A 240,026-nucleotide genomic window follows, 5' to 3' on the forward strand; every position below is an offset into this window, starting at 1 on the left:
TATATACATATATATATATATATATATATATATATATATATATATATATATATATATATATATATATATATATTAAAGTAAAACATTTAATACATTTTTGCGAATGACATTCAGAATATTTGTTCAGATGTCAAACTATTGGGGTCATTTTTTTCCATTTTTAATTATGCAAGTAATTAAGTGATTAGAAAAAGGAGGATGAGCATGTGCAGCGGCTAAAACAACACAAGACATCCTCATAACATTAAATGTCGGAAAAAATTAACACATAAGAAGTGCTCTTTAAATTTGGCGGGCAAAAAAAAATGTTAATAAAAAACTTTTTAATTAAGCGATTAATCGTGATTAATAAAAATTCTAAGATGTGATTAATCTGATTAAAATTTTTCATCGTTTCACAGCTCTAGTTTTAATGCAAAATATTAACAGACTTTACTATTGCATTAGCATATGATAGAATTAGTGATAGACTACGGTGTTTTCCAACCTACGTATGTACGAATTCCAAATGACCAAAATAGCCCTTTATTAGTCCTCAAGTTAGGTTGCCAGTAGCACAATTAGTTCAAAACTAAATTGTCAAAGACAGAACAGCAGTTGGCAAGTTGTTCTGGGCGGGTCGTCAACTCTTATATGACTTTGAAACTATTTGAAACCACAAACATGAGGACTGCCAACTCAACATATAAAAGGAATCATCGTCATTGTCCTCGGCATTCAGCATCACGACTGCAAAGGTAACTTTTCGCGAAGGTTTTGGCTTGTATTGCATTTGTGTTTTATATTAGGAGATGTAATGTAATGTCGATGTAAGGCTAACATTTATTGTTGTAAATATGAAGTTGTTTCAATAGTCTACAGATGGCATTTGCCCTTCGCTCGTTCTTCCTCCTTTGTGGAGTCAGTGGACTGTTGACTGGAGTTGTAAGTCAACACAGCATGTACTATAGTGCTTGATACAATCAGTTTAATAATTAATTAATCTCTCGAATATGTTGTCATCTCGAATATTGCTGTCTTCGTTTGTGTCACTGGTCGGCAGTCTGATTTTACCAATGTGATTTTCTTCTTTACAGTGGTCTTTCCAGATAATTGAGAGCAAAGGTTGGTAGCTCTGACTCAATACTTTCCATTCCAATTGAACAATTTCTCAGTCTTGATGGACAAATCTCATTTTCTTCTCAAAAACAACAATTGTTTTGCAGGTAACGACTGTCCCAAAGACTGGACTCAGTTGGACTGTCACTGTTATATCTACCAACCTGATATAAGGGCCTTTGCAGATGCGGAGGTATGGATGAAAATACTTGTAATTGGCTTCCCAAGCAGTCTATTACAGTCAGTGATTCGTCTGTCTGTTGCTTGAAATCTTTGGATCGGGTCAAAGTATCTTGCCAATTGTCTGGAAAATCTGTGCGACTGAAATCATATTTTTCCTCTCTTTCCATCAGGCCGTCTGCAACATTCTTGATGCGAATCTAGTTTCCATCCACAGTGATCTGGAAAATGCATTGGTTGTTCACTTGATTCGAGCGGGTGGTAATGATGACGTAGCCTGGATTGGACTGAACGATGCAATTGAGGTGAAACGTTGACCAGCGGAAATGTTCTGATTGAATCCTGTCACTTTGTATTTTTGCACTTCGAGAAAATCAATGTTTCCTTCAGACTCAGGGTTTTTAGTTTTAGTTTTGTATTTTTATTTTTTATGATTACAACTGACCTGACCACATTCCTCCCTCCAAATGTGATATCCATTAGTTTCACAATGATAATTCTTGTTGCTAATAGTGCTAAACACATTCAGAAGGACTACACCGTCACAAACACTTTGTCTTCCAGGATGATGACTTCATATGGACTGATGGTTCACAGCAGGATTTCCTGAACTTTGACACTGGTTCACATCCAGGCGAGCCTGATCAAACTGGTAACTGTGTTGCGATTGATGAGGATGGTAAGTAAAATCAGTGATTAAAGTTCGCTAACAATATAATACTTACGACAAATTTGATTTCTTGCAGATGGATTTTGGCAGGATGATCTCTGCACAGACGAGGAACCATTTGTTTGCATTAGGAATGTGAACACTTTCCACCACTAAGCGTTCATCATCCTGCCTTCTGTCGCGATCGATTTTGCTCGTCACGATTACTCATTAGCACCAAAATTTTAAAATTCAATTTTTTGCTATAATTGTATGTTACATTTTCAAAACTCAAAATGTGCAACTTTGGACTGAAAATTTATGGTAAATATTTTACATTACCTGTCAAGTTTTACATGGTCAGTTTTGAAAATGTCCCCAATAATATAACAAGGTATTCCATTATCAGTAATAATGTTATAACAATATCAGTCAAGATTATACATTTTTATGTTATCGGTGAAATTATTACATTTTTGTTTGAGTTGAAGGCACATTTTCAGGAAATTATTGCATTATAGGGTGCTACGAGTTGCTAAATGGGAATAGATCAAAGGGTAGATTAAAGACATGATCAGTTGTAGGCTGCGCATGACTAAGTTAGTATTGTCGAGTATCGTGCCAGCAATATTTTATTTCTACGGGAGCAATGACGCCTTAATATGATAATGGTACCTTGGCTTACAACTGCCCCAAATGACCAGTTTTGAGCTGTTGGTTTCTTTTCTTTCTATTTTTCTTTGTGTTGCGAGCCAAAATTTCAATAATGAGCCAGGTCAGCTATGTTGTCTCTTATGTCCAAAGGAAAAAGCAATTAAACTACTGCATTGTCCTCACATGCTGGCAAAGAGATACGCTGTCTGACGTTTATTCAATGTGACACGCAAATACAAATTGAGATCATTTGCAAGTATCTGCTGTCGGCCAACCAACTCTAGCTCGTTATGTCACTCACTAGACCACACCCTTAGATGGACAGATGATTAGGTTATGTTTTTATACAGTGTAGTGCTATTTTTATTTTTTTTCAAAAGCGCAAAATGGTGGTGTTTTTTGGGTTGTGTAATGTTTTAATGGCACTAATTAAAGTCAGAAATAATGTGTTTGAAAAAAAATTAAAACATTATACGAAAACCAATAAGAATCGTTATGCTCTTGTTTTGTTGATCTGCTCTGCTTTTCTGTGTTCTCAAAGTGTCTGGGTGATTGATGGTGGGAGCCTCCAGTGACACACCTGTTGACAATCAGTAGGGTATTTAGGTGCAGAAGAAGCTTTACGGTCGCAAATATTTTCTGTCGTGTTTGCTCACATAGCTTGGTGAATTTTTTCTTGTCGTACTTACTTTGAGTTATTCATTTCATATACTGTAAATCATTTTGGGTACTTGCTGGTTCTCAATTTTTCTAGTCTTGGTCAGATTAGATTCAATTTTGCTTGCTCATCCTTTCGTTTTAGGTTCCAAAGAAATATTTTCATTCAACACTATCTTTTGTTTGTACTTTAAAGTATGTACCCGATTGTGTTCAATTTCTTAGGCCTTCACGGTCACACACAAAAAAATGTTGCGTAAACGCAAGATTTCAAGGTTAAAAACAAACAACTTTGCTACAATTTTAACTCTTAAATACGTTTTGCTGTGTTCAGTTTGATTGGTTGTAGTAGAAATTACAATACTTTGAAGAAAGTCACATTTTTCAAAATTCCAAAGAAAAAGCCTGAAAAAAACACCTCGTTTATCGAGCAAAGTAGTTTTTTATTCTAGAAAATACCTTCGTTTTGCAAGAGTAAAATGCTATTTTAGATTTGTTTAATAGGCCTACTATAGAAAATTAAATTTTCATTAAATTTTCATTCTTGAACTATAAGGTTTTAGCATGTTAAAACCTTATAGTTCAAGAATGAAAATTTAATTTTTGTTTTTTCAGGAAAGCACTCACAGTTGTGACCCCTTAACTTTGTACCTGGCCCACTTACCAAGGCTTTAAGGTTTGTGTCACATTGCATTAGAGCCATGAGCGTAGCACATGCTCACTTGATATGCTATTTCAGCGTGGCATTAGATAAAGACAATGAATAATTACACTGTAACAGTTTAGACAGTCCAACCAGAGCCGGTTTGCGATGGGAGCTAGAGCTTGTTTTAACGACTTGAAACTGGTTTTCATCAATCTGTTCCTTTTAATAAAAGTATCAAAACAATCTCAACTGCTTTGCTAAAACAGACTGACCTCCATCTTGATATTGATGTTTACATCAACCTGTGTATGTCACGCGGCTGTAAAATAGTTCTGATACAGTGTAGTAGCACATATAAATAAATGGCTAGATCACATCACATATAAACAGTTGACCAGAGAATGATTTTAATCGGAATGATAAAAAAAAAAATGCTTGCATGTAAACCTGGCAGATGAAATGAACACATACTTAATAACACACTTAAAAGCTGACATGTAGTGTATTAAAAGTCCATAGATAAAGATCTTTGTTGGGCCATCTCGTAGCGACCTCTCCGATTGGCAGCCCTGCGTACGTACACGTCGTACCCGGCACCGTCGCCCGCCTCGTGGTCATCTTCATGGTCCTCCATGACGCGATGGTGCTGCTCCGCCAGGCTGTACTGCGTGTGAAGGCTGGCGGCAGCTTTGACGCTAGGCCAGCTTTTTTTACGCAGGCTGCCGGTGGAGCCGCACAGAGGAGGCGGTGCCCTCTGAACGTCGCCTCGGATGGAGGTGAGCTCCGAAGAGCCGCGGGTTGCCCCGTGAGCGCCTTTGATGGAGTTGAGCGAGGCCTGAGAGCCACAGTGGTGCTCGCGAACGCAGCGCGAGCCTGAAGAAGACGACCTCCTGAAGGCCTGAAGGGACTGAATTTCCTCTGGAAGATCTCCCAGGTCCCCTGATAGCTTCTATAAAACAAACACCACTCACAAGTCAACTTTAAAAAAAATTTAATGCTAAAACACTGTACAATGGTACCTTGAATTACAAGTTTAATTCACCAACAAAAAACTCAAATATTAATAAAAAATAAATAAAAATGGCTCCTACCACATTGTCTTTTAAAAAGTCATAATAATTGCAAAGAATGTTAAGAACGAAACAGTTTGTGTCATGATTTCATGCTTCAGTGCCCATTGAAATTGTGCACCTTTCAGTGTACAAATCTTGGCCACCAGGGGGCATAATAACACAGACATACAGTACATTCAAAAACAAAGTTTGCAGGAGCTGCAGTAATAATAGTCATTTGCAGAGAACACGGCCTTGAACAATGCCTTGTGAGTATTGTTATATTGTCTGTTTACATGTGTCACTACACCGTTTGTATTTAAATATCAGGGATGCGTGAGTATCAATACCAGGTATTGGTATTGGGCTTAAAAGTGTTATTGAACCTCCCTGTTAAATATCCTTTGTTTAAAAGATTATATATCTTTGATGCTAGTTTTGTTAGCCAGTCTTGCTGTGTATGTTAGCATTAAGCTAGCAGACTATTGGAAGTTAAGTGGTTTGGTTTAATACATAACGTTTCATTCTCTTTGCTTTATGCTTAAACTTTAACTAGTGAAGATTTAGTCATAACTGTTTTAATTTATTTATTTCCTCAGTAGAACTTTAATCTGTGGATGTGTCTTTGTGAGTGATGTCGCAATTTCTGCCAATTGTCTGTAATGAATGATGTTTTTAAAGTCTTATCGTCATGACTGGGACCTCATCTATTTCCACAACAATGTAATCAATGATGTTTTTAAAGTCTTATCTCATGTCCGGTGAACTCCAGGTGGGCTGTTTGGTGGGGGCTTTTGTGGTACCGCCCTTCAAGATATTATAAGAAGGTTGTAAGTGTCTGTAATCGGGACACTTGCGAGAAGCTGCAGCCATGTTCTGTAAACTCACCTGTGTCCGGAATATTCTGTAAAATAAAACCTTCAAAGGAACTGTTCACCGATCTCCAGCCTGCATTCGGATAACCGACATTCTAACTACCCGAAAGAAAACGAACACGCAAAGAAAAAGATCTTTTCTTCAACACTAGCAATGGCAACAAACAGCTTGAAGCCAGCATGTAACCTCTTTTTGAAGATTTGTTCACAATCTGACAAACTTCCATTTGTTGTGACGTTCTAGTACGTTAGTGTAATATGTAATGAGAAAAGAATCGATAAGGAATAGAATCAATAAGCAATATCGATAATGGAATTGCTTCATTTTTACCCTAAGAGTAAATCCCAGTCTTGAGTTTAGCCCACTGACCTTTTCTCTGAGGGTCAAGAGTTCATAGTGCGGCGGCTCAAACGGCGAGTGGTAGTCCCCACGCTGAAACAAGTTATTCTTGCGTACCAACACCTAAAATGCGAAATACACACAGTCAGTATTTTGAACATGAGGACGCCTTTTGGAAAGATTAAGCCTTTGAAGATGAGATCATGTGATCACCTTCTTGCGCGGCTGCTTGATCTGCACCAAGATGGAGACTATGAGGAGCAGCATGACCACGCCCGTGGACACGCAGATCACCGTGCCGTGAGTCCTCGTCATGTGCTGGAAGATTCCTTTCTGCTTCTTCTCTGTGCCACAAAAACATCAAACTTCATGTCTGCCAACTGACTTACTGATACGGATATTACTTTCAAGATAGAAAGGTAGATCATGTTAGACGCTCAAATTACTAAATAAGTTGTCACCAAATAAAAATCCAACGTATAACCTTTGCAGTTGCTTTCGTCCCATGGAAAGACACAGTTTTGGATGCCGTTGCACACCAGAGAAGTGTTGATGCACATGTTACTGTGACAGAAGAATGTGCTGCCTACACATGGAGCTGCAACACACACACTGCATTGTTAAAGGAGAACTAAACACTATATACAGTATTAGTGCTGTGCACAAATGGGTGGAAATTCGGACATTCGTTTGAGTGGGCGTGGCAAATTCTAAATCAAATCCAAATTTGCGGATTTAGATTGGAATCATTTTGGTTACATGTTAATTAACTGTTTAGGGTGAGTTACAGACTTAAAACATGTGGGAACATACGCATGAAATCATACTTGATGTTCTTTTGACAATACTGTGAATCTTTTCAAGCCACCCTGCAAATCTTCTCCGGTGATTTGATGTAAAGCAAACACAAGTGCGCATGTTCATCACAGAGCTGTTTTCTACCCGGTTGTTAGTTCAAACACCAACAGCGCAACAGTAGTTGCCAAGCTATGCAAAGACATTTTCAAAAGCTATGGTCTTATAGCCCCGATTATAAAATGACATGTGATCTATCTATCTATCTATCTATCTATCTATTGAAGGCATTATTTGATTACTTTATTAAGTGTAATCTTTTGCGTGTTCAAATAAATCAGAATTGAGATCTCATGAAGAAGTTTTCCTTGCAAGGATTTATTAAGAGCTCTTAAGACACAGGAAAAAAGCTTACATTCGAAAAGTGATGATAAGCTCCCAGTGTGTGTAAAATATGGAAACTCCCAGGTGTCTTTATACTAGTAGAAAAGGTTCTCTCCGCCTCTTACATTTGACAGAGATAATGTTGAAAATAAGCAGGCACAAGATACTGACATGGTCATCTCCTCTCCCCACCAGCTTCGGAGAAATGATGTGGACAGGCTTTGACCTTGGACCTTCAGTTTTTACGACCAAATGACTAATGACAAGAGACTCTGACAACTTTTAAAACTTATCTCAAGAGATGGTGAGGAGTAAGAGGTTCAAATGAAGTTCACAAAATCATTATCACAGTGTTATTCATTTAACTACACATGGTTATATCACATCTACAGTATATACCTATAACTAAATTCAAAAACAGTAAAAATATAAATTGAAAAAGTTAAATGTCAACACTATCTATCTATCTATCTAGTTATGGCGGAGTTCCGTTCCTACGCTGGCGATGTAACCTGAATTTCGACTTACTGTAAGTCAGATTTCCCCATTAAAGTCGATGTTTACATCTTACTTAACCCTAATTCAATGTTGATTTAACATATTTTGCTATCTGGGTATCAATCGCTATTTAAGTGCACTACACTTACCATTTAATATTTTTGATTAAATTGGATTTTACTTTGTTGGACTATGAAGCATTTGTCAGGAAAAGTACAATAAGTACGTGATTCAAGTTTATTTGGGACTCGTTCGTTAACGTGAACGAGAATAGGAGTGCTGATAATGGCCCAGAGTCCAGGCATTAAAGTACAAGTATTAACACATTGTATGTGCCAAAACTACTCAAAACCCTGTGTACTGATTAATATCGCATTTGTGGAACAAAAGTTAAACAGAATAATTCATCCATCTCAGGGGACGGCCATGTTGGACAATAACGCCCTCTGCTGTTGGCCCAAATTAACGTCACACCTGCTCTCGCGCTTGCATTGAACGTCTCGTGACCAAATCCATTAGTGGACTCCCCGTGTATACTGGGATAACTAGCATAATTACAGGATGATGACATGATGGTTTGAACCCAGATTTGTAAAACTGGTTTTCAAACCATCATGTCGTGAAGCTCGCACCTCGTGAGTAAAAAGTAGTTTGTTAGCTTACGGTCAGCGAAAGAAGTGAACAACATCCGAAAGCGACTGAGTCGGCTGCTCTCGTCCGCCCACATCCTCACCACGCCCACACCCGTGTCCAGCATGATGTCGTTGGCCACGGTGCTGCAAAACTTGGCCTGCAACCAACATAGTAATACAACATTTTCTGCTAATGAGTGCTTCATGATCCCGTACAAACCTTTTTAGTAGGGGTGTGAATTGCGAAGTACCTGGCGAGTCATAGGTCACGATTCGATTCGATTAGTCCCGATACAAATCTATAAATTGATTATTGTGATTTTTTTTTCTTTTTCACTCAAATTCAGAAAATACTAATCAGTAAACTTGTACATGTACACTGTAAGATTTGTATGAAAATGTATTTATTTATCTGAAACTTTAGGCTTATAACTGAGCTACTGTTTCTGTTTGAACAGCCCTGAAATTAAATATTTAGGTTTAATGTTCCAATGTTCTTCCAATGCTAAAGTGTGAACCCTAACCCTAAGTAAGACGTTTTGTTGAATATTTCCATAAAAAATCGATGTTTAAAAATCGATTCGGCCGCATATAGAATGAATTCGAGAATTGTGCACTGTAAGATCGCGATATATTGCCGAATCGATTTTTTTTAACACCCCTACTTTTTAGAATGTTTGTGAACAATAGGTCCCATCGTACTTCCGTGTGGCAGTAGGCAATCGACTATTTCGAGCTGTAAATGATGACATAAATGTATTTTGCTTGAGGTTTGGCTTTGTACTACCAAATATACTCCAAATTGTTTAGGTTTTTCCATTTACTTAATTATTTATTTATTTATTTTCTTTTATTTTCCATTTGCTCTCTTTTTTTTTATTTATTTTTTATTTATTTTTATTTCGTACGTGGGTGAGTATGTGCGTGTGTGTGTGTGTGTGCGTGTGTGTGTGTGTGTGTGTGCGTGCGTGCGTGCGTGCGTGCGTGTGTGCGTCTGTGTGTGTGTGCGTGCGTGTGTGTGAGTGTGTTTATTCATTAGTTCACCTAAAACCTTTTCGACCGTGTAAGGTAGGCTGCAAGATCTTCTTTTCGAGGGACACTGCACACATTCAAACTAAAGGCTAAAATCATAATTTAAGACATTTCTATACAATTCTATTGTTTTCTCAATCACTCAGCCTTTGGTCACATGTAAGGTTTTCTTTACTAGTGGTGCAATGTGCATGTTTGCTACACAGAAGTACATTGCGTTCAAAACATCTGTACACTACTTTCAAAGTTTGGGTATGACCTTGAGGTCCTCGATAGCGTTGCTTCCATCATAAACAGCCACAAAGTTCTTCTTGCACTCGTTGGAGTTTTCCATCTGGTACTCCAGGAATCTCAGGTAAATCTATAACATGTAATGACAACATGGAGGAACTCGGGTTTGTAATTCATCACAGTCGACTATAACAATCATGCTCCGTTACCCCGGAAAACCACTCATACCAAAATTACTATAACACTAATTACCTGTTATGATTGTGCGTGAGAAATGACACGATCACATCTTCTGTCTCTGATTGGTTGTATTTCCTCAGCCGCAAATTAAAATAGTGGCATAAGATGTGGCCAGAGAACGATGAGTCAAGTCATATTGACGGTTTAAGCGTATATAGCGCAGAAAGTGTTTTTTTTCTTTTTGTTAACTGTAAACACCCCCTTTAATTTGTGACCATAAACAAGCAGGGGTTGCACCTTGTTGTTAGTCGGGGCGCGTATGGTCCAAATGCAGTCAACGGCCTGGTCGGGCTTGACTTTGTACTCCTCCTCCACTTGGCTGGATCGGATCAGGCCGTCAGCCCCGGACAGCTCAAACTGACAATCTGGAGGAGGAGGAGGAGGACCACTGAGTCTTCTGCACTCTATTTTCATTGAAGAATAAGTCATTGGTAAGCTACCTGGGATGGGGTTTAGGAGCCCCCCCACATGCAGATAGAACTCCGGGTCTTTGCATGAAAACAAAAGAGAGTACATTTGAGTTTCTAGCAGTCATTTTTAATTGTCAAATTGGCAAAGGGATCTGTGGGATGAACTGACTTGTTGAAATGTGGAAAAGTAAATACACTTTTTTTCTTAATGATTTGAACTGGTTGTGAAATGTGTAAGAAAACAATTTTTTTTTGGGTAGTAATTCTAACATCAAATAAGAAAACATGCTACAAAAGCAATCACCTGCTGTGAAGCTGTAGCGGACATGAAAACCGATCCCCTCCAGTTCTTCGTCGCTATAGAAGCGGATCCACATGAAGCGTCCACTTGACAGGACTAGCCCGGGGCAGGTGGCACCGCAGAAGCGGTTGATCAGCGGCGAGAAACTGAAGGGGCCGTCGCGCACCTCGATGTGGTCGAAGCGACACTCGAAGGACGCCTCGATGTAGAAGGACTTGTTGAACTGCAGCTCGATCCGCTGCCGGGGCAGCGCTGGGGGGGCAGAGTGAGTCACGTGGGTTAGTTATTATGAGATGGAACCTGCTTCCCTTTAGCTTTACTTTAAAAAAAATGAAACCATGTTAAATTATTGATTATATATATATATATACAGTATATATATATATATATATACAGTATATATATATATATATATATATATATATATATATATATATATATATATATATATATATATATAAAGATTTTTTCCACCATTACAGGTTTTCTCAGCTGCTTTGGTTTAACCCTGGGGAACCCAAGAAGCCTTTTCTTCTTTGGAAAATTATGAATTATACATTAAATGACTGCTATAAATTCACTGAACACCAAAATATATGTTTTTTCAATGTTTTTTTCAATTTATTCCCTAATTTAGGATTAGGGCGAAATTTGTCCCTTTGGGATTTAGGTCGAAAAATCAGAAAAACAAAAACTGTCACTAAACTATTTAGAATTTAAGAAAATAATCAATCAAATACACAGCTACATTGAACAATATAATTTTTTTGTTTTATTTGTTGCATTTTAGCCATCTTGTCACCACCACTCTGGCTCATGTAAGTGCAATATTCATCCACTAGATGGCCCCATGCAGGGGTCAGAAGTGGCACTCTGGACTTTTGAAGTTAAATAAAAAAAATATAAAAAAGGTCTTTGTTATTTGAGTAGCAGAATTTATAGGGGTCAAATTTGACCCCGTGGGTTCTCCAGGGATATTTTCTAAGATCAGAATTTGAACTACTTGCCCATTTCCACATCATTGTGTCACTTGTGCACATCAAAAAGTTTCTCATTTCTTTGAACCTGTTGCACATGATTTGGCACATCCCTGCAAGGTATTATGTCCAATTCGCTCTTACACTTTTTTACCAAAAAACACCCTATGCTAGAAAATGGCACCAACGCCCCGTCTAAAAAGGAAAGTAGTACAGTTGGTAAGTTTAGCCTCAGTTGTTACAGAAAGTCTTCACCACATGTGCATGTGCATGTGCAAATGCACTTTGGATGCATTATTATTAGTATTTTTAATCAAATTATATATGTTTACCTTCTAGCACATACAGGCACTCTTTGTTGGGAGGGTAGGCATTGGGGTAGTTTGGAGAGCTAAAGCTGCCACCGTCTGCGTGTTGTATCCAGTTCCCACAATGGCGAGAGCGTGATGGCCTTTGAGACGGTTTCAGCCCTTTAGATGCAGCACCGTTACCTGCACAACAATACAAGTCTGACCCATGTTTTTTTCTTGCCTTATTAGAATAAAGTGTAATTGCACATCCAGTACAGTAGGTGGCAGTGGCACTGTCATTGTCAGAGAGTGCACACGGAGTATTAGCTCCTCTGCAGATGTGTACTTACAACAATTTTAAAGATAAATGACACTATTTATAGTCGTGGCGGAGAGTTGGGAGGGCACGAAATTCTTTATTCTTTTTGGGGGGGGGTTACAAAAAAAATTGGGGAAGCACTGGTCTAAAGTAATGTGTCAGGCTCCAAAAGTACTTAACGTTTTTTTAAAGCTACTGAACGCAGAAAATTCTATTTTGAATCGCTACTGCCACCTGTTGATGAAAACAAAACAGCACACACCCTTCTTCACGTACACAACACACGTATGACGTCTCATCCGCAAACAGAGGGCGGGAAATTCGAACCCGAATCCAGTCTGAAAACTATTGGCCAGAAGCTTGCAGGAGTACCCACTGTAAACAGCTATGGTGTTAATCTACCAATTTGAATGAGTTTCACTTATAAATGGTCAAATAAAAAGACTATTGTAAAGATATGTTGGCTTTAAGTACAGACACTTGTGTAGACTAGATAAATAAGAAGTACTGATTCAATTAATTGACTTGAGTGAAATTAAAACAGAACCGACAGAAATATACTTAAAATCCCCGGAAAGTCAAAATACATAAAACTTGTAAAGTGTCATTAACAGCCCTGTAGAAGTTAGCAATGAAAAATAATCCAAGTAAATGGAACGAGGATTCAAAAGCAAACCTTTCGCTTCGATCTTGGGGGGGGGGGGGCTGTCCTTTGAAGGTGCATGGAGCCAACCCAGCTTTCAATCAAATACAATTACTGGAAAACCTGGAAAAATGGATGCTATCTCATCTAAGCATATTTCTTATGCCTACCCATAGTTGGGCCATGAAAATAAATACATTAAGGCCTCCTATGGCTGGAATATATCCCACAAGGATTCCGCGCAGTGACAACGAGGCGCTCAAAAGTGGCTTTTGTAGTCGACTATCATGTGATCAGTCATAGCTGATGGTAAATGGTACTTCATTTATATAGCACTTTTCCACTGTACAAGGTCCTAAAAGCATTTTTATATTTTGACTACTCAGTTACCTACTGATGGTGCCGCATGCGGGTTCAATATCTTGCTCAAGGCTAATTGGACATAGTGAACGCTACCTGGGATCAAACTCACAACCTCAGGGTGACCTCTCTACCACTGATCCACCACCCCATGATTTATGACACCATGGATATTTTTCAGTGAGTTGAAAGATGACTTCATGGTTAAAAGGTCGATACAGAATTGTAACGTCGACTAGTCAATTAGTTGAGTTAAATCCGCGTATCTGCTAAATAACTGGAAGAAAAAAAATATCTGTAGGCCTATGTGCTTGTTCAGACAATTTAGTTTTTTCCTTACGCCAAGCTATCAAAGCAAGTGAGAATTGATTTATACTTTTGTACTTAAGTATATGTAAGTACAGGAGTTGTATCAGTACTTCTACTTTTACAAGTGTCTGTACTTTTGCCAAAGTAATTGTAGGCCAACTCAGTGAGTTGGGCACAAACATATTTGCAAATTTTCGGTCCCGAGATAAAACCCTGCACCAGAGGCAATTCTTTACGAGCCAAGAAGTTCTCTTTGCTGACATTTCCATAATTTTGCATTTTATCAAGGGGGTTACAGCATTTCCCTGGGAGCAACAATTCATATATAAAAAGACAAAAGATGTGACATGCATGATAATGTGTATTTCTGCAAGCAGATTTCAATTTTACCTCCGGTCTTCTGAGCCCGAGCAAATCCCTCCTCAATGAAAAGGAGAAGCATCCAGACTGTAAAGGAAGGCCACAGGCAGAGAATAAAGGAAAGCCAGACAGCACTTAGCTGGATTTGTTTGTCTCCACTTGTTATCTTTGGCTCTGAATGTATATGACACGCCGGGTTCCAGAGGGAGGAATAAACACACAACACTTGCACCATCTGCTTGTTCAAGTCTCACTCATTTTTCCACCCTCCTTATTATCCATCCATCCGTTTTCCATAGCTCTTGTCCTCATTAGGGTCATGGGTAAGCTTGAGCCTATCCCGGATGACTTTGGGGGAGAGGCAGGATAATCACAGTACAAGTACACAGAAACTACTCACAATCACATTCACACCTATGGACAATTTAGACTGAACCTAAAATGCATGTTTTTTGGAATTTGGAAGAAGTCGGAGTGAAATGCTAACTCAACACAGGAAGGCTGGAACTGAGATTCAAACCCAGGACCTTAGAACTGTGAGGCAGATGTCCTAAGCACTTTTTTTTTACCGTGTTGAATAATGATATTACTTTTTATGGCAAGTCATCTAACTTGGCTATTTTCCTCAGTTGTCAGAACATATCTCAAGTTGCAATGTTGCCTGCTTCGACGAGCCTCATGTGCAAAGGCAGCCAAAACATCATAAGAGCCAAGCGATCACACGTTGAGCCACATTTGCGTCCATTACGTAAAAATCTGACCCAAATAGAACACGGAGCCCGAGGGTGCTGAAATGTGCTGCGGCTTGCTGCCACTGTGCCATGTGATGCTGACCCACTGCAAGACACAGCACATCGCGACTTTTCAAGAACATGCCAATGATGCGTTCAATGGCATTTCAACTTTTTGAGTTCAGTAGGGACACTTTTACAGTCTAATAAGGCTCTATACAATAGATGTTTACAAAATATGTTTCTCATATGTTTTTAGTTTGGTTGTAGTTTGCAATGTTGTGGAAGTGCTCTGATTCCCACTGACAGCTTTTTTGAATATTTTGATGACCTTACCCGATGACGACTGTTGAATGATATGAGCGTAGTTTTGCTGCGTTCTGAAATTTGAATCACAGTTGAAAGATGGATCAAATATGCCAAGTCATATCACATGAGCTTTCACAACACGGCAATTATAATTATTTATTTATCCTGATACCAAACGTTGAATTCTTCTTCCTTTTTGTTTTGTTTAATCTTGAAATGGTCTATTCTTTTTATCCAGAGCTGTATAGTATTGTACAACCACACTATCATTGACATTCACGTCGTCTTTACTTTTTTTTTTTTTTTTACAAAAAAGGTGCCCAAAAAGAATTTTTTTACTAAATTGTTGATTTGAATTAATTTTTTTAGTTTTATTTTTTTTTTAATACAAATACTCTTGTAACTTAAAGGGATACTTGACTCATTGAGACATTTTCAGCAGTAAAAAGTGAATATTTTGCCCAGAATGAATTTGATAACTGGGCTACATTACTTTTTGGATACAATAATACTGTTAAAAACTAAATTTTCCACTTGCTGTCGACTGAAGATGGCCAAACCCAGAAAACGGGTGAGCCATGATTGATCGTTACTTACTTCCTCAGCACAGGTGTTGTCATCTTCAGTCGACAGCAAGTGGAATAATTAGTTTTTAAAGATATGAATTGTATTAAAAAAAGAATGTAGATATCAAATTCATTCTGGACAAAATATTAACTTTTAACTGCTGAAAATGGCTCAATGTAAAAAGTATTCAAAATATTCCATTAACACATTAGCGATGCGCTGGAGCCTAACAACACCGTTCATGCTCATGAGAAGTAACTATAAACCGCTCTATTCTAATCAAACAAAAAAGAAAAAAGAGAAAATAATGAATATCTTACTCACCTACATTCATCCTCTCTGCTGGGACTTTCGGATGCTTTTATGTGAAAACCCAAGCGACAAATGACATGTTTACATCAATGCCGTTGATACGCGAATGATGAAGACAATTTTATCTCCTAATAATAATCCCCGACGCCAGCAGACGTGCTCCCTGCTGGGGGGGAACTGAAGCTCGCACATCACACAAGTCAAGATAACAAATCAGCGGAGGAAAAGGAGGAGGATGCCACAAGAGGGGTTTAAGACTAGACCAAACTGGAGCTTGAGGAGAGAGAGATCATCGCGCATGTGCAACAAAACCAACACTGTACTTATGCGTTATACTGAACGGTAGTTCTCCCATTTATTAGAACTTTTGATAATGTTTGTAAACAACAAACACAGGGTACTTCCAGGTGATAGAGAGTGGCTAACTACAGTTTTCCTCATCCAGAAGTATTTGTGATGACTTTGTGAAAAAGGTCACATTGAGATTTATCATTATTATGTTTCAAACCAACTCATTGTAACGGATATGGGCTGGATGACACATGAGCTGCTAAAACAAAGTGTGTGTGACTTGAAGAGTTTCTATGAATGCCAGCTGTGGCGCTGCAGCTGCCACCGCGGGCGATCCACTCTAGACATTAGTGAAAGCAGACAAAGTTCAAAACAAGAGCAAGCCAAGAGGCATTAAGGGCAAGTAGCGTCGCCACGGCAACCCCCGATGGTGTCTTGCCTGCTGGTTGTGATGTAATCAGGTGCCTAGAAAGCAAAAGTTAATGAACTAAGGGATCAAAAGTGAGACACAATCCTCTTTCTTCCTGCTTTGGACTCTCTTCCTGTGTGGCAGCAGGAATCGTCGTGCGTTGTTTAAAGCCCCTTGTGTGAGCCAACGCAACAGCAGGAAAGCTTCCCTTCAAGTAGGAGCATGAGGAATACTAATACGGTAACTGTAGTGACACAGATCATGCTATTTAAGGTGTCAAAATCAAGGCGAGGGGGGCAAATCCTGCCCATTACAATTAAATGTGACTACTTGATGTGTTGGTGTGTGTGGAGTGGAGGACCCAAATGCAGAAAACAGGGAGGCGAGGCAGGCAGGCTTGCAGGAGTTTGGAACAAAAACAGGATTTTATTTCCCAAGGAACAAACCAAGAGGCAAACAAAGGACGTCGAAAAACGACAGTTTTTCCCAAAATCTGAAACAAAAGTAACATACAAAACTCACTAGACTAACCAGGGCAAGGACAGGACAAAGGGCAGACTCAGAAACGCAAACAAACACCTACGAGCAAACAATAAATTAAACAAAAGACAAGAGACTAAGGCCCTGTCCACACGAAAGCCCGTTTCAATGTATCTGCTCAAGTTTCGAACCGTTTAGGCCGTTCGTCCACACACCGTTTTGGAGCTTGAAACCGATCACTTTTGAAACCGGGCTCCAGAGTGGAAAGATTTCCAAACGCGCCCCGGGACAGCATATGCGGGATACTCCTCCAGTGTTGACGTAAGGGTCGAAGCTCTATGACGACGCATTGTCGTGGTTTGATGACGTTTGTTCTGTAAATTGCAATAAAGTTTACAACAGCAAAAAAAGGGTTTGTCTTCTTCGCTGATTCTTCTTCTACACTTTCCGTTAACTCCCTGTGGCTGCGCTACAGCGCCACTCCAGACTTGGCATATACATTACAGCCGTTAAACGTCCTCAGTGTCTTCTTTTGGACACACGTGTGTACGAAATTTGTTTGAGGAACGAAGCCGGCTTTGCTTCCGTCTGGACGAGACACACCTGGGCAAGACAAAAGTGGCAGGGGGCACTGATTGGTTGACACACGAGGAAGGTCAGGCAAACACAGGTGGATCACATAAAGCTTGACGAGACGAGGGAAGGACACATGGACAACAGAAACAAAACACAGATGACACAGACAAAAGACAAACAACAAACCAAACCAAATCCAAACCACAAGCCTCCTTCCTCACAAACTATTATTTTCATTTCATAGTGTTTTTAGCGTGTGTGGGTGTGGCCATGTCAATCTAATCCGTCCCTGGCCTTTAGATTTAGTAGTGCCGGCCCATGTAACTTAAATTATAATAGCAATGGGAATATTTCTTTAACCAATCAAATTCATTCTTGCAGGGCCAAAGCTTTGGTTCTTAATGGCGTCCGCATTTTTTCATCCCCTGATTGGTTAGTCAGAGTAAAACTTGTTGCACCCAATTTTAACGAACAAAACACGATTGAACGATCTGCACACCAAAATAAGTGCATCGTGTGAGTTTTGCCAAATCTGTATGTCTCCTTTAACTCATTCAAACCCAATAACATATAAATAAGTTTTTTAATACTTTGTCCTTCACTCCCCAAAAACGTATTTATATGTTTTTTAATGTTTCTTTATGCTAGAGGATACAGAAGGCTTTGATACAGATTCTGACATAAAGATGTCACTTAAAGAAAGCATTGATAGCTCTTTTTCCAAGTGTTTTCAACAGGTTTGTGAATCATGTAGAAACTTAGCTATAGTCTAATGCTAATTGCTGCAAAACGAAAACAGATACAAATACTTTTAAAAATTCCTGTCGAAAGAAGAGACTCTCGTCTTTCTTTTGGTAGGTTCCATGTTTTTAGAGCAATAGAACACAATATTCTGTGGGACTTGCAAAATCAGTCCCAATCCAGTCAAACAGCCGAGAGCGAAGGAGGTTGCTTCAGTCATTGTATTAATATGTAATTGCTGCAAAACGGAAACATATACAAAATAAATTGTTTTGCCTGATGAAAGAAGAGACTCTAATCTTTCTTTTGGTAGGTTTTATAGCAACAAAACACAATATTCTGTGGGCCTTGCAAAATCTGTCAAAATGCAATAAAAGAGCCAGGAGCGAAGGGGGTTGCTTCAGTGAAAATGGCTGGGAGTGAACACCCATCACTCACTTTTGTTGTTGAAAAGAGCAAAGAAAAGGTCAAAGCTGCCGAGAGCCGCACACTACATAAAGGTTAATAAATGTCCAGGTCAAGCCTTTTGAACTTTGCCTGAGCACAGTGATGTGAACTGGCCTTTGCTGCCGTGCTAAAACACAACAGATTGTCCACTCGGCTTCCGAGGGAAAGTCATTAGGACACCACGAACATCAGGAGCAGCAGGAAATCCCTGCAGCTTTCTATAACTTCTCTGCACTTTCACTTGGTTTAATCATTATGATTAGATTGCATATCTGATTACGACACCGCTGCTGTTTTTATGTGCTAAATCAGTGATAAAGGTGTTTTATGAAGGAGTATTACGGGCATAGTTGGCAAAAAAAAAAGTCGTATTTTTGCGGCGAAAAAGTTGCACTTCAGTTTCAAAATTAAAATAGTAATATAATAAGAATAAAGTTAAATTAACCAAAGGAAATTGTAGTCTTAAAAGAATAAAGTCATAATACGATGAGGAAAAATTTTGTAATTTTACTATGGTTATCATTTTTTCAATGTTTTTTCTTGACTAACAATGGGGGAAAAAAACAATTCTTAATATTTATATTTTAGTTTCGCAAAATCACGTGTTAAAGCTTCACTACTACGCATTTATTTTCATAAAACAAATATTTTTAAAATATCTCCTGAAATTGTTGCAATTATCAGAAAATGGAGAGAAAAAAATTTGAAAAATTCTTTATTTGTTCACTATTATATTCTTGTTTTTCTTCTCAGTGTGGGCCCAGTAGTCCTTTGCCATCAAAGACCTTTCCATTGGATGTTTCCTTCCACTTTTATTTCTGAATAATCCCCGTGATTTCTCGCAAAAGAGTCATCTTAACCCATCCTGGGAATCTCCAAGGGTAAACACAATCCTGCATAGATTTTTGACATGGAGCTAAACTCCATCCTTAATCTCTCTGACCGCAAGAACTACTGATCATGAATAGTGTAAATCATTTTTGCATACTCTACAGTTTGTGTCACTATGAAAAAGATTAAAATCTCCATATTTAGAGGTTGTTTTTTGGAATTCCATCCAATAAAAAAACATTTACTTTTCAATTTTGTGTTGATTATGAACAAGGAAAGGTCAGTTTTGCTACCATTTACATGCAAATAGTCTTGAAGCCAAATTAATCACTCCACGTCGTCTTTTCTCTCATCAGACTTTCTTTTGGTGGTTTTCCCTGTTATGTTTCGCAAATCATCAAATCTTCAACAGCTAACGGAGACACCCCGCTTAATTTAAAGCACGCCGAACTTCCTAAATCTGTGTGCCAAGCGCCATATGGCCAATCACCAGCGTTTGAGGACCAGATGGCCAATGGCGGAGACCCGTAATCAAAAGTGGAGTTAAGCCCCAGAAGACGAGCGGAAAGATTAGTCTGCTTGAGAGGAAGCTGTGGGAAAGTGACTTTTTTGTTTGACCTTTTGACCTGATTGCAGCTTGTCCGGTTCAAGCCAGGTCACGCGACAATGTTTTTCAACAGCACGGTGAACACGTTTACAACTCAATTTACTTCCATATTAAATCTTTTCCTTCTTTAAAATTATTTAAAATGTCAATCATCCATTCCAGCCTCACAAAAAATATTTTTTTGACAAGATATCACTGTACTGTAGCCTATAAAAACATCATAAGAGAAAATGTAATGTAAAGTAATAAATGTATTATTATTTTTTTTTTTAAATAATGGCATGTTTATTCTTTGTCAAACATGTTAGCTAATGCTAATCTGTGCTATCACTGCAGCTCTACTTTTTTCCCATGTAGTCAGAGTGCTCCTTGAAAATAACTGATCTTATCCCAGCATAGCCTCCAAGTCACCTCGGTGTATGGACCGGATTACGACGCAATTAGTTGTGTCACAATCCGGTAAAATTCAACAACTTGTTAACAGAAACATTTGGAGATATCATGTGATAGGTGGGCAGGTACAGGTTGGCAATGATCAATTGCCTCATTCACTGACTGCTCCTACAAAAGACAGAGACTCTCCCTACCTTGCTTTGTAAACTCTGGTATATATGAAATGGGAAAAAAAAGATAAGTATAATTATGAAATACATTTTTTCTTTCTTTTCTTTGTGTGTGTGTGTGCATGCGTGTGTATGAGTGTGCGTGTGTGCATATGTGCGTGTGTGAGAGTTTGTCCTCATTAATTCACCTGAAACCTGTTCAAATTCCCATACCCTTCACCTTAACCAAATACTTCAGAATCCTGCTAGAGTCGTAAAGTTGTCAGGAGACCAGAGGAAGGATCAAAGAAAAGAAAGATGAAACAAAGTGAAATCCAGCTCACAGAGTTACAAACCAGAATCTTTCATCAACCCCAGAAACATCTCAATTCCAACACATTAGGGAGACCTCAAGAGACCAGAGGAAAGACTGAAGACCTTTCTTCAGTCTTTCCTCTGGAGGAAGGATAGATGAAGCAGAGTGAGATCCACAGACATCAGCCTCCACCGATTCAGAGACCGGAGGGAGAAGCAAATTCTGTTTGAATTTTGGTAGATGCTGGTGTGGTGGATGCATGAGAAGCGCCAGCAAGGAGGTGAGTCGTCGACCTCGACCAATAAATTTTTTCTTAACATAGCACCAGCATCAACATGTTTTTTTGTTTGTACTGAAAAACTGAAACAATTTATTTGACAGCAAGAAATCATGATGTCAGTCGCTAGATGTAGATTACATTTTTCCCCCCCTGATCATGTTTGACCCACAAATTTGGGGTGGTGAGGGGGGGGGGGGCAACAACAAGCTTTTTCCTTCTGGAAAAAGCTCAGAAATCTTCTTAGTCCTGCCTGATCTGTGCATGTGGCAGCAAGCCTGGAGAAGGATGAGCGGCCATGCAACACTTTGCTTTGGGCTTCTTTCATATTTTTTACCACATTCATATTTCAATTCAACTAGTTTTTAGTATGAGGACAATGTGCTGATGTTAATCGTGGTTATGTCAAACATGTCACCCATTTGTTGGTGTTTGGTGCCAAAAACGGTCAATGTAGGGAATATTTAGATTAGTAGCGTGCCGGGCTTGACAGATTTGCAAAATAAATAGTTCCTCCAATATTTCAGTTACAGTTTTCAGTGAGAAGGACCTAATGTTCTGCTCCCTTTTTCCTTCTACACGCTTTAATTTAGTCCAATATGCAAAGCTGCTCTTTGCAATCAAGGCCTAAGCACTTGTCGCAAGGGGCTTTAGCGGCGTAATTAAAAGGCCTGACTGACTGACACGGAGCTTTGGGCAAAAAAGACACAGTTGGATACAAGTTTGAATCATGAAGAGAGACAACATTTCTACATATATATGAGTCAATATCAACATAAAGTGCTTATGTGACCTTTACATTTCGCCCACGGAAAATATGAGATTTTCTATTTAACTTTATATTGTTAGTAGGTGGTGTGATGTTGGAAAAGCATATGATCAAGACCCCCCCTTTGACACGAGACACTTTGTGCTTGTTGATAAATATTCAATTTCTTTAAAAATATTATAAGCAATGTAATTAATATATTCATATTATTATTATTATTATTTTCAATCATAACGTATTACACTCTGTGTGGTGGATCTATATTGTATGAGTTTCACATTTTGAACTACAGTACTAATATTAATTTTCAATTATCTGATTCTGATGATACTGTATATCTGCTGTTTTAATAAAACAGCAGTCATAAATGAGCAATAACAGCAAATAATTGTTGAATTATGGGTTCTGGTTCATTTTGGTTATGCAAAAAATAAATAAATAAATCTGAGAAATGTCCATGTGGAAATAAAGCCTCAGGAAAACAGCAACAGAAGAACGAAGTGAGTGCGCGTATGTTGCAGACTTTGCGGTTTCAATTACACAGCGCGGTGATTGCTACCCCAGATTAAATCCATAAATCCAACCACACATTATATTTACTGTATATTGTGTGCCATTTTTTAAGCTACAAATGGAAATAAAACTTTTCTGAGGGTTATCCATCGATGGTGAGCCGTAGCCAGGCAAGTCACCTTGTGTTAAGACGCAGTTGAATGGAAAGGCTACCACCAACATGACATTCTATAGCATGGCTAAAAACAGAACACTAAAACTCCAAATTGATAATTCATAAGACAGTTCTTTCCCCAAGGTTTTTAAATTGATTGTTTGTTTGTTTTTGTTTGTTTTTTTATTGAACAGGTTGCTGTCATACATCTGTAAATATGTACCGGTAATTCAATTGATATGTAAAAATGTCTTTACGTTGAACTGTAACTGACCAACATAAAATGAGTCTCGTCAGTCACGTAAATGTGAACGTTAGCCTACTTATTTCTTTGGGATGATTTTAAATGCTTGACAGGGCGGTCATCTATACAGACGAGATGTCTCACAATCAAACGTCTGCACAGGGCAGCCATCTTGCCACAATCACCTCGCTCCGGCTCTCTCATTCATGACGTTTTGTTTTTATCGTACATGTTCTTTTAAATAACTCAAAATAGGGTTTTTACCAAAAATCTATTGATTATCGAGCAGTTTAGTTTACAAGCGCGGTTATTATACTGTTAATAATTAATCATCCATATAGTTAATAAATAGGTTATTCTATTCTCTTTAAGATTGATGGTGAAAAAAGTTTGAGACAATTGTGCATTGGAGGACTGGATTTTTGTGGTCACAAATGTAATAACAAGATTATCAGGAAAGTGTTGTTCGAATATTATCCTAATCCAATTAAAAGGTGATATATTTTAAAACCGTTTGAGATTGACAAGATTAAAAACATAAGAAAGAATTATATATCATTTCCAGTACCTCCGAAAGCAAAAGAGGTCCAATTCAAAATTTTGAACCAAATTTACCAGACAAAGGAGTTTTGAAGACTGTGATTTGATTTTGATGTGTTGTGACATGTGGTTGTAGAAAACCCTAACCATGTTTTCTTTCATTGCAATGCAGTACATTCCTTCTGGACTAATTAAAGAGTTGGTTACAATAAAAATAAATATTAATTTCTCCCTGACAAAAAAAGTCTATTTTGTTTGGTGTGTTTCAGGAAGATAGGAAATTAGAATTTGTTTTGCACGTTTTGTTGCTTTTAGGGAATTTTTTTTATTCACAACTGCATATATTTCAAAACAAAACTGTGTCTCCACTGGGAAAATTATTTATTAGTACAATTTTGTAAATCTTCAAAATGATGTGGGTTATGGATATAAAAGCCCTTCATTTCGTTTCTTTATTGGAAATATTTGATTTGTTATAGAAAGTCCTCTCACAAATAAGTTCTGTTGGTTTTATTTTATTTATTTATTTGTTTTTAATCTTTTTTTTCTTTTGTTTTCTATGTTCAATTATATTGTTTGAATGCTTATGCTAATGCTCAATCTATGTCAAGTAATTTGTCATTTGATGATACATGAGTGCCTTGTTTGTGTATAATTGTTTGAACAAAAAAAAATAGACACTAGTCTACTCCACTGGGGGAAAAAAATGATTTTCTTCTATTTTGTAAATATTTGAAATTGGTTATGCCCTGGAAAAGCCCTTCATTTCGTTTTTTTATTGGAAATATTTGATTTGTTACAGAAAGCCCTCTTACAAATATAATTACTTTGTTTGTTTTTATCCCTTTTATTTTCTATTTTCAACTATATTCTTAGAATGCTTATGCTCAATCTATGTCAAGTAATTTGTCATTTGATGATACATGAGTGTAAAAAAAAAACTAAAAAAAAACGTTGACATACACTTCCGCTTCCGTGTGTGGTACTTCATTTGTGGTGATGTGCGTTTGTTTTCCGTGCTGCCTTTACTTTCGGAGATACTAACACAAAAAAAAAAGAAGCTCGAACCCAAAAACAAGCAAACAAATGCTGCTGCATAAACAATAAAAGTGGACAACGACGACGACAAAAAAAAAAAAATGTCTGAGCGACGTCGCGCTTTGCCGTTGTGGATGTCCAAAAAGGAGGATGTGCGGAAGGGAAAACAGCCCCTGAAGACCACCAGGAAGAAGAAAACCGCCCGGTAGCTCGAGTCAGCCTGTCGAAATTCAGCATGCATCAGAGTTAAGTCTGTTTAAAAAAATAAGTTAATACTGTATTTGTTTTTCTAGGGCTGTTCTTTACTGCATGAACGAGACAGAGCTGATAGAAGCGGCTACTGCATATCTTGGCTACCAGCATGTAACTCCCCTGTCCAACCAGCAGGTGACGCAGTTTCCTTTTTTTGTTTTTGTTTAGACATTTCACAATCACGTATGTGTTCTAGGAACACGTTTGATGACGTTTATGTTATTTATAAAATAATAAGGGTCAAGAATAAGCTCCAACACAGTTGGAAGCAGTAAAGCGAATGGTTCGATGGATTTGAATAAATAAATCAGCTAATGTACTCATTGAGATGAATGAATAAAATAAAAATGCTCAATTTGTTGTGATTTTTTATTCTGATTAATTTAAGTATAGTTATTATTCCATTGATGCGTATAATTGAATAAACTAAACTATGCATGAATGTAAATATTTTTAATAAGATAAATGAATAAATACATTTAAAATATGTTTAAATTCAAACAAGATAATGAAAATACAATTCATGCTTAATTTTAATTAATTTCATAATAATGTTGATTGTATTCATAGTTGTTGAATATGCAACTAAATGTTGAATTTTATAGTCACATTCATTATTTTGTGTTTTAGGATAAATACATTGCCCATCATAGACATTTTAATTAATATATACATTTTACTGAACCAATTTTAGGAAGAATAAAATATCTACATATATGCTAGAAATACAGTATCTGCATTTTCCGTATTGAGGTTCTCTGTTCGAATCGTGGCACTAGTCATTTTAATCTGTCTTCCTCCGACATTCCACAAACATACATGTGGCTCCAGAGTCCAAATTGTTCTTATGTCTGATTGAATGTGAATGGTTGTTACATATTTGCCTTGTGATTGATGACGACCCATACAGGGTGTACCCCAACAGTTCCAATAAGTGATCATTATTAACTAAGCAAAGGCAGAATGATAATAAATGAAAAAAGCATACTTGTCATACCTGCCTCTCCATGACAGGTTGAATCCAAGATGGAGGATGCTGCTGGAAAAAGTGGCTCTTCACTAAAGAAGACAGAGAAGCCGGTGGCTTTAGAGGAGAGGGAAGAGACATATGTCTCAGAAACAGACTTGGATGTTGCCGAGATGGAGACTGTGCCTTACGCCGGGAGCAACCATGAGAATGAAGAGGACACGAGAGGGCAGACGGAGAAGACAGAGGAGCAGCATTTGACTGAAAACCAAGGCGGTGATGACGCCATGCGGCTTGTACGAGAAATCTTTTTCACCTGACGATACACTCGCACAGACATTGTGGACTTGTGTTTGTATTCAGAGAACCCTTATTAATCGTGAGGATACAATACCTACCTGCAATGGGTGAAAACAAGCGGCTTTGAAAACAGCCAGTGTACACAGGCATTGAATGACTTAATTTATTAAAACACTTCTTTGTTTCTTTTTAAGTATGACTTGGCGCCTTAGTCTGCGAGACTGTCGTACAACATCACTTTGTGGAAAGAGGTAAAGCGTCCATTCAGAGTATACCATCATGGCTTACAGAAGTTGGTTTACATACCAGTTTGTTTGTTTTTTGTACTAATTTGCTTACATTTCGTTGTTCTGATAACATGATGTACACGAAGTTTTGATTAGCATTCTGAGATATATCTATTGAGAGAAAATTTAATTGCATTATGACTGATGAAATATGCATTTAGAGCTTCTCTCTGACTTATTGGTACAACGATATGCCGTAGAATGGCATACGAAGAGACAGAGACCGAAAATAAAGTGAAAACGCAGCGTTGAAATCAATGTTTTCAAGTGAGGTTCACTTAACGAGTGGCAACGCAAGGTGGCCGCCGGTGCCTTCACTTCTGCGGTATTAGCCAATCAGCAGTCAGCTACTCGCTGTTTACTTCCTCCACATTGCAGTTTAGTAAAAAACACCTGACTGCTTTTATCAAAATCAAAACAAATATTTACGAAAAAGCTCTGAAACTTGTGTAAATAAAGGCTTTTGACGGCACTTCAACAGGTCCACGGGACCGCGCACGCTAGCCCTTTACAGAAGAGACGGGCGCGCTCCCGAGGCAACACTTAAAGGACCCGCGTGCGACCAGAGAGAAGGCGAGTGTCCGTGCATTCATCCATCGTCGGCTAGCCAGCGTCCATCAAGGTGGGTTACTTCTCTAAACTATTAATGTCATCACAATTACATTGTGGTGGATTCATATGAAATATTAATATTTGAAGTGACTTTTTTTCCCAAGTTTGAAGAGGGGGCGGGGCAGTACGCAGGACTCTGCTTGTTTGTGAATACCGGTAGCTTGGAATATGACAGAGAGGGAGGACAGTTCCTGTGATTGATTAAATTATAATTACCGGTATACTGTATTTTGTATAGTATTGACCGTGGGAAAATGCATCTCATGCAGGATACTCACATACAGATTAATAGGGCTGAATTTGAATATTTAGCCTCTCGTGATTTGTTTGATGATTTGAGCATTTCCGTCCCTTCTGATTGAAGTCAACAAACACAGATTATCATGTCTCTGTCCTGAGTTACTTTTATGTGGGGTGTATTAAGAGAAGTTTTTCCTCTTAGAGCTGCTTGGTAAATTGGGCTGACCATCATGTATGTTAAAGATGTTCCCCCAAAATGTTTAAACATACAATCATAAATGTTATAGGTCTACCTGTTTTCAATATTTACTCAATGTCGTTCTCAGGTAGGCAAAAAGTTGGCCCACTGATCTGTATATATTACTAGATAGCCGATAGCCCATACACGCCCGTGCAAGCCATTGAAGCCACAAGGCGGCCATCTTACTCCTCCCATCTCGTGAGCAGACTACTGTACTGTACGTACAGATTAGACATATACAGTTCGTAGACTCTTAGTATAGGGCCGGGGGGAGGGGGTCACTATTTTTAACAAGTGGGTGGTCTGTGCTGCTATTTTTTTTTCCCCTTATGGTTTTTTTTTATTATTCTTATGTGCTGCTTTTTCTTTTAGCACTCAGTTCCTTAGAACTCAACATTATATTTGGCAGAGGCATCTTTTGTTGAATTGCAGGTATAATTCTTTAATTTAAAAAAATATGCACGTTCCCGCCTACAAACAACATTAAGCATTTATATATGTATTTAAGGCAAGTTGTAAAATGTTTGAAGTCCTCATGCTTATGTTTAACAAATTCTAAACATCATAAATCATGCTGTTTCTACTAAGTACTGTCTCAAATGTTCTCCAATTGTCTCCAATAAATGTATAGGATCGTATGCCGAGAAATGTTTCTTGGGAGTAGTAATTAGCGCGCCTCTCGGCTTCAAAAGTCTTGGCCTATCGGCTATATATACAGATCAGTGAGTTAGCCTGCTTCTTCTGTTTCTTCTTTTACTACTTTTTTTGTAGTCTAGATCTTGCGGCCTCTCACAGGTCAGTGTTGGTACTAAGTTTGATTGAGAAGACCTGCGATTGGTTCAGACTATGCTTACTGTCTGTGTGTGGTGGGCTGTGTTAGTATTTGGACCACACCGCATGCATGCACACACACACAAACTAAAATAAGCAAGAACAACATCCTAAGTGATTGTCTTCCTTTGTTTCTCAATTATTTTTTAAATCAGCTAAGGTGCTAAAATTTGCTACATTTACTGTATACCTTGCTTCAAAGTGCTTGACAAAAGAGTCAACATATCTGATGACTGCAGGTTCACCATGGGAAACAAGATCATCAGGAAGCGTGAGTCTGCTGACTCACAGCAGGAACCAGCCGAGGATCAAAAGACGAAGGAGATGGGAGGTCCTGGTGTGATGCCCATTCAGGAGGCTGTGCCAGCAGAGGAATTGAACGTGGTATTAGGGCAAGAAGTGACTCAGACGTCATGTCTGCCCAATGAAGAATGTGTGTCCGCTCCTGAACCAATGCCAGAGGCTTGTGTTGAGGTAGATTTTGCGACAGCCCCGGTTGAAGAGAAGGATCCATCTTCAGCTCCTTCGCTTGACCAGAGCACACCCTTCTCCTCCCCACAACCCTCAATCACACCCATCCTGGAGGCAGAGGTTGGAGACGTTCCGGCAGCTGATGGATCTCCAGATGGTGCCGAGGCTGCAGTGAGCTCCGCCTCGGATCCAGATGCCGCGTTGAAGGCAGGGGATGCTGGGAATTTGGAGGCAGTTACTGATGGGAATTCAGAGCAGGAGGAAAGCCCAAGTAAACGCCTGACGGAGTTGTCACTGACTGGAAATGATCCAGACCTCATTGAAGACACCCCTTTAGACATGGGTGCGTCCGCTGAATTGATCCGTGGATCAGATGATCCTTAGTCCCTCTACAAGAATCCTCAAGGAAACACGACACTGATGTCTTGGGTTTTGTCATAATGAAAGGTGAACAGCTTAATTCTTGTCTTTCTTTATTTACATTTAAGCAACAAGCGCGGGAACAAACTATGCGACTTATCATGGGGGCTTTAAGTGAACTGCATAACACATTTCCACAAATAGTGGCTGCGAGCTTTTATTTACTCAATAGGGATGAGGACATTGTATGAATGCATTAGAAGAAGAATATGACACATTACCAATCCATTAATCTCCCGCGTGTGCAGACTTATCGATAAGCAGTTCACCATTCCGTTGTAAAAAATGTTATGTTATGAGAAGATGCATCTTTAGCCACGATCAGCATTTCCATAGAACGACCTTCATTTTGTTGTTTTTGTTGTGACTTGCGGCTTGTCTCGTCAGAGGTTACCACAGCGAGTCACCATGCAGCATGATTTGTTTGGCACAATTTTTACCCCGGATGGCCTTTCCAACACTACCCATCTGGTCTGGGGCACAGTAGTCAGGGGCTGACACATGACAAATTTTATTTGATTCAGGTCTGCCTTTGTGCTTCCTGATGTGCGGTAAAATCCAGTGAGTAACTTTTTTAAAGTAAAAAAAAAAAAGATAAAAATGAGTAACTCCAGTGAGTAACTTTTTTAAAATAAAAAATAAATAAAAATGAATGACTGGTTTATAGTGCATTTCATACACAGCGTAACTCAATATGCTTCACATACTGCAATTAAAAGTACATTTAAAAGCATTGAAGAGATTTAAAAGCAAAGAAAAGAAACAAATAGTTTACTAAAATAGTGTACAGTGCAAGAACAATATTTTCGCAAACATGATTTTAAAAATATTTGGAAAGAACTTAGGTATGGGAAAAGATAATAATTTTGACAAGGATTTTAAAGCATTTACACTTAATTGGTAGGTTTTTAAATCTTATTCACTGATAATAAAAGATACAAGCAAATTGGGTACAGAGGGAAAAAAGTATTTTAAGGGTGATTTTGGGAACGGGTATTATACAGAAGTGTGTGTTATTCACGGGATTTCATGGACAATGGTAATATACAGTGCCCTCCCGCCTAATCTTACATTTTCCTGGGAGTAGGTTACTGAACTTTTTTGTTCATTTGTGATATGTCCATCTATAAACGGAGCGAATTGCAGATACTGCTCATTTTCTTTTCCAGTTCAGAGAAGGGAAGCAACTTTTAGTGAGTCGTTTTAGGTGTCTTAAAAGGTTTGCCACTATTTGTAGAAATGCAGTACTGGGGCAAAATATTTTTTTTATTTCTGCAAAATAAATAAAAAAAACAATGCCCTTTCTATTATTGCATGTGGATCTCAAGTGTATTTTTCCATAGTGACAAGCTGTGAATGACTTAATCTTGATTTCCTATTGTAATAAACAAATTAATAGTATCTCCCATGTGTTATTTGAGAGAGAAAAAAACTGTATAATAGCCAAAAGTGTATGTGACGAAGATTGTGTTCTGTTCCAACAATAATTATGTAACCCAAATTTGTACGCAAGTTGGGACATGCTGTTAACTACCACTAATGCAATAGTAGTCATGATTACAATAAATAAGTGTATGAAAAACACTTCCAGGGCATAAATGTAAAACAATTAAATGAAGAAAAAAAACTGCAAGTATGTCAGTAACTGATCGTGCCTTCCGTAATCTTATACAACTGTTGACGAGAAAAAGTCAAAAGTAGATGTTTGAGTACATTTTGTTATTCGACAAAAGTGTTGTGATGTGCATTAGTTGCGTCTGCAAAGCCAAACGTGAAGAGAGGAAATTAAATTCCTGCACAGATCATGTTTGAGGCAGTTCCTTCTCGCAGTCTTGAGGGGAAAGACGAGAAAGTGGGGGCGCGACGGGGCCACATTCTTTCCAGAGGAAGAAGTTTTTTGGGGGGAAGGGGACCCTGGGTCAAAAGTCCTCAAGTGTGATTGTCTTGATCCATGAGAAAATCTACTGCCTCTCCCACCATCCGGACCATCTTGACAAATTAAGTCACTGGCGTGGTATGCGAGGCCACCACCGTCTCGCACTCAAGCTTGAGGAATGCTCCCCAGCTTTGTGAGTTTACAGCTTGCATCATTTTCCGTTCCACTTTTCCTCCTAAGAAATGATGTTGCACCCACAGCTTTTCAACACACTTCCAGGGACAACCGACGTCACCCAGTCCCCACCGAATAGGAGAGGCACTTTTAAGAACACTCATTCCGTCAAGTATAACTCATAAGTCGGTGCTGCATGGAGAAGCTGGCCAAGAACACACAAGCTGCATGATTAATGCCCGTGTTTGTGATTCCTGTCATAGCAAAGCTCCATAAACACAACTGCTGGACTCATGCCCTGAAAGTCTTGCTGATTTCCTGTCTTGAACAGTGGCCAAAACCTAGCAACTCACAAATATAGATTCAATTATCCTATAGGGGTTTTACAACGGACAAACACATGATGCAATTGCCCAAAAGTCCCTTAAAAACTGTTTAATAAAGTTTTCTTCAATTTCAAACAGTTATTGTTTTAGTCTTAATTTACATACCTGAAGACATGAAAATACTTAATCGATCATGATTGCTTTTTACGGTGGTCCTGACGTGTAAACATAACAAAAAAACTAGCACAACATATCAACAAGCACAAAATAAAAACAACAAAAGCAAATAGCTGAACAAAATACAGCAGCAAATGAAAAACACAAGATATTATCAAGTTATCTGATTCACCCAAAACGTGCCCCCAGTTGGTTTGCGCAAAAAGTCCAAAGTCTGTTGGAATGAGGTGAACAAATTGCTGCCGGCAGTCAGGTACCGCCTATCCATTTTCTACCACTTATCCTGTTCAGGGTCATGGCTGAGCTGGAGTCTATCCCAGCTGACTTTGGCAGGGCACATCCTGGACTGGTCCCTTAAGTCAATCTCAGAGCACATATGGACAAAAAACTATTCACACCTTTTGCCAATTTAAAGTCTTCAATAAGCCTAGCATGTTTTTTTTTTCTCGGAATGTGGGAGGAAAACCGCAGTACCTGCAGCCAGCCACAATAATAAACTTAAAGGAGTACCTAGCTGACAGCGTCAATCGAAATTCATCACACATTAGATGGAACAAGATAATGCAAGTGAATCCAAGTTGATATATGATCACAGACATGGCTTAAACATATATTTTAATTCATAAATGACAACAAATACCCCATTAACAATGTCTACACATTCATAAAAGTGCAACAGAACAAGTTTGGACGTGCTGTAGAACAATCCATTACTTCGCACACAGGAGCACATTTAAAGATAAACTGCAGTGGAGAACTGAATGCTGCTTACTTGATGTCGAGATTTTTGGTCCAGGATCACACACAGTCGGCATCCTGGGGCTTTATTTGTCTGAAGACAGAAATAAGACTGAGGACTGCGTTGTTTAAATGATACAATTCTGATTTCTTGCTCTAAAATAGCGCGATTTGAATTTGCCGGATAGAGAGAGAGAAAAAAACATAAATCAAAATCAGGCCTTTTCCAAATGTGCAACGTGATCTGTATTGGACATCCGCCAATGCATCTGCCCAAATAACACAAATAAATTGCAAAATTAAACTACATGGGTTTTTTTTTTTTGCCTCACTCGAATTAAGTGTAATTGCGGGCTGCCTCTTGAGTCCGGCTGCTACCCATCTACACCTTTTATCTTCATCAGTAGGTATGCGATAAAAAGCTACATTTGGTTATTAGTACAACCGACCGCACAAGCAAGATATGACCATAGATAATCGATTAGATACTGGACTATACGCTGTATGAGATTCAATGGATCTGTACGAGGGAAGTAGCTCTTTTGCCGTCCACCGTCCGGGAGGGGGCGTTCCTATGAGAACTGTGACGTTACCTGCGACAGATCTTTGCCGGTACACAACAAATTGAAATAACCAATTTTGAAATCAAAGGCCAGTAAAGACTGTTTGTTCAAATATGATTGCGTTTATTTTAAAAGTTGAATTTGTTAACAAAATGCCTGCAGTTTCTCAATGTTTTTAAAAGTGAAGACAATTTGAGATTTTGGTATTTTTGCGAAAAACATTAAGTCAATGCACATAATTTGTTTTCACGGACCACATAAAATGGTGTGACAGGTCGGATGTGGGCCCCTGTGCCATGAGTTTTCACACATCTGGTCTAGTCGGGCACGAAAGAATCACTAGTACAGTTTAATTGTATTTCACTTTTTTAGTACAATCTAAGAACTGCTTGTTTTAAAACATTTATTTAGGTAGTTTTTTTTAAGTTAAACTTGGATGTGTTAATCGGTTAAGTAAAAAATATACTTCCTCTTAGTATAATAAAACAAACATCTGTGGTGACCCTGCCGCCTTTGCAAGGACAAGGTCTGCTTATAAACATTTCCCCTTATGTGTGCCAAGGTCACTCTGAAATGATCTTTTTGTAGATAGGGGACAGTGGGGTCATTTGTGCCAAGGAGCAAGTAGTTCCACCCCTGTTACGGTAAAAAAAAAGAGAGAGGGAGACACGTGGCTTGAGGGGTAAGCACATATTCAAAAAACAGGTTTTTGCCCTCCAAAGTAAAATTTCTATGATTGAGGTTTTTTGTTGGCTGTGTTTGAAAAATTATAGACAACTTTAAAAACAGTTCACACATGTTTTAGTGCTTTAGTAAGCTACATTGTATGGTTAGCATGATGCTGGCTCAAAACAGCCGGGGGATGCATTTTCAAAATGGTGGGCTTGGAGTAATTTGGGCCAAAGGGCCTGGGTTAAATTGTGCCAATGGCACAACTTCCCCGAAATTATGATTATTTACTCTATAATGATTTATTGTATTTTATTGTTTTTGTAAACTGTACTGTACTCTTGCATGTGATCACTAAAAGTATGTGCCATTCTTAATTTTTGACCAAAATTCATCATGCCACCAGATACAAAAGGACAGACAGGGGTTATACTCCTCTTGAGGAGTTGGAAAGAGCAGTGAAAGAGAAGACCAAACATCAGATTGGAAAGGAGATACAAATCTGCAGGATGGCCACAAAAAAATATAGGGATAAGAAAAAAAATAGGCTCACTCAGGCTTACCCTCCCGTGCACTCACCAAGTGGCAAATCGGGTTGTTCTGCTCACTTGGGTTATGTGTCTTCAGACTTTTCCCTTGCCAAAATCCACAAAAAGAAAGAACAGAATTGTAAAATTAAGAAAGTGAAAATAAGAATTGTGACTGTCACACCTGAGAAGATGGAGTTGGAGAAGGCTAACAAAGAAAGAGAAGATAAAAAGGCTGAACAGGAAAAGAACGAAAGAAGAAAAGGCCTCTGAAACCTGCAAATCAACGTTTTGGATTGAATTTGTCTTCCTTATCATTATCCTTTATGAGATTAAAATAATCTTTTTTACTTCATTTATCAGTGGCACAATTTACCCCACTAAATTCTGACTAATGGCACAACCTACCTTGCACTGGGGGCAAGAAAAACAACTTTTTTTCCCTAAAGCTATATTTCTCAAACAGTTTAGTGATTGCTCCCAGGAATGCACAACATCCTAAACATGGACATATTTTAGTTGGAGGCATTCCTGTAATCCCTTTGTGTAAAAGACACTTTAAGTAAAAATTGGCACTACTTACCCCACTCTCCCCTATAGTGTGATGTAGTGTTACAGCATGTAATACAAACTACCACTAAAAACATGGTAACTAGGGTGGGTGGTTGTGATGCATACAGGTTTGAGTTTCACAACCCTTCTCTAGTGTTGGTGGGGAAAGGGGAAGCTTTATTAGAGCTAGACAATCCTCAGGAAGTGGGCAAATTGAAACTTGTTTTGATGGGAACTGATATTTACTTTTTTTCGCTCTTCATCCTTTTAACCTTTCTGGCAGCATGGCTTTCACGCTCACTTTGCTCTCTTCTGTTTCTGGGTTTGGGTAAGTGGCTGCTTTTGCATGTGTCTCTCATTGCGCTGCTAAGCAAATTTCCCACAAATTGGAAAATACAAATCACATTTTAACCTCAGCATGACAGCGGAAGTAAGAGAGTGCATTCATCAGACATGATGTGGAGCCAATTCCTGTTAAAAAAAATGGTAAAGCAAGGATGGATGAAGGGCAAATGAATAGAAACTCGTGGCTGTGCAACTCCCAACCAGCACTGGCCTGCACTCTGACAACACTGGCTATATTCCAAACATTCCTTCTGATATTTGTTTTTTTTTTTTTAGTTTGCCGGCTCTCAGCACACACACACCCACACACACACACACACATGCCTCTTGTCATCTATCCATTGGGAATACAAACTCACAGCTCCCCTTAGGCATTCTCAGGGAAGCCTATCTTAGTTCGGAGAGGACGTATAGTGGAGTTAAATGCTCAAAAGGTCGCAAAATACAGAATTGGAACATTTTCTGGGGGGAAAAATCCTCTAATTCTGCACAACAAAGATTCAAATGCCGTGAGATAAATTAGCATAGTTTAACTATTCATAATTTGCCTGTTCAATTCGTAAATGTTTTATAATGGGCATTTAGATCCTGGAATGTGGTCGGTTGCACAATTTCTATGGGGGGGAAAGAGGTTAGAGTTTCTACCGTGTTTGTGTTGTGCCAGAATATTTATTATGGTTATGCAATTTATTTATAGCCACAGCCAGCCAAACAAATAAGAAATACAGTATACGTACCGGACCTGTTGTGAAAACGCAACTTTTGTATTTCAGTTCCTCTTTGCAGCGGGATCAAGTTGATTCCTATCAGTGGAGATTGACGACACACAAATTCAATGCTTGCAAACTGACACAAATACAAGTGATGGTGGATTGATGAATTGATCATACCAATAACAGTCAATGCGCAGGCAGCTACAAAATATAAAGAAAAACCCACGTGCTGTGTCATTCTTACCATTGTGCCTCTTCAAATTTCTTTCAGAAAGCTTTGGCTTGGCTCCTTTATAGATGGGAGTCACGTTGACATCTGAATGGAGGAATAATTTCAATTTTGTTTGTGGGGATGTGGATAAATGAGAAAAAAAATACTGTACATGACAAAACTGAAACAAAGCAGCACTGTGCTCTAGTGGTTAGCACTTCTGCCTCACTACATAGTTCTGTTCTGTTTCAATTTCATTTAAGGTATATTTTGGACAGATGTCAGTCCATCAGGATTTGATGTTAGGATTTGCAGTTTTTGTAAGAATATGACCATTGACCTTGGAGCAGTGTTGCAAAGTTGCCACCTGGCACAATGTTCTTCTATCCCCCAACCCAGTGCAGCCTGTTTTGGTGTTTTCATCAGCAGCACAATTTGGCAGGACAGATCCCGTTTTGAGAAACTTGCAATGGATGGCATCATTTGTATCGGAGCAGTTTGACGGCCATGATGCTTCTCAGACTGGCGCTGAATGGCAGTCGAGGAGAGAAAACTTCTCCAAGTATCAAATTTGTAAAAACTTAGCCGTCAAATTTTGATGGCCTCATGTCATAAATCCTTGCATCCTTCCTTCCAATTTTTTTATGCAGTCCATGGAGGAAAATTTTGGGACACCCAAGTAGACAAGGAAGGACTTACTTTCTAAATTCGAATACGGAAGCCTGTGGTCTTTGTGGGTTCTCTGTGGCGCTACCATTGATTCTCTCTCAGGTTTCGGGTGGGTCGGTCCCACCATTCCGTGCTTTCCCTCCAACAGAGAGCAGCGGTATGGGGCCTTGAAGCGGTCTGTCGCGTCGAGAAGAACCTTGTGCATTTCGCACTTCTGACGGCAGGAGACCAGGATAGATGCAAAAGTGCGACTGGTCAGTTTCTCAGAAGGCAACACGCAACCTGAGGGAGTGAAACAGTGAGAAACATCATGACAAAAGAAATTTATCTCAATTACCATGAAGGCACAATATATTAATCTTTTTGTGAAATACTCTTCTCTTACCTGAGCATCTTTTATTGTGCCTTTTCTCCTCAAACATGTCACTGTCCTGCAACTCTGAACGTCATAACATTATATTTAACAACATGAAAAACAACTCATCTACTTGAGACACATATGTACTTAATTCTTCATGGCTTACTTTCTCCATCACTGCATTTAACAGTTCTTGGTACCTGGTGGTCTTGCTCTGGAGAGTCCATTGGGGTACTTGGAAAGGAAAAAAAAAAGATGGTTACCCATGCTAATATTAGTGTTTGATGTTAGGCACTTCATAACTGAAGAAATGAGCATTATAATGTTTGCATTGGATATACTTGGATTGTGCAAGTATGCCTAAAGTGTAAATTACATTGAGTAGATTGTCCGTCGCCATAAGAATATCTTGTCACCCACCACGAGAACGGACACTAAGTTAGTGCCGCACTTACTGTGTTTGTTTAATTTATGCTACACAGTGACTATCGGGTGGTACATTAACCGCCAGGTTCGTGGTTCAAATGAAGGCCCCGGACTTCCAATGTAGAGTTTGTTCTCACTGTGATTCTCTCATGCGTGGGTTTTGTTTGAGAGCCGAAGATATAGAAAAATGGAAGGATGCTACAATTCTCCAGATTCAAAACTAACAAAACAAGAGCAAACTGTAGAAAGCTGACCATTTAAAAAAAAAAAAAAGTTACTTGAAGATCATTAATCGAAGCCTGACACAGGCCAGAAAGTGTGAAAAAAAATGTTTTTGAAAAATTTAATTATCTTTATTCGCAATTCGTAAATAGTTTATTTGTATCTGCATATTTAGAAAAACTGCCGTATACAAACTTTTTTTTTTTTTTACACACTTCCTTCTCACTCGGCCCACCACCACCCTTTTTTTTTTTAACTAGCCATGCAGGCCATGTCAGATGTTTGTTTTTTGTTATTTTATCCATCTGAGGGGGCGACCATTTTACCACTTACTGTCAACTGAAAATGACATTACAGTTACTCAGGGTTCAGGTAATAACCAATAATTGCTCACCTGTTTTCTGAGTTTGGTCATGTGACATTTTCAAGCTATGGTGTGATTTGCCGCTACCTGAGTCCTGAGTAACGGTGATGTCATTTTCAGTCAAAAACATGTGGCAAAATTCACAACTGTGTCTAAAAACCAAGAAGCCCCTGTAAAATGTAACAGCTTCTAACCTGTCTACTGTACGTGCTTCTCTGCCTCCCTCTAGTTGCTGTACTTGGGACTGCATAAGGGCTCCAGTACCGTAACACACTGAACATGACACAATCTGTCTGCTGCTTTCAACCGTCTCTTTTTCGCCACATGACTTTGCATTCTTGACGTGTCTGCCTTCTGCTTCTTGATGTTTTTCCTCATTCTTGTTGGCAACATTGGAGGATTCCAGTAAAACACCAGGGGCCTTGTGGTTGCCGTCTTGCAGCTGCTGTGACCTTAAATGAAATGAAGATGGGCCAGACTCTTCAACGGCTTCTGTGTCAAGTTTCTTATCTTCCGCCTGCTTGGGACCAGGGATTCCCAAGGATGTGACTTCATGGACAGACAAACAAAATCCACCAGTTAACAACCAATTCCTTTGATTATTGTATACATTAACTGTCAGGATCTTGTTTGAGGAATGCGTTCAACTTCATGCCACTGACTTACTAGTCTGTTTGCAGGTCTGCAATATAAACGTTGCAAACTTTCTGACCTCCTCGTTTGCATCTTCAGCGAGCAGCGTGATGATGAGTGGCAGGCCGCCACACTGCACAAGCTGGAACTGGTGTTCCTCTACGGACATGCAAAGAAATAAGTTGCTGTGCTAGAAAGACGTGCTTTTGATGTTAAACAACACCTTTTTATATTTGGACGACAGCTTAAATGTAGGCGGGAAGTGGATTTAATGATTTGATTGAAATGTATTGGAAGTTCTATAAAAGTTAAATAAAAAGTGTACTGAAATAAATGTTTAAAAAGAACCGTTTGTGAAGATTAACTACGAATGTATTGAACTCAAAAGTTAAATACAACTGAACTGTACTTAGGCGGTAATTCTTTCGCATGTCACTAGAGGCTGACTACGTACCGTACTCAAAAATGTTCCTTCCACTGCGACTTCATTTCTTACCAGAAGCTTCAATGAAATGGCCGAGCAAGATGAGCACCGCCAGTCTGTCCTCGCAGTTGAGGTGTGGGCTAGCCAGCAGGGAAACGAGATGATCCACTACATTATAGCGGGCCAGAACTAAAACCAGTTTTGCTGGGTGGAAATAGGACACAAATGAGACCGTTTTACAGTGAAACGTCATGAGGTTAATCCTCACCATTGTTAGCGACACAAGCTGACACGGTCTTGATTATTATTATTAAAAGTTGGCAAGACGACGGGCTTGTGTCAGATTCAAACGCCAGACGGATCAGCATGTGAACAAGGGTCTCTAACACTCCGGTGGCGACAAAGCACTCTTGAACACGTGCTGCAAACACAAAATACATGTTGGATATCATAAAGGGCTTTCATTTGTCCGTGTGCAATGTTGACTTGACTTACCATTGTTGGCAACTGTCATCGCCATGAAGGAGCAAAGGTATCGAAACACCTCAAAGCAAGGCAAAGAAGTCTGCTGAAGCCACCATTTCATTTTAGCAAAGGATGACATGCAGACACGCTGTGCCTCTTCTGGAGTATGTGGGGAAGACAAATGTTGGCAGAGCTCTTCAGTCAAGCATCATGGCAGTCATTTTTAATTCACTACATCTTTGCAATACCATTCTGAGGGTTGTTGACACATCCACAGAGAGCATTTGACACTGATATCCACAGACAAACGTGAGCAGAGTCTGCGGTAGATTCCGGGAACATGTTCCTAAAATGGCATAAACAAACATTTTTACAATATACATTTTCTAGATATCTGTGCAAATACAGCAACACTGATTCTTTTGCACCTGAAGATGTTCAGCAGAATGTCTATGCAGCCAGTGGTTTGGGCTAAAGTCTGTCCTGCCTCTGGAAAAGACAAGTTACAGTATTTATGAGGCATATACTCTTGAATAAGTTGACACTGATTTATTTCCCTTTTTTGAAGTGTGTGAGCAGCCTGGGTCTTACTGTTGTTGGCTACCAACACGGACAGTAAATAGACTGAGACACTCTTCTGTTTAAGCGACGCATCTTCTTCATTCATATAGCCACAGAGATCCAGAAACATCTCCCGTTGGCACAGAGTATTCTTGCAGTACACTTCAAGAAGAAAAACACATGGATGGCACATTTTCTGCATGGATTTAACTAATAAAATAGGCACGTAGTACGTACCATTGGCCTCTGCTAAAGTGCCCAGTGTAAAAAGCGCAGTCTGCTTCACTTTTGAATGAACGACATTGGATTTGAAGAGGTTGTACACAAACATCACACCTCCCATTTCTCTCAGCAGGTCCACATTGTGCTCTGAAATCATACGTTAACAGTGTGAAACGCACTAAATAAGAATAAAAATGGTCAATGAACTGGGCCTTTTGTGTTTGTCAAATATATGAGGATCCATATTGTGACAGGAAGTCAGTGGGGAGATTTTGGCATTTTGTGGAGAGCCCAACACTAGGAGAAAAAATACTACACTTACTACTACTGCACTACACCTGCGCGAGGGCAACATCCCGCAACGGGTGAGCCACTCACCCGGGTTCGGGATGAACTTTGTTTGTGTGTGTGTGTGTGTGTGTGTGTGTGCGTGTGTGTGTGTGTGTGTGTGTGTGTGTGTGTGTGTGTGTGTGTGTTTGGAAATAAATATTGTGTGGTATCATCCTTAAAAAATCTTCGTTCAAGAAATAACATCAAATTAGAGTCAAATACTCTTATTTCTCAACAGTCTCTATCTCCTCAACCCATTTCTTTGGTTCGCTACTCACCTTCTCCGATTGGCTGACAAGTTTCAGTTAAAAAAAATAATCCACCAATAGCCTCGTCGAAATTACCATGATGTTTCAAATGGCGTCACTTGACCAAAAAACTCAACTTTAATAGCTTAGATGGAACTTTATTGGTGAGAAGAGCAGTGTGGGCAGCTAAATAGGTCATTTTATGATTTTTTTTTGTCATGGAGAATTTTAGAGGCCTTTGAAGTGCTTGTTCCATGTCTCTGTTTATTTATTTATTTTTGAAAATTCCACAAATATGGCAATGAAGTTGTCACACTGCTATGATCACCAAGTCGCCGAGTGGCAATCATTGTCTACTCATGAGCCAATCCAATAAATCAACATGCATTTATAAGTTCATTTTTAAAATAATAGGGATGACCAAAGTAGTGTACTATTTATTTAAACCACACAGAAAATAAAATTAATCAACACCCCCCCCCCCCCCCCAAAAAAAAAATTCTATGAATAACACTGTAAGAGCAGGATATGTGTTTATGGTGTTTTAGGTTGAACCATGACCTGGGAATAGCCAGGAAAGATCTATTGCCATACCTCAAAGAACAGGGCAAAGCATTTCTAAATGATCAAATAGATAGTTTCTTACCTTTTTTCTCACATATGGAGTTGATGGTGATGAGGGCTTTCTTTTGCAGATCTGGACAGTTCATCTGGAACTTTACACATTCCAGCAGCAAACAGAGATCTGTCTTGATGGCTGACATCACAACCACAAAACAATAGCTACATCAATACAGCTACTTAAATTAACATAGCCATTTATCAATATATATGTTGTCATTATTCTCGACTACAGTGTGCCTGAGAGATCATTGTTGTGTCATAGGAAATAATCCAGTTTCGCCTAATATGTCAGATAATAACTATTTCGAACAAACAATGTACACGATGGATAGATCTTTTATCCTTGGCAGTGACCTAGTGACAGGCAGAACAATTAAATGCTCTTCCACTAGATGGCAGAAAGTACAATTGACCAGTATCCTCCTATGCCATTCATAAAACAGAATATTTTAGTAGTGTTGTGTTTAACTGAACAGGCCCAGAGTCGAGACAAGACAAGCATTATTTCAGTAACTGTACATAGTTTTTGCAACAATTTTGCTTGGTGGTGTGCCCTGACATTTTGCGAAGACGCAGTCAGCGATATTTGTAACTTCAAATAATCAAATTTAAGTAGTACAGGTGTCATGAGGGCAGCTGGTGTTAGAGAGGAGGTTGCAAAAGATAGACTGAAAGAATGTGAGCATGTGACTCACAGTTGCGGCTGCTGGTGTAAATCACTTCATCTGTGTTCTCTTGAGCTGTTTGAACTCCCAAGTGATGCATTACTGTAACTGTTGCCAAGCGTTAATTACAGTCAAAGTAAACTTAGTTAGCAAAATTGAAATGATGCAGAATAAACAGACCAGACCCACGTATGGCTATTTAAAAAAACATGAGGTAAACAAATATATTTACAGTACTTTGAAAACATCACCAATTTTCACCATCACCACATTTAGCCAGTTTAGTCTCGTCTGAGGTAGTTATAGCACGATTTGGATGTGTATATAAACAATAAGATAAATAAGTGAGCCATAGATGGCTACGTCCAAATATGGACTAGAAATTGATTCAAATTGTGTACCTCGACTGTGTAAATATCTTTTTTTGTTGTTGTTGTTGTTGCTAAAGCTCTTAACGTAATTATTAACCTTAAGATAATAAATGAGACCAGCACTCGGGTCGCCTGCACACACAAAAATAAACATGGCGTCGCCCATGACCGACTTCGTTTAAAAAATTAAAAAAATAAATATATATATTTTTTTACCATCTTTATTTTTATTCCAGTATTATTACATTAAATCAACCCGTTATCAAATATGTTGTTTTGATACAGTTAACAGAAATATATAATTTGTAATATTTATTCGTCACTACAAGAGTCAACTATTACCCCGGAATTACGTCACCGATGACGAAATTTTACGTCACTCATAAACCCAACCCACCTCGGCATTGCTGTAAATGAACTTTATTCAGCCGCTTTTGTGTGTATTTTTTAATACGTGACAACTACTAAATTACTACGTAGTTTATGTTTCGAATAATGACGCTTTAGTTTGAGTTGTAAATCATACGAAAGTCGCATTTATCTTGAACGTTAGCGTAGCATGCTCACTACGCTAACGTTAGCACTTGTAACCTAGATAGATAACAAAATAAACATGGTTTCACCTTTCATCTAATTTCGTAAAGCCCTCCTGGTTGTTGCGTGTGCCCACCTTTACCCTCTTGATCGCTCTACACAGGCAAACTACTGGCCAAGTTTGCAATAGCTTAAAAGTTATAAGAAATGTTGAAGAAATGGCGTTCGTACGCCAGCATCATTGAACGAGCTTCAAGAAGAGACAGCAACATCGCAAATGCATTACAGGTTATTATTTCGTTTTTTTGAGACATTCATATATTCATTCGTTTTAACGAGTGTTGTTTTGGGGTTTTCTCAGTATCGCCCACCCGCACTGTTCTCCAAGCAAGTGCAGCAGCGTCGTCACTTTTCATCCTGCTGGGACCTGTCGCCCAGAAGAAAACAGCACAAGTTGGGAACAGGTGTCAAGCTGACAACTCAAAGTGAACGTCAGCTGTCAACACATCAGGAATTTGCCTTTCAGCTCAGCCGAGTGCAAATCGACAGCATTCTGCGAGCAAATGAGCAGGTAATAACTGTGGAACTCTTGTTAGTACATTGACGATCAGATGATGCTGTAATTACTGTTCTATCGATACCAGCCACTGATACTTATGATATATATATATGACATTGAGTAAGCTATACTACAGCACTTTTTATAAAAAGTACTATAAGTATTGGTACTACCCGGTATCAGTAAGTATTGAATAATGAATACTCCTACTGGTATCAGTCTGAAAAAAAGTGGCTTTGAACGTCCCAAGTTATTGTAGTTATGACTTTCCTACTGTGTTAGCGGAGGTTACTGATAGACTACAGCACGTTGGACTCATGTACAAATTTCCTGTAGCTGCTAGTGTTTAGTGGGTTAGGGCCTACTGAAAAAATGATTATCAACGCAATGTTCCTGATTCTGCTATAGATTCCCAGAACAGAACATCACACATTTTTCCCCCTAATTTTTTATAATAATTTTCAGTAGTAATTTTCATATTGTCAAATTTGACTCACAAGTAGTGTTTAAAGTCAACAACACTTTGTAACCTAATGGTTGAAAAATGCTCAACGTGTTAAGTCTCTTAACTCTTTGACTGCCAGACGTTTTCAGAAACGGGATGTCGCCAGTGCCAGCCGATTTAAGCATTTTGACTGATCTTTCAAAGTCCACAGAAAATGTTGTGTTTGGACTATGGAAACACACATACTACCAAATGAAAGATTGAACTCTCATCTTTCATCAGAAAAAAAGTTTGTTTCTACCTTATTCCGTTCTTCAGTAATCAACAATAGAAAATGGTTAGTTTCACCGAAATGTTCTGTTTTGAAACAAAAAGCGGAGAAAAAGAGCTTTTTGTGAAACAATGTTATTTCATGCACTCTAGTGAATTCTACACTTCTTTTTGTCCATGAATGATGCCACAAACACCTAAATAGTGCTTTACTTCTGTAAAACACTTACCACCAACAATGAAAAAGTGTTTTTAGATGTAAAATACGTTTATTTCCATTCAACAGTGTAACAATTTGACAAAACAATTTCGCAAACTATTTACAAATGTGTGCAACTGTGGTACTATTTACAATTATGTGGATGTTTCAAATACAGTTTTTCTTTTTGTAACGCTCCCCTGCGTGCAAGGAGAGGGAGCAGGATTTGCACAACAGAGTAGTTTCACTACCGATTGTCCCTTTCGCGTGCAGACGTTACACTTTCTTGACGGCCTTTTTTTCCGGGGAATAGCAAGTAGCAAACTGTACCCACAACTCCGATGAATATGCATTGGACTCGGGGCACTCTTCGTCGTCCGATTGAACGTCCGCCTGAGCGTGCTCGGTTGTGCTCCGCGTTTTCCGGTGTTAGCATCGCTAGCCCGTGAACCTTTATGACGTCGTCATAGCCGCCGCGTCAGCGCTTCCAACTTCGGCGTCAACCTCGGAGTCACCATCATCATCATCGATGATGATCATCATCGTCATAAATGTGCTCTTCAGCGTTGGTCGATGCCTTTCGTCTTTGAAAAAAACTCCCAAGTGTGAGCTGCCTGCAACCGGTCGCCATTGTTCGCTTCTTCAGCCATCTATCTCCGCCTCACGTCTTCTACTGCCGCGTCAATGCTTCCAACCTCGGAGTCTCCATCATCATCATCGATGATGATCATCGTCGTCATCAATGTGCTCTTTAGCGTTGGTCGATGCTTTTCGTCTTTGAAAAAAAATGCTCGAGCGTGAGCTGCTTGCAACCGGTCGCCATGTTCTCTTCCCTTCCCCAGCCATTGTCCCCTCTGACTCCGCCTCACGTCTTCTACTGACGCCTACCCAATCTTGTCAAAAGAGAGTCATTGCTGCCATCTAGGGGCCAAAAATAGTCATTAGGCTCACTAGATCTGCTTGAAACTTTCACCACAGCTGGCCAAGGCTTTCCTTCACCCGTTTCAAAAAAAAAATAAAAAAATTGGAGAACGTCTTTTAACGTCCTTGGCGGCCCTCCGTAGGTTTTTACTAAACGTCATTTAACGTTTTTGGCAGTCAAAGAGTTAAGGTAACTTGTGTTGTGAATTTGCACTGGGCCTATATAGATAAAAATATAGTAACAATTTGAAAAAGAAACTCTATTGTGAACTCTATTGTTAACTCTTTGACTGCTAAAAACGTTAAATAACGTTTCGTAAAATCCTATGGAGGAGTGCCAAAGACGTTAAAAGACGTTTTTTTTTCAAAACAGGTGAAACTAACCATTTTCTATTGTTGATTACTCAAAAACGGAATAAGGTAGAAACAAACTTTTTTTTTCTGATGGAAGATGAGAGTCCAATCTTGTTTTGGCAGTATGTGTGTTTCCATAGTCCAAACACATAATTTTCTATGGACCTTGAAAGATCAGTTAAAATGCTTAAAATCGGCTGGCACCCACGGCATCCCTTTTCTGAAAACGTCTGGCAGTCAAAGAGTTAATCTGCCATTATTGAGACCAGCGATAACAGCCGCTATTGGTAAGAAAGTTTGTGGAGTGAACCACTTCAGTCACACGTTGACTTTTTTTAAAATTCCAATCCATTGTGAAAAATCTTAATCACAGTCCAAACTACGTACGCAACTTACTCTATTGAGGCATTGTATGTTGTTGAAAAAAGTATTGTAAATTTCTGGATTTTACAGCTTTTATTATCTGTGTATGTGCTACAGAGTGTGAGTGTGCCAGCGTTTGATGTACCAGAGCACAGCCTGGTGCGAAAGTTTGAGAGCAACCACTTAGCCGCCAACACGCCCAATGAAGACCGCCGCAGTGCAGCCACTTGTTTGCAGGTATTCAGACTTGTGCCAATTTTCGCTTTGCATTCCTGTTATCTTCTTAAGTGATAGACATAATGTACATAAGGAAGCTTCAGGTTGTTTCTTAAACCTTAGTTCGTAATTTGTCATCAACAATTATCATGAGGATATTCTTGGTCTTGGTCCAAATTGACATACTACTGTATGTATGCTTGGAAAATGGACCACGTGTAAGAGTTAATTGGTTATTAAGTATGTGGCTTGGCCTAACTCGCTTAAATTGAAATGAGGGAATGCCTCTCCCCAGGCAAAAGGCACACTTTTTGGCGTGTTCGATGGCCATGGCGGCTGGGCGTGCGCGCAGGCGGTCAGTGAGCGCCTGTTGTACTACATCACCGTGGCCATGATGCCCAAGCGCAGCCTGGAGGAGTTGGAGACGTGCATGGAGCACGGGAGGCCCGTACCGCCCGTCTTGCAGTGGTATAAGCACCACACCGACTTCAGTTTCCGTGACTCGGCTTCACTCTACTTCCACCACCTCAGAGTCTTCTGGCAGGAGCTGCTGGACAGCCACGAACATGGGGAAGGCATGTGGTATGTGCTAAATGTCTTCCTGCTTTACAAATACTAGATGACAAAATTACACTAGATCAGTGTTTCTTAACCTTTATTGATCGAGGCACATACAGTATTTCATATCAGAAAAAAAAATCACAAGGCACACTGTGTGCAAAACGGTGCGTCAAGAGTTGCTGTCTTTTCCCCCCAGCCCTTCGGATGCCATGCATTACGCCTTCAAGCGTCTGGATGCCGACATCTCCTTGGAGGCTCAAGTTCCTCTGTCCAATTACTTGATGAAAAGCACAGCCATCCAGGTATCAACGCAAACACTTTCTTAGCTAGGGGTGGTTTAAGTCTGGCCCCCAAGTCATAGCCTGCACGCCCTGCTCTGTTCTTTAATCTAGCCCAGCTAGCATTTATTTTATCAAGGCTCCTGTAATACTGGTTGCATTAATTTGCCCATTTCCCCCAGGCCTTTCATGGAAACCATAACTGCGTTTGACACCCCTGTGCTGGGCTAACGTGTGTTGTTTGACATATGACGTACTTTACGCTTGATTGTGTTTCCAGGTTGCCTTCGCCGGGTCAACAGCCTGCGTGGCTCACGTGGGCCCGGAAGGCATCCACGTGGCCAACGCCGGTGACTGCAGAGCGGTGTTGGGCGTTCAGGAGGCAGACGGCACTTGGAGTGCAGTGCACCTTTCTCAGGACCACAACTGCCACAACCAGGCTGAGCTCGAGCGCATTAGGAGCCAGCATCCGCCCTCAGAAAGGCAGACTGTAGTCACGGATGACAGACTTTTAGGGGTGAGTAATCTTCCGAGCACCCTAATGAGTCAAATGAGCACGAGGTGATACATGAAAAATAGTAATGTGCTTGTAAGCCACAAATATTTTGCAAAAGATGGGGGGGCAAATAGCAGGAAGGAAAATAATAAAATTAAATTAATAATTGTATATTTGGAGCAAAAAAATCTGACACTCAATTTTAACCCTGGAGAACCCAAGCACCATTTTCTTCTTTGGAAAATTATGAATTATACATTAAATGATATATAATAATAAATAAATAAATAAAAGATAAATAATACTATAAGTTCACTGAACACCAAAATATATGTTTTTTCAATTTTAACCCTTGTTTTTTTAACTAGCTCAGAGTTGCTAATTTATCAAAATATATATATAAAACATACTCCTAGGCATTCTGCAACATGATATGAAATACAGTAGATTAACAAAAAAAACACAATTTTACCATCTGATTTTGCTGAGAAGATGGTTTTGTTTGGATTGATTTCCAGCTCAACAAAACAGCATGTTGCCAGCCATCTTGTCGCCACCTCTCTGGCTCATGTAAGTGCAATATTCATCCACTAGATGGCCCCGTGCAGGGGTCAGAAGTGGCACTCTGGACTTTTGAAGTTAAATTTGTAAAAAAAAGAAAAAGAAAAAAAAGGTCTTTGTTATTTGAGTAGCAGAATTTATAGGGGCCAAATTTGACCCCGTGGGTTCTCCAGGGTTAAGGTCATATTATCCAGCGTTGAGTGAAATCCAATCTTTTTTTCCAATGTCTACATTTGCATTGTTAGGTTTTGATGCCATCACGATCATTTGGTGACGTGCGTTTCAAGTGGAGCCACGAGTTGCAGCAGGGCATCCTATCTGGCCTGGAGTCTAACGTGGACCCCGACTCGCTCAACCTGTACCACTACACCCTGCCCAACTACCTGACGCCACCCTACCTGGACGCAGCTCCGGAGGTGACGTACCACAAAGTGAGGCCGCAGGACCGTTTCCTCATCCTGGGCACAGACGGCCTGTGGGACGAGCTGAGGAGCCAGGAGGCTGTGCGGCTGGTCGGCGAGCACCTGAGCGGCATTCACCTGCAGGTATGCGTGCTCACAAGATGGATGCCGTACACCAAGGTAGAAGTGTGCTTTGTCCACCTGGTGGCAGTAAAATCCAGAAAAATAATATTCTGTACGTGCCATGTCTCAGCTACTGTAATATTGGCAGCAATGGCTCATATTTCAAACCTCTTAAGTCTAGTCTCTCGTAAGTCTAGTAGTCTGTATTTGGAACCTTGTTACTTGCGACGTTATCTCTCCCTCGCCAAACTTCATTTTCTCTGTCGGAAGCCTGTTTAGTCAGCAATCTAGTCATTCTTGAAATAATTTCTGCCCTCTGCATTCAAGCACAATAATCAGTGATGCGTCCAACACAAAAGTCCCTAAAGGTTTCTCCTGGTTTCATCCCCCAGTCTCCCGTCTCTCAGTCGGAACGTCAGCTGAAGCTGGGCCAGCTGCACCAGCTCCTGCTCAAGCGTCAGGCCCGCGCCTCGCCCCCCTCGGACGCCAACGCTGCCACGCACCTCATCCGGCACGCCCTGGGCACCGATGAGTACAGCGAGCTGTGCCACGAGAGGCTGGCATCCATGCTAGCGCTGCCGCAGGACCTCGCTCGCATGTACCGTGACGACATCACGGCCATCGTGGTCTATCTGAACACGTAGGCGATGAGCTGACTGACTGATTGTGAGTGCCTTGGCATTTTCAACACAAGATACTTGTCACGAAAATTATAATATTTGTTCCAAGGACTTGTGTTAATTTATTTCCAACAGTCTTTTCTCTTGCTTTTGTAACGTTTCTTTCAGTATGTGTGTTAGATGTTTCTGTCCAATCATTTTTCAGCTCCTAGGTCATTCTAGAATAGGCAAACATTTTAGACAACATTTCTATAAAAGATGTACCAGTATTATTATTTAAAAAACACACACACACACACACACACATCAGTTTTATTACTTTTTTTTCTCAACCATTAACAGTGCACCTTTTTAATGATATATTTAATTTGTCATATATACTTTACTGTGTTTGATGCAGCCCTGTTTCAGATACTTACTCACCTGAAAAACATATTTAAAATAAGTATTACTGTAATTATAGTAAGAAAGTTGCAAGTATCGGTTACAAATCAATTTACTCATACAATATACAATAACTATACCTCCTATAACTATAAAATATACTTTGCTCAAGGCTAACTGCTAACTTAGCTATATAATAAAGAAGAAAAATTTTAATATGTCATTCTCTGATTCTACCGTATGTGTAACAGGGATGGGTTGTTTTGATTGACACACTCCATTTTGGCTGAACATAAAGAAAAACTAGAAAATTAAGAAGAGAGGACATCTGGTGCATGTTTCTGCTGAGTGGCTTCTTTTTTCTTCCGCTAGATAAAAAAAAACAAAAAAAAACGTTTCTATTTCTAGTCATATGGTTGTGTGTACGTTACCTCAGAGTTGATTATTTAAATGTGTATGAGAAACCAAAAATAGTTTAACAATTAAATTTAAAACTCATACCAAAAATTCTGATGATTACAAGCGTCTTTTATTTGTTATATTTGATATGCAAGCTGGTCATCAAAAAGTACTGGTTGGTCAGAGCAAAACTTGTTACAGCCGAGTTCGACTAACGAAGCACACCTGTAGCGATTGGCACATAATACATTTGATAATCCGCATCTCTAGTGTTTTTTTTTTTGGTCATGTTCTTTGATAAATATTGATTGTGAACTGCTTCAGAGGATGTATGTGGCACTTTTGTTTGCTGTTGTTGTTTGAATGAAACGTTTCTACTGTGACGTATTAGTGACAGTATTAAGAGGTGCATTAGGTCGGGTTAGTCCCCACTGAAGGTCCTGGGACCCAATGCACAACCCGCTACTGGTACTGATAGTTTTTAGGCATTTATTTGTAAATGTGCACAGTCCCGTTTCAGATTGTACCATATCAGGTCAAACACGAACATTGAATGATTTTGTCTATTTAGGGCATTTTTACCTTCACTATGTCACATGTTAAGAATAACGCACACATTGTTAGTTTTGATTGCCATTGCCTGTATTTTCTCAGGTGTCAAACTACAGTAGTTTTCAACGCAGGATAAACCTTTGCTATGAGCTTATGATTTGGTTAGCACCATTGAATATAGTTAGGGAACAACCATCAAAACAACCTGCCTATGTTTTGTATAGCTGGAGAGATTTAATGTCATTTGTAATGAAACATCAACAGTGTAAATCTTTTCGATCGCCATTTTAGGAAATGCAGACAAGTGCAACTATCAATAGTTTAAACAGTGTGAATTATTATGCTAAAACACCATTGCAATGACATTTGTTATTATCATTTGCCTAGCTATGGCATCTGATAGCCAGAAGCTGAGCTGCACTGTTTGTTTACAGACTCGGTAGTGTGGCAGTTACACTTCCTGTCCCTTCACTAATATGTTCTGTGTAGCTACATATTTGATTTCCCATGTGATTCATTATGAATATGTTTTATGATGCATTACTACTTTTCAATATAAATCTAGGAAAAACTTTGGCAATCCGGCTCTGTGGACAATCCATGTTTTACACTGTTTAATTTAAATACACTGTTGAATTTACATGCTGTTAAATGTAATTAGACTCCTCTCTGTCACGGTATGATTTGACTTATTTTACACTAAATGAAGGGAAGAATAAAATATGTATATAATATAACAATGTGGTGGTGCTTGTTTGTTGACATTTGCTTTGCGTCGAGTGTAAATAATAGTGTTGCGGAGTCAATCCGCTCGTGTCGTGTTTTGTCAACATGTTGAAGCTCTTATTTAGATGCCATGCACACGGAACTTGGCTCACAGCATATTACAAGAAGATAAAGACTGGTTGAAATCACACTCTTGGAGTGGTACTGTGACTGCCTCAAGTTTTGGGAACCATGACGATTGGTGACAGAGCAGCAAGAGCAGAGGCGATTCTAGGATCAGAGGTTTAGGGGTGCTATAAAGACGTTTGGGGTTGAGGTGGATCAAACCATTTTCAATTAAATGGGGGTGTACTGTATGTTGTTTAAATATTACTTAAGCTCTATGGTTTATATATATTATAGCTATAAGTATCTTATCTAGCTTGTTAATAAGAACACACAGTAAAAAAATTTTATATATATATATATATATATATATGCTGAAGCACCCCCAAAAATGGGCTAAATATGCGTCTGAGCAAGAGTATGCGGTGAAGCGAGTCTATTCAGTGTTGCCAACTATGTTGCTACATTTAGCCAGTTTTCCGGCCACCCCAGTGACTATAGTCAATTGATAAAAGTGGTAAGAAATCTAGCCAGTTTTTGTGAATTCTGGATAGTTTATGACTCCCTCCAAAGCAGAAGCTGTTCACTTCAACCATGTCCAGACTGTGAATGAATAACATCTGCGCAAAGCCACCACTGGCGAAAATTAACCACAATGGTAGTTTGACTCATGAGTGCCACAACTTAGCAGTTTTTTTACATAGTCTATCATTTGGTCTTTTTTCTTTTTTCAATTACAAAATGAAAACACTTAAAAGGAGGTAAATGGGGAAAATGTCTTCAGATATGGAGTCAGTACCCCTGATGTCCCTATACAGTACGCCCCTTTAATCCAATGCACAAAAGTGGTGTTTTGGATGGCTGGAACAGATTACACTGGAATGGCATTTCACACAAATAAGATTATATATATATATATATATATATATATATATATATATATATATATATATATATATATATTATAGTTTTGCTTGAATGTTTACATACCCATGAACACAACTGTAAATGTAGTGTACAGAAACTAAATGTCGCATAAAGACACAAAAATGCTATGAATTGTCACTAAGATTCACACGCACATATCTACTCATGTCAATTTCAACCTCTGAACATGTCAAAACACTGTGTTTTGGATTTGGACATTAAGCTTATATCTCACCATAAGCCCAACTCTAATATATGTTTAATTACAGTAAATGCACAACTAACCCTCACCTGCATGCTCAGGTGCCTGGGGTCACCTCCAGTTCGTCTTTGTTTTGCCCCAAACGTTGGCTGATTCCAATCAGGCAACAGCAACAGTAGTCAGTGCCAGTAAATAGACACTTCACTACAACCAAGAGCATGATTTTGCTTTTTCTACACGAGTCCTGGAGATATTAACACAATAAAAAGGACCGTTTTCTAAAACAAGAAGAGGACAACATGGAGATGATGTTTTTCCTTTGTAAGGTGAGAGTCTTAATTTCCTTTTTTCTATAGTACCGATGTTAACAAAAAAAAATCTGTCCTTGAGAATATTCCTCTTGTCTGTAAAGCGCAACAGACTGACAGGACAAATCTAAAGTACTGTTGATTATTTTCAGTTTTTGGCGGCAGCAAGTCTTCTACATTCTTGCTTTAAGAACACAACCGTGGACTCAGGCAGGGAACCAACTGAAAGTAAACATGTCGAGGTAAACCAGGAAGTAACTGCATTTTTTTTTTCAATTGGTGACAAGTTGTTTTCCCATTTTTCAAGGTGTTGCAAATGCAACCCAATAGGATTTACTGGGATTGTATTAGGGGTAGGGACCCTCCTACAAAGCGTACAATTCAAGATTTACATATTTGAAAAAGTTATTACGGATTCATATGTTGGAAAAACAGCGTCGTTTGATACACCTCTTATATTGGATCTCATGTGATAGTGCTAATTTATAACATCCAGCATGGCTGGCAGCCTTTCAGACGGAAGAAACGAGAATGGGTCATCCCTGACATCAATGTCCCAGAGAATGACAGTGGCCCATTCCCCAAGTTCATGACTAAGGTAGAACACGAGGAAGTTATTTGGGAAAGTAGAGTTTAGAAGTCAAATTAAATCTTCTCCACTAGATTAAATCCAGCAGCGAGGAAAAGGTGGCCATCACCTACCAGCTGGTTGGGCCCGGGGCCGACAAGGCCCCCGAGGGAGTCTTCACCATGGATCGGCGCTCTGGTGCTCTGTACGTGACCCGGCCACTGGACAGGGAGAAAATAAGCAGATATGTTGTGAGTGGGAATTCATCAGGAGAAATTCTCTTCAATATCTATCTTACTGTATGTGTTGATGGTGAGCTGCACAGTGGTTCGTGCACATCAGCATCGTACTTCAGCTCTGGTCTTCCTCCCACATCGCAAAATCATTCATGTTGGGTTCATTGAAGACTCTAAATTGTCCACAGGTGTGAAGTGTGAATGTGAGTAAATTAACGGACCCTTCGTACCCACCTTCCAATCTGCCTCCCTACCTACCTCTGCTTGCCGGTGACTAGTCCAGGGTGTACCCTGCCTTTTGCCCAAAAGTCAGCTTAGATAAACTTCAGCTCACCCGCTACCCCAATGACAAGAAACTATACAAAAAAATGGAAGCCTTTGTCGATGATCACGTGATGTCGATTTCAGCTTTTGGCTCACGCGACCGTCAAGGGTTCCAAGGCCGAAGAGCCAATGAAGCTGGTCATCAACGTGGTAGATCAGAATGACAATGTCCCGGAATGTACTCGCACGCCTTTTTATGGAAACGTCAGCGAAAGCGCACAAGTTGGTAAGAAAAAGACTCCCGAAAATGACCAAAATATACAAAAGTGTACCTAATCTATTCCACAGGTGAGTCCTTCATGAGTATAACAGCAGAAGACAAGGATGCTCCCAATACAGACAATGCAGACATTCGCTATCGACTCAAGACTCAGAAGACTCACGGGCCCAAAGACAAAATGTTTAGCATCAATCCAGTCAGCGGATTGATCAGCACAATGGCAGTGGGACTGGACAGAGAGGTAAAATCATTACAGTGTTATTTCCCTTTCAAAGGGTGACCATTTTATTAGGTACGGCAACAGATGTATTCAGATGACATCGTACAAAAGCTGTGTCAAAATTATGCAGTTACAACTAATACTGTAACTAGTGCAATGAGGTAATGTGTAGATACATTATTATTAAAGTATTAGCATACTAGAACAATATTTGTAAGGTAGGTAGGATAGTAGGCTGGGTATTCCTGGCTAGGACCATGATTTGATTAGCTCGGTGCTAGGTCGGTAGGTTTTTAGGTAGGTAATGTTGACATTCTGCTGTTTCAATTTAATTATAACTGTTTTGATTTAGTTATAACTGTTTAGATTTAGTCATAACTGCTTTAATTTCCTCAGTAGAGATGGGTGAGTGTTTAAATTATGTTAGGGGGAGCTTCCTCTATTCCCACATTGATGAGCCATTTGTCTGGGGTGAAGCAACTGTGTTAATAGGATTCCTTTGTGAAGTTGTGTTTGCCGGGTTGTCTGGGACCTACTGTATTTCCACATCAATTGTCCATCTATCTGTCGGTGTGCCAGAATGTCTGGCCTACTGTGTTTCCATATCAATCGGCCATCTGTCCATGTGCATTGAGTACTGTCTATCTTGGGACTTAAAGGCGCCACTGGAGAGGGGCGGGGCTTAAGGGCAGCAAAGGAGGAAGAGCAAGGGGATGGTTTTTTGGGGGGCCGCTATGCTGAAAGTATAAGAACGACTACAAGTGGGAGGGGACACACAAGGGGAATCAGAGCGATTTTGTCTGTATCTTGTCTGTGTCCAGAAATTTCTGCAAAATAAATCCTTCGAAGGACCTGTTCACCGATCCGATCCAGTCTGTATTAAGAAAATCAACATTACGAACACGCGGAAAACTTAAGGATCGTTTTTCCAACAGTAAGTTGAGTGAATTAGATTTACTGGGTAGGTAGGTCGGTAGGTGAGTAGGCTTAGTGTGGATTTAGGCAGGTAGACGTGTTGGTAGGTTCAGTATAGGTAGGTAGATATGTACTCTATGTCAGTAGGGTTGGTTATGTCAGGTAGATTGAGGTTCTGTAGAGATATAGGGTTGGTTGGTCGGTTAGTTGGAGTAAGGGTCAGTTTGGGTAATTAGATGATTGGTTGGCGAGGTAGGTACACAGTAAATTTTGTAGAATACTGTACATTTGACAAAAAAAGGTTACATTCGGTCCCAGTCTAAAACAGAGTACATTTTGCACTCACAAGAGAGTGAAATATTATATATAATAAAAATTAAATAAAAAATCACTCAAGGGTTCAGGAACAATCCTACAACCTTCAATATGGGAGACGGCCACTCTATCACTTGAGCTATGCCGCGCCTACAGTTGGATAACTTTGCTGGTGTATCCAAAGCGAGACCACAAATGATCGGAGGTATTAGGATAGAGTAAAAATGTATTCTACGAAATTTATTGTGTACACTAGGTTGATAAGGAAGGTTTTGAGAGGTAGTACACAATAGGTTGGAAATGTCCATTTTGATAGGTTGGTAGTACAGGTCAAAACTACAATGAAATAAAATTAGTCACCCTTCAAAGAGAAGTTGGCACACAACTTCTGAATGTTTTGATGCACCTCTTGTATTGGGTCTCATTCATTGTGGTACCTACCATATTGTAATAATAATGCATTGTAGATGCAGTCAAAGTACGAGCTGATCATAGAGGCTGCAGACATGGCGGGGGAGGGTCTCCGCACCACGTGTACCGCCATCGTCAGCATCACTGACAGCAATGATCACGCACCGCGTTTCACCTTCACATCAGTGAGTCCAGCAGTATTGGCTAAGTCTGACGTCCAATAGTTAGTATTTATTTTGATTTTGTGCATGCAAGGTGTCTGCTTCTACGCCTGAAAATGAGGTTGGCCGGGAGGTTCTAAGGTTAACTGTGACTGACGAAGACGATTTGGGAACACCCAATACTAACACCAAGTATACTATCGTCAGCGGCAACCAGGGAGGTCACTTCAGCGTGAAAACAGGACCTTGGAAAATGGAGGGCATGCTCACTACAGCCAAGGTGAAAATACAATGCTGCTGACTTTTGATGATGATGGCCACATTCACTTCTTAGTATCTATTTACTCAAGGTTAGTGTAAGATTCATATGTGCATAATATTTATAGATGTGCATAGCTGTTTGATACAAAACTGCTGACTAATTTTGCTGCTGTTCACATGCACTTCTTAGTATGAATTTATTGAAGTATAGTGTAGCATTCACTTCTGCATTTTGTTGCTGCTATGTAAAACACACTTATGTCCTTTTTTTTTAATTACGTTTTTAAATTTTTGGGATGTCTACATTCATTCAGCCTAAAAACATAAAAATGTAAAAAATGACAAAAATGGACATAAGTGTTTTTCACGTAACAGTGGCAATAGACAGTAAAGAGTATAGACAATTGATACATGCATATTTTTTTGCTACATATATTGCTGCTGACTTTTTGATGCTGGAATTTACCCATTATAATCATAATAATGATTTCTCTATACTTTTCTTTCCATTAATTTTAAGGCTGTGGACTTTGAACGTGATCCTATGTTTACTCTACTGCTGGTGGCGACAAACGACGCTCCCTTTAGTAAGTCTGTGTCCACCTCCACGTGCACAATCACAGTAACGGTCTTAGACCAGAATGAGCCGCCGTTCTTCAAACCGCCACTCATCCACCGGATCATCTCAGAGGAGCCGCCACTGGGGAGTCAAGTGGCAGACCTCAGAGCCAAGGATCCAGACACTTCAAGGCACCAACATGTCAGGTGATGCTAACCTATGTATCTACCTACCAGCCAACCAAAGAAGACGCAAACCCACCTACCAAGACGAGCCTTATAAACTACCTACAGTTGTGCTCATAAGTTTATAAGTGTGTAAACTTAATCGTAATTTCTGTATTACCTACATACCAACTAAAAACAACTTACCTGCTAAGCAATCTACCTAGCAAAACAGGTTCTATCAACCAATCTACATACTTACCTACCAATTCCTATCAAACAAAACCAACAACCTACCTAGCTACCTAATTTCTAAAACCAACCTTTTCAACCTACCTACCAACAAATAAACAAACCTACCAATCTACCAAAGCTGACCCTACCAGCCTCCTGATCTAACCACTTAACAAACCAAATGCTCCAATCTACCTATTACTACCTCCAAAAACCAATGCTACTAACCTATTTACTACCAAAACAGACCCTACCAACCTACTGTAACAACCCACCAAAAAGACTCTACAAACCTACCTACCGACTTATCTTCCAAAACGGACCTTCACAACGTACAGTACCTATATACCTACCTATTAAAACCGACCCTCACTACTTGGCTACCTACCAAAATGTTCAAGACGACAGATATGGTCTATGTGCATGCTGATCAAGTCATTGATGTCTTTGCTTTTAGATACGCACTACACAGCGACCCAGCCAGGTGGTTGGCTATTGATAAAAATACAGGATCCATCACAGTGAAGGGCAACATGGACAGAGAGTCTCCGTACATCAAAGACAACAAGTACACGGTGCTGGTTTTGGCGTATGACAATGGTAATCGTCTTGCTTGCATAGTCACAACCTTTGTATGATTTTGAATGAAATAGCCCACATGGATGGCCAAGGGAACTGAGGTCAAATGGAAAAAAAACACATCATTTAGGTTTTCAGCTTTTCTCTACCATTCATAGTGATACTTCCAATATGAGTTGGCCAATGATAAACATCCTACTGACCGACTTACTGACAAACCAACCAGCCGGCTGACTGACATAACAACCAATAAACCAAAACTCCTACCAGCCAACCGAGCCACCTACCAAAACCAACCCTACTAACCAATCAACCTACCAAAACAGATCCCACCAACCTAACTACTGAACAAACAACCTACATACTGAGAGTACCTTCCCATCCGCCTACCTTCCTTCCAGGCAAATGGCTGGCGACGAGTCCAGGGTGGACACCACCTCGCCCAAAGTCAGCTGGGTTAAACTCCAGTACACCTGCAACCCTAGGAATTGTTGTAAGAAATCTTTTGATTTTGAACTAATCCTAGCATCCATTTCTATAGACACCGTACCAGCTACTGGGACAGGCACTCTAGTCGTGAGCTTACTAGATGTGAATGTCTGTGGGGACCACGCTTTTGCAGGCTGGCTGACATGTACTCCAGCAGAGAGGACGATGATGACTCGCAAACAGTGCCGGGAAAAACGGAGTGGGTCTGAGAGTGTCAGAGTGTTCAAATTCTGTTAAAAAAAAAAAAAAATCTCAGGTAATCGTGCCGTAAAAGTAACAATAATCATAATACTTAATTGGAAGTTTAAATTATTGTGTTTTTGCAGTTTTTATATGTATGGAGAGGAATTGCTGTTTGTCATTTAATCTTTTTTATGCCATTGAAAGTCACTTTTTTAAAGAGCAAATTATCTGTGGCATCCCTCAAGGCAGATTTTTCAGTTCCTTCCCTTTTTATTTTATTTTTTTTAATATATCCTGTCTTGTTTATAATTCTTTATCTACTCATGCCTGTATAACGCTTTGTTTAGTTTAGATTTTTCTTGCATTTATTATGATTATTGCTTTCATTACTAAAATAAAACATTGTAACTAATTGGAAGTCTTAATGAATTTATTATTGCAGGCTTAATATCCAAGGAAAATAATTATTGAAGAAACATGGGACACACTTTGTGGACGTACTGGCAGTTGTCACTCAAATATAAAGGGAGGTTAACCACTGTATAAAACAAAAGAAAGCAAAACTGCTCAGTCTTTGAAAACTTAAAAATATCACCACCTAAAGGCAAGCAATACAGAAAGCAAAAACACATCCTAAGCTAAATTCGGACGTCTCTTTTTTTCTGTGATGCAAGAAAAATGAGGATTTCAACTGTGTAGTAAAAGTAACAAAAAGGTAAAAATACTCAAAATCTTAGGGCATATTTTTTTCTAGGCTACTGAGGTTTTGCCTAAAGGGAGTAGAATATGAAGTGAAAGTAAGCACCAGTGGAATCCTTTCCTCTTTGGTGGACTTTAACTTTCCTTCCTATCAACCTGCTGAAAAGTGAACTTTGAACTTGGATCTGTCTCACAGTCTTAAAGACTTATTTATGTTGTCATGAATGAGCACCAAGGAACCAAGTGGCGCGTCGCACTTATCGTTGAAGGTAATGCATTCAGAAGCATGAAAATCGATTAATTATAGGCTACTTCCGTTTGAAAGAACGGGAGCGACTACCGTTGACCTGAACTAAAAACGATGACGGCAACGTTTGAATCCTTGAGCTTTTGCCGCTTGTATGTCATGTTGAAAAGGTTAATAGACAGCGGACATGGTCTTGACGTATGTGATTCGCATAACAGATGAGTGAGAACATGTTCCAGGAGGGTCTGTACCAGGTGTACTTCAAAGAACGGCCACAAACGAGGACTGCCGAGCAGGAGGACCTGCACCACGCCCGGATTCATCGCTGGTTCTCTTCGGTGGTCAACACCAGGCTGTTGGTCAGCGGGGTGAGTCGTTGGTGAGATGCTGTGGCAGCGGTTCCCAACCTTCATGGTGCCACAGTGATTTCACGTCAAATAATAGTTTGACTGACTTTTTCAATAAGCGTCAAATAGCTTTCTATAATATTGTAATTTATAAAAATTGACTAATAACAACAAGAAATTGAATGTAAAAGAAAATGAAAACGTTTTTGGATCACGTTACAATATTACATTTTAATTCATCGTGCTGCTCCTTCTGGTGTGCCCACCTTGGCCACCGGGAGGAAGTACAAAACAGTCATGGAGACACAAACGAAGAAATATGATACTTTTTCTTCTCGTATGACTGCAAGTGACTTCATTTTTGTATAAAATAAATAATTTATGCCTACAGTAATGTATTCATATCAATTTCTTAAAGAGTTCTAATATCTCGACGATTGATGCTAATCGTTAGCATGTCAATGGCACTTTCTATTACACTAAATTAAGCTAGCAGGCTTAAGGCAAAGTTACTGTATTTGTTGTTTTAAATGCTTAATATGTCATTCTTCTTTTATGTTTAGTGTGAGTGTCTCTAACATGCAATGACATTAAAATGCTTGAAGTTGCTTTTTTGATGAACTCTATTTGCTAAACTAGCATGTACTATGAAGTGAGCTGAACAAACCGTATCACGTGACCAGAACGAGCGGTACGGCTTGTTTATAGAGGCTCAGACGATGCACCTCATTTCCAGAACTTTTTCTTCGGTCTCTCCATACGACCCGGGACCAAATGCCAGATGGAGCGCTATGGGCCGCTGTTGTACAAGATGAAGCTTGATGGTGTGTTTGCACTCAGGTGGTGCAGTTTTTGAGCGGCGCAGTCTGCGTGCTGACCACCGTCTGCCACTCATGCGTGAGCTACGACTGCTCCGTCGCCATGACGATGCCGGTGTGGTCCAGCCTACTTGTGAGTCGGCGTCACATCGTGCTAACTGTGCTAAATAAGTTGATAAACCGGTTTTGTTGCTGTTGTTACAGTTTATGGCTGCTGGATGTGTGGCAATAGAAGTCCAGAGGAAGGCCAATAAACTTAAGGCAAGTGTTGAATTATGTGCAGTGCTAAATTGATTTACGAGTGTAATTAGTTTCTTGACCAAGCTCACAACTCAATTTACTCATACATCAAATAAACTGAAATGAAATTAATCTTTTCCAGCACCCTCCCCCCTCCAACACCACCAGCTTTTTTAGTTAAATTTGTAGTCAAGATAATATTGTATAAAAACCTAATACTGTACAGTACAAGAGAATGTCCAGTAGTGTCAAGTGTTACTGTATGTTCTGTAGTATTAGTGTGTTGGGTGTGTACCTTTAAGAGGTGTGCCCAAATGAGTGATGTCAGGAGCTGTAGTCTGGTTGGCTGCTTGTGGCTTACAGCAGCTCCTTGTGAGTGTTACAATTTTGGATTTGTGTGTTTGACTTTTTGTCCCGTTCAATAAACAGCTGGAAGTGCATCGGCAACTGTCGCTTTCCTTGCCAACATTCCGGAGCATATTTTACAAGAGCACATCCCTATTGGATTGCTTTAGAACTGTATTTTGTTGCTACTATGTTTACTATAATATTTAATTTGTTTTGTATGCATTTTTATGTTTATTTATATTCTCTCGGTGTATAAAATAATCGTGGCGCGCTGTCTTTGTTAGCCAGCAGGCTACTTCTAGGGTGAAGGAGGAAGATGTGCGCTGAAAGGAGTCAAGGACCATACCAACTTTTATTCCTAGTAGTAGTAGTTCTAGTTAAATCACGCTAACTAACCAAGTAGTACAAAAAAGAAAAAAAGTTAACTTTGACCAAACAAAGTGCACGAGTGTATTTTGCATTCAATCTATACCACGGTTATAATATATTTTTCATTTTACAGTAGTTTTTATTTTGCTTTGAGTTTTGTTTTTGTTTTGTTTTTAAATTCACTTTTAATTAGTTTTTAGAGTGTGTTTTTTTTATTAGCTCTTATTTTTTCAATCATGCCTTTGTTTAGTTTTAGTATTAGTTTAGTATTCGTTTTATTTTCTTAATATATGGAATATTTGTTGAGTGCAAGTTAAAAAAAAAACTACAATAAGTATTATCAAATAATAATTTCCAAACGACTGTTCAACCTTCCTTCTTTTCTATACAGTCGAACAGTAATACCAAAATATATACATTTAAAATGAGCCCCGAAAGCTCATGTATGAAATTGACAAGACAAAAACAAAGAACCTTTTTCGCTGTACTTAGTTTTATAAATATAAATTTTAGTTTGATAGTTATTAGTTTTGTTAAAAGCATTCTCATTTTTATTTATTTTTTATTAACGAATTTATTATTATTTTTTTTTTCAGTTTAGTCAATTTTCACAGTTTCCCTTAACCTTGCTCTTTACAGATCATCATCCTTATGGGTGTTCACCTCCTCAGCCTTCTGGTTGGTTTCTCCCTGCTGTTAGCCTACTGCCTCTCTTCTCAGCAGTCTCACGCACTCAATACAAGAAAACAGGTCAGTCAATGTATGTCTTTAGGTATGTAGGCATTACATGATACCATCCATCCATGCTGCATTTTAAAAGTCGACAAACGTGTAAGTCAACGCTGCTTCCTCTTGACAGCTCGTTGGCTCGTACGTGGCTAAGGGCAGCGCCGTAGCATTCACTTTGCTGTGTCTGCTACTGTCTCTCTATATTGTCTTATTATCGTGGAGAGGCCTCCGGCGCTACGGTAGTGCCACGGTCCACGTTCGTGGATACGACCGCGTCATGCAGGTGAGCTGCTTGCTCGTGTCACTCACTTTCAGACCAGTCCAAGCAAATCATTACCCACTCTTGTGTATGTAACAGGAGCCAGATGACGACCGCGGGCCTTTAATGGAGCGTGTGGACTCAGTGTGACTCTATCCATCCATCCATCCATCCATCCATCCATCCAATCGAGCTAGCTGTCAAATAAGCTAGCTACTGTTAACATTGTTAACATTTTTAATTCTTTATTTTATATTTTAACCATTTTGAATTTAGTTATAGATGTGTAGAGTTGGTGAAATAATGTTAAACTCAATATAACTCGACCTTAAGATATCTGTTATCTTGTTTTTGTCTAAATTCCCTTTCGGTGTCCTGCTTGAGAAAGTTCAATCTGACATACTGAGATTCTGTTTTGGGAAGAAAGTACAAGCTGGCACACTGAGAACCTGTTTTATCTAAAATATGAAGAAAGTGCAAGCTGGCATATTGAGATTCTGTTTAGTTCTCACGTGAAAGCATACTGTGAGAATGTAATCTGATTTTCGTATTTGATGGGAGGAGAAGAGGCGTTTTTGTACAAACTCGGATTGTAATAAAGGGCTGTGGGAGGAGACACACATTCTTGGATGACACTCTTTTGGTGATATTCAATTGTGTGACCGGAGATCTCTGTAATAAATCATCCTTGCAAAGACCCTCTTCACGGGAATCTCATATTTGATTTATTTGAACACGCAAAAGATTACAAATTATAATTTAAGCCTTCACTACCAAGCTAGCATGCTATCGAGCAACTACTGTATTAATCTATGTTTTTGTGTTCTTCCATTCAGTTTTTCAATAGGGGAAATAGCACTCTATAATTTTGTACTTAAAACAATAGGGTAATATAGGGTGATCAGATTTTCAAAATTAAAAACTGGGACACTGCAATTTTGTTGAAAATCAAATATACAGGTTCTATAAATTCTCACCAGGAACTATTTATAGCAAATTAATTTAATCGCTAGTCAATCTGGTGATTGGTGGTTGTGTGTCATGATGCAAAGCATACATTGCAAAAATACTGATATTTATCATGAAATTGTAATATTTAAAATATAATGATTAAATACAGAGGATAAAGGGTTGAGGTTAAAATACCTGTAGCGGCTTAAAAATTCACTCGCAGTAAAAAACGTTTTGTTTTCATTTTATTATGATAGTAAGAGTACAGATACTTGAATATAATGTTACTCAAATACAAGTAGCTGAGTACTGTCCACTTTTGGTTATAGGTTTAGGTTATCTTGTAAAACATTCAATATGGTTCTGTAGCTCTATAGTAATTTTCACATCTAAGTACTAAGCAGCAGTTTATGAGTTTTTTTTAATTTTTTTAAAAATTTTTTACAGGTACAAGCTATTGATCGTATTTTTACACTGGTAGGCTTCACATCTTGAAATGAAAATCGTGACTTCAATGTGTTCAGTTTTGTGACAATTAACATGAGATGAGCTGGCTAGCACCGGATTATGAGCTATGATTGTACAATAAATCTTACTTTCATACTAAAACTTCTTTCTTTCTGCCCACTTTCAGTGCGCTGCATGTCAACCAACGTTTAAGCTGTTCCACACGGTGTTTGTATATTGAACCATGTTGACATTTTCACAGCTGGGACGTCCTCTTCTTACAAAATGACGCGTAAACTGGTGTGGCTACTCTGTTTGTTTGGAATTTCGGACTTGTGCATATTAATGATAAAAACGTGGCGTCATTTGAGTTCAACCCACTGTCGTTTGCTCAACCAATAAGGTTGAGCTTTAGCCCGCCCAAATCTTCCAGAGCCCGCCCTCTTCTTCTACGAGTACAAATCACGGTGCTCAGTTTTGCACCATCTGTAGCGAGAGATTTGGTGCAAAAGTCACGTGACTGGACAGCAGCAGAAAAACCACTTGTGACTCCTAGTGGCGACTTCTTTGACTATAAGTTGTTATTTCTACAGGTACAAACATAACATTTTTTTTACAGATAACATTTTTTTTTCACATGTACAGTTTTTTTTTACTGGTACAAATCACAACTTTTACAGATACAAATGTATACTTTTTTGTACAGGTAGAATTTTTTTTTTACATGTACAAGTTACTTTTGCACCATATTTACCTCCATACAAATCAACATTTTGACCAACAAAGACTATTGGCAAGACAAACATTTGCATCAATTAACAACTTGATAATCCACACAAGTATATGTGACGAATTACCACTTTGGTTATCTGCGTCCTATTGCATTCTGGGAACGGGAATGAATAAGCTTCGGCTTCGGCAGCCCTTTTTCTAAAGTGAACGTTGTAAATTGTCTCTATGATTGTCCGAAAGTCCGAAAATGAACAAATAAAAACAAACAAAACCAAACTTATTAATACAATAAGTTTTTAACTGATTACAATGTGTACATGTAACAAACTTATTTTTTAATGCATACAAAGACCTTGAGTTTAAATCTAACAACATTTTTTTAAAGATGAATCTGGTGTCATTTCATTGTTATTTCTCTCCCCCCTCCCCCCCCCCTTTTTTTGTTGCTTTCATGAGTAACACCACACTGTTCCGTTGTTTAAGATTGGCCTGTAAGTGATTTTTTTCCATTGAGATATTTTTTTGTAATCATGACTTGGCTACTGCTTGAACAGAGCTTAGTGATAGACCTCGGCACATTTTGAAAAATAAATGCATAAATACAGCATTTCTTTTGTTTTATTTATTTAAGTACAATCAGTCACAAACGCGCACAACATTTGTTTATTAGTACCGGAGATTGGCTTGCCTTTCGTCCAAAACCTGTATGGCAAAGACAAAAGGGCAGCTTTATGCTTTGTTTCCACACTTGACTTAGTCATCTCCTAATTAACCCCCCCAATCTACACATTCTGCATTCCAAGGCTGTCACCTGAATGTATATAAAGCTGCTCCTCATTTTTCTCAGCCAAAAGCATCTCGACTGCAAAGGTAACTTCACACCGACTACTGAAAGTAAATTCCATGTACTTTTTTTGCATTTTTGTTTCACATGTCGAAATGTAAATGTGATGTCAAGTATTTTTCTATGATTGCGCAGATGGCGTTTGCTCTTCGCTCGTTGTTCCTCCTTTGTGGGATCAGTGGCCTGTTGACTGGAGTCGTAAGTCCAAATCTCACCTACTACGATTATTTGCTAACTATGACGTTGATGTATTTGCTCAGTTTTTTTAATAATGTGCTCCTCTTCTTCACAGTCGTCTTTCTCTTTCGTTCATAGGAAAGGTTGGTCGCCGCAGCATGACTCAATCTACTTTTTCAGACTTACAACTCAGATTTCATTGCCGTCTCTTTTTGCTCTTAAAACAAACAAACAATTGTGTTGCAGTCAATAACTGTCCTCCACACTGGACTCAATTGGATTGCAACTGCTACATTTACCAAGATGATGTTCGGACCGCTGCAGATGCAGAGGTATGGAAGAAATGACCTTTTGAGTCAGGTTCAGCCCATTTTGAGTCCAGACTCAAAATATCTTGGAAAACGTCTGACAGATCTGACTAAATGGAATCAACTCTTCTCTCTTTCCCTTCAGTCCGTTTGCAACATTATCGGCGGGAATCTGGTGTCCATCCACGATGCCCTGGAAAACGCATTTGTCCAGAAACTCGCTCAAGCGGGTGATAATGATGACGTTTTCTGGCTTGGACTCAGTGATGCGGTTTTGGTAAAGTATTGACCAGTAAAAACTTCCTGATTGAATCCTGTCGGTTAATGTTCAGTAGAGGCCTTTTTTTGTCCTCCAACTCCGAATGTCGTTTGACGCTAATCAGCGCTTTCATGATGATCCTGACTGTGCGAATCCAAGCAGCGGTGATCTTTACGTCTGACTCATTCAAGCGTGACTTGTTTTCCAGGATGATACCTACATATGGACTGATGGCACAACGAATGATTTTGAGAACTTTGATACCACTAATTCAGAGCCTGATGGCACTACTGGTGACTGTGTAACAATGGATGAGGATGGTAAGTGACTGAAATCAGGGATTCAAGTTTGCTACACTCTAAAAACAGTTGGGTCAATTTGAGTCAATAAATGGGTCTTATAGTGTAAAACAACTCAAAATATTGGTCAGATCCTTTACTTGGGTCAAAACATTATTAGTACTTTTTTTGTATAAAACAACCCTGAAAGTTGGATCAAATTGACCCATAAAGTGGATTGGTCCAGATTTGAGCCATAATTGGGTTACTTTTGATCCAACTGTTTTTAGAGTGTAAGAATAAAATGCTAATATACGTACAACTTCTTAAAGATGGACTTTGGCAAACTGCTGACTGCACTGACGAGGAAGCGTATGTTTGCATCCGAGAAGTGTACTACAGCCATTAACCACTCCTCTTCTGTCACAATGGAGTTGCGTAATCATCAGACAGTATCACACTTTAGTGGTGTCTTTGTAATTGTGGGTTTACTATCGACTCTCTTTCTTCGTCCGCAATGATTAATTATTATTGACAACACATTTGTAATCTCAAAGAATATCTTGAATAAAGAAATCTATCTGCATCAATTCACGCCATTTTAAATGCTCCGTTTCCAACCTTTAATCTATGGCTTTGCACTCAAAATGAACAACAACAAAAACTGGTCATCATTGACCACAAATGCAAACCACTAATCATTTTCCACGTTTGTTGCCAAGAATGTGTGCAAACACAAACAAGGAATTGGTAGATAGACAGATGCCAGTAGACATTCATTTTCCAAATACCAATTGTTCTGAGTTTGACAAAAAAAAACTACTGTTCATGTGACCAACGTCCAACATGAAACACTAATACCATCTAGTGGCAGAATAGACAGAAGCAATCATTGCACAACAATGTGAATGGACTCCATGCAAGTCTCAAATTTTGAGTACCACACCTCTGGGCCAAACAGGTCAAACCACTCTAAATCACGAACCCCTACAGTGCCCCAGAAACTTATAGTTGTACAACAGGTTAAATATTTCAAATGCATAACATTTACAACAGACATCTCCCATAATTTGGTAGCGCAATGGTGACAAGGGAGCAGGTGAGTATACAATTAAAACTGACAAGTGTGAGAAACTTGCTAATCAGCATTGTGGAAGAATACAAGAGCTCTTTGTGAGTTTTTTGTGATCCTTTTGTTTGTCCGCCATGTTGTGGATCCAGATAGGGAAGATAAGTTATATTTGACACGGAAAAGTCATCCAACTAATGTTTGTTTTCATTTTTTCCCCGATACAACCCTAACCAATTAACCATCCTGCTCCATCTGAGGATTAATTAAGTTCCATATGCCATATAAAACACATTTAACCATTATTGAGTTTTTCAGGGGGCGAATTCTAGTGCTACCCTCATTTTTAAAGACCTTTTATATAAGTGCCAAAGTTCAGCCTAATAAAGTATCCCTTGAAAATTGGCCATCGATCCTGCTGTAATACGCAATATGACCCGCAGATGGGGTCATTGCAACAAATTAGAAAAAAAGCTCAATGCACTTCAACGTTCTGGTGTTTAAAATATGTATTTTTCATGTATATTTACTAATATTAAATTAGTAATATTTTTGGAAAGAAATGTAAATGTTTGCATATATATATATATATATAGCAATTTTTCGTATATTTTATTATTTTAGAAGAGTTTGCGAGATTTTCAACATATACAGTAATTCATTTTCTAATAAAGTACAGTATTCTCACTTCCTACAAATTTTTATTTTTTTTTACAATTAGAACTTATAAATATATTACTGATGTAATTAGTATTTCTAATTTTGTGCCAATACTTCGTAATATTATATATTTTGTGGGATAAGCAGTATGGATAATGGATGGATTGACGTTTAAATAATATATAGTTCCAATTCATAAAAAATGGTATATTAATAATAATAATAATAATATTGTTTTGATTAAAATATATGCTAATAATATTCTTAGTTAAATTTTTATTTTATTGGGTACAATTGGGATTACACTGATAAAAATACAATAATTATTTTTAGCTGATTTCTATAAATTCAACTAGAAAACGTAATTATTCCGTTTTGGTTTTTTTAAATGATGTTATATGCCATTTGTTTGTCACCACCTTTTTAAAATAGTGCAAAAGAGTCACATCTTCCCACGCTGTAAGAGAAAGAAAGAAAACCCAACTAAACCAAGAAAAAAAAACATTCAACTGATGACATTTCTTTCTTTCCGAGACATCGCGAAGGGCTCTTTTAAACACGGGATTTCACTCGGACTATAAAGCAAGATCATATAAATATACACACAGAGACTCACACAAACATGGGGGGGATCACGGAGGCAACTTTCTCACGCCATGTGTGTGTCTAACACTTTCCAGCTGTTGGCGGAGAAAAAGGAGAACAGTAAGACAAAAATGGCCACCATTAGTGGAATGGACACTTTGGCTAAGGTTGGGAATCACTCCCAGGGGCGCGCAAAAATGGGACTGGGGGGTTGTATCAAATGGGTGAGGGGGTGGGGTTGAGGTCATCCCAAAAATGTCAAGGGGCATGTCATACCGAAGATATTTATGTAGGGCAACCAAAACCTTCTGTTGGAACTGACGACTAATGCAAACACTGTATTCTGGTTAATAGTGTATTAGTGGAATAATAATAAAGTAATAACTTAGATGAATCCATCCGTGTTCGTCACGCTCAGGGAGATGCCACTTTGTCCTCAACGTACCCTCGGGCTCGCATTGCAAACGTCACAAATGAATTGAATTATCCAATCCGAACCACTTATTCCTCACAAGGGTCGTGGGGCAAATTCAATTATGTAGTATTAAATCATAACGCACAAAGTGTTTCATTCTTTACATTGTGTTTCATGAAATTATTACTCAATGCGATTTTGCTTATTAAAAAGCACATTACAAAACATTTTCTTTTCTGGGGGGCTAAAATGGATGAATGGCATTTTCATTCATTTTAATGGGCAAAGATGATTTGAGATACAAGCATGGTCACAGGACAAATTTGCATCTCAAGGCATCAGTCACTGGATACTGAAAATTAGGTAAAAAAAAAAAAAAGACAGGAGCCTCGCAAACATTCATCAATAATTTATTTGTGTTCATCTCCTGAACCAGCAACAGCGTCTCTGAAAAAAAGTCCTCACCACATTTTCCAACGACACGCTTTTTGAAAAATGTAAAGTTACTATACAAATTTTTATTAGAAAAGAATAAATTAACTGTGGAATTCAGTTATCATTATTATTGTTCTTTTTCTTTGTATTATCAATTCCACACTTGTTTTCCTACAGCACATTAAATGTATTCATGTTAACAGTTACATGCTCTATTTGTCTGCTTTGTGTTAAAATCAACTCGTATTGGACTGACTATGGGGGAATGGGATTGTGTTAATTTGTGTAGCACCCGGGATAAGGAAAAAAAAAAAACACAACAACAACAGAAAAGGGAATATGGTTGGAAAGTGTGAGTATTAAAAACAATATCATCAAGCCTCTTTAAGAGCATTAAAAACCAAGTGAGTCGAAAATTCTCTTTGCATGAATTGACACAAGATTAGCGGGAGGAGGAGGAGGCAGCACTTTACCACACCGGACTCCAACATTTCCACAAGGGTCAACACTATATTGGGGGAGGTCTTTCGTCTTCGGCGGCATGCGCGAGGGATGGCGACGTTTCCACGTATTTGGAATTTGGGTCGCTTATGGATGTTGGGATGGGGCTGAAAGGAAGGGAAAATGAGCACCGATGGAGACTTGACGCAAACAAAAGTGATGCGACTGGTCAGCTTTTGTGCAATAACGTAACACCGTGCCGGCGTTCCTGCCAGCTGTGCTTTTCGTACCCTGTCCTGTTGCATGTTGAAACATAACGGGATAAATCCTTCACAAAGGTGGGCTATACACATAACGATAATCTGACCAAATTTGATCATCTTCCTCCTGTTGCGGTGGAAGTCAGCAAAGGTCTCTAAATGATTATCCTGCGGTGTCAGGTGTGTAAAAACAGGTACACACATACCGACAATCGGATCACATTTGAGAATTTTGTTCCTCCTTTCCAATCAAAGTCACCACAGGCCTGGTTTTTAGATGTTTTATGATAATCCTGACCGATAATTCTGTGGTGTAAAGTGTGTTAGAGCGGGATACACACACTGACAATCGGGCCAGATTGCGCATTCTCCCTTCCTTCAAATTAAAGTCAAGATAGGCTCAATTACCAAATGTCTCAACGATTATCCTGACTGTGATTATCTCATGGTGTGAGGTGTGTTAAACTGGGTACACGCATAGCAACAATTAGACCAAATGTGAATATTTTTCCTCCTATGCAATAAAAAATGACCGATTATTCAGACCGATTAACCTGTTGTGTGAGGTGTGTAAAGCAGGATACACACATAGCGATAAATGAGTGCAATTTGTGCACCCCCCGCCTCATCAAAGTCAACAAAAGGTCCGATTGTCAGATGTCTCCGAAAGATTATCCTGAACGATAAAATGTGTCGGTATGTTTCAAGAAGTACGCATGCTGCCAATCGGACCACATTTGAGCATTTCACCTCTGTTTTAATCAATTTCAGGAAAAAAAAGAGAGGTTTAATTATTGCTTATCCTGAGGGATCATCCTGTGAAGACAAGTATGTTAATAGTGATTTTTCTTCCCAGATCAGATCACAAGTCAACCAGCAGCTGTAAATGGTATTCATTTACATTGGAACCAAACAAATTTGAGCATTTTATCCCACTTTCGATAAAAAATTTTTTTTTTTAGTGATTATCCTGTGGTGTGGACTGTATACAGAGTGACTTTTCCTCCCTCAATCGTGAATGGTAAACCTGTTTAATAGTCACAAAAGCATTTTTTTTTTTAAATCGTTTAAGCCCTCTGCAATTTTGCCAGGTAATGGAACAGCTGCAGGTACCAGCAAAGCTAAGTTAAGTTTGTCCTTCTGTGTTGGAATATAGACTGGACGGGGATTTTTTTTCGTCATGTGTGTACTCTCTCACACATTAAAATAGAGTTTGCGTTTGTGTGTGTGTGTGTGTGTGTACCCCGCTTTATGGCTTCTCTTTAGTCCTTACGACATGCCTGTGAGTGGAGATGACATTGTGCTTTCTGAAATTCGACCAATCTGCCTGGCTGCTATTCTTCAAGGCCACCAGTGCCCACTTTATGGTTGGCACCCTAAAAAAATAAATAAAAAAAATTATAGCACCCATGAATACAAGTGTTCTGATCCTCACTGTGTGTGCGTGTGCGTCAGTACAGGCACTATATGGACATAAGTGTTGGGACACACCTCTGATTGGGTTAAGGGCCATTTGTAATGTGGTAGTAGTAAATTAGTAATTGGTGGTTCACGTGGATGATTCTGCAGTCATTTCCCATTGGATTGGCGCAAAAGTGTATGTTTGACTATTCCAACAGGATTAAATGGTTACATAGAATCTCGCACCTCCAAGAAAACCCCACCAGAATATTCTGATTAAAATTATCTTTTTTTTTCTGTGAGAAAATGTCCACATGCTCTTTTAATACTTCAAAACGTTACAAGATTGAACTTGTATTTTTTTTTTCCAAAATATATATAAATTTTATGGGAATTAAATAAAAGTTTTAATATGTCCACATTAAAGTTCTGTCATTGTAGCATTTAAAAAAAAAAAAAAAAAAAAAAGAAGATTTCCCAGATTTAAAGTCGCAACACGACATTGCAGTAGGATTTTTTTCAAGGTAAAAGTATTAATTTTAAGACATACTTCATTATATTTCCAAAGATAGTATCCCCCCCCCCCAAAGGAAACAGTCTTAATATTATGAATAGAAAGTCGGACAAAATTCATAATATTCACAAATGAAGTTGTATGCTACTTCCTGAATTGATAATTGCTGGGTGTCCCAATACTTTTGTTCACATGTCATTTGAGATACAGCAAGCCTTGCCAGGCGGGACGACCACTGAATTTTCACGATAAATGTCTGTAACGTTTCCGGTAAATTTCCATGAGAATTAACTTGGAATTGGGGGCAATTTGAATGTTAATGTGTCAAACATATTCACACAATTAGATTTTTTAAAATTTTAATTTTGCCTCAAGCAGATATCCATGCAAAATACCATAGGTGGCTCCTTGCCCACCTGCGAGGGCATAACAGTTTGCATTATTGCTCCTCCATTTATTTTCACTTCACTTGAGAATCAAACGTTCATTCGTAACTTAACTTAAGTTGGCTTGTAGCACAGTGCAAAAAATAAAATAAATCAAAATTAAAATCACCCGCGTGACAGCTCATAATAGTTATGCTAAATATATTTGAATTTCCTGTTAGGAGCCAACCTTCAATTTGGTCATTCCTGGTTTATTCACATTAATTCCCATGGAAAGTTTGCCATTTTGTTTTGCAACCCAAATTGGAGCGATGGAGAGGAAACGATGGCGAGGTTGTTCCGGTGAGTTCTGAATTGATGCCAAAAGGCCAGTTTAGCAAATCCTCGACACACGACACAGTCGGCGGTCTCTCTTCCAAGAACAAATCCAACAATCTTTGTTATTGCTGAAGTCCGGATCGTGTTCTGCCAAGTCCATCCAGCCACTGACTTAAAACCGGATGGAGGAATTTTTGTTTGCCAGATTATTTTTCTTCTCTCCTTCGTAAGAAAAGTCGTCTTCTCCATGTTTGATAATAAATATGTGGGTGGAAAGTTGCACAGGAATACTGAGACCCAACACACTTGTATTGTTTTTTAGGACTGGTGGCTCAAAACCAGCAGGAATCCCCTGGTTTAGGGTCGGGGCGGGGTTGGGTGGGGTTCGACTCTGTAACACACAAGACTGTGCTCTCTCGCTCTCTTTCACAATCCACTGGGCCCCGAAGCTCTGCGATCCGAGTGGGGGTGTGTGTGGAGGTGGGAGGGGGATGCGGTGGAAGGGGAGGAGGCCTTTTCGGGAAGGTCTCAGACCAGGGTTCCAGGTTTGGCCTTGTCGCGTCTGTACCACTGCACGTCGGCCAGCTCGGAACAGGAAGGGCCGCCCAGGAAGCAGCTGTCACTAAACGACCTGCCAAAAAAGGAGCAAACGGGGATCAGAAAAATAACAACATCATTTACCGTCCCTCTAACCCAGTGGTTCTTAACGTCGTTGGAAGTACTGAACCCCGCCAGTTTTCTGCGCGCATTCATCAAACCCTTCTTTATTGGAAAAAAAAAGAAAATATTTTTGAAATTTTTGTTTTATTTTTTTTCAAATTGAAGACAGATAGTATAGAGTTTATTGGTGAACAAAATGACAAATTGCTGTAGATGCCAGGTTTTTGAAACTTCCCCAAAAATTGCCACAAGATCCAATGAGGAACCGAGTCAAGCTGAATGCAATTAAACATAACAGGACGCAATAAATGATAAGAAATAATACTAATTAATTATCAAATTAACTACTTTGATAAGAGATCAATCGTTACGAGAGCTCGTTGACCTCAAATTGTCAAAACCTCAGAATTTCATCCTCAGTCTCAACAATCCCCATTTTCTGTAGTCCTGCGTGCAAGCAGAATGATTATGTTTACGTTGCCCATTTTCTGACGTGACTGACCCAACTGTTGACTGAATCATAATTAGTTCCATTTTTTTGTTTTTGAATAAGTTTATTGTTATTAAAAAATAACTATTGACGGATTAATCAGTTATTAAAATAATCGTTAGTTGAGCCCTATTTGATACTGCAACAATAAATTACAGTTGATAAGCTAACATAATATGTATTGCATCTCACGTTTCAAGTTTTGTCACATTGTGTGGCATTTGATGTACCGCTTTGTCACGCGTCTCACAGAACTAGTGGCCATTTTGTTGCGTTTCGATCACTGCAACTCACAATGATGGCGGGCACACAGGGCCGGTTCTACTAGGGGTGTGAATTGCCCAGTACCTGGTGATTCACGATTCATAGGTCACGATTCGATTTGACACCGATTAATCCTGATACGAATCTATACATTGATTATTGTGATTATTTTTTTTTTTTACTCAAATGTGGAAAATACTAATCAGTAAACATGTACACTGTAAGATTTGTATGAAAATGTATTTATTTATCTGAAAATTTAGGCATATAACGGAGCCACTGCATTTAGCAAACAGGTTGCACTAAAATAAAATATTAAGGCTTAATGTTCCATTGATATAACATTCTTCCATGCTTAATGTGTGAATCCTAACCCTAAGTAAAACGTTTTGTTGAATATAACAATTAAAAAAAATTTTTTTTTTAAATCGATTGGGCCGCATATCGAATCGATTCGAGAATTGCGCGCTGTAATATTGCGATATATTGCCAAATCGATTTTTTTTAACACCCCTAGGTTCAACAGTATGTTCTCTATGGCGACAGCAGCCCCGTTTGTCCAACAACGTATTGTACTGTGGTGCTTTGGCTATTCTCACGGTTTTGCTACGGGACTTAAATACAGAGGAAAATAATGTTTTTCGGCCATTTTGATGAAATAAACACTGGGCCCTAAAGGTAAACAGGAAGTTAAACCACCTGGAAGGACTTCACAGCAGACATACAGTATCTTTGTTAGTGAGCCACAATAAAGCATGAGAGCAGATTAGAGAACAAGTAACAGGTTGCAGCCAGAAAGAGAGCCGTGCCGGCGCCGCCACCAAAAAGAATGCATAGCTCTCTCCAGGACTAGGGACAGTACCTCTAGACACCAGAGCCGGGCTGAAGAGGAGACTGAGAGACGTCCTCAGTGGGAGAGCTGTCTGCTGTGCCTCTAAAGTAGGAATCAGTGCACACGCACGCACGCACGCACACACACACACACACACAGGAAGGTGTGTTAGTGAAGAACAGAGAAAGTTAGGCTGCAGAGCTGACAAACGGTGAAGCCAAAAAGCAGAGATGCGAGTCAAAAAGGAGTGGTAGCGTGAAACATGCCGAGCGGGCGCCGGAGGTCTTACCCGCTCTGCCAGTTGAGGATGTGCTGTGGACTGCAGGGGGGTGTGGGCGTGGCTGCCTGCTCGCTGGAGGGCGTGATGCTCCTCTGGCTGTGTGGGGATGCGACTGCGGGGGGAATTACGACCGTCAGTTAGGAACGCTGATAACACTGGCATTTTCAACACAGTTAAATTAGCTCTATGGTCTCCTTAGTTGACCGCCCATATCACTCACCACACAAAGTCATAGACACTACAAGTGGCCTTAAGGACAATCTGCACCTCAGATTTTGTTAATCAGTCTTAGTTCAGTCATTTTTTTTGTGTGCCCAGAGAAAATTCACACAACTGGCTTATTATTATTATTATCATTATGAAAATGATCATCTCAGTGGGATGTGCCGGCAAGAGTTAAGGATGAGTACCTGGCGAACCCTTGGCGAGCGTTCCCACCCGACTGCCACGCCCGTGTCCCAGCGTGCCTTGCTGCGACCCTGTTTCGGATGACGTGGAACCCGAGTGGGAGTGACTCCTCTCCTTCAGGCTCCCGGACGACCTCTGGTACCAGCAGCGCAGCTCCTCCGACACGGCCGCCCTCCCCCCTCCTCCGCCGCTCCCCTCGCGCCCCAGCGATGGAGTCCGTACAATCTGCGAGCGGGACGGCGTTAGTCGGCCGCCGCCCTCGCCGCCGTCCTCCCCTCCCCAGGCCTCCTTGTACAGCCCCCCGGCCGTGTAGGAGCTGGAGGTTTTGAACTGGGCCTTCACGCTGTAGTGGCCCTCCTGGTCGCTCTCCAGGCTGCGCACCACCACTGGGTTGGGGCTGCCCTCCACGTACAGCGGGTACTCTTTAATGCGGTACTGGGAGGACGGCTGGCTTTGGCTGTGGAGGTAGACGCCGTGGTGTCCTCCGCTGATGCCGCCTCCACCCGAACCCCCGACCGAGCCGTTCTTAGCTGCCAGGTTTGGCATAGAGCCCGAGTTGGACGACCCCAGGTGACCGGCGGACCTGCGGAGGGAGCACGTGGATCGATCACAGAGATGCTACAAAATTAACTTTCACAACATATGGGAAGATGTTTGAGCATTTATTTAGCACTCTGGATATCCCGTTTAAGGTCCATGTACTGGACCAGTAAGACAATGTTTGATCATATTACCCCATTCGAACCAACTCGCACTGGTTCCCTGTCCACCTGAGATACTGTATGTTTTTATTTTGTTACTTACGCACAAAATATTACATGGCCTAGCACCTTCCCTGCACTCGCCATACGCTGGTCTTTTGGTGACTCCGAGGACTAAAATAAGTTTGCAGGTTATAGAGCATTCTCTATTCAGCCACCAGTCCTAATCGCGTACATTTCAGCTACATCACTACAGAAATGGGAAGATTTCGATTTAAGACAAATTTTTGTACTCTCACATTTAGTTAAACTACACCTAGTATGCAAATTGCCTCTTGCCCTGCCTTAGACGGTGACGTCTGAATTTTGGCCTGTTTTACTGCTACTTCTCTCTCATCCTCCTTTCATGCTCAAACTGCCCAAAAAGATTTTGCACCGACAATCCGGCCAAGATCTGAGGTGGACCATTTCCTCGGAGGCGCTGTTGTTGTGGATTCCGCATGGACCAGTTTCTGAGGAAAAGCCACCTCCCTGAAAGCGCTTCATGGCAAGCTATTTGTGCATTTATTTAATATTCTCCTAGTCTAGGGGGTCTGCAACCTGAGGCTCTGGAGCCACATGTGGCTCTTTAGTCCCTCTCCTGTGGCTCCCTGTGGATCTCTAAAAATATTTTGTAGAAATTATTATTATTTTTTTTACATATTTTTTTTTAAATAAAATATTATTTGAATGAATAAACAATTTAGATTAAAAATGAATAACTAAATATTCCCCAAAAAATGCCTAATTTGTCAGAAAAAGAGACGCAGAAAATTACCATCTATTTTTCACAAAATTGCAAAAAATTAGAAAATTTATTAAAAAAAAGGCAGAAAACAAAACGTAACAAAAAGTAACCATAAAATGTCCAAAAATAAAAGACAGGCAGAAAAAATATCATATAATGTACACAAATTTACCAAATCTGAGAATTCATATAAAAAAGGCAAAAAATAAATTCAAAAAATTACCGTAAGTCCACAAAATTACCAAAAATGTCAGAAAATTCTAAGCAAAAAAGCGAAAAAAAAGAAAAGGAAAAAAATTGCCACAAAATGTCCAAAAAAGGAAGAGAGGCAGAAAATTACCATAGTATGTTCATAAAATTGCTAAAAATATCCGAAATTTAACAGAAAGGCAGAAAAGTCTGAACATGTACGAAAAACTAAGTCTGATCAATTACAATAAATAAATAAATAAATGCAAAAAGAGAAGACGAAAGTTAGAAGAAAATGAATCTTAAAGTAGCCTTTTGGATGCTGCATATTTTCTGTTATGGTGCGGCCTTAATTAGCTTGTGGGCATTAGACTACCGTTAACATTAACACACTGTTTTGATCATTCCAATGTTTAAACGTTTTGTGGCTCCAAACAATTTTTGGGTTATTTATTTAGCCTAAAATGGCTCTTTTTTTCAGTAAATGTTGCTGACCCTTGTCCTAGTCTACTGAACTGTTTTACTAATAAGGCCGAGTGCACCAGTACCATAAACCTTAAACTGAATATCAGGATACGTAATAAATAGTCAAAAGGGCTTGCCCATCCGGTTGTCTCACCTGTGCCTCTGCCGCTGCCGCTGCCTGGCTTTGGAGGGTGAGTCCTCTCCGAGAGTTGAGTAGTAGGGGTTGCTACCAGGCGCCAAGGGCCCGCCGGCTGGGTAGAAGTGCTCCGAGCTGCTCTGGCTGGTGCAGGATGAGCAGTCGTCCAGTGCGTCAGAGCCGTTGGAGCTCCGCGTCGGGCCCAGTAAAAAGTCTGGGCTGCCCAGCGTGCCCAGGGCATGCGGGTGTGCATCTGGGTCCGACGTCAGGAGCTTGCCTTGGGACTCCAGGCTGGAGCTGCGATTCCTAAAGTGCTGAGCGAGACTGTGCAGACGTGTGGGGCTGATGTCCACTGACCTGTGGGACATGCAAGCAAAAACGTATGTGACGTTACAATCATATCAGAGTTCTTAATTGGCCCAGAGTTAATGGGCAGAAATAGAAATAATAAGTTTGAGGTTAAGATGGAGGACGGACCTGGTGGAATGTACGTAGTGTGGCGTCCGGGTCCTCAGGTCCGGTGTGGACGGCATGCTAGATTGAGAGTTCCACTGAGGGAGGCTTCTGATGGGGCTGCTCTGCAGAGAGTTGCTTCCTCCTGCTTCTGTGCTGCCAGAGCTCGGGAATCTTCTGTGACTGAAGAGAACAAGTAACTAAATTGGATGAATCGTACACAAAATACCTCCACAGGCGAGTTCCGTAGTTTCAACAAGTGTGGCTTGACAGATCATCATCTGTCCCGTGCTGTGACATTTTTCAAATGTAAAAAATGTGCTTTGGCTCAGTAAAGTTTGGGAGACAACAGGTGAGTCAACGCAGCCTCCTACCTGGAGTGGGATGAGCGCTTCTTGACTTTCTCGTACGGCTCGTCAAGCGACGACTCGCTCCACATTTTGGGCTTGATGGGCGATTTGTCATAGTCGGCACGGCCGAAGTGCAGGTGCCGCAGCCCGTCTAGGGACTGCGGCGGCGGGGGACGACTGTGAGACGGCGGACGCGGGGGGAGGCCCTTGTGGGGCGACGCCATCGGCGAGAAGTTGGGGGTGCCGGTCACTTGGGGGTCGTCGTCATCCAGCACCAGAGCGTCAGATAGCGAACTGTCTTCAGAGCCGATGTTGGCCTCTACAGGACGGAAAAACACCAGCAAGTGCTCAGATTATGACCAAATTTGTCCACAAATTGAAACATGCCTTTAACCTATGCTCATGCAGCAGTAAAGCATTTTACAGGTTTATCAGATTTTTTATCTTTTATCATAAATTTTTTTTTGCCCGGTAGTTTTTTTGTATTTTCATCATATTTTTGTTCAAGGTTAAATTGTTATATTTTGTCACCTTTTTACTAATTTAAAAAAAAATCTTTTGTCACCCCATCTGTGTTTTTTAAAAACTTTTTTGGTCATATTTTTTAACCGGATTTTTGTTCAAGGTTTGCCACATTTTTGTTATTTATGTTTTTTTTTGTTTTTTTTTACCACAAACATTTGGTTCTTTTGTTGTAAAATGAGTTTGTCAGTTTTTATGGTCATATTATTGTCAGTTTTTGCTGTCCAAGGCTTATTATACGTTTTTAACTGCCACATTTCATTGCTGTAAATTTGTCAGAGTTAAAGCAGAAGTCAACCCCAAAATTTTCTTTACAATAATATGTGCCCTCAGTAGTCTAAACATTTAATTTTGATTGATATTATGTTTATGGAACATGAGTTAAGCAGCAAAAGCTTTTTTTTTTTTTTTACTTGCTGTTGACTGAAGACGATATCACAGTTGCTCAGGACTCAGGTAATGACCAATAACGGCTCAGATTGCAAACGTCACATGACCAAATTCAGAAAAAGGTGTTATTTATTTATATATTTATTATTATTATGATGTTTGGTAACATTTTTTGTCATCTTTTTGCTAGATTTTTCACGTATTGTTTACATTTTAAGGCTAAAATCATATCAGGTTAAATCATATTTTTGTTCAAGGTGTTTTTGTCAAATGTTTTATGTGTTTTCTGGATCTCTTTTTTTAGTTTTTTTAAAGTAGTTATTATGGCAATCATAGCCGTTACGTTTCTAATGCGTAGTGATGTCGATCACTGACGCAAAAGTAAAATCATAATTATGTTCACAATTTGAAATAAAAACATTTCTACGCCATAAATATAAAGCAATCAAAATGGCCATGATGTCTATTAGAGTAGAAGCCAATACATAAGAAAATACTGTCGGTGTCAAGAGTGCTGGTACCTTCAATTATAAGCGATGCCCTCTGTGTGGGCTTCTTTCCAGAGCGAACCCGGTATTCATTGATGGAGTTCTCAATCTCCTGTAACTTCTTGAGTGCGTTGAGATAAGACGTCTTCCTCTGCTTCTTCAGCTTTTTGCTGCTCACGTGCGGGTCGCTGGCCAGGCGCCGGGCTGCCTCAGTAATCTGCGATTGAATGGCGAACTCTCGCTCCAGCCGTTCTAGCTCCTCTTCCTGGGACGAGCACATTGCAAGGATATGAAGCCAACATGGACGACACCAGCGAGTGACGTTAAGTTACATAGTCGTGATCCAGAAACAACAACAGGCTTAGTTTGCAGACGCTGTAATTCTGCCATATTCTATGCATAACGCAGGCTGCCAGAGAAAGTGCGGTGCAAAAATAATTTATCTCGGCCACAGCAGATTTTCTCACTGCTGAATCCTCTCTATAGAAACACTAGGCGCTCCAATAAAAACAAGCTGGTGTCCATAACAAGGCTGTCTTTCTCCACACTTCTGCTGGGATTTGTCAAACAGGGATCACCAAGTCAAACATCTCAATCCTACTTCAAGTTATATTAAGTATCAAAAGTACTGTACTGCAAAAAGGGGTAGGCAATCACAGTATGTAAATAAAAATAGAAAAAAAAACCAACACTTATAAATTTGCCTCTTTTTTTTTTAGCATTGGACTGAACTGATATGAACTTTTCTATTGACTATATTCTAATTCATAGAGATGAATGTGTGTTACTATCTATATATTGCATACTGCATATAGACATTGAATGGCCGTGTGTGTCTATCATTGGGATGTATTCACTTGGGTCGACATCATACCTCAGTTCTGAGGAATCTCTATTACTAACACACAATGCTATTGTAGATTTATGTGTGTGAATGAGTGGCCACTAGTGAACAGGCACATTTGTGATATATGACTTAAAAAAAAGAGTCCTGGAAACTTTTCAAAGCCAACAACTTCTGCCATGAAAAAATATAAACCCACGCACATTCTATCCACCAGCAGGCATGCGACCACCAACTCTTCCTGTGAAGGGAACTATTTTTAGAAGTACTGCAGAGCTTTGGAATATTTTTTTTCAACCAAGGAACATAACGACAGATGTGGCACAGGGGCCATCATGTTTTGGTGCATTCTAGATAACATGACTTTAAAATGAAAGCTTCAACAATGTAATTTTTAAACTTGCTCAACAAAGAACGCGTTGACCCCGCAATAGAGGGGCAGGGCGGGCCTCAGTCTCTTTATGAGGTCAAAAAACGTGAAATGTGCTTTTATTTTGATGGGTGATGTACTTGATAAAACCATGTCACAGACTTGAGGTGTGTTTTAACCCTGGAGAACCCAAGAACCCTTTTCTTCTTTGGAAAATTATGAATTATACATTTAATGACTGCTATAAGTTCAATGAACACCAAAATATATGTTTTTTCAATGTTTTTTTCAATTCATTCCCTAATTTAGGATTAGGGTGAAATTTGACCCTTTGGGATTTATGGGTATCATTTCGAAAAATCTGAATAACAAAAACTGTCAGTAAACTATTTAGAATTTAAGAAAATAATCAATCAAATACACAGGTACATTGAACAATACAATTTTTTTGTTTTATTTGTTGCATTTTAGCCATCTTGTCACCACCACTTTGGCTCATGTAAGTGCAATATTCATCCACTAGATGGCCCCATGCAGGGGTCAGAAGTGGCACTCTGGACTTTTGAAGTTAAATTTGAAAAAAAAAGAAAAAAAGGTCTTTGTTATTTGAGTAGCAGAATTTATAGGGGCCAAATTTGACCCCGTGGGTTCTCCAGGGTTAAGTTGCAAAAAACATTTACCTCCCCCTTAGGAAGAATCTTCTGCTCATCCAGTTTGAAGGCAGTGCCTATTTTTCGCCTCACTGTGGGAGCTTCCTCGCCTGGATCGAGAGGGTATTCCTTGGGAAGTTTCCCTGTCAGCTCCTGAAAATTAAAAGTAAAATGAGGCTACAAATGAAAATTTAGAAGAGTAGAGAATTTTTTTGGGGGGGCATACAGCCTCTCTGATGCAGATGTTCTTGAGCTCCTCAAGCCTCTTCCTTAGCGTCTCTTCCAGAGCTTCCTGGCGGGCCCTCAGTGCAGCCAGCATGTCCTTCTTGGCTGTTTGGGAGCTGTCTGATTCCTGAGATCCTGCAAAACAATCGGAACGGTTACGTGTCAGGAGCGTGCTGGTATGCTGCTGTTTCCAGTTGTGGCGGTCTTGGGCTGCCCAGGAGAAAGAAGGAGAGATTGCCCATGCACCTGTACAGGCCCGCCAGGATGTTTACAGGGAAGTGAGTGGAACATGTCGATAAGGAAGCTGTTTGTTTCAAGGAAAAGAGGGGGGGCGGGGGGCAGCGCAGAGGACAAAGTCAGTGACGCACAGTCTCAGGGGGGTCCGAGATGGTGCCAGCCTTGTTTGTAACACGCCTTTAAGTTTAAGACAAACTGCTCGCACGCACACATGCACACGCACTGCCGCCCTCTCCTTGGGAAAAGACAGAAACAACGCAAGACTCACCCGCTGAGAAAGCTGTGGCAGAAAGAAAAACACATGCCTTTAATTCACTCAAGGTTGGATTGTTGGCTACTGTCACATTGACTTCAAAAGACACAATGTGGATCACCAACTTTGGTTTGCAATATTAAAACAAAGTGGAACATAGCATTGAGGAGGCTTATGTTACTGTTGTTGCTCCAAAGCAGAAGTTCTGCTCTATTTATTGGAGTGACTTCTTCAGCTTTAGATTATAGATAAAATGATAGCTCGGATGGCATATCAATAATACAGTACATGCACAAGCAACAAAGAGCATACTAAAATAAAGAGTGGCAGAGAAGCGGGCTTAAAACACATTCACATCTAATCCAAAGAAAATAAAATCTAAAATAAGATTTTCAAATATATATTAAAAAAACAATACAATACAGTGTACAGTGTATATAGTAGTAATTAATAATATGCATATGTGTATAATGTTTCTAGATTAAAGAATTGTTGAAGATATTGAGAGCAGCAAAATGGGAGATTGCTTGGTTAAGAGTTAAGATAATGCAAAGTTTGTGTGCTTTTTCTCGAATAGAACAACGACGCTTGCCGAGCGAAGGAGGCACAAGTCCGTGGAAAGATGGGCACCGAGAAGACAGAAATGACACGCGATGGCCAAGAGGACGGGGCCTATAAACAGATGAGGTCATCTGTACAAAATTGAGTTGAATATCAAACTGAAGAGGAAGAGGCGGGAGACAGTCTCTCTGTCTCATGCTGATTATCGCATCACACAATACACCACTCGTTCAGCACGTATGCATTGTTTGAAAATGCCATTGAAAAGCTGAAGTTTGACCTGATGAACTTCACATTCCCATAAACACTAAATTTAGAGCAGGGAGGGGACCCCGGAGGACAAGTGTGTGCGCGCCACACAAATTATTTGTTTGCATTGATCGGTGTCAAACATGTTAAAGTCACAAGCTACATTGTAGTTAACAGTTTAGCCAATGGGGCCGTTATGACTCTGAAAACGTATAAATGTATAATCGCCTCATCATATTATTACATCTAAACATCACATTAATAGATAACTAGTTTTGAAATCAGAATTCAAGGAAAATACACTACAACGACCATTGCTTAACTTTTTTAAATGAGCGCAATTTGCAATTCTGGTACAGATTTTACTTGAAAGCATGAAGTTACTCACAAATGTACAGTTCTACATAATATTGCCCAGGAGGGAGTGGGGGTTTGTGCGGTACGTATATGCTCCGCTAGAAACGTTTCAAATTAAAAAAATTGTCCGTCTCTGTGTGCAGTCTGGTAACAAATGGCAAATTTTTTTTAAAAGCCACTTGTTCAAGTAAACTGGCCCACTTGTCCAATTCAAACATCAAACGCGGCCCCTTGAGAACAAAAGTTTGCGCGTGTGTTAAGAGAACATGAGGTGCACAATCTATGGCGTCTCTCTCTGGAGGCAGCTGTTTCAGTCCATGCAGCTGTCAACCAACGGCCAGTTCCAATAGCGCCACATAAGAATACTCCTGCCTATCAATCTGTCACTTTTACACCCCACCACGGCACGTCCCCACAACACACACATACATTTGGAGTTTGGAAGTATGTACTAACCTGATGAAAGCAGACTGCCACTGCTCCCGCTGATAATCTTGCCTTTGCTGCCCATGTTGGCCAGCTTGGACGTTTTCAGCGTTCCCGTTTCGGTGAGGTCGATGGCAATCTCGCTCAGACTGCGTGCAGCGTGGATCTTAGACTGGACACACACACGTGCAAGTTCAACCATCATGTCTGGTCGAGTCTGTGCTGTAATAGTTTGAGGGTGAGGAGAAAATTGCTGACCTTGCTCTGCTTGCGGTCCAAATAGAACTGGTGTTGGCTTATGGCCATGGCCCAGATGGACTTGATGAGGGCCGGGCAGGCATACCAGGTGTGCACTGCGATGCCACTGTGGCCAAACGTCCTGCGAGTCACCGACGCCCTACAGTAGAAGCGGACACCAGGCCCCTTTATACACACTGAATGCAAAAAAATGACTACAAAGATCATCGCAGGAATACGTTCCAGAAGTAGCTGCAATTGTGACAATCTGCAATATACTGTAGAGACCATATAAACATAAAAAATAAAAAATAAAAAAATAATAATTTTTTATCTACACATCATACACACTTTAAACTTTTTCCAACACAAAGAATGAAACACAAATGTATGGAAAATACTGTATGTATTGTAGTGTCCATGTTAGTTATGCGCCTTATGTGTTCAATAAATGGTGAGTATGGCTCTCCTTTCCCACATTGGAGGGCATTACAGGAAGTGACTAAACTGTAAAAACCCATAGAAAAAAAATTGCAAAAGCACCTCACAGATTTTGTAATATAGTACAGTGACTCTTAACTTGTGGTATGCTGGCTCACACGGGTTGTTCGTGAAATAATCACTGTAAGTAGAGTTCAGTTCTATTAACGTCAATACATTTGCATTAAATATTTAAGAACTGTTTGTTTTAAAATGTTTATTGATGTACAATTTTTAGAACTTGTATACAATACATTTTAATTGGACTTTACACCGATCTGATTGGCTGGATAGGGGTCAGACGATATTTGGCGTTATATGCAAAATCAAAGATTGGTTGTAATATCTTAATTTTCCTGATTGATCAATGACATCACATCATTGATGGGCTCCACAAAATGAGACATTACATACTATACTACATGTTTACCAGCATTTTTTAAAGGATTTTTTCCCCCTCTCTCCATGCATTTCAATTGACGTCAATCATACTGGGGGTTTTCGCTATTCGTGTGCCAGGCCAGTCCCTATCCACCGCAAATGGTGGCTCTTAATCGACTTAAGAGTAAAGTTTGATACATCTTCTGATCGAATCGGTGATCATTTATCGATTTTTTTCAAACTTGATCGCTAATCGGCCGAAAATTTTTGATTATGTAAAAGTCTCATTTTAATTTAATGATTATTTGTACAGTATAGCAGTTTAGTATAATATTAACATTGAAACTGTAACTGTAATTGTGACATAATATTACAGTGCATTACAAAAATATTAAATACACTTTTTAGGAATAAAACCTCTGTCATATTTCTGATGCACATTTTGGTCTTTATGCTGCTGTATTCAAATGTTGATCATGATGGTGGTACTTGGCATAAAAAAATTGAGAACCACCGGCAAGTAGAGACATTCCACAAAAAGATCTGCGATGCAAGAGAACTGTGGTATAGCATGCGAACACTGCATAACTATTAGAGCGCCACTTTACCAGCAATAAAAGGCTTCTCCGATGCTTGCGAGAAGAGGAGACGCGGATTTGCCACACACGACGCTGGCGTGTTTGCTCATCCTTATTTAAACACACACTCACGGCCAGCTCACCCTAATGACAGCTCCTCTCAAAGAAAACACCGCTGCTCGCCATTTCACCCCGTCCCCGACTGTTTTTCCTCCCCCCCGCAACACCGCACATATGGAGCCATGTTAAATAAATACAGGCCGGGTCACTCTGGCAACAAAGCGGCCCGCTCACACAGATGTGAAGTCCTTCGTGGGGTTCCCTTGTCAAGACTTTTTGACGTGTGTATTTGCGTGTAAGAAATTTTTTTTTTTGAGCCGCCTTTAGGATATTATTTTAGGAAAAGAATTACAGCATGATAGAACGTGCACAAAAGAGTACATAACTGTACTGTCTATTCATCTGATCGTTCCATATGTATTTTCTGCATTGGGTCATGCTGGGCTTTAAAAAAGTTAGAGTATCACATTAAACATTCATCTATGTTTTTTAGCACTACATTAAAAGTCAATGAATGCAGTTGACGTTTATATTCGCCAACTGGAATCCAACTGTTCACTGCCATCAGTGATTATATATGTCAAGTACCAAATACTTTTTGCAATGAGTAGGTGTGGAGGAGGGTCTCGCCCAGTATGTCTCTAAATAAAACATTTTTAAAGCGCTGTAATGGCGAACAGATCCATGTAGATGGCAGTGTGGCATCAGTTTGGATTTGAGTAGAAGATGAAGACCGGGAGGGAAATTTTGCATTTTCCCGTTGATCGCAATGGAGAGAAATGCCTCATACTCAGAGAATGTATATACAATGGTATAAAAGGAGTATGTGTCATGGTAGTTACTAGGAAGTTTGTCACGATTGTGAGAAGACCTGACTCAGGGAGTGAATGATGACCGCTATGTAAGAACGCCACTGATGTTAAACTCAAGCCATGTGGCGAGTCAGCGTCGCTCACTGCGCATTTCATAGTTTTACATCTGTAAATAAATGTACTTAAAAAGCCTTTTCTCTTTATTCTTTTTGTTTGTTTTATAGTTGATGGTGTTACAAATGCAAAAACTAGTACCAAAATCCCTTTTCTGTTTTGTTTTTGCCACCGTTTGGTCATACACCATTGTTTTTGGTGGAACCAACCCATGTTTTACTGCTGATTATTAAAGAATGAAAATGCTAGACACTAAACATTTTTCTCGTGAAAGGAGAGTGTACTCTTTCTTTGGGTTGGTTTGCTGCTTATATTGTCAGTCAGTTAGTCAAAGCGCTCTAAAATAAATGTAAAAACAAAAACATATGTAAAACACTGTTGACGTTTATATGCGGGCAACACTTTATTCTTCTTTTATGCCAAAGTGCCGCTTATTAATCGGCATTAAGTTGCATGTTCCTGTGTAGACTAATAGCTGAAAATTGGACGGTGTGTGTGTTTTAAGGGAACAATAAAGTTGGAGAAACACTCAAATCAAAACAATATACGAGATAAGAATTGAACTGCAGCAACATTCAATTATTTGTGTTACTTAATAACAATGAACTAATTAACCCCTGGGCGTTATTTGACCATTTTTGGGCTTTTTGTTGGTTCTGACCAAGCCATTTCAAAATAAAATAACGCCCAGGCGTTAATTTGTTTTAAATACGAGTCAAGTATCCACCTTGACCATACAAGTATAGAATCAGTCAGCCTTCTCATTCCAACGATCGGTCTGTTGTATAGATTTACCTCCTGGGGTCATGAACTTCCACGGAGAACTTCTTCTCTCGGAAGTAGAGGTTCTCCAGCTGACGCCATTGGAACACCTGAGGTTCGAAGACACAAAACACGGCCCGACAATGAGTCCACGAAGCTTTGAAGGAAATCCTTTTCTCCGTTAACACCACGAAGAGAAGAAAAATTCCCACAGCGCCTGATTAACGCACGCTACATACGATAGCCAAAAGACGTATTCCTCCGCATGTGCGCTGTTACATCCTCCATGACTTGCTTCACCATTTGTAGGCGTGTGTGTGAGTGAAAGTGTGTAAAGTTTCCTCTTCTCCTGTAACTTGACTTGGAGGGAGGTGAGGGGGGGAGGCTTTTAGGGCTCCTGACCCCTCCTCCATCCCACAGGGACTGTGCTTCCTGCCCTGCGGTCGGGGAGGAGAGTGTGTGTGTGTGTGAAAGGGTCCAGGGGAGGAGTGATGAAGCATTCTGTGCCCCCCACCCCCACCTCCCCCCTCCTTCCTCTCTACAATTGAAGTGCCCTTGCTTTGTTTGATCAGAGCTCAGTGCACACATAAACACACGCTGTCTGAGTCTGGTTCTCGTTAAGAGTGAGAGAGGGCCGAGTTGCCCCGACGCGAGCAAATGCACACCCAACAAAATACTTTGGAAGAAAGTGAGGATACGAAAGTGAGAATAAAGAAAAATAGTAAACAGACTATAAGATCCAGTGTAGCGAGGACGGGGCAGGAAAAGAGAAGAAGTCGGTCCAAGAATTTTAACAGCCTGGGAAAACAATGGACAGATGGATGGACAGGAAATGGAGAAAACACAGAGACAAGAATGACATAAACATAGTCTAATGTATGCATGATGTACTGTATACAGTAAGTACGCTAGTGGATGTCTTGGATTCAAAATGCTAACCGATAAACCACTTCAGTATAACATTTCTAAATAGTTAGTACAGTACTCTATTACCATTTTATTGTTGCTGTTGGGTTGAATCCTTGCATGATGCATCTCCAAAGCCGCTTCTTTCCAGGAAATCAAAAAAGACATCATTCTTCTTGAGTTACCAAAGGCTAGCTTGTTAAAGTTGGTAATATATTTTACAATCATATACTGTTGCGCACCAGCATCAACACAACACAACCGTATAATCATGTTCAACTGCTAGTTTAATTTGCTTGTTTAAAAAAATGCAAATTTTAATTTTGCTGTCACTGGTTAGAAAGGACGTGGCCGCCACCAAACATGGCCATCAAAGTCTGCACTCATGCCGAGGCCCAGGCAAGAGAAAAATAATACTTTAGCGGTTACTTAACAAAAGCTAGTAAATGTGGTTACATTATATTAAACTTGGCCTTGTGGCTGATGGGCTTCCTTGTATTACAATCATTATTTACAAGCTATCAATTTTTAACAAAACAGACCTACACAAATGTACATTACTTAATTATTATTATTAATTTTTTTCTTAAGAAAAATAATACAAACTTTAAATCTTGAGGAGACATAATGTCTTCCACAGAGTCAAGAAGAAGTGGAGTTATATGCCTCTTCTAAGACAGTGTAAGTGTCAAACAGAGTTAATAGATTTGCCTATAAATTATTTGCTCGATAACTTTGGCGCAGTGTGTTGTTTTTATTTTAAACCAATATCAGTCAATATTCTATCTACCGGTACCCAAGTCGTCAATGAAACAAACATGTATGTTTGTGGAATGTGGGAGTAAGCCGGAGTAAACACACAAACTCCACACGAGAAGGTGGAGCCCAGATTCGAACCGCGAACATCAGTACTATAAGGCAGATGGACTAAATGCTCCTCCATCGTGCCACGCGACCTTTATTTTAGACTTCTTTTTTTTTTCATTTTGTGAGTCCTCCCTGTGACAAGTGCTATATAAATAAAATTTACTGAGGTACGTTTTACAAAAAACAACAACTGTGATCATTTTGGTCACGAAAATCGTGACATTAAAAACTGCAAAATGTTCATAAGTTTCATCTCAAGTCTTGGAAAAGGAAAGTGTGCTCTCTTATCAGACTTCTTGCGCAATGGAGCGTGAGGCGTTAATGTAGCATGGTGCTAAATATAGCAGCTGGGGGCAGATAGTGGGGTACTGTATGTGTTGGCCAGAATAATGGCGATAAGAGACATTTCTAATTGTGTTCAGACACGACATGTTTGCACTTTCATGCTGACATATGCCGTCTCTTAAGAAGAAAAAAAAAAGTCCGCCAAAGTCAATGTCGTGCAAAGCCTGGGATTCATGCACATGTATGCTATAAATCCTAAATCCAAGACACGAAAATACACACATCACTACACAAACATTCACATGCATATGGCAAGCTGGTAGATATTCTTTAACAATCGGGTGCTCTTATCCTGACTATGTCACATAATAAAGGTCAGATCTGATAGAGAGTAAAGGCCTTTCTTTGGTGCACTGGAGAAGAATAGTTTTTAAATAGCCTGGCCTAGGGTATTATTCTTTTCTACAGCTGGACCGCAACGTTACGTCCATGTGGGTGGGGTTCTGATGTATCCAGCCGTCGTCAAGGCAAAGCCCATACACTCTTTCCTGTTGTTTGTATGGGACTGTGCCATTTTGGAGGGATGACATATCTGGAAAAACTAATGGGAACCGGCTGGATGTCTGGATATGTTTCTGCGCTCCAGCAAATGGGTGGGTGTGTAAGCTCAAAAATGAAATCATATGATATGCACAAAGTCAGCTACTCGACCGACCTGTCTGTCTAATAGTAGTAGAACCTCCCATGTTGTGAGCTTCAGGTGTGTGTGTGTGTGCATGTGTGGTCTGCGGTAAGCTGAGGTACTTCCAGATCCCCAAATAGCAACAGGGTCTTATAAAGTAACCATAAAAAGTAATATAAAAGCTGCTAAATGCCTATTAAACGGTATAGTCACTTAGTAATTTACGGATGATCATTTCACACGGTAATTATGTTAACTGTGGGAAAAAAGATAGTAAAGTCGCTCCACAATTAAGTGTTGTGTATTTGCCATTTGAATCAGACTTTCTGTGGCAAGCAAGCGATGACAGCGTGAGTCAGTGATTACTGGAGCCGCTACGCCTGACTGAATATTTTTTCTTCCTCCCTTTTAGTGAAGTGTATATCTTCCTGCTAAAGACTTCACAGCCTGATTTCACCAACAAAAACTGTGTTCAATGGAATTTTGTCATGTCTTGAGATGTTCCATAAATGCAGCCTTTATATTGTATCAGTAAAGAAAAGCACGGAGCTACAATATTTTTGTTTGAATGTGACATTAAATAAACAACCAAAGTGTCAGTAATTTTATGGCTGAGGTTAGCTCAAGTTCAGACAGCAGCGTCTTCTGTTATAGTGGTGGCTAGAAATGAGTGACTTGACTTCCGAGGTTTTTTTGTCAGTTTTTTTTTTCTCCCAAGTACAAATTTGAGATACAGGTGCTGTATGGTGATAATGAACTTAACTCACTTGCCTTAATAAAGTCTAATTAGCTTATTGCCAGCAAACAATGCAAATTGAAAGAAAACTTCATCCATGAGCAAAATCACAGCCTGGTATATCGCACTTTACCCTTGAGTTACGCTGGGCCTGAAATTAGAACCCTGTGTTTTCTCTTGATTTAGCTGCTATGTGTTCTGAGAGTTAATGTTAACACAGCTTTTATATGACACTGTTTTTATACATTTCTGACGGCTGAGGATGTTTAAGTGTGACTTAAAACATTGCCCCTACAGTTAAAAACGCTTTAAGTGAAGATAGACTGATCCTTGAATTGATATATTTCATTTGCATTACTTCCTACTGAAGATGCTTTTCATTGGATAGTGCCAATGTGTATGATGGAAGTTTTGTGTATAACGTGGTGGTTGGGGTGGTCAGTTCTGATATTAGACATGTCAGCTTCAGAGTGACTGTTGCTATGGTAATTGTAATTCTTGATCAGTCAAGTAGTGTAGGAATGTTCCATAAGGTTTCTGCATAACCCTTCTTGTTGCTTCCTTTTGACATTTTACTAAGAAAATGCTACAATCTGCACTCATTCATTCTGTCCAGAAGTAATAAACAATATGTTCAAAGCCACACAACAATTTAACGTGGTTAGTATAATTTTACATAACATAAATGACTTTAAAAAGCTAATTTTGCTTCCTAAAACTGTAACCTTATCACCATTTAGCTTGACGACTTCTTTTACTCAAACATACAGACAAATCATTTGACAAACAGGAAAGCTTCAGCAGACGGGATGTATTTGTCAGGATGGCGAGTTCATAGCTCAGTTCACTTCCTGTGAGTGTGTGTGAATTTGTTAGCATGTGTGCGTGTGTTTCTTTTTGTGTGCTTCAGATTGTGTTGGTGGCCGTTCACTGTGCACTGTGCAGGGATGGTGTTAAACCCATTAACACCCTGTGAGAGGAGGCAAACCGCCAGCGAGCAAGGTCTTAAACACGGTGGGGGGGCAAGAAGACTTTTACATACAAAACTGCATGACACCACTGATTGGGTGGAGGGAGAGTAAGAGAGAGGGAGCAGAGAGCCCAGGATGCTAAACATCTCCAGACAAAAGTAATGGGAAGCACTGTCACTGTTCTTCTCTAACATAATGAGCTGACTCACTGACGGGGAAAAAATGAGTCGTGACCAATAACTCACACGGGAAGGCTGCGAGACAACTTTAAAAGTGGCCAAAAGTGGAATTATTTTTTTGACGATAAAAACAGTTTACCGCTAATAGATGCCTGGTGCTCTCCGTAAAATTCAGTCTACTGATTCACTGTTATTTAAGTCGGACTCTATAAATAACTAGAGGTGAGACGGTACATGTAATCCATGGTACAGTTTATACCACCGTTTTTGGTCAATTTTCGGTAAGTGTTTTGGGAAAATTTTTTCTCTCTCTTTCTCTCGCCAAAATTATGCCTTTATTTTGCTTCTAAGCAAAAACTGCATTTTGTAGTGTACTGATTATTCTAAGTTATTTCAGGATAATCATTATTTAAAAACAATTCTTTTAATTGGTAAATTGCCTCTTATTCCTTGATGAATTGTAAGTTGGGTAGGCTGATTATTTCAGAGAGAGCATCCACTCCTTGCAAGTGTTCTCATTGTATGTTTGCCTCATCCAATAACCAGCTGAAAATCCATTGGCGGCTGTGACTCTCTTGCCCACATTGCAGTACCTTAAAAGTGAATTCAACCACTCTTGAGTCAAGATCCCACTGTATTTGGTATTAGACTTGACTGGGGATAGCAGGAATGTTTTTGAAGGTCATCTCACCTTTCTGGGCTTGACTTTGTCCTGATGGTCATACTGAAATATGCCCTTGTAGCTCAGCCCCAGCCACCATGGAATCCCCTGCTTATCCTGTGACAAAACAACAATTAAAACATCACCTGAGTGTGTATGGATGGTTTGGCAGCAAGAGAAAATAAGACAACCAAAAGCCCAGATCGTCTCAAGCGACATTATGACTCCAAACTTCCTGCTTAAAAGTCCAGAATGAAAAACAACACATGGTGAAAAAAATAAGGCAGGGTAGTAAAACTGTACCTTTACAGCATAGTAATGTACTCCATATGTGGGCAGGGACTCCACAATGCTCATGTAGCTGTGAGGATGAATAAACAGACAACACATGTGAGACTTGTAGTCAAACAGGCTAATCGCGCTAAAGTGACGCAAACACTCACTTTACGATAGCTTGTCCTCTGGACTGCCCGTTGAGCTTCTTGTAGTGCTCGATGACCCGCTCCTCACTACGGAAGGAGAAGACAATCTTTGAAAATTCCCCCCCAAAAAAAGTTGAGAAAATAGGTACGTGAGGAGATTTGACTGTCACCAGTAGGCCAGGGACGGGTGCTCCTTTAGGGCCTGGGTGGGCAGGGCAGGGAGCTTCTTTAGGTCAGACCTGGTTGTGTCGTTACTAGAAGGGGAGAGAGACCACAAGGCATGGAATTGGTCAAGACATCTTTTTTTGTTCATAAAGCTTTGAAGTGACGCAAATGAACTGTAGTGAGAGGACTGTATTATGTTACACTGGAAGAAGGACATTAAATCAAATAAGAAGACATTAAAGAGTAACAGCGGATGCTCTGTGCTGCAGACACAGAGGAAAGAGTCAAGTAACAGGAAGACAGAGAGCAATAAAGAAGCATATTAAAGAGATATTGAAAAGCAAAAAAGATGGAAGAGGGAAAAGACACAAAGCGTAAAAGAGGCACCGAGCCAAACAGACTTGGGTTTGGACGGCGTTTTCAGACTGCCATTGGCAGGAGGTCACGCAAACCTCACAGTAATCCCAAAGTCTATTTGCCAAGCCCCTAGAGGATTGAGGAAAGCCCTGGGAACACACGACCGTCTACTAGTTGAAGGCTAGGGAGAGTTCCCAGTGACAGTCTGCCTGGTTCTTCGACGTGTCAACGCAATTTTTTTGTACTTCATATGTTACCTTTTATGCTCTGGGATCATGCAGCTTTTCCCCAAGCCCTTTTCTAAAGACCTTCAATATCAACTTACGTGCTTTTACAACTGCATTGAATTACATATTTACGATTAGAGAAAGGAAACCACTTGGGTTTTATGTGATTTTTCCATTCAATTAAACTGTTCGACCAGATTGCTACTGTATTATTTGTTTTGAAAGCTGTAGTGGTCATCTGTAAAGTACTCACACAGTATTCATATTGCACAAATTGACAACAGACATTATCTAAAGCAGAGGTGTCAAACTTGTATCAGCTCAGGGAACACATGGAGGAAAATTTTTCTCAAGTGGGCTGGACTGGTAAAACCATAGTCTATAACTTAAACACAATTGGCATCAGTTATATACAGATGTGGAGGCCACTGTAAATATACTGTTCCAAAAAATAACACAAATACAGATAGAACACGGCAACACATTGCCCATAGGAGTTTCGGAACTTCTGGGCATGTTGCATCTACCTTTTTTTCATATATATATATATTGTTCACTAAATGCATTGTGTTGCACAGCTAACGAAGTTATAGGACATTAAATATTGCCATATGTGTTTGTGTTACCAGTATTCATGTTTGATTTATGTTGGTCTATGTTTTTTTTTAAACAAATTAACTTAAATTGCATATAAAATAACAACATCCAGAGCAATTCTGCGTACAAGTTGCATTGCTCATCTGAGGATTGCTTGTGAAATTGCAAATTTATATGTTTTGATTTTGGGCGTCTGATTAATTGGTCCGACAATACTCTTTTTTTTTTTACTTTACAAGATCATCCCACGGGAAGGATTTAACCCCTTGACGGGCCTGATCCGGCCCACGGGCCGTACGTTTGACACCCCTAATCTTAAAGCACTTTACATATTGAGCGGGTCAAAAATCGAGCTCTAATCTAATCTAACTAAATTATATATTGTTGCTGTCAGGCAGAATCTTCGCATCGAGCTGACCAAACAGTTTGATAGGCGGAAATTAATCTATAATTTTTTTAACAAAACAGGTATATTTAAATATATCTGATCTTACTATTTTCCCTCTTTATTATCTAAAAAATTTCAAGCAGACTTTCAACCTTGAGGTAACTATAATGCTCTCACAAAGTCAGGAAGAGTTTCCCAGAGTTAACAGATTTGTTCTTAAGATGTTTTCACTCTACGAATTGGTTAATAATATGTAAACATAACAAGACAACGTGGCAACGGACAAATTGCATCATTCAATTTGTGAGAAAATATGAAATTGGCCATATTTGGACATATGAGGTGGCTGCCTGACAGCAATGATATGAAACCTAAATGATCAAGCACTTGGCAACAGAGGTAAAGGAAAAACTCCCTCAATCCAGGCTCTGTGGGGCGACCGCCTGCCTCAACCAGTTGACTTAAATTAGTAGAAGGACAGAGGATAGATCGAGAAAACAGGATAGTGGGGTTAAAGTGTATATCAGCCAGCCCCCACCCCCATTGTATTTGCGTGTATATCTCATTCTCAAGCTTTTATTCAGATACAGCACGTAACAAATGGCGACCTAACTTTTATAACTTTTAATTTTTTTTACGTTTTATGGTATGTAACAGAGGAAATTTCAGTATCTTGAGCAGTGTTACTTTCAAGGATTCCACTGGGAGGGAATGGGCTGTATTGGAGGCTGAGAAACAGCGGGGTAGAGTTACTGGGAAATGTTGCATATGGATTGGGGGGAGGCGGGGGTGTAGACCTTATAGGGCGGAACCGTATGTGGGTGTTGGGGGGAGGGAGAGAGAGAGAAGTGGGCAGGAATGTCACCGGAGTTTGTCACATTCCGACTCGGGCATGCAGGATGCTTGACTGGAGGAAATGAGGTCAGACGTGGAGGCTGCTGCAGAGTGTCACTGTTGCTGAGGCAAAAAGTGATGAAGGATGACACACTTGGAGGGCGACGTCACACACAAGGACATGCGAAGAATCACATGTGGTGGTGGTGGTGGTGGGGGGGGGGGGAGCGGGGGGGCAGTTGTCTTAATGCCATTGGGCATGACTAACATTGTGCACATACTGTACGCTATACAGGCAAAAGGAAAGGGTGTTAAATGTTATGTTATTTTCCTTTACGAGACATTTCCGTTTGCAGATCAGATTCCAATCATGTGGATGCCTTTTGACAAGTGTGTCTGTGGAACATTAGTGAGGTCATAGGCTCACCGTCTAGTTTGTTTCGTGGGGCTGAGATCAAGCCTGTCAAATTCTTCCATACCAGAGCCATACAAGTCAAACTAGCGATTAAGGGCTGTGTCTCAATACTTTTGTCTATAATGTCTATCTTTACATTTGCTGGTGAACTTCACAGCTACCCATTCAAGGAGTATTTGCGGTAAATAGCCTTGCCAAAAAACTGTCACCTCATCCACCCTCTTTAATGCGCATATGCAGTACCGTATTGTATATAATTATGTGAAATGTTCTCTCTTCGGTAGTAAGTAGGGTAGATTTACAGTGCATGGTTAAATTGACAATTCCATTTTTTTTTTTACCCTCCACTGTGACAATTTGGAATATGCATCATGGCAGTACAAATACAACCCCCACCCCCACGGAATCTGATATCTTCGGAGTCTGCTTTGCTAACATACTGTATGCATCCATATCTACTCAAACGACACAATTTAACACCTTAAAAAAGACAATCTATGAATCTTAATTAAAACAAAAGCATTAGAAATTTAATATGGTTTAAATTTGCTACATTAGAGGTACTGTATGTTGGGCATTAAAGTAATGCTGGAAAAAAAAAAGTTACCTCTCATTTAAATCAACAAATTTGAAACCAAGATAAAATGGTTTCAAATTTGTGTTATTTATACATACAGTATTATTGTTGACTTGTCTATGCCTGGTGGTGGCACGTGCGGATTTATCTACATGCAATTTGGGTGTCTGCACGTGATTTTGTTCCAGTAAACACAGCCACACTAAGATATGTGTTTGATATAGGTGAGCCTCGTTAACATGCCAAGAGCCGTGCTGATGACTCCATCGGTGCTTGTGGTGGTTTGCGTGGAGTCAAACAAGTTGGATGAAAACAAAGTGCATCACTGTGAGTCTGTTAGAAGCCAGCAACAAGAACAGTGAGAGGTCTTACCTGGTGAAATCACTTTTACCCTCCTGCAAAATGATAAGGAGAGATTGTGAGTGTGGGAGAATTTGGCGTGCACAGAAACATTGCTTTGTTATTGGTTGCAATCGCGGAGGAACATGACACCGCCGTCTTTCAAGGCTTTGAGAGATGACGCAATGGCACATTACCTTAGGAGTGTCTCGACTTTAAAGTTGTTGGATTTTCTTAGGTACAAGCTTTCGCGTGGTGTGTTTTTTTGCATTGTGTTGCGAGAACAATTTTGAGTTACAAATATGACATAGGGAGGTGCAAAACTCTGTGACTGTGAGTGAGTACTGTGTATGTATTTAAAAGGTGAGGCCTGGTGAGTGACGTGGATGCCAACGAATGGGAGTGTAGTTTAATCCGTTGTTAACTGGCTAAACAGTTAGCCAGTCTGAAAGTTGAGTTAATTGGTGTGAGTTGTGGCCTTTGACAGTTTGTGAATTAAAGTGCACTGAGCGGCGCTTGTGTGACAGCAGCCACAAAGTTAGCCACTTTAGTGTGTGTGGGAAAATTATCCCTGGGAAGCTTAAAAGAAGAGCTTTTACTTTTTTTTTTTTTTTTTCTAAATATTTAAGTTATTCGAATAAATCCTTGCAGTCCCAAAGTCAATGTAACACTACACACACGTGCACTGAGTGGCGCTTGTGTGACTGCAGCCACAAAGTTAGCCACTTTAGTGTGTGTGGGAAAATGATCCCTGGGAAGCTTAAAGGAAGAGCTTTGACCTTTTTTTTTTATTTATTTTTTTTTCAAATTTCTAAATATTCAAGTTATTCGAATAAATCCTTGCAGTCCCAAAGTCAATGTAACACTATACACACGTAAACACATACATGTACACGCACACAGACAGGCAACATACTCTTGTAACAAACTTTTACAAATGGTGCAACTGTGAACCGAAAGCGTCACCCAGCTGCTGGGTTACATTAGAAGTGGCTGAGGGCAGCCCGGAATGTCGATGGCCGCCAACAAAGACAGTGGAGGCTTTTTAGGATTCCAATTTTGAAGCATCATTACACCATCTCTGACAGACCGACAAGCGCATTACATAACTCCAGTTTGATCCTCGTCAATTAGCATCAAAAGCTTGTGGCTACATAGTGGAAAGGGGACCGTTTCCTTGGATTAGATCAAGTGCGCCATTTGAGGAAAATGGGGGAGGGCAGGCGGGGAAGCGCTCTATCTTACTTGGAGAATATAGGAAGCCAGTTCAAAGACGACATCGCTGTCCACTTCAATGAGTTCCTATGAAAGAAAAGAGACACATGAAGGACATGATCGAAACAAGACACTTTGCCAAAGTGGGGTGTGGACACGATGAAATGTCTTTGATGTTTATGTCTTGCCCAAGACTGCCTGGTAATACTTTTCATCTGCCTTCAAACTGCTGCCATCTCTCATTTCGTGACTTCTTCATGTGGATGGGGTGGGAGATTAGGAGGAGGGGATTTGGGAGGTTACCAAGCTTATTGATCATTCATCACATATTTTTTATTTGTTTTTTTGAAATGGTTACTTACAACTTCGGAGACATTTTACAAAGTAAGAAGAACTTATTTGCCCGCTTCTTTTTATATTATCCAAAGTATAATGGGGGAAGGGTGGTTGTGGATGTGAATAGTGGGTCAAGTATGCTAGGAATGCTCTCTTTCCAATCCACCTCTTAATTGGCTTGGTGAGATCAGACGGGTGCGTTGAAACACGAGACAGACTCTGCGCGTACCACCCACCGTGTTCCCCCTTTCAAATACAAATCTGTCATTTCGTAATGGACACCAAACACAATTTTCTTTCTGTGCATCAGAAATCGGCATGTAGCTGCTTTTTTTATTCGTATGAAAAGTAGATATCAATGACCGCGAGATCAAAAACAGCTGCTTGTACCTGATCCATTCATGATCTCAAATACATTTATGTTGATTTATGGAAGGCTGCTAAGGGGTTAAGAAAATGGATGGATGCTATCATTTTGGGTGATGGTTGCCCTCTTCTGGACACTACAGGTAAAAGCTTGACTGGTGAAGAAACATCAAGGGTATATATAAATATTTACCAGATTTTTTTAAGTGGGAAGGAATCACTGTTTAGTGCAATTAATTTTTAAGGTGTGATTAATTTAAAGGCTGATTAAGGTACAATTTGTATCTTTTATGTGCAATACATTTAAAATATATCATTTAATATATGTAAGTACAGTTCCCCCCCACCCCTAATATTTAAGTGCAATGTTGCTGTTCACACTGCAAAAAGTAAAATTTTAAGCAAGATATGATTTCTTAAATTTAATCTAAATTTGCTTATTTTCATTTGACAAGTTATTTTTTTACTTAAAATGAAATTGTCAGGCAAGATCATTGTGCTTATTTTAAGATACTTAATTATCTTATTTGATCAAGCAGTCTGGGCATTAAGTGTTAACAGCCAGTTTTAAGTACTGTGAGGATTAAAACAAGCATTTCCCACATTTTAAGATGACAACTAACCAACATCAAAGGCACTGAACTGGGGTTTCTTAAGTTTCCTTATGTTAAGAATTTTCTTAATCTAGTTACAAGATAAATGGGAAAAAAAATATGAAGTATGAAAACAGACGAGTACAATATGGTTCATTTTGTTATATTTACTAATATACTAAAATACTTATTTTAGTTCAAGCTCTGTGGTCTAGTGGTAGCGTGCCATCCCTCAGACTTGAAGGTTGTGGGTTCAATTCCAGGCTGGGTCATGACAAAGAAAATGGCACCTGCTACCTCCCTGCTTGAGACTCAGGCTAAATTATCCAAGTGTAAAAAATAATACTCATGTATTTATGAAAATTGTTGTATTTATTACAGCTTGAAAAAAGTCGACATGACTTGTTTTAGTCTGAAAATACTATTTTCAAGAGCGCAGTGGTTGATATGGGCCTAGTATTATTTTCTTATTTTTCAAAATTTTACAGGTAAATTTAAGAAACATTTTCTTGTTCTGTTGGCAGATAATTTTGCTTATTTGAAGTAATAATTTTCTTATTTTACTATATTTTTTTCCCTAAAATTTCTACAGTCCTTTTTGCAGGGCAAACTCTGAATATCAATTAAATGTCTTGTTTGCGATTCCCACTTACTAGTACAGTCCTGTATTTTAATGTCTATCATGAGGGTAGTCGTTGAAGAGCAAAGTACGTATTGTTTGAGGTGGTACTTGGTGTGGAAAGTTTGAGAGCCACTGGATTTGGTAGAAGCCGCTAAATGTGATTTTTTCTGTCAGACCCATGCAGCGGACAGGCATGATATATTTATCCTGTAACTCACTAATTGAGAAAAAAATGATAACCATGAAAAATATAGTATATTGGTGCCTTTTTTTAAGGTGGCCATCAGCACACCTACAGTATAATTAACATTCTTGAACGAGAATCACAGATAATGTATCTGATTCACAATATAACAAGCATCAGCCTTGCATGCATGTTAACAAATTATTAAAGGATATATTATGTTCATTCAGCTCAGTCATAGTTAATAACTTAGAACTGAAGATGATTGACTTTAACTTGTGAAGTTACCATATTGTGTATATTTAGCACTAAGCAGTCATTTGTGGGTCTGTTGTACAAATTAAAAAGAGTAATGGCAATATGGCAGAAAACAAACAAACATCTCAATAATAACTGCACTTTGGCTATTCATACAGCAAATTGGTGACCTATTCTTTTTTCTTTTCTTTTTACTAATTTTGGAAAACGGTTGCCATAATGGAATTTAAGTTGGTTAGCACCACCATTTCTACTAAATTTCATGCTAGTACAGTTTCAGTATGATCAAATAAAACACTGAGCAGATGGCCATTAATGGTTGAAATCATTAGTCAAGATCATATGGTGGCTTGGTTAACATCACACTCTCCACTGTCCTATTTTCATTTGAGAAAGGGTCTGTAGAAGCAAAGGAAGCAACATAGATGTAATTTACTGTATTTCTAACCCTTTTTTATATAGTAGTACTTGAGAGGAGAACCACTTTGAAATAAATACTGCACAGTGAGCTAGTCATTACAGTAAATTATGTCAACAGAAAACTCGTTTACCTTGTAGATGATGGACTTGGCATTGAGGAAAAACAGCTCAATGGTGGCATTGTCTTTCAAGTATGATATACTCTCTATGTAGAATCTGAACAGAAGAAAACAAAAGACAATGTGTTATTTCCTACAGGGAAGAAGACATATGTTTTTTAAAGTATTTCCCTGGAGAAAACAGCAAGCAAATGATTGGACTGTGCATTTACACTCCTTGACATTGTTGTTATGCAGTCAAATGAGATTTGCATTACAAAAAGATAAAACTGCACCGTTTGGACAGCTACTCATCTTACATTCTGTTTACTATTTTAGAGTGGAGCTGCACTGTATTATGTTTCTAATATTTTGTCCCTCTTGTAAAACTAATTGAGATCACTGACATGACAATTTAAGCACTACTTTGACTGACTGTAAAGGCAGATTTGTTGCTTCCAGCCCTTGCACTGGATATGCGTAAGTGTGATCACCAAAATGACCACTAGGAGGCACTACAGCCATCTTTATCATGAGCTTGTGTCCCACACTCATTCACATCCATAAACCACTGCTGTCTCACCATATTATTGCCCTTGTACACACACACACTCACACACGCACAGACGCGCACAGTGGCGAAGCGAAGCATTGTAACACACTTCTGGCAGAGCACTTGTGAAGTAGGGAAGTAACATTACATCTTCTAAATTTAGCTCTAAAATGTATGCATGCAAGCAAGCATGTGGAGCTTTAGGGAAGCTACGATGGCGGTATGCTGGGAAGCTTCTCATTGTTAGCGCTTGCGTTAAATGAAGTTTGATAAGGATCCTATTTTCTTGGCCAGTGCAAGTCTAGCGCAAAGCATAGTGGTGCACCATTGAGGGATGGAATGCAGCCGACTCTGGCCAATAGAAGCGGCTCCCCTTACTCCCATTAAGATCAGTCCTTGGCCCTGCAGTTGTAAAAATTCACTCGCTGAAGCCCGTGCACGAGACCGGTACGTGTAAAGTGTGTTGACAGGGAAACTTCCGGATGATGTAGTCGGCCATGCATGTGACATGGGTAATTGGAGACCGCCTTGCACCCACGACCATGCATCTGTGTGTGGCCCTCAATAGTTGAGTCTTGCAGTCATGGGGGTGCTATTAAAATATTTTTAAGATGATAATGATAATGATAATAATTTGTCCAATGAATTGATTTCTATAATGATTCAGTGGGCTTGTCCATGCGGGGTGCGAAATGTGTCTGCCTGCCTCAATCAAATCTGCCAAAATCGTGTTTACATCACCTGAGCCACAAGTTAGACCTGGTTTTACAGAGTCTAAAATATAGTCTACTTTTTGTTACTAACATTCGCCGGAGCACCCAGCAAGGCGTAGCACATCTACCAAATTCACAAACATGCTAAACTGGACACAAAAATAACGATGCGCCTGTTTTTCCGACGAGTGCATTCTACTTTCTGACACCAAATTGCCAGATGCACCAGGGGAGTGGCAGCTGTGTCCGTCGGAACGTTCCAAACACAGTCGAATACACTTGCAATCATCATTCCTGTATTACATTTTTGTGACAGTTTTGTTACTGTGAGATTTTTCTCATGTTTTAAGGATGTCTCGGTTGGTACAACACTGATTATTTGGGTTATATGCAGTGAGAGCGGGGTATCGTAAGAGGATCAATGACGGAAAGCCCTTATCACTTTACCAATTGAGCGTCTAGAAAATGCAAGACCAACCCGATCAATAACCCCGTATGAACGTTTAATTAAAGCCAAACCCTTGATGAGATTGCCGCGCGCGGGGCAGCCTGACATTTATTAAGCCTAACTCAAACGCACAAAACCATCCTTGTGCTTTATGCCAGAGAAAACAATATGCTTGAGCTGGGAATGAATTCAGCATTGACATTTGGGTTGATTGTTGTTCTATCAGTCGTGTATCTGCTGTCCATGCGTGTGAGTGTGAGTGTGTGTGTGTGTGTAAGGTAATAAGGCCAGTGATTGGACTGAACAATGGAAGAGAATGGGTGACTGAAACCTTTAACTGGGGTCTTAGTTCAGCAGTTACACACCCCTTCCACTCCCTATCGCTTTCATATATTAGAGCTATAAAATGGTAAATGTCATGAGTTACAGACGATGTCTTTGTAATCTGTGAGTAATTGTAAATAGTCACATACTGGGGGTCCTCGGTTTTACGACAATCCTGAAATGAGGCTTCGAGGGTATGCAGGCACGCAATGAGCTTGTTTGCACAGCAGCATAAGATTTAGGTATGCAGCTGAATCCATGTTGCTTAAGCACTTTGAGTATCTGCCGATACTGAGTCTTGATCCGATACCTTAGGAAAAATGTTGTAGCTTTATGAACTCTAAAAATTAATTAAATAATATAAATCTGATCTTTTCACATGATACCGATCAGCTGTAAAATTAAGTGGTCGACCCTGATTTCAAATCACATTATTGGATCAGGACAAGTCTATCATGCATCACCAGAGTGCTGTTTTTCGTCGAATTGTTTAATATTCATGGTCGAAAAATGTTTTTCATACAAATATATAATTTTTAACTAAGATCTTACTACTGTGTTATAACCACGACGCGTTACGACTTCCTGTAAAAAACTTAGGTTACATCGCTGCAAGCATGAAACTCTGTTATAAAGTGCGTTTGGTCCACCTTTGAAAAATTACATGCAAAACCAATTTGGAAAAACTGAGCATGGGATGTAGATAACGTGTAAACATAGACAATTATTACTAATTTACTAGCAACACAAAACTTACATGTACAGTATTCCCAGCATTCTTTAATATATTATTGGAACATAATAGCAAATATCAATTTAAAAACATCCCTGCTGCACAGACACCATTGTTTTAATCCAATTCCTCACGAGACGGGAGTAAGCTTTTGCCGAACAATTGTCGCATTGTGTCATTATTTTTGGTCCCGTTGTAAATGTCAACCTGGGAACGACTTCTCAGCAGCATTGTTTGGCCCAGTGTACCGCGTTGCTCCGCATGTTGCTAGCCAAAGGGGAACTCTCCGGAGGGGAGCTGGGGCGGGGTGGGCCAGTGACAATATCCGTATGTGTGTGTGGGGAACAAAGAACTCCAGTGGGCCAAAGACAAAGCGTGAGCTTTTCACTCAGGGCTATCTGAGGTTGCATGTTTATGTGCATGTGCTTCGCGTCAGCAGTTCATATTTTTCTACGAGTAGCATTTTGACCTGGTGAACGACCATGTTTCACTGTTGACAAGCTGCAGAGCTGCAAATTTTTTTTTTTATCAAATGTGCAATCCTCGGTTTAAAAACACCCAGCAGTCTTTGTTAAAGGAGAACTCAACAGGAAGTCAGATTCTTGCTCCACCCCTCACTAAGATTTGGAATCGGCGCTCAAAGGGGGTGTTGCCTGGAGGACCGTTGGGTTGCGAATGGGAAGAGGGTTGGGCGTGGTCTGGCTGTGATTGACAGCAGCAACTCATTAGGAACCCGTTTAAGGAGGCGTGTACGAGAATGAGCCGGTGGATGGCAGGGCGACTACATCATGCGGAACAAGTGACGTAGTATGTATCATTGACGTAGTATGTCTCGTCTCGTGTAATGAGAGAACAAATGGCCAAATTGTGTTTATCTCAGTGTTTAACCTCAAGGTGGAACCAAACACATGTTTTTTTGCCCCCAAATCAAGCTTTAAACAAACATGTACTAAAATGTAAAAATAATGACCAGGACATGTAGACAGCATTTGTAGACACCAGTTTATACAGTTAAGCAGCAAAAAAAAAGTTGATTAAGTGTTGAGTTATGCTTTAAGGAGCAGGAAATGGTAAAGTTTCCTTATTTAGAAACAAACAGTGCATACACTTGAGGTCAACGAGGCTCGTGAGTGGATGAGAGGCCCCCATGCTGGGAGTCAACTACTGGGGTCAGTGCAATTTTATTGGGGCCTGTAATAAGCGACACCGTTAATGTCCTCCTCAGACCGCACTGAGTATAGGCGAAACACACAAACCTGACGGCACATCTTTCTCTCTCAAACACACACACACACACACACACAATCCTTAAGTGGGGGACATTGCAGAGTGCTGACGAAGACTCACCTGACACAGAAGTAGAGGACAATGGGCCCTGATTTCTTGGGGAATTCATGTTCTAGTACCCTGCGGTCTAGCTGCAGCCAACTAAAATGGCCCCTGAGGAGAGCAAAAAAAGAAGAAGAAAGAACATAATTTACCCACCTATTGAGATATGCTAGAGGAAAATCATTACTAATGCTGATGCGTCTGATTGTTTTTCCTGGCTTTGCCCCTCCCCCTGAACGACATAAACAAAGGAGACAAATGTGCGTGCCCAACAGCCGTCGCATTATTTCCTTTTATGTAAATCATTTGAGCATTTGCAGGACTTTGCATGAAGTGTCACAAGGTGCAACTTGCATTATTGTACAGGTCAGCAAACACACAACGGAAATCAATACAATACTTTCTTAAACTCTACTTGGAGGCTAGATTTACACGGTCTGGGTCAAGAAACACTATTCACTATTATTTTTGCACTATTCTGCTAAATAATTGCAGTCGACAGCTAGGAATGTCAATGGAGGTTAACCTCATTTATATCAAGGAGCGGAAAAGTGAGCCCATGTCAACTAAATGCTATGTAATGTTTAATGTTTTTTTACTTTTGTATAATTGTTTAATTTTGGAGTTAACATGCAATTCGGGTGTCTGCACCCTAATTAGATTCCGTTATAGCCACATCAGATAAATGTCATCTGAAATGTACATGGAAATAGTGAAATAGTCAAAAAGCACTGTATGGTTTCTACTTCCTGCTTTTGTTCCCATCCTTGCTGGCTTATAGGACTCGGTATTGAGCAAAGTACTGACTAGTGACAAGATGTCATTTTTTTTCTACATTTGAAGCACAGTTCTGAGTGAAAACTTTGCCTCTGGTAGGGAACTGTGATCTCTGCTTGTACACTGGAGCAAACCTGTCATCAAATTGTAGAAAAATGGAAACCTAAAGGTTCTCCTTCTGCTTTGATGAGGGAACTGGGATTATTGTCAGCTCACCTCCTCCAACAAAGTAGCTTTTTCAGAAACTTATCCAGCAAAAAGAACTTATTACATTGCATTTGACTCCTCAGTGGAACACTTGGAATCAGGACTTACGTTTCGTCTGTGTATGCAATTCCAAAGTACTCCTTCTCCTTGAGGTTGAAGTGAGAGGCCACCAGGTCCAGTAGATCCTTAGCCATCAACTTGGGCTGCAGAAAGACACATATCCATATCATTAGTAAATGACTTCAGAGCACTGCAACATAATCGATTAATTGTTTAGATACCTTTTTTTTTTATATATATATATATTTTTTAGATCCAATTTTTGCAGTCCTCCATGATAGGAGACTTTTTTTTTGTTGAAAATGTTGCTTTTACTCAGGGGAGGACTGATCAACAGTTTTGCTTATTTTCTGGCATCATCTGAATCATAACAAATTTGTTTGCATTTTCTGCACTGTCAATTTGAAATACAGTTATGCTATTTTTGAATAAAGTATTGGAAATTAAGAATGTAAGACATTTTTTAAAATCCGATTCATTTGATTTATCATCAAAGCTATCAACAGATTAATTCATTATTAAATAATTAATGAATTAGGTGTTGACTGCATCACTACTTGAGAACAAACCTGTCAACTCTTAAACATTCAATACCCGTTGAACAATATATTTCACAAATGTATATCGGTGGAAGTAAACGGTTGGATTAAGATGTGGATGTGTCTCATGGCTGCTTGGGACTTGAGGGAAATGGGGTTCTTTTATTGTGTTACATCCCAGATTCCACTAGACGAAGCATAACAATAACTACTTGCTACTTGCTAATAATGAAGTACGAACAACAGCTGTGTTTCCACTGTGTACCAGGTATTGATTCACTGCAGTGACAAAGAGTTTTTCGACAGAACGGGGGTAAAGTGCTAAAATAAGTGAGAGAAGAGGAGATTAATGACAGGAAGAGAGTGGAAATGGATGGATCTGGTGGATGCTGCTGAGAGTGCAGGGACCGTGCCTTTCCTTCTCCTCTTGCTCTCCTCTCAGCTTCTGACCCACACACCTCTGCTGCAGAGTCATGCCTCTGGGCCAGAGCGCTGTACTGCAGAGGAGGTAGAGGGCTGCGGCCGAGATCAGCTTCCAATCGCCAGCCCTTGTGGTTCACTTTGTAGTGATGTATCGTAGAGGCCAAATGATGACAGCCGCCCGCCTTCACTCATCGCCTCGCTAACGGCACCAGGGAGGGACGTTTTAAATCAGAGTTGCGGATGAGGACTGCTGCCTCATGCTGCTGGGCCGTGACATCTTGAGTAAGAGGACGCCCCGCCCAAAGTGAGGTTAACCATGGGTGTGCCTCGCCCCGCATTACACACATGTATGCGAGCACACACGCATGGCCATGTGCTCCACATGCAAACAGCCCCACTCACAACACACTCACACTATTAGCTACAGCACTAAAGGGGCGCACAATCCGAACAATATTCCCCCGAGGTCTCCTGCTATCAACTCGCAGCACACTTACAACCACAGTGACAGATTCTACTGGGAGCTATTGAAAGAGATGCCAGTGATGATGTCATTCCAGCACATACACAAACATACACACGCACACATCATCACTGACCTAGATTACATATAAGAATGATCGCCTACAACGTTTTTTCTTTCTTTTCTTTTTTTTGCAACACACACACAAAAAAAAGCTCGGGAGAGGAGACAAGCACAACAGAGAGAAACACAAGTAGTAAAGTCATAAAGTAAACATGTACAGTATATAAAAATCACTTCTGGGGCATAAATATACAATTTTTATTTACTGTTGAGCAAAACTGTGGCATCAGAGTTATACTATATGCAACATTGCAGCCTGTATTTACCTTTTTTTTTAATATATATATAGAATAAGTGGTATATTGCTGCAACAGTGTGACAACATTGGGTTCAGGTCTAACATAAAATACTTGACAGGTTGTGACAAATGCTTTCAACAAAACATAATGGTGACGATAGTGTCAGCTTTTAAAAAATCTACCTCAGTTATTTTTCACTAAATGTGAATGCACTGTAAGTGTGAACTGTTTTTATTCTGCCCTGAAATTGGAGAGCCACCCAAAGTTAGTAACTTCCCCTGGGCTCCACTGTAAGCGCCCGGCGAGGATAAGTAGCAGGCATAACCAATGCATGGAAATGTTGGGTCTGGAACTATGCACTCTTTCTAGCATTATTGGTAATGAGTGTTTTTGGCCCTTCTGAAAGGCATGTCGCGGTCTTTTATTACCACACAGCCGTCAACAATTCGGGCAGATAATAGCAATTATCATGCATCCGTGCAAACCGCAGCGGAACCAGTTGTAGACGATGAACAAGGGCACAATTATAAAGGCCTGTTGTGAGGGAGATGAGAGCAACAGAAGCAACCCTGGAAGGTTTGCCTTGAGTCACTTGTCTCTACGTTATGAATACGTAAGCGAAGCAAACAGGCTACGCTGAAGTGTCTAATTGGCTTTGGATCTTTCTACCTGCCATGCTGAACGTTATCTGTGAGGCGGAGACACCAAACATTTGCGCAAACAGGTTATGGGAGATGAAACTGACATGATAGTAGTAAGAGGTTTCACACAATAAGCTCACTGCTATAGCACAGGTATACAGCAGAGAACTACAGGGTCGTGCAAATGTTGAGGAGATGTGACAAATGCACAAAAAGCAGCACACTCAACTTATTATGCTTATATTGAGATCTTTCACTTGGCCTGACTTTTAAAAAATGGCTTTATCCCAGGTTTTGACAACGATGGTGTCAAACGATTCACAGGTAACAACAGCACTTTGTAATACTATGGTAGTACAAGAGTGTCTGGAACAAAGAGGTCGATGTAACATTTCCTGAGGAATAAATAAATCAAGACATAAATATTGATGTCTAGCACAAGGTCAAAGCGCCAGATCTGACTTTGGATCCAGACTTGCATCAACGTTTAATGTGCTCTTTTTGGGCCGCAATGCATCTCTTGCTGACATTTCACTTAAATCAGTGTAAAAGTTTAAGGGAAACGCTGCAAACAAGTATCAAGCAGACGCAGCGGAAGCAAGTCCTCCTTGATGGACGCAAGACATAGTTACAAAATTTGGCCTCAACGCTCTATTTGTTGCCCATTAGCCTACACCCTTTTAGCCTCAGGGAGTGATAGCCATATGAACGGCATATATTTTACAAGGGTGGTATATCAGGTGGTGGGTTTCTAGGTTTACAACCTGGCCAATAGGCACTCTGGCCTCCTGGCACATAGCTGCCGGTCAACGAGGCGTTGCTCCATAAACAAACCGCAAGAGGACTCCCTCTCAAAAGGTAAGAGAAAGGCGGTAAAGGAAGGGGGGGGGGCGATAAAAAGCAAACGACCCATCTGGGATTAAACACCTGGCCAATGTTACAAGTCGCTGACCTGAATAAGATTAACATTTCAAAGGCCAGATGAGGCTCTGCAGGAAAGGAAGGACCAAAGCACTGTGAAACAATTAAGAAGACATGAAATAGTCCAGCACAGTAATGGACTACTTTGTCAACGCTTGAAAAAAATAAAAATAATCCACTTCTGGCGGTTTATGGCCATTCCCCTCAAGACATTTTCAGAAAGTCAACATGATAATTTTTGTCTGCTCTTACTAATGGCTCAGAAGCCTACTGAAATCTCAGTTTACTTCTTCACTAGTTAAAAAAGAGATGCCACAAAAATCCAATGCACTAGACTTCAACGGAACAAGAAATGAGATAAAATCATCCGCCCATCCATTTTCTATGCGCGTATCCTCATAAGGTTCACGGCTGAGCGGAACCCTATCTCAGCTGACTTTGGGCAAGAGGGGTACATTCTAGACTGGCAGGTGTGTGTATGACTGGATGCATGGATGGATAGATGGTCGGTTGAATGTTTTCCTGGCTGGATACATTGGTGGGACAGATAGGGAGGTGGCTGCATGGATGCATAGATGGAGGATTAGATAAATGGGAAATGTATGGATAAATGGAATGGTTGAATAGGTGGTTGTATAGATAAAAAGATGGCAGAAAGAATGGATACCCTATGCATGGACGCATGGATGGAGGTGATAAGGTAGCGGTTCAGTAGTGTTTGGAGAGGCAGTGGGATTTGGTGGAGGGCAACAGGAGGCTGTGACTCGGAAAAGAAGCTCAACTGTGGGAGCATGAAGCGGGAAGCTAAGAGAGAGCGAGAGATGTCGAGAGGGATAGAAGATGAGGGGATCAGTTCAGGCACCGTAATCGAATCAGAGAGTCAGCAGACCTATCCTCGGCTTGAACACGGCATTTTTTTTTTTTTTACTGCTCTCTTTCTCACGTTTGTCTTATTCCTGAGCCTTTATCTACATTTGCTCTCTCTGATTAAAACCTCCTGACTTTTTATGTCAATCTCTTCAGTCTCTCTTTGCTCTTCAGCTATACAAGTACAATTATCTTCTTTTGTCTTTTTTCCCCTGCTGCAGTCGAGTAATGAGTTCAGCCCAGAGAGCCTTAAAAGAAAGGTTAGCAAAAACGGAGAGGGCTTCAAATGAAATTGCACCGTTGTCCGAATTTCAACCGTGATCGAGGCAAAGGTATAACCGAGGTGAATGACAATGATGGAAGACAATGAAGAGCCATTAGTAAGATGTCCAAAATAAGGTTACTGGAAAAGTGTGTTGACAAGAATAGAGTCAAAACTACTTGAATACCATCCACTCCTGTGTTGGAGTTTAGGTGTTGGTCAAAGCTGTGGCCAGATAGTTATGTCGATGTGGAGCTCCTCCTACCAGGCTGGTAAGACGCGCCTACCAATAGCCTGGAGCTCTTACTGGCTCTGGGACACTTTGAAAATAAGCTCCCACTGGGATGGTTCACACAAAATGAGATGTAAGGCTTTCTGAAAACAGATGCTGCTGCTCTGAGAACGGGACAATTGTGGTTGGTGGTGGCTTGCTTGGCTTGGGAGCATCATGGAGGATTGAGAGAATTGAGAGTTGAGGGCAGGGGACAGATCACAAATGTGAACTGTACTCCCTGGTTAATTGTCCCTCGTTTTATACATAGACAAATTACCAGAGTTCTTGCATGAATCACTAAGTAAAATTTTAGACCTTTTTTTTTTTGGACCTTTTTAGACCATCCTGAGAATTTTTTTAGACCATCTTCAAGTCATAGCAAGCTGGTGCTTTCTGGCTGTCGCGTGTGACTCGAGGGCCTTCACGCCCAAAGCCTCCAACTTTATATGTATATATTTTTTGCGTACTTTGCAACGAACCGAGTGCCTATCGCCTGCTACCTCTTCCAACCAGCTGGAAACTCGGTACTTTCAAGCCGATTCTTGGTAAACTGACCATTAACCTATTTTACAGAAACACGCCGACAGTCCCCATTCTGACTAACTGCATAAACTCGGTGGAGATGAAAACTTAAAAGGTACGGTAAGCGGTAGTGGAAACACTGAGCCACCTAATTATAATGCTACATTCACACTAAAAGCAAAGGGAGCGTTGTGCCTTGCTTTACTCACTAGCGTTTCACTGCCGGATTGTACACGGGTGCTTCATTTGCGCACAATGGAGAGACAAGCTTTGCTTTGCTTCACTTATCGCAGCCACTTCCACTACGGCGAAACTCCTCTCAGAAAAAAAAAGTTTCAACATTGCAATCAAGTGGCCAACACTGTGCTATAATGCTGTAACTAATGCAGGGCTCTACGTTAAGCCTTTTTGGGGGGTGGCCCTGCCAGAACCAGCACTGGCCCTGTATATTGCTAGTCTTGGGCCGCTACCTCAATCAGAATTTGGTCAATTTGAATTGTTTTCAAAAATCAATACTATTAATTGTCCCCACGTGTGCATTTTTTTTTATTTTACAAATGATTCACCAATCTCGAGTGTTGTAAATAGCTTTCTAATTTTATCCTGTTTAAACCCTGGAGAACCCACGGGGTCAAATTTGGCCCCTATAAATTCTGCTACTCAAATAACAAAGACCTTTTTTTTCCCAGCAGTGATTTTGTCCCTGTGTTCTTGTTTCCTTTTTATTTTTTATTTATTTATTTTTTTTTTTCGGGGAGAGCTCAGTATTGATCATTTGACATGTCATCATCATTGTTCTCCCTTTTTTTTTTGTATGTGTGTGTGTGTGTGTGTGTGTGTGCGTGCGTGCGTGCGTGTAAAAAAAAAAAAAAAGAATTCCCATACCGTTCACCTAAACCGAACACTTCAAAATCCAGCCGGAGTCGTGGGGCCGCCAGGAGACCCAAAGAGGGACCAAAGAAAAGAAAGAAAAGCGAAGCCCAGCACCGACCAGACACCACCCACCGGGCCACTAACCAGAGTCCTTCACCAACCCCAGAGACATCTAAATTCCAACAAATCAGGGAGACATCAATGGCCCAAAGGAGAAACTGAGGAAAGGTAGAAAGGACAGACGAAGCAGAGTGAGATCCACAGACACCCGCCTCCACTGAATCTGAAACCGAAACCTGTGTTCTTGTTTCCATTGGCCAAAGTGTGTTTGTACATTCAAAATCCAGTTCTAAAATGCAACAAATAAAACAAAAAAATTATATCGTTCAATGTAGCTGTGTATTTGATTGATTATTTTCTTAAATTCTAAATAGTTTACTGACAGTTTTTGTTACTCTGATTTTTTGAAATGATACCCCTAAATCCCAAAAGGGTCAAATTTCGCCCTAATCCTAAATTAGGGAAAAAAGGGTTAAAATTGACAAAACATATATTTTGGTGTTCAGTGAACTTATAGCAGTCATTTAATGTATAATTCATAATTTTCCAAAAAAGAAAAGGGTTCTTGGGTTCTCCAGGGTTAAAACCTTTTATTCGTTGTGTGCTGTAATGTTGTGTAATCTAATATGTACACAAATATGTAACTATATTACATTCTGCTGTCTGTATTTGCAATTATTTTTCTTTGTTTTACATTGCTGTCTGCAACCAGGTCGGCATTGCAAATGAGAATCTGTTTGAAATTGCCTTAATACTCTTAGGGACTGTTTTTATGAGACCCTTTGTAGGCACTCTAAGACATCCAGCAATATACTGTAATGTTGAGATGATCACTAAAGAACAGATTTAGGCGTTGCATTTGCATTGCCCCGGGCATCTGTCTGTTTAATGTCTGTGCGGTCAGGTGAGCATGAGCAAAGTGCAAAGTCACCTACTGCTGACACATTTTGCTCAGTCAGCAGCAACCGTGGACCCTTCTGGGACACCAGCATTACTCCTCCCTTGCCCAGAGTTAAGAAGAGAGGAATGAAAGAGCTGGAGGAAGAACAACTCACCTGCACTAGGAGTTCCAGCTTCCTATCATCCAGGAGATGGACCTGACATCGCCTCCCCTCCGTCATCTGTTAAAACAGAAGAAATATTGGTCAATACTTGTTGGTATTTTGTCACAAAGAAAAACTCATATTATTCAATATTCCAATAACAGTCTGTGAACCCTCCTCAGCCATAACAAGGTTATCTTTCTGTTCTAAAGACACATTGGTTCAAACAGTCATGTGATGTCGGACCTTTCTAGCAATCCCTCCTTTGAGCAGGAAAAGCAGCATCCATCAAAGCATTAACTATGGTGACCACAAAGAGAGCGGCCGATTGTGACAATTGTTTGAATTGTTGATGCAATGGTTGCTGAATAGAGCTGCCTACTCCATAAACACACAAGCAGGTGCATCGGCGAAATAGTGTGGGAAACATGCAGCACACACACAAGCACAGTACGAGCTTAACAATCCACGTGGTAGACAAAGCTGAGACAAGGCTGTCCAAACATGTCTGCACATTTCAAATTTCACACAAGTTAGAGTGGAGATGTACAGACTGGTTGGGATTAGTTGAATATATTTGTGTCTGATCCTTGTGAATGCAGTTTTTTGCTATATTTTGTTGTATTATCCTGGTTTCTTGGTGTTCACTGGGCTCGTAAATTGACGACTCAGTGGTATTGTCAGGCAGTTGTCACGCAGTTATATAATTCCTGCAGCGTCGTGCTGCTTTTCGCACCTGCGCTCTATTCCACAGGCGTATGAAGCAACTGCATGTGTGACTGGGCAAACAAACTCCTGTGTTGCAGCTTATCCCAACGGTGTTAGGCTCATTTTGAAAGCCGGTGGCATTTAAGCTGAGATCAAACTAAAGCGTCTTTACACCACCTAAAAATTCTGGTATTCTTAAACTTTTCCCACTGAGTGTCACTGTTATGTATAAAGGGCACCAACACGAAATGGTGGGGCGGGTCAAGGCATGGTTGGCAATATTCCACCATCACAGGAAGGATATTCCATCATCAAGGAAATACATGAGGGGGGCTAAAATCCACCCACTAATTTGTCAGCTTCAGGTAGTATAAGTTTGAAGTTGCGACTCACTTCAATGTCTACACTCCTTAAGTGTCGAAAACAAGTGTCTCTCTAATTATGATCTGTAAATGCACAGTGGCGTGTGAAGTTTAACACCTGACACTCACTTCTCTATCATGTAGTATAATCCAATTTCCACTGACCGGCAAGTATTTTTTTACCTTCCACCCTCACAGGAAGGCACTAATGTGCAAGCTGCAGGTCATAAGTTGCTATCGTTACATTTCATGTCACAATCAAGGGGTGCGTGGCTCTACCCAACTTCTTGTCATCGTAAATATTGAACAGGTATAGCATATACAATCCTCTTCCCTGACTGTTTTCTGAGCATATTGGGTCGGAAAATTCACTTGTAACACCCCACATCACGGAATAAGGATAATTTTTCAGACATCCAAGAATCGGGCTTTTGCTGAATTTGTCATTTCATGAATCAGGAAGTAGCATGCTAGCTAAACCAACAGATAGAAAACAAACACAAATAAGCAGTTTGGCCTTGATCGATGTAAAGCGCTTTTAAGTTTCGACAGAGTACAATCACTACAATGGCGTTGCTGCATCAACAAACATAATAGCACACACAAATGTTAAATAAAAATGTACCATAATAAAAGTTTAAAAACAAACCGTTCTTAAAGATAAAATGCAAATGTACTCAAATTGACACACACAAAAATACTATGGGTGTAGACCGCTTAAGAAACATCGGAGAAAACATTATGAAGTTCCAAACCTTAGCAGCTATTCACACATGCAAAGGTTTTATAACGTTCACCACAAGGTGGACAGGGTGTGTCCATAGCATGGTGCGGTGTTGGGGGGGTAACAATTAATAAACACTCTCTCACAGCAGCTTGCATTGCGGTAAGCTGCGAGGGGAAAATACACTCGTGCACCACGCAAACTGTTCAAGCATGTGTCGCCGCCTGCGCTTTAAAGCCTCAGCTGACCCCGCCCACTTGCCACTGACTGATCCCCTGTGGTTTGAGGCTTTGGATGGGGTGCACCTGTGTACACAAACACATTTATTATCCCAAACTTTGGCTTTCATCTTAGATTTATCGTTTCATGTTTATACTGTATACAAGTCATTTTTATTAGTGCTACCTCGGGGGTGTGATTGTGACAACAGAATTGTCACCAGCCATGTGTTAACATTTCACACATTGAAGAGGTTAAGGTCTGTGTTTTCCATGTCCTTAATATCCAATTTAAGCTCCATCTACTGTATGTGCTTTTTCCTCACTACTAAGAAAACTCAGCACACTAAAAGAAGGATGTCTTATGTCTTAATATGTGTTTCCTGCTACTTTTGGCCTACTAGTATACACAATTGAATGAAACCTTAGTAGTAAGCTACTGTTGTTGTGCTAGTAACACTAATGTACTAGTAACCCCTGGACCCAACTAGTAGTTTGGATTCACCACTAACATATAGATGTCCAACTTGTCCTACTAATATGCCAAAGTTGTCCAACTGGTGTGCAGAAATGTCATACAGTAGTGGAAAAATGCTACTAGTTAGACTCAGTCGTTCTATTAGTGCACTAAATTGTTTAACGAGTGAGAAGAATGTGTGTACTAGTAGATGGACCTTGCTGGATATCAAGGATCTGGAGTAAATGCTCAAACACACAGTCTTTCCAACACACACAAAACGCAGAGTGACCAAGAATAGTGCAAAATGCAACAAATCACCGCCTTGGAGGCTTTTTATTTTAAGGCCCGGGACAAACACTTTTGGCTTTTGCTTTGTGGCATTGGACAAACACTACTGAGCCAAAAACAGTAAAGTCTATAAATAGAGACTAGTGGATGAAGAAAAAGCAACGTGGAATATCTTGAGCGTGCTCGGATGGAAGGATCACAATCCAACACATCAAGAGGTGAGCAGGTAAACAGTAACCACAAGTCTTACACACGAGCGGCAGCAGTGCAATGCAAATCGTCTGATGATTAATCAGCATTCTTGTCAGTTTGACTGTTTCTGTCAGTGATGCTCAGCCAGTGCTTGCAGACTCAATCAAACGTTACCTTCAATTCGCCGCGTGAGGCTCCCACGCAAAAACAAAACAAAAAAAACGTCTCCTAGAGGGTATTCACAAGAAAGAAAAAAACTGTCCAAGAATTATTATTAATCCCAGAAAGCAACGACTCGCGCGGCAGGCACACAAGCTTTCAACAGCAGACAGCCCGAGGGAGGAGGAGGAGACACGTCCGCATCCATGTTGGCGGTGACCACTGACCAGCGGGTTCAAACGAGAAACGGCTCGCTGGGGCTCTCTTCCGAGCGGGTCGTTGTCCCACCCCCGCCCACCCAGACGCCGCTCGCGGAAGGAATAACCCGGCTAACTAGCAGGCTAAGTCCCCCTACTCTCATCCCTCCCGCTCCACCTCCAGAAGGCTGAGAATGATGAGAGCTTCCTCCCCTCTTCCTCCTCCTCCTGCCACCGGCGTAAACGGCAGGAACGAGAGCCGAGCAGCGGACCGTACCAAGTGGCGGAAAAAGGGGGTCTGGAAGAAAATCCGGCAAAAGTTAATTCGCGAACTTGCATTACAATGTGTCTAAGACTGGATAGTTTCGTTTCTGGTGGTACAAAACGCAAGAATAATGGTGGAAAAATATGTCGAAGATGGATAAGGAAGTGTTTGGCGCTTGTGTCCGAGAGAAACTGCCACCTTCCTTCTCGAAAATTCTCATTGGCTTCGCGCGTGCACTGCACTGGAGTCTACAGTCAAAACATGCGATGCGTTCATTCATTCATATAACTGCAAGCGTAGTCACTTGAAAGTGGCACATTGATTGAGGAGAATAATTCATTTGGGACCAAGCTCGTAATTCAATTGTCCTATTGGAATACATTGAAATGATTGTAATCCATTACAACCCCACAAAACATAACCATATTTTGTTTACCGGTATGTTTAAAAAAAATAAAATAAAATTAAACAATAAAACAATGTTAAAAAAAATGCATGCTGGTTTATAATTATTTAATTACTGAAGATTATTATATTTGAACTGCAAGATAAGCATTTTAATAAAATATATATTAAATTGTTGATTGCTTTTTCTTCCTGTTCGGTTTAAATGTGTATAACCCTGTCTATAATGAGGAGCCCAGAATGTAAACAGGTCAGATTGGGTTGGACAAACTGCAACTTCACATGCCCTGCTGGTTTATTCTAATGGCCATTGCATTTTGCAAATGCACACCAAGACTGCCTATAGTGCATCTCTCAAGTTCCAAGTGGAGTTCTTGCAGGCTGAAATACCAACTCATTACTACACAGCTCTGGTTTTAAGTATGACTTATAGAAAATTCAGAGAGTAGGTGAGTTTTTAAATATGCCAGGGTTTAACGTGTTACTATAGAGAGTACAGGTTTTCATTTCCATACACAGACAAGGGAAAATAATGGTGCTTTTAAATTGCATTGCTTTACATCGTCTGCATTTGGCCTTTCTCCATCCTGCCACTTCCTGTCTGCACTCCACCAACACAAATCTCCTTCCTCGGGTTCGCCTTGCCTCAATGATTTTTCTGGCCCTCAGCGCTCACGCAACCGGCGCACTCACGACCCGGGAAGCCAAATTGGAAGCTTGTGTTCACCTGACGCTGGATGAGCAGCAGCTGTCAAAACCACAAAGTTGTTAACATAACACAAACAGCTCCAGTTTTTGGTACCAAAAATAGACACCGCCTCTGAGACGTATGCGTAGGCGGCTCTTTGTCTACTATTCATAGAGTAATAGAAATTTTCTACAGGATTGTGTGTACACGTTATTCATTGTAATTGAACTTTGAACTTGCCAGGGTAACAGTATTTCCATGCAGAATCTGCATGCTTTTTAAATCATATTTCAGGGAACCTGAATTAAAGTGCAGTTCTGGAAAGTTACTTATTTCAAAATATGCAATTCTACAGTTCAGTGTTTGAACAGTATGAACTACTGAGCAGCACAGTGAAATAGTGGTAAGCATGTCTGTCTCATAGTTCTCAAATTTAGGGTTCAAATTTACATTTTGTCCCTGTGCTTGTGTAGTTTTTTCTCCCACATTCCAAAAACATGCATATTTGTTTAAATTAGGCCTCGAAGTTGTCCATAAATGTGAAAGTGTAAGGCAAATAAGTTTGTGTTTAAAAATCACGGTCTTTAAAACAGGGCGCCCTCCTAAAGTGCCTGAGAATAGAAAAATAAAAACATTAAATATTAAAGAATCAAGCTTAAATGAGGGCATTTGGAGTTGCTGCAGCAAATATGTTTACAATAATAGCTTATAAATAAACACATACAGTACAATCTAACAAGCACAATATTGCCAGTTTACCCTCAAACTCGCAAAGTAGCTCTAAATAAACAATGTGATTGGCTCAAATCACATGGGAGCAGTTACAACACTTGCAATTGGTCTGTCTGTTTCCTTTGTACATTTGCTACATGTTGTAATGACCAGAAAGGCTGCAGGTTACGATGACACTACAGGAGCCACCAACCTGTATTCCATTTGATCCAAAACAATTGCTGCATGTCCAACACTCATTTTTTTCTGCATTCTAGAAGGTCACATGAGAAGCAACAAGGACCTTTCCACCCCCCCTCCTCAATGCACTCTTACCGGATTTTTGTGTTGCTGGATATTTTTGGCCTCTCCCAGACACCGGAAACTGCCTTGTCCAACTTAAACATCTCCAGATGAGTCCTTTTCCCGGCTTTAACACAAACACCCGTTGCTCGTTTTAGCTTTTCCCTCAAATACATATCTGCCTTCATTGGTTACTTCCTCTGTTTGCTGTCACAAAGCCCCGGTTGTTTGACTGAAGCGGGGGGGAAAGAATGGGCTGAAATTGACAAGGACAGATTGGAGGAGATCAGGGAATAACTAGGAGAGGAAGACCTTGAGCACTTTCCCTTCAAAAAAGTATGAATAAATGTTCACGTGAGGAGTGTTACTGACAGTACACACAGTTTTTTTTTTTTTTTAAACAAACTTCATTTTAAAAATGTGTAAGGCCCCTCGGGCTCACATTGCAAACATTAAGAAAACAGGTGAGCTGTGACTTTCGCAATGCGAACCCGAAGGCACTTTGATGTCAATTTCAGTTGCCAGTAGAGGGCGGTACAGGACAAAATGGCAGCACCATGTAAGTAGATGGATTCATCTATTTAAAGCTACTGAACGTAGAATATTCAATATTTCAAACTGCCAACTGCTGACGAAAAATGAAACTGCACATACCCGTCGTCACATCCACAGACAGAGCGCGGTAAATTCGAACCCGAATCCAGTCTGAAAACTATTGGCCAGAGGCTTACAGGAGTACCCATTGTGAACAGCTAAGGTGTTAATATACTAATTAGAAGACCTTTCAGTCCTAAAAAATAAAAAGGCTACTATTTAGATATTTTGGGGAAAAAAGTTCAATATTGCAGCTTTAATTCTTATTCACAGACACAATATTAATCAGAATACCAAGTTTAGGCTAGCGGGGGTGCATTGAGCATGTTAGTGCAAAAACATATTTTGCCTTGAGTTCCTCTGTGTGCTCTGCTTAAGAGGGCAAACATCTGCCATTTTCATGTGCCACATATTATGTGACCCTCAAAGGCATTTTTTGCCAAAAAATACAATGTGGGGAAACACTTGACTAGGTGTGACCAATCTGGGCAGAAAGTTGTTATGATGGTGGGGTGTGGTCTTAACGACGTGCTGATGGGAAGTGATCTGGAAGGCGGGTATTAGGAACAGAAGGGGATGGGCGTGCACTCCAAAAGGTAACCTACATTGGCTGCAATTGGATACAAAGCAGCGTGAATCCTAATTGAAGCAAGATGGGGAGTCTCACACACAACCTCGGTCATCTCACGAGACTAAACAAACACGCATGGTCTTACTCAGACTGATATATGACAGTTCCGCATCAACACACGGCTGCATGACAAACAAAGAAAACTGAACATTTTCGGAATTTGGGCGAAATTAGCAAAAATACTTACAACTCTGTACTTAAAAGACTCTACACATTGTTTTCCTCTTTTATTAATTTATATAATCCTCAAATTGAGAACAAGTAAATCACATTAATCACACGGTTTCAAGGTATACCACGTTATGTTTTTTAAAGTAATATGCTAAAACCTTCCTTCAATGTTGGTAAGCAAAAAATCTGCTTAAATACAGTAATGGAGTATTTGTATTTCTTTGGTTCCCACCACTCTTGATGGGAAAATAAAATATTAGCATCTCGTGGACGTGAAGCACCACAGTTGGGACTGTGCAGGGAGGGTCATGCAAGCAGGCAGCCAGGAATGTCTTGAGAATCCACTGACCGGGAGCGATCTGTTTTGTTTGCTCAAGTGTGTGTGTGTGTGTATATATGTGTGCGTGGGAGTGTGTTTTTGTGTGTGTCTGCGAGCTCCACCCGAGCGCCCGTGACTGACTTTGAGGCTGAAATGTGGTTCTAGTTAAGTTTTTTTTGTGCTTCTTTTTTTCCCCAAATCAGAAACACGCTGTGGCACTTCAAACAAATGGGAGATATTTCTAAAGTGGACTACTCTTTCTTCTTGTTTTACTTGAATGTTACATTCCCAGACATTACACCCACCCCCCCCCCCAAAAAAACTTTTAATCTCCAGAATCCCAATTTTGCTTACAACTGACAGATATGATGAATTATGACCAACACTTTTATAAGTAATGTGACTTCTGGCACTGAGCACATATAGTAGTTTTTATTGTGATTGACTTGTTTTCCTTAACTGTTTTTAATTCTCAAATTCATCTTGCATCTGCCACATGCACCCAAATGCTGCTAATCATTGTCACTTAGCCTCTCTCTGGAAAGTCCTGGAAGAGGTCCAGTCACTGACACAATCTATATGCCAAACTCTTAGGGTGGACAAAAGCAACCAGCTAAGATAAATCCTTTTGGAGTTCTCTACTTTAAATGCGGCAAAAAATATTTGCAAAATTCAACTGAAAAGCATAGCTGATTTGTAAAACTGGTCCATTCTTGCACAACTGCCTGGCAACCAGTCTGGCATCCTGCCGTTAACCCTGTTCATGATGAGCAGAGCAGTAAATGGATAATGGACGTACAACTTAACATCTTTCATGCTTCCTGCTAGTGCAGAAAAAAACAACAACTTGTCCCATCAGACCAAGTTCCTATAAATGTTGCCCTCAAGGATACTAAGAATAGGCAGGGGCGAACTGGGTCACATACTGCAGATGTGCATCTAAGTCAACAGAGAAAAGCTGCATTCTCTATCGACCATTCTACCAAATCTAACTCCACCCTACCACTCGTTTACTGTACTGCGTTACTGTGGTTTGGTGAAGAGTGCAGAAAGTGGTATAAATCCGTTGGTGTCGTAGCCTGTGCAAGAGTGCAAAAGAAAATCATTTAATTGTGAACCAAACATTTGGTTTTAACCAAGGCTTGCAATGCAGCTTGTAATAGTTGAACCAGCCTCTTGCCTGTAGCAAAAGCTAAAACTGGATTTACAGTATGTATATGGTTCAAGTGACACCATTTTGGTGGTACAATTGGGATAGGTGACATGGGAGCGAAAAGGGGGGCAAACAGCCTAAAATCCACCATATTCTTCTAAAATCTGACACGTCTGGAACTACACACAATAGGATAAGAAAAACATGAAATCCGTAATCACCCACTGTAAGTCTTAACGTAGCCAATTATAGAGCCTGTAAAATGAAATCAGAGATTTGTTGCTAAATACATTACACTGTATATGGCCGAAGATAACTGTAGTACTCAATTGTGCAGGTTAACCGTTAAAGAGCTTTCCACCATTTCATTTTTATTTATTTTTTTACCATGGCTAAAACTATGTGACACACTTTGGAATCTGGCATGAGTTGCCCCTCCCCCTCTATATAACAACTCGAGAGCCTATGTTCGCATCAGCGGTTATCTTATCAGTTGGATACCTATAAGTACATCTTCACTTGAGATTTTAGCTTTAGAGCGCCTTATTGTCGGCCATGACTGTACACACGTCATGAGTCGATTTGGCAGTCAGCATGTGTGCCTGTTAAGAAGAAAAAGTGGAAGAGCGAGGACAAACATTTTTTTTCAAAGTCAGATGTGACAGCCATGCATGGGGGCAGGCGCTTCGGGCTGGCGTAGCCACTTTAGAGTGCCTCGTTGTCGCACCAATGAAAGCCCGGCTACGACACTCTGGGATATATTCCAGCCACTGTCGAGGTATTGAATTGACAGTTCACAGTTGAGCACCGTGGGGTTTCAGTCCAGTCAGATGACTTGGCAACAGAGTTTGAAAGCATTGAAAAAGCTTGATTTTTTTTGTCTTTCTTTTTTTTGTTGTTGCAATTTTAAAGCCTCATTTTATATACTGCCGATTTTTTTTTAATCATCAAAATTTTGCTGGGTTGTCAAAAACACTGTTCTCCGTATTGTGTCATATTTCCAACCACATTTATTTTCACTTTACAAGGACTGTACAGAGAGCAAATTCATTCATTCATTTTCTTAACTACTAGTCCTCACAAGGGCCGCGGGGGGGTGCTTGGGCCTATCCAAGCTGGCTTCGGGCAGTAGGCGGGGGTACACCCTGGACTGGTTGCCAGCCAATCGCAGAGAGAGAGCAAATTAAGTGGAGCAAATTGAATGCTGCTTCATTTAAATCAATGCGGGGGGTCTGGGGGTGTCAGCCCAGCTGATTGTTATGAAACAAGTCAGTTTCAAACAGGTTGAGTGTCATGTCATAACTTTAATGAAAGTCAGTCCGGGTGGGGGTGGCGGTGGGCTGCAGGGATGCGAAGTGGTGATGAGTGTGAGCCTCATTCACAAGGGAGGGATTTCTTACCGCTTACACTTCCTCTCTTCATTTATAATTTACCCGGTAAGAAATCTGTGTGGACCCCAGTGACCCTCTGCTCACCAACAACGGCTGAAAACGCATGATGTCACGTGGGACTATTTGCTTCTGCGTGCTTTATAATAATTTTCAGTTCAAACTGACACACCCGTGCGAGCCTATCCACAGAGAATTCTTGATCCGATCTGTTTTTCTTTTTGTCTAAAGGTTTTGCAAACTCAAGGGCATTGCTCACTGAGGAGACATTGAACTCCAGTGGCCTCGTATGCACTGCTATGTGACGAGCTTGAATACCAAACACTCTAATGGTTCTGTATGCTGAATATTAAGCAGACCTGTCTGTAGCCATACTGGAGTGAGTGTCTCGCAGTCCTTGTGCGCTCTGCTGGCCTTTTCAACACGGACTCTGAGACAGAACAGCTTGGGAGTGGAGATGAGAAAGGAGGGCGGGAGTGGTTCGAAAGGATTTTTGAGACCGGGTCAAAGAGAGTGACTGAACAAGAAATATTTGATTGAGTCTGGTTTCGGTCACATGATATGATTAGGCCCGTCATGATAAAAAAAACAATTTATTTCCCAGACACTATCACGATTCACTATAAATGATAGTATTATTATTATTTTTTTTAAATGCATTTGATATATTGATGATGTTAGAGCAAAAATAATTAAAGTAGCCTACATCCTGTTATATGAGCAATTATTTACTTCTCAAGAATAGTGAATATATGCATTGAAATTAAGAACAATAAAATATCTGAAATTCAATGTTTTTTTTTTGTTTTTTTTTAAGGGAACTTGTAAAGCCTATCTAGTCTGCACTTAAGTTAAAAGTGAAATAATGATCAGAGAAAGTAGGTTCACAACATTATTATTATTATTGTTGGTGGTTGTATATTATTTTTCATATCAATTTTATTCATCAGAAACATATCTGCCAGTGGTGTGTGTATGAATCAAATGTTGACGTTCATCCAACAGCTCAGATGACGTTCAGTCATGGCAACATTTGTGACTAAATTGAAACAAGGTCATTATTTCTGTATTCATACTTAAAAAAAAATATTAATAAAAAACAATATATATATATATATATATATATATATATATATATATATATATATATAGCGCATATTTTTTGGTGGTTACCCGAGATTTTTTCTAAAAAACAATAGTGCATACACAAATGAAATTGAAATTAAATACAGACGCTCCCCTACTTACGAACATTCGAGTTACGAACAACGGTACATACGAACATGTCTGCGCGCATGCGCGCATGTCAAAAAATGTTCGGAAAGAGATGCTGTAAGTTAGATTTTTTATTGCGCACCTTTTTCCGAGTACTGTAGTGCTTCTTTCCGCCGCTAATACCGACGCTTGGCGCTGTGAGAGCTCACCCAGCATTGGAGGCTCAGCAACGTGTCGAGGAGGAGGAAGAAGAAGAAACGCCTGTCGCTCATAGATAAAGCCATCGCACTCTTCGAGCAGCAAGACCCAAATATTGAACGTTGCACAAAGGTTGCAAATCAATTGAATGATGCCATACAGTGCTACCGCATCATTTATGATGAAAAAAGAAGAAAACTGTGCAATCGTAGTTAGATCGCTTCTTTCGGCCAGTTTCTAGTAAATCCTCCAAGGAAGATACTCATCAACCCTCATCTTCTTCTCCGCAACCCTCAACTTCTTCCTACATTGAAGTTACGGAGGAGGAAGTAACTTTTGAAGCCCATTCCAGCGACGACGAAGAACCTCTCATGATATAAAATCCTCCTCTTCCTCCTCCTCCTCCTCCATCAAATCCTTAAGCATCGAGTACATCTTCCAAAAGTAAGTTAAACTTGATTTTATTTATCTTATTACGTACATGTACATGCTGTGTGTGTCTGTCGCTCTCTCTCTCTAACATACGTAGTACAGTACTGTACATATTCTCTTTAAACATAAATTATAATACAAAATATAGCACTGAAGCAACTTACGAACAAATTCACCTTACGAACGATCGCTCGGAACGTAACTCGTTCGTAAGTTGGGGAGCGTCTGCTAAAAGAGCACCGAAAAGGATAGCTGTTAGCTGATGAGCATGGTTGCATTTAGCACTACCTGGCTAGCATTAGCGCTACAGTACACTGCTGTGCCAACTCCGAAACAGTCGAACCGAACAGCTGGAACGTTTTTCAAAAGCCGTTACGCCCCTAGTGTGTACAGTATTTCTGCATGTGAGTGCCAAGATTTACTGATTCAAAATTTGTCCCAAAGCTCAAAGTGTGCCAAAAATGTTGGTAATTAGGAGAAAATGTTGGACCTGAAGTCAGAATTCAGTAAGTAAATGGCATGGAACACGACATACAGTACAGAGAATAATGGGAGCTGCGGAAGGTTCTTGTCACCTGTTCAGTAGATCTCTGTTGACCTTCAGGACACACTGACTCATGTGATATAAGAGAATTTAAAGGTGGCTGTGAGTGAAGGTTTACAATAAAAACAGTAAGTGGCTGCTGCTGGATTTACAGGCATGAAAAGGGCAAAGCACTCAGGTAAGACAGAACCGGAGGCTGACTTTTAAAAGCAAAACAGAAGAGAGGGGAGATTGTGAGGTTATGCTGAAGTTAGTTTAAGAGCTTTCTCAAATTTGCACAGGTTCGAGTCTAAAGAAGAGAGGGTACTCCATTAAGAGTCATTTCTATGATAGCAAAATAATCCAATTTTTTGCTACATCTGAATGTTCCGTAGTCTATCACTAACCTATGGTAACGCAATGCTACAGTCATGATTATAGTGAACATTTATATAAATATGCTTTGAGCCTTGAGTTTTAAGTAATAAAAGTGCCGCGAGTAGCGCACTAATTAGCATTAGCGAGTCAGACTGGCGTAGATCATTACGATTCATTGAACATCTGTAAATGGAAGCAAAAATAATGTGAAGCAAAAATCGTTCTTTTATCGGAAATCAATTCTGAATCGAATCGCGCACCCAAAAATTGGAATCGAATCGAATCGTGAGACATTCAAAGATTCCCACCCCTACTTATTACGTATGTGTTTTCTTACGTTTTTATTGATACAGCGATTGAAAGTCTTTGACCTCTTATGAGGACATTGCAATATTCTCTAACTAGTCATGGCAGGCGATGGTTGGCTATTAGCTAACATTCATATGTTGGGGGATGGATGAACTCTGTATAAGATGAAGATCGTTTGACCATGGATAATGTATTCAATTCCATTGTTTTCAATGGGAAAAACTCATTCAGAATCTGAACAAGTCAGAGGTCAGCCAGCATTCTGCTCATTGTAATGACAAACAGACGAGTAAAAAAGAAAAAAGAAAAAAAAACATTATATCTAATCCAAAGGCTCAAACCTGCAAACACCCCTCCCCATCGTCTCCCTCACACAACTTTGGCTCAGTGTACCGTCACACTTGATTCCACTGAGGCGGCGTAATGAAAAATGACCCGGCTCATCTGTAGGGAGAGCCCCTTGGCAAGGATGCGTGGCCGGCACTGTATTCTTCTCCAAAGGGAACCCCTGTCATTGTAAATGTATTGAATGTCCGCCATTTGGCCTTTACGCCTCAGGCAGGGTCCAGGATCTGAGGTGGAAAAAATTGGAGTTTGCTCAATAAATAAAAACACCTGATCAATCATGTTACACATGAGAGCTGCAGTGATCCCCCCCCCCCCCCCCCCGTTAACCGTGTGAAATACTTGTTGAGAATGTGCAACGGTTCTGCAAAGATGCAAAAAAGAGCTGATCTTACATGTGAACAGCTGCGCTGATTGCATATTTCTGCACATTGTGTGCAATTTAATTTATGTATATGAATAATTCAGTCTACAGATGGAAGCACTCGATAGGGACGGGGGGAAGAGAAAAAATTGAATATCGAGTCTTCATGTTCTCAACATTTTATTGCTAAATGATAACTGATAAGACGTATTAAGACTAAAGAGCTTTTTTTTTCACGTGTCAAACAAAGGATATTAAATTAAGACTAAAATGTGCTTATTAAGCATGAATTTATGCGGCCTTCAAATTTATAAGTGCATTTGTAAGCTCCTTCTTTAAGGAAGATTTTTTTTTTACAAATGACAATAAAGATAGACAAGATAGATGGATCCAACAGTCATACGTACATTCCTGTACATACATAGGATATACAAAGGCTAAAAACCCCCTATTAAAACTTTTAAGGTTAAAATAAACACATGAGATCAAGTGGTTGCAAAAGTGTACACACCCTGTGGCTCTGTTCAAATTTAACCAATCAAATTCAAACTCGAGAAGAGAATTCATGACAATTCTGTGTCTGACATGCTACCATCCGAAGTACCTCTGAGCACACGTAGAAAAAAAAAGTTTTCATACTCACATTCACACCTTTGGTCAATAAAGTCTTTAACGAACCTAACAAGCATGAGGAAAACTCCACAAACTGTGAGGCAGATGTTTTAGAACTCATTGACTTGTCTTTATCATAATCATAATGTTGCCTACATAATACATATCCTCATGCACAACATTGTAAATCTCAGTTCAGTAAACACAGCGAGGCTATTAGATCCATGCAAACAGAGGATCCGAAAGTCCCTGAGCGGGATTTCCTCAGATATTCACCAGATTCCCTTTATAATCCGCTTGGATTACCATCCTACACTGGAGGCCCTAACCTTTGAACCCAAAACATTATAAACCCTTTTATCCCCGTCACTAATGCTGCAGTTAAACCTAGGAGGACCACCTTAAAAAAAAAATGATGTGAGGTCTGCTGGGGCGAGCCAGCAAGATACATTTTACAGCATTTATCAACTTTAACATCATAATAATCTCCAACGGGGTGAGGGACGAACCGTCTTTACTGTATATATTTGGGGTGATTCATCTGGGACTTGCCTTTGCCTTCCTTTGAGTGTAAAATTCTAATATCCTGCTCTCGTTAAAACTAATGCCCGGCCTTAAATCAGATTAGAGTGTCGGGGGGGGGCTGTGTGGTGAGCACGTGAGCCATGCGTGAGTGCGCCCCAATCCAAGTGTGCTGTAATTAATCGGCTGAATGCTGGCCATACACACATTCGAGCTCCTCCAATAGACTGTGGTGATGACTGAGAAAGAAACTTTGTGTTCCTTGTCACATACAGTGGCTTGCAAAACTATCTATACCTCTTGAAGTCTTAATTTTATTTTACAGGTATTCCTCTATTTTACACTAGTACGGAAACTAAGTCATTATGATGGGAATTGTTTTGGATTTCCACAGTAGCCATTATGGAAGGTTGAATATTAAGGGCCATGCATCACATCCAAGGAGGGATAAGTAAGGCTTCATTGCTTATAGACCCAAAACCGCATGAATGACACCAATACATACTCACGATAAAAAAAAGTTAGATTACTAAATATGTACACTACTTAGTTTAATTGTTTAATTTCACACTCGATAGATGGGCAGGCACTCTAGACATATACAATAAATTATGTGAGACATTAAAACCCTGGAGAACCCACAGGGTCAAATTTGGCCCCTATAAATTCTGCTACTCAAATAACAAAGACCTTTTTTTTTTCAAATTGAACTTCCCTGCATGGGGCCATCTAGTGGATGAATATTGCACTTACATGAGCCAGAGTGGTGGTGACAAGATGGCTGGCGACTGTGTGTGTAACGCTCGTTTATTTATGCATATTCCATTCATTCATTCTAACTAGTAAGTTTAGAAAATGATTGTTTTTGTTACGCTCCCTATAAAAATATGAAAACATATAATGTGCTATTTATTACTTTAGGCAGACTTTTAGGAGCAATTTATGCAGAAACCTAAGACATTTTTTTTCCTCCCACTCTATACGCCAGCCAATCAAGACATTATGACCACTTGCTTTACGTAATGATATTTAATATCATTTAGAAAGGCAATTATGTTCAGTGTGTAGGTTTTCTTTTGCCAATTTGTTCTTGTTATTTGCGGTGGTGAGTTACTAGCATAACGCAGAGACTGAGCTGTTCCTAATATATTGACTCTTATTTAAAACCCTGGAGAACCCACGGGGTCAAATTTGGCCCCTATAAATTCTGCTACTCAAATAACAAAGACCTTTTTTTTTTTTTTACTAATTTAACTTCAAAAGTCCAGAGTGCCACTTCTGACCCCTGCATGGAGCCATCTAGTGGATGAATATTGCACTTACATGAGCCAGAGTGGTGGTGACAAGATGGCAGGCAACATGCTGTTTTGTTGAGCTGGAAATCAATCCAAACAAAACCATCTTCTCAGCAAACCATCAGATGGTAAAATTGTGTTTTTTTTGTTAATCTGTTTCATATCATGTTGCAGAATGCCTAGGAGTATATTTTATATATATTTTTTGATAAATTAGCAACTCTGAGCAAGTTTAAAAAAAGGGTTAAAATTGAAAAAACATATATTTTGGTGTTCAGTGAACTTATAGCAGTCATTTAATGTATAATTCATAATTTTCCAAAGAAGAAAAGGGTTCTTGGGTTCTCCAGGGTTAAAAACTAAAATTTCCACTTAAAATCCTTCAGGCCAGGGACATATTGTGGCAACAGTTACAAAATTTCCTCTCTTTTAATTTTTTTTTTTAAAACTAATAACCTGGCCCATCGGTCAGTTTTATAATATAAACATAGGCCCTAAGCACGAACGTTTGTAATGTGACAGAATGTGGAAAGTGGAAGTTTAAAGATTACAACTACTCCCAAACCACTGTGTAATCACTCCACAAGCAGTGATGGAGCAGTGAAAGTGCTTTCCAGGCAAACTATGCAAATAAGAAGTTATCTGCTTAGACATACAGCTAACCACTACAGCGGTTGTTTGTGCGCCGATGCTGCCATATCAAAAAACAAACATGCCTCTAGCGAGTTCCAAACTAATTTGAAAATTACCCTGATCCAAAAAAGGAAAAACCCCAAAAGGGTGCTGGGAAAGTTCAGAAACAAAGAGCAAGCTGCACTCTCCAAACCTTGGGAAATGAAAATATTGTGGGGTGGGAGTTTCTCACACACAGATCCAGACTTTGGCAAAGAGAACAAAGACAGACACCAGATTGGGACAGTGATGAAAATTTCTCAAAAAGACATCACACAGGTTCAACATCAAGCTCATGCCATTCTTCTGCCAGTCTGGCTAAATGCCTTCCCTTTGGTAAATTTATTGATATCCAAGCCTAATATGAAAATAATGACAAAAAAAATAGAACAGACAACTGATAGATTGATTGGAATCTCTGGGAGTTCTGATTCTTTTTTTAATATATAAATTATCAGGTTTTGACGTGTGCATAATGTCAAGTTTAAAAGAAAAAAAGCATACTGTATGAGTAATGCTTTGTAAAGGCTGGATACTATGCAGGTGTTTAGTCTTCGGCAAAACACAGTCAGACAAAAAAAAAAAAAACATTACCCACATGGGCATTATTGTATGATTCATACTGACACGCACTCAAAGCATTCAAAGAACATACCAAGTGAGTGAGTCTAGGTGTCATATTGACAGAGTCAGAGGAAGCAAAGCTCCGAGGCAGAGCAGTGAGCCTTGGATATCCCCTTCCTGCAATCTGACACACCGAACCCCCCCATTAACCCCCCTGCACCGATAAGTGCTTCACCTTGGATTTCTGAGCCTCATCAAGCTAAGGGAGTGTGGGTCACATGTATTGTTCATGCCGCTTCAAAGTCATGTTTTTTTGGTGGAGGATGTCTGTAGGTGTTCACATATGAGTGCGTCTCTACACCAACAGGGGGCACTAACGAGAGGATTGTTTTGGGACGGCATGTTGTGTCGGTTGGGTTTCCTCTGATTGTGTTGCTCTCCCGGAGGAGCACATGCAAACACAATGAATGAACATGCCAGACAAGTGTGCTTACAATAGCAGTCTCCCACAAAGCAGTATTTAAAGTATTTATACCTTCAGTATAAAATGCAAATAATGAGTAGAAGAAAGCTGCATTTTTTAAATGTACCCATTCAAATATGACTTTACTTCCATGTTAAACTTCACATTGGCATTAATATCGCAATATTGGAACTTGACGATTAGAAAATACATTATTCTAATAAGATGGCAACTTTTTTAGTGAAAAATACAATTTTTTTTCTATGAAAAACATAATCATTTTAGCATTACAGCTTTTAAGTACACGTAGTCTTTATGTTTAATTGACATTAGTATTATCAGCGAGTCTTTGGAAACATTTCTCTAGCCTAATGGCATAGCTGTCCTTTGAACATATTGGGGGGGCAACTAACAATAAGATTCCAATTGCCTTAATTCAACCATTGCTCCATGACCTAGATGTCTGAGACGCTACCCTACACAAGCAAAGTTGATAATCAAGCATATTGGTGTTTTTTAAATTGATATTGTGACACAAGTTTAAAAATGACGGGATGGCAATTATGATATTGGGCTAACAATTTTCCACATGGATCCCAAAGGTTTGATAATCACTGCTTTTGAGCGCGGTGTGTGCATTTAGCGAGAGACCTGTTGGGTTAATCTTGGCGGTGCGAGCTGCAAACAGGGCAGGAGAAGCATTCAGCGAATACTAATGGCTCCATGAAAGCCCGGAGTCCAAGTTCAGATATCATCTGCCAAATACTGATGAAGCATTTTGCTGATTCACTGAGCAAAGTTTTTTTTAATTTTTTTTTTTACTAAGCATTAAAATCAATACAACTAATGAAACGAGCACATTAAGGCTATCAAAAGTGACCAAGGGGTCTGTTTTAACCTGAGGCGTCCTGGAGGCACAGTGAAAGCCTATGAAAGCTTTGTGTGTGTTTGTCCTCCTTTCGGATATCCATTGCAACACTAACCGGCTTATTTGGCAGCCGGCCCTTTCCTAGCAACGCCATTTCCTGGAAGTGGCTTTGCATCCTGGGCAGAACAATGACAAACAAAAAGAAGAGCAAAATCTGATCTGGTGCATAGTGGAATTATGAAATAGTGTCAGGGTTCTTTTCACAATCACATTGTGCTCTAGCTAACAGTTTTTTCATTGGCAGTGGAGCAAATCAGCCATGGATGACCCTTCCCCCTGATTATGGTCAAGGATGGCCAATTTTTTCTACTACTAAGGGTCATATATAGTATAAAAGGAGGGAAGACGGGGCCCACTTCACCTGTACAGGTCAATATACTGTATGCTAAGTCATTAAGCCTATGAACTATACATTGTATTAGTCGCAATTATTGGTCACAAAGCAAAACGTCATTAGGCTTTGAGGTCCGATTTTGGACAGCACCTGACAACCAATAATAAAAAGTACCATGTGATGGCACAATCCATCACAAGGACATCCCCTTTTTTTGTCATCTTGCGAGGTAAATCCTACCTGGTAGAGCGGCCTTGAAGCACACACGTGACTGTGTAATAGCCGTAGATGAGTGTGAAAACTCCGCGCATGCACGACGGCCCAGAGAAGACCCTGATGTTGGGGGCGCATTCTGCTTCATCCGGGCCAGGCCAGAGAGCCTCCATGACCGGACAGCTGGTGAGACATCCACAGGTGTCGCTTGTCTCCTTAAAGATCCACATGGGCCATTACAGGTAACATCTCCCAATGCCAAGGCAATGATCAGCCTTTAATTTTCTCCGGAGACCACTAAAATAAAATAATGGGGTCACCTCTGGATGCGAGCCAGTGAGAGCTGCCCTGTGTGCTTTCTCTCTCGTCAAGGTCAAAGCCCTGCAAGTCTCACACAGCTAATGGTCCCCTGTGACCCTCTCTTCTTCACCCCCCTCCACCCCCGCCTGCTTACTCTCCCACTTCTCCGGTCCCAATCGCAGTCACAAAAACAAACATTCCCACTATGGAAATGCAGAAGATTTCCTCGTCGCTCTTGCTCTCTCTCTCTCTCTCTCTGTTAGTTGTTTTTAAAGCGATACGCACAACTGTTGCATTTCGGCAAAACCTGCGAGAAAGAGTTAAATCTGCATTAACTGTCTTGAAATGACAATTTGCCTCATTTTCATTTCAGGCAACAGTGAGGTCCGTGTGGGGACAAACTAGCAGTTGTTTGAAGGTTTGGAATTACTGTAAATTCTAGCCTGCCTATGGCGATTTTCATTATATATTAGCATTAGGCTAGCGGACATTCGTTTGACTAAATTACATGGTTTGGTTTAACATTTTGGTGTTTGAATATTGAGTGGGTGCCTTGAGATATGAGCTTAATTCATTCAGTGACCTCTTATAATTTTAAACACTTGTATCGCAAATCACCTTTCCTCGCTGAAATGAATGGAAATGCCAATAGACCATTAGAGCTACCCTATAAACGCACAAAAATGTCAGTGCATTTTTTTGGAACAAGAATGATAACACTGTATTATATGTACTTCATAAAACAAAGAGTACTGACATAATTGCCACATTTTTTTTGCTTCAATTCAATGTTCTGTACGTATATGCTGTATGTACAGTAGATAGCCTATATGGCAAAGTTATGTAGTGAATGCAACATGTCATTTTCTAGTCTCCACCATACAGCGCCTGTATTTCATATTTTTGCTCACCAGTCAAAACCAGACATCATGGGTCACAAATCAATCACAGGGCACATATTGATAAACTGATAAACATCCATTCATTTTCTGCAGTACTTGTCCACATTAGGCTCACGAGTAAGATGAAGGCAATCCCAGCTGGATTTTAATGCTTGTTCTCATTACGGCCTCAAGTGTGCCGGATGATTTTTCATCTCGTTTTTGGAGTACCATAATGTACACCATCAACTGGGTGCATATACACAAACGACCATTCAGTTGAGAGTCTTCAAAATCCCCTAGCACGTCTGAGACGGAATTCAAATCCCTGAAATCAGAGCTGTGAGGCAGGCGTGCTAACCACTGGCTCACCATGCTGCCGCGTTGAAAGTAATTGTCTCTTAATCTGTATCTTCCGATTCGGATGATGTATGTGTGAAAGAGACTAGAGAAAGGCCTGAGAAACAGATGGCTGTTCGAAGAGCGTCACCCTTCCTACAAGTTGGAAGCCTCTCTAGATGACATCATGGGACCAGAATGTCTCCTCTGTGCAGAGTTTTAGCCAGTTTAAAACAAACAAGCGCCTCAGTAGCCTATCTCAGGGCCTCGTGCTGCCCTCTCAGCAGTGTCCTGAGAAACCCTGGAGGAATGCACAACATTCCTACACTGTGATTTTTCCAACATGAATCAGCGGGCCTGGCTGGAGTAACGTCGGAAGGTTGGATACACGCACCTCCGCAGAGCCCATAATTTACGACAGGAGTAAATATTTGCCGAGGTGAGAGCTGCGGGGCTAGGGACCACATTGAACTGTTCCCATGATTCCCTGTGTGCGCACATGTCACACTGAATCCTGGGAAAGGTCACGCGGGGCCCCGCTGATGTAAACAATCTGTGACAGCTGGATGGATATAAAAATACCACTTATGATACAGGTAAACTGTCGTTTTTTGTCTTTCTCTCTAAAACAGCACAAAGTCCATCCATTTTTAATATCAGAGTACACCAGAAACAATGAAATGGTCTTCTATTAGATGGCAGAAAAGGAATATTCCTTCAAAAAAGAGGTTTCAAGCTGTTTATTGCAACTTCAAGTTGAAGTTTACCTTCCAACAAAAGATCATCATCATAAGAAACGCCATATACCGGCTAACAAATAGCATCTATCTGGCAGTGTTTTGCTGCTCTGAGCAACGGATTGTGTAGCAACACATGTAGACAGTCAAACTAACAGCACTCACAGCTATACATTGTTTAGTCTCTGCAAAAAAAGACTAATATTACTGCAGTTTACGGAGGTCCTTAGTGTAACTGTGAAAGTCTTCTTTTTATTTAAAGCCTGCTTGACTTCATATCGCCCCCTGGTTGCCAAGTTATGCACACCAGAAGGCCCTGAAATGAATTATGTAAAAACTGCACTTTATATTCTGTTTAATTATGTTCTTAATGTTTGTTTTCTAAAATATAATGTTAAAATTACTTTGCTTATTTAAAAAAACACATTATGAACATATAATTAGAATCTCAAGGCACCACAATACTGTTCACTTTTTGTTTCTAATGGTTCAGTAAAGGTTGTGAATCACAATAACTAACTAACCACAGTGCTGCCCAGTTAAATGACAAATTATATGCAGTTCAACAGTCGATGACTCAAATGATTCTACACAGCCACCGCTCAAATCACCATCGTGTATGATCTCCTTATTTTTCATCCCTTGGAAGTTTCACTGTAACTAGATGTCTAGCAAGGAGTTCGCTTCCAAACTTTTTGCCTCCTCGCCACGTTTCTACATAACTCCACTGCGCTTCTTATGAGGAGCTTCTCTCTCATCCCTCCTCTTGCTTTCATCTTCACTCAGGCATATCATATGCATGAAGCATAAAGTGGCAGAAGATGCGCGCTGGAGGGAAATGGGTCACAAATTGTACAAACGCGCAAGCAGCGGCGTCATGTGAAACTCTCCGATAGTGTATGTATGTGAAAAAAATTGAACAAACAAAACACTACAGGCTTATTATTTTGTGTTTCCCAACATTCCTTGAGCCAAAGCATGTCATTTACATAATAAAAATATCACAGCACACAACTAAACAAAAAAAGCTCAAACTTGAGATACGAGCGTTGCTAGAAGATATGAATTACAGGAAGAATGTTTTACACGACTTAGACCTTTAGTATTTGTTTAACTTTACAACAGAGACAAAAATTGTCAATAAATAAATATCCATCCATCCATCATCTACTGCTTATCCGGGGGGTCAGGTCGCGGGGGCAGCAGCTTTAGGAGGGAAGCCCAGACTTCCCTCTCCCCAAATAAAAAAATAAATAAAAAATACCTAAGTAAATAAATAAATCAATAAAACAAGCGTAATATCGGCCCATTAAATCTGCTTGGAAGGTGGAACTAAACTGTCATTACTGTATATGCTGAAGTACAATATTACAGAGGGCTATTTTTTACATTAAATATTACAAATTTGTTTTTGTAGGGGGATTGTAACGACCACTGTGGATTTGCATATTTGTGGATTTTTTTCTTCAGTATTTCCATATTTTAAACCATTGTTTTTTCCAGTGCATTTCAATGGTCGTCAACTAGTGGATACGCAGAGATTCACTATTCACGTGACGGCGACATCAAGCACTGTAAAAGGCGTGGTCACTGGTCACAGAACAAATGTAACTTAAATCTCATGGCACTGTACCTCATATTTTGGTTTGTAACACACAGCAAAAAACAAAACAAAGGTTGATGGTTGATAAATTGGTAATTCACTGTTAAGCCAAGGCAACCTTGTAGACTGAAATAATGATGATCACATCTCAGGTTACTCACAATTGACTTGCTCTGTGTGAAATCTAGACCTGTTTAGGTGAACACGAAGCTATCATCATGTTAATGAATGCAAAACAGGTGGATACACAGATTAATTGCACCTTCTGCCATCTAGCATTTAATTGTTATGCCTGTCGCTGGCATAGATAAATGAACAAAGACTCATTATTCGTAGTAAATAAATTTAGAAAGTGGATCATTTCTCAATGATCTGTCTCGGCACAGTTGGTTGGAATCAGTGTGTGCTGCTAACAGTACAGCTGGGACGAGAAGTGACATGCGTGGATTGAGTGTGATGGAAATTCTATTCCGATCACTCTCATTTAATTTGATTGTGTTAGAGGTGCAAGCGTGAAAATCAATAACATAACTTAATGCGGCCTGAGAGAGGGATGAAGACAGGGAGCGTTTGTGCTTGTGTGTATGTTGGTTTCCCCGGTGACGTGTATATATATATGTGCACAGATTATGATTTATGAAAAGCAAACCTTTGAATGATCTGATATACAATTTGACCTAGTTAAAGTGTCATAATAAAGAGCGCAGCAAGTATGTTCAAAAAAGGCGACAAGAGAAATTGTATGTCTGCGCTCCAGCTAATCATTCTCTCCATCCACTTTGCCTTGCAGATAAATATTAATGAGGATTACCATGTTACTGCAGTACACCCACAGGAAAACAAGGGAGGGGAGAAAAAAATACTCTCACTCTCTCCTTTAGGCACATGCGCGCACACATACAATCTAATAGGATCTATTTTTTTGAATATCCACCAATAAAAAGTAGGATGTCGAGGATTATGCTATGCAAAGACAGAAAGCCAAGAAGACATTAGCACGTATACACAATTCAGAATGCCCACACAAAAGAAACGTCCACAAAATAAACGGTGGAATGTCAAGGATTCCACGCGCACAAATACACTCCACATTGTACGCACAAAAGAAAAAGTGCACACACTAAAAGGCGAATTGGATGATGTCACACAACAGAAAGAAAAGAGTGCGCACACGGACACACACACAATGGACACCCCTTTAGAAGAGTCATAAGTCAGTGCCTTTCTTTCTGGCAGGTAGGATGTCAAGGACTTCAAGGATGGTGCCGCACAAAGGCAGGAAGACAAGAACCCCCCCTCACACACAATAAAAAAACAACAACATTGTGCTTCCCAATCAGAATATCTACAACAAAAAGTAGCAAGACAAGAAATCAAAGACTCTCTTTCTCCCCCTGTCCCCCTTCTCCCTCTCTCTCTGTCTGTCCTCTCAGATGGAGCCTCACAAAGACAAAAAAAGACAAGAGCGCAAACACACACGCACACACATTACAAAAAATATTGTGTACACTAACCAAATGTATCGTCAAGGGGCTACACAAAGACAGGAAGACAAGAACATACAAACACACAATTAATACAATCTTTTTTTCTCCTCTCTGTCTAACAAAGAGCCTGACTATTCACCAACATGTCAACGTCCTGTATTCTGGTTCTCCGTGTCCTTCCAAAATCACCACCCATCCCACTCCTCGTTTTGCCAGCGCACATTTTTGTAAATAAAGAAGCAGAGATAATGAAGTCATCTTCCCAAGATCTGTGTGAAGGTGGCAGAGGGAAACTACAACACCCCCCTCCCCCCCCCCCAGCCTGTCTCCCAATGAGTACAGAGGAGTCCACTCTCACCATAGCTACCAGGCTAGTGTACTGTCTCCACAGCGTGCGACAGAAAACATTATTAACGATTGACTGGCGTCGCCTTCCACTGGCAGCCAAAAGGTGATCGTCATCTCCTCATCGTTTGATCTCGCGTGTCGACTTTGAACGCAGCTGTGCGGCGTGGCTATAGGTCTGATTTTTGGATGGTGAATTAAAGATAAGGGAGAGAGCGAGAGAGCGAGAGAGCACGGGGGGGGGGGGGGGGGATCACAGCGGAGAGTGATGAAAGGGTGGGAGTCTCATCATTCCCTCCCTTTGCGTCCTCTCCCGTCTCAAAAACATTCAGCCTTGGGGAGGAGAGGGGGGGTTCCCTTTCAAGGCGGGCAGGGGAGGGAGATGCAAGAGGGGCCTGCAGGGGACGCCCGCCCAGCCTCCAGCTCCAGTTTCTTACAAGTAACCCCCCACACATCACTATCCTTTGTCTCTCTAATTGGACTGACTGGCCTCAGCGTTCCTGCCCAAAGTCCTGGAAGGCTCGGGTGCGATCACAGTGAATCAATATGTTGGCTAACACTTAAAGGGGCTATTTGGTAATAGCAGCATGGCTATTGTAAACACAAAATAGAGTGGATCCCTCACTGTATTGGGATTTTAATGTTTAAAAAAAAATAATTATGTGAGAAATTTTTCACTATAAGGTGGAATCTTAGGCTCATTTTCCCACACAAACAGTTACTGCACTACGATAAAGTACATATACTCAGCTAATTTAATATAGCCACCACCGCTAGTTATAACGAACTGTAATCCCACCACACTGTAAGTGCGACCTTGTTGCGAAATTTTTGCGACCCAAATGAGGACAAGCGTTAGAGAAAATGGATGGATGGATGGTTGGACTCGGACAAACTCCACAAAGTGATGGTCATTGGAATTAAGTGATTCTGCATGTGGACATTATTTCTCCAAATGAGCCCGGACTGTAATGTGCGCACAATTGGATCATCTTGATGAGGATAGGACTTTGCATGCACCTGATCCAAACGGCTGACCTTCTCAGTGATTGGCGCCGACAGGATGTTTAAAGGTAACACGGATCGATTAGCATTCCTGTCTCGCTTCCCCACGCTTTTAAAAGGCGAATATATATGGCGGTAAATTACAGACAGACTATTGTCTGCTATTGTTTTGCTGCTGAATGTGTCGCTCCAACTGGAGACATGGAGCATCCAAAGCATCATGCAGTACAGATGGAAACAGTTGAAGCTTGAGGTCCTGATTGGTTTAAAACATACATAGGGTGTGTTCGGGAATTAAAAAGGAGAGGAGCGTGGTTTGCTCTCTTTCTTTGAACGCACCACTCTCAGAGTTTCCCAAAGATTGAATCTCCTAGTGGCCTCTCACTTTGTCTAAGCCATCACCATGTGCAAAGCTTTAGTAAATCAAGCCCTGAATGTTTTGTTGACGTCTGGCTCCTTCTCGCGCCATCTCATCCCCTTATTTGTTATTTTTCTATCCCTAATTTCACAGTAAAAGCTTGAGCAGCTTAAAGTGATAGCAGGTTAACAAAGGCGGGCGATAATCCTAATTCAGACTGCTCACAGAAGTAAACATCCCCACAACAACAAGCTGTTTATACTCTCTGCTATTTAACATAAAGGGGACATAACACAGTATGAACATTTGGATTTTTAAGTGCTTGTAAACAAATAGTTGGGTCTCTGGTGTGACTGCCCACCAAGTGGGAAAGTAAACATCCAGTAATTATTTACTTAACCCCCCCCCCCCCCCATTTCTGAAAATATGTCTCTAATAAAGTCACGCTTGCATAATAACCATTCCCCCGCTAAGTTTCTTCATTAATGACTTGATCAGCAGGACTGGGAGAAGATCCAGAGCCACTTTCAAGCAACAACCACAGTCCTGTCCTCAGACTTCACTGTGCTTCCCAACCTTTATTGAATCAAGGCACTCATTTTAAAGTACACCATCAAACAAAAATATGACAAAAGCATACCATTGTGAAATAATGATGATCTTGTCTCAATTTACTCGATTATTGTTTTACTCAGTGAGACAAAAACAACAGACAAATGTCATTAAGTGGAAGAACATTGAATTGTTCTGCTTGTCACTACACATCGCTGGTATAGATAGATGAATAAAGATACATTAGCTGATGTCATCATGATGAGAAATAGGGTGAAAAGTGCTACAATTCTTGACCCTCGGGGTATGTATGATGAAAAAATGTCACAGACATAACATTTCTCCTTTAATATTTGCTCTCTTTCTATGTCAGGTAGTCGACACAAGGCTGCCAAGCGTGACAAGTTTTGAATTTTACAAGGAGAGAAATTGCAAAATGTGCTTAGTTAAGCACTTCTTTTATGTATTCTCCCTTTAGATACCAATCATCTTACCTACATCCATCACTTACAGCAATGGGGAAACATTCATCTGGATTAAGTGAGTGACAGGGAAGAGAAAATGTAATTTAAAGAAATGTAGTGCTTCCATTAAAATAACAAAATCTCCATGGTAACTAATGGCATTTTGAAGAAAGCAACTAACACACATGCAACTGCGCTAGTATGAATGTGTGATGTGCAGTGCTGGAGGCGCTTTAAAAACCTGCATCCGTCGCGGGTCCTAATTGCTTTTAATTGGTTCTTCACTTCAAAACAGACACATTTCTCAAACATTTGAGAGATACTTTCTGCAGAGATGTTAACCACAAGGCTATTAATACGTTTGAAAAGATCTGTAGTTCATAATTTGATATAGAAAACTATTATGATGATATTGATATTCTTGGCTGTCTTCAAAATTAACTCGCAACATAGTCCTTGCATGTGTGCATGGAACCTAAACAATATGCAAGTGTTAATTAAAAATAAAGGTCATCTTAATGTAGCAATCAATTCAACCCTAAAGCATTTTCTCCTAAAGTCTCCCATTAAAAAAGGTCAATACGCTACTTATGTTTATATTCAGACATTTTTCTGAAGTGAGAGAACATACGCACCAAAAAGTAACTCCCACTGAGCGTTCCTGAACACAGCAGGTCTACAAATTGAATAAAGAGGATGAGAATGTGAGATTGCAATCACGGCGCAGACCTCCCTCCGCTACACTGCCGGAAAATCTGAAAACCTCTTCGCAAGTTAGGTGTTTTAACTAATAGGGCAGTGATTATTCATCTGCTTTCCTTTCAATTCATTTGACTTTCTGTCGGTATCCACACAACAACTCAGTGCACTTCAAAAGTTTCACCAACAGACAGACAAGCCAATCCACTCCCAATGCCCTTGGTTGTGAGGCAGATATGATCACCACTTTACCAACGTGCTGCTGCCTCCGGTGTAGTGAAATCTCTCTCCCGTGTGCATTCAAAGAGATGAAGTACAAAGAGAATCCTCAGCAGAGCTCGTGGCGTTTACATGAGTTGCATACTACAAAAGAAGACACGACTCAAATACATGCTATCCTGTAATCTCATGTTGGCCTTGCTTAATACGCCTTTTCATAATCTTTGTAAACAATCAGCACCAGGGTACTTGAGGGTGGCAGTAAGTGAATGACTACCGCTGAATTGAACCGGTAATTGAGACAAAAACCTGTGTTTGGGATTGCACCCCAGGTTGAACTGACTAATCGTCCTTACCGCTGCGCAAGAACAGTTGTAGTTTGAGCGATTAATCGCCAATCACGTTTCGGCATTAACATGGCTGACACCTCTCTGAAATCAGCTGGTAGTCTTTCTGAATAATCGGCACAGGGAGAGGAGTTACCAATGACGTCATCGATTAATTGACGTCAAATCAACTTTCATCACCTTAGCGTGAACAAAAAAAAATCCCTAGCCACTCAAACCTACTAAATGCACACCAAAAGGTGCATATTTTTTTTTCTTTTTTTTTTTTTCTGGCCGGGGTCGACAGCTCCCGTCTTTGGTAGAGGTTTTCATGCATGCCAGATCCACCACACCAGCATCTATCGAAATTCAAACACAATCTGCTTCTTCCTCTGGTCGTTGAATCGGTGGAAGCTGATGTCTGTGGATCTCACTCTGCTTCATCTATCCTTCCTTCCTTTCTTTAGTCTTTCCTTTGGTCTCTTGAGGTCTTCCTAATTTGTTGGAATTTAGATGTTTCTGGGGTTGGTGAAAGACTCTGATTGGTGACCCGGTGATGTCTGGTCGGTGCTGGATTTCACTTTCCTTTCTTTTCTTTGATCCTTCCTCGGGTCCCCTGACAACCTCACGACTCTAGCTGGATTCTGAAGTATTCGGTTTAGGTGAACGGTATGGGATTTTTAATAGGTTTTAGGTGAACTAATGAGTACACACTCACACGCACACATGCACACACACACATACACACGCACGTGCGCATATAAAATAAATTAAAAAAAATTAAAAAAATTAAAAAGAGAGACCGCAATGATGACGAATCAGTAAAATTACCGAATTAACAATACTGAGCTTTCTCAAAAAGAGATAGAGAAAAAAAGTGCATAAGTGTTCTATTTCCTTAAAAAAAAAACATCTAAAAGCAGCGAAAGTGTAAATAGTTGAATAAAGAAGATCACAAGATGCGCTAGTGGGGGCATAGCCACTTCTGAACCAAACCTCCATCAGTGGGTTTGCAGAAGACATTTTCTCACAGGTACATACAGTATGTAAAAAAAAGTTTGGTGTGATAGTCTTGAGGAAATAGCAAAACATGATGACTAAAACTGCTGACTAATGTCAACCCTATAGACGCAATCCATTTCAGCATCAAAAGAGCATGTCTGCGCCATTCATCCGAGCAAGTTAAAAGTCCATTGATTAGCCAGTCCCAGCTGAGGTGGCGTGGCTCAGTGATAGTGAGTGATCAGAAGCCTGATACCTGATTGTTTGAATCAGGTGCGTTGGAGGAAGGAAACATCCAAAACATGCTGGGTAGGTACCCTCGAGGACCGGAGTTGGTGAACCCTCGTTGTTGATAAAGCGCTATATAAAAAGCAGTCCAGTGACCGTAGTTCCTTAATGATAATGTTAACCACACCTGAATTTCCTCAACATCTATTATTGGAGAAATGTAAATCATGGACAGCATTTCTTCTTCCTTGTAACATCAGCTTTTCTGCTGACACTTTTACCATTCAGAATATAGTGGGACAGAAGAAGGCTCAGATCCTCATTCAAGCCTTTTTTGCTTGTTCAGATGACATGTAATGGTTTGTTTACAATGAGAATGCCCGAGTTTCCCCCACCTGGAAGTACATGTGATGTGAAAAGATTTCCTATTGGCCTTCTGAGAAACCCAGAACCAGAACAACAACGTGACCCGTGCTGAAAATGAGTGTGACACTTCTGCACTACACCATCAGTGAATATGCTCCCTCGTGTTTCCTGAAGAACACACCAGGCACATGATTCAGAGCTGGCAGGTTGCAGCCTGTCTTTCCAAACCCATTATGTTTGACTGTGTGGCACGCACATTCCATGTCTATGTCTTTGCATACGCGCCCGACACACAACGCGAATTACAAACTGAGCTCTGGTAGTACTGCACACAAACAAAGCTAATAAAAAGAGCTCGCGGTTCCTCACTGTCACTTTGAATGTGTTGAGACGAGCACTCCCACGGTTCCTCTGACAACCTTGAACTATCAGAGAGATGGCGGAATACATTAGAGACGTCCCGGAATTGACAGACACACCAGTAATTGTCCACTGCGGAGATTAAAAGCTTTGCTCTTGACTTGCCTCCAACTCCAAACTAATGCCGTCTCCTGGATTAGCCTAGAACCGCTTGCACACACGCATACACACAAGGCACTAGCGCCTGGTCCAAAGAGAGCGTGAAAAGGGAAACCCGGGGGCTCACCCGCTCGCCGCTGTTCCTCCGGAGAGTCCCAACCGGCAGCTTGAGCATCAGCCGGCGGGTCCTCCCGGGCGTCACCGCTCCCTGGACCAGCATGGTACGCTCCGGAGCGTCCGTGGGCGTGTGAGCATGTGTGCCGCCGTACGAGGTTGGCATAGGCGTGGGCGTCCTCGCCGTCCCGTCCAGTCTGGAATCCGGGATCCACGCGCACCAGCTCAAGAAAGTGGGTGATGGGGAGGTGTGCAATGTGCTTAGAAAAAGAAAAAAATTCTAAGTTCCTTTCTTTGTTGTGCGCATGATGTCCATTCCGCCGTGCGCCACACTCAGTGCTGAATGAGTGAGTGAGAGTGGGAGGGACCGGGAGACGCTTTTGTCTCTCCTCCTCTCAGTCTGACAGCGGCAAACCCACCCCCCCTGCCCTAACTCTCCGCTTTCCCCTTCTTCACTTCCTCCAGTTGGGGGGCTTATCCAGGTCACGGGACTAATGTGACGTCGTGGATGTTATTAGCGTATGCGCTCGGGTTCTTATTTTTAAAACCGGGAAGCAGGGCTACATCATTCTTAGATGGGGTAAAAAAGATTAAATAAATTGCATATAAAATATTTAATTTTAATAATAATTCTCATGCTTGATTGTATTATTTGTAATTAATGACAATTTAATGACAATTCATTAACCAATTATCAAATTAAATAATTTAACAGGTTTGGAACAGGTTTGTCTGGTATGCTATTTACATTATAACGGCAAACTGGCATGAATCTGTTTATATTATTTCATATTAAGTGTTAAGAAATTTTTAAGTATGTTTATTTTATATATATTATCTTGTCTTATTTTCCTATTTTCATGTGCAGCACTGTGATTCCCCTGTGGATTTTTAAATGTGCTATAAAAATAAAGTTGATTTTGAAAATGGATGGATGATTTAAAATGGCTAAATTAATCAATAATATTACAGGACTCTTGACAATAACCTTTAAAAAAAATACAAGCACAGTCGGTTGCATTAAAGAACATAGTGGGTCCTTTATTTTAAACTTGTATCTAACCTAAACATGCAGTATTTTTGAAAATGCAATAATAATTTTCAAATGACTAAATTATTCATAATATTGAAATACATTAAGGAACTATTGAATTAGATAAATGAAAAATATGACAAAAATGATTTCAATTAATTTATAATGAATCAAACCATAACTAATTAACCAATTTAAAGATTAAGGAATCAATTGAAAAATATTAAATTGTTTATTGTACTATTAAAACACACAATTACTTAATAAGATAAATGACGTAAAATAAAAACTTTAAGAATTAGTTACAATACATAAAAAAATATCACAGGACTATTGAAATCAATTGAACTGAATTGCTTTAAAGAATATAACAAATACAATATTGTATAATATTTCATATAATATTTTAAACTTTACATTTTTAATTGTATTATTTCTAATGAATCTAACTATTATAATTTACCAATAAAATAGCAAATTTTACAGGACTCATCATAAAGTGAATGGGCAATACTTTGCAAAGCATCGGTAAATGTACACACCCACTGGGATGACGACGTATGTGTGTGTGGTGGTGGTGAGAGGGAGGGGGACCTCAAAAGGAATATGGGATTTTTTGCCATCTGGTAGGGAGATTATCGATGAAATCCCACATCCAGCTTTCTCTCCCTGCACTGTCTGGATTTAGGGGGAGGAGTGGCAGGGGGGATCACACACAAACATGCATCAGTGAAGTCAAGCCTACATTATTCTAATGCAAGATACATCATCTGAATGCAAAACAGTCAGGAAATTAGCCAGATTTCCCCCAAGCAGTCACACAGCCTCATCCAGGTCAGCGGCCATTCAGCTGAGTCAGCGCTCTTGCCTTCAGCTTCCAGCAGGGTGGGCTTTACATGTCCATTAGAACTATTGGACCTGCGATTTATGTCATATTCTCATCATCACTCACCGCCGAGCCTAGGCGGGGCTCCGCACATCGATATAGAGCAATCGGCTGATTAACAGGAGAGGATCAACGCACGTGCTCGCAGACATACAGTGGACATAAAAAGTCTACACACCCCTGTTCAAATGACAGGTTTTTGTGATATAAAATTAAGTTAAATCATTTCACCACTTTTTACTACAGCAATGTGACCTTAAACCGTTTCAGAAGACACTTGCCACCTTTTAAAGTCCTTCTGAGTAACCCCAGTGTCATGCTTTGGGGCTGCTTTTCTTCACCTGGCACTGGAGCCGTAGTCAAGATGGAAGGAATTATGAACAGTTCCAAACAACAGTCAGTTGCACAAAATTAGGAATAAGCGAGTACAAATACAAAGTATCTATCGGGCCGATACCCGGACTTATTTCAAGATCTTTGCTACAGCAGCCGAAACCTGTATCGGCCAACCTCTTCCGGCCATTTTATCATCAGGGACTAGAAATCACAAGTATAGAAACTTGCCATTCATTTCATGCAATTTTAAGGGGAAAAAATTATATGTTGGGATATATATAGGTCTTTCTTAAAAATGATTTTGAAGTTTTATTTAGCAAAAGTACTAGTGGTATCAGCACTTGATATCGATATTAGAGTTGAGTACTTGGTCTGAAAAAAAGTTCTATCGAACATCCCTACACAAAACCCTTCAGCTTCTTCTATTAGGCAAAAATAAAAAGTCAGGAAAAGCCTAATAGAGCAGCAGAACTTTATCTGGGGTGAATCAAAAACACTTTAAATTTGAATGTTAATAATTCTGAACACAGCCTTTTTTATAAGAGGGTGTGCACACTTGTGCAACCATATTATCCCTGTTGTCACATTAACGGTGGATTTAAAAGATTTATTGTCTCAATTTTTTTTTTTACATCACAAAGGGCTGCTATTTGAACAGGGTTGTGTAAACTTTTCATACCAACTGTACGACACCAACTGACTAGACATTTCATTAGGTATGTCTCATAATGATGAAAAATGTTGAATTTCTAAAGATGATACTTTTATGATTCAAAACTGATGATAGTGAACGTAGGAAATCAGTCGTAAACAAGACACTTGACATGCGAATTTAATGAAATGCTGCGGGCTCAAAACAATCTAACTACGAAGGTAATATGACGTGCTGTGTTGTCAATATCAGATTAAAAAAAAGCCATCCAAAATAGCATCATTCTCCTCCACCCCCATAAGTGAGGACCACCTGCCAGTTTTGGTGACATGATACTATAGGATAGACACACCGAAACACATTGCGGCCTGACAATCACACAGGAAAAAAATAATCTGCAGCGGTAATCCCCAGTCAGCATTATTTATTCAACAGGCCTGGCCCACATCAGCTTGCCACTGACTGTGGCCTACATGAGAAATATCAGAGGCTTATTTATAAAATGTGTGTCTGCTTGGTATGTAAGAGCCAGTGCTGCAAAGCAGTGATAGACCGATATCATGGCTGATACCGATTTAGTAGTCAAGGAGGATATTCGCTTTCACTAAATGGGAAAATATTGGTGTCAACATTAAAAAAAAAACTGTGTTAAAATGTTTTCTTTTAGCTGATTGGAGACACAAAAAAAGTTGGCGGTTTTGGCCTGACACCTTCAACAGGTAGATGACCACAAAGTGAACACGTTAGAATTGAATTAAATTTCCTTCCCTGTCGTCTTGACCGACGTGGAGGATGGGGGGCATGTTAAGTTACATTTTCCACAAAATCATCCGTGCATGATTAGGAGCTAAAAACGAGGCATTAAACTGTGAATATCTAGAGTTAAGCAGGGTAATTCTGATTTCTGACATGCCTCAATGATCTGGGTCAGTTCGCGCCGGCAGTCCTCGAAATAAATCAGCTATTAATACATTCCCCTGATAGTAAGACGTAAGAATTGACAGATACAAACCAAGCAGCCAGAATAGAAAGAGTCAATATTAAAAGTGAAGCTAATAAAAGAAATGCAATCAAAGCAGGGCTAATTTTATGTGTGATTATAGAAGGCTGCCTCCTCTTTGTTTCCAGATGTAATAAAACAACTCGAGCATCGTTGGATGGAGGCTCTCCATTAATTTGACTGTCTGACTGCCCAAAGGCCTTCTGACTCATCCCCACGGTCTTGCTCCTCACTGCGCTTTTTGTCTATGTGCGTCTGTTTTGGTGGTTGACACCCTGGAGCTGTACTGCCTTGCATGTTTTTACTTTCAGCACTATAGGGATGTAACGATAACAGAAATATTGCAATATTAAAATTGCCACGATATCCTCCTTGTCATGTCACGATGAAAAAGGCGAGGTTGTATTCCATTTGTGCAGTTCTAGCACCCTCTGGTGGCTAGTTTATTAATGAAGTTTAATTTTAATTTGGAATGTTTTGGCAACAGCTGTGGTTATAACTCCTTTAAATCAGTCATATATTTTTTAATATACAAAAAAAAAACTTGATTTTCGCACGCTTCAGCCGAACACAGCATTGTGAACCATAGACCATGATACTTTGCGCCGCTGAGACATTAGAAGCACAAGACAATGGCATGTGACATGACATGGCATAGCCAATATGTACATAACAATAACTGCAATATCGTCATGTCACGATATTAAAAGCAGCACATAAAAAAAAAGGCAGGTTGATATCCATTTGTGCAGTTGTAGCAACCTCTAGTGGCTGTTTTTTTAGTGCAGTTTAATTTTCACAAGGCATGTTTTGGCCCATCTATGTTTAAAATCCCCGCTAATGGTCAATGAACGGGAACGTAATATGCTTGTGAACCGAGTAAATAAGTGGAGAAACTCAACGAGTGCATTCATTGGCAAGTAAGTGCCTCAATATTAAATGTGATACGAGATTGTAGGTTGTTTATATGCATTGCTGTTATTATGTACAAAAGTACAATATGAGCTCATTTTTTTTACAATATTGTGACCTTTTTTTCTTTTTTTTTATCGCCAACCTCCCCACAATATTGTGATAATATCGTATCGTGATGTTTGGATATCGTTACATCCCTAATGGCCAAGCCTATTGTCACTACTGTTATGTGCAAAAACACAATGTCCAATGTTGTGTTTTTTCCCCATATGAGTTTTGTTTTTAATAATATTGTGAGTTGTTATACAGTAACGTGAGCTTTTTTTTACATCGCCGACCTCCCCACAATATCGTGATAATTATCGTATAGCAAGGTTCATTTTGTGATATTTAGCGCATTGTGACATTTGAATATTGTTACATCGCTATTCAACACATGAAAAACGACAAAATGAAAATTATTATACAAAAGCAACAATACAATTTCGGATTCACAAAAATCTATGATTTAAACTCTACAATGTTAACTAAACCATAGAATTTCATCTAGCTAAAGTATGAAAGTGTAAAGCTAACATCTACTGTATTGCAAACAGAGCATGTAACTACACACACAGGTGTGTATTGTCTTTGCTCCGTGGCAACAAAAGCTATGAGAATGCAGAGAAGCATTTTCAAACTGTAAACAAAATTGGCATACACCTGTGCCCCAGAAGCCAGAATGAATTTAAGTTAAACAAATTAACACTTTTTGTATAATTCTCAACTAAATTCCCACAAGATGTTGCTCTTATGGATTCTTACTATGCTAATGCAATCCTGCAGGGCCGCTTTTCATTTTGATTTAATTTCCTCACCACAGTTGTTAGTTTAGACGGCACTCGGAAAACACGTTCAAGGTAACTGATTGCCTGGGAGATTTCCTGGAAATGGGAACAATTGTACGGCTTCTGTCGAAAATGGGACATATTTGTATTTTGGAAAGCTTTGTCCGCGTCTCAGGGGACAAAGCTGTTTTGGACAAATCGCATCATTCAGCGCAACATCTGCTCAATCTGCTGCGAGGGTGTTCACATCCAGTAAAGCTGGGTACACACACAATGATTTTTCAGATCAACCTCATATGTGATAAGGGAAAAAAAAGAAGATGGCAATTAGTGATGAAAAATATCAAGAATAGCAGTAGAAGAAAAAAATAGGCCTAACCCTTGAAAAAATATTCAAAAAAATACAAATATGAATGGCGGAAATTGTTACCACACATACAACATTAACATAATCCAAAATATTGTGACTTGCAGTGTTTAATATTTTCAGTCTATGATAGGATATGCATACTGTACATATGCACATAAATGATGGTGACAATCGGTCCACTTGAAGTATGAGTCACATTTGAGCCATTTTTCTCATACATTGATTTATTTAGTTAATACTGACTGACTGGCTCATATTGATTATTTAATATGAATTAACCCACATTCCTTTGTGGAGCCGCAAGTCTATTTGTTGACACAACACAAACTTCCTCCCTGCTCCTCCTCCTTCCCACAGTCACCATATCTAAATATGATCATGCGGTGAGAGCGGCAGGATTGTTATTGGCTTTTCCACTCCACGAGATGACAGCGGGACAGATTCTCCTGAACGTCTCTGGAGTTCACAAATAGTTTATTGAGCACCTCAGCACACAAAAGGCAAAGTCGATGACAATCTATCTGTGGGACTCTTTGCATTTGCTGAGCCTATGCAAGTCTCGCCATATGTTGTTATTATAATAATACTGCTTTGCTTGTCAGGGTGGCTAGTCAAGAGAAATCAATGACTCACTGGAGTCAAGCCAGGCCGTCCTCTGAAAAACATGCGCAACCTGCTTTCCTGTTGCTACCCTGTGAATAAAACATGCATTGAAAATAAAAAGTCTTTAGCCAGTTTTGGGGTGAGATTTCAGGTACAGTGGAACCTCAAATCATCCCGACTTGGTCAGCAAATCTCATGGATACAAACAATGCTGAAGTGAGAGACAAGGGCATGTTCTGACTTACTGCATTAAAACATGGCTGCACAGCTAATAAAGGTGTTATAAAGGTGATAGTTTGAAAGTAAATCAAATGAATTCACAACAGATTATGCCTATCTGCAACTATTTTTATTGTATCAGTAATTTTGATGCTTTTGTCTATGCCAGTAATTTCTCATCACATACACATCCACCACACATGAGAGATCAACAGCTTGCCATGCAATTTTACCGACCAAAAAAGACTATTTACTGCAAATAAATATATTTTATACTTTTTGATAGGTTTTTGTTTGCCGGCGTGTCGTGATTTTACTGATATAAAATATGTGCCTTGGCGCCATATAGGTAGGCACACTCGGGTCAATGTGTCTTTTTTTCCTTATGTTTCCTGTATGGGACTACAAATGGATATTAGCATCAGGCTAAATCTGGTGTAGTTACGGAAAACCTTTGAAGTCCCAAAATAAAAAAATATAGATACCAGGGAACAGCACAGAACATTAGAGACAACAACGTGAGCACATCAAGACCATGACACTAAGGCATGTTTATGGTTTGTAGACAAAACAAAATGAGTAAAACATGTCCAGTTTCAAATGACCAAGAAAGCTGAGCAGTGTTTGTCAGGTGCACTAATAGAATGTCTCAGTAAATACTGAAAAAGATCATTGTGGATGAATCTCCTGGTATTTTACATACTTAAATTGAAAGACTTATACAAATGTTAAACATAGTCGTCATTAGCTAGCTACCACCTCCAATAGTTAGCACTGGTTAAGTATGTAATCCTTAATGCTCACTTCCATCTTTTTAATGTATGTTATAACCTCCTTGAAGGTCTTCAACGTTGTAGTGACAAATGTGCTGTCAAAACAGCAAAGGAAAAAAAAACTGTCCACGGCCAGTGCTGTTATAAGCAGCCATCAAGCCTTGCTGTTATTAGAATTGCAATATTTCAGAATATATCATTCAAATGGGCCTATAAGTATTCTATTATGAGTGCAGTGGCTGACTTGAATGGATGCGAGATGTGCAATTTGCAGTTGTGAATAGCAGATGAGGTCTCTAAATTACACACCCATGTCAATTGAGTGTGTGTGTGTGTGTGCGTGCGTGTGTGTGTGTGTATATGCGTGCGTGTGTAATAGGCAGATGACAAACTGAGGGAAAGCGGAAGCTCAATAATAATAACAACGGTAATACCAGTTTAGAATTGATTATGTGCACATACAAATGGGATCAAATTTATGATAATTGTCTTCTCTCCATTTATTTGGCTTATTGTGAAGCCTGGGCAAAAGTTTAATGACGGAGATCTGATTAAAGTTGGATTATGCTCCAATTTGTATCCTTCCAAATGGGTACTGGAGGTCAATATACTGTTTGTGCCTCCTTCATAACATACCGGATGTATTTTGACACCTCCAAAATCGAAAGCATCTAATTCAATGATTTGGAGCTCAATAAATAAAACATTGGCATATAGCGTCAATAAAGATTTTACTCTAGTATGGGTATCTCGAGCGCTTATCCTTATTAGGGTGTCAGGTGTGCTGGAGCCTAGCTCATCTGATTTGGGTCAAAAGGCACGTTACAGATTGGACTGGTCACCAGGTATAACATAGTAAACATAGGATAGCAGTAGGTGCTAGCTTCATGTGTTCTAGTAGACATATTGGACATGAGTGACTTGAAATGTATACATGGAAATAGTAAATAAATAAATAAATAAATAATTTGGCAGATATCCAGTAGGTAATACTGTGCATCAAAATTAGTACTTGGAACTAAAACAGTCAGAGAGAGAGAGCGCGAGCCGCGGGGCATTGCTACTGTGTCCTCCTAATCTCTTATGTAACGGGTGTGTCAAAATGACTCAATTATAGCAAGCTGACCCCATCCCGCTCACTCTCCCTCTCTCTGCTAGTTCAGTTTGAATTTTTCCGATATTCAGGCTGTTGTCGTTTCAAATCTCTCGCAGTGCATGCTATGCCATTATGAGTTATTCCAATTTGTCATATTGGGAACATGGTGTCACCACGGATATACTGTACTATTCTCCAAAAGTTCCCAATACAAGTACAGGAATACATTTAACATGCAATTCCTATGACATAGTGTGGATATTGCTACTTTTTTACGAACCTTCAAATTTGAGCTCAGTCTATTCTAGGGCCGTTGGGTCAGAACGGCTTGAATGACTTCTGATGTTTGGATTTGACACTCACGTTACAGTTGAGTTAATCATTGATTAGTTGATGTCAGTGATCTATTTTCAATGCACTTAAATAACTGCAAGCATCAACACTGCACTCGAATAATAATAGACTAATAATAACCAATACAAATATAACAAATAATATAACTTATATAAATACAGTTGTGCCTTGAGATATGAGTGAGCCAATTTACGAGTTTTTCCAGATACAAGAAAGTCTATTTGAGGTACCACTGTTTTGAGTTATGAGCAGGATCATGGAACAAATTTAACTACCTTTTGCCCAAAGTCAGCTGGGATTGGACAGCATGTGGAAGAGGCCTTAATCCATTGTGACTATAGCCTCTATTATGTATCTTCGTCGGGTCAAAACCTCGTTCCTTCAAATTCGTCTTTTTTCTGGAGACCCCCAAAATGGCATGCTTCTTCAAACATTAACATTGCATCATCAAAGAGAGCAAGCCATTTTCAACATTTTAGATTGGTCAATAGTTTTTGAAAAAATATGACTTGCCAAATTCATTGTGACTTATGAGGTTTTGGCCCGACACCAGTGATATGCAAATTGTGTCATTTGAGACTACACAAAAAAAAAAGTCTCAATTGTGTCACTTGAACCATGCAGTATACTGTAAAGCCGGCATCTGGCTACCGACTGTGGTTGGACTCCTGAAAACTCTCCGAGACCTTTGTGGCATAGCTGCCTCCTACGCAAAATATGAAACTCTGCTTTCACTGGAAGAAATTTAAAAGCAGAACTGAGCAGATGTGATGGAAGCATTCCCATTCTGTGTTGGTCCTCTTCTGTAAAAATGCAGAAGATTGAGGAAAAAACAAGGAAAGGCAAGGAAAGGCAAGAAAAGGCGTTTGGTTGCGGGAACCAGGCCTACATTGAAGAAGGGATGTTGGGGGAGAAGACTGCGCGGTTGGTGGGGCTTAGAGATTCAATTAAACTACACAAGGAATGAATGCATTTTTAATCACGGCGCCCTGTTTCCTGACATGACAGCCACAGCCTTTGTGCAAGACTGAGGATGAGGAGCCACCATCTGTGTGTGTGTGTGTGTGTGTGTGTGCATGTGCGTCCAGAAGCTCGTGAAACACAACAGACAGCAACCTTGGCTGGAGACCACGTGGGTGCCACGAAGAGACATTTTGCAGAAGCCAAAAGCAGATCCAATTAGCACATACACATCATGCCACCGTTTGGCTAATGTGAGAGGAGACTTGTCACTGTGGACATGTTTGTGTGTGAATGAAACCTCTGTGGCAAAGACTCCATGGAAATTAAGCCAGCAGCAAGCAATGGGGGAACTATTTTTTCTGGAAACATGAATAGACTTAAAGCTCTTTCTTCGGACGCTCAATAGCTTCCCCTTGGGCAGGGTATTTATTTTTGTTGCATTTTGCGGCTTTTGTCATAATGCCGTGAGAATGTCTGAATGTTAAGCTTATAGGCATGACTCTTCAACAATTTATCGTTGCACATGTACAAGAAATAAGAGTGGTGACCTGAAAAATCCAAAGTCTACCAGTGATTTTACTGTATTTCCTGACCCACTTTCACAGTGTGTAAAAGGAAGGTTGGTTCCCTTGAATCCTCTTAACGTAGCTAAATCATTCATGTGCCCTCCCTGCGTTAACCCAGCGCTAATTAAAATCGCTAGGCTCTATCCATGCCCAACTGGGTGACAGGTTGCAGTGAATTCATGACTAAAGTGTGTAGAAGATCAGCATAAACGTAATGACCACTAATATTCCTTTCTCTATGCAAGAATGCATTGGTTAACAAAATAACGTGGCCAGGACAGCAGGCAGAAGTCATCGATGAAGAGCGTGCTTGTAACAAAACCGGTCGGGGTACAGACATACCAATAAGCATTAACGACAATGATGCAACAGATTTGGAGGGGCAGGATATTCCCCATGTATGGCTTTATTTAAGAAAATTGTTTAAGGAGGGTTGTTTAAAAAAAAAAAGTTCTGCCTTACGCCAGTCTAAAAGCTACCACTTTTTGGCGTTCAAAAATGGTCTCTCTAATCTGAAAGGTTGTTACCATTAGCTAATTTAGCATGTCTTATTACTCTGCTCACAACATTAGCATTGTTATCAGAACAAAAGTGTGAATGACATTTAGACATGTTTGCCATTTATTTGGATACACAATTAGATTTCAGGGTGAAAAAATGAAATTTTAGGGTTATGCCAGAAAAAATTTGACTCCCATTGTATAAACAGGTTAAACGTCTCTGCATTCATAATATGCCAAAAATGGGCAAGTTACATGCTCATGTTGTAAGACAAGTGTTTTTGAAACTGTGTATCACTGTGTATGTTTGTGCAGTAAACAAACATGATTTGAATATTCAGTAATGCAAAGTAGCCATCTATTCTATTGTTTTCCACCATCCATCAGCAATTAGCACAATGAATGAATGCGTAGCGTAATTAGGTGGTTTAGAAGAACAGCAGATGAAGTTGAGTATTTTCCTGGACACTACACACTGCATGAATAATCTAGTTATTAGGCCTAAAACTATTATTCAGAATGATAATTTCTCATCAGTTAATGCATTTGTGAGAATTCTCACAAAATGTATGTAACATTGACACTCAGCAACCCTGGAATTCTGGTGTAACGCAACTGAGTTCATCCTGCGAAAGGATTACTCTTCCCTCCAGCAGATGCTTGCACTCGTAAACAATGTTAAGGGAAAACAGGAGCTTAATGACCAGACTCATTACATCATCGAGAAGCTCAACGCAAGCGGGGAGTCGGGCACCATACTGGGCGGCCAGAAAGGTATCTTAAAGACGACGTATGTGAATTTGCGTTGGGAATGTTTGAGCACCTCAGAAACAACAGGATTCTGAGTCATCTGCCGCAAGACAAACATCAGGGGAAATTGGAATATGACAGAGGCATCCATCGGATTCTTCTCGTTCCTTATTTGATTCTTAATCCTTCCTTCCTGTATTTATTCCCAGTGGGGTGATTCATGGCTCGCTGTAGAACACATGTGAAGGATGTTGACGATATAAGGCCAAAGATAAAAACCCATACTTCAGTTTTAAGTTGGATGGATGAAAGGCTCTTGCGTGCTGAGAAAACATTCCTAAAGACTCTCCTCACTGGGCTCACCTTGTGCTGAGCCATGTAGTTCACGCAACCAAGGTTAGATCCCTGGATTGCCAATTTATCCTGTAGTGTTGCCTCTGACATATAATCGGCACATTGTTTCTACACTAATTAATGAGAGCATCTGGAAGAGACATGAACATATGCCCGCTTCAGCCCTCGGACCGCAATTATGCACCAAGAGGTCAGCCACGTCATGTGCAAAAGAGAACGAGATTGAAATTATGTTTAAAAGCAAAATTGCTCAATTACACAGCATGAAAACACAAGATAGGCAAAAAAACAACTTACAAAGACATCCATCAGCATGTGCTCCAAGGTCACCTCAATGTCCTCCAGTCGAGACGAGAGAGTCATTCTTCAGCTAGTACAAAAAACGTCCGTGAAAAGAATTCAAACTGTACTGATACTGTGTTTAACCATGCAATCCTGACAATTGTTTTAAAGCCATTCTGTTAAAGATAACACCACCATTTCTGTTTGTTTCCCTCCACAAAGGATGGTAGCAAATAGGCGCTTTGTGATAAGTATTCCAACTGGTTCCAAGACTGTTCCTTTCGGTCTAGAACTTGATCGGACACTCATCTTCAGAAAAGTTCAGTTTAATTTTTGGGATATTTGCTGGAACAGGATGTCTCCTCCCTCTTCCCCCTTATTTTTCTCTTGTGCTCCCCTTTTTTCCCTTCCATGCCCTTTCAACTCTGTGTCCACAGTGGACGTCTTTGTAAGGACAGAGAGCCTGGGGCAGCTGATGCCCAGTTCTGGGTGCTTTTGGCTGGGGTCATCCTCTCTCACACTGGGCTTCTAGTCAATGCGCCTTTGTAAAGATCTCATTAAAGGCCGGCCGGCCAGGGATCTCGCATGTCTCACAGACACATGAGGGGACAACAACAGTGATATGTCGCCGAATTGACAGATAGCTTATGTAACACTGATGGGCGAAGGGGGAGGATGGAAAAGAGCCGTTTGGGGGTAACGGGTGAAGCGAAGGATCTTAAAAGGACGCTTCAAGAGTTGTTATTGTTTTTCTGTTAAGCGCTGGTGCAATGCACCCTCTGTTTCCCCTGTAAGAAGATTCCGTCTGAGCTTGAGTGATACATACAGACTTAGTAAGAATAAGTAGGAGGAAGTGTGGGGGAGGTGAGTTTATCTGGGCTGTTCCCACAAACAGGATATGACTTGAATAAGTAAGGAGACAGTCAGTCAATTTACATGCACATGCACAAAGTGGCAGAGATTCTTATTTGCTTTACACGGACTTTCGATTTACTGATCAGTCTACTTTACCACTCTCACCTACGGTCAAGAGCTGTGGGTCCTAACTGAAAGAACAAGCTCAGATACAAGCGGCCGAAATGAGTTTCCTTTTCTGGTCGTCCGGGCTATCCCTTCAAGATAGGGTGAGAAGCATAGTCACCCAGAAGGGACTTCGAGTGGAGCCGATCTGGTTATGAACCTTCCCTGGTGAGGTGAAAGGGAAGTATGGGCTCCCTTACCATAGGCTAATGCCTAAAAGCATCTCATTCGCTCATGAAGAGACAGCCAATCCCCAGTTGGAACTCCCAATGGAGACCATTTGGTAAGGGTGTTCCAGAAACTCAAAGTGTGAAAAAATTGAGGTTCGACTGAAGAGCATTTTTTCCTTTTTTCACTGCAAGGTACTCTTTGGCTCAGGTCGGTTTTCCTTGCTACTAAGCTGCAGGTCTGGATGCTGTAGTATACTTTTTAGTTTGGCTGCAGCTGCCCTTAGTCTCCTCTTGAACACCTTTTGTCACCTTATGCCAGCGAATAAAGCCATTCCTGTTAAATCTCAGCTAAAAGCAGATTTGTGTTTGGAATACATCTATTGTTATTCACAGAACCTACAGTACATAAAAATCAATTATTTACTGTGGAGTAAAAGTAGGACTGACTTCCAATTATTTGACACACAGAACACTCATTGATGTTGACTACAAGTGTCCACTTAAGTTCTGATATCTGCAGATTTTCACTTTTGCAGGAGATTTTTGAAGGTAAGACTACTGTAGCCACAAATGAAGGAAATAAAAACTGATGCATTCAAATGTGCTGCTAATGGACCTCGGTCTGTAGTTTGGACACCCCTGTTGTATCTTCACATCATTTCATGAAGATTCCTATGCCTCGTCTGTCCTTTCTCCTGCTGTACAGTCCCAGAGAGCCAATGATACATTGGCCTATGATCCCTTCTGGATGTGAGGTCAACAGAATCAGCAATCAGTTCTCACATCAGCTCTCAGCGCCGGGATGTGACGGAAACCATATCATACAGCCTGAATTCTCTCATGGATCATACATGGAACATGTGCAGGTGACTGCTACAGACAAAATGTAGTCAATCATGGGGTCTTTGTCCGCCTCAAGAGGCTTTTCTCTTTCCCCCAAGAAGCTCCTTATGCTGCCTGCAGTGGATATGCATCAAACCACTATTAATAACTCACCATATCCCTCTTAATTCTCATCGGCGTGCCTCTCATGCATTATAAATTCTCCTCCGCCTTGAAGGTGGAGACAGACAGTGCGTCAATTGTAAGCGGATGGCAGGTGGAGTGCAGAGTGCTGCAGGTTGTCAACGTTTGGGCCCGCGTTTCTCATTAGGGAGGAGATTAGCCTCAACGGGGGCCGCTTGGGTCGGCACGTTCCAGTGGGACTACTTTTTTTGCGCATCATCCACAGCTAAACACCGGATTTCCACACACGGATGATGATAAATGAAGGCAGGGTGAAGGCATTGTGCTATTATTATTATTATTATTTAAAGTAAGACACTTTCAAGGGAAATTTATGTAAATAAACATGAATAAACCAAGGATTTATAAAACTATAGTTTTGCTCTTAGAAGAGAAGTTAAACATAGTTGGGAAATATTGAAATAACTAGATCTAACCATTCTTCAATTTTTTTCACACTTGTTCTCATTAGGGTTACTTATGGATGATTTTGTGATTCATATATCTATATATGTAATACATTCACCCCAATAAAATATTCCTTCTCCCATCTTTAGTGGAAATCCGACCAAATCTGACAGTACCTTTACCTGCAGCAAGCTGTAGCAGTCCAAGGTGTTAGCCCATGGTCCTTCGGCATCAGACCAGTCCTGGAATCTTTCTGTACCAGTAATCCAGAAAGGGTCAAGTCCAGCTGAGCTTTGACTACAGCAGCAGTTCACACTTTGCATGGCAAAAATCCCAAATTAACAAGCGCCCGCTTGTTGTCGACCTTAACCTCTCAGGACATTTTCACACTCTGAGACTGAGAGTCTTCATGATTAGTGGTAATGTTATCACCTGGCATAGAAAATAGGCTGCTAATCAAACCCTGGGCAGGATTCCAAATTCGGACACACACTTGCACACACACACTCGGTCATTCAAAAATAGCATCTACTCCAGACACGTTGATAAAGCTTCTTAAGGGAGGTTTGCAGCCAACTGTTTCAGGGATTTATTGCATAGACACTTTGACACAAAGTAGGTGTGATAGTCTGTAGAGTAGAGACACCCTGCACTACATCGGCTTGTGCGCCTTTCATTGTCTGCAAAATATCCAATGGTTGATCTTTATATGTGTTTCTCCTGTAATGGGAATATTGTGTGTTTTGTCGATTTATCCAAAAGTACATCTGTGAGGTATGTTGGATGTGAAAGATGGTCTGGCTCATGATCTTGGTTCTAGTTCATCCCAAATGTGTTTTATAAGGGTTAAGGTCAGAGCTCTCAAGTTCAAATTTCTGCTCTTGCCTTCCTATGTAATTTGTATGTTCTCCCAGAGCTTGTGTAAGTTGTCCCCTGGTACTCGGGCTTCGTGCACATTCGAAAAACATGCAAGTTGGGTTCTTTGAAGATTTTAAATTGCCAATAGATGTGAATGTGAACTGTTGTTAGTCTAAATATACCCTGTGATTGGCTGGCAGCTAACTTCCACATTCCAAAACCATACATGTTAGGTTCTTTGAAGACAAAAGGCCTTTTCACACTGCACTTGTTTTTCCAGGTGTTCACCTCAGGCCAGGGCACAGGAGTAAAGGTGCCCCTGCACAAGTGTGCCCATTTGAAAGTGGTTGCCTAGCAGCATACCAGGAAGTAGCCTGGAGGCTTTTCCCCCTGGTTTGAACTTGGCAACGTGGATTTGGATTGATGTGGTGGACATCTCCATCTATCACTGTGCCTTCTTAACCATGTCAGGGTAAGTCATTTCTCTTGGTGTCCCAATGCTTGGGACTCTGGGACATCCCATTTACTGTATTATAATTAATCCAGATTTTCCATGCCATTTGTACTATTTTTCCAAAAGTGTTTGCTGTTAGCAATCTGGCTTCCCTCCGCCAACCCCTCTCCAATTGTATGTGCTGTCCGACATCACAGCAATGCTGCTACCGAATTGATTGAGGCTCGCCACTGCGACAACAAATGCCTTTTGTGTCATTTGAGTGTTGCCACATGACGTGACACAGTGTGACATTATTGCGCCATCACAGCACGTACACAATGTCGGTTTGACGATGGAGCGCTGTGATGAGCTAATGCTGCATTTGAAGAAGGTGGGAAGTTGAATTTATCCCACTCGTTTTGTACCAGTACTGACCTCAAAGCATTCGATTCGAATGTAAACTGTTTGTTGTTCTGCTTCACGCAGTCAATCCAAATCGGAAATCACGTTGTGTTACGTGAAGGTGCTTATTTTGAATAACTGTATTCATGTTGTAATTAATAAAGAGATAAAGTCAGCTTACCCTCTAGGACAGATGAAAATAGATAGATGGTCTTCTGTTTTTTAGAGAGTTGCATTCCTGTCGTTTTTGCCGGAAGGGAGTAAGCGGCATTGTGCTCAGTCATTCTCTCATTCATGCGGATTCTGCTGCGTCACTCGGCACCCTAAATATGTCACGCCACATTAGAGTGGATGTCTCTGTTGTGTTGTTTTTCTCTTCGGAAGCTGCTACTTGCGATTTCTGCAAAGCAATGTGAGGACACAAGCAGGTGCACGCGACATTCAAATGCATTTCTTGCTGCGGGAAAAGAGCTGATCAGAAATATCAGATTTAATGACATCAACAGATAGCAACTTTTCTACCTTAGAGCGCTTGTCTGTCCAAACACTCACTGCTGAACAAGTGCGTGCTTGAAAGGCAGTGAGCAAACAGAATGCGACAGGGGGCAGATTTTAGATGCTGGTTGTATGAAGGCCTCCAAACATTTTCTGCCCTAGTAAACTTAGCCCAGTTTACCCAGCAACAAGAAGGCCGAGCATCCAAACACAGATAAACGCACACGCACCTACCGACTCTTCCAATTAGCCGACATACCCGTTAGCCCGCTATCCAGCATGACTTATGACTTACTCTAGCGTGCAAACGCCACGCTTGCGTTCACTTAGCATCAAGACACGCACGTGAATCCACATCCCCAAAGTCCATGCACGATTAAGAGTCTGATTTGTAGCAGTGAGCATTAAATGTTTGATGCCGCAGCTACATATTTAATCTGTACAGGGTCGATGATGAGGGGAAATGGGTTAGACATGATTCCGCTCTCTGGGGAAAACATTGGCAAGAAGAGAAACACGAGTTTACACATTTCAATGCGTGCACGTAGGAGCGTGTGTCTGTGTGTTTAAAAAATGTGAACAGAAACTCAGTAATGGATCACTGCCCTACATTTGGATTATTTATATGTGGAAGGTGTACAGATTGGGAAGTTTATTGATACAATCTATAAAGTGGTACCTTGATTTGCAAATTGAATTCCTTCTGTAACTACACTCGTAAACAAAGCTATCGTACTGTGCTGTATATCAAATCAGTTTTTCAATCAATTTCAAACAAGTATGCAAAGTAAGATGATGCTAATGATTAAGTAGCATAGGCCTTACAAAAAACAAATAGTAAATAAAAAAAAACTTTTCTGTCTTGATTTTCTGAATCTGCAGAGTTGATTGTTTGATTGTTAATTGTTTTATGTTAATTGGCTAACCGTTAGCAGGTCTGTGTGAATCAATTGTGGCATTATTAGCTAGTATATGAATGTGCTTGTTGCAGATTTATACCATTAGCATTTGTTCAACAAAGCAATTGAAAGTGCACCCGCGGCTGTGTCAATATTTGTCCACCTGTGGTGGGATAACAATTCATTCTCACTACTAGCGGAGGTAGGCAAGAGAGACGAGAGATATCTTTATGACATTTCTAAAATATTTTGCTTTCAAAATATGTATTAAAAACAAAAAGTTCCAGTATTTTGTTTGCATGATTATTGGATATAGAATGGATAAATAAACTTAGGTTATGCATTCATCATTGTATCTGTTAAAATCAACATAATATGGCTATAAATAAACACACACCATATTCACTATTACATAATTTGGCATAGGTTGTTCAACACACATTACCCAAGGCAATCAATATACAATTATGTACATAGAAAAAATAAATCTCCATATTTCTAAAAATAAAAAAAGCTTTTTATTTTGTTTGGTTATTTTGATAGCTCAGACGTATCTGTCTACAGGATGTAGCTGCATTTATAAGGCTTATAAACTCTCAGCAGCTCATGACTAAACGACTCAGCTCTTTTATAGACAATGAATCCCTCAGGCACACAGCCTAACAACTTAAAACCACATGTGGACATAAAGTTGAAAGAGGATGCACCTGCGCACTGGGTCGTGGACACGTTCACTCAGGCTTGTCTTTTACTAGTTCTAGTTTACTAGTTCCGCACGAGCCAACGTGACCTACTGAATGTCGGTGCCTCAGTACACAAGCATGTAGTCATTCTCAGGAGAGTGGCAAAGCCAGGCGGGAGCTCCACCTCTTGCTGCAGGCATGACACTAAGCTGCTTGTTGGTACACACCTCAGACAGGTGCAGCAACTCCCTGGTAGCCATGCAATCGGAGGACATGGGCAAATTGTTGTTGTGAGGTTCCAAATGTAATTTGAGGAGCTTGTCTCCACCCACTAACCTCGCTTTAGGTAATGTTTCACCACAGCCTTGTATCTAGCAAATGGCACAATTTGATTCTGCTCAGTAAGTAACAGTTGTGCTTGAAAGTTTACATACCCTTACGGTATGTAAACTTTTGAACACATTTGCAAATGTACAATAGCTAAATGTCACTGATTGATGTAAAATGCTGTGAATCATCACCAAAAGTCACACGCACATCTCTACTCATGTCAACTCCAACCTCTGAAAATATCAAAACAATTGCCACAGTATTTTGGATTTTTATGGGCATTCAGCATTAGTCTCAGTTTACATAACCCTAGGGTACTGTATTCATTTAAATTAATTTTATTGTGTGTTCCATACAAAATATGTATTTTATGAACAAATGGGAAAAAAATATAGAACATTTTAATTAATTTCATGGAAATTCAAGGAAACATGGGGTAAATAGGTCTTTCTTTAAAAGTATCTGTCATTGTTTTTTTATGCATCAAAAGTACTAGTGGTATCGGTATCAGTGACTACTTAAAAGTTGAGTACTCATACTGGTATCGAAAATCTCTATACTGTTTAATATACAGCGAAGCCCTGAACATACTGTGGGTTGGTATTTAATTATTGAATCACAGATTTAAGCAAAGTAATGGTAGAAAAGTGCAATACAAATGAAATCCCATGCACCATTTAAAATGTGAGTTTCTGGTTTAACATGGGTTCATTTAAGCTGAAAAGGCCTTTTAAAGAGCATACATAATGGACATTTAACCCTGCACTGTGTGGTGAAGACAAAAATGGGCAAGTACTGACCCCATGGGGACCACGGTCCATGACCTTTACAAGCCTCCCCTGAGATCACGGACCAGTCAAGCCAACCTTTGCTTGCCTTTGTCCTCCTCACCTTCTTGGCCGTCTGAAAACATGTGCCCTGACAGGCAGAGCTTGATCACTCCCAGCTTCCACTTCAGGCCAAGGTGCTTTCCCTTGATGTTTGCCCCGATTTTAGCCTCAGTTCCCATCATTGCCATGGAAACTGAAAAAAGACCGTGGTAACAAAAGGACAGACGAGTGGGAAAGGGCAGAGGAGGCGGGTTTAGCGGCAGGGGGAGCTAGATCCAGCGAAATTGTGCCTCTGGTGGGCATAAATGATGGCCGCAGAAAAAAGTCATAATTAGGAATTAAGCAAGGGTGCTGGCTGGGTTCGCATTACTAGGTGATTCAATCTCACTCTGTGCTTTCAAGTGACACATTTGCGGAATTGTTAAGTGAAAAACAGCAAAGAATTTGACAGCTTCAGATTGGAATCAGGCCGCTTCCAAATGTGGATAAGTTTGATAGATGTCTATCAATGTTAGTGCAGTATAAACGCATAGACTGGATATGCCCCGTGAATGTGTATATATATATATATATATATATATATATATATATATATATATATGTGTATAATTTTTTTTTTAGAGAGGGGGTAATATTCTGAGAAAAAACTTGCAAATTTGCCACTATAAAGTGGCAGATTTGCAGAGAAAAAAAACTCAGGAACAAATTTGCAAAATTGGGGGTAATATTCTGAGAAAAAAAATTATAGACTTGCAAATTTGTCACTTTATAAAGTGCAAATTTGCTATTTTATGAAGTCGTAAGTTTGCCACTTTATAAAATGGCAAATTTACAAGGTTTCCGCAGAATATTACATCCCGTCTAAAAGAAATATAAATAAAATGTATACGTGACCCCAATATGACGTCGTATATGCTTGTTATTGTAAAAAACAAAACAAAAAAAAAACACATAACTACAAGTTACACATTTACACTGAATACTTATGCTATGTGCAATTGCGGTATGCAGAATGTGTCCCATCAATGTGAACACACCCATAGTGGATATGTGCCAATGAATATGCACTTGGGAATAGACCAAAAATGTCAAACTTAAGGACCGGGGGCAAAATCTGGACCGTCACAAAATTTTTTTGTGGCCCACTAAAGTCGAGTCAGCTCAATGTTTCTTACTAAATGGATTAGTTTGTTTAATTGGGACAGAAAATCAGTCAGAATATTGCATTTTACCCCCTTTAAAAAAAAAATACAAAGAGATGACAAGAATTTGGTTGTAACCCTTTGTCAGCCCCCCAACACTGTTGACTCTGCCTGGGACAGCAGGGAGATCAACATGAGGTCATTAATTATACCCATATCCTGTCCTGCTTTCCCACCTGGTCCCCTGTAAGGAAGCTCTGATGATGGATGGGCGGAGCTGCCCGCTAAAGGTCTGTGTTAACTGGAGCCAAGCGTCCAGTTGCTGCCACTGTCATGCAGCAGCCGGGTGTTAGAGCGCTGCTCATTAGAGCTCAAGGCCCCCCCTCATTGGCTCCATACATCAGACAGGACAAGGCGAGGAGGCCACATTCCACTGACAGCTGGGTACCTTTCGGAGTAACTAGTTCTTTCTTCTCCATTTTTTTTATCAAAGGAGTATAAACACCACTTAAGACACAAGCAGAAGAAAGTGCTGGGGTTTATTTAGGGAAGTCTTGGCAAGTCATAGTGAAGCCCATCACGGGGTACCTCTAGTGGCCAGTGGGTGTAAGACAGCAAAAATGTGCACCAAATTTCCATTGACAAGAGACATGTACAGACCTTTTCCTGCTTGTAAACAAGAGGAGGCAAAAACTGGATGACTACTGCTGACTTGAACTGGAAATGATAGCAAAACATTTTTGTGGATGCACCCCAAATTGCCAAAAGGTTTCAGTTTTTGCTCATAACATCATCTTTCTGACTGACACTTTACACATTCAAAATATGTCACTAGAGAAGATGACTGAAATCATCATTTAAGCCATTTATTCTGTTTTCTCAATCAGTCTGCCTTGGTCAGATGGCATGTGGGAGTTTTTGCCAACCGGTTTTGCCAAAGTCTATGTGCTAAAATTCTGGTTCAACTACTATTCAGAGCCAAGCATGCAAAAATCTGGACAGCTGAACCAATTTTGAGGAAATCTGATCCAAAAATAACAATTCCCAGTTTTGACTGACACAGAGCAATATTAATGACTCAGCAACGAGGATTATGCAAAAAAGTAGCAAACACTAAGTTCTATGAAACCTTGTGTAGGGATCAGGAAGGGACTAACGAAGAAAGGCTAAAGGAATCGGTTTCATTTTGTATTTGGGGGCTAGAATTTTACTGGGAAAGTGTGCAGGATGTACAGTACAATTTGGTGCAATGCGCCATGTCATTATAGTATACAATGTTTGGCGAGCTACTGTGGGTCTGTCATTTTCGTCATTGTACGTCCAAATCAGAGAACGAATAAGCTCAAGTCAGCACTCTATAAACAAATTAGTGTAATGCAAAACCTATATTACAGGCCAAACAACTGCAGCTGTCGCCGGAAAACCGACACATCCGTACAAACACCCCCAGACACATATTAATGACCTTAATCGCAACAGCAGATGTACACATCTGCTCACAACGAAAAACCCTTGAGTATGCGCATGCACACATTCACACACGGAGTGAGATATAAAGCTGACGCATGTCGTATTTAATTGCTGTAACAAGCTGAGCATTGGGGGTCAGCGAGACTTATGTCGTGATGTGAATATTCCCCGCAGGACGGTGAGCATCAATCTATCAAGGGCAATTTCATATTTGGGTTTAATTCGGTGTGGTGTGTACAGTGTACACATGGGAGAAGTGTGATAATTAGACACTTGGCAACCACTGCACGCCAGCCGTAGCTAAACGCCTACACAGGAGAGGTCAAATAAAAACAAACTGTAGTTGCTACACTTTGGTGCTGAAGCCAGAAAGTCGAGCTTGGAATGATTAAACATGAGAGTGCCCACATCAGAATGCACACTACTTATACAAAGTTGCGTTTTTGAGTGAAATTTCAAGATGAACCTAAAATCCATTTGAAGTTTTATAGGTGAACTTAATTTGACCTTGTGTAAACTTTTGAATGCATGTCCAGCTTGTTTGAAGCCTCATACTGCCAAATGTGAAGAGCATGATGAAGAAGACTGTTTAAAATACCACAAACTGAACTGGACCATTCATTGATCGAATTCTGCTCCATGTTAGAGAAGAGCAAGTTGTGCAAATAGCCTAAATACTGAAACACTGAGCAGTTGGATGTATATGGAAAAAGGCTAGAGAAGGTCAAATTAGATTCACCTGTAAACGTTACAGGGCATTTTAGGGTCATCCTGAAACTTCACGTGAAAGTCCAATATTCTGGACTTTGTGAGAGTGGTGTAGTTGACCAAAGCACCACCATCTTGGGTAGTTATTTTTTCTCTCTCTTTCATTTTGTTTTCACAGATCCAATTCAATATATCAAAGATAAGGCTCTTGTTCTTTCGAATGACAATAAAATAAAGAGCAGCTCAGAGGACTAGTGGTAGAGTGTCCGCCCTGAGACTGGGAGGTCGTGGGTTTGATCCCCGGCCGGGTCATACCAAAGACTGTAAAAATGGGACCTATTTGCCTCCCTGGTTGACCCTCAGCATTACAGGTTGGAATTGGGGGGTTAGATCACCAAATGATCCCCGAGCGCAAAACCCTGCTGCTGTTCACCGCTCCCTCACTGGACGGGTCAAATGCGGGGAACGAATTTCACCCCACATAGATGGGTATGACAATCAGAGGGTACTTTAATCTTTATTTGGGGTGTGCCATGTAGTCCTGAAAATAGAAAGATTGGGGAGGGGGAATGAACAAAACAATGTTATATAAAAAAAACGGTCTAATCACAGTAACGTACTTTAGCGACCTCTCCCATCTCCTGCAAAACACTCCCCTTCGAAACCTCGGTGTAAAAGTTATTCTTTCCATCTTAAATATTCCATGGGCAATGTCTATCCATTCATTCCTTTACAGTTGTCTTTTCTGCTTTTAACCAGTTTCTAGGTATGGCTTTTCTGCACGCAATATCTGAAATAAATATTTGTCATTACAGGAAACATTTTGTGACGTTAGGCAGCAAAATACAGTAAACAGATCCCAATTTGAAATGATTATCCACCTGAAGCACATTTTGCACACAGCAAAGAGTTCAGTGATGCATATGACCAGAATATATTGAAATGATTTGCCTCCAACACAAGGCAGTTAGTAATGTTGTTCCGATACCGGTAGAGGCCGGTATCGGCAGAGGCCCGGATACTGCATAAAAAGTACATCGGCAAGTACTAACAAGTAACACGCCGATACTATTTTTTCCGACGCGAATATAGGACTTTGGATGGGGCATCTTGTGTTTTACTTGTGCACATCATTCACTGATGTGTGACGTGTTTACTGCATGCGAAGCTAGGATATCCTATTGGCCCTTGAATGCTCTGAACCAATGGCAGGGCAGCTTTTTCATGTTGAGAAAAACAACAACCCAGGTATCGAACAGGTATCGGCCGATACTGAAAAACTGGGTATCGGAATAGGTATCATGGGCCCAAAAAAAACGGTATCAAAACAACACTAGCAGTTAGACCGATGTATTTTCTGTGAAGGTGTTATAAAAAAAAAAATCTGCTTGATTTTCAACTCTCGAAATACATTCCCATAATTTTTTTGTCTGTTCTCTTATCAGTTGTTCAATATAGTGGTGACTTTGAATAAATCCATTATAAATCCTGGTTGTTCAACTTTAACGGTCTTTAAAAATAATTAAAACCATTCACGACCACTTCATTAAAAAAAAGTACAGTACGTCGTTAAGACGTGAGAGGCCCATCTCTTAAACCTTGCATCGAGTCTTACAAACAAATTCAGGATCAAAAATGCACCATGTAAATACCATAACATCCTTTTTTAAGAAGCCCAGTGACCATCTTCCTCCCAAGTTTAACTGAGAAAGAAATCCAATCATGACAAATCCGTATCACCAACTGCATTCTAAATTGGAAAGTCCTCTGTTATTGAGCTTTTAATGCCCTTCCGTCTTGCTAAATCGTCTGGATTACACCAACAAATTAATGGTTTTATTTGAGCTCCCAGGTAATAATAATCCCTTAGATTTCAGCCTTCGCCAGTTGTAAACTTTGAAACCTAATCCTTGGTTTTCAGTCCTGCCAAATGTACCGTATCTTGAATGTAATTGTCCAAATGGCTGAAACTGTTGGTCTGGTATGGTAATGAATGAGACTGACACAGAAAATAAAACCCTGGCTAAAATACCATTTTAATGGATTGAACACGTGAACTAAAGGTAGGGAAAAGTACCAGGTTCCATGTCCTCAAATCTTCCATAGTCCTCTCTTTCAGTGAGCGGTAATTAAGTGAGAATAATTTTAGCAGATCTTTAGGGATATTTATCCCAAAATATGCAATTGATTCTGCACCCCACCTCACGTTATGCACTGCTTTCATATTTACTGAGGTTGTATAATTAAAACACAGAAACTGTGTCTTGGAGACGTTCCAATTTATAGCCTGAATCCAATACATACTGTAATAAAATGGAAAAGAGTTGTATTAAGGATTGCTCTGGGTGAGATAAATACACCAATACATCATCTGAAAACAGATATTTTTTCCCCCTCCACGCATCACTATTACCTTAATACTTTTATTAGCTTTGACCACGTGGCTATGAGTTTCGTCAATGCCACAGACTCTGTGATTGCAACAGAAAAGAGAAGGATGGAAAATTAGGAAGAGACCTGAAACCGGTGCTGTTACTGGCACAAACTGAGGAGCAGCTGGTTGTATTACGTCTCGCAAGTGATTCACCACATGAAAAATGACAAGGAGTGCATTTTGCCACTGTCATGTACTACTGGATAACCTAGCCTAGATTCTATTCATCTCGAGCACATCACACATATTTAAAATGTTAAAAATAGGTGTGTGCGTGTGTGTGTGTGTGTGTAGCCAATTTGAAAGGTTCACTGCTGCTTTCGGTGTCATGCACTTCCCAAAAAAATCCATCTCGCCTTAAAAATATTCTCTCCACAGTACAATTGGAGCAGATTTATTCCCCTTTCATCCTGCTACCTTCATCATGTCTCATTCTATTACTCCTGGCTCCCTATCCCTCTATCTGTCTATCCATCCATTTTTTTTCCAGCTGCTCCTAACCTGCAAGCCTCAGCCTTTCTGAGAGGAGGTACTGAAAAGCCGCCTTTAGCCCCGGCCGTCTGTGCATGTGGCACGTTGTTATATTACGCATGCAAATTGAACAACACGCATGCGAGCACAGTAAGCGTTTGACGTCTCTGTCTCCTTGAGTGTGGTAATCATCAAATCGACATTAGTGCAGTGGGGCATAAAAAGGACGTCGTGCCATTCTCTATAACGCATTAAGATTGCTAGAGTAAAAATGGCGTATGCTTCGGAGCAAAGTAGTGCTTTAGGAAGAAAAAGCATTACCACATTTAATGACTCTATAAAGACCTCAATGATGTTGGTTTGGTACAGTAATCCTCTGCTATTCACAGTATCATTATAGTAAATTACTGCACTATAAATTAAAAACAATATGTAACACTGTCAAACCTAAAACATTGCCGTGTTATTTGAAAATTCAGTGGTGCTTTTCATGATATGAGCAGTCAAATATATATTTTTTAGCTTTGACTAAAGGGCAAAAAAATTGAGATATGACTGCAATAAGGTGGCTGTGAAGTGTGAACTCATCTCACTCCATATCAATCAGCAGTTTGTCAGTTAGAGAACAATAAAAAAAAAAAAGAGGCTTCAAGCTGTTTAAAGTCACTCCAAATTAAAGCTGACTGTCAAATTAAACGTAAAACAAAGAATTACACATTGTGTACAAAAAAACAACAACATAACTTTGCCGTAAAAAATGTACGCTATGTCAATGCTAAAGAAAAAAACCATAATGAATAGCATCGATTGATGTGGCGTTATATATCTTTAAAAAAAATGGATAGTTACAATAATAATGCAGCAACATATTTAGAGAGACAAAATAACAATACTATGAGGCATGTTTTCATTGTCTTTTACAAAAAAGGTCCAAGATTACTTCAGCTTGCTAAGCAGATGTGCCCATCTCAATGTATGTCTGTATGCAGCTCACTGGACGCATAGGTACAGTGTGTGATTAATTGGTCTTTATTTGATTATGCAATTATGATTGAATGATTACTGATTGAAAAACACATTTTTATTAAGTACAATTAATTCTATAAAGAGTTATTTTTTCTTATTGAAGTCATAGTGTTGTTTTTTTCTTTTTTGGGAGGGATGCTAGAACGGATAAATGGTATTTCTATTCACTTCAATGGGGGAAAAGGGTTTGAGATACAAACATGTTCGCGAAACTAATCAAACTTGCAAGTCAAGGCACTACTGTACTTTCTTGACACCAATTCCTATTTAAACAGGGCTTTGGCAACATCTTGTGACATCTTAAAGTGTTTCACAAACACCACAAAAAATGTGAATACTGAAATTTGTGAATAGTAGCCCACGAATATGCAGCGGATTACTCTATATTGGAATCTTGAATGAATGGCAAAAAAGAAAACTGACATTGGATTGGCTTCCCAGCAGTTCTCCATTTTGCTCTTGTTCTTTTTTTCCTGATCAATTGTTTGGAATGGCTAGCATCCTATGTGCAGCAGTTTTCCATCCTCGGTTGTCTCGTAAAGCGTGCGCACATAGGATCTCCCCCCCAAATGGAGCCAGGCCCAGGAAACTTGTTTTCGCAACACTTCCAATTACCCTCAAAGGAGCACCAAGGCCACAGAGCGGGGACACGGCAGCGCGAGGATTGAACCTTCGTGATTTGCTTTTGCAACACACCTCTAGGCTGTGACTGCAATTGTGACGGAGCCAGAGGACTGGAACGCTGGGGGTATAACATGTAGTTGTTGCCATTGTTATGGATGTAATTCCAAATTGGGCTTCACAAAACGTGGTTCTTTTGTCCCTCAACTTCTCGGTCTTTGCCTTCCTTCTTTTGGCACCCCTCAGGACAGTGTTGACACCAGTCCACTTCACGGTTAGACAATCAATCTTAAGCAGGCCGGCCAATAGCTGCTGCCAGCTCCTGATCCCGAGAGGGAAGACAAATGGCCAGAAGTAGAAAGGTGGGGGCGCTTGTAATGGCAGGGTAGTATGAAAATAGAAAAAAAAAAAGACAGACTGAGAGGAAATGTAGGATGAGGTTATAGGAACCTCCTAGTTCCTATGAGGGTTTATGTAAATAGGGAGATCTTCTGATGGGGTGATGTATGATATTCTTTCTACGCAGGGGTCACCCTTCATGGTAGGGGTGACATAACTAATCCTCAGCTCGTTCATCAAAGTCTCTGCATGTGTGTGCGTGAGACCAACTCCCAGTAATGGAAAGTGTAATTGCCCCTTGGGTCTTGTAAAATTCTGAGGTGAGAAAGGTCTAATGGGGCTTTGTTGAGTCATAAATATATACAGTACTGTATGTTTTACAAGAGCTAATGTAAAGTTAATGGTTTCAGCACATTGGGCAATAAAAAAAATCTAATTATACAGATGCTTTGAGATACAAATACAGTTGGTTCTGTGACCACATTCATAATTCAAAACACTTGTATCTCAAATCAATTTTCCTTTTACAAGAACTAATGTAAAGTTAATCGTTTTAGCGCATCTGGCCAATTAAGAATCAAATTACAGAGATGCTTTGTGATACAAATACAATTGGTTCTGTGATCACATTCATAATTCAAAACACTTGTATCTCAAATCAACTTTCTTCATTGAAATTGATGGAAATGCCATTAAGCCATTCCAGCAACCCAAAATACATTTTATCGTAATGTTTAGTAAGAAAAATATCAATGTAATTAAAATTTTAAAAATGACACAATTAATTAGAAAGACATAAGACTTATTCATGTATCCCCCCTTCAATTTAATGGACATCATGCTGCTCCATCTGGTATGTGCATGGGCAGTATAATACAGACATACAGATGCACACACAAAGGGAGGAGACAATCACATCTCGTCAGTAATCTGCAATATTATTCGTTCTTCGCAGAAAACAATGAATGTATGCCTGTGAGTGATGTCATATTTTCTGTCTGTGTCGCTCCACTATTTGTGTTCACATATCCATTACTTAATATCTGTTGCATTGCATTGTTTGTTAGCATTAAACTAAACTGACTTTATTAAGGCAAAGCTATGTGGTTGTGTTAAATATATTTGTAATTGTTTAGTTGACAGCAAATTTAAACTGGGAGTGGCAAGAAAACAGTGAGTTGAGTTCACTGCCAACATACAGCGCTCATATCACCAATTTTTGTATACAAGTCAAACCAAAAATATATATAAAAATGTCCAAACAAGGCATGCATCTCAAAAAGTCAGGTCGCTCATATCTCAAGGCAGCATCCTATGTATAGTATCTCAATTATCTCAAGCGCTGATTTAATATTTGACTATTTACAGAAAATAAATTCCCCCTCATTCAGTTTGTTTTATCTAAACCGACAACATAACGGCCGCGTGATGAAGCGGGAAATCTGCACCCGGTGTTGCCATGACAACTCCTAACATTAAGTGAATTGCCGGCACGCCTCCTCGGCCGCTCGATTGCGCTTTGATTGATCCCATAACACGGGCCTCTTCAAGAGGACAAGAGCACATTTGACATGCTTGACACAGCGGGACTTGCAGGGACCACGGACGCACCCTGCTTGCCAAGATGGCGCATGTGCCCTTCATGTGGTGAAGGAAAAGAGGTAGTGCTTGAAATGGAGATCAAACCATCACGGGTTCCCCACTGACATCACTCTCACACACACTCTCATTACTGTAAGTATCTGGGTGAACACATAACAAGATCTAAGTACACACAGTGCCCCAAGGTAAATAGCAAAAATGTGTGAATAATGGCTGCCATTGCCATCCTTCCTTTTTTTTCATAAATGTCAAGGTTAACAGTTTAAACACTAGATATCCCAAACTATGATCCGAAAAAACACTAGCATTTTACACTCATATTTTTATATCATACATTGTGCATCATAGCACGTCCGCCTCCCAGTGCAGAGGACGTGAGATCGAGTCCGGGCTTCGGCCTTCCTGGGTGAAGTTTGCATGTTCTCCTTGTGAGGACAAGCGGTTGGATGGATGGATGGATATATTGTACATCATAAGACTGCAATGAAAATTAAGCAGATTTTTCTAAATAAAAAAACTAGAAAGTGTAAGTTGTCTGACGTGTGTGGCGCTTCACAACATGTAAAAACACTAATTAATACTTTCCTATGCGCCATAAAAAATAAATAAAAGAAAAAACATTTAAAAAAGATGGATGAACATAATTATTATGATGATTCTTTTTTGTCTTCAAATTAGAGAAAAGTTCATGTAAATATTGACAGTGACAGTAAACTAGTGACTTTTTTTGTCTCTTGCTGTTTCAATGACCAAACATCGTCCCTCTTCTATTTCCTTTGGCCCTTGAACGCTGCGAGCCAACCTACTGTGGTGCTGAATATGTATGTGCAGCCAAAGGCACTCCCACCTTGTCCAGAAGATCCAAACCCCATTCACTATTGCCTTTCCTTGCTAATTATTTTCATCCGAGTAGCGAGGTGTTTGGCTGCAGGGATGCGGGTTCTGGTCACTTCCCTTTTGGCTGACTTATGGTGCTCTGAGTCCCCGGTCTGAATTTAGTCATTCTTAGAGCTGCCTGCCTGCTAATGAATGCTGTGCATGTGGTGTTACAAAGATGGGCACAACTGCTAGGCAACATTTGTACACCCATTAGAAAATTCATTAAGTACATGTGCAAAATCTGTATAATATAACTAACTATGAATAAAGAGGCATCATTGCCAGCTTCTGGTATGACAGATCTGAATCAGATTTATAGGGCAAGCGTGTAAAAACACACACGGAAATTGTCTTCAATGTCACAACCCCTCTGAAAAATACCAATGACAGAACAGGAAGCCTGGTGGTTCACCAGTTAGTGCCCGAGTTTCTTACATGGGAAAAAAAAAGAGACATGAGGAATATGGATTGGATATGGACAATCCAAAACAGCAATCAAGAAAGAAAAAAAAGTTCCAGGCTTGTAATAGGTACAACATCAATAAAGTTTTCTTAAAAAAAATACAAATAATAAAGTAAATAAAGTTTTCTTACATTCCCTGTGGATGAAAAGATGTGATCTCAATGAATCATCGCCAACCGCACTGATCCACAGATATTAACATAAGATTAGTGTTTGACACAATACAGAAAGATCAGTATAGTAGTGTGCAACACATTTACTCGTATATTTTCACTGTTTGCGGGTCCACTCTCTGATCCCCGGTATTCAACTTTAGGTTGTGGATATAAGGCTAACCCAAGAAGAAATGATGAAGACAAATGTTCTGCTTAACCATCCGTTCCTAAATTGTCGGTTCGCACTTTGCCCATGCATGCGACCATTTCCGGAACGGAACCATCTGTCACAGCAGGTGGCCGGAAAACACGAGCGCATGTGTGAGGTGGCAGAAGAGGGAGCAAGCGAGCATATAAATGACAGCAGTTGGAGAGTGATGGAGTGCACTTGTGGGCCCTGATGATGATTAGACAGATAACACATCGACAGGGTAAATCTCTTGATAACTACTCCTCCATATTGATTGGGTAAGGAGGGGAACGTTAACAATGCAGCCAGGCAGACACAAACACACACACACACACGTTTGTTTTACTATCTTTGTGGGGCCATCTCATTGACATAATGCATTTCCTAGCCCCTTCCTCTAACCCCAACCATCAAAAATGATTGCCTACCCCTATTCCTTACCCAAACCTCAACCATAACCATTTTGTTCAAGAGGAAGATTCAATTATGCTTCTCGTTGTGCTACTCTACTGACCTATATGCATATATTACATGCAGTGTGTGTGTTTTGCACTATTTGAACAGGCATGTGTGGAGCAGACCTTCCGAGCTTAGAGTTGGTCCTGGGAGATTCTTGGCTCAGACCTGCCAAGAGTACACATTTAGCAAGCACATTGTTTACAAATGATGCTTTACTAAGAATGTTATTGTTTACCTTAAAGGGATACTTGACTTATTGAGCCATTTTTAGCAATAAAAAAGTTTATATTTTGTCTAGAATTAATTCGATACCTTCATTATTTTTCATGTACAATTAACTCTTTAACTGCCAGACGTTTTCAGAAACGGGATGTCGCCAGTGCCAGACGATTTAAGCATTTTGATCTTTCAAGGTCCACAGAAAATATTGTGTTTGGACTATGGAAACACACATACTACCAAATGAAAGATTGAACTCTCATCTTTCATCAGAAAAAAAAGTTTGTTTCTACCTTATTCCGTTCTTCAGTAATCAACAATAGAAAATGGTTAGTTTCACCGAAATGCTCTGTTTTGAAACAAAAAATGGAGAAAAAGAGCTTTTTGTGAAACGATGTTATTTCAGGCACTCTAGTGAATTGTACACTTCTTTTTGTCCATGAATGATGCCACAAACACCTAAACAGTGCTTTACTTCTGTAAAACGCTTTCACCAACAATGAAAAAGTTTTTTTAGTTTGCAAAATGCGTTTATTTCCATTCAACAGTGTAACAATTTGACAAAACAATTTCGCAAACTATTTACAAATGTGTGCAACTGTGGTACTACTTACAATTATGTGGATGTTTCAAATACAGTTTTTCTTTTTGTAACGCTCTCCTGCGTGCAAGGAGAGGGAGCAGGATTTGCACAACAGATTACTTTCACTTTCATTGTCCGTTTCGCGTGCAGACGTTACACTTTCTTGATGGCCTTTTTTTCCGGGGAATAGCAAGTAGCAGACTGTACCCACTACTCTGATGAATATGCATTGGACTCGGGGCACTCTTCGTCGTCCGATTGAACGTCCGCCTGAGCGTGGTCGGTTGTGCTCCGCGTTTTCCGGTGTCAGCATCGCTAGCCCGTGAACCTTTATAACGTCGTCATAGCCGCCGCGTCAACGCTTCCAACTTCGCCGTCAACCTCGGAGTCACCATCATCATCATCGATGATGATCATCGTCGTCATCAATGTGCTCTTTAGCGTTGAAAATTCCCAACTGTGAGCTGCTTGCAACATTGTCCGCTTCCTCCTCCATCTAGCTCCGCCTAACGTATTCTACTGCCGCGTCAATGCTTCCAACCACGGAGTCACCATCATCATCATCATCGATGATGATCATCGTCGTCATCAATGTGCTCTTTATCGTTGGTCGATGCTTTTCGTCTTTGAAAAAAACGGCTCTAGCGTGAGCTGCTTGCAACCGCCATTATGGCTTCTTCAGCCATTGTCCCCTCAACACTCTAGCCCCGCCTCACGTCTTCTGCTGACGCCCACCCGATCTTGTCAAAAGAGAGTCATCGCTGCCCTCTAGGGGCCAAAAATAGTCATTAGGCTCACTAGACCTGCTTGAAACTTTCAGCACAGCTCCGCAAGGCTTCCCTGCACCCGTTTCAAAAAATAAAAAATGGGTGGACGTCTTTTAATGTCTTTGGCGCTCCTCCGTAGGTTTTTGCAGAACGTCATTTAACGTCTTTGGCAGTAAAAGAGTTAATGCCTTTAAAAAAAAAATTTTTTTTCCATTTGCTGTCAACTGAAGAGGACATCACCTGTGCTGAGGAAATGGGTAATGACCAATCATAGCTCAGTTTGCTGACCAAACCCAGAAAAATGATTGGTCATTACCTCCTTCCTCAGCACAGGTGATGCCATTTTCAGTTGACTGCAAATGGAAAAAAAAAAATTTTTTTTAAAGGTATTAATTGTACATGAAAAGAAATTAAGCTATCAAATTAATTCTGGACAACTAACTTTTTACTGCTGAAAATAACTCAATGGGTCAAGTATCCCTTTAAAGTAAAAAGGAGCCTCAACCAATCGTTTTATGTCAATTGATGGTTTAAAAAAACACACACACAGTGGTGCCTTGAAATATGAGTTTAATTCATTCATTGCCCATGTTTGAATATCAAAACACTTTTATCTCAAATCATTCTTCCTCATTGAATTGAATGGAAATTGTATACCGGCCTCCTGAAAAAAACAATGTACCAAATGTATTGGCTGTTCTTGTTCTTCTGCTGTGGGGTCTATTGTCAGTTTTCGGACCAGTTTAATGGTGCATTACCGCCACCAACTAATATTGCCCTTAAACTGCAGTTTATTTCAATGAGAAAATGTGTTATATAAGCTTGGTAAAAGCACAAATTCAACTCAGAAGTCAAGGCCCCTTCATAAATAGGAGGACAGTGTAATGTTCACTTGCTCCCCAGCTGTAGACAATTACACACACAAGGCTACAGCCGAAGCCAACGCCTCAGTGAGTTTGCATCTATTTTAATTCTAGCGGTTAGTCACACCACTGTCACCGCTGACCATTATTGGACGCCTCCGAAGATAGTGTGCAATGGTCAGCAGAAATCAACTGTAATATTTCATTTGAAAGAACACCGAGAAATAATGCGATTGCAAGAAAAGATGTGTAAGCAGTGGGACTTCTTTCAAAGTTTTTCACTGTCCAGCTTTTTTCTTTTTTCTTTTTAAAGTTCAAAACAACTCCAGCCAGCAATGCAGCACATCACACAAATGCCCCTTTCTATTTTATCTTCTTGCTTGGCTGCACATTACTGTCACCAATAATAAAGTAACACAAAAGAAGAGAGATACAGAGTGGCAGGACGGTTTGAGTACATCTCTTAGAAAGCCTACGCAGCACAAATTTCTCGTTTTAGAGGGCAGCAGATTATGGAGGGTGCAGTTTTTCTTCAGGTTTGGAGTTATCTTTGGGCTTAAGTCGCCTTTTGTGGTTCCCCGAAGTAAAAACCTCAATGGATAAGACCTGAAAAGAACAGTTTTAGTACTGTATTATCTCTTACAGCGGCCAAGGGGCATTTCATGACTTCTTTCACATCATTTTTCTGGACAATGTTCAGTTATGTTTATTCCGCATTGAATACACTAACTAAAATCTTTATTTCCAACTCCTCCCTAATTTTCTTCATCCCTCCTCCAGCAAAGCAGGGTCATTCGTCAGTGGATATCACATTGTTTGTTTAGTTTTTTTTACAGCATGCAACAGCATTTTCTCACACTCCTCAGTTTTACATACATCACATGTACTCTGCAGGTGGTGTACATAACGGTAAATGCGTCTGACATGACGCTTGAAGGTATAGGTCATCCATCCATTTTTTTATACTGTAGTACGTGTCCTCATTAGGGCCACTGCAAGATCTAGTCCCGACTTTGGTTCAGAGGCGGGGTACACCCTGAACTGGTCGCCACCCAATCGCAGGGCACATATAGACAAACAACCGTTCATACCCACAGTCACACCTATGGACGTTTATGTTAGTCAACTAGAATCCAACCCTTTATTGCCACCAAAGTAGATTTTTTCGGAGAGGAAATCCAACACTGTAGTCGGACAATTTTAGGCACTTCGCACTCAAACAGAGTGTGGATCTGTATGACATAAACAGAGTATATGTGTTGTGGTAGGATCGTGTGTGTCACTATTGTGAAAAGAAGATGCAGTGCATGCAGTGAATGATGAACTCCATGTAAATAAAGCATTGGCATTGGAGACACAGTGAGTCAACATCACTCTTTTGTGTAGTTCCTGGAAATGAATTATTATTATTTTGCTAACAAAAGCCCTTTACGTGTCTTGTTATTATTATTATTTTTTTTTATATAGTTTGAGCTGTCACAAAGGCATACACTTTTAGTCAGAAAACAGTACTTTTTGGTATGTTCTATTCTACTGCTGATCACTAAAGAATGGGAAAAAAAAATAGAAACAATAAAGTGTAAGATCAGTCAAAATGGTCAATATAAAATGGCTGGCCATATGAGGAACTTTGCTTTGAAAATGGCTAGCAGTGAATGTGTTCACAATGGTAGGTTTTGAATGAGAAGAGGATTTTACAGGGTAGGTAAAGGGGATTTTTTCCCCACTGTTGCTTCTGGTTAAATGTGAAGACAAGCAGGAGACCCAATATGCCTGCACTTTATTCCTCCTTTTATCACAGAGAGATGTAAAACTTTAAGAGTGGCGCCTTCCCAGTTTCGTCATGCTGTGATTCTTTTAAATAAATCTCAGAGTGGCTTTGAGTCCAAAGCAGGGTAAGATACACAAAATCTACTGCTGGGCATCAGAAGCTAAATGTGGCTGATGAAGATAAACTGAGAGAATCAAAAAGGTCATTTCATCACTGATGGGTATTAGCGTTGCTCCGGGATAAATCTGGCTGGTATGGCAGACAGCACTGATTTAGCAGATCGACTTGAATCTCCGCTACACTGCAAGAGGCTGTGGAGTCAAGATGCAGCGGAGAGATCTAACAAGCGAGGAAAAAGGAAAATGAATCACATAGAAAAATTATGGACAATTTAGAGTCTTCATTGAACCTAACGCATATGCATGCTTTCAGAATGTGGGAGGAAGTATTCAGGCAAAACCCATGCAAGCACGGGGGAGAACATGATACTCATGACTCATATTGCAGTTTACCACGCTGCTAAAGAGATATATTGTGTTTTTCTTAATATTTAATTTATAATGTTTCTTAATTACATATCTGTGATGATTTCACAAAAACACCCCAAAAATCAATAATTATTTACACACTACTGCGATTGGCTAGCAACCAGTTCAGGGTGTACCCCGCCTACTGCCCGAAGCCAGCTGGGATAGGCTCCAGCGCCCCCCGCGACCCTTGTGAGGACAAGCGGTTAAGAAAATGGATGGATGGATGGATTTACACACTACAGTAGTTTTTAGTCTTCCTGAAATTAGCTTGTTTTAAGGGTCTGGTCTTATCTTATGAAGGGAACCAGCCATTATTCCAACCCATATACTTATGGACCAATGGCAAGTCCAACGTTGGTTACCATGACGACCTTCGCTGGCAGCCCATGGTTATACTTGCACTTATTGGAAAGAGTTATCCCGCTATTATGCGTACATTCGCCAGTGATGTCCAGCCTGCATTTATGCATGCACTCACTGGCAAGATCCAGTGAATGTATGCATAGATGTTACTCATACACTTGCCAGCGAGATTCAGCCCACTGTCACGCACACAGTCACTGGATAGACTCACTCCATTTTTAGGCACACACTTACTGGTAACCAGTCCAATTGTTACGCATGTACTTGCCAGCGAGATCCAACACACTGTTATGCACACACTTGCTGGCGAGATAGAGCCTGCTGTTACACACACACTTGCCTGTGAGATCCAGATATACAGTAGCTGTTATGTACACACATAGCTGCTAGATGATAAAACTGCAAGATGGTGTGGGGTACTTTTGAGAAAATAATTTCCGGGATGGAGAACAGTTTTAAAATGTGAAGCATTTACCATTAATATGTCTCCTTTAAAGATGAATTAGCAAAGAGCAGGCCTTCTTGCTTTAAGGCTGCCCTCCTGTGGAAATGTATGCAAGCTGTCAGATGTTCAGTTGGAAAAGGAGGTTGTATCCAGAATATATTTTTAGTTTGTGTCTGCACCAGTGGTGATATGCCCAAGTTGAGGGAGAAGGGAGGGTTTGTGTCAGACTGAGAAGTAGAAGAAGAAGCAGTTTACTAGTTCATTCTGCAAATGTTGTTACACCGCTACAGTGCATTTTATCCTGTGCTTATTAGCCCCCCAGTATCACCTGAGCGGAGCACAAAACCACTCATACCCGCTTTATTTGAAAATGCAATCCAGCCTTTATGAATATTAATACAGACCATCATATAGTGTGGCGCTCACCCTATAATATATATACGACATAAAATCCCCGCTGGAATAAACAGGTCTTCATCTCACATCTCATCTGGGAGGGAAACGGGGCACTCGGGGTCCATTAAGGTCGCCACAATCGCATTGGGTGTCAGGCAGGCGCATGGCTACACACAAATAATCGAGTGTGTTCTCACTCAACCACACATTGACTACAAACACACACACATACACACCAATTCTATGTGCCAGTTGCCTTTTGTGTTGTCTGCGGGCAGAGTACTTTTAGAGACAAACTAAACACACAAGTGCGAAGCGCAACACAAAGGATTGTATGTGACAAGAACAAGTTCCTCCCTTGCACCTCTTGCTCTGCTTCTCTGGTCCAAATCAAAAGGCCACATTGGTTTTGTACTGAGGGGAGATTGGCACCACTCGAACACACTGACTCATTCTTTCAAAGCCGGGGTTACACAAACACAAACACACACACAGAGCTTGTGTCATTCTTTTTCAACACTTTCAATAAAACCTAACCCAAGCATAAAGCAGCAAGTTGGCTCGAAAAGTTCTCCGCATCATGGAGCCATTCATTCATTTCATCAGCTCAGCATCCTCTCCTCCCTAAATGACATCTTGGCGGTGGTAGTTTGGAGACACTCAACAATCCCCATGGTAACCTACCCGCGTCCTCATCGGCGACAGCAGCCCCTCCATGACGGATTGGCTCGGTTCCGGTGGGTTCGCTTCCCTCGGCCGCGTCAGCGGAATTATCCCCGGTCCGCAAATAGATCCTGTTAGAAACGCTGTCTCATCCTCGGAGTGAACATCTCCTCTCTACCCACACACAGTGCACTGATAGTGTGTGCGGTGTGTGTGGCACTGTGTCACACACACATTCACTGAAACACTTGCATTTGGGAGCAGGAGAAGAGAGGGCAGTGCCAAAGTCCTGGTGGTTCTCCTCCCACCAACCTGTCAATGAGTTCAGCCTACAATGTCCAGCAAGCTCTCTCTCCTTCACTCTCTCTCTCTCTCGCTCTGCTTTTTGTGCTACCTCTTACTCTGTTTCCCTTCTCTCTCCTGCCTCCAGCTACATTTGTTCCCTTCAATGTGGCAAATGATTGCAGGTCTTTTTTTCTCTTATTTTTAATACTACAGCCCCCCTGCATCTTTTACTGTCCTCCTGCTCGCTAGCAGCTCCCGCCCAAGCACAGGAGGGAGGGTGTGTGTGTGTGTGTGTGTGTGTGTGTTTGGGGATTTGGGGTGGGGTGAGGAAAAATGTTGTGTGTATGCGTGTGAAAGAGGTGGCGAAGGAAAGCAAAGAGGAAGAGAAGAGAGAGGGCAATCTCAGGGCTAGTATTGTCCCGCAGGACAATAGTGGCTCTTAATCGCCTAGCAACCTGATCAGCTTCTTTTCTCTTAATAGACAAGAGCATGAGTCACTCGCTGAAACGCACAAACCTTGTTCTTCACGCACATAGCCATTCTCACATGGCCTCCAGCTGTAGACAATCATTATATGTACGTGACAGTGGACCATTATGAGGTATTTTCAGTAGGAATCACTTTGTGTTTAAGTACAGTACAGCACAGTACAGTATAACACAGTACATAATTAGGCTCACTAAGTGTCATTGAACTCATGTTGACTTGTTGCCTTGGTCTAATAGAGCTTTGCTGAACCTATGGCTGAAAATCCACTTGAAATATCCATCCCTCGTTTGCAAAATAACTGGGCCCAAGACTAGCAAAAAGAAATTCAGAAATGATGCGCAATTAGCAACAAGTAGTTTATCACCTCTTTTTGTCTTTTTTATTTGACTGTAACCCCCCGCCCCCCAAAAAAATAAAAAATAACTTAACCCAATAACAGGAACCCTCCATTACAAATGAGTCATGCTATCAATGTAGCAGCCGTGGCTAACATTAGCTTATGTACAGCGGTAATTTGAGAATCACGCGTTTGCCTGTTAACAAGGGACAGGGCTTTGGTCAGAAGGAATAGTGAAGTGATGCTACATTCAAACCTTGCTAGGAGTTGTAGCAAACTCCCCCTTTAAGAGTGATTTAAAGCCGTAAAGAGCAAACGTGATTTACTCACACTTGTCTAGATATACAGTATGCTGTGTTGGTCATTTCAAGTAAAGTGTGGAGCACACAGCATGCCATTATTTTTAAGATAAAAAATTGCTATGTGTGCAACCTGCTTAAGTGGACAAATCCCAGTTGCATCCCAGCTGCATGTGTTCGTTACCAAGGCAACCATGTCTGTTTGGCCAGGAATTCAGAGCCAGCGTGTATAGTCAGAGAGCAATAAAAAAATGAAACAAATAAAAATCACAGTGCGTTGTCCTCTCAGCTCCGTGGCCTTTAACAATGAGGAAGTGATTGTGACAAGGTGCACAGCGCAACTGCAAGTGGCATGCTTGCTCGTTCTATACCTTCTTCCCTATTTCAATTATTTTCAGCCACAATTATTTTCAGGCAGAGCTTCTCTGCATTGACCCAGAAAAGGTGGTGTGGGGGGGAACTGTGCTTTAATTAACCACAGTGGACATTACTGTCCTTTTATGCACAGGACGAGCACATCTTTGTCTGAACTGAGCACAAGTGACATTTCAAACACAACACTGTTCCCCAGGAGACCTTTACAGGTTGTTAATATATGTCAATGGAATTGTATAAGGTCTCTAGCTGGACTAAAAAAAGAAGTAGAAATGAATACAGTCCAATATTACCACAATACATTCCAAACCATGGCATACTCCAATTTTCTATGAATATTGATTAAACATAATTACATGCTATTGTTTTTATCGCGAAAAAATGTCTTACACACCCACTAACTTTTCATACTACATTGATGACGGTGTTATATTTGATCATTTGTCTAATTCGACTACATTTACATATCAGTAATAAAATCCGCATGTTAACACAGATACAGTAAGGTATTTTTTATTTTTTTATTTTGGTTTCTTGAATGTCATATCTTATATGACACTAAGATGGCCATTCTGGCAACAAGCTAGCTATGGCAGCCGCCATCTCCATATGGATGCAGGAAGGCCCTTTTGGCAATGACAACACAAAAGGGACGAGATCAGGAACATTCGATCGGCGTGCAGCACGTCCGCTCCCCTTGTAGCAAGCATTACCTTTCAGGTCGTTATCTTTGCGCCAGCTAACATCAAATGGAAATGAGCCAGCTTGGCCCGTGGCATGTGGTTTCATTTATGAAGCGCATTCAAACATGGGGCTCTCCCACAGGAGAATATTCCGTGGTCTACTTCACATCAGAGAATGTATCACTTTGTGCTGAGCATCGCCACTGGACCATATGATTGTATCACAGCACGCGCTACACATGCGCTTCCAAGCTCGACACAAATAAACGCACATGCACTATATCAGCTCCTCGTTTTCTCTCGCACACGCACTGATAATGGACAAAATTGGATAAGTGAAGCAGAGGTCTCACAGGGGAAATCTCATTATTTAGCTGACCTGTGATAGCGGCAGTAGCAGTGCACGGGGGATGAACAGACTGCACAAACATGAATGCCTTGTTTCTTTTTTGCACATCTCTTGTTCTTGGCTAATGTAGAAGCTGAATAAATAAGACTACCTTAGCTTGAGGTCTCTTTGGGCAGGAGGATGTTTACGGCTCCAACAAAACAGATATTTATTCAAGCTGGCTTGAATATGTGCTTTTTTTTCTCGGCGAGCCTCAGTGACATACGGCCCAATATATTGCCATTGCACATTACTACTGACAGTGAATGTTAACCTGGCAGCAAATGCCAGGTTTCCCCCACAACACCCACCCACACACACACAGAAACATATATCTGCTAAGACAGAAATACATTCTATACCTGCCCCCAACCATTACCTATCCCCAATATAGCACATAGCAACACATAAAAAAAGAGAATGGTTGCAAGGGATGTAGGAGGCGGGAACATTAGAATAATAGGACAATATTGCATGGCTCGATGCATACTGCAATAAGCTACCCTGAAATCCCCCCCCAGTGTCACCCCCTTCCCCCCCATCTTTTACTGGTCTTCGCTGCTCCATCTGGACCCTAAAATGAATCCCTTGTGACTTTTTCCATCATGCACATGTACACTAACACACGTCGGTGAGAGATGCATCATCCTTGCTATTCTTGTCTCTTGTGTTCCATCTGAGTTTCTACCTTCTGGTGCCTAATTTGACTAGTGCCGAGAGCCATGTCAAATCCAAAGGCTTCTGTACACGTGTGTCAACAAATGCGTGAAAAATAATGTGTGATTTTTCTCAGGCTCTTTCGACAAAAGGGCTGCAATTACGTCGTACAAAGCAGACGGCCAATGGGCTGTGGTAATTAGCCGTTGCTAAACACACGCTGCACTTCCACGGGGGAAACAAGGGGTGTAATTGTACTGATTTATCAATTAAACTACATCACAGCCAGGAAGGGAGAATTAGGGGTTGTCTTATGTCTTTTAGAGGCTCGCCAGACTCACAGAGTCAACCGAATGCCTACACATATTATGGAAAATCTATTTTTTAGTCGCTTCATCGCAAAAGCAAGTGCATCAGCCGTGAAGGTAAGTTTGCGTGCAAATTACTGTCAGACGATTACGCTGCTCATCTTTTCTTTTTTTTTTATTGCATCACCTATGGCTCTTAGACCTTTGAAAAACAGTTTGGGATGATGATGTAAACAAAGTGTCACAAAAAGTGTATTGCAAATGGAATCTGGTGTTATTTATGGGGAGAAATTTGTCTAAGTATTCACACAAATAAATTTGGGATCTTCACGGGTTTTTGAGACCCACAAACGTTTTATATATATATATATATATACGCCAACCAAGTGACGGTTCCACTCCGCCTGTTTCGAGATATTCACACACACAAGTCCTCAGATATTCACGTTTAGGGCCCGTTCCGCCTCCGTCCACGGGGAGGCAGTGTTGCTGTCTCTATTGAACGAGAACGAGCCGTTTGTAGTTTAAAATTGGAAATTCAAAAACAGAAATTGAGTCTTTATATGACCTTCCGTTATGTGCTTATTTTACACAAGCCGGGAAACAAAATGCGACCTTCGTATGTTTCCCTTGAGCTTTTTTTGGCTTCACTCAAAAGACACTCTTCTTCTACTGTTAAATTTTCTTTTACGCCACTAAAGCAGCGTTGGCCAAAGAGGAACGAGTTTTTGCTTAAAATTGGAAATTGAAAAATGGAAAACGAGCCATTAACTGACCCTCTATTATGTGTTTATTTTACACAAATCGGGAAACAAGATGCAATCTTAATTTATTTCCCTGAAGCTTCGTTTGCCTTCATACGAAAAACTTTCTTTTCCTACTGTTACCTCTTTGGCCGCTGCTCAGTTCAATCATTTAAAATTTAATTAACTCTTTGACTGCCATGGACGTTAAAAGACGTCAAGTAAAAACCTACGGAGGGCCGCCAATGACGTTAAAAGACGTCATCCAATTTTTTTTTTTTTTGAAACGGGTGGAGGGAAGCCTTGGCCAGCTGTGGTTAAAGTTTCAAGCAGATCTAGTGAGCCTAATGACTATTTTTGGCCCCTAGATGGCAGCAATGACTCTCTTTTGACAAGATTGGGTAGGCGTCAGTTGAAGACGTGAGGCGGAGCTAGAGGAGACAATGGCTGGGGAAGGGAAGAGAACATGGCGACCGGTTGCAAGCAGCTCACGCTCAAGCAGTTTTTTTCAAAGACGAAAAGCATCGACCAACGCTAAAGAGCACATTGATGACGACGATGATCATCATCGATGATGATGATGGTGACTCCGAGGTTGGAAGCATTGACGCGGCAGTAGAAGACGTGAGGCGGAGCTAGATGGAGGAGGAAGCGAACAATGTCGACCGGTTGCAAGCAGCTCACACTTGGGAATTTTTTTCAAAGACGAAAGGCATCGACCAACGCTAAAGAGCACATTGATGACGACGATGATCATCGTCGATGATGAAGATGGTGACTCCGAGGTTGACGGCGAAGTTGGAAGCGTTGACGCGGCGGTTATGACGACGTCATAAAGGTTCACGGGCTAGCGATGCTAACACCGGAAAACGCGGAGCACAACCGAGCGCGCTCAGGCGGTCGTTCAATCGGACGACGAAGAGTACCCCGAGTCCAATGCATATTCATCGGAAGAGTGGGTACAGTCTGCTACTTGCTATTCCCCGGAAAAAAAGGCCGTCAAGAAAGTGTAACGTCTGCACGCGAAACGGACAATCGAAAGTGAAACTAATCCGTTGTGCAAATCCTGCTCCCTCTCCTTGCACGCAGGAGAGTGTTACAAAAAGAAAAACTGTATTTGAAACATCCACATAATTGTAAATAGTACCACAGTTGCACACATTTGTAAATAGTTTGCGAAATTGTTTTGTCAAATTGTTACACTGTTGAAAGGAAATAAACGTATTGTGCTATCAAAAAACACTTTTTCATTGTTGGTGGTAAGTGTTTTACAGAAGTAAAGCACTATTTAGGTGTTTGTGGCATCATTCATGGACAAAAATAAGTGTAGAATTCACTAGAGTGCATAAAATAACATTGTTTCACAAAAAGCTCTTTTTCTCCGCTTTTTGTTTCAAAACAGAGCATTTCGGTGAAACTAACCATTTTCTATTGTTGATTACTGAAGAACGGAATAAGGTAGAAACAAACTTTTTTTTCTGATGAAAGATGAGAGTTAAATTTTTCATTTGGTAGTATGTGTGTTTCCATAGTCCAAACAAAACATTTTCTGTGGGCCTTGAAAGATCAGTCAAAATGCTTAAATTGGCTGGCACTGGCGAAATCCCGTTTCTGAAAACGTCTGGCAGTCAAAGAGTTAATTAATAAATTAGCTACTTTTTTTTCTAGCAAAATAAGTTGTCGATTGAATATGATTTTGGAGATAGGATCCAGAGTCACTTTCAAAGAACCCCCCACAAGAAATAATGTTTAAAAAAAAAACACACTAATCCTTTATCCTTTGTGTATTTTGACTGAAAAATATCAGAGATGTTTTCTTAAGTCACATGGGAAATATTTGAAATGTATGCTTTTGTTTGATAGTGCAACTACATTTGGGGAATATCTGTTTTCATATGTAATAAGAGAAAACAACAGGTTGCATCAATAGGAATAACAAACACACAGCATCAACCCACGTGAATTGAATGATCACAGGCTCACAACAAAAAGATGGAGGAGCAGTTCGGCAAAAGAGGGACGCCATATTCATCGTTAATCGCGGCATGCACCCAGGCGTCTGGCTCGGGGACCCATATGTCAATGCGCAACCCTGTCAGAGCATTACAGCTAAATCAATGCCACTCGAGAGGGAACTGCTGCGGACTCTCATTCGCCAGAGTGAGACTCCTGCTCCGCACGGAACAACACCAATCGACTCGTGTGGGCCTGTTAACAATCAAGGGTCAATACACAGCGAGCTCTTCTGGTAAAGTGCATTGTCTGGAACAATGATGATTTGCAAATTTCATGTGGACACCTCCATGTTTCATTGTCCATTAACATAATTCACACTTGTCTGTTTTTATTTTGTGGAAGGGTCCTACACTACCGTAGGTCATTGGCAAAGGCAGAAGAGCAATCTAATTCCATTAATTAACAGTGGATCTATGGGACATGTAACTGTGAGATTAAAGTAATACGCCATTGTGGTTGATAATGGCTGTTTGAATCAATTAACTAAATATACAGTACATAAATCCTGATCGGGGCCGGGGGTAAGTAGGAAAATGGGTTAATCCACGCATTACGCCAGCAGTGATAGGCAGTGATATCTTCAAAATACTGAGCACCTTGAGCATGTGAAGTCTAGCCGAGATGTGGGCCTCCAGCGGGAGCTTTCAATGAGAGTTTATGCAATTATATAGCTCCTGAAGGTTGACTCATGGAAAATTATTCTTTGGTACAGTGGAACCTTAAAAATTAAAGTACCGGTAGTACAAATTGAATACCATGTGATTATTTAATCTAAATCAGTTTTTTGTGTATTTTTGTCAACAAAGAGGAAATGTGAATTGTGTTTGACAGGAAGTCTGCATTGAGTCTGAATTTGAAGTCACTCACCTTCCAAGCCCAGGCAGTAGCTGTCAACTATACCTATTTATTTCCTATAGCGCTTATCCTTGCAAGCACGGGGAATACATTAAGACTCCACGCCGATACTCAGATTAGCACAATTTACGGCTTTTTAAAAACACGAGCTGTCATTGGGCCTTTTTTTTTTTTTGATGTTTGCTTTCACTTTAACGTAAACACCACAATAAGCAACAGTTTGGCAGATAATGATAGTGAAAAAGAGGCTCAAGCTGTTTACACACAGTTGAAAAAAAAAAAACGTTACTTCTGCCAACTTAATGCTAACACACAATGCAATATGCCACTGCCGGCCTAATGAATAGCATTGATAATTGCAGTGTTATAATCATTAAATTAAGAGATAATTGAACAAAATTGGTATATCAACGCAGGTAGAAGGGCAATGTAACGATACTCACAGGCATATTTTCTTCTGTAAAAAAACTACTAATATTGCTATAGTTTAGAGAGTCACTTACAGTCGATGTTAAAAGTCTTCTTTGCTTGTGTTCTAATGACTGTTTTATGCTGCCCTCAAGTGGCCAGGTCGCATACACCAGATCAAGCCAGATCATAATGCACATACTGTTTAATTTTACATTCTACTTAATTGTGGTAGTACTTTACGCTGTATAAAGTAATATTCTGAGTACTATTTTCCTTAATTAAGAAAAAAACATTAAAGAGACAGTTTGTAGGATTTAGTGTCATCTAGTGGTCAACTACTAATTCATTCATTTAAAAAAAACACTATTAATTTCAATAATATACTAAAAAATTATATGCCACATGAACGTGCATTTAAAAAAATATTTATATAATCGAAGATCTAGTAATTGATCAATTTTAGTGATCAATGTTTAGTAACTTTTCATCAAAGGATGAGTACTGTAGTTTTCTTTTTGTTGAATTAATTATACAGAACTGAGATCTTATTTTTACAATTGTATTACAGTTAATAATATCAACTAAATTCAGCAAATAAAGGTTTTATGATGCGCCATTTTGAAGTTGGGACAAATTTGCTCAATTTCCATTTGTTGAGTGAAAAAATACTCAAAAAGTATCCCAGAATGTATTGCGTTCAACTATTACAGTTCTGCTGTATACTGGAAGGACTTTGGCCCCTTCCTGCAGCCATGGGTTCATGTCTGACAGAGCTGGAGTCGATTGTTGCTGGGGGGGACAGCGAGTCTGACATGCAATCTAAAGTTCATTAAACAACAGTTGAAGGAAACACGTTGCACAAGCGCAGGCGGGATATGCACATATGGAGATGTGGTCCACATTTGCTACGTGTGGGTTCTCTGGCAGGCCTGGAGGTGGTTAAAGAAGGAAGAGGGAAAGCCCGTCGTCTCCTCTTCCCTCACACCTCACCACCACCACTACCACCAGCGCTGTCGCTCACAGCGAGGAACATCTTATCTCACAAGTGCAGAGACACAGAGTATTAGAGCAAGGGAGACGGATGGGAGAATGAAATGTGAGCGAGAGGAAGGGCATGCGGGACCCAGAGAGTGGGCGAGAAAGAGAGTGGCAGAGATGGAAAAAGAGAGAGAGCATATTTAATCAAGCTCATTTCCATAACTTTCATCATCCAAGGAGAGAGCCTTTGTGTCTTTACTCCTTTTGACAAAAAAAAAAAACATCGTTAAAAACTAATTTGATTGACTCACAAAAATGCATCTAGCATCATCTACATGCTGCATGAGAGATGTGCATCAATGCTATGAAGTTGATATTTAAATGCACATTTCGGACCTAGAGAAGGATAAAATGCCCTCCTATTCATCTTGAGCCACAGCACACACATGCCCCATGCTATGAAGTCACTCCAGAGTGGTAGCCTGGCAACCGTCGCCACGGGCAACCAACATTCACTGCAGACAGCACACAGAGCTATGCAGAGAGGGAGAGAAGGAAATAGATAAATCTATATAAAACATATATTTGTATACAAATGCATATACATAGAGGACATTATGTCAACAATTATGGAAAGCCATCTTTTTGTCATCATCAGTCATGACATTGTTGTGGCAGGGGGGCTACGTTTGCATTGCCCCTCCAGAAATTTGACCTACTTCAATACTTCTGACACATGTTATGTATACTCACTCAGATAAAATATTAACACACCACCATCAACTGCCGAAACACAGCAAAAGCAAGCAGGCTACAGATGAATTACTACTATTAATTTCCTTTACGATCTCTGAGTTCAAAGGGAAACTGCATGCAACGCATATGTAATAACAGCAAGGAGACTGTAATCCAATGTTGATCAAATCCATGCATCCGATCTTGATGTATAGAATAACTACAGCTGTCAAACGATTAAATTTTGTAATCAGATTTATCACATCTTAGAATTTTGATTAATTACGATTAATCGCTTAATTAAAAAGCCACCGTGCTGCCCCTGAAGGAAAACAACATTTTCCAATAGGACCAGCGCACAGCATCGTCTTTCAGCTCATGGTATCAAGCGAAAGTCGGGCAAAATGTTGATCATTGACTGTCCTTTTATCCGAGTAGCTTCCAATTTTTTTCTTTGTTGTTGTTGTCTCTTCAAACTGAACTTTTTAGTTTTTTTTGTTTTGCAGCTTCTGCCATGACAGCAGTAATCGCGTGTAGACGTTCTAATCGACTTCCGTCTTTGTAACAAATGGGGAAAGTGGGAAAACATGCCATAAAGCAGTCAGCACATTTGAAAAAAAATGAAAGAAAGAAATGTTCTTTTTCTGTGTGATTTTTTTTGCACTCACTCACACAAACATGCACATACAAACACGGACCCATCGTAGGCAACTGTCAGTACCACTCCACGACCTTCTTTGCTGTTGCAGTGGAACTGCCATAATGTGACGTCATGAAGGCGCGCAAGATCCTGATCCAATCTTGCAGGCTGAGCACATCTGGTACCCACCCCGTAACAGTTATCCTAATTGAAGTAATGCTAGTAAGAGTAACAGTAATGACAAAAAAAATACATTTTCCACAATAGAAACTCCACTTTGGCTGCTTTTACGAAATGTTATATCAAAATGTTATTTGTTTTCAAAAAAAAAAAAAATCTTAAAATAGGTCATCCTAATGGAATTTCTGGTAGCTGTCACCTGAAATTGCTTGCATTGTCGAAGGAAATATTGTTTGTCGTATCTACGCCAATGAGGTAAACAGGCCTATAATTAACCCTCAGCTACACTATTCCCTTATGTATGTGCCCCGTGTACGTGACTGGCCTACTTCCTGTGGCGTTGCCATTTATAATAGCACACAGGCAAGAGCTGCTTCTAACTGCAGGGGTTTGACACTGAACCTTAGCAGCACACAGCACCTCAGACCACGTGATCAAATGCCAGAGGCACTATAGACCTTTTCACCATGACATCATACATACTAGACTACTTCTGGGTGGAAATTCATGCAATCTGCGATTGCAACACTAGAAAACTCTTTTATTTGACCAAGGGAGAACAAATGACAAAACATTATGAAAAAGTCTGCCTACTGCCTAGAACGTTCAGCAATCCAATAAATACAACACAACTATGCAATAACCATTTAGTATCTGAATGAAGGCAAATTTCTGTGGTCTATAACTCCCTCTAGCGGCAGATGAAATAAACTACAAGAGCCTCCTTGCTTCCCTCCTCCTCTTTAGCTTTCCCCCCGCCCTGTTGTGTACCTTATCATTAAATGGTGCAGTGCAATATGAGGCATTTGCACGTCAATCATTTGAAATTAGTCCCCTGGCCATGTTTGACACACCCACAAATCACGTGTTGAGCTCAAGGCCACCCACTCGCCTTGCATTGATGCTTATTGCCATGTCTTGAATTGAACCTAGTTGAATTTTTCTTTCATTCAGTCACCATCAATAGGTTTTTTGTTGTTCTCAAATTACATGGCAGTACTGTAAACTGTTGCCTGGACAACCAAGGTTGCACTGCTTTACCAAAGCAAAATCAGATCACACATTTAAAATACAGTATAGCCACTATTGGCCGCAAACCCCATTCCTATCCCAAGTATATCATTGATGCAAATGAACATACAAAAAAACAAAAAAACAAAAAACAAAAAACAAAAAAACAAAAAACAAAAAACAAAAAACAAAAAACAAAAAAACAAAAAACAAAAAAAACAAAAAAACAAAAAAACAAAAAAACAAAAAAACATGCCATTTGACAACCTTTATTAACAGTGAATAGTTAATAGCGGTAATAAAATGAATTATTTATGAATGAAATAAATACATAAATAAAAACAACTACAAACTAAAATAAATCAACCAACTGAAGTGAAAATGTATCTGTGTCTGTCTTCTGGAAGAAAAATTATCAATGAAATCATCGTATGCCAACTGAGCGGAAGTAAGTCTTAATGAGCTTCAATTTACAAAAGACTGAAACGGGGAGTTACTGCAATGCAGACAATAAATAACATGTAGGATCTAGGACAACAAATAAATATAAAAACTACTATTGTTACTATATTACACTATTACCTATTATTATAGTCTAAGTGAACACTATAGCCTACTACAATTACTACTACACAGTAAATTCTGTAGAGTAAATTTGACTCTTGAGTTGGACCAAATAGACTCAGTTTTAGGGTAATATTTATACTCGGAAGAGAGTAAAATAAAGAATTGGAAAAAATATATAAATAGAAGTCACTCAAGGGTTGAGGAACAAACTCACAACCTTCAGGTTGGGAGACAGCCAATCTACTCCCTGAACCACAGAGAGTACATCTCTCGTGTCAGCTGGAATCTTCCTAACTCCTTCCTCCTTCCTCTTCTTGGAGATAAGCAAACAGTAGGAGAGGCACAGCTCAGGTGGCAGTCTCCCAAACTGAAGGTCGTGAGTTCGTTCCGTAACCTTTGAGTTACATTGATTGATTTATTTTAAATTCTTTATTTTACTCTCTTCCAAGTAAATATTATTGTAAATATTAGCCTACTCTAAAACTGAGTCTATTTGGTCACACTCTAAATAGAGTCAAATTTACTTTACAAAATTTACTGTGACACACACACACACGCACACCAGGAAAGCAGAGTGAACAGCAGTGAAGATGGGAGCGAGTGGAGATTGGTCGTCCTACTCAGACATCTGCTCACTCCCGGAGACAGATGGCCGACCAATCAGACCGCCTGCTGCCTCTGCCACTCTGGGCTGCCCGTGCCCCCTCTGGCAACCCTCCTCAGCATACATGACAGGTGGCACCTTGCAGTGGAAGAGTTCAAGGTAACCAACATTTACATCATCTGCAGAGATCTTCTTGCAGTTCCTTAGAAATGTATTTTGCGCACACCGCCATATAGTCTGCATGCCTCAACTGTGCTGAATTTAAAGGGAATACGGGGAGTCGCTTTGACTGGCTGGGAATCAAGTCGGCTGTATTCACTCTCACAATGGCGCAACCGCATTTTTATACCTGTGCCCACCTACAAAAATGCCAAAAGAAATCCACTCATATGCACAGTTAGACTACATTTTGCGCTAGATTTGCACTGAGCACAAAAATAGGGCCCTATGTGTTAGCATTAAGTGAAAAGGTTATGTGGTTGTTTCAAATAAACAATGTGTAAATCTTTGTTTTTCTGTAAATATTTGTTTTATGTTTAATTCAACAGCAAACTTCAACTGCTAGTGGCATTAACTCTTTGACTGCCAGACGTTTTCAGAAAAGGGATGCCGTGGGTGCCAGCCGTTTTAAGCATTTTGACTGATCTTTTGACTGATCTTTCAAGGTCCACAGAAAATTATGTGTTTGGACTATGGAAACACACATACTACCAAATGAAAGATTGGACTCTCATCTTTCATCGGAAAAAAAAGTTTGTTCGGAAAAAAAAGTTTGTTTCTACCTTATTCCGTTTTTGAGTAATCAACAATAGAAAATGGTTAGTTTCACCTCTGTTTTGAAACAAACGTCTTTTAACGTCTTTGGCACTCCTCCATAGGATTTTACTAAACGTTATTTAACGTTTTTGGCAGTCAAAGAGTTAAACAGCTTGAAATCAAACTGCTTCTTGTCGTTCATTCACTGACAAATTTGTCAAAGCAAAAATTAAAAAAAATAACAATACCAGTAATACAAAATAAAAAATTGTCCCAACGACATGAAAAGATCAAAAGTCAGATTACATTTATCTCAACGTACCACTGTAATCACAAGAAAGGTGTGGCCTTTTTTCAGCGGATGATTTTTTTTTTTTTTATATCCCTAACAGGATGAAGGGGCAACTGTAAATCTAATGTACCACGGGCTGCTGTCAAAATGTCCGCCATAATGGATTAAGCTGGAGTACACATACTCTATTGTCATGTTTTGACAGACTAATTAGGCCTTTGAGATTGCCTTTTTCCCATCGCAAACCAACCTAAATAGCACAGGTAAAAAAAGTGTCAAGAAGCTGCTCCTTTGACCAACATTGATTTGGATCTCGTGGCCAATCAGCTTGTAGACGACCTCCAAGCAAACAATTCATGTTACCATTGCGTGCTAGTTTATTTCAATACTCTACATTGTCCATATTGTCTCTTACGCATGATTAACCAATTCAAAGTGTTGAAATTAGTTTTGAACAAATCTAATTTGTAAAACTCCAGTTTACCTTGGACTACCCCAATGATTTGACATTTTTAGAAGTAGGCTATTGATAGATGTAAGGTCTGTGCAATAAGGGATTATTTTTTAACAGATGCATTACAAGTACAAGGAAAACCGGTATTCAGATGGAGAACCCTACAAATGAACAACATTCGAAGAGCCTAAGCCAGGGATATGCACACCCCTCTCATTAATGATAGTTTTGAAAAATGATGGTTTTCCGCTCTGCCATCTGTCTCACTTCAATGAAAGCTTGGCACGTACATCAACATGACCACCACAAAATTCATGCCTGAGAGCTTCCTGCCGGTGCAAGCAAAATTACTACAAATACTCAGTCAGTCAATTAGAAGTGGGGAACCTTCACCCTTGAAGCTCATCAGTAGTCGTTAAACAGGCTGCAGTGTCAACAGTGCAGACGATTTAATAGTATACGGGTCTTACTGCGGCTTCATGCACACCAACCCTTATACATTTATGCATGTGATGGTGAGATGCGAAACCATTTTTCACACCTTCCAGTTTACGGGTTTGTATCTTAATGTTGCCTTCGGTAACAGTAAATAACCATCCAGAAAATAAAACAATCCCTGATTTGTATTATCATACAGGCGAAAACCTTTGCGGCAACAGAATCGGGTCACTCCATCCATCCATTTTCTAGAGCACTTGTCCTAATTAGGGTCACAGGTGAGCTGGAGCCTATCCCAATTGACTTTGGGAAGGAGATAGGGTATGTGCTGGACTAATTACCAGCCATTGCAGAGCACATGAAGACAAACAACCATTCACAATCACATTACCACCTATATGGACAATTTAGATTATTCAACCTAAAATGGAATGCAGAAGAAAGCCGGAGTATCTGGAGAAAAACTATCCAGGCACGGGAGGCAAAATTCTAATCCGAACCTACGAACTGTGAGGCAGAAGTGCTAGTCTCTGCGCTCTGTGCTGCCCGGTCAGTCAGTCAATATGGACAAATGCTTATCGGTGTTTAACAAGCCAAAGACACTCATTCCCAACTTGACGGTTCCACAAGTTTGTTTTTCCAAGGTTGCACATTCAGGATGAGTCAACATGATTTTAACTGCTGCCACCCTTTCATCCAGCAGCAGACGGCTGTTTTTGTCATACAAGCTCAAATAAATCCACTCTGAGCCACATGCCCACGAGCAAAACTAGGTGACTTGAAGCAAATACAGTTTGCATTAATCCAAGTGAGAGAACTAAGTCCAAATAATGTAACTGCGGAACACTTCAAAAGACCTTGGCCTAAATTCAGTAAGACCAAACACATTTTAAATCGAGACAAGCCTGCTGGTGTACTGTATTTATCTGCATTTAGTTGATGTTCCATATATCACTGTCATCATGGGAGGAGGCGACCGGTATTTTTTTTTCAGTTGTCTGATAAAGCAAATACCCAAAAGTGAAGATTGTGAGGATGAAGACAGTCTTGCTGGCAACTGGCTGCTGCTGCTACGTCATTATGTTTTACTTATATTTATACTTGCATTACTAAATTGTACTTGAACTGTTCATGTAGGAAGTATTTCTGCAATGTCTCGTTCATTTGTTAACATAAGACTGCTTTACTGCTGTGTTGCATCAATATTACGACCAGCGTCACGCCACTGATTGTGTTAACATGAAAGCTTCTACTTCTTTCCATCGCATACCAAACAGTTCAACCGCTCAATACATGAACCATATTAATATCCCTCTGTTTCTTTTGGCACAGTTGATAAGGTGAATGGGACACAAAGCTTCCGTCCCCCTGCAGCAACTTTGCAGCTTTAGTTAGCTGATATCAGCAGTAACAGCTCGCAGCGTCACTCAAGCATGACCGTTCCACTTTCGCACTGCAGCCTTGAGCCAATGAGGAACTGCAAAACGATTGCTATTTTTTCATTATTGTAATGGAGAAGCCGTAGAAAGAACAAGAAATGGGAGGTGAATAGAACGGAAAACAAATAGCTTCTATGTGCACCTGTATCATGTACAACAGATAGAAGAGATATTAATTGGTACAGTGTGTACAAACACACACACTCACACGGACTGCAATCTCCCTTATCCTCCTACTGCCTTTGTTATAGGCAATAATCAATTATCCCAGCATGATGTCATGCTGCCTACCCTCCCCCATGCAGCCTTCTCCATCTGTACACTTCAGGTATACACCACATCAGGAATCAGGAAGCATAACCATAATTCAATAGGGTAAGCAAAAAATAACCGCGTGCGCATGGAAGATTTGAACATGAGGCGTCATCATGGGTGTCGACACAATACTGCACTTCAAGTAGGCGTTTATATATGCACACATTGCATACACCGCATTGTGTCAGAGCTCTGATTTGATTAGTGCCAAATGGAATCAGGCTTGATCACACGGAGCCATCTTGTCTGCGTACTCAGTGGTAGGATAATGAAATGAGGGACAGTAATGAAGAGCTATGGTTGGGAACATCAAGGTCAATGTGAGGGCTTCATTTCTGGCTAGCCGGGCCTGAGTTGAGCATTAAATAATGTTTCTGTTATGAGGTCATAGTCGTGACACAGGCTGTCTGTTTACGAATGTGCAATGAGTGTCTGAGAAAATATATAAATACATCGCTGTTGCGTACTTTTGAGACCATGGAATTCATGGACTGCACCATCTTAGGTCCTTTGTCGAGGAGGGTAAGACATTGACACAGGAGCGTAGAAATGTTTTGGGGAAATGAGACGATCACTCCCCGATGTTGTTATTTGATCGAGACATCTACTAGAGATGTCATCTGTCAATTTCCTCCCTCCTGGATGGAATTTCTGGTGGGAGGTGTTAGCATGTAAACTGAAGAGCGATGGCCAAGTACCTAGGAATGTACAATTAGAGATACTGTATAAGACTTCCGCAATCCATTTAGAAAGGCCCATGGAAACTCCTCGATGCTCGATCCTTCTACCTCAATGCACGTTTAAGACAATATGCTCCTTAATATAGTCGTGTGGGAACAACTTCCAGGTCATGTTCAATATTTTGAGCATCAAGAAGCTCGGAACGCAACTAAGAGATTTGAGATGAGCCCCGTGGTTCGGTAGCCATGACACGCTCTTCTTCTATGATGGACACAACAGCGTCCGTGTTGGAAGCTCACCTGCACAAGCACAAGCTTGCCTGTGACACTAGTGTTACATCTTTAAACGGCTCAGCAAAAGTAAACTTTTTTTTCCTAAAAAAATTTAGGGCAACTCCGAGTGTAAGCAATAGGCATGCGGCCCGCCGACTGTCAGTTGCCCAACCCATCCCCGATGTAAGATAGTAAATAGTAGGCAATAGAAACTGTGTGTTGTAAAAAAGAGGGAAAAAATGACGCTGTTAACAGAGTGAATGACGAACGCCATGTAAAAAACTCACTGACTTTCAACCCAAGCCATAAGGGGTTTAGCTACGTTAATAGCGCTACATTGGTAAATTAACTCATTCACTCCCAGCCATTTCACTGAAGCAACACCCTTTTCTCCCGGCTGATTTACTGGATTTTGACTGATTTTGCAAGGCCCACACAATATTGCTTTCTATTGCTATAAAAACATGAAACCTACAAAAAGAAAGATTGGAGTCTCTTCTTTCACCAGGAAAAAAGTATATTTCTATCTGTTTCCATTTTGCAGCAATTCAAATTAGAATATAGCAAAGTTTCATCATTATTCACAAATCTCTTTAAAACATGGCCCTGGATGATCTCTTATACTCTACTGCCACCTGTGTTGTAATAACTACCATTGCTTCAAACATTTTCTTCAGTTTAGAGGCTGCATCAAAGCCTTCTGTATGCTCTAGCATAAAATAAAATAAAATAATAATAATAATAAAAATAATAATAATAATAATAATTTATAAATATGTCTTTGGGAGCATGGTAATATTTAAAATAGAACATATTTACAAGTTTTTGGGAGCAAATGAGTTGATTAAAATTTTGCCATCAAAAGCCCTTTCCAGGTCTGAAGTCTGAAGATTCACAAAAGAAAAATATATATTTGTCAAAGTCATTGTGTCATGTTTCTTTTCACAAAAAGCTTGTTTGCCCTCTTTTTGCTCAGTAACTGGTGTTACTGGTGAAACCAACCCATTTTCAACTGCTGATTAATGAAGAACAGAAGGGCTGGGCAATAAATCAAATTAATTCCATACATCGTCATTTTAAAAAACGAATCATTGAAAGTTTTCTAAATCGTGAAATCGAATTGTATCTTTTGGATTATTAAAAGCTGTTGTTCTTATGTTGTGTTACATTCAAATGTTTTTTTTAAAAATATGAATGTTAAGTTTATGTCAAAACTCATTTAAAATCGGTATACATTATTGTTGTCTGAACATTTTGCACAGGAATTATTTTTGAATAAATGAAACCTTTAAATAAATGTTTGTTGGGTTTATTAAGTTTAAAATCGATTAATATTGTTATTGTCCTGAATGTCTGTAAAAATCAAGATTTTATTTTTGGGCCATATCAGCCAGCCCTAGAAGGAGGTAGAAACAAAGGATTTTCAGTCTACTCTCATTTGCTCATTCTTTTGGCAGGTTTAGTGCTTATATTGTTATACTGTAGAACACAAAATTCTGTGGGTCTTGAAAGCGCAGTTAGAATTCACTGAAATGCCTGGCATTATGAGAAACTCTGCTTTGAAAATAGATGCAAGTGAATTAGCTAATTAGAATTCTGTGAGGCAGTTTAGTCCACATGTGTTGATGACATGAAATGATGATAAATCCTGGATAATCTAAAAAATGAAACCTATTGATTGGATGGAGCCTTTGAGATGTTTATCGACTGCACTTATCTGCACTCAGCACTCACTATGAGGCACGGGTTTTAATTAATTACTTAATAAAATTAAATGAGTCTTATTTAGACTTGGTCTGTATTTCATTTTGCATTTCAGGGGGTCCCTCTGGGGTGTATGTGCTCCTCTTAGAGACCTTAATCCACATCCAGGGTGTGTGCAAAGTAATGAGCTCGTAAACATGCGCACAATTATCAGGGTGCAACGTTGATGCTGTCAAAGATCTGAAGAAATGAAGAGCCAATCAAAGTTTCCATTTTTGGAAGCAGATAAAGATGGGGACATGCCCGCTCTCAACTTGATAGCATCATTCAGCCAAGCCTGCTATCTTGTTTGTAATCTATTCCTACATTTTATGATATGTTGCCTGGAGACATCAATCTGTTTTTTTCTAACAAAAAACAAACAAATATTTTGGCCTTTGTGGCTACCTGCGCTACAGTGTTTAATTGCAACATGGGCGTGACTGAATTATGGAATACATTGGATCCATTTATTCAGGTTTAATTAAGTGATCCTACTTTCCCTCATGTATTCAATGTCCTTCAAAAGACAACAAAATGTAAATATTCACTCTAATGAATATTTCTTGTTTACCTGTACATACACGGGCAAAAGGTTAGATCTACCAATCCATCCATCTATCATGTCCGTGCAAAATATTTACAACAGCTGCCAGTCATAACCACAGGAGATCCTCAATTATTCACCTGCAATCTTAGTATGCACACACGCAGGAAGCGCAATCAATAATAGCCGGGTTCACATATGCATGCACCATCATACACGCGCTGAATAATCCCTCATTAATAATTTAGGGTGGTTCAAGCACTGAATGTTATTGGGTTTCGTGAACAGATGACCCAGCTTCCCAATGACTTATCAGGTGCTCATTAGTGTGTGTTATTTACCTAAGAGCAGAGCAACATTTAAGAGCCACTGATGTGCATGCTGGGCTGATTGGTGCAAAAACAAACAGAACATAAACAAACAAAAAAAACATGGCAATTTAGCTTTGCTTATTCATCTAGTATATCTGCTTCTGACTGGGGTTCATTTGCCTGAATTCCCTAGTAAGAGTTTGTGAAAGTACCAGGATATCGTCCCGTAACGGCTGCTTCAACCCAAAATGGGACTTCCTGTTCAATTTCGGGCATGGGTCCTTGAGACTTTTCCCTGCATCCTGTTATAATAAGTATGTGCACAGAATTTCGGGTAAATCGCTGAAATTGGTGTTGGTGGCTATTTTTTTATTTGCTTGCCAAAGCTGTTGATTTTTCAGTCATATTGAGGCCCACGAAAAGGTGATTCATTGGTCGTAAGAATATTTAATAGTAAATCGAAGAGGCAAATATGTGGGTCGAGAGCAAGGACGTTTTGTTAAGGACACACATGATTGCAGTAGAGCTCTTTATAGGGCAGGGAACCATATTTGGTAACTTACTGCTGTGTTCCAGACTAATGGGAAGAAAGAAATAGGTCAGTTAGCACTTTTTATTGGCAGCCTCCTTCACTTCACTTCACTTCACTTCACTAGGCTAACCAGAAGAACAGTGATAAATATATCAATTTTTGCTACTGCTTAACCTCTTTATGGTCCCTGGTGACTAGCTCTGGACTGGTCACCAGGCAATCACAGAGCACAGAGACCATTGATACTCGCATTCGTACAGTGGAAATTGGACCCATGCTAGTAGACCCCTCTCCCATCAGTCATCGGACAACTATAGTTTATGTGATATTTAAATTTCAAGCGCACCAGGGAATGTGAGTCAGAATAGACACTTCAAGATTTACAGTAAGGCAGTACACCCGAGTGATTTCAGCCAATCAGCAAAGAAAGTAATCATAATCATGGCTTGACCTACGACTTATACAACAAGTTAAGAGCCGTTGCTTGTTTGAGGTTTTGCTTTGTGTTGCACTTGCGAGCCAAAATTTGGCTTATGTCAGAAAATGGAAAGCCACACCCACCTGATGTACTCAGGTATTTATAGAAAGGGAAATTCACTTCAATCACTTGTACTATGTTTTTATATTAGAGAGAGAGAGAGAGAGAGAAAGAGAATACAGTACTACTTTTCTTTAAACTGAGATACTGTATAAGCTTGTTCACTAATTAAACTAATAAGCCAAGGTGCTACTCTAATGTCAATATTAATATTATAGTAAAAATAAAGAAGTACTGCAATAGAAAATTTTCCAGGGATATAAAAGTTGAATTTTCAATTGCTGCTTGGTGGTTCAAATGGAATCAACAGACAAGTGTATGTTAGCAACATGAGATGATGAAATCATACATCTGAGGGCTAAAGATGATAATAATTGTCCACATTTTGAGAAAATTAGCCCACTTTCCACCCATTTCTCTACTTCTCCACATTCTTCCTGTGGCCCGATTATTCACATTTGGCCTTTCACCTTCCTCCCGCCGCCGCCTCAATCATTCCTCGCCTCTCCACCCTGCCGCCTCTCCCCTGGCCCATCGCCATAGTAACAGACAGCCATCACAGGTGGCGATAGCAGGTAGTGCAGCGATGCATGACTCCCTAGTGCTGAATGCCACCGCTATAAAATGAGAACGAGCAGAGCGTGCTGTCTTCTGTCCAAGTGGACTGGCAATTACTGGCTTGTGGACACAATAGCGTGACGAGCGTGCTTAACATGCAGCACGGCCACGCTGTGTTATTGTTGCGCTGGCTTTTCCAGAGAGTGGACTTGAATGCTTTTACACATGTACATTTCTACGTAATTGCTCTCTATGGTCAGCGCTGAAGCAGGTCAGGCTGGTCTGTTTTTTGTCAATGAAGCACTGAATCCCCAGCAAGAAAAAAAACAACACTTTACTCACACAGGGTATTGGCGCAAGTGCCGAAAAAAAATCCCCAATGCAGACACCTCGTTTAACACCACAGACCGCCACGCCGCACTGCACGACCATGTGGAGCAGCGGAACAAAAGCTTGACTTTTTACAAGTCTGAGGCAACTCAGTACCTTTCTCGCTGTGAAGTTACCTGGAAATGTTTTCCTGATGGATGATAGTAAAGAGGAAAAGCTTTAACCCTGCTTTTATGAGATTGATGAAAGAAAGCCAGCACAAAAGGCATGGATGACAAGACTGTACCCCAAAGACTCACCATGAGCAAACACACAGCCGATTCAGGCATGAGCTGGACAGCCATCATCCAATTCTTCTTGTCGTTAATTTCCTTAACGAGGACACTCTTACGTTCTTGGTTTCAATCGCCGCTCTCAGTCCAGATGAAGAGACTGGTCTTAACACCCGACTCTCACCTCCTCCTCCTCTTCCTCCTCCTGTCAGTCAGTGAGTGCTGCAGACAGCATCCGATAGCACTGCCAGTCTCTGGAGAGTCTGTGGCTCACTGCGACTCTTCACCGGGAAGTGATTCCTCTTCTTTCTCCTTCCAGAGCAGGATTTGTCCCCACACACACCTCCCAACTTCTCCTTTACACTTTTTAATAACACCCCCCACTACCTCCGTCAAACCCCAATGACTCTGGAGCCCCCAAACTCTCCCCTCTTTCTTATTCCTGTCCCCCCCTCACAGCACAAAGCACATCCAGGCATGCACGTGGCTTTCTGATATAAAACTCCGCCTTCTCCTCCTCCTTCCTTACTCCTCTGTGGTGGGAAAGACGGACGCTCACCTTTCCAGACACGAGGAGAAAGATGGTGACAGAAGTCCGCGGTGCACTGAGGATAAATGATGGTGAAGCCAGAGAGGGAGTGTGAGGGAGGGCGATATATGGGAAGAGCGAGAGAGAAAGAGAGAGAGAGAGAGAGGGACAGAGAGACTGCCTGGTGGCTGAATGGAGGAACAGGAACACACAGCTTCGTGCAATGACGTTGGCAGTGGTGGGAAGTAATGAAGTACGAATATTTTGTTACTGTTCATACAATTTTAGCTGTCTATACTTAACAAAGTTGAGTATTTATGTTCTGATTGCTTTTTATTGTTACTCCTTACTAGTGGCAAGCTCAGGTGGAGTTCATCATCTCTTTGCAGAGAATATTTTTTAGTCGGCTAACAAAGTATTTTCATCCGTGTTAACCGTTAAGTATTCCCAGTAATGCCGGTATTGCTACTACTTGCCCGGCAGACACGTCAGGCTGATAAAGCGATGTCGATGTTGTAATGTCTAAGCTTTTTTTTTCCGATTGATAATAGTGCAGACATTCAGTATCTGCATTTACACTGATACTGGCACCACTACTTGCTTCATTTAAAAAAAAAAAAAGTTATAGCCAAAATAGGCTTGTTACTTTTTTCTCACCCTACCTCTATTTTTTACAAAAGTATTATTGTTTTAGTATCTGTACTTAAAGGCAAATTCTAGTCAAAATGTCTCTCTACAAAAATGCGCCCCCACTCCTCTAAACACAGCATTCTGATTAATATTGTCCATTTTGCCACTTGATGTCGACTGAAAATGACATCACAGTCAGGTAACAACTAATCACGGCTCACCTCTTTTTCTGAGTTTGGTCATGTGACATTCGCAAACTGAGGAATAGCTATAGGTTAGGTTCCCTCAACAAATCTGCAAATTTACAGATGCTGAACTGCAATTTTGTGGGGTTTATTGTACACATCTGGAGGGTGAGTTAAAATGTGATGTGGAAGGATCCATGGTCGAGGGCATCCACAGTCACCTGTGCGTGATTGGGATTCTTCAGACAAGTGCTGTAAGACGTGAATAATTTAAACAACTGTGTCAGTGGGTCTAAACATGCATGAAAGGCACGAGACAGATATGTGGGATGGGAGGAGGGTTGGATGACAACTTGATAAACGAGCGTAATCATTCTGGTAATGAGTGCTATTTTAGGTTTGTCGAAACACACGACAACATCAGGAAGAAGTGACAGCTTGCTTTTAAAAGATGCACATCTTGAATTAAACATGAGCAATAATGGTAGCTTCATGCACAAACTGAGGAGTCGTTAATGCTCACAAGTGGAGATGATAAGCCAATTATCCAGTCACTCAGAACCATTTACACATTTTAAATCAGACTTAAAATCTTTGGGGCAGATTTTAGCATCAGCTCGTAAGTATAGAACCCACACAAGATCTTGATCTTTCGGGTATTGACAATTCCATGCTAATGTCACAAGTTTACAAAAAATCATCTCTGTGAAATGACACTCTCCCCTCATTGAAAACCATTGAATTTATGAGTTTTGTAATTTGACATGTGAGGATTATTTTGATTTCAATAGCCTATGTGATGAAATGCTGCTTGACTACTATAATAATCTGCCTGGTTTGTATGATAATCACAGGTAAAAGCAATACAATAAAATTATTTTCACTCTATAAAAGGAAACATTTGCATCGCGTTGCATTTGGAATGTTCAGAATTGTCAGTTTTGACAACAATTAGTCCGTTGGTTTGTTATCATTCCCTTGATTAATTTAAATTTCTAATAAGTGTATTTTCTTCCTCGCAATTAACCAAAAAACAGGCACACGCGTCATGCCAGGGGCTCCGTATTAAACAGTAGATGGGGACAATGTATCAACATTTAAGATGCTGTACCTGAGTTCAACAGGCGATGGTACTGCTGAGCAAGAGTCCTTCTATGGAAGGTGCTGCGCCGTTCTGCTCTGGGGGATTTGGTTACCACAGCTGTACATCTTCCAGGCATGGATGTTTTCTTTTTGTTTTCTTTCTTCCTTTTTTTTTTTTTAAAAATCTATTATATCCGCTGTAAAATAGAGAAACATATGGTACGTGAACAGGCTCCGGCGGGTGGCTCATTTGTGACTTGTCAAACTATCGATCCTTTAAACAACAGGCTAAAATTATTGTTTATCTGTGGCATATATCCCCATATCTACCTCTTACCGCGTTATGGTTAATTTATCAATTATTTTAGGTAGTTTTGCTTACCTGAAATCCAGCCGTGAAGGCAACTGATCAAATGATGTTCAATTAGTTTTTTTGTTCACCCCGAAGGACCCCTAACGTGGTCCTAAGTGCCTGTGTGAAATATTTTAAATAATAATGTTCGACTAAATTGTATTTGCCCCTTAATATACAGTAAATTCCAGTGAGTATGGATAGAATATACAGTCGAACTAAAAGGAAGCATATAAAATCAGAAAGACCAAAATTTACCACTGTAATGTTAATTCCATGTCAGGCAGAGTACAGGTCCTTTGAGTGGCCAGGGGCATTATTTGATAAAATAAAGAAAATATCTACTCAACAGTGAGGTTACCAAAATGGGGTTTAACAACATGTTCATTGATATATGATGAGGACTTTTTTTTATCATAATATTAGCGAGTGTTGATTCCAACAAGCTTTTCAATACTGCAATAGCCAATGTTAACAAATGTACAATAATGATTATAATAAATTTATAGCAAGTGTAACAAACCATAATAAACCAGAATATATTGACAATAATGACGGGATGATTTCTGATTGGTTATAATAAATACAAATATATTGCACAATGGTTGGTAAGTTAACACATCTGCTTCACTTTCAGGGGTTCTGGTCAGTGGTTTGACTCCTCATGTGGGGTTTGGATGTTCTCCCCGTGCTTACATTGGATGTAATTGGTCTTCATAAGGGTGGAGGGAGGGAGGGAGGGAGGGAGGTAGAGAGAGAGAGAGAGAGAGACAGACAGACAGAGAGAGAGAGAGGGACTAGAGTAAGAGGCTTTTCTGGTTCAATCCCTGGGTAACTGTCACAAGCAGTCAGTCAGTCACCTGCAGATGATGGTGTCGAGGGCACCCGGGCCAAAACAAATTTATACTATTATTCTGTTATAATGTTCAGCTTTATTGTTGACCCTCATAAATGGTGAGGTTGTGACAATGAAATATATTTAGGTAAATTAGTTTTAACGCAAATGTCCTAAAATCAAGTGACAACTCTGCTCTACTTTGCACAATAACCACAATTTTCAATTGAGCCGCTTTCCGCCTCAAGCACACAACCAAGGCTAACTTTTTAACATCAATAAATGATTTGACCTTGGTCTCATTCACAGATCCGTTTGCTTGAGCTTGGCATAAACATGCGCATTCACACCATGCTAATAAGTGTCTTCTTGACCGCACTCTCCCTTGCGCTCTCTCCCTCAGCCCAACCACCTCACTCAACCCTACACACCCACCTCTCTCCATCCCATCCTGTATTAACGCTCCCAATCCTCTTTGAGGCAGAGTGACGTCCGCTACTGTCAGAAACAGACTTAAGCTCTGCCGGCTCCAGGAGAACAGTGGCGAGGAATAACCTTAGGAATAACCAATCAGCACCGATTTCTGCAGTCAGGTGGGGAGGACCTCAAGGGAGAACCAGATCTCTTGCAACCAAGACTCCCATCCCTAGCTGCTGCTCATGCCGCTGGGACCTAAACATAGGAGGAGTAAACTTCGTCACAAACAACTTAAAAGTCTTCCCCTAGAAGCTGAAGGATGAGTACTGAGAGACTGGACTACTACTACTGGGCTGCTGCTTTTGTTTTTAAATGACTTTATTTGACACAAACTTAGAAATCATTACTTTCTCATTGTGGTCCTCCTGCGATGATGGCAAAACAGATGACAGGACATCTTAGGCCTTGTCAGGTGTGTCTGAAAGGTGTGAACAAGTGAACATGTACTGACGCTGGCTGTGAACGTGTGCTTCTAATTGCTAAAAGTAGACTGTTTGGGAGTCGAGAATCCTACAACCGTTGTAGCCCTGGATTTCCTGGAGATGGATGGTCATAATTATGAACGCTTCGGGGATGGGGAGAGGGACAACTACCAGATTGACTACAGGAGGATTGTGGGGGACATGGAACCTGCACGGCCTCGCCTGCCCAACAGAGATGGGGAGCAGCCCCACCTGTACGGCACCTACGCCCACTCCGCGACGCACAGCCACGGGCACGAGACGGCTGCACAGCGGTACAGTGCCACACGTATCCAAGCTGGGTATGAACCAGAGAGGTTAGTCTGACTGTCAGCCTGCATTGACTGAGCTAAAGATAACTTTGTAACTTTTTCATCCGGAGGCCTCTACTTCATCCCTGAGACCCAAACTAATTCAAATCACACGTGGTCCTAACCAGAATGTTGGAACATGTGGGTTTTGGGTTTGAATCCCAGACTTTTATGTGGAGGTCACAAATTTCACCGGCTTCCTCCCACAGAAGACTCTAAATTGCCCGTACATGTGAATGGTTGCTTCTTTTTGTGCATTGTGACTGACAGGCGACCAAGCCAGGTGTTCTCCTGTCTCTCATTCACAATCATTTGATAGCCTCCAGCACACTGATGACCTTATTGAGGACAAGCGCCATAGGAAATTAAAGCATATGCTATAACTATAGGCAGCATGATGACCTAGTGGTGAACACATACATCCACCTCACAGTTCTGATGTTCTAGGTATCAGTAATCCAAGTATTAAGGCTCTCATTGGTTTTCAGCAGAAACTCTGGTTTCCCAACGAGTCCCATCAACAGACATGTTAGTTTCATTGAAGACTTTATTCGTAAATAATAGTGAATGGGAGTGTGAATATTTCTCTGTCCATTCATTTGCCTTCCTTTTGACAGACCAGTGGTCTCTTCCAAAAGTTACTCAAGTAAATGTAACAGAGTTAATGTAACTCGTTACTACCCACCTCTGCAGACCACCTGGAGGGTATAACCGGCCTCTTGCCCAAAGTCAGCTTGACAAGCGGTATAGAAAATGAACACATGACATTGCCATAACATTTATAAAATGCTTGATTCTCAATACAATTACTTTTACTCTGGCATCCAGTGACCCATTTTTGAATCCCAACACTTTGTTTGGGGAAATCTTGATGTATCATTGAGCTTTCCCCGAGGTTTGTTTGCTCTGCAATTTTACAAGTCTCTTTATCACACACCTAAATCCTCTTACCTCACTGAGCTATTTAGTGTGTAGAAGGGACAGATTCCTTGTGTTAGCATCTTCTGTGATAATTTGAAGGAGGATCTGGCACAAGCATGTATGAAGAGAGGAAACAGTCAAGAGAGACGAACAAAACATTCATTGCAACTGAAGCGTCTTGCACACGTTATCTTAGACTATTTTTCTGTGGTATTTGATCATGACTAAATTGGAGACAAAAATAAAAATAAATAAATCCCTCTCTCTAATTTACACCAGCATGTAAAGTTTCCTGGTCATTTTAATCTACAAAACCAAACAAACAAGCTAAAAAAACAACCTGAATAAAATTTAAATTTTCATATCTCTTTTGATGAAACATCGACTTAAAACTAGTTGAATGGTACATTTGCCATGGCCTGAGGGAGTCTGTATAATTTTTACTGGCATTAAGCAACTTTGAGGAGGACGGTAGGAACACTGCCACACCAAAAACTACAAATTTGCTGACTGCTTTATGGCATACGCCACTTTACCCATTCGTTACAAAGACGGAAGTCAATTTGAATGTCTACACACAATTACTGCTTTCCTGGCAGAAGCTGCAAAACAACTGAAAAGTTTTGTCTGAGGAGACAAAAAAGAAAAGAACAAAAGGGAAGCTACACGGATAAAAGGACAGTCAAGGATCAACATTGGCCCGGCTTTCACTAGCTGGCGCGAGCTAAAAAAACAACGCAATGCACTTCCTTCAGACATAACAATACCGCTTTTGTCCATATGGCGCCGCCATAATCAACGGAAACTGAAAGTTCCTGAGTGAATGCTTTAACCTAGTGCCTTTTTTTTTCAGACCGATACCTAGACTGATACTCAACTCTTGAGTTAGTCACCGATACTGTTACCAAATACCGATACCACTACTACTTAAAATTCCCCCCAAAAATGGAATCTAATTTTAAAGAAAGACCTATAAATTCCAATATAGTATTATTCCTAAAAATTATTTAATTAATGACAAATTTCTATCCCTCCATTTTTAAATTTCTAGTTCCTGAAGTGGGCAGCCAATACTGGTATCGGCCACCGTCACGAGTACTGATACCTCAAAGAACAGCTGGTATCAGCACCGATATCAATACGCGCCCATCTCTAGTTTACAAACATTCTAAAAAGGTTTATTCCACAAATTCTAAGCATGTGTGTGTTTTGTACTGCAGCATGGCCGACTACTTGATCAGCGGAGGCACAGGATACGTTCCCGAGGATGGGCTGACAGCACAACAGCTCTTTGCGATTGGCGAGGGGCTGACGTACAAGTAAGGGATGACAACAACGCTGCCGTGTGCACAACATACACTTCTCCAGATGACACAGAAAGTGTCTTCCATTAACTGTGTAATCTTGTCAGCGATAACATAACTGCATGGGTTTAATATGGAGGATTATTTTGAGTAGTACTTTCAAGGATGACTGAGTGCTGAGTGAATGCTAAAAGCATGCATGTGTGTGCATGAGATAATGGCGTCACTTGTCTCCTTTATGGGTGTTGTACTGTTTGCAGGGTTTATCAGTGTCAAGCGGATAAATTCAGAACTGAATATTTCCATTTGGATTGGAAGATTAATGTTTTAAATAAGGGGACATTTAAAGATAAACTAAATCTTACCCTTGCTTGCCTTAAAAGACACACATTTTCACAATGTAATAAATGTCTTAATGAAATGTCTCAGGTTCTTTGGTGAAAATACAAAAAGGATATACACAAATTTCCAGCGCACTTAAGTCAATTTTTATTTACATTACATAGTGTGAAATTCTAACAAAAATTAAGTAAGTAGGCTACAAATGTAAAAAATCAATCAAATATAATGCTTAAAACATTGATTTTGTCTCCCTTCCCAGTGACTTCTTGATCCTGCCTGGTTTCATAGACTTTACTTCTGATGAGGTGGTGAGTATCAATATCCAAGGACAACGATTCATTTAGTGAAAAACTGACCAACACTGCGGTATCAGCCCCACACAATCTGCATTGGTGGTATCGTGTCCTTGTTAGCCTCGCCTTGTTTTCACCTTTGCAAACTCTACTGGGACGTTAAATTGATTTCATGCACAGGTCACATTGGTTGTTGTTTGAGAGCAGATGCTCGCTGCAATCATACACCTGTGTTACCTGACCTCAAGCAATATAATTCAATCTCGAATGGTCTGGGGTTAACTTTTGGGCACTTTGCATGCAATGAAACAAAACTAGCATTTGGTTAACAAATGAGCTGGAGATGCAACTCTATGATGAGGTCTGTGCATGGGCAAGCTGCAGTGTTTGTAAATGTAATCTCCCAACATCAATGCAACCATCTTTGTGCCAATACAATCATTTTCATTTGATAATCTCACATTGAGGTGCGTGAATTGCTTGCGGTTTTGTAGGACCTAACCTCTGCATTAACACGGAAGATCACACTAAAGACGCCTCTCATTTCATCTCCCATGGACACAGTCACAGAATCATCCATGGCCATCGCTATGGCAGTGAGTTCAGCCTGGTGTTTATGTGGCACGTTTTTGTCCATCATCCAGTTTATCTGTCTGATTTCCTCATACTAAAAAAAGTACCTGCCATATCTGTTTGGCTGGTTTCAGTTGATGGGTGGGATTGGAATCATTCATCATAACTGTACAGCTGAGTTCCAGGCCAATGAGGTGCGCAAAGTCAAGGTAAGATATGCCATTAGAGATGATGCAACTCAAATGATACTTTTAGTATGTTTTCACATATAATACATAAATTTGATAAAAAGCCAACGCGGCACCATCATTGTAACATACTTGTAAAACACTATATGTTAAGCTTCAACAACATTAGGTATTCTGATATCTGTTTGGTGCATACAATTCTTAATGACGCAGCCCCGCCCCCATTAAAAACATTTGCACATCTGCACTTACAATCAACTCAAAAAGCTTTTAACTGACCTAAATCAACATGGTCTTGATCCTTACATCCAAAACATCAGGTTCTCTCATAGCCTACTAGCCCCCATTCAGTATGTTTTAAAATGTTGTGAGTTTTATGCATTGGTGTGGTTTGTTCGGACACCGGCTTTTCTTCTATCTCATATTTGAGATACATTTCAGTTATTTTGGGCTTGTTACTGTATAGAAGAAAGTAAACCAGGTAGAAATGGACCAATGAGCTGATTTCGATCTGAAAAAGCGAAAAATAGGTGTGAAATCAGATTGATTAGTAAGCCTGAAAATTGTCAAAACAAACTCAAATCTTGTTGGAGCGTCACATTTTATTCAAGTCCTGTGACGGGAACTTAAAGTGGTCACGATTTACTACTTGGTGTTGCAGCTGTATTTGCTGAGGCCCCAGATGATGAACTGGATCATCTTTAGAATCAACTTGCAGTGTGAATGCGAAGAAAACTCAGTCCCTTTTCTGTTTGTTCACTTCTCGTTTCAAGTTGTCTTGGTTTTGTCTGGACCAAATGACCTGTTTTTGTAAACTTGGTCTGTTTCCTCTTGTTTGTTTGCTTTTCACATTGCTTTGTTTTTCTCCATTTGTTTAGTGAAAAGTCATCAAGACCATCTCTACTGTATCTAATGTTGTTTGTTGTAATGTATTTTAGTTCCTTTGGTCGTTGTTTAAAAGAAACCAAACGCGAGAGGGTTGGTCCAGTAAACTTGTTTGGACCAGAGAAAGCTAAGGCGTGAAACCAGATTTGTTAGCCTTTTTGTACTCATGTGAATGCTCCAATGCTGCTGTACTGACTGAAACACAACACAGAGAGAAAAGCAGAACAGGAACGGGATTATTTTTCTGTTATTTTGCAAATGTGGACAAAAAGAAAATTATGTCCCACTGTTTACTTTTATCTAGTCCAAATCAGTCACTGATTTTGTAAACTTCACAAGATGGAAAATAGGTTTGAGTAAGATCAACCAAAGGCTGCTAATGTGAAAGTGTTAAAAAAAAAAAAAGGACTCTATTAAACCATGCTTACAAACAACCAATGCTTTACTCTGGCATATTTTGTTCTTGTCAGAAATTCGAGCAAGGCTTCATCACAGATCCCGTGGTAATGAGCCCCCGTCACACGGTAGGTGACGTGTTCGAGGCCAAGATCCGCCACGGTTTCTCTGGGATCCCTGTTACAGAGACTGGCAAGATGGGAAGCAAGCTGGTCGGCATCGTGACCTCCAGAGACATTGACTTTCTCTCTGAGAAGGACCATGACCGACCCCTAGAGGAGGTGTGTATTCATTCCATCATATAGAGAACACGTGTCATTTAGTTTCAATCTTACCTGTATTTATAGGCGATGACAAAAAGGGAGGATCTAGTTGTTGCACCCGCTGGTGTCACACTAAAAGAGGCTAATGACATCCTTCAACGTAGCAAAAAAGGTAAACAATGGGCTACAGGAGAGGTAAAATCATCAACACTTGACCCCAAACACACACATCTTCTGTTACTTTTTTAGGTAAGCTTCCAATTGTCAACGACAGTGACGAGCTGGTGGCCATCATCGCCAGGACCGACTTGAAGAAGAACAGAGACTATCCTCTGGCTTCCAAGGATTCCCGCAAGCAGTTGCTTTGCGGGGCAGCGATCGGCACCAGGGACGATGACAAGTACAGGCTGGACCTCCTCGTGCAGGCGGGGGTGGATGTGGTGGTCCTGGTAGGTTTTGACAGCACTATTATCAAATTAATAATTTTGTTTTAGTTCATGTGAAAAATGTCTACTTTTAACACCAAAAAGCTGGATCACCTTAACATAACCATCTTCTTCTTACTAGGACTCCTCCCAGGGTAACTCAGTTTACCAGATCAACATGATCAACTACATCAAACAGAAGTATTCTGAACTCCAGGTGGTTGGAGGAAACGGTGAGCTTGTTTACTGTCAGATCTCCCATTACTGCGCAATCACACCTTTTTCACACGGTTGTCTTTCTCTAGTGGTAACAGCTGCTCAGGCTAAAAATCTCATTGATGCTGGCGTGGATGCCCTCAGGGTGGGCATGGGCTGTGGCTCCATCTGTATCACCCAGGAAGGTAACAAATTCGCAAACAAGCATTCACCCATTTCCAGCGGTGTTTTTATCAAGACAAAAATTGGGTTGACCAAACTGCCAGCTAGCAGGCATAGCAATAAAAGCTGTCTCCAAGTCAGAGGTTGCTTTTGTAGGCCAGTGACATCATAATACTTTTACAACTCTTTTGCTTTTTCAAATGCAACCCACAAATTGGGCTCAGGTAATGTTCGCAAGCCAAGCCCTTAGGGACTGTGATGTCATTTTAAGTCGACAATAAGTGGCAAAATGGACACCTCCTGAATGGATAAAAATGGGTGGGTTTTGCTGCTTTATTCACATTCCACAAACGCAATATTAACTCATTCACTGCCATTGACGGCTATTAACGTCAAAAATTTATTTTAACTATTTCTATTAGTGTAACATTTTTTCTCCACTTTTTTTAACATGAAAACCTATATATTTTTTATTTTACATTTAGAACAGATATAAAATTTGTGATTAATCATTAGTTAACTAGTTAAGTCATGACTTATTTTAAGTCATGTGATTAATTACAAAAAAAAATTTGCTTGTCGCCCCTATTTTTTTTAATTAATTTATGGCAGTGAATTAGTTAATCATGAGTTAACTAGTGAAGTCATGCGATTAATTACGATTAAAAAATGTAATCGCCTGACGCCCCTAATTTTAAATAATATTTTATTAAATTTTTTTTAAATCGTGTCAGGCAATTACAATTTTTTATTGTGATTAACTGCATGATTCAATAGTTAACTCACGATTAATCACACATTTTTATACCTGTTCTAAATGTACAGTATTTTTTTTTCTAGGTTTTCATACTCTTGTTAACAAAAGTGGAAAAAATGTTAAATAGAAATAGTTTAAATGAATTTTTGACGTCTATAGCCGTCAATGGCAGTGAATGAGAATCAGTATTAATCACAATGTTTAGACTAGTGAGACCGCATAGACCATTTTATTGTAAAGAATGTTTTTTTATTTGTTTGTTGCCATTCTATTTTTTTGCTTTACAGTGATGGCATGCGGTCGACCCCAAGGCACATCTGTGTACAAGGTTGCAGAGTATGCCCGCCGCTTTGGAGTGCCTGTAATTGCTGATGGGGGCATTCAGACCGTCGGGCATGTAGTCAAAGCGCTAGCTCTTGGAGCATCGACAGGTCAGACATGAAATTCATCCTTCAATTTTTCCATTTTCACTTGTCCTCGTTAGGGTCTGCTGGAGCCAACACCCTGGACTGTTTGCTAGGTACAGTCATTAGCCATTTCATTAGGTAGGCCTGCATTATATACAATGAACCAGAGCAAGAATTCTGCCTTTTTTAAGGTGACAAAGCTGTTTGGATTGACACTGTTAGAGAGCATTAAAATGTTTGGTTGTAATTTGCAGTGGTGTGTATATGTCATCATATTGAGGGTTGTTTCTACTGTTTTTGTTACTGCTGTTTTCTATTCTCAGTGATGATGGGCTCACTGCTAGCGGCGACCACCGAGGCTCCGGGAGAATATTTCTTTTCCGACGGGGTGCGTTTGAAAAAGTACAGAGGAATGGGTTCCTTGGATGCCATGGAGAAAAACAACAGTCAGAAACGTTACTTTAGGTGGGCTTACTGTAGGTGGCTACCTTTTGCCTTCCTCAACACAAACATTGGCACATGATGCCATTAATGTACATATATTGTTTTTTTTGGGGCGGGGGTGTCCAGTGAGGGAGACAAGGTGAAGGTGGCACAAGGTGTATCAGGGTCAGTCCAAGACAAAGGCTCCATCCAGAAGTTTGTGCCCTACCTCATAGCTGGCATTCAACATGGCTGCCAGGACATTGGAGCTAAGAGTTTGTCGATTTTACGGTAAGAAAAATAATATTTAGGGACAAACTCCTGTATTAGAACACATACCGTATATGCTGTTTTGTAAATTGTCTCTGAGATGAGAGGGTAAATAACACACATGTTGCTAGGGAAAGGTCCAAGTTGATGCAGATGGCTCAGATGCCCACCCAGCAGAGGAAGGACAGGGAGTGGTGTCAAGAACAGGAAGTCAGACACCCATACGCACACTTTCGCAATACGGATGAGATTCAATAATAATTTAACTTTTGAATCACTATTCTTACTTTGCTATTAAAACAGTTATATTGCATGTTGCATCACTTGTTGCTCGATAAAATTCATAGAATACAATAATTTCACCAACAAAATGAGCAATCAATTATGTGATGCTTCTTAGAAGCAAAATGGCTATCTCGCAGACACGTTTTCCAAAATAGGGAGATTAGAAAAGATTTAGTTAGTTGTTTAATGCCACACTTGATGTGTGGGCAGACACTCCTGAGATCCAACTATTTGTAAACAAACACTCAAAAGTCAATTTATAGTCTTTCCTTAAACGTAAGTGATCAGAAGCAAAGAGAAGAGATACACCCCCATCTGCTGGATGAAGTTAAGTACTACCTCCCTGCCTCTAATAAGAGTTGTTTTCATCTCAGATCGATGATGTATTCCGGAGAGCTGAAGTTCGAGAAGAGAACAATGTCTGCTCAGATGGAAGGCGGCGTCCACGGGCTTCACTCGTAAGGATTTTCTGGAACTTTTGCCCTCAAAGCTTCCCTTTTGCAATGTGAACATTTGTCGTGCAATTTGAGTCGTTTATCTCTAGCGTAGTGGCAGATCCCCACCAACCCTCTCCTGTTCTAAAATCACTTTATTGAGTCCTATTGTTGGATGCAATCACCATGAAACATCATACTTGTTTTCTCTCTTCCTCTTGTTATTCATGCTGTCATATTAGATATTCTTTTGTACCATGTAAGTACATCTATGCTGCTTTTTCTCCATCTTCTTGCACTATTCATGACCTGTTTCTTAATGGTTTCGAACCAAATACAGTACAACTTGTTTCCCAACATTTATTGAGCCAAGGCATTTTTTTTTTTACCTTTTGGGGGGGAGGAAAACACTTGTTTTGTATGTATGTGCTCTGACCAAAACCATGTCTCATATAAAAACTATTGATTTGGTGCCATCTGGTGACTTCTTGGTGCCAAGCACCTATTTGCTGAACTGAGGGGAGGCGAGTAATTTTTTTTCAGGCCGTAGCTACATCTAAAATACTAAAGTTGTTTGCCGCCATTTTGTGGCGTTTATTGGCAATAGCAAACCTTTTGTGCAGGCAGCAACAAGCGGGGGTTTACTGTATTCTGAAATAGAGATGAACACAAAGCAATTATTCTGTTAATAAAAGGCGACAGGTAGATACGTGAGAAGACCATTAAATGGAAGACCATTAAATTGATCTGACTGTCACTATCTGTCGCTGGCATAGACAGATGAACAAAAATACATGATTTGTTGTAAATGAACAATTATTTTTGGTCCAATTAACTGAAACTGGATCATTTTCTATCACACTCCTAGCACAGTGGTTGGGAATCACCAGTATGATAGACAGTGTGATGATGTCATCACCACATGGAAAATATGTCAATTTTCACAAATTTTTCATCACTTGCAGTTATGAGAAGCGACTTTACTGAGGCCGGAGGAAAGGGAAACACCCGCTCGGGACCAGATGTCCCTGCCCCGGCCCTGCTGAGCAGACGAACAACGCACACGTGAACAAGCTACCAAATTCTCACCTTCATATTTCATATTTAACGATCGCCTTCTAGACACCATGCACTGCTTTGCTTCTCTCATGAAATGAACTTGTCTGATCTTTTCAAGAGAAAACTGACATTAGTTAATTAATTATGTGACCTGATTTGTTCCTTGTCATGTTTAGGGGTTTCATATTTTTAAAATAATTATGTGTGTGTCCCACTTTTCAGAGCCTTGAAATATTCATCTCGTTAGGTACACTTATTCCAGGGGTGGGCAAAATATGGCCCGATGTTGCACACACCCTTTTTTTCAATACAGCCTGCCAAGCATTGAAATTATTGCAAGTTCTGTATTTTTATTTTTATTTTGCTTTAAATTAGCTGTTTTTTCCCCAAGCGAAATAATCGACCAGGATTCTGTCTTTGGCCACAATGTGGCGTGGGACTCTAGTTAAGGTAAGCCATTTTAAACTGAAAACAAAAACGTTTCCATGATTAAAAACAGAAGTTTCAAATACAACTCGAATTTGTTCGCTGCCGTCCACACGATTAGGGATCTGTGACTTAAAGTCTGAAAAATATGGTGTATATATTTGTATATTTGTTAAACTAATATACCTTGGCATATCTATCCATTCTAAAAATCTAATTTCCCCACAAATGGTCTACACAATCTACTGAGATCATACTGTAAATATACAGATTATCAATACATTTTAGACAATAATTCTATATTTTTGTGTATATTTAGCAAACTGCTTATTATCTATCATATTTTGCAATGGCATAATAATGCACTGCATAATAAGGGATGACGTTGGATTGTATGGGTGTACCTAATAAGTGTCCACTGAAAGTGTATTGCTTAGGAACTCAGGCAAATAAGAAGAAAAACTATTTGTGATTTTAAAATGTAACATTTTATTTTATCATGAACGGAAGGCAACACAAATGTGATCTTGTTGATTTAAAAAAAAAAATTATATATATTTTGAAAAATCAACTTTGTACATTCCTCCATTAGCATCTCACTTGCGCTGTTCAGTACAAATTCAGGGGTTTTCACAATGGTAAGTACTAAGTAATCTCACTCAGAATCTTCTGGTGTACTCTTTATATAAAATGGTCAGCCTAAATACAACAGAAGGAATAAAAGAACAAACTTGTACAAAGATGTAAAATGTGTATTTTTCAGCTTGTTCTGTAAAAGAGGCTCTCATGTGCGTGCGTGTGTGTGTGTATGCGTGTTTTTGTGACTGCTGGAACGTGCACATTTGTTCTTGATTAAATAGACAACACTGAATGACAAAAAGTGCTTGTTCTGATAATTGATCATGTTCGATTAACACTGTCAGAGAGTAATGATTAAAAAAATACGTTTGTTGGTGCAATCCATTGCATTATACTGAAAGCAGTTTCCAATATTTTGTCTATTTCTTGTAGAAAAATTAGGTAAAGGTATGATTTACAAATATTAGTAAATTACTCTGACAGCGTCAATCACAACTAAGCATTACTACCACTATTAGGAGAAAATTATAGCTCTTGTATTCTATTAGATTGCAAAGGTGTACCTAATAAATCTGGTGAATGTCAGCACTATGAATAAAATAATTTTAATTAAATTATGGGATTTTAAAAAACAAACAAAAATCTGTCATCACAAGTCTATAATAGCTGTTTTCCTGCTGTGATTAGTAATGTGATTAATTCACTTCAGAGATATTTTTATATAAATATAAACAAAATTTGTCTATAGTATGGTATATTAATTATATACAAAACAAATTCAAAATGTGTGGAAAATAAGTTACGGTTTATATACTGCAAAATTACTATAAAAAACTAATTTTGAAAATAGTTTGTTAAGTGAAACTCGTTATTTTCTTATTTTTTATTTAGTAAACATGGGAAATTGCTTTGCAAGGGCATTTTCTTCTTAATATACATATGAAAATTCATTTTTTATTGTTTCTTATGTCAGCTTCCAAAATTATCAAATGGTGAATGTTAGAATTGCTGTAATCTTATCATTATCAAAATGATAAGAAATGAAATATTTCTTGACGTGTTTTTTGAGATGCACCTATACCTTCCCAATGCCCACATTATTTCCTCTATTTAGACTATTTCTCTGTTAAACAAGTGTATTTTTACATTTACTGTATCTATACAGTATAATCTCATCATGTGCACTCAAATTGCATACAGACTTCACTTGCAGTCTACAGTTCAATGGTGTCACTGCAAACGCTCAAAGCATCAATTTGCTTGCACACATTGACAAACTCCGCCTGCACGGCCAGATCCCATTCCAGCTGCTTGCTCTCGCTCAGGTGTTTAGTCCCTGCCAATCGTTCAGATCGCTGGCCATCCTTGGAGGCGACGCTCAAGGTTCGGTAACGTCTGTAGTTAGACAGGTGAGGGATGGCGCGCGGGAGGCTGTTCTGTGCCATGCTTTGCCCTCTGTTGGCCCAGGAATTGGAGCGCAGCTTTCTTGTCTCCTTGGCTTTGCTACACAGGCCCAGGGTTGAACCAGAAATGCTTCCTTTCCAATCAGACTGCTCTGATGACATGGGTGCTTTGTTGTGTGATTTCAGTATACCGTGAGGCTGGGAAGGTTTAGAATTGTTCTCTTGATCCAGGTCGCCACAGGAAGAGGTTCGATAAAGAGAACTTTTCTCACAGGCAGTCTCTTGTTTTGATGTGCCTTGCTGAGGAGAACCCAGTGAATGGCTGGAGGAACTGGGAACGAGTCTTGGCAAGCCAAATATACTGTGAGCGAATAGGGATTCACTAAACAGAGCCTGATCTATGCTGCGAGACAGGTCTATTGGAGATGGGGGCCGTAGGTCCACAGTAGAGTCAGCCCCTAAACTCAGAGACGATAGCTGGAAGTCTACATTTTTGGGCTTGTGCGCCGGGCTTGCGGGTGTCGGTAGTAAAGTTGTCTGGGATTGGTTTGGCAGAGATATAAAGGCAAGCCCATTTGCAGAATGATCCACCATCAAGCCAAGAGGAAGAACCTCTGACTGTCCCTTTGTCGTGACACCACACACTACCATCTTTTGTGGTTTGTCTTGAGACCAGGAAATTACAGGTGAATTTGCATGTCCCGGAGAGGACAAGGTGATCCCGAGCGAGGGCGAGCTGCAGGACAGTCGAGACCAAGTACCTGGCCTTGGATGAGCCTTGAAAGACTTGTTTTGACAGAACAAAGGATGCGTGCCAATGAGAGACAAACCAAGGCAAACTCCAGCCTCACACAGCCGGCATCCGATTTGATATCCCCACCAGGGCCAGGGTAGGAAGCCATAGTTTTCAACCCCGCCAAAACCGAGAGCGTGTAAGATTCCATAGAGCTGTAGGCCTCCGCATCCTAACAAACACAAGGAAGCCCCGACTCCGGCAACTGCCGCCCGACCCCAGTCTTCCACTTTTGCAAAAGGGCAACTTGCTGGGTGAGTCATCTCAGGAGATCCTCCACACTCCCCGTGGTCATCCAACCTGTAGATGTGTTTGGTGTCCACTTGTATCAGACAGTAAAAGATGACATAGGAGCTTGAGAGGAAGAGTGTCAAGCACACAAAGACGCCTTGAGGGACCAGGAGAATGATAGTGGGGAGGCTGTGAAAGAGCTGGAGAATTCCAATGCAGCCTAGGGAAACACCAAAGTGCACCAGGGATAAAGAAAGCAGGAGGCAAGGTTTGGGGAGGGCAGACAGTGAGGGGGAGATGGCGAGCGAAAGGGAAAGACGCTTGCGGGAGCGCAGAGAAAGAAGGAAGAAGGCCAGGGAGAAGGCGGATATCAGACAAGGGAAGGGAAGCTGAGAGAGCAACAGAGAGCTCAGAGGAGGCAGACGATCTTGATGTCTGTAAGCGTCATAGAGCAAGCAGAACGCCTGAGTTCCTGCGAATCCGAGAAGGAACAAGTGCAGCAGGGTGAAGTAGGGGCTTCCAGATGGACAGCGGAAGGGCAAGCCCAGTAGGCACACCACTGAGATCAGTCCAAACACCGTAAAGACGGACCCAAGACCGTAAATGTGGGCTTCCCAGGCAAATCCCCACGTGGCGAGTGCAGTGTTCCAGTCCGAGTACAGAGGAACAAAAAGGGAAGGACTATGATCCAGAGAGGGACCCTGGGAGTCACTAGGTGGGAATTTGTCCTGGTACATGGGAGTCCAGGTTGGGATAGTTGTTCCACAGGGTGTGACTGATGTCTGGACAGAACCATTCGTCCTTGGGAGTTGCTGGTCATCATCAGCACCTTGGGGACCATCTATCAAATGACAAGAAAAGAACATTTGAGTTGAGAGAAGAGAATTAAGCTGTCATCACATGATTTTTCTACTGACAGGTTTGCTTTATTTCCCGTGCATGGTAATGGTCAGGGAGGAGCCTCCAGGACAAACCTGTTCAGCGTTATCATTAGTTAGGTTTATAAGCGCTGGATTGACAGGAGCGAGTTGCCAGAATATTGTTTAGTACCTGTTAGTCATGTGCTTGTTTTCTCCACCTCATACCGGGTTGTACCTGTTTTTCCAGTCTATTTTTGCTGCTTCACTTGTGTAGTGTGTTTAAGTCGTTTTGCTTGATACCTGTTTGTTTGTTTGTTCTCAACTTGGGTGGTTTAGATTCCATTCATCCATTTTCTTAACCGCTTGTCCTCACAAGGGTCACAGGGGGCGCTGGAGCCTATCCCAGCTGGCTTCGGTAGTAGGCGGGGTACACCCTGAACTGGTTGCCAGCCAATCGCAGGGCACACAGAGACGAACAACCATCCACACTCACTATCACACCTACGGGCAATTTGGAGGCTTCAATTAACTTGAGATGCATGTCTTTGGAATGTGGGAGGAAACCGGAGCACCCGGAGAAAACCCACGCAAGCACGGGGAGAACATGCAAACTCCACCCAGGAAGCCCGGACTCGATCTCACGTCCTCTGCACTGGGAAGCGGACGTGCTAACCAGTCAGCCACCTGGTTTATATTCATTTTTTCTTATTTTCTTTTTGACTCTTAGACACATTCTTGTGTAGTTAGGAATCTTTGTGTTTGTTTCTTTTGGTTTCTCATATCAATTTGCTCCTATACGGCTGATTATTTTAATGATCTTTTTGCTGTGCTTCTGTATTGATTGTTCAAGTCAGTGTCAGCTCTTTTTGGGGGGGTTTCCTATTGTGGCACATGCATGTTTGTAGGATGTTGGAGGGGACACCCTGGATTCGTCGCTATCAATCACAGGTACAATTATTTATACTCAGCCATACTTACAGTCACTGAGTGGAAATCAAAACAGAAATTCATGTTTTGTTCTCATGACATTGGTGTTAATTAATTAATTATCAATATTGGATCTGCTACACTTCTTATCAAAATATAGTTCTGTGGATTGGTAATGAAGTGCTGCCTCCATGAGTGAAAATGCAATCCTTGTTTTTACTGTGTTTTTGGAGGCTCACATTTTCCTGAAGTCGTAGTGGCTGCTCGTCTCGACAAAAACCCTACCTGCAAACCCCCAATGGCCATGGTAATGAAAGCTGTAATCGACATTGGCCTTGAAAAAAAAGGGGGTGTTGAGAAGTGGTTCAGTGGTATGCGACAGGACTACCTCCTTAAAGCATGCTAATTTCAGCATTGCTGTAAAAAAACTAAAAATCATGATGAAAGCATGTTAGACATTTTATATACACAGTTTTAAAAGGAGAGACTGCGGGAAGGATTTTGAACTACAAAGCGTCCTTCAAGATTGTGGTCTCTCTACTGATGTACGATACAGAGATAAAGTGGAGTAGCCTATGTGAAGTTAATCCATTATAAAACAGAACAGGCTTGTAAGTGGGTCACACAGAGAGTGGGGAGCACGCGCAAGTAACGAGTGCACATGCGAGTGAGACAATATCGACTTCTCCGCCGCTCCTATTTTGCCAGCTATTAATGCACTGAGGGGTTGTTACATGTTATTGTCAAATCATTTCAATGAGATTCTGATATGCAACTCATTCATAAGAAAAGGATGCTCATGCTCAGATTTATTAGTGGTTATAAATAGAATGCGTCCTAGTTCTTGTCCTCATTATCAATGGATTTGCTCATCCAACAACACCAACAAGTGCTTTTCCTTGGAATTTTGCCCTCTATGAATGTAATGAATTGTTTTAACGGAGTGTATTGTAAAACTGTCACATGTGGACAGAGAATATTGTTAAAAGTGTGACGGATCAATTCCAGCAGGCTTTTGGCTTCTATCCATGCTTTATAGCAGTTGTCCTCATTAGGGTTGCGTGTGAGTTGAAATCTATCACAGCTGACTTTGGGTGAGAGGCAGGGTACACATTAGACTGGTAGGCTAGCCAGCCATTTACAGGACACAATTAGATAAACAAACAGCCACATCCACACCTATAGAAATGTCAATTTCTTAAATGAATGCATTTTTATGGAATGCAGGAGAACCTCTGAACTTCGATTCAGACATTCTTAACCACTTGGTCACCCTGCTGCTCCAGCCCCAACTAGTTGAGCTGCAAGCTCTAGCAACTCAACTAGCTGTAGCTACAGCCTACAATACTTCCAAGTTCCAACACTGACATGGCGGAAAGTGAGAGGAGTGTTATCTCCATTGGTGGCAAATCCAGGTCCAGAAAGTAAAAACAGTGCAACAGTTTGGCTTTAGCCACAAACTAGCTTGTTTACCTGCTGGTTGATTAGAAGCACCTGTGCTTCAGTTGTTTTTTTTTCTAAATCAAATGATGTTTAAGTCATTTAGTTTTAAGGGTGATGTAAAGTGTTTTGAGATCATAGTTGGTGTTATGATTATAGGGCTTTGTCCCAATTCCCCGCAAATAGACGGTGGTTTACTCTACCTCTTTTTGTCTCTGCGTTAGCTCCTCTAGTTGGAACCACATCCTCAAAGACAGCTTTTGTTGTAATGGTTCTTCCCGCTCTGCCCATGGCTACAGATGGAGTGCTGTTCCCCTTGTTGGATGTAAGATCTGGAGCAGGCTGTCCAGTTGCGAAAATGTTCAGCGTAATTCCATCCGTTGAAGAAGCTATTGATGGGGTAACTTCTGCAGTACTCTCGGTCTCCAGTTCCTCTTCCCTTCGACGCAACAGCATTGTCTCCGCCTCGACATCACTATACTCACCGAGAACTCCCTGCTGACCGTAGTCCCAACTCACAGATGGGCTTGAGGAACCGAGCATATTTTCTCCAAAACTAGAATCAAAAGGTCTACGAGAGGGTCCCTTGGGATATTCTCCGGTTAGGAATGCAGAGTGAAATGATAAAAGCCATGACAGGAGGTAAAGAGTCCACTGAAAGAGCATGGTGAGGGTCTATGAAATCCCACTTATCACATATTGGATGGATGTCTTGATGATTTGTCCCCCTAGAGGCAAAATAACCGTCGACATTTAAAAGCACGACTAGGCTAGAGCGTGCATGTTTCAGCATTCTTACCTCATCGGTAGCGCACTCTGCTGCTTCCAACACTGGATCGCTGCATAACTGCACTCTCACTGCATAGTGCTCTTTTTTTTTTGTACACACACGCACACACGCACACTTGTAGACCCCACCTCCTGCAGATAAGGCCCATTCACTGCTCACACTGACATTGCTCAGTTGTCTCAAAGTGTGCTATAGTAGAACGAGGGGGGGGGGGGGGGGGATCACTGTTCAATTCAGGTGTATTCCCATTTTTAGTTGTATACATTTAACCCTAATTATTCTTTAAAACACTATGCTAGCATTAAAACCCTAACTGGAATGCCTAACCCTGACTTAAAACCTAATTGGAAACCTAACTAGAGTGTTTAACCCAGACATGAAACCCCAATTTGAATATTAACCCTCACTTGAAACCCAAATTTGAAACCCTAACTTGTTTAAAATCAAAACCCAGGCTTGAAACCCCTACTTTTAAACCCTAACTTGAATGTCAAACCCTTGTTTAAAACCCTAACACAAGCTTGAAATCCTAACTTTTAACCCTAATTTAAATGAATCTCGCTTAAACCCTAGCTAGAAATCCCATCTTGAACGCCGAGCCCTGAATTGTAACCATACTTTGAAACCTTTACCCTAGGTTTGGAACCGTAGCCTTATTTGAATGTCTAATCCTGGCTTGAAGCCCTAATTTGAAACACCAACTTGAAACCCTAACTTGCCCTAACCTCAAACCCTACATTGAAACCCTAACCCAGACCGTGGCTTGAACTACTAGCTCTTGTTTGAAACCCTAACCCTGTTTTTAAAATCCTAAATGTGCATTAGCAGTCCATATAAATGATGTCAGATGACATAACTCATCAACTGACCGCCACAAAAGCAGGCAGCAGGCAACTGTTGTGAAACCACAGCAGATCAATACACAACATCGGATGCTATTGACAGCTGATGCTATTGTGGCCTTTGTGCTAAACATGCAGCTCCGAGTCCGACCAAGGAAATTATATTTTGAATAGCAAAGCAGATGCATAATGCATAGTTATAATGGGGGAGGATGGAAAGATGTTTCAGCAGTAGTCTTGTATACAAGACTGGAAGCTTGAACAGACTGGTACGGAAAACCAACATGCATGCTAATACAAAAAGCGACTCGGCTCCAGTCCTTCACTTAAATAACAAGTCCCTCCCGAAGTGAGAAAAAAAAACCTCCTAGATATTAATAATTTTATACATACACACATATATATGTACAATCTACAGCACACAGTATATTATGAATATTAACCTACAACTAGACCCTCTATTATCTATATTTGTGCCTCTTAATTTTTTACTAATTGTTCAAAAATGACTTCAATATGTAATTATGATGCATTACATACAAATGTGCACTGAAAACGATGCAAATTAACAGGTTTGGGTATATGCTGTCACTTTAAATAACTATTTGGACTGTATTAATTACGTACCTCAGAACAACAGGCAATACCTGATATGTTCACCGCTTTTTTTCCTGTTGATTACATCTTCAGATGAAACATATTTGCATACACCTAAAGCGGGCAGAGCTTGGCATCAGTGTATGATGATCAATTATTTGCTATGAAAATCATCATAATCAAATTGTCTCATACGTAGTGCATTTATCCAGGGTGGGGTAGGGGTGAAATCCACTGGCCTCGTGGCCTATTTCAATTCCCTGGTTCGTTCTGAAATAGATGTTGATCCACATAACTATGGACGTAAAACAAAGTCATACATTATCTCCTTCCACTGGCTAACGGCTAGCCCATGATACTCATGTATAACAAAACACAAAATTCCTGTCACACCCAGCCAAAGAGACATTTGATAAAATTTCAGTTAATTTACACAGCTGGTAAGTGCAGTGAAAACGCGACCTTCCTTCCGTGTGATCCATCCGTTATCGGGCGATACAGGAAAGCATCAAGCCAGCCGTGAGTAAGGCGACCGGAAAGGAACAATGGTAGGCTAAACACATGAGGTCAGCAAGAGACGCCACCAAATTTGTTGCCTAACATTTGGTGGTCTAAATCCATTGGGGTTGCTGTTTGGATAAGTCGTAATCCGGCAAGACAAAGTCAGCGGGGACCCCCGGTGCAGGGTGGGAACCCACCGGGAATGAGAGCAAGATGCAGCAACAAAGCTGCACAAACAAAGTTAGAGACAACAAGGGCTTGTGACAAAGGAGGCTTTTTTCATGTTTGTTGCAAAAAGCTGAAAAATTAACTTACTATATATGCAAGATATGGAAAAACATAGAGCCAATTTTTTTTTTTATGTTTCAGACAATTCATTAGTTACACCTGCAATTAGGGACGAGCCATCCATTACAAAGACAATGAAAGTGACTAGCAGTGACGGGATGGGCCCTTATACCCAGGGTCACCGCTTCCTATTGAAGAGGAATCAAAAATATTTGTCCTCTTTGCGTGTTCCAAAACTTGAAGACAGATTTAATGTAAGACAAAACACCTTTGCAAAAATGATTTTAATCTAACAGAGATCTCTGGACATCGTAACAGACTCCAATTCATCACTCAACAGGTGGAATTCAGACCGCCGAATGTGTCTCTTCCACGTGTAAAATGGCTTCTTATAGTTAAAACCGACCGCCTCTCTTTCATTTGTAGACAAAACATACTCTCTGGGTACTTTTCCATGAGCGATGGCGAAAACAGAGTCAGGGGTGCGTGTTCAAAACAGATTCTGTTCTCAAGGACCAAATGTGTTTTCCCACAGAGAAGGAACTTCTAGACCAAATAATATGTCCCAGCTTAAGGTCAAATTATACTGAGTTCAACACTACTTGCTTTACACGTCTATAAAACCTTTCAACATGGTTAATATAAATAATTAAGATGTTAATAATGTATAACAATGGTTAATATATGAAAATAAAGAATTTAAATGTTAATAATATCTAACACTATACGCTTATAACGCACTGTGCGTATAGGGCACCACATGGCCTCAAAGGGCACCAGGCAAGTGTCTTTTTTCTCTCCTCTCTTTTATAGGCAGCATACGCAGACCCATGCCATGCTATTGTTCGGACAAGAAAATAAAGTAATAAATTAATCATTTAGTGGACAGTTGGCATTCGCTTTCCTCTCCTCTCATCATGACGTAACATCGCACCGCTGCCTCTCCCGGTGCTCGTGCAAAATGATCCTCCGGTCCACCGCCTATCCCCCTTCTTGGCCACAGTTTACACAGGAATATTTTCACGCAAATACATCTATTCGTCGAAATACACAGGCGATGAGAAACTAAAAAGAAAAAAATATGTGACGAGGCCCGTGACTCACTCACAAGTAAGTGTTGCTGCAACTGCCTGTTTGCTGTTAGTAGTTAGCAAAAAGCTAACATATCATTACCCCAGATCAAGTATTGCCACAGTAAACCTCAACAATTTCTAATATGATTTATTTTCCTGTTAACTGCAGTGCAGTTTAAAGCAGATTTGATGCACCTGCTGTGTCACTTTCTCAGTGAATGCAAAATCAGATCACAGCAAAAAAAAAAGGAAAGAAAAAGATGACAGTGACAGTAAAAAAAATACCGTATTGGTTTAATAAATAAATAAATATACATATATATTTATATATATAAATCCTGCAAGTAGTTTGACAATTTTATCGCCACACAAATATTCCCTTAAATGATAAGTTAATTGAAATATGGGTTTTTCAAAGATAAATTTATGGTCTCTCATTTATTTAAAGTGCCTTCCATATTTGCACTTTTATGACCAATTTTTATTATTATTTTGGTTTGGCATTTTATATGCTTGTTCCTTTATTTTATGTTCATTTTTTGGCCTATAATTAATGCATACTGTTTATTTTCTCCAGTATACAGTCACTATTTACGAGAAGGCATTGATGCCTGTCAAGCATGCAGCTGTTTGTGAAATGTGTCTAGTTATTTGCACTGTTGCGCAGAACACTTTACTTGTTAAGTGGTTTTGCTCTAATTTAATTGTTAAATGTGAATTTACTTTATTACACTCAATACTACCGTGATGGGATTTTGCAGCATTAGAGTGATTATTAATTAATAAAAAAGTAAAAAGGGGGGGGGGTGACTTTGTGAGGTAGTATCCAGGTGGGGGGCATTATCTTTTCAGTTTAGGGACTAGCAGCGGCCCTGCCTATAGGCCAAATCCTCCAAATGATCATGACATTTTTACAACATATGCTATACCCACACAAAAAAGCTTAGGTTAAAAAAAGCTTAGTAATTGGGACTCATTTGGACGAATTCCTTCACAAAAGTTTGTCAGAGGAATTTCCCCCAAATGGCCCCCTTTTAAACGCTGATGCGAATACACAAAATGATCCTCAAACTCTGACGCCATTTCCGCACGCATTATGACGGAGTTTAAAAAAAAAAAAAAAACAAGCGTCAGAGACTTGGATGTGCGACACTTGACGCTATGGGGTTATATTCGATTACTGGTAGGTAAACCATAGTCAAATACATCCATGTAAACATTCTGAAGAAACGAGAGGTTCTGGAGAAACTACACATTAAACGAAATATGTTTTATTTTTATTGAAGTCGCAGCTGATTTAACGAGTGGGCTCAATTCTGAGGAGCCACCCAAACGAGGTAAGCGGGCATTCATTTTTCGTCCGCAATATCCCTTCCGTTCCACAACTTAAATGACAAATGCACATGACACATGTTTAATAAACTTGGTCAAGTGTTTATTTCGGACGACTCTCTGGTTTCCCTTTTGTCTCCTTCCTAAAGGGGGCAGAATTGTACTTTGAGATGCGTGATGCAACACACAGAAGAAGTAGTTATTTTAATTTGCCCTCATTTTGTCTCGTTAGGAAGACTTTCCTTCCTATCAGTGTCACATATTTAGGTGACAACTGAAAACAGGAGTCCTGTTGTTTTGTTTTAGGGCTAAAACGCGTTCACTGTGATGACCAGGAGAGAGAGTTGATGCGTACCAATGTTTACAGCTAAGAAACAAAACAATTTCCCCAGCCTTTCAGATAAAAACCAGGGTTTCAAAAGAGTGACACGTTAAGGAAGACAATAGTCATCTGCGGTTTGTCCTCAGGCTTTTGAACTTTTCGACACTTACCACCACCAGTACGGACTGCCGCCGACAAGGTCTACAATCGTTTTTAAATCTGTAACACTTGATTAATTGAGCTGACGGAATTGTGATTTCATGAAAATGACTTGATTAGCCTCCTTCCTCCCTCATCGTTTGCACGATTATAAAGGAATTATGCTGCATTCAGGGACGGTTGGAAGTCGGTTTTATCCCACTCCGATTGTCCCTGTGACCGAGGTTATTTTAGTTAACTAAAACTAACGAAAAAAACAGAACTAAAATTCAAAGAAAAATACTTAAAAAAAAAAGAAAACTAACTCAAACTACATTTTATGTTTACAACACTAACTAAAACTAACTATAATTATAGCAAAAAATGACTTTGGTAATTTATTTAATGCATGAGCCTTTGGGGATGATTTTAAATGTGATTTTAAGTAATTTATTTTCATATTAACCGTAATAAGGACGTTTGAAAGTGTGTCACACAAAAGTGACGTCATTTAGCAGTAGCCAATAGAAAATGACCTTCAGATGATGTCACTCCCATGGTGGTTTTTAAATATTGCGCACAATACACTTTAAAAAAAAACAACTTATAACTAATACTGAAACCAACTGAAACTAAACTATAACTAAGCATTTATGATATAACTAAAACTAATAAAAACTAACAGCACCACTGAAAATTTATTAAAATGAATTACATTTTAAAAACAAAACTCAAAACGAAGTTAAAACTAACTAAAAAGAAAACTTCCAAAACTATAATAAAAATGGTCCAACCTCAGCGTTCCAGGCGAATGTAAACAACAAAGATGGCTGATTCTGATCAATTGTTTATGGTTTTGACCCCAGCAAATCCTCCTTTTATTTCCTCTACTTTATATAAATAAAGGAATATCTTTAAAGCAATTCATAGATTTCATCGCATAACTTAATGCAGGGAGATTGCGTGACTCGCAATAAGCACAAAACACGTTGTGGAGTTGTTTCGAATTACTAAATCAATGTAATAACAAATAAAGAGAAATATGTTTATCGTCTTTTAAATTATGTTTTGCCATTCACGGTCTGCCTCTCCATGGAGGTCGCCGTTGTAGAGGGACGTCAGATTGAAGGCGGTTGGTGAAGTGAGTCTGGGTGCTTTTTTTTCTGACCTAGCAACAATGATCTTCATTCATCTTTTTGTTACATACTTGAAAGATACCGAACACTTTGTATAATTGTGTATTATTATGTAAATCTGTATTATCTGTAACAATATTGAACATTGTGATGTAGTTGACATTCACCAGACAAAACATTAGGTACACCTAAGAGTTGTATATATAATATATATATATATTTTTTTTTTTTTCGCAACGCACCACACCATACACGGTGAAAACATTTTTCATCACATTTTGAAATCAAACTAATCCTCCCAAACCAAATTACAACAATCCAAAGGCCAGTGCTTTTCCATGAGCGGAGATCTTCCTTTCACCGAATTTTGACTGAATTGTTGATTCTCATTATAAATATTACCTGAATACTAAAGATATTTTCATGTTATGTACCTAAATACTGGGCAAGATGTGGATTACCTGCACACTTTTTGTACTGTCTCACTAGTTAGTATAGCAACTCTTAGCATGTTATCATCATCATAAGCTAATTTTGCAGTAATTTCACATTTTTAATAGACTATAATGTCATTCTGTCCCTCTCATTCCATCGGGTCTCCCGGCAGCAGCAATGGTGACCAGGAGCATCTTGCGCCAAAGCTTCTCCTGCCACCGCCTCAGTAAAAATGTCACTTTCTACATGGCCGAGCAAGTCACACCCTCGCCACGGAATCACACATGGGAAGACCAGAAACCTCTCACGCTCATGCTGCCGTGGTTGGGAGCGCGTCCCCAGGCCGTAGCTAAGTACTGTGAGATCTACCTTCGCACCGGCTTTGATGTGCTTGTAGTGGAGAGTGAGGTAAGTTTGTCTGTGTCTATTCTACCAAGTGTTCTATCGTCCGTTCTGTCTACTGTTCTATCATTCCGTTCCTTTCCAGTGTTCGTTCTAGCTATCGATCGATTGAACAAACGACAGAATTAAAAAATAGATCGATCTGTCTATCCTCCGTTTGCAGGTGCAAGAATTCCTATGGCCTCGCTGGAGTTTGCAACACGGCAAGAAGCTGCTGGAGTTGCTGCACAGCGAGCGCTTTGCGTCGCGGCCGCTGCTCGTCCACGCCTTCTCCATCGGCGGTTACACCTTCTCACAGCTGTTGGTGCACGTTTCCGAGGACCCGCAGAAGTACGAGACACTCACCGGGAGGATTAAAGGACAAATTTATGACAGCCTTGTGGCGGGCTCCGTGGAGGTGATGGCTGCAGGTCAGTGCGTTTTTAACCTTGACATCACATATTTTACAATGATTTGTGATTGGTTGAAAGCAAGTGAGTGAGAAATAAGAACTACTTATTCTTTTCACCTGCCTTGCCACCCAGCGTGGAAAGTAAGTACTCTAGTGCAATGCAGGCAGACGACACAGGCCGTGTCAAATGTTTATTGTCGTCTTTGTTGGGGGCTACTAAAAAAAAATGGATCGCCTTAGTTTAGACACCCCTAATTTAAACCATGTGTAAACTTTTTTTGCACCTGCCCCCTAAAAACAAATCTGAATCGAGAATCATTTGGATCTGGAATTGGAACTGGAAATGTTCGATTTCAAATAGGACTGCAACTAACGTTCATATAATTGATTAACCTGTTATATTTGATTAATTAATGAATCTGATTTTTAAAAGCTCAGGGAACACTTTAAATAGGATAAAATGTAATTGCACATACACTACAGTAGGTGGCAGTGGCACTCTCATTGTTAAAGTTCAGAAGTATTAGCTCCTCTGCAGAAGTGTACTTAAAACAATTTTATCTAAAAATGATTCTATAAATAGTATCATTTTCATTTGTATCCTATCAGTTGCGACAGACAGTTTGGAGGGTGCGAAATATTTTCTTCTTTCTTAGAGGAGGGGGTGGTGCGTAACCAAAAATAATAATAAAGTCATATAGATCCAAATTGAGATTTGCAATTGCTCTGTAGTGTCAGCTAAAGCCAGTGAAAATGTTTAGCGAGTGTTGTCTTGCATGCTCAGGTGTGGCCAAGATTGCCTTTCCTCGCTGGGAGACGCCGGTGAAACACATGAGCCTGCTGTACTTCAACACTTTCAAGCGCCAAACCACCAACTACTACAACAGGAGCATCCAAGTTTTCTGGAACTCTCCTGTCACCGCCCCCGCGCTTTTCTTCTACTGCGACAACGATCCGCTGAGTGACCCACAGGCGCTGGAGGAGGTCATCGAATTCTGGCGAGGGCGCGCCGTGCCCCTCACCGTCAAGAAATGGGAGCGTTCCAAACACGCCGGCCACCTGAAGGCCCACCCGCAAGAGTACGTGGATACTTTGGAATCCTTCCTCCGTTCGATCCCTCTCGTTCCGCTCAAGTCCAAGATGTAGCTGTGGGAAAAAAAAAGAGACCTAACTCACTCCGGACTTGCTCCAAGTGCTGTGACTAACTTGAAATGATCTTCTAAGGTTCTCATAGTGGTAGTTAACTTATTTATTTTAAATGCATGTTACGGTAATAAAGCTAAATCTCAGGTATTGATCTCTACGAAGTATTGAGGCTGCACAAAAAAAATAGAAGAACTTAACTACATTATAGTTGTAATCTTATGAGAATAAAGTTGAATGTAATCAAAAGAAATTTGTAAATTTTGCAAGATAAAAAAAAGTTGTTCACAGAAGAAGAAGAAAACGTTGACGGTAATATTTGTATTTTACAAGGAAAAGTAAGAATGTTCAAGACAGTCCCATAGAGATTTTTTTTAGATAAAATAATCGTGTGTTTTTTTAAGAAGAAAAAGTGTCAATCTAACAAGATTAAGCATATTTTGTATGGGGAAAATGCCTAATATTACATGTGGAATTAGTTTAAGTAAGACTTTTTTGTAAATGTACAATATCCCACTTCATTCTCCAAAATACGACTGATGATTGATGAAAATGATTTCTCATTTTTATCTTCATATGTATATGACTTGAGTTTCATAAGATTATTCTTCTTAAAAAAATAATGTATTAAAGTTTTGCAACTGTTTTTTTCATAAGGTTACAAACCCTCCCGCAAAAATACAACTTTATTGTTGTAATTTTTTTTTGCACTTATCCTTAGTATGGTACTACTATATTTTCTTCCAGAAAATATCTTCTTCTTTTTTTGTCAACAAACAAATGTGACCATATGCCCATAAAGTCTTTTTATGCTGAAAATATTAAAAGGGTCATGAAAATTTGCTGGGCAGCACGGTGGTTGACTGGTTAGCACGTCCGTCTCCCAGTGCAGAGGATGTGAGATCAAGTCCGGGCTTCGGCCTTCCTGGGTGGAGTTTGCATGTTCTCCCCGTGCTTGCGTGGGTTTTCACTGGGTACTGCCACATTCCAAAGACATGCATGGCAGGTTAATTGAACACTCCAAAATTGTCCCTAGGTGTGATTGTGAGTGTGGTTGTTCGTCTCTGTGTGCCCTGCGATTGGCTGGCAACCAGTTCAGGGTGTACCCCGCCTACTGCCTGAAGCCAGCTGGGATAGGCTCCAGCGACCCTTGTGAGGAAAAGCGGCTAAGAAAATAGATGGATGGATGGATGAAATTTTGCAACTTTTGGAAGATGACATTTCCCTAAAATACAACTGTATTCTTGAAAGTGTGCGGATTTTCCTCCAAATTTATTTTTGTATTATAGCTTGAAAGAAATACAGCTACTGCCATATTTTAAGTAGAAAATGTTTTTTTTTTCTCGAGAAATATGATTTTTTTTCTTATGAGATGACAACTTTCTCAAACTTGAAGGATATAATTTTTGTAAAATCAGAGAAATACCAAAACATTTTCATGATAACTTGATAATAGTAATATAGATGTACTGCTATTTTTTTTCCACGCAAAAAGTAATTGCAATTTTAAAAAAAATAGTATTATGTTAAAATAAAAATTCAATGCATTTTTCCCAATATCTATGACTATACATGCAAAACTGATTTATTCCCTTAAATGTTGACTTTTATTCTAAAAAAAACATAACATTTGGTAATTATATCGATATACAAATAATACAAGTTTGCCCACAAAACAAGGCTGTTACTGTATTTTGAGGTGTATTTGTTGTTTTGTTTTGTCAAGCTTTAATCTTTCACATTATTCTTTTAAAACAGAAACACTTGTGAAATTAACGATTAAGTACTAACTGCTGCTGTAGGTTTCCTGTTCTTTTGGTGAAGCTAATACTGTGTTAGCATTTTACTGCCAAAAAAAACATCAGTGAAGTATTTACTTTTGGATGTGTTCCATAGTTCGACTACTTAACATCTTGTTTAATTCTTGTGGCATGTTTGCTTGGGAAAAATTGAACCAAAAATGTGCCTGTTTTGTGTTATGCTCTCATTGCCCATGAGCAATGCTGTTACTGAAGTCCAACTGCACTACATTATCAGAACTTGTCCCATTGGTTTCTTGGGTTCAGTGCAAATGAATGTATGGTGGAAGCACTGTCTCTTGCGAATTGTTCTGTACATTTCTGGTTGGTGAAAATGTTCATGACTTTATGTGTACATTATTTCAAAAATAAAAAAATTATGTATACCATTTATCTTCAGAAGTTATTGATACGCTAAACTCAAACTATTGCCATTAAAAATGTAAAAGTTGCTCAGTGGTACTGTAAAAGATCTTGATAATTTACCATTAATTAAGTTAACAAACACTCACTTCACTCTAACTGAAGCTGTTTAGTCAAATTCTTTCAACCTTTCATAAATAATCTGGCAGCGGTGGGATTCGAACCCACGCCTCCGGAGAGACTGGAGCCTTAATCCAGCGCCTTAGACCGCTCGGCCACGCTACCGTATGTTAAGGTCCATATAAATCATTATTCTATACAAAGTATACTACATCAATACGAAATACTACAATAGGACTCAGCACATATTTTTCTGACCAATAGGAAAATGGAAAAGGCGTGTCTGCAAGCGAAGGACTAGGCTACTTGACTAATTGAGCCGTTTTCAACAGTAATAAGATAATATTTTGTCTATTATTAATGTGATAACTTCATTATTTTTCATGAACAATTAATACCTTTAAAAACTAATTTTACCACTTGCTGAAGATGACATCAACTGTGCTGAGGAAACAGGTAACGACCAATCATGGCTCAGTTTGCTAACTAAACCCAGAAAACAGGTGAGCCGTGATTTGTCGTTACCTATTACCTCAGCAAAGGTGGTAATTGAACAAATCTTACTTTATTTAGCTCATCCGAAGTAAATGTGACAATTCTAAAAGGGCAGGCGCAGGACATACCGAAGGAAAACGCGAGGCGACGTACTCGCCTCATCACCGTGGCAACAGGTGGCGATGAGCTCATTCCTGTACGGAAATAAACGACGAAGAAGAAGAATCGGATGACGTCTTCCGCTGTGTTGTTTCCAAGATGGCAACCCACGCTATGTAAACATGCGACCGAAGTTTTCGTGCTCGTTTCAGAGATTTCTTCTGTTTAACTTTGGATGCACTCTTGTAACTTCTACTATTTTGTACATTTAGTGGATTACTTTTGGTGTTTCATTACGGGACGAAACACCGTTGGGGATTTGTTTTTAAATCCTGGGAGACAGGCTAGTATTAGCACGCTAACGTGAGCGAGGCACCAGAGAGCAAGCATGCCAGCTCAGACGCTGTTCGTCGGCTGGTTGCCGGCGTCAGCTACGAACGAACGCCTAGAGGAGATTTTCTGCGAGATTGGTCCCGTCAAGCAGTGCTTCG

At 40.1% G+C, this 240,026-nt stretch overlaps 12 protein-coding genes and 1 non-coding gene across 33 annotated transcripts in view; 8 read left to right on the forward strand and 5 right to left on the reverse strand.

Moving 5' to 3' along the window:
* The first annotated feature begins 679 nt into the window (after positions 1–679).
* Positions 680–3,047, forward strand: LOC144054018 (lectin-like). The gene is made up of 7 exons (XM_077569039.1): positions 680–737; positions 855–924; positions 1,077–1,104; positions 1,206–1,291; positions 1,452–1,583; positions 1,843–1,957; positions 2,025–3,047. Exons 2-7 carry the CDS (start codon positions 862–864, stop codon positions 2,102–2,104), a joined length of 504 nt encoding a protein of 167 aa, XP_077425165.1. The 5' UTR covers positions 680–737; positions 855–861; the 3' UTR covers positions 2,105–3,047.
* A 1,039-nt stretch (positions 3,048–4,086) lies between these two features.
* Positions 4,087–16,283, reverse strand: neto2b (neuropilin (NRP) and tolloid (TLL)-like 2b). Of its 3 annotated transcripts, XM_077569197.1 has the most exons (13): positions 15,864–16,283; positions 15,000–15,043; positions 13,963–14,019; positions 11,984–12,142; positions 10,678–10,926; positions 10,404–10,451; positions 10,201–10,328; positions 9,752–9,853; positions 8,492–8,618; positions 6,636–6,749; positions 6,365–6,495; positions 6,182–6,274; positions 4,087–4,833 (listed from the first exon to the last, which is right to left on the reverse strand). In XM_077569197.1, the coding sequence occupies exons 3-13, from the start codon at positions 14,012–14,014 to the stop codon at positions 4,390–4,392; spliced, it is 1,647 nt and encodes a 548-aa protein (XP_077425323.1). In that variant the 5' UTR covers positions 14,015–14,019; positions 15,000–15,043; positions 15,864–16,283; the 3' UTR covers positions 4,087–4,389. The 3 variants fall into 3 exon arrangements, with proteins under 3 accessions (XP_077425323.1, XP_077425324.1, XP_077425322.1); XM_077569198.1 differs by lacking the exon at positions 15,000–15,043 and having other exon boundaries at positions 15,868–16,283; XM_077569196.1 differs by lacking the exon at positions 15,000–15,043 and having other exon boundaries at positions 15,864–16,275.
* An 8,278-nt stretch (positions 16,284–24,561) lies between these two features.
* LOC144053833 (uncharacterized) lies at positions 24,562–31,758 on the forward strand. Its single transcript, XM_077568680.1, has 5 exons — positions 24,562–24,831; positions 24,920–25,013; positions 25,893–26,396; positions 26,914–27,054; positions 28,596–31,758. Exons 3-5 carry the CDS (start codon positions 26,341–26,343, stop codon positions 29,209–29,211), a joined length of 813 nt encoding a protein of 270 aa, XP_077424806.1. The 5' UTR covers positions 24,562–24,831; positions 24,920–25,013; positions 25,893–26,340; the 3' UTR covers positions 29,212–31,758.
* A 640-nt stretch (positions 31,759–32,398) lies between these two features.
* terb1 (telomere repeat binding bouquet formation protein 1) lies at positions 32,399–42,856 on the reverse strand. Of its 2 annotated transcripts, XM_077568679.1 has the most exons (18): positions 42,731–42,856; positions 42,360–42,437; positions 41,687–41,797; positions 40,478–40,609; positions 40,271–40,402; positions 40,108–40,168; positions 39,928–40,025; positions 39,710–39,838; positions 39,483–39,635; positions 39,287–39,418; positions 38,824–38,949; positions 38,352–38,706; positions 37,312–37,379; positions 37,173–37,226; positions 36,818–37,069; positions 36,152–36,223; positions 35,932–35,997; positions 32,399–32,632 (listed from the first exon to the last, which is right to left on the reverse strand). In XM_077568679.1, exons 1-18 carry the CDS (start codon positions 42,852–42,854, stop codon positions 32,625–32,627), a joined length of 2,151 nt encoding a protein of 716 aa, XP_077424805.1. In that variant the 5' UTR covers positions 42,855–42,856; the 3' UTR covers positions 32,399–32,624. The 2 variants fall into 2 exon arrangements, with proteins under 2 accessions (XP_077424805.1, XP_077424804.1); XM_077568678.1 differs by having other exon boundaries at positions 40,108–40,402.
* A 228-nt stretch (positions 42,857–43,084) lies between these two features.
* Positions 43,085–51,676, forward strand: pdp2 (putative pyruvate dehydrogenase phosphatase isoenzyme 2). The gene is made up of 8 exons (XM_077568862.1): positions 43,085–43,522; positions 43,596–43,805; positions 46,463–46,582; positions 46,857–47,143; positions 47,319–47,424; positions 47,681–47,917; positions 48,703–49,002; positions 49,374–51,676. The coding sequence occupies exons 1-8, from the start codon at positions 43,442–43,444 to the stop codon at positions 49,623–49,625; spliced, it is 1,593 nt and encodes a 530-aa protein (XP_077424988.1). The 5' UTR covers positions 43,085–43,441; the 3' UTR covers positions 49,626–51,676.
* A 1,414-nt stretch (positions 51,677–53,090) lies between these two features.
* LOC144053932 (cadherin-1-like) lies at positions 53,091–63,799 on the forward strand. 7 transcript variants are annotated; one of them, XM_077568867.1, is made up of 18 exons: positions 53,091–53,222; positions 53,357–53,446; positions 53,713–53,802; positions 53,868–54,023; positions 54,417–54,558; positions 54,621–54,793; positions 56,470–56,598; positions 56,669–56,854; positions 57,356–57,422; positions 57,525–57,600; positions 58,250–58,392; positions 58,698–58,864; positions 60,208–60,357; positions 61,177–61,287; positions 61,359–61,415; positions 62,751–62,861; positions 62,971–63,123; positions 63,199–63,799. In XM_077568867.1, exons 1-18 carry the CDS (start codon positions 53,196–53,198, stop codon positions 63,247–63,249), a joined length of 2,079 nt encoding a protein of 692 aa, XP_077424993.1. In that variant the 5' UTR covers positions 53,091–53,195; the 3' UTR covers positions 63,250–63,799. The 7 variants fall into 7 exon arrangements, 6 of the variants coding, with proteins under 6 accessions (XP_077424993.1, XP_077424989.1, XP_077424990.1 ...); XM_077568863.1 differs by having other exon boundaries at positions 57,356–57,600; XM_077568864.1 differs by having other exon boundaries at positions 57,356–57,600; positions 60,229–60,357.
* Positions 63,800–66,208: 2,409 nt separating this feature from the next.
* LOC144053334 (snaclec 6-like) lies at positions 66,209–67,685 on the forward strand. Its single transcript, XM_077567702.1, has 6 exons — positions 66,209–66,271; positions 66,366–66,393; positions 66,497–66,582; positions 66,704–66,835; positions 67,026–67,137; positions 67,428–67,685. Exons 1-6 carry the CDS (start codon positions 66,209–66,211, stop codon positions 67,502–67,504), a joined length of 498 nt encoding a protein of 165 aa, XP_077423828.1. The 3' UTR covers positions 67,505–67,685.
* Positions 67,686–70,218: 2,533 nt separating this feature from the next.
* Positions 70,219–184,564, reverse strand: frmd4a (FERM domain containing 4A). 8 transcript variants are annotated; one of them, XM_077567697.1, is made up of 25 exons: positions 145,545–145,867; positions 114,697–114,762; positions 107,483–107,577; positions 106,409–106,501; positions 102,324–102,408; positions 99,444–99,500; positions 98,232–98,254; positions 94,470–94,553; positions 94,321–94,386; positions 94,181–94,238; positions 93,908–93,994; positions 88,624–88,700; positions 85,425–85,566; positions 85,197–85,338; positions 83,589–83,600; positions 83,085–83,218; positions 82,889–83,011; positions 81,028–81,259; positions 79,619–79,913; positions 79,269–79,427; positions 78,810–79,148; positions 76,516–77,096; positions 76,115–76,217; positions 75,856–75,927; positions 70,219–74,210 (listed from the first exon to the last, which is right to left on the reverse strand). In XM_077567697.1, the coding sequence occupies exons 1-24, from the start codon at positions 145,695–145,697 to the stop codon at positions 75,858–75,860; spliced, it is 3,276 nt and encodes a 1,091-aa protein (XP_077423823.1). In that variant the 5' UTR covers positions 145,698–145,867; the 3' UTR covers positions 70,219–74,210; positions 75,856–75,857. The 8 variants fall into 8 exon arrangements, with proteins under 8 accessions (XP_077423823.1, XP_077423825.1, XP_077423820.1 ...); XM_077567699.1 differs by lacking the exons at positions 75,856–75,927; positions 145,545–145,867 and adding an exon at positions 184,127–184,564; XM_077567694.1 differs by lacking the exons at positions 75,856–75,927; positions 145,545–145,867 and adding an exon at positions 160,796–160,958.
* Positions 184,565–210,256: 25,692 nt separating this feature from the next.
* Positions 210,257–221,778, forward strand: impdh1a (IMP (inosine 5'-monophosphate) dehydrogenase 1a). Its single transcript, XM_077568986.1, has 16 exons — positions 210,257–211,013; positions 213,149–213,247; positions 213,834–213,882; positions 214,362–214,463; positions 214,575–214,649; positions 215,984–216,190; positions 216,257–216,344; positions 216,422–216,621; positions 216,740–216,830; positions 216,903–216,998; positions 218,020–218,163; positions 218,463–218,604; positions 218,710–218,853; positions 219,492–219,575; positions 219,794–219,810; positions 220,517–221,778. The coding sequence occupies exons 1-16, from the start codon at positions 210,778–210,780 to the stop codon at positions 220,618–220,620; spliced, it is 1,878 nt and encodes a 625-aa protein (XP_077425112.1). The 5' UTR covers positions 210,257–210,777; the 3' UTR covers positions 220,621–221,778.
* On the reverse strand, positions 221,502–228,162 carry prrt4a (proline rich transmembrane protein 4a). 2 transcript variants are annotated; one of them, XM_077568983.1, is made up of 3 exons: positions 228,069–228,162; positions 227,473–227,997; positions 221,502–224,883 (listed from the first exon to the last, which is right to left on the reverse strand). In XM_077568983.1, the coding sequence occupies exons 2-3, from the start codon at positions 227,933–227,935 to the stop codon at positions 222,830–222,832; spliced, it is 2,517 nt and encodes an 838-aa protein (XP_077425109.1). In that variant the 5' UTR covers positions 227,936–227,997; positions 228,069–228,162; the 3' UTR covers positions 221,502–222,829. The 2 variants fall into 2 exon arrangements, with proteins under 2 accessions (XP_077425109.1, XP_077425111.1); XM_077568985.1 differs by having other exon boundaries at positions 227,473–228,105.
* A 4,336-nt stretch (positions 228,163–232,498) lies between these two features.
* On the forward strand, positions 232,499–238,849 carry LOC144054270 (transmembrane protein 53-A). 4 transcript variants are annotated; one of them, XM_077569544.1, is made up of 5 exons: positions 232,499–232,543; positions 232,647–232,697; positions 234,896–235,131; positions 235,289–235,535; positions 236,301–238,849. In XM_077569544.1, exons 1-5 carry the CDS (start codon positions 232,522–232,524, stop codon positions 236,660–236,662), a joined length of 918 nt encoding a protein of 305 aa, XP_077425670.1. In that variant the 5' UTR covers positions 232,499–232,521; the 3' UTR covers positions 236,663–238,849. The 4 variants fall into 4 exon arrangements, with proteins under 4 accessions (XP_077425670.1, XP_077425671.1, XP_077425672.1 ...); XM_077569545.1 differs by having other exon boundaries at positions 232,503–232,543; positions 234,899–235,131; XM_077569546.1 differs by lacking the exons at positions 232,499–232,543; positions 232,647–232,697 and adding an exon at positions 232,828–233,213.
* Positions 238,850–239,024: 175 nt separating this feature from the next.
* Positions 239,025–239,106, reverse strand: trnal-aag (transfer RNA leucine (anticodon AAG)). Its single transcript has one exon. It is a non-coding gene; the product is annotated as a tRNA-Leu (tRNA).
* Positions 239,107–239,673: 567 nt separating this feature from the next.
* Positions 239,674–240,026, forward strand: part of rbm28 (RNA binding motif protein 28) — a 9,970-nt gene continuing 9,617 nt past the window's right edge. Inside the window, exon 1 of the mRNA XM_077568294.1 lies at positions 239,674–240,026. This exon is cut by the window's right edge and continues 15 nt beyond it. Within this exon, the coding sequence (XP_077424420.1) occupies positions 239,924–240,026 (103 nt within the window). The 5' untranslated portion in view covers positions 239,674–239,923.

This window comes from Vanacampus margaritifer, chromosome 6 (genome assembly GCF_051991255.1).
Source record: "Vanacampus margaritifer isolate UIUO_Vmar chromosome 6, RoL_Vmar_1.0, whole genome shotgun sequence".
NCBI classification, from domain to species: domain Eukaryota; kingdom Metazoa; phylum Chordata; class Actinopteri; order Syngnathiformes; family Syngnathidae; genus Vanacampus; species Vanacampus margaritifer.

What these genes read in the sequence shown, in the direction of transcription:
- impdh1a (XM_077568986.1), top strand. Translation starts at nt 210,778, where the DNA reads ATGGATGGTCATAATTATGAACGCTTCGGGGATGGGGAGAGGGACAAC. An exon ending in ATGACCGACCCCTAGAGGAG is followed by an intron (nt 216,191 to 216,256) that starts GTGTGTATTCAT and finishes CTGTATTTATAG; the next exon opens with GCGATGACAAAAAGGGAGGA. An exon ending in AAGAGTTTGTCGATTTTACG is followed by an intron (nt 218,854 to 219,491) that starts GTAAGAAAAATA and finishes TTTTCATCTCAG; the next exon opens with ATCGATGATGTATTCCGGAG.
- LOC144054018 (XM_077569039.1), top strand. Translation starts at nt 862, where the DNA reads ATGGCATTTGCCCTTCGCTCGTTCTTCCTCCTTTGTGGAGTCAGTGGA. An exon ending in GGGCCTTTGCAGATGCGGAG is followed by an intron (nt 1,292 to 1,451) that starts GTATGGATGAAA and finishes TCTTTCCATCAG; the next exon opens with GCCGTCTGCAACATTCTTGA. An exon ending in TGTTGCGATTGATGAGGATG is followed by an intron (nt 1,958 to 2,024) that starts GTAAGTAAAATC and finishes GATTTCTTGCAG; the next exon opens with ATGGATTTTGGCAGGATGAT.
- neto2b (XM_077569196.1), bottom strand. An exon ending in TCGGGCTCAGAAGACCGGAG is followed by an intron (nt 12,143 to 13,962) that starts GTAAAATTGAAA and finishes ATTGTTGTGCAG; the next exon opens with GTAACGGTGCTGCATCTAAA. An exon ending in GCTCCTAAACCCCATCCCAG is followed by an intron (nt 10,329 to 10,403) that starts GTAGCTTACCAA and finishes CTCCTCCTCCAG; the next exon opens with ATTGTCAGTTTGAGCTGTCC.
- prrt4a (XM_077568983.1), bottom strand. Translation starts at nt 227,935, where the DNA reads ATGCTCTTTCAGTGGACTCTTTACCTCCTGTCATGGCTTTTATCATTT. An exon ending in TAACGCAGAGACAAAAAGAG is followed by an intron (nt 224,884 to 227,472) that starts GTAGAGTAAACC and finishes GTCATTTGATAG; the next exon opens with ATGGTCCCCAAGGTGCTGAT.
- LOC144053833 (XM_077568680.1), top strand. Translation starts at nt 26,341, where the DNA reads ATGACTTGGCGCCTTAGTCTGCGAGACTGTCGTACAACATCACTTTGT. An exon ending in ACATCACTTTGTGGAAAGAG is followed by an intron (nt 26,397 to 26,913) that starts GTAAAGCGTCCA and finishes GCACTTCAACAG; the next exon opens with GTCCACGGGACCGCGCACGC. An exon ending in GCTAGCCAGCGTCCATCAAG is followed by an intron (nt 27,055 to 28,595) that starts GTGGGTTACTTC and finishes TGATGACTGCAG; the next exon opens with GTTCACCATGGGAAACAAGA.
- pdp2 (XM_077568862.1), top strand. Translation starts at nt 43,442, where the DNA reads ATGTTGAAGAAATGGCGTTCGTACGCCAGCATCATTGAACGAGCTTCA. An exon ending in ACATCGCAAATGCATTACAG is followed by an intron (nt 43,523 to 43,595) that starts GTTATTATTTCG and finishes GGGTTTTCTCAG; the next exon opens with TATCGCCCACCCGCACTGTT. An exon ending in TGAAAAGCACAGCCATCCAG is followed by an intron (nt 47,425 to 47,680) that starts GTATCAACGCAA and finishes TTGTGTTTCCAG; the next exon opens with GTTGCCTTCGCCGGGTCAAC.
- LOC144053932 (XM_077568863.1), top strand. Translation starts at nt 53,196, where the DNA reads ATGGAGATGATGTTTTTCCTTTGTAAG. An exon ending in CGCGTTTCACCTTCACATCA is followed by an intron (nt 56,599 to 56,668) that starts GTGAGTCCAGCA and finishes TGTGCATGCAAG; the next exon opens with GTGTCTGCTTCTACGCCTGA. An exon ending in CACTCAATACAAGAAAACAG is followed by an intron (nt 62,862 to 62,970) that starts GTCAGTCAATGT and finishes TCCTCTTGACAG; the next exon opens with CTCGTTGGCTCGTACGTGGC.
- frmd4a (XM_077567693.1), bottom strand. Translation starts at nt 145,697, where the DNA reads ATGCCAACCTCGTACGGCGGCACACATGCTCACACGCCCACGGACGCT. An exon ending in GGAGGAACAGCGGCGAGCGG is followed by an intron (nt 114,763 to 145,544) that starts GTGAGCCCCCGG and finishes CTGTTTTAACAG; the next exon opens with ATGACGGAGGGGAGGCGATG. An exon ending in TGGCTTCCTATATTCTCCAA is followed by an intron (nt 98,255 to 99,443) that starts GTAAGATAGAGC and finishes ATCATTTTGCAG; the next exon opens with GAGGGTAAAAGTGATTTCAC.
- LOC144054270 (XM_077569544.1), top strand. Translation starts at nt 232,522, where the DNA reads ATGGGGTTATATTCGATTACTG. An exon ending in TGAGGAGCCACCCAAACGAG is followed by an intron (nt 232,698 to 234,895) that starts GTAAGCGGGCAT and finishes GTCTCCCGGCAG; the next exon opens with CAGCAATGGTGACCAGGAGC. An exon ending in CGTGGAGGTGATGGCTGCAG is followed by an intron (nt 235,536 to 236,300) that starts GTCAGTGCGTTT and finishes TTGCATGCTCAG; the next exon opens with GTGTGGCCAAGATTGCCTTT.
- LOC144053334 (XM_077567702.1), top strand. Translation starts at nt 66,209, where the DNA reads ATGGCGTTTGCTCTTCGCTCGTTGTTCCTCCTTTGTGGGATCAGTGGC. An exon ending in GTGGCCTGTTGACTGGAGTC is followed by an intron (nt 66,272 to 66,365) that starts GTAAGTCCAAAT and finishes TCTTCTTCACAG; the next exon opens with TCGTCTTTCTCTTTCGTTCA. An exon ending in TGTAACAATGGATGAGGATG is followed by an intron (nt 67,138 to 67,427) that starts GTAAGTGACTGA and finishes AACTTCTTAAAG; the next exon opens with ATGGACTTTGGCAAACTGCT.
- terb1 (XM_077568678.1), bottom strand. Translation starts at nt 42,854, where the DNA reads ATGTTTATTTTTGTGTGTGCAGGCGACCCGAGTGCTGGTCTCATTTAT. An exon ending in GATGACAGTTGCCAACAATG is followed by an intron (nt 39,636 to 39,709) that starts GTAAGTCAAGTC and finishes TTGTGTTTGCAG; the next exon opens with CACGTGTTCAAGAGTGCTTT. An exon ending in GCAGACCTGCAAACAGACTA is followed by an intron (nt 38,707 to 38,823) that starts GTAAGTCAGTGG and finishes CTGTCCATGAAG; the next exon opens with TCACATCCTTGGGAATCCCT.